The sequence below is a fragment of the Pelecanus crispus genome, chromosome 3 (assembly GCF_030463565.1).
Source record: "Pelecanus crispus isolate bPelCri1 chromosome 3, bPelCri1.pri, whole genome shotgun sequence".
Lineage (NCBI taxonomy): Eukaryota > Metazoa > Chordata > Aves > Pelecaniformes > Pelecanidae > Pelecanus > Pelecanus crispus.
Window position 1 is genome coordinate 57,640,077 of NC_134645.1, and position 279,861 is coordinate 57,919,937.

Genomic DNA, 279,861 nt, shown 5'->3' on the forward strand with positions numbered 1-279,861 from the left:
CTAAAATAAGCCCCTAGATGTAGCAACATCTGCGTATTTTTCCTTGTATCTTTCAGCTACTCATGTCCTCTGCAACTTAAGAAACAAATTTTCATTGATTTTTATATTTCAAAAAGACTTAGCTTGAATAAGTGAACAAGTATGTTCTGTTTTAGCATGGATTTTTCATCATGCACATCAGACTGGGAAATAATAAATAGGTGAAGAGTTAGAAACAGGAGTTCTTGGCAATAATGTCATCCCTGGAACGTATCTGAAAAAGTCTGTTTTGTTTAGTTGACTTCAACTAATCTGCTGAGTTCAAAAATAGCTGATTAATGTTAGGTTTCCCTGACCTTGGTGGAACTTCATTCACTTTGGTAATCATAGGCTTCATATCGGGAATCAATTTGTTGCATCATTTTGAAATGAAAAAATAAATACTTTCCAGCTCTAAAATCTCTCCAGGCTGCAGGACTCGCTCTTTTTTTGCTTCCTTCCCATGCGCTTTATGTGTACTGGTGTAAAAAGGGGCGAAAAGTTGCTACCCTTTCACATGGGCACTTACTCTTGCTCTTTACTCGGTTCAACAGAAATGCAGTCATGCGCTCCGAATATTTATAATTAAAATGCGCTTTTTTTTTTAAAAATGCCTTTAGCTTTTTTAAAACGCTTGTCTCGGGAAGCATCCTTCAAGCTACCGCATAAGCTGGGAAAGCAGAATTTCACCACCTTCGAAGCCGAGCCCGTTCCCGTCCAGGCGCCTTGGGCCAGATTTTGGCTTCCTGGCACGTGAAGGCGGCAGCGGGGCGCGGCGGCCGCGCGGGGCCTCGCCCCTCAACCGACGCCCGCGGCCCTGAGGCGGCAGCGGCCGCCCCGATCCCGCCGCCACCGGCCCTCCCCCGCGGCGGCTGGCGGGGCCTTGCCGGCCGCCCCTTCCTCCGGCGGGGCGCGGGGGTAATGTCGGGGGTGGGCTGGCTGCAGGGCTCCTGGGCCGCGGGGCGGCGCTGGAGCCGCAGCCTCCGGCGGACTGGGTCGCCCGGCAACCCGGCGGACGCGGCGGGACCCGCGGCCATGGCTTCCAAGGGGAGCAAGAAGAAGGAGCTGGGCAGCCGCAACAGCTCCGGGCTGCTGGGCGCCTCCGCCAAAGAGTAAGAGCCCCGGGAGGGAAGGAGGGAGGGCGCGGGGGAAGGGGTGCTGCCGGGGAGGGGGCTCGGCCGCCCCCGCGGCCGTCTGGAAACTTCCTCCGCGGCTTCCCTTCCTCGGGCCCCGGCGGCCGTTAAGGCCCGCAGCCGGTAAGGACCGGGGCCGGGCGTCCCGTCCCGTCCCGTCCCGTCCCGTCCCGCTCGCTGCGGCACGGGGCCGCCTTCTGCCGTCCGCGCTGCTGTGTGGCGGCCTCGTCGCCGCTGACACAGGCTTGGATGTACCTGGAGGAGGTGCTTGCCCGCAGTCCTGTGCACGCGGATGACTTAGGCGAAGAAAGTTTACTTGCTCAAGTTGGATGCTTAATTAAAAGTGGTTTCAATCGTCACGGCGGGGTTTGGTGGTGGTGGTGGTTGTTTGGTTTATTTTCTTTGCTCGAACTGGAGGCCCAGCTTGGTGTGTGTTCTGCTTTCGGCTGGGATAGAGTTAATTTTCTTCCTAGTAGCAGGCACAGTGCTGTGTTTTGGATTTAGTAGGAGAAGAATGTTGATAACACGCTGATGTTTTTAGTTGTTGCTAAGTACTGCTTATGCTAGTCAAGGACTTTTCAGCTTCCCATGCTCTGCCAGGTGCACAAGAAGCTGGGAGGGGGCACAGCCAGAATAGTTGATCCAAACTGCCCAAAGGGCTATTCCATACCATATGACGTCATGCTCAGTATATAAACTGGGGGGGGGGGGGGGGGGGGGGAGTTGGCCGGGGAGCAGTGATCGCTGCTCGGGAACTGTCTGGGTATCGGTCAGTGGGTGGTAAGCAATTGCACTGTGCATCACTTGCTTTGTATATTATTATTACTATTATTATTATATTGTTATCATTACTATTTTACTTTATTTCAATTATTAAACCGTTCTTATCTCAACCCAGGAGTGTTTCTCACTCTTACTCCTCCGATTCTCTCCCCCATCCCACCGGGGTAGGGGGAGTGAGCGAGCGGCTGCGTGGTGCTTAGTTGCTGGCTGGGGCTAAACCACGACAGTGTGAAAGTTGTACTTTCTTCCTCTGATGGTAAATCTTACGCAGCTGCCTCGTAGTGTCATCCTGCCAAAGCGATGTTGCGTGTGTCTTGTCCACACCTGGTCTAGCAGACAGAGTGCCACAGACCTTGAGGAGACCGGTAGGGATGAGATGATCATGGCACATATGGTACACGGGTGGGTGGCTTTGCGACGTGGCTGATCCTGTGTGCGAGGGGCAGCATGTCGGCCACAGCTCGCGGTACCAAGCATTCAACTTATGGTCAGGAGCAGACAGAAGTGTTCACTGAAATGCTGTTTGGGTTTAAAAGAACCTCGAAGCTGTGAATCAGGACAATAATTTTGGGAATACACACCCTCCATTTTCATCAGGTAGAGGGACTAAACTAGCTGATGTTTTCAGGGCAAAACGGTTAACAACTCTTACAGCTCATCAGTTTCATTTACAGAAGGGAAACACAATTCCCAATGCCTTGAATGTTTGCTTTATGTTAGAATGATCTGAGGAAATTAAGTATAAAAACCCCCTCCATTCTTCCCAGCTATTTCTTAAATATTTCTGTGTAAGTAGCATCTCTTGAGATATTTTAAAATGATTCAGTATTTGCTAGGTGTTTAGTGTGATTTTGTGTATTTCTGTGAAAATGTATATTTCTTCTTGCGAAGACAAATAAATAAATAGAAAACAGTGACTTACTTTCACTGTTGCTATTTTGACCTGCAAGTTCTATTTCTGTGTTTTGAGCAGCTTTCTCATCCTAAAGTATGTAAGCCTGCACGCATAGCACTGCAAGGATTCAGATGAAAAAGGTATCTGATGTATGTGGTCATGCCCTTTTCTTCTACTTCCTGCCATAAATAAAGGTTTCAGTTGTATCACTTAGTTCTCTCTTGAAGTAAGTCTTCAAACACCCCTTTCTTCTTATTACGTATCCAGTTACCCAGCCTTTGCTACAAAGTATTTTCTTGTTTCGTATTTTCATACTTCTGTTTTGTATTTCATATCTTGATTCCCATTTTGATAACTTTTCTGTTGTTGCAGTCAGCCAGTATCTCTGATTCCCGCCTTCTCCTCACTGCATCAATTTGCTTAGTAACTCTTCTTTTGTTTTGGCCACAGCCATGCAGTCTTTCAATATTTACTGCTTCAAGCAGTTTATCAAAATTTTTCTAACAATCTCTAAGCTGTCAGGGACACTTTTATTTTTTGCACTGTTAGAGAAAAAGAAGTTTTTTCTTACTTTCCAGTGTATATGAAACTGAATGGGCTGTCATCCAGAAGATTTCGTCCAGTATTTCAGGTTTTGTCCCCTAATAGGCATTCTTACAGTGTGAGAATTTTTTAGCTCTTCCATAAATTAAGATACATCTTTTTTTGGAGAGTCTAAAAGTATGTACTTTTTATATAGTAAAATTGTTAATTCTGTCCTATATCATACATAATAACTTGTAAAAGAATCATTCTTATGAAATGAGTTATTTGTATCAGATTATCTAGAGCAGTAGCTGTCTTTTTCTTTAGTACATTGTTACTTTAGGCTTTACTAAATGAGACCACGATGGATAAATCAGATTAGAAAACTGTTTTCCCACTGTCAAGTTGAGATGAGAATATTTAGTTACAAACTATTTGAATGATATTAGGTTTTACTGAAACACCTCGGAAATGCAATCTGGGAGATATGCTCGCGTTCTATTTGAAATCTCGCGTTGGACCTAAAGGACAGGAGACGATTTATCTCTCACTCTGCAATTATCAACTAACTGCAATGGAACTAATGTCTAGCGTACGCCAATGTTATTTCAACATTAGCTAAGAATCAGAGCACAGGATAATTTACTCACTTTACTGAGGCTATTTTACATAAAATGTAGTAGCTTGAAGATGTCCTAATGCTGTCTTAGTGACTTAATGTTACGAGACCATGGAAAAAACTGTTACAATAGCCTGATTGTAATACAGAACCTTCATAACACAGAATATATAGCTTTTATTAATTTTTTTTCATTTAGCCTGTAACTTGTGTTTAAACTGTAGCATGTCTTTTGGGTTTATCTGCTCTGCCATTGTGATACAGAGTGCCCTTCTAAACAGGAATAAGTCTCAGCAATAAGAGTCTAGATGTTTCAGTGTATGTGCTATATATGCTTCCATATGACATCTTACTGTCCTGCATGATATTCAGGCGTATGAAGAGATGAAGTGACTTTTTTTTTTAAAAAAAAATCTTACTTGATGGAACAGTTTTTAATATACAGAACTACCTCTGTTTGTGTGTTTGTATCAATTAATATTTATATTAATATATATATTACCAGAAATGGTGGTAATGTAAAAGGGGAAACCAGAAAATCTGTGACACAAAAAACCTAAAGTTACAGCAACTCCAGTACTAATTTCCTGACTAACCTATCCCTGCTCACTTTCTATCATTCTGAAATATTATTAAGGCCTTTTGGATGGATGAAAAAATGTTGTTTTAGATCAATGCATGTCTTGCCAAGTTCAGCAACTGTCCTGGTAAACCTTCTTGTTTAAGCTGTCAGGAAGGCTTTTACTTTAGTATCTGTTGAGCTGTAGATAATGAATTTAAATGATTTATGGTTGGACTGAATGATCTTAAAGGTCTTTTCCAACCTAAACAGTTCTATGATTCTAAGTCAAGGAAAGCTAGTGACAGCTTATTCTAAACTTTTGCATAATTAAATTTTTGTCTTGAAACAAAAATTTTACAGAAAAAGTAGCCCCACTTTCTCATGAAACAGTAGAGTATGGTGCTATAAAATATTTGAAAATATGAATTCAGCACTTGCTACGCTTTCAGTCATATTGTTTTGCTCTGTAAGTTAGAAGTGCTTTTTGAGTTGATTAAAGGCTCTATTCTACTACAGTTTTTAATCTCAGTAAGATCTTCATCCTGCTGAAAACCCGCATGCGCCTTAATACTCTCTAGTCAAAGATCTGGGTGAAAATCTGGTTTTGCTGAAATCAGTGAAAACTGTTGATAGTTGGGAACTGAACACAGTGGGGCTAAAATTTACTCTTGAGAACACTTTTGACATCTTGAATAGCTTTTCTTCTTGCTTGCCCTTCTTTCCCAGATGGACTGGAATTTATATCCCAAACTCAATATCAAAAAAGTATTTTAGCATTCTTAGTCCTTCTGAAAGGACTGAAAGATTGAAACATATTTCTTTTCTTTAGTTATGCTATATGCCAGTGGTCTTCAAACTTTTTTATTCCATCAACCCAATCAGTAAAAAAATTTTGAACATCCCCCCCAATATATATATATTTACTTATTTATAAATTATATAAACGCACTACTGAAGTTCTAATATTTTCTTCCTTGTGTGCACACCCCACTTTGGAGATCACTGCTATAAGCTACAGAATTTCTATGGAGAGAACAAGCAACTAGGCAGTTTCAAGTTTTGAACTACAGTCTGCTAAAGTCTACAGGCAGCTTTTTATTTGGATCAGGGTTATGGTCAAAACTTAGAACTACAGATTGTGATTTATGCAAAATGGAGGCTATGTTTCATTTTTCAATTTTCAGTATTGCTTCTAGAGTGCTTTTCCCTTTGTCATACAATTTGTCATGTTGGAATGATGGGAATGCACTTGATAGCAGACAGATTGACATGCTGTTTCTTTATTTGGAAATGGAAAGATGCTGTAGAGTAAGGAACATGTATATTAGAGTAAAGATATTCTGTGTTTGCAGGTCCATGATAAGAAGATGCAAAACTTATTCATTTACTAGAAAGTACAATTCTAGCCCCAAATGCAGAGAATGTTCAATTTTCTGATTTAAGGCTAGATCAGTATCATTGTCAAGAAAAATCAGCGGAGTACCACGCTGATTCTGCAGGAGTCTACTCCGGGACAAAGCAATTAATACTGCTGCTCTTAATATTAATAATTGTTGAGAAAAATTGCTGAACATGGTGATAAAACAACTGTACTGTGTAACCGTACGACTCAGTCCTCATTTTGGTTGGCAATCCCTGTGTTGGAGAGATCACTCTATGTTTCCTCAGATAATGATTTTCTCCTAATAGTAGGCCAAGTGTTAGTAATGATCGTAAATGTTTTATCAAAGGCAGTTTACCAAGTTTTTTTTTAGTGGCATGTGGAGATCAGAAGTAAATCTTACACACACAGTCTTAAGATTGGAGCTGTGTGCATTGGAGATATGGCAATTACTAGATATTTGCTGTTTACATTCATTCTGTTACCTAGCTTGTTCAGTGTGTTTGTAAGACAGAGACAACTTGTAGTGTACAAATTTTGTATAAGTCTATGAGAACTTAAGTACTGTTACTATCCCTCTGTCAGAAAGAGGAATGTATGTTTGCAGGCTGCCTGAGAAAACATTGTCCTGTCAGTTTAGTATTCTGTGGTAATTGCAAGGTAGGTTTTCCCTGAGGATCTCTGTTTTATTTTTGAACACAGCTTGCAGTTGTAGGGATAAAAATGTCAAAAATATTTTGTATTTTGTCTAATAATGTCTTCCTGATAGTAAATGCTACTTGTTTTTATATGTCTGCAATGATTGAAGTAGTGAATAGAAATACCAGTAGTATAAAAAAGAAAAAAGGCTAATCATTTTTAGAAATATTAAAAAAAAAAATCCTGAGAGCTGTCAATGCTTACCACAAAGAATTACAGTGTCATAATTTCAAATCTTGTGGATAACATTAGTGCAGAAGCCCACTGAGAGTAATGTGTACAAACAGCTGGAAAATATATTTTGAGTACCTTAAAATTACTTTGCTTGATTTCTAGCGAGATCAGGCTTCTTTTTCCCCCATACAGCAGTCAGCACAGTACGTCATACCATTACACATATTGGAATATCAATGGGGATTATTGGTGGATCTATTGTGGTGCTGGAGTGGGACCTCGGAAGCATACAGAGAAGGCAGACTTCACATGGGTCGCTGCAGGATGCTCCGTTTGGGTCTCTCTTCATTACTGCTTTCTAATTAGGTAGCAATTCCCTTCAGGAGCTAGGCAGTTGCTAGACATGACAGGCTGAAGAGCTCAAAAGAACTGCTGTCCTTACAGCTTTCCTTAATTGCACCATTAGAGGCTACTGAGAATCTGATCTTTCCCAGGTTTCAATGCCTATAGTGAACAGGAATTGATGTCTTTGTTGGCACTGAAAGATATTCTGGCTAGTATAAGAATGGATAATGAATTAAAATGCTTTTTAAATTAATTTGATGAAACTCTATGCCATCAAGCCCAAGCTTCTGAATTAAACTTGAGTCATCAGCATCTGCCAGCACAAAGAAAAATCTGAATTAGGGTTTGGGTTATTAGGGACAAAAGTGAGGAGTTAATGGTCAATGCCAAGACACGCAAGTGATTTAGGGATAATTGTGGTGCAGGCAGAGGTCACTGATGTATAGGGGAAGGTCAGAGCGGTGTTGGAGTTCTTATTAGGGAGAGCAGTAACTAAGAGCAATATTTACTGCTGATGGATCCTTAAGGACCTGCAGAGACAGGCTGAAGCCTGGACTGGCTGGAAAAAATTAGTTAAGTTTAGCTGTGTGCCTGATCGATTGCAATGAGTAGCAGGTTGCTGCACCAAAGCCTAGGATTTGCCTAATGTTTGTTATTAAGATCAAAGGCTGGGACACTAAGAACGGAAAAAATAGCTGCATTGCTAATTGGTACTTGAATTCCTATATGCCTAGAATAAGGAGTAAGCCAAGGCTGGTGACTGAGGTTTTATCCACTGCCAGCATGTGTTCCTCAGGTAAGTATTCTTAAGGTTTCAGCTACAGCAGTGGTTTAGAGAATATAGACTGAACAGGTGTAATTTTTTGATGCTCTGGGTGGGGCTCACTAGATTGACTTAAGTTTGGGAATGGCAAGAACTGATGTCTTGTGGATAACGGCATGGTGTTTGAACTTGAAACTGCTTTTAGTGTTGTGCTGGAGCGCTTGTGTTGGTTAGTTTAAGTTTTAATGGGCGCTAAAAATTTACATGGGGTCATGGAACAAGTCTGCAGAAAAGAAATCCATTGAAGATTATGTAAATAAATAGCAAGCACATGTAGCTCAGGAAGTGCTTGAGCTAAAAATTATTGGAGACTATCAAAGTATTAGAGAAATATACTATATATGCCTTTATGCTCTTCGTAGGCTTTCAATTGTGAGTATTGTTTAAGACAAGATGTTGGGCTGCAGTTCACACTTACTCTTGACTCAGTACTCCCGTTCTTATGTTTGTGGTCTGAGAGGGTAGCTCAATGGTGTATCGTTGTTTTGCAATACATGTTGCAACATGTGGTATTGAGAGAAGGGGTTGCTATATTGTTGTAAAAGCTAGTTAGATTTGTACGTAGATGCTTATGCATGTTTTTGACCTTGTATGAGCTTCAGTCAGAGATGAGTATGGCTTGGTGGTTCTGACTGAGTTCTGCTAGAGGCTTGAAACAGAGTTAAAATTTTGGACAAAAGGCATTGAGGATACTAGTCCCAATTATTGCTGATGCCCTAAATTAGGCATATCCATTTTTTGGTTAATTCTGCCCCATTTATTGGGAAGTGGGCTGTCTTTAAAAATACAGTTAGTTTTGAGGTTATGGTTATAAGAGACACAGTGCTGGAGTTCAGAGCATGGTAGTGTCATGGTTTAACCCCTGTAGGCAGCTCAGCCCCACACAGCTGCTCGCTTACTCCCCCCCCCCCCCCCCGCAGCGGGATGGGGGGAGAGAATCTGGGTAAAAGTGCAAATACTCGTGGGTTGAGATAAAGACAGCTTAAAGGGTAAAGCAAAAGCTGTGTGCACAAGCAAAGCAAAACAAGGAATTTATTCACTACTTCCCATCAGCAGGCAGGTGTTCAGCCATCTCCAGGAAAGCAGGGCTCCATCACACGTAATGGTTACTCGGGAAGACAAATGCCATCACTCTGAACGTCCTTCCTTTCCTTCTTCTTCCCCCAGCTTTATATGTTGAGCATGATGTCACATGGTGTGGGATGTCCCTTTGGTCAGTTGGGGTCAGCTGTCCCGGCTGTGTCCCCTCCCAACTCCTTGTGCACCCCCAGCCTGCTCGCTGGTGGGGTGGGGTGAGAAGCAGACAAGGCCTTGACTCTGTGTAAGCACTGCTCAGCAGTAATGAAAATATCCCTGTGTTATCAACACCGTTTTCATCACAAATCCAAAACATAGCCCCATGCTAGCTACTATGAAGAAATTTAACTCCATTGCAGCCAAAACCAGTATAGCTAGTTACTGAACTTTGCAAGGGAAAGAAGATTGATATGAAGAATTTTAAGCCTTTACTGCATTCATAACTGTCTTTACAATTGTAACTGGTCATGTATTACAAAATATTATACCCTTACTACACAGCTGATTTTTATTCCTTCGGATTACTCAGGAGGCTCTTCTATCTCAAATATCTCATTTCAGATCCCTCCTAACCATTTGCATCACCAAAGCCAGTTAAGGCTTCACAACAGTCTGGGAGTGAGCTGTGATGTGTCTCAAGCTGTAGCAGTTGTTCATTTCCAATTTGCAGCTACTGTCCTGATAATCCTGAGGCACAGGTGTTTTGAGATCATGGTCTCATTTAGCGGGCTGTTAATTGCAATGACTCCCATGATGAACAGAATTCTTTTGTTTTGAATGGCTGTCCAGAGCCTTTTGGAAGGGCTTATTGGATGTTTGTATTACCAATATGACAAGGCATTTCCTGTTCTCTCAAATAATTCAGAAGCAATGTAAATCTGTAATGGCCCAGAATTTCAGGAAGTCCAGCTGCAGAATTGAATGGAAAAGCATCTATGTAGCTTAAAATTTAACCATCTGAAACACTGAGCAAATGGTACCATCACGCACATGCATACTTTCCCCAGACATAGTAGTGCTAGTGGATAAATGTGTTGTGATTGTAGGTTCATTTTGGGTGAAATTCTTTGGTGATAATTGTTCTTCAGAAGTTATTTGTTGCATCAGTGTGCATCTGCAAACTTTTACTGTACTATTATACTAATACCTAAATTGTAACAAAACCTAGAGACATTCCTGGAGAGTTTGCATTGCCCTGCCTGAAGATAAAATAGTCACGTTTCATTTATTGTCTTTTTTTGGCTTTTTTTTTGTACATAACCCATATTTCCAAGGCAAATATTTTTGTTAGTCTCAGAAATAAAGTTAAGTACATCTAGAATTCTTAGTGTTAGCATTCTCTGGCCTGAAAGATGAAGATCTTGCTTTCAGTACCTGTGCTTCATTCATTGAAATGTTTCAGTGTGAAAATGCAGTACAACTTTAATCTATACAGTCAATTTGTTAGTATTTTTTTTTCTTTTCTTCTGCCTTTAATTTTTTTTTAGTTTCATGCTTTGCAGTGACACAATGGGTTCTTCCCCAAGTAAATATGATGAACATTAAAATAGCATATAAGCCAACCAGTAAGTTGAATTTTTGATTACTAGATTACATTTTAATTAGGAAATTATGTATTCAAATTAGTTTTCCTAGTTAGTTCTAATTAAAACAATGAACCCCTGAGAGCTCAGCCTACCCTGATCTGTAGATTTCAAACTTTATGGACTCATGGGCATGAAAACATTAAGTAATATACCAGTGGCAATATCACACTAAATGCTGTGCTCCCTCCTGGTCTTAGTTTTAGGTTTTTCTTTCCCTGTAATTCAAAGCAATGTCAGAGGGTCTTGCAGGCAAACACTGTCCATGAGCCATTGGTTGGAGACTGTGCAACCGGACTGTGCAATAGATGTCCAGACTTCTATTACAATGAACAGTGTAATAGAGAAAAGCAGCTTTCAGCAGACCTGTATAGCAGAAAAAACACTGTCAAAAGAAAAATAATAATAACTGTGCTTTGAAACTGGAAAGCATTCTTAAAATATGATGTTAGAGACTCTGTTTGCCATGGATTATTCACCTACTTAAGCAGAATGGTCTTTAGTTTCTTCTGATAGCTCTGTGTAACCATCACTGACGAAATGGGATTTCCTGGTTTTCTTATCAAGGCACGTGAAGTGCTTTGTAAATGAGTTGACCTAAATCCACAGAAGTACTGAGGTGCTCTGCCATGCAGAGATTTTTAGTTCTTAATTACCCAGGTGCCACACAGAAGGCACAAAATGATTTTACAGAAGCCAACAAGGAAGAAATGCCCAAGAAAGGAGCAAAGCACAAGCTGTGTTGTTAAAAGATACTTGAGTACCAAACTCCAGTGTTGAAAGAGGTGCTGCAATCTTCCCAACATTCTTATAGTTGAATCTAAGGCCAGCTCAATCTTTTTAGCAGGAAACACTGGGAGAAACAAACTCGGAAAAGCTACTGGTTCCATAATTTCTAAGGTCCTGTACAATTATATGGGGAAACATGATTTTGGATTCCCTCTTTGAATGAGGTACAGTAAAGAAGGATTTAGAAAGAGATCCTCAGCTTCCTGCCTTGGAGGACAACCAGAACAAGTGGATGCTCTGTGACTGCGCTGTTAGTGGTTTCTCACACAGAGCTCGGTGGAATGGAACTAAGATCCCGAGTGGCACATTCCTTTCCTTTTTTGTCCTCAGTTTGACAGAAGTGTGTGCTGCTTGAGACAAGCTGTTCCAGTAGCTATAGATTATTATTCTCACCTGACTAGCATCTGATGTGAAGGGTTCTGCTGGCCAATTATGTGCTGAGCGGTCAGATGTTTCTTTTTATGAGTATTAAATTCACTGTGTTTTATGTTAGATCTATTATTTTTCTTGTGTTATGGGAACAGATAAATAGATAATACACTGTTCTCTGTACTACTCAGTATTTTGTATGTTTATGCTTTGTTATTCCTCCGTGCTCTAAATTGTTGCCTGTCAGTGAATTTCCAAAGTTATTGTTACATCGCTAGGGCAACTGGAACCAAACATAGCATTTCATGCAAAGGACATAAAATTGATTATACTGAGTGGCACTATACTGATTTCACATATTGGACATCCTGCTTCTAATGTATCCTACTGTTTTATTTGCTTTCCTTGACTGAACTTGAACAGACATCTTAATTGATCTATCATAAAGACAGACATCATCTGAAGTTGAAGTGTTGTCATTAACTGAGAACTATATAACCTATCGTCATTTGCTGCTAGTTGGAAGGACAGTGCATTGATCAAACAGAAATTTGGTCTACAAATTGGATGTAGATGTTACTTGCACTCAAACCTGTGACTTGTTGAAAGACTGCAAGATGCAGCTAGGACCCCTTGGTGCCTATGTTAGTCTGTCCTCTGTTCACTTGGCCTGTCACCTCCACCTTTTGAAACCAGGTGACCATAAAGGATTTAGGTCAGCTGACAACAGTCCCACCTGGAGCACAACCCAGAGTCAACCATCTTGGAAGAATCAGTCAGAGATCACTTCTCTTGGCTGATATTGGCACCTGAAAATTACCAGAAAAGGCACTGCTCTTTCCAGGCCCTTGCTATGACTCTAGCTAGGTCTTGGTATATCGTATTTTTACCTGTAAAGCTGGATAGAAAGCCCTCCACTGTAAACTATTTTTGTTTCTATGGATTAAAAGTGCTCATTTAAGTGCTAGATCCTACAAGGTTTCTGCTTTGGCAGGCATTTCTTGGGATTAATCTTCAGTATTCCACTCTTGGGAATGTAAATTAAAAAAAATATTTTTGAAGGATGTCTTTTAAAAGTCTAAGTGACCTCCAGGGTGGTAGAATATAAAAGGCTGGCAAATGAATGACTTCCAGGCCAGCTGATACCTTCTATTATCAAGAGTGTTTTTCAAATATGTAAAAAAGTATTTTTTTCCATTCCATATTACAAGCTTTTTGAGAGCAGTCCTTTGGCTCCACAGAATCAGGAGCAGAGAATTTTTACTATAGCTGGCTCTTGCCGCTGAAAATGACAAGCTGAGCTTTTTTAGCATTGCTCTCACAAGCTACAGAGTTTGACTTGTGCTGCCATTGAAAGCAGCAGTGCCCACACTATTCTTTCTGAAGTCTGTAACTTCACCTGGTTTTGCTTCTGTCTTTGAGCCACTTGCTAATGATAATTTATGAAATAAAAGCTGTTCTTCTTCCTGGAATGCAAAAATAGAAGGTTAAAAGAGTCCAAAATTCTAACACTGTACATGAGCTTACTGTGAGCATGAAGGTTGGATTTCACATGAATTCTTCCAAAAATACATGAAAAAATGTATTTTTGTTTTAGCTTTGCTAAGATTTAGTCACACAAGATAAAACAAATCTGTTGTGATCTATATGAAATACCGAGTTGCCTTATGACTGTATTTGTCATCAGTTTTTTTTTAATGCATCTTCATCTTTTTTCTCTAGCACATGGCACCAGTCTAGTACTCTATTCTGCTTTTTATATTCAGTTTCTGACTTTTGTGTTAGTTCAGATTTTTATATAGCAAAAAGATATAAATGGATCAAAACAGCAAGTCTGAATTATGTTAATGAGAACTGATCCAAACTTTTAAGAAAGATACTCAAATTTAGCTGGAACTTTAAAATTATAAAGACCAAAATTTAGACCATATTTATAGGGCAACAAATGGAATCAGGCTGAAAAGAAGGAGAACAAACTAAAAAAAAAAAAAGTTTTAAAACCCACAATGCTTCTAGACCACTGCTTTCCATCAGTTTTTCTTTGAAATAATGTCCAGGAAACACCACTGTGTACAGTCTGGGCAAGGGATTTGACATGTAGCTTTCCCCCCTGCCCCCTTCTATAACCTGGAAAGAACAAGAATGAACATCTCACCTCCCATTAATATGCAGGCAAATAAAAATAGGAAAACGTGGACTTCTAGCTGGCAAGGCTAAATGTAAGGCTAGGTGACCATTCTCTCTTAGCAAATGTGCGCAAGCATTTGAAATAGGCTCATTCTCCGCAAATTACTGAAGTCTGTTAGTAGTTTGTCTGACGCCTACAAGGATGTCAGCTACATTTAGAAATTAGAATATTACACTTGAAAGTAGTGATCCAAATTACAGACTCCTTTAACAATAATATGGCTGTAAAGAATAATCAGTTGGTATTCATCTTTTCTTTCTATTATTACTTTAATTTTTCACAGTCTGATCTTGCTTCACACAGAAAGCACTCTGTGCTTTTTGAGGAGAAAATCCTACCCCAGTACATAAAAGTGAAATGACAACAAAACCTGTTATCATAGGCTTTGCAAGCAGCTGTCATTGCAACTTAGATCCTTTACAATTATTTGTTCTGCTCATTGTACCTGAACTGCATCCATGTCTTGAGCTTCTCCCCAACCATGAGAGCTCTGCACATTTAGACTAGTGTATTTTTCTTCTGCATAGAGTCCTTTAAGTTTTGGCTCCAGTGTCTGGGATAAGAATAATGGTAAGTTACTGTAAACAATACATACATATTTTGGTTTTATTTTGGAATTGCTGCTGACTCTATTAATGATAAAGAGAAGACTGTATTGCCTTAGCTGCTTATTAGATTGTGTGATTATGACTCATTCTGTTCAATCCTCTTCTGAAGAATGGTACTAGGTATGAAGAAAAAAGCAAATGATTTTGCAACAGAGTTACTGGTACTTGGTCAAACGTTCTCATATCCTTTCCAGATTCTTCTGAACTTGAGTGTTGCTATGGTTTCGGCTGTGGGTTTCTAAGATATTGATGCTACTTTTGAAAAACTATTTCAATTATTAGAGTTTAAAAGAACTTTCTGCTGTAAATAGTCTTCAAAGGGGCCTTTTGTCTTTGAGTTCTGAAGAGATTAGGGAAAAAGTTAAGTATCTTCCCCCCCAGGACAGGTTTGGAGGAGAAGCTGAGCCATCTGTCTGTTCTCTGCCCTCTTTTTCTTAATATAAAAGCCTTTACTGGTGCCAGAAATTGTTTGTTCTGACTGCTCAAACAATCCAAGGGAAAGGACACTTTCTTCTTTATTGCTTCCTGGTAAGTGGAAAAAGCCCCAAATCCTCATCTCCCTGTGTCCCAACATTGGTATCGAATGGGGAATATGAGATGTGAGATTCCTCACTTCAGATTGCTCTTACTTCTCTGCATATAGAGGAGTTCAGAATGTCCAGACGAGTGGAAGCAGGAAAGAAGGATAAAAGTTTCAGCTCTGAGCCTCGTTCACTGACCTGCCAGATATTAGTTACCTAAATATCATGTCCTGTTACAGAATCATTTCCATTAATTTTTGGCCATCCCAAGAACTGTAGTCAGTGTGACATCAGATATATGCTAAGTTTGAATGAAACTAAGCTGTACAGTGTAATGGTTGCAGACATTTCATGGAAAGAATAGGTAGTACTTAATGAAAGATGAAAGATCAGCAACATTTTCCAGGGAACAAGGTGAAAATGATGAGCATCAAATAGATTTGGTCTTCTGTTGGGGTATTGTTATGATCAAATGCACAGTTTATTTTTTTAATATGTGAAACGTGCTATGGGTGAAGTTGGTGACCATTTAAAACACCTACAGGGAGCACTAGGGTGGGATGAAGTGATGGCTTGTTGGCAGTTACTTAGCAACAAATGCCCTGCTGTGGAGGTAAACAAATTCTTAATAGAGTGAATCAAATGAAGACCAAACTCACAATCGTTGCATCTACAGAAAGGCTAGCATATAAGTACCTAATCATACTGTACAACCTAAATGTATCATACTGCAAATAAAGTGGCTGGTTTGTTTAAATAGTTGCTGTTACAGATACCAATGCTCAGTCTTTCGATTCTCCAAAATGTGCAGTAAGCAAACATATATTTTACTCCACAGTTGAAGTTAGCTAAAAGCATAGACAGTAACTGTAGCTCAGCAGCTGAGTAGCAATTCATTAAGATAATCAAGCTTAGCTTTCAATTTTGCATCTCAATCCTCAGGCAGAGGTCCCAGTGCTATGTCCCAAGTCCATGAAAATCTCTGTATTGATTTCTTAGAATGATAATATAAAGCAGATCTTAAACTTTGAAACTTACATAGGTTTAATAAAAATAAACAAATAAAACCATTATGAAAATAGAAACTGAAAAGGATTTAGCTGCAAAAAATATCATCTTTGCAACCTGTGTTGTAAGGAATGTCAAGCATTGCAGAAAGAATAAAAAAGACTGGATACATCCCTATGCAAATAACTAACCAGAAACCCTGAAGAAGTCATCAATATGGTGGAATCTCTGGGGATTTTTTTCCCTAACTTCCAAAGTACAGCCATGGAGACAGAAGAAGCTGAAGCACTTTTATCTGTCAAGGCTCCAGCCAGATTTCTGCATAAAGCTGAAGAATCATTGTGGAAGCAATGCTGTCATTATTATTGAACTGTTAAACAATTCTACCCATTTCAAATACTCCCAATCAAAATTACTGTGAGATGTCCCATTTCCATCCTCAGATCTGCTCATCTAAGCAAAAATGAAAAACTAATTCCTTTTTCCTTCCTTTTTTGGGGTTTTGTTTTGTTTTATTGTTAAGGAAAGTGATTTCATCAAAATGCTAAGCAAGGTTAAAGGTGCATCTAACTTTTGCAAGACAGGGTTAGGAAAGAGAGTATTAAATCTTTATCTGAAGGAAAGAATGAAATAGAAAGAATGGTGTCTTCCTGAACTCTAAAAAACCCATGTAGTGCATGAGTTATTTTCATGCGTCACAAAATTATTATTGTCTGGTGATCCAGAATGACAGGAGTACTGGGAGAGGAAGGTGGAGTAGCCATGCTGTTCTGAAACTACGTACCAATACTTCTGTAATTCTTTTGAGATGACTCCCTTCAGTGTTGCTGGGTTCCCTCTGTGAGGAATGGTCATAGGTAGTTTACAGGTAGATTTATCTACTTTAAGAAGAAAATATTTGCTCCCTAGACTCCATTGACCATATTGACAAGATCTTGCTTACAGCGTGGGTAAGCAGCCAAAGTGTATATGTCTACAGACTAAATGACTATGTTTAACTGAAGAGAGCACACTTCCAGTACCTTGTGGGCCTGTCTCCTGTCTCTCCATTAAACCTGAAATCTCTGAAAAACTTAGGTCATCATCTGTCTGCAATTTTTTTTCCTGTTGTGTTTGTCTGTCCTGCCATTCCCTATTTCCCCTGTTGGCACTATATCAATTATACCAGTATTCTTGGAGAAGCTGCTTGAGGGTCAGAGGAGAATTAGTGCCAACTTCATGATTTGGCAATTTATTCTTCCTTTTTCTCCTTTAGGGTTTAGCACAGGATTAAAAAGAAGTCTGCCAGTAAGTTGGTGTTTAAAATACCATTACACAATGAAGCCATCCAGCTTAAGCATAAAATACCAGTAATGCTTTGCATTGTCCTTGTGTCTGTTAGTTTGTTTCAAAGAATTCTCAATTAATTACATTAGTCAATTCTTGTAATAAGGGAACTTCTTAATATCCTTATTCAAATACAGTATTTTAATAAATTCAGCTGTCTTCTTTCACTTATTCATTTATATTTGGAGTCCAATTAAATTGCAGTTCTTTATTAATTTTTCCAAAATCTTACTGAATTATCCTTATTGAGAAGCAGAAGCATTGGGCTTCCCCAACTTAGTTTAGACATCTCAGTCATAGATAGCACTGTTTCCATGTCTTCCATGTTGTTAGTGTTGAGGGTATTCTGTTATGTCAAAGTGTATTGTAAAGTAGTTTTCTGTCTTAGTATGATAGTAAGCTAGGCAAGTCTTTCCATATCTCATTGTTTTTTAAAAATATGCTTTTTTATTATTACATTATTGTCCCAAAGCAGTCAGAAATCTTATAGCAATTATTATTTAATTGTCTTTGTGAATGGCATCAGAACATCTTTATCATTATTGTTAGTATCATTATTATTATTGAGTGAAACATCCATGCTTTATAAATATTTAAAAGAGAAAATCCAGACTTAGAGAAAAAGAGATACAAAAAATAGTAGTCCTTGAACATTTAAAATCACTGCATATGTAATTGATACTTCATCTGAAATAAGAAAAAAGTAGAAAAAGTAGAATTTTAACTTGTCATTTTTTGCTTATAAGTATATGTAAGAAGCTGCCAGGAGTTGTATTTAAATCAATGTTGAAAGGGGCAAAATATCACAAATATTCAAGCTGTTGTTACAGCTAGCATTCTGTTTTTATTGTTCTTCGTGCACGCAGTTAATGCAGATACAGCAAATTCTTTGAAACAACTGGAACAGATACTGACATTCCTAGTAATCCAGGGAAACTGATAAAAGACTTCAGGGTTTCAATTGCTTATTAAGTATTATTGAATATAGAATGAAGCATCATTTGAGTCTTCAAAAAAATGCTGGAGAGAATATGATACCATTAATGAAAGATCAAACATAACAGAGAGAGGCTGGAGGCTATTTACAGATGACTGACATGACAAAGATGGAAAAGCAAAGCAAGGTATTGCTCCAGAGAACACATCTTCCTTCCAGTTAGAGTGGTAGAAGCTATGTTTTTATTTGCACAGCAGAAGGCACAGATGGCATTGAATTTTCATAGCTGTCTTCCAGTAAGAGTTACCAGTAGTGTGGATGAATGTAGTTATTGTCTAGACAGTGAGAAATCTTTATTTTTACCCATGTCTTTGTCCTTATTATTGCTAACAACAAAGTATTATGGAATCACAGAAAAATGTTGATTGAAAGGTGCCTCTGGAAGCCATCTAGTCCAACACCCTGCTCAGAGCAGGGCCAGCTTAGACCAGGTTGCTTAGGTCTTTGTCCATGTGAGTTTAAAGTATCTCCAAGCACTGTAGTTCCCCAGATCCTCCTTCTTACCATTTTTGAAGATGGGTGTGATGTTTGCCTTTTCCAGTCATCAGAAACTTTGCCTGATTGCCATGGTCTTTTGAATATGGTCAACAGGAGCCTTGGAGTGACTCCAGTCAGCTCCCTCAGTACCTTTGTTCATGTTCCAACTAGTCTCATGGATCTGTGTGTGTCCAGTTGGCTTAAGTGCCTCCTAGGTGCTTTCCTCTACTGTAGATAATGCTTCACTCCCACAGACTCTGTTAGTAGACTCATAGTCTGGGAGGCGTTAGAGCCAAATTTGCCAACAAAATCCAAGACACAAAAAAGCATTGAGTATCTTGGCCTTTCCTATGTCTTTTGTCACTAAGTTCCTGCCCCATTAAGCAGCAGACATGCACTTTCCTTACTTAGTCTTCCTTTTGCTGCCAGTGTACTTACAGAAGCTTTTTTCCTTGCCCTTTAATATCCTTTGATTATTTCAACTCCAGCTGAGCTTTTGCTTTTGTAATTTCATTGCTCTACACTTGAGCAATGCCTCTGTTCCCCCAAGTGACTTACCCCTGCTTCCACCTTCTGGGAGACAGGGCTTAATAGTATTTTCAGGTGTCACTTGCTACACACCCTTTTCCCCTAGCCAGACTACTAATTTATATAGTCTGTGTTTGTCTTTCGGATGTAGTTATAATTAATGGTGCACCTATATAGGAACAATGAATGAATATTGTGTACAACAACTAAAAAAGAGCATATGTGAATTATGACACTGTGACCATTTTATCTGAAATGTCAAATGCTTTGTGCAATCTGAGTGATGCTGTAAATCATAATCGGGGTTCATTTTTTTTTTTCTGTGGAGTTACCAAAATCTCAAGAGGAAGCTGTAATCTGGAAATTTAAAATGTGAGTATGGTTTTATATGATATCGCTGATGATTTGTGTATCAGTATAAATATCCACATGATATGATATGCAATATATGGCCAGGAGTTAAAAAACCCCTATTCTCAAATATAAAAAACTGGAAGCTTTCCCTTTCAAATCTCCTGAAGATGTCAGTTTCTAAAGAAATTAAGCTTTTATTTTTAAAATAAATATTCTTTGGCACAAGTTTGTAAAAATAGCTCTCCAGCTGTAGCCCAAAACACTGTTATTTTTCCTGATGTCCTGGAGTTATTTGTAGGAATTCTTCTGTTTCTCATTTTAAAAAAAAAAAAAAAGTTTAAAAAAAAAGTGTGGTATAAGGAAAGGAAAAAGAAAGTTACAATATCTTTAGCTTTTTATAGCTGATGTACATAATGAAATAGAAGTATCATGTAAGTATGTTGTTAAGGCTCCAGTAGTAAAAAAGTATCTGTCTGATACTGCATTTCTGCTGTAGAACACTGCTGAGTATCAAAGAGGAAATTCTGTCCTTAGTCCTTTTTTCCAACTAGTTGAAGTCTGTGTAGTTTTTCTGCAATAAGATTTATTTAAACCCTTTTGCTCAGTTTTTGGTGCCAGCTTGCTTCTCAGGCCCCTGCAGCTTCTTCCCTTTGTTCTTCAGCATCGACAACACCTACAGTTTATTGCCAGTGGGTCTGGGAGAATATAATTAATATGTGACCTGCACATACTTTGTCTGCTTCCAGGTTGGGTAGTTAAGGGGGAAGGAGCTGCTGTATTCTCATCCTCACTAATTCAGTTTTTCAGCCCTTCATATGCACTGGAAAAATGATGTGCACAGGTACTACTAGTGCTAGTTGGTAGCTATGAACACGTTGTGTATTAGTCTTGTGAAAATCCCTGCAGTCTCAGCAAACGTTTTACTGGAGTTGTGAATCCCAAGAAGAGGGTAGTGAGAGTACTGGTAGCACAAGAGGCTCTGAGAATGGAACTAACTGGAAATAGACTGGCTGGTCTAGCAGGTCACAGGTGCCTCGAAGTGGGAGTCCTATTCCCCAACATGTCTTTTATCCATGGCAAGCTCCTTTGGGTTGGTTAAAGTAAGTAAGTCAGAAAAAAAAAAAAAAAATAAAAGGAAAGCCTTTGATTGGATGAGTGAATTGAATTTGGTCACGAATGGTAGGCCTGACACAGGAGAGGAAGCAGAACCATGTGGCTTGAAGCAGGGGAAAAGGAAGAAGAAAGAAACAGTTCCCTTGGATTCTGCTTTTGTGCTTCACCTGTCCCATTTACTTCAGCAGGATTCCTCATATAAATGCATTTAAATATTTTGTTGGTTTATATCTAATAATGCCATCTAGCAATTCTATGGGCTTGCTTATCTTAGTGACAAAAAAGTTATTGTAGTTACTAACACTAAAGTTTTTTATTACAGTACATTAAAAAAATAATTTTTTATGAGATAAAAATCTTCCTACTACCCTTGCTTGATATACTGTTCATTTTTATTCATGCATTTGTTTGTTTCCCAGGGCAACTGTGTCTTCCCGTGTAGGTGCTTCCAATGAAAAGTGGAGATTTCCTATTTGGCCAGAATGGAATGAAGCAGATATCAATGCAGAAAAATGGGATACTGGGAAAGCTGGAAAAGAGAAAGAAAAAACTGGAAAAAGTCCCTTTTCAGTAAGTTGTGTGACACATATATATTATTTCTACTTTGTGTTTTGTACCTGTATTTAATAGCATATTTGTCACAACTTCAAAATAATTTGTTACTGATAAATATGTTAATTTTCAATCATAGCTTTTCAATAAGTTTAAATAGTTCCCTACTAAACTAATATAATAAACTAAAAATGTTGTGCATTGTTTATTTGTTGCTTCTTTAACAAACATATGTGTGTGCATTAATGTGTGCACATTAATGGTTGAAAAAAAATGAAGCCCCAAAATCTACTCCATAACATAATTAAAACTGGGGATGTGGGAACAACTGAACTGTTGTAGTATGTCAGAGCAGTCCCTTCTCTGGGCACTGCATTTTCTGTGGACTCAAATGTTAAATGCACCCATCTTTATTATGGGAAAAAATGGATGTTGAAGTCTTTTGTTTTGCACACCTCAGTTTCTGGACATGTGAAACACTGTCTGCAGTTCTAGTGTGCAGAGAATGGTTTGAGGGAATATAGTTATTTTGCAGAAGGTAAGCACTTACCAGGTGGAGAAAAATTCCTCAGTCTTTCCAACTTTGGAATGACTTTTAAATCTCATCTGGATTTTTACTCCTTCAAACCGGTTATCATTACAGAATCTACGTGCATTTTATGCTGAGAAGTAGTAAAATTATTTTCTAAAGAGTTTCTTAAACTTAGCATTTTAAGTTATATTTAAAATCCATTTAATACTGTGCTTAGTCATCTGTTTTATGTGCAAATTCTGCATTGCTCATATGTTTGTTCTGTATATTTTCTTGTGTGCTGTGTATGTGTTAGCCTATGTGTTTGTAGTTTTTTTTTTTCCTTATCCCAAGCTTAAATATATTGTAGCCCTATGGGACCAAAGTACTCTTTTGAGGGAAGTTATAGGTTCTACACTGAATGATGCCATTAACTTGACAGGTAAATAATTTTCCTTTGTGTCTTTCTTCTGTTCCATTACCACACTTGGTCTCTTTGGGCTGTACTCCAAATATTTCTCTAGCACTAATCTGTGAGGTCTGCCTGACGTTATTATAACAGATAAAATTTTTAAAAAATTGTAACTGAAAATCTTTCTTCTTTTTTAGCATAAGGGGCATTCTGCGGTGTTTACTGGACCATTCAGTTCTTCAGCCACAAGCTATTTGGAACATTGCTCTTTTTACACGTTTAAAGGATTGTTAAATATGTCGGTCACAGCAGACGACTTTACAGATCTAAAGAATTTTCTAATGTGGCCTTTTCTGATCCAAGCACCTAGCCAGAATTCAGTATTGTATAGGGTATTTCAGTTAGCAACAGAATTAGTGATGGCATCCAGTACCTTTGAGTACACTTAGAACAAGAATATAAACAATCCTGTTTTCTTATGTAAGAAAAGGAATCAATCAGAAGTGATCTCTTTTGTTGTAACACTAAAGCTCTTTTATCAAGCAGCCCTACACAACAGCCTCTCTTAGAGCAGTGCAGTGTGCTGCTGAGATTGTGCATTTGACCTTGTCTGTTTCTCTTGTGTCTGTTTCTTGCCTGTCCTTCCTGTAGAACCTGTGGTTGAGGCTTCTGTCCTTAGAGCATGAACTCCCGAGACCTGGCAGTTGTCTGTTATAGCCACCTTAAATAAAAGATAAATTAAACCCGATTTTGTCAGCCAAGTTTGGCTGAACCTACAATATCCTTCTTCAAAGTATTTTTACACTTGTAAGCTAAAGGAAGGTGTGTATCTCTGGGGTTTTTTTAGTGTTTCTTTGCGTAGTGTTACGTCATTCTCACCTGCCTCCTTTTTCTGATTTATCTAGTGTTTAAATGCTAAACTTTCCTGTTACACCATGTAGTCAGGGTTGGATGTCTCTGAAAGCAGAATATAAACTCTGTTAATACATTTCTGTATGGTCCAGTCTACAAGGCTTCCTTTAAGCTTTCAGAAAAATAATTATTCCTAAAAGGTTCTTCCCTCCCCCACCCCACCCATGCAACATATCTTGCTTCCTTCAGGTACTTTAAATAGCTTGTTGCAGATTGGTATTTTGAAGGAACTTACACAATTAAACAAATAAGAAAAAAATGTGGTGAAAATACTATTTTGGAGTCTTTTTTTTGGGTTTGGGTTTTATGCTTTTGTAATGTATTTTCTTTTCCCTTCCTTTAATCAGTAAGTACTCAAAGCATCATAGTTTTTCCTTCCCAGAAACTCTTTCTCTTGGTTGGTCTGTAGAAGATAAATAGAGTACACTGTGGCCTGTGAAATACACAGAAATGTATAATATGGCTAAAAGCTATTAAAAATTCCAGGCACAAATAAAAGGCGCTAACCATGTAACCGATCAGTTTCTCAGTCAGCACGAGCAGTATCAGAGGCATCTCCTCATCCTAGATTGCACTGTTAAGTAAACAGATATCATATATCCTGATGCCTCCTGCTCACATGGAGAATAAGTATCACTTTGGAAATGAAAGTTTGAAAATTATATGACATCCTCTCTTTAATGGTTTCTATAGCAGTTTTAAATGTGTGGAACCTGCTTTGTTTGCATCTTAAGTATTGCTTTAGATTTTTACTTTCAGTCTTCAATTAAAAAGCATTAGAAATAAGTCAGTTAGAAAAAGTATTTAGAAACAACTTGGTAGAAGAATGCCTGAATCAAAAGCTTCAACAGTTTTTTGGGAGGTTTCTCTGAAAGGTGGGGAAAAAAGGAAAGATTTTATATAGACCTATTTAGACAGTGCAGGCCACATAGACTTCTCAAAACAATACAAGCAGTTTTTGTGCTGAATCTTCAGTTTGGGCTTTGCACTCTTTTAGTTCAGTTATAGATACTATTAGTTCCTTTTTATGCTATATTTCCCCTGAAGTGAATTATTGTGTGAACAATATATTATTTTAAATCTTGTGGAAGACACAATACTGTAATTAATAAAAAAAGTTCCATTTTTGTTCATGCATGTTTTATGTAGTATGTCTTTGAGGATCCTGAAGGGAAAATAGAATTGCCAGCATCCTTGAAAGTCCATTCATGGAAACGTCCACATGAGTTTTTAACAAGTAAGGTAAGAAACAAGGAAGGTCATAACGAAAAAATGCTACTCACCTAGCTATGTCACAAGTAGAAGAAAATTAGTAGAGGAAATAAGTTCAACAGATAAAACCCTCTTGCCCATGTATAGTCATCCTGTCCAGGAGACCGTTATACACCAAGGAGTCAGTGATCCACACAGCAGTTAACCTGTGCTGCACATACAGCTTGTCCTTCAGCCCTGCATGCTGCCAGGCGTGATCCTGGCCACTGGATAAACTCAACCAGCGTATTGTAAGGGAGGAGCCTGCAGCCTTTTGCTACTGGCAATTACACCACCTGCATATCCTTGCCTTTATCTAAGTGCACCAGGAACTTATGTGAACATCCTTTCTGTTTTACAGTGAAAATGATGAAAAGAGTTGTTTTCTTGCAAGAAAATCCTGTAATAGCTGAAATCCTATCATAGTTCAGTAATAGCAAAATGGGGTAACCCTTTTGATGGATGGGGTCTGCACAGAATGCTGCACATAGATCAGAAGACTGTTTGATGCTGCACAACTTGGGGTTCCCAGTGTCTAAAAGGACATAACATTATCTGTCTAATAACTAACTAATCCCTTTCTTTATAGTTAGCTGTAATAATAGCATTTTAAATGATACTATATGGAGTCTGAATGCCTTTCTCACTGGGATCACCATGGACCAGCACTTCCTGGTGCAAAACATCATGGTGGTGTATCCTCCCAAGTCTGCTCTGCTTTTTGACTTCACATTCATTTAGAAGACACCTGGAGAGAGAGATGCCTTCCTGTTTTCCTTTGTGTCCTTGTTTTCTCACTTTAAAATCAGTGTCATGGCAAAACAAGTTCTGTCTGTTCCAGCTAAGACTTCCCTTGAGCAGGTATCTGAAGTAAATATCTATCCTGAAACCATAAATTAGCTTTACCAAAAATACAGTACTTTTTCTCACTTCAACTATTGTATTTCTCCAGTCTGCATGCAGAATGTGTCCATGTCTCTGACAGTACTTGTCTGGAAGGTAACCATAACATTTTAAAATTATGCAAAGCTCTTATTCAGTTTATGTTTAAAATTAATTGCAAAGAAAATAAACAGCCTACCATTTGAAAGGTTAGTGTTCTCCAATGTTGTTGCTAATCTAAATTTTGAAGCATTTTTGCTTCAGATGAAATACTGAAGTTTTAAAACATGTTGACCACCCTTGCAACTTTTTCAGGCTTGTCAGTTTTCCTTTTGTCAGCTTGTCAGTTCCATTTTTTATTAACTAGACACTACACAGGTCCAAGTTTAATTTTTAATGTAGGAAGGAGAGGGGGAGGTCAGGGGAGTAATTGACAAGACCAAAAGATTGGATGAGAAACGCTGCCAAAATGAATAAATTGAGTAGAGGTATCTGAAAGATGAGGGCAAGAGAGCTGGCAGCCCAGAAAGCCATGGAAACATGTATAAGTATTACAAATATTTAAAATCTATCTTTAGAGCACTAGGAAGAAAGCACTTGTTTTCTTTAAGACCTGATTAAAACTTTGGTGCTTGTTTTGGTCCAATGTATTTTTAATCAAGAGGCTATGATTACTAGAAATTTTTTAAGTTATTAAAAATTAAGGTAAATATCAAGTGATGAAAGGCTATTAAGATGATATGTGTTGCTACCTAATCTATCAGGAACTATAAAAGAAAGCGTAAACAAGCCTATAGTGCAGTAAGCAAAGAATCAAGCAATGATCACCAATAACTGATGAGAGGCACAGATATATTTAATTCAATAAACGACAATCCTAGTATGTTATTTCTAAGCTGCTTACAAAAAGAAAATGGACTGTATAAACAAGTAATAGTCATCAAAACCATGTAATACAGTCAAAGGTTTGATAAAGTCAGTGTTCATACTGACAATACCACTATCTAACTGACCATAAGGAAACAAATCCCTTTGAATCTTGGTGAGGGGCCAAGGAAATCTCAAAGTATGAGACAGTGTTATGATCACGATTTAAATGCAGAACTGCAAATTTTATGAATAAATTGGGGGAATCTCAATTTAGTTATGTAATTATTTCATTTGATACTCTAAATCTTCTGGTTAAAATAATGATTTTTTTTTTAAATTCTGAACATCTACATTTTAAGACATTTTTATTAAGAGATACCAAAGCAGCTACAAGATTTGCAAACTGATGGCCTTTAGTTTGCAACTGTCTAACAAATGTTTGCCAAATGTCTAACATTTGTATGTCACTACTGTTAAACATTAGTGTTCATTTAATTTTTTCCAGACAATTTAGCTATGAACTTAACTAATTTACTTTCTCCTAGATTCCTGTGGTTGTCAAAAATGAAACCTCATTTGACCTTTTTTCAGCAAATGACCATATATTTCGTAGTGAGGTAGGTAGAAATACATTAATGTCCCTTTTTAAAATTTTTTTTTTCATTTTTTTTAACTCTTTTAAACTTTTCGGATTTCACTCCAAATTTTTACCATGAAGAAATAAGTTGTGACAAATTTTAAGTGAAAAAAGAATGATGGGAATAAAATGGCAAGAAATCATCTAGATTTGTATAATTAGTGTTTACCTATTTTAGACTTTGAAAAATTAAATCAATGATGGTAAGAGATTTTCCAAACTCTTTTTTTTAAAAAAAATTATACAGTCTATGAACTACAAAGATTATTACTGGATAATATTCTCTAAAGATAAGGGCAAGTAAAAACTATATTGGAAAGTATTTATAATTTTCATTCAGTCTTTCCTGAAGTCATGTTCTTAGTGTGCCTGCATGTGTATGCAAATCCTGTTACCCAGCCAGTCTTTTCTACAGATCGGGGCAAAGTATAAAGCCAGGAGAACGAAGGCATCGAGTGCCTTACTGAATATAATATTACTTCATAATTTCTATTTCATTTAATGCTTCAATGCAAACTCAAAATTCAGCACCAGAGAAACCGTACGGGAAGAAGCCGTCAGAAAACAGATGATATAAATTTTACTGTCCACAGAACCACTAATTAATTTTAGGGCAAGTTTCTTGTAGTAAAAGTTTATTCTCATTCTTGTTTATATAAATCACTGTAACAGTCTGGTAATACTTAGGAAACTATAGCATACACCCAAAGTCTGCATGTTAGAAAAACACATGCACTAAAGCATGATTAGCTAAAACTTCTATTCTAAATTTTAAAAATAATTAAATACTTTTAATGATTTGGGGTTGTTTTTTTACTGAGTACAAATAACAATTATTAAAGGCAATATTGATTTTTAGCAGCTATATCTAGTAATAAGCATTTGAACAAGTGACAATTCACAAGTCCTGTAACATAATTTATTTTGAAATCATATGTCCTCATTTTTATTTGGTAAATGAAGAACAGCATAATTTATATTGTGTCTGTACTTAGGTTCATGAAGTTTTTTGTTATTGTAGATAGCTATTACGATGATTTTAAAAAAAGTTGTACCGGTGAAATTAATTTTTGCATGAAACCATAGCTATACTTTTATGTCACTTAGTCAATTAAAACAGGATGTTTTTATTCTTTGATCATTGTAATATAATTTGATTGTATCTTTCTAAGAGATGTAAAGTGAAAATTTTTTTTTTCTATTTTTCTCTGTTTTCAGCTGATGAGATGGATTATAAGTGAAATTTATGCAGTCTGGAGGATGTATAATGAGAAGGCCTTAACTAATGGAACATCCACACTTTTTTGGAAACCATGGGAACACATTTATGCTTTATGTAAAGCTACCAGGGGGCACATGCCACTGTACAATAGCTATGGAAAATACGTAGTGAAACTTTATTGGATGGTGAGTACTTCCCTCCAACAACATATAAATATTATGCAGCTAACATGGCAAATTTTAATGGTTAGGGCAAGTATTTGTTATTATTGAAAAGATGGATTTGTAGGAGTAGAAGTGTTGACAAATTGTTGATGCATGTTAATAAAAATGCCTTTTACAGTTCATGCGATTTCTGTACAACTTAGAACTTGATAAAATAAAGTTATTACTTGAAAAGGCAATATTCTTTTTTTGTAGATTATGTACAGTTTTGCTGATTGTTAGGGGACATTTTTTCCCTGGGCACTGCAACAAGGTACTACACTGGAGTTCATTTGTTTATTACATAGTAGAAAGAGGATCCAATAATGGCAGTTGCTAATGTTGCTAATGCTAGTTGTTCAAACTATCTATTGAAATAACTTTTATTTTCTGATACTTGTGACTTTTTTTTGTGTGTGTGTCAAACAGCAGTTTTCAATGTCATTCCTTAGCCCAAAGCACAGTTTCAATAAATTTGACGAAAATAATTGGTTCATTCGGTATCATATAGTGAGTGGTTAAAATAATGTTGTTTTAAGAAGTGATTAATTTGCACCATTTGTAGTTTCTTTGAGCTGCATGTGATACTTGACATCCTATTTTTACAGGGTTTGATTTCTAAATCACATGTCCTCTTATAGTCCAATGTAAACTGTTTTTAATTAGGCAGATTTACAGAAATTTTCTTTCTTTTGTTTCTTTCTTACACCTTTTCATTTTATGAAAGTACTTCTTGTTGAAATTTTGGGTTTTTTTTTACTCTGTGCCTCAAAATGTTATGATGATACTCAGCATCATATGTGTGTGCTACCTGAATGGAAGTTCCTTTTTACCAGTTGAATTCTCAGTGTTGGTTGGCTTTTACTAAATAAGAAGGTATGTTTCATTTCATTTTTGCTAGAGAGAAAAACATGAAGAATGATTGTAAGGTTTGCACTGCACTATAAACTGTATGATTTAAATTCTCACTTGGTAACTAAATATTTCTGTTCCTGTGTAGTGGATGATCGAATATGGAGGTTTGATGCAAATGCAGACAAGTGGCCCATACCTCTAAAGTATTAGGATTAAGAATGTTTTTTATTAAGTAACTCAGTTGGCTGACTTTACAGAGCTATTTGTATCCAATTGTATTTAAAGGTGATTGAAGACTTCCAGTGAGAGGACCATTTACTGAAGATGTACTAGTAAAACCAAAACATACCATGGAGTTTCTAAAGATAACAGACAATAACTTACTGCATTTTACAGTCAACAGGGAACATTTAATTTAATATTGAACCTCATACTATTAAACAAAGAAATAATCACTGATATGAGAGTTAGAAGTTGTCTGTGTTGTTAGGGTTATTCTAGTAACATTTGTCTTTTGCAAACAGAATATGTCACAAAAACCTAAGACGTATAATTGACCCTATTAAACTTCCAGTAGCCCAAACTTGAAAATATTTTTGACAGTCAGTTGGAAACATAAAGCTGGAAGTGTTAATGAAAACTCAAAGGTATCCCTTTGGACTTCTAAAAAGATATATTCATGGAAACAGAAAAAGTTACACTCAAAAAAGGAAGCAGAACCTAAAATGAATGTGCAAAAGTTTTTTTTTAAAAAAGCAAAAATCAATGCTCATGAATACAAGTGAGCAGCTAAGACAATGCAGACAGCTGATTAAGCAGGCCAAATGTACTAATTAAATTTAAGTTGCTAATAGTATTGATACACAATGTTCAAAACCAGGCTTTCACAAGTTACTGATAATAAAAACATAAACAGCAATGTTAAGAAAAAAAACCACTAGCAGTTATTCAATGAATATTTCTTCTGTGCATTGGAAGGCTGAAAGACATGTATCTGTTCCTTGGCACAATGTGAATTGAAGGAACATAACCAACTCTAACAAAGCAGGTTTAGAAGCTTTAGCTGCTCAAATTAAACATTTTCATATCAGTAGATCCAGGTAAGCTATGGACATATTCAGAGTGCCTGCCTGAGATACCTGCTTTAGGCATCACCACACCAACTGTCTCCAGCAGCAGAATTCAAGTAGATTAATTTAGGTGGTGAAGTGGTCTGTTATTGTCAATAGGGATAGGAGTGGGGTTTTTCCTAGGGTGATTTTGTTGTCTCACATACTGAGTGAAAAGCTATCAGAATTAGTCAAACAAACATTCAGAGTTTCTGGAATTTTTTCCTGGAGATTAAGCAGCTGACTTAGGGCTTTGTATTAGGTACATGTGTTTATGCAGATACCAAGCACTAGATTATTCTGTGAGAGTGCATGAAAAGTTAAAGAGAGCTCATATCTTTCAGCAGATGGCTGTCACCTCTCCTTTTGCATAAAATGTGATGGTTAGAGCACTCATGAAGGAGTGGAAGAACTGAATATTCTTCCCTTCTCAGCTGTTAAGGACCAAAACTCCCAGTTTCTGCAAGGGAAGTTCCATAACTACAGCTTTGACTGCTCTGCAGAAATGTATGTCATGGGACCAAAAACCAAAGGGTGACACCTGGATTCCTTTCCAAACTTCCAGCACCATTTGGACTTTAAACTGTCATGTATTTAACTTGGGTCTCTTCCAGCTTAATAGAGGTTGCAAAGGCATTGCATATAGTTAGTTACAAATGGAAAAGAAGATAATCCTAGTGGAGAACTTCTTAGTGAAATACAAAAAGGTCCAATAGCTAGAATTTGACTTTAGATAAACTCAATCCAAAATATGGTGTAATTAATTAAAATAATTAAATATTAAAAGATTTTTTGAGGGAAATGGTATATTCAGCATTACTTCATATCCTTAAAATGTGATGAAGGAATTTAAAAAAATTGCTTATTTTGCTCTCTGGGATAATATGTTATTAATATATATGCATGGAAAAAACCCTCATACAGTAAAAAGGAACCACCAAAGACTGAAGGAAATGCAAGAGGAGAAGAGAAGAATCAGGAAAGAACAACCTGGAGAAGAGTTTTTAACCCATGGGGAAAAAAATAAAATAAAAAATAGATGTCTCTTGAGAAGATGTTCTCAGCCAATAGAGGCAGTCAAAAGAAAGAGCAACAATAAGTATAAGAATGAAACTTAAATTTGGGGAGAAAGAGGCTATGTGAGTGCTGTGTTTATGAAAAGGGCTGATGTGGTTAATGGAAGGATTTGGAAGATGGAATGTAAGAGTGCGTGTCAGAATACTCAAGGACAACACTCTTACATGCATAACAGTAGGAGATGGAAAAATATACCAGAGGAGAGGAAGAGAATATATATATAATTTGGTGAAGAGTGAAGAGATTTTGTTTTCCTAATGGTCCTCACAGCAAGTCTCCAGTTTACCATTATTTGAGATAATTAGTGTTGATCTACAAAAGGAGAGGGCATAAACTTTGCACATCTCACAATGTTTTTAGAACTTCAAAGTAAAGGAACTTGCATCACATCTGCAGCAGATGATGCTCCTGGAGAGGAACAGCAGCAGGTCAGTGCCTCAGATGGATAAGCTGGCCAAGTTTTGTGTTGGAGGTGTGGAGAGAGCCTTGCAGCTGCATACAGCACATCACTTAGAAACACCTCAAGTGCAGAGTTCTTTCAGAAATCTCTACAGTTACAAATACAAAATAATTACTCAAACACTTCCATGACTCTTGGAAAATTGCTCATATTCCATTTCTATACTGGAATCCATTACTCTAGTGGTTATAGTATAAAAAAATTCCTATTAATAAAATAAGGAGGGATTTATTTTACTTCTCCATCACCCTGTTAAATTGTTTATAAATCCCTCCATCTTTTGGAATGAACATAAATGCAAACAAAGCTGGGGAGAGCTTTTGAATGGCTCCACTTATGCATGTTGCAGTTTGATATGTGTCTCTTGAGAGGGAATAAAACCCTGAGCATATTAATTTTATTTTTAAATAATCCTACAACATGTATTTGTATTAAGAAAAACTTACAATTCTAATACAGTATAGATTAAATATGATATTTTAAAAGGAAGTTTAACGCAGTTTGCTATTGATACGTGTCAGCTAGTCCGCACTGAGGAAGAATTAGGAAAGCAGTTAAAACTGGAAGAATCTCTTAACTTTCCTGTAAAAGGGAGCACTCAGCTGATTTACATGCCTGTGCTTTCCTCATCCGTTACTACTGCCTTCACATATGGAATATCTTATATTCATATAGGGAATAAGAATTGCATGAGTTTGAGAATGCAGAAATGATGTTGCCCAGGTTCTTCAGCAGAGGACATTTTTCTGTGTGTAAATTTAATGCTGCAGAGGTTGTTTATTCATGTGATAAAGACTACATTTTAAAGCATCTATAAGGGTTATCAGGGTGTTTACTTTCTTTGTCACTTTTGTTTTGGGCATTTGGGTTTATTTCATTCCTTTTCCTCTGGTTGTACAGCTATATATATACACAGAAATATATGTATATACAGAAAGAAAAACAGGTAAAAAAAAGAGGGTGAAATGGGGGAAGATTAAAGAAAATGTGCAAATGAAAAAAGACATATCAGTACAGATAGAGGAGAAACAGATTTCACGGGAGAAAGTGGGAAATTAAATGAAAGGGAGAGAAAACACAGTGGAAGAATAATGAACTAGTTTCAGTAAAATGCTGTATTGAGTCCTTAGGGGCTTGTCATCCACCAGATCAAACCTGTGGGTAATCATTTTTCACATTGGCACAATATTCTTTCCCACATCCTGCTTTCACTTTGCATTCATGAGGTTTATTGAATTTGTTTCTTTACTTCCACTTTTTCTCACCTATAGATTTCTTTTTCTATCCATAGACCTTCTGCCCCACATATTTTTCTTTCTTTCTTCTGGTCTCTTATCTCCTTAAACCAGCATAGTTGTTTTTAGAGTTAATAGTGAAATGCTATAGAAAGGTTATCACTGATGCAAAATAATTGTGATCTGGATTCTATTATTTATTAAGTATAAAAGGTGAGCAATTGGTGAGGAGGAGAAAAATATTTTTAATTGTGCTACATATGCAAAAAATACTATTGTCTTTTAAGAATTACATGCACAGAATTACTATTCTGAATTAAAAAATGTCCTGAGCTATAGAAAACCAAATACATCCTCAGTCTTTTCCTTTACTTTTCAACTTGTACTGCTCTGTCTATTAAACTTCAGCAATGACTGAAAGAGGAGATGAATATGTGATCATTTCACTTACTAGGTCCTTTTCAAAATTGTGAAATTTTAAAAATTTAGTTTTGGCTGTCAGCAAATAGTTTTTATCCTAAAAATATTAGCCTGTTTTATTCTTTCTGGGTATCTTTGCCATATGGCCTAAATTTATTTTCTGCTGAAACCTATAGAATTCATATAGAGTTAATCGACAGGCATTTCAGTTTGAAGCCACAGTTCAGTTAGAAGCAGAGAGCAGTAATTTTGCCCTCTCCAATAACATATGGTGAACATTTTAGTGATTTGGCCAGTCTTCATCATTTGTGGGCAAGTTAACAGAAGTACTTGCTGTTGCCCCACTAATTCCTTTGCCCCTCTGTTAGGTCTTAATCACTAGGACAGAGACTTTTTTGGAGAATGGTAGGCAAGGTTATTTTGTGAGATACTAGGTCAATTTACTAATGAAATATCTGGTGTTGGAGACATCTGTACCTTGTCTTACCTGTTTGTTTCTTATCCTGCAAATATGGATATCAGTTACATTTGATCATTTTGTGTTGTTTCCTATAGTATTTTTGTAAGATACAATCTTAATGCTTTCCAGGACACTAACCACTGCAGCCAACATCCCCAGGTAGTTCTTGAAAAGGAAGGGGGACTGCTTATATCACAAGTATTCTCCCGACTGAGCTTAGAGGCATTTGCAAAACCGATATCTTAGTGTAGCCTTTTTTTAATCGTTACTGTTTCTTAGGCATCTGTCATGGCAGCTGAAGAAACAGCAATGAATGTATGCACATGATGGACTATACATATGAAAGGAAATATATTTGGAAATAGCTGCAATTAAATTAATCTCTGAAATAAATGTCAGAGCAGTAATAAAATGCTATGAATACTGTTTCCATGCTTCTCAGATACTATATGAGAACTTCTTTTAAAGCCATCTGTAATGTAAATCAAATTACAGTAGAACTGGGTTCTTAGGAAAGCGTTAGAAGTTCTCTTACATACACGTTCTGTTTCCAGCCCACAAACTCAGTGTTTTATTTCTTTTTTCCTCCCCCTCCCTCTGTCATAGGGGTGCTGGAGAAAGATCATTGTGGATGACACTATGCCTTTCAATGAAGAGGATAATTTGTTACTGCCAGCTACAACCTGTCAAATTGAACTTTGGCCAATGTTGCTGTCCAAAGCTATCATTAAGCTGGCAAATACTAGGTATGTTTAGTCAGCTTGGTTTGTTTTGTGAAGTCACATGGAATTTGCAAAGAATTGTTTTAGTATAATGGGAAGTGTATTTTGCTAAAAATTTTATAATGACAAATATGCACTTTTCTGAAAGGTGACACAGTAAATAAGTAAAGCAAAGTCCCCTGTAGCTACAGAAGATGCAGTGTTTCCTTTTTAAATGTGTGTTTGTACATTTATGCACAAAAAACTTCGCAAAGAGACTGGAGTAGTCTCCCTGTTTATCTGTTTGCCATTATTCCTAAAAAACTTCACATGTGGTTTTCTGCCAAATGGAAATGTCCAAGAAGTTTTAATGAAGTTTTAATTATCAACCTTAACCAGTATTGAAAATAGAGTATTGTAAGCTACTTTTGATGCTTTTGCTACAAATCTGCTGTTGTGGGCTGTGCGGTGATCCACTTCCCTAAAACTGGAAAGTAGAAGGTGGCCCATGGTGCATATGATTGACAACTATGGCTGCAGTTTCCTATGAGATGAGCAATGAACACCAAGTGTTAAAATGACTAAGCTTCAGCAAATAATTCAAAACACTGATCTGGGTAGTCAAGCTTCCCTGTTCTGGTCATACCAAGTTATGTTTGTCAGAAGAGTGATCTAAAGTACTTCTGCACAGGCCAGAGAGTTGCCTAGAGCTACCCATTGGGAAACTCTGTTTGCCTGAATGTGTTTGAAATACTGTGTTTCTCCAGAGCACAAGGGTTTGTCATGGCCAAGTGCTTTAGCCTTTAGATCTGCAGGCAGAAATCTCTCCAGAGAGTAGGAGACTCTTATCAATTTGAGAGTGGAGTGTGGTATACTGGAAATACAGCCAACTTGTGCACAATAACCTGGGAGTTAGAGCAGCTGCTCAGGGAATGAAAGTTCTAGATTCACATCCCTCTTCTAGCATGAGGGATTTCAAACCCACATCTCCAACCCTGCAAAAAGAGAGTTTACCATGTGCAAGTACACATGGTATGCTTGGTAACAATGTTGAAACTATGCCATTGTACCAGAGGGAACACTAAAATAATGGGCCTGATGCAAAGGCATAAAAGAAAATTTGACTTTGTAGGCTAGTAGTCAGCAGTGGCTAGGAAAACTGCTAAAATTGCAAGTAACAACTCGTTTTTCAGCAAGCTATTCTCTTTGCCTATGGTCTTGCTCCTACAGAAAGTGATGTAGACTACTACAGAGTTTACTGTGAGTTGGTTGTATTATAATTCTGTATAATGTCTGGTTTTGTCTTACAGTATACATGAAACTGGAAAAAGAGAGCTGGAGGAATTTACAGTTCTACATACACTGACTGGATGGATACCAGAAGTTATTCCTCTCCAGTAAGCGCTTCTGTTAAACAATTTACATACTTGTTGTTTAATATATAATTCTATAAGGCATTATGGAAAATAAATCTGAGCCCTAAAAGTCCTTCAGCATCAATTTTCGGAAATGTACATTTTTTACTTCTGGCATGTGAGAAATGCGCCTTCAAGGAATGCAATTTTATTGTGTTTTTCTTTGTAGGTCATACTGTTGCTTGTAAAGCTACTTACCATGTTAAGCTGATACCTATTCTTTATAAAATTAATTTATTTTTAATTAATATTAAACGCTCTGGTGAAAATAGGGTTGGAGAAATCTGTGTTTCTTGTAGTATACAGATACAAAATGTCTGCAAGTAATAATAATTTTATATCTGAATGTGCTATAGAAAGTATATGTCATTAATTTAGAAGTAATCAACTTCAGGTAGTATGGTGTTTTCACCTTTTAAATTGGAACAGTTGATATACTTTTATATCCAACCAAAAATAGTATTTCCAACTTACAACATTTTTTCTTGTTTCCTCTGTGTTTAAGTCCATTTTGTGGTTTTAAAGAACAGGCATTCTGTTTTTCCAGCTTGACATTCTTTTTACTAAATGAATGACCGGGATACAGGCTCTAAATATCTAGGCTTTTTTTTAAAATCACATTATTTTGCCTTTTGAAGTATACATTCTAGTGAATACACAGATAACAAATAGTTTTGGTTTGTATATAGTTTATTTAGGTATAATTGTTTATTTATAATGGTATTCCAGTATTAAATAAGTTCAGTCAAGGGCTATTTTAGCCCTTATTTCAGCAATTTTTGTGTCCCAAGCTATACTTGCAATTTAGGTTTTTGATATATTTGTGTCTTACAGTAGTGTGTATGTAGCCCATGGACTTAGAAATCTAAGTAACCTAGATTTTGTTTCTTTATGTAGTTAGTTTTACATTTGCAACAGCAAAAAACAGTATTCATGAATCTGGCACTTACTGCAAATATATTATATTCTGGAACAAGAAAATGTGAATACCACAGAGTCTTTACAATAGTAGTATAAGATGGCTTTAGCTCATTGTAAAATCAATTATTTTATTAAAAAAAAAAAAAAGTTGTATGCAGTTAGCTTGCATGAAACTTATATATGGCCCTGCACTATTCATTCCATTTTAGATTATTTCTGGAATCACTGAGTTTCTGTGGAGAGCCAGTATGGCTGCAACTGTCATGTCATATCAAAAAGCTGTTGTAGCTAGTGGAATAAGTGGAAGAGGCTTGGAACTACCTGTGCTGAAACTGTTAGGGAAACCTAGTTTGGAAGTACCTTTGAGAAGGCTTTTAATGTACAGAGCCAGAATCAAGTTATTATATAGTGTAGTTTCAAAGTGGCCTGCAAATTTCCCTGCTGCAACTTTTATCTACTAAAAAGCTTTAGAAAGGATGCTTTATTTACATGCTTCTCTAACCACCATCTCTTTCTTTATGGATCTGTCCATAATCTGTCTCTTTAACAAATTGGCTGATACACAAAATCAGGCAAGTGTGTTTTATTTACTAAAATAACCCAGTAATTTTTCTAAAGAGTTGGACTGTCGGTTGTAGTATAGCGTTGTCTAAATGAAAAATCACACTTTCTTTTCTTATTGCAAATATTATTATCATTGACATATATATGTGTTTGTTTTTAAAGGCCTGGATACTTGGACAAAGTCTGGGGCTTTTTGAAAGAGATTGTGCCAGAATTCAAGTTGCCAAATAAGGAAACTCCAGAACTTGATATTCCTGAGTCAGATACAAAACCTAAAGAGACCAAAGTCTCAAAGTTAAAAAATGAAGTTTCATCTGTGAATAAGCAGTCAGATAAACCTGAGAAAGCAGAGAAAGCTGATAAAATTGGCAAAGGTCTGTAATTTTAGGTAGTGTTATCTTTGTAGGCCAAGAATAAATAAAGTTAAAATAACCTCAGGCTTCTAATTTACATGTCTTTATTATGCCACAGGCAACTCCGGGTTTGTTTTTGTTTCACTGAACATGTTGCGATGGTGTAAATTCAAAAAAGTTTTAACTATAGATCTCATTAGAAGCAGTACTAGTCTCTTATTTTATGAAAATAGCTTCATTTTATGGCTAAGATTTGTTCAGCTCTATGTCACACCCATTTCTCTAAAGACTGGTTCCTTGCAGAGGGATAACAATCAGAGAGGTTACGGTTTCCCCAAACGCAACACTACTCTGACCATCAATAAATTATACATATCATAACGGATGTCACAAAGTGTGATTACGTACCAAGGGTTCTGACAAGTATGTTCTAATGTCTACCTGCTCACTCACTCCCTGTGCCCTGGTGGGATGAGGGAGAGAATTGGAAAAGTGAGAAAACTCATGGGTTGAGATAAGAACAGTTTAATAATTGAAATAAAGTAAAATAATAGTAGTAGTAGTAGTAGTAGTAGTAATAATAATATACAAAGCAAGTGATGCACGATGCAATTGCTTACCACCCACCAACCGATGCCCAGCCAGTCTCCAAGCAGCAATCGCTGCTCCCCAGCAACTCCCCCCTGTTTCTATACTGAGCATGACATCATATGGTATGGAATAGCCCTTTGGTCAGTTTGGGTCACCTGTCCTGGCTGTGCCCCCTCCCAGCTTCTTGCTGGCAGGGTATGAGAAGCTGAAAAGTCTTTGACTAGTGTAAGCAGTACTTAGCAACAACTAAAATATCAGTGTGTTATCAGCATTATTTGCATGCTAAATCCAAAACGCAGCACTGTGCCAGCTACTAGGAAGAAAATCAACTCTATCCCAGCTGAAACCAGGACAAACTCACCAGCGTAGTACATATTTCAGAGTTTGGAATGGACATGCACAGGGATGCAGCTACTGGGAACAGCACTATAATTCATCCAACAGGGTGCTGTAATTTATTCCCAGAAAACTTTGTAAATTTAATCCTGCCTAAGACTTACAAATTCTATTAGTAACTGAAACAGCTAAGAATCAGGGAAGCATTAGATTACAATACAGCTCTGTAAGCTCCAACTCTGAGGCTACAAGCTGTGTTCTGATGCTCTATTAATGTTTGGCATGTTTTTTTATTAGAAACATATTTTCCTATAGTCTAAGTTCTTGAAAGAAGGCTTGAAAGAAGGTTCTGACTATGGAAGACTTTCTTTTTCCATGTCCATTGGTAACCTATGCATCATCTATGTCAGATTATTTTGGAAGTTACTGATGCATGGGAGCAGGGACATGAAGAAAATATTTGACACAGTGCCAGGATTTCAGGAGTTCCAAACATTATAGCAGGGACATGAGAGTTGTGCACTAACTGGAAGGTGGGACCGAAGATTCTTACATCTTAAGAATTATTTTTTAATTTTTATTTTTTTAAACTGAATGACATTAGTTCTTTATTGTATCTCAACTCTTCTGACTGGAACAGTTTGTGGTTGATTTTTTTTTTTTTAATTTATCTAAAGTGACATTAAAGCATTTACACAGTATGAGACTTTATGATTGAAAGTTTGTGTCTGAAAAAGAAAAATATTTAATCTTTATTTTGCTTAATAGAAAAAGCAGAGCAGAGAGAAATTGGAAAGAAGAAAAGCAGAGAAGGAGAAAAAGAAAAAAAAAAGTTAGCAGTTAATTCTTCGCAAATGTTGTCAGAAGCCCAACATTCTGTTCGGGCCTTAACTGAAAGTAAGTTCTATTCTTTTGAAGCTAAAAATACAAACAGGAGATATATGTAAAGCAGAGGGCTTTGCTTTTATTTGGTTTTGAACATAACTAGGGGGACATTAAATAGACTAATTTGTTAAAAAATTGCAATTCTTTACAGGCTGCATTATACACTGAAGTCATTATAACTTATTAAAATCCTATAACTTATTTTAAGAACAGTATTGCAGTAATTTGTGTTTGATGTCAAAATGTAAAGTAATGCTATACAGAATATTTGGAAGTTGCTGGCCAGTCATGTAGGACCAAGATTTGTTCTAGTGGTAAAATGTCTTTCTGTATTATAATGACTTATTTGTTCAATATCTACTTTATTCAGTAAGTTGCGATTGGAAAAAGCAGGAATGCTTCTTTGTTGAAGGGCAGGGGGGCAGGGTGGCCAGAAATATTCTTTAGAATTCACTCCATGATTTAATTGTTTAATAAATTTGTTTCCTTTATGCTGGAAATATATTTTGGTGAATTTATTTTTTTTATTGATACATTCATGATAGCTTAAAAATTAAGTAAATTCTTGCTTTGTGCATTTAAATTTAATTATTTAAAAAAAATACTATTTAAACAAACCACAAGTAATTACTAATTGTTCAACTAATCAGACAATAAGAAAAGTCATGCTTACTATCATAAAGTATAGAAAGTCTTCATAAATGTACATGGAGCTGTTTTGCTTTTGTTGTTGCTTATATTTGCGTATATATAGCATTTCTGTATGGCTAGCAGAAGGAAACATATTTATGAACTGGAATATTACCTAGTTGCAAATCAACAGGTAAGAATAGGTAAAGCATCTTTATTTTGGAAAATAACTACAAAGTAAAAATGTATAACAAGAATGAAACTCACTATGTAAATAGGATTCCTGCTTCTTGATTTAAATCCTGATCAAAATCGGTGGTTTAAATAATTTTAATTTCTATCAAACCAATATTGCTATTTGTCATCAGCAAATATATTCATTTGAATTCCTACCTTAGATACTACTAAAGGAGTTAAATAGCAGTGAATTTTAAAATGTATTGCAGGAACATAGTTTGCTGTAGTGGTAGTAGTTGTGGAATAGGAAATGAGGCATTTCACATGAATACAAGGAATGTGCCCAGTACTCAAGCACATTGTGGGGAAAAGAAAAGAAACAGAAGCAGAAGGATCCAAGTGACAAATTCTAGAAATTGTGTGAAATGAGTGAAAGAGCATTAAAAGTCATCAGGCAGTGTTTCCATATGAAGAACCTCATGACATTTTGATCTATGTTGTACCATTTAAAGCACAGTTTATGCTGTTTTCTGAAAGATATTTAGTGGCCTGTGAAGAGGTTATTTAGAAAGATTTTTAGTTCAAGGTTCAGATATGATGGTCAGAGAACTCTTTTCTCCTCGGTCTGAACCAGAAAAGAGTTTTGAAAAAGAGCAAGATATAGATATCTCACTAATAAACTTGATGAGAATTTGAATAGAAGTAAATGTGGAGATTGTAAAGTCAGAGGCTGTAAGGTATGGAGCAAATTTAAGATTATTAGACTGCAAAGAAACAAAAAGAAGATAACTGCAGTTTTAAATAATACCAAATTAAAATGCATTTTTGTTGTGAGATTGTAGCCACAACACAAAAAGTTTTCAGACCTTATGAGACAGATGGTCTGCAGAGAGTGACCCAGAACAGTAGAACCATTTTTGTGCATAAAGTAACATTTGAAACTAGGGCTAAGTCCAAAGTCAGACTCCAGAGGCAGTAGTTGTAAAAAATTTCTGAACTGTTCTTGGGAATTTTGTAACAGTGACTTTACTTAATGCAACAGCTTTCTGGTTTTGCTTTTTTTTTTTTTTTAAATGTGTCTTGAAAAGTATTTAATTTCCAGCACAATAAAAGTGCTTACTTCCCTGCTGCAAATTTTCACTCTACCTGCTGTATGTGAGGACTTTAAGAGAATTGTTCTTCTTTCTGTGATAAATGTTTAAATACTTATAAATTTAAATTTTATAAATATTTTAATTTAACTACTCCTGATATCATTTATATTTTACTTCTAAAACAGCAAAACCTATTGTATTCATTACCTTGTATATTCATTACCTTGTTTAGCTGACATACCAGTTACTTCTAAATATTTTGTAACTTCTCTTAACAGGCTTTTGATTTCTTGGGGGCTATAGTGTTGTGGTGGGTTGATACTGTCTGGCAGCTAAGGTCCTCCCCCAGTTGCTCACTCACTCCTCACCAACGGGATAGGGGAGAGAATCAGAAGGACTGAACCTCTTGGCCAACCCCAACCTACTCGCTGGGACAGCAGAGTGAGAAACAGAAGAATTTGATGCTTTGTGAGCTCTGCTCAGCAATAGCTGACCCATTAGTGTGTCATCAACACTGTTTTGGTCACATATCTAAACCACAGCACCATACGAGCTGCTCTGAAGAAAGTTAGCTCCATCCCAGCCAGACCTAATACAAATGTGTAAATACGGTTCTGAATCACTTGCACACTCAGACCAATGCCTGCTGAACCCCCGAAATACAGTATGAGTTGCAGGATCCTTGAAGTGTTGAACCTGTTTCTGTATCCATCCTATTGTATGGATCCAGCGGAATAACAAGCCCTTCACCTGATCAGCCAAGGCTCTTCCTGAGAGCAACCAGCTCTTTGGTCCTGTGGCTTATCAGCCAGTGAGTCCTTGGGAAGCTTTTGTAGACAATTCATTTGTTTCTATCGGCCTGTTTTAGCACACAATCTGTACTTTTCCACTCATCAGCCTTTTCTTCTGGTAACTATCTCTCCTTTCATACCTAGGGAGTCCATTCATTCCATAAAGAGCGTTTATGATGATATGATATAAGCTACTTAGGCCCCTTGTTCCTATAAAGAGCCACCATTCCACTTTCAGTTTATGTTTTTAGACTAGTGATTTTCCTAATAATTTCTGAATCGCTGGAAAAGGAATAATATTCCACTGGAGAGGACATTAGCCAGGAATTTGGGAGTTTGTTCTACAAACCAACCACTTATTTTTGCCAAGTCACATTGTGCCTTAATACCATTTTTTTTAATTAGAGATAATATTTTTATGTCACTTTCTATGTCACAGAAGTGTTGGGAGATTATTATGTTTAAAAATTTCTGAAGTCATACAAGTAGATCTGTAATGTTAACCATCAGAGTCAATGAGATACATAACACATAACTGTAAAGTTCTTTCATTTTCCTTTTGCCTACTCAAAGGAGTTTTCATTTATAAGTAAGGACTGGAGCCTAATATTTTGTTCTGTTTTTTCAAATGCATATTATCATTCTGCAATATTTATGTCAATTCTGAAAAGCACATAGGTCATTTTTCTGAAGACTAAAAAAATACCCTCCAATAGGCAAAGCTAATCCATGCCTAACACAACAACAGAGGTTAAAATATGAGCTGCACACCTGATGAGAAGGATATTGAAAGCCAACGCAAGTGTTTTGGAAAGTTAAAACTCAGCATCAGCTCGTTTGACAAATAAATGTTTAAGAGAAACCTTAAGATATAGTGAGAAAATTTTTTGCAAGTCTCCCAAACCTGTGATTTTTTAAAAAATAAAAATGGCTAAGAATTGTTAAAAACAACAATTTTCATTCTTGGCCTTTCTTTTTCAGTGACTCTCTGTGTGTGTGTGTATATATATGTACACATATATATATTACATGGATCAGTTCAAATGATACTTTCCATTTTCCCAGGGACTGAAACATTTATTCAGATTGTGTAGTACTCACTCTCTGTAGATGAATTTGCGAAGCCACAGATGTGAAACATAAACAGCTACAAGGATTCAGAAATCTTTAACAAAGCACCGCAGCATTCTTAAATCCATGCTGACGGATATAAATAATAGACTTTTCTGAATCTAACTGTTTTGTTGTACCATATGTTATAACATTTTTCATCTAATAATACAATTTTATCAAGGCTATTGGTTTTAACTAGTTTCCCTAGATGCTGAATTCACACTAATCAACAGTGCACTTGGTGGCAAATAATTTGCATACATCCTCCTCATTTTTTGTACAGTGAAAAATGATCAAATAATTGATTATTTTTAAAAAGTACTGACATAATGTACAAAATCTTTGTACTATTGTAATAGTATTATTAAAGTGAATATGGTGTGCCTGGTTAATCATTTGCATGCTCTAATAATTTGTTCATTACTGTTTATTGTCTGCCCTGTAGACATTTTATTTCACAACCCATCTGGACTGAGTATGACAGCTTTACATTCCACTTGGTATTTGATTAAATACTTTTGTTTGAGAAATACTTCTCACATGCAATGAGATTGGTGTGCCTTGTGGCATGTAGTCTTCTGTAATGTGTAGTACATTGTAGCTACTACTGCTGTATTTGTAACAAACCAGATATGGCAGTAGGGACTGAGATCAAACCTAGATTATAGCCTTGGTTTTGAATAAGTTGAAACCCACAGCTAACACAAGGGCTGTGGTTAACACAGGAATCACAAGCATGTAGTGAGAAATATTAAGAATTCACTGGAAAGTAACTGATTTACTATCAGCTTATATTTAATTGAGTAATTGAATTTCTGGAAGAATATTTAAGATGCAGAGATATCTTACTGCTTTAAGAAAAAAACCATTACATACTTTCTAAATAAATGGATTTTAAGTCTGATAAATTGTATTTTTCAGCCACTTGCCTATCTTGCCTTTTCCTTTCATTTCCTTTTTCTTTTACTCTCTCTCTTTTCTTTGTATGCAGACAGCATTGTTTTATTCCATTTCACAGAAAATACCTATGCTTAGAGCAACTTCCAGTTGCACTCTTACTAAACATAGGAAGCAATTATCCTATATTTGAGGTGGAGCTGAAGGGAACAAAGACAAAATATTCTGATGAAAAATGCGTGTCACAACCTGTGTACTGAAATCCTGTCTTCACATGCTTTCTTAGATGACTAAGGAAAAATAGAGAGAAATAGGTATCCTTCTTTTTGAGCTGACTGTTAGGTCAAACCACAGACCTTTACTTCTAGTATTATATTTTTTAGACTCTTAATTTCCCTTCAGAATGAGTGAACTGGCTGTCAGCCAGACAGCCTTGGTTGCTTTTCATCATTCAGGACTTAACAATGTCTTCTTTCACAGATACAGGTATGAGACGATCGCATGGTTGCCTAGTGCAACAGATTTCTAGGGGTAACAAAGTGAATGTGCCCCTGCTTTTATGCCTTGCCTATGGCAGAATTACAGGAAAACAAGCTTCCGTAGGGGATGTGGGATAAGGCCTATGGGATCACCCCCTCACACTTTCTGAAGCAGCTATCGTTACCTCCATGTTTCTATCTCCTTGACAAAAGTAAAAGCAGTAACCGTGGTTTACAAGCGCTCTGTTTCTCAAACGACTTGTCTCAGTCTTCGTATCTATTGGCACGAGTGGCCAGAGCTGTGGCTTTTGATCCTTTTGCTGACAGATCAAATTTTGCTTTCACTAGCGGGAAGCCTTTAGCTCGTGCTGGCCAATCAGTATGTTTTTACTTCATCTACCCAGGTGATGTTTATTGTGCTCTTCATGCTAGTAACTAGTATTTTTAAAGTTTGAAGAAAAATGAAAGAACAATGGCGAGACTATTGCATTTCTAAGTTGTAGTTTCTGTTATTCATTTGTGTAAAAGAAGTAAAATATACACAAGTTGTCGATGGTCTAAATAGGCAAGGATTAAAACAACGTGTGTTTTCTGTCCATGGCTTCTCTTCTGAGTATTTTACAGTGAGCGCTTGTTTTGAATGAAATAAAAGTCAGACAAAGAAAAGAATAATAAAAATAGGGCAGAGAAAGCAGAATAATTTAGGGTGAGGTGCAACAACACTTATTTACTATTTACCCTGTTCTAAAGCATGTTAATGTTTTTTTCTGTAGACTCTTCTGTGCCAACCCAGCCAGAAATGGTCGTGTATGCTGGCTGTATACCACTACATTTGTTTGAAGAGGATATTTTTTCATTACGGCAGATGGTAAGATTCTATGCTCTCAGGACAGGAAAGCATTACATATTTTGTTATCCAGGTGTTTAATTTTGTAGCAACTGCATTGTAAATATAGTAAATGTAAATGTGAAAATAATAAAATTAGTATAGTGAAACAGTTACCAGGTAATGGCTATCAGTTACATTTATATTTTGGTACTCTGGTATTCTGATCATGCATTTTCCTGCCACAGCCCTGCTCATTTTTTCAGTTTTACTCCACTTTCCTCTGGATCCCAGGAGCTGAAGTCTCCTGGGGGAGGCTAGATGTGGACTAGAAAATGCATCATCATGAGATACTTCTGAATGGAAGGACTAATTATTTTAAGGGCTACTTGAAAAACATGAATTTCAATTTTTTTCAGACTGCAATCAATGACTTCTCTGATACACATTTTCCGATATGTCGTTCTATAAGAAATAGCATGTTTATATCCATTTCTATCATTAGTGTTGTAACTGGTAAAAGCAGCTGGAGAGAGTGTAGCACTTCATGCAGCTGGGATAAAAACAATGCTTAAATTTCCACTCAGTCACTCACACTCTACAGAAAGCTATTTATAATGCCAGAGCAGGCTTTCTTGAGTTGATTATTAATTAGATTTAATTTTTTTGTACATTTAAATCATATTTATCATAATTAGAACATTAACATTTAAGCTGCCTTCTCAGAAAACTGATAGGCTTCATAAAATAAAGAAATTTCTAGAAATGGTTTGCAGGTGTTGTGCTTTACTGCTCTTAATTCTTGCACTATTTGCTTTTTAAAAATTGTGCTGTGTATTTTATGCTGTTTTGAAGAGTAGCTTGTTATCTGTGATTTTATTTTAATTTATATTAATTTAAGGCCTCAGACAATACTGTCTTTTTGCTAATAATAAGTAATACTAGTCACCAAAAAGCAAACTGGAAATGGTGACATAGGGTTGTATCTTTCCTTGAGTCTCAAACTTGGCTTCAGTCTGTTAGGGTACAAAGATTACTGAAAAAGAGCCATGACAGGCCAAATATGATGAGGCAGATGAATCTGTATGTCTGAAACAGTATTTTAGTAAAGACTGATATAAAAATGGAAGTTGACAGAAATTAAATATAGAAGTATAGTGGATTTCTTGTGGGCCTCAGTTAAAAACCCATTTTCAAGCTTTCTTTGGGTGCTGAGAAGTACTACACCAATAGAAATAATTGAAGTTTGGAAGAGTGGATTCATTGTTTGGGGTAAGAGTTGCTCCCTAAATTTGGTGGAAATTTTGTCATTAACACAACATTGGCAGTTGTGCCAGAATTTCCCTCCAGAATTTTTGCACTATCCCTTTTAGCTGTGCTTTCTAGTGTGTATGTCCTTGGACTTATGTGGCTTGAATTTAATTGTCTTAAGTTTGCTCAAATACAATGGAAAAAATCAATCGTTGAGTCATTCAAGTGTGTTTCCTACTCAGCAGCTGACAAGTTCTCCTTTATGGCACCTAACTGGCCATCTTCAAAATTTTTTATTATCTTGGGCATTTTAACTTGCATTTTTAAGTTATTTGAATATGTGTGTACCCAGTCACCACTCCTGTAATATATCTTTATAAATTCAGAGATAAATGAGGCTGATATATTGCTTGGGTACCTTAATGTGTTTAATTCCATCCTCTCCCTTTAAATAACCACAACTACATTTTTCTCTGCAGTTTGTAATTATAGAACCTCAGGAACATTTGACAATGAGCAGGAGCAATCAGTGACTTCCTGATGAACATGTTAAAGAAATAAATTAGGGGTGATTTATTTAGCAAGCAAAAGAAGGTGTATTTTTAAAATAAAAAGGATGTACAAATCTTGTAACAAAACTTTCAGTAGCGAAAAATGTTAAGTACTGGATCATTATTATTTTAATGGGAAGAGCACCACTCAATGTCCATATCTAAAATTGCTCTTAAGTCTATTGCTGAGGGCTTTGGTGTATGGGTCAACTGTTGTGCCTTTAATGTGTTTTCTAAATTAACCAGCAGATAAAAAGCTTAACTTTAATGATGTATTGGTTCAAAGTGATATCACATTATGGAGATTTCACAAGTTATCTAAAAGACCAGTTGCTTTTAGAATTCTGCCACTTTATAAATTCAGTATGAAGTAAGAACTTTTTTCCTCAGAAATGTATTTTTAAATACATTTATTTAAAACAAAATGTTGTCACTGTTGTTTTCTTACATCTTCATTCTGCTTCACTTATATGTTTTGTGTAGCACCGAAAAGAATATGGTTATGTAAGTAAGTTGAAAGAAGTGATGAATCTATTATGAAAAGTAAAATAGACGTAAACACTTCTAAGTATTCAGTTATACTTTTTCTGCTAAATATCAAATCAGAATGGTTTTGGATAGCCTTATCAGGTGAATGATTTTCATTTCATTTGTTATCCAAGCTGTTAGATGCTTTTGTGTGCATACTGTTCTTTTTTTGAGAGAGAGATGTGATGAGAAATGAGAGCTGACTGCGTTCAGATTATCTTTCCATGTTTCATAGGCTGATTCTTCAGAGAAGCTGAGGCAATATGGGCTTTCCCACACATATAGCCATCCTGTCCTGATTACCAGAACTAGGTCCTGTCCTCTAGTAGCACTACCACAACCACCACCAGTTCCTCGTTGGAAGCTTATCCGTCAGAAAAAGAAAACTGTTGTGACATCTGAACCTCAAGGTTTGTCTACTCAAACCTCCAAAATAAATTTGTAATTACATTTTAATTATTATTATAAACATTTTCAGAGCCATACTTATCATCTGTTAGCTTAATTTCAATAGAACTTCCCTAGGGATTACTCTTTCTCTCTTCTTTTTTTTTTTCCCTCCCAATTTTGCATTACTTTCCCTTAGCCCTATTATTTCTTAAATGCTTTGAGAAGTGTCTTAATTTATCTCTAAAAAAGCACTCTACTCTAGAAAATGAAGAGGGAGTATTATCAAAGCAATGCAGAAGCTCTCTGATGCAGAGCCATGAAAGCTTCTGAACACCTTTTAAACCTTTAAAGTATGTGACTTAGTCCCTCTGCAACAACTCATAGTTTTAGGGGTAAACTTGTTCTAGGGTTTGTCTGTACTGCATAATGGAGTTAAATGCATGATATGAGATAGCTTGAATATGAAAGCATTACAGGCATGCTATCAAAATACACTGGGATCAGAAACAGAGGAAATTAGCAAAGGCAGAATGTGCTGCCATATTTGTTCTGATCTACCTTCAATAACCTTACATACAGGTTAAGCACACTTTTAATACCTTGCAGGCTGAGGATCAGTGTTAAGCACTTATTTTTTCATGACATGTCACCTAAAGCCACCCATGGTTGTTCTTGTCTATTCAAGTGTATGCACTGATACTTGGAAAATAGAATTATTTAGGGGTGATGAATCCCCTATGGAAATTATTTGTCAAAATGATAGTATTAAATATTTCTTATGAATATGTACTTAACAAGCTGGTTTTTTCCAGAGCCTGTGGTAAAGAAACCTGAAGAACATGTTGAGATTGCTAGCCTATTTTTGAATTACAAATTGAATCTTATCAAAATACCCACAGACATGTAAGTATTCAATGTAGTTTCAGCCTTAACATCCTATTGTTAGTCCATTTCACTGTGAAAGTGCAACAGCTTATGTTTACTTGTGTCACAGGGAAAAACTGCTCAGTTCATGTTGTTTAAAGCATATCAGGATCAGACCACTCTGTTGTTTTATTGATGTCACATAATTAATTGGCAATCAGTGAATTGTACATTTAGGATCAATATCAGCAATATAACAGATAAACCACTATAGCTGTACACATACAAAATGTTAATAAACACCTACAAACACCTTTCTGTAACTAATCCCAAGAATTTCTAATCACGCACACGGTGACATACACATGCAATTATACGCATCCTCCTGGTATTCTGGGTTACAAGCACACCTTCTCTTTAGGGAGTGTAGGTCCTTCTACTTGCAGACACCTCCTATTGGAGATGCTTTAAGCTTTATATGCTGCTCCCTACAATCTGCTAATCTACACCTGGTGAAAAAGTCTACCAGGAGGTGGGCATGCACACACCTGAGGGGTGGGTCCCTACTTGTCACACCCTGTGTGGACACTCCCCTGGGTGGATGCCCACTTCTCAGGGCATCCGACATTGAAGGGCAGGGAGGTCTGTCAGGCATAAACACTTTGCCAGTTTCTCTACTCAGTGGGCCCAGAGACATAGAATATTCAATAGATCACTTCCACCAGAAATAGGAATATTCTTTGATAGCTTTCAAATTTTTCTTCAAATTACTGGTCTTTTTCAATTCTTGCATGTAACAAGGAAGTCATTGACAGGCCAGTCAGTACTTTCATGGGTGTCACATACGTGGCATGGAACAATTAGTGTTAATGTTTGGGAATAAAACAGGCTGTTCTCTGTTCACTGTAGTTTTTACAAGAAGACTGAAAGTGCAGGTGAAGCAGCTCACGTGCAAAACACAACTTTGTATAAATGCCTGGTGTAAAAGACTGTTTGGAAGTCCTATAACCCCTTGAAAACCAGGGTCTTTAAACAGGGTGCCTTAGAGAAGAAGTTTCAGAAATTGATGTATACACCACTTCTAGTCAATATTCAATATTCAGCATAATATTTGCTCACTGACAAGAAAAGAAGGATTACCATTAAGTGTATAAGGGCCTTGGGTTTTTTCCTGTGACCCACTGTGTAATACATTACTGTCAGGCTTCAGCTTGTGATATGGACATTTGGTAGACAACTGCTAGAATTATTAATCTCCTGACAGAGGAAGCATTGAATGTATCACATACCAAGTGAGCACAAAAAGGTTTATGTTATTTTGGAAGATATTTCTTTTCCTGAGTCCAACAACAATTTGTAAATTGTTGGAGGTGTGTGTATTTTTTTTAAGGTGTGTACACCTTTTGTTAAGTACATCTCTGATTAAACTGAATAAATTGGGTACTTTACAGGTTCTGCATTTTGATCATAATGATTGGATAGGTTGATAATAAACCAGTTAGATTTTTTTTTCTTTGAACAGTAGCATTTGTCCATGGAAGAAATGACCTTGGAAAGTTCTGGGAATATCATTGTTTTGCTGATACAGTTCCATTTTACTGGTTAAAAATGCATTAGATTACTTATTGTTTGTTTTCAAATAGTAGGAGTAGAAATACATAAAAAAGTTCTAACCAATATCCATTACTAGATTATTAAAAGAATGAGAGAGTAATAATTAAGATGTTGCAGTATTTGCAAGTTAACATATTTTATATTGTTTTTTCATATTTAATAGATTGCCTCATAATCAACTTACACCATTTTGTCAAGCACAGTTTATTTAATGGGCTAAGTTTCCATGACAATCAGCTAATTTAATCTCTTGTGATTTAATTAACAGGTAGTAACCAAAAATATATAGCAAGTATTAGCATTTAATTAAAGTGATATAGATGCCAAGATAAGATAAGGGACTTGGTTACACAATTGGGAATGAAACTGTTTTTAATCTCTTGCTTTTAGTCTAATAAAATCTTTTGAAACATTCAAAGGGAAGATAATTGTGACTGTGTTACTGCTAAAGATCTTGTTATTTCATTATCTCAATCCTTAAGAAGGGGTTTAGCTAACACATGCTTACACTTTCCTGTGTTCTTTATTGCTGCAATAACACAATTAGGTATTTATGTCTAATTGCCATGTGTGCAACATTGTTTTCATCTTGTTCTCCTAGTTCGCTTAACAAGCAAAGAGTTATTTATAGTTCCCTCAGTTTTTACTTCTGCCTCTACTGAAGTCAGCAACAGAGCTTTCTTTTACTATAGCCAGAATAGGCCTTGCACAGGTTTCCTTGGTTATCGTGTGTTTTAGCTGTCTGGTAGCTATGGAGACCCATTTTGAGGGAAAAGACAAAAAACTATTCTGACACAAAACACTTTTTCTGCCCTGCCTCTATTTTAGTAGTGCACATTATAAATGTTTTTCTTGTCTATGGGCCATAGGAATTTATTCACTTCTGGCATTATCATCTAGTTTTCGTCAGCTGACTTGGGTTTTGGTTTTTTGAGGGTTAGTTAAGAGGGCAACAGTTCACAACGTTTGAGCATAGGTATGTGTGTAGTGCCAAGCCAGTAATGATAAGGCATGGATGTATATATAGATTTAGTACTGCCCTATTAAGCTGTCAAAATAAAGGAGGGACAAATTATTTTGACAAAATTCTGTTAAGAATAGTAGTTATAAAGACTGTCATTTGAACGTAAATATATGGATTAAAGTGTTTTGAGTTTTCTTTTATTATTTAGCCACTTTCCACGGTCTACCATCAAAAAAGGATTTAATTCCATATCCTGTCTCCCTTCTGTTACTGAAATGGATGAAAATGTAAGTGACAGTAATGAGGATATGAATCAAAGTGGGAGACACTCAAATGCAGAAGATTATTCTCAGGTAATAATTTTCCTTATTTTTTTTAACTTGACCTAGTTTTATATTCCAAAGGATAGTGAAAGGCAAAATAGAAAATAGTTAATACCTAAACATAGGTTTTTAAAGACTTTTCAGTTAACTTTTCTTTCCTCTTGTATTTAAGTAGTTTCCCCGCTCTTTGCACTTTATAGTGTGCTATTTATAGTGCACTATTTATAGTGCACTTTTTATTGATGTGTATTGGGTGGGAAATCTTACCTAATGCTTTTCTGTTTAACCTTATTTTTTTTATGATTTATTCCTCAGATTCTAAAAGTCCTGTTGCTAACACTATAAAATATTTTGGTTTTGCTCTTTAAAATCATTTTGATGGCAGAGTGTTAAGAAGATAGTCAAGGGTCTTTATAAATAAATGTTTACTTCATGTTATGGTTAGTGTATTTCATCTACAGTGAAGCAGGTACCTAGGCACATGGCTACTTGAAAAAGGTAAACTTTATAAACTCATGCCTTAAAAATGGCATCCTCATTTGGTTCTTAGTTGAAATACTTCAGGCTAGATCTAGAAAGAGTTAAGGCTTCACAATGCTGAGTTTCCCTACTCTTAAATTTCAGAAACTTTGCCTTCTGAGGAAATCCTCAGCCATGAATTAGATGCTCAAGCTTCCTGAGCAAAATGTTTTATATAGGGAAATAATTTGCAACATAGAGAAATACAGACTTAAATATTCAAACAAACAAACAGAGCTCCACTGAAGTTATTTTGTTTGCTCAACACCTACAAAAGAACCCAACTTGGCAGTGCCAATATATCTTCAATTTCATCCTTATTGCAGCAAACACTGCTCATAAGAGCATCTGATAGCATTTCTGTTTTGGACTTAAGAAAATTGAGGGATGAAGCAGTCTAGGCAATATACAAATGCTTTCAATGAAGCTATACTCAAAATCTGGATCCAACTCAATAAACCAATTATACTTAGGGGAGGATATAGTCTCAACTTGTAAATGTTTACTATGGTTCTCCCCTCTACATTTATTTTCTATTCCAAGTAAAGAATGAGTACTTCTTCCGTATATGTTACGTTCAATATAATTACAATACAGAAAATAATTTAAAAATAAAATGTATTCATCCATAGTGCTGCATGAAGGAAAGACAGGAACAAAGCCCTTATCCACACAATCCTGTAGTAAGGATGACCCAATTATTTTAAAAGTTCTACTGTTCTTTTCTGGCACAAACTGATAAATATACTTGAGGATAACATTTGTGGTATTTGGTTGATGTATAGTGACTGCCTGTAGGGTTACAAAATGCATTTGAAGACCAAAGACATACTGTTGAGGATAGTATTAGGTATCTTGATGAACAAAGAAAACATAATTTAGTTACGTAAGTTTTGAAATAAAAGGGAAATAATTTTATCTGTAATTTTTGGAGGGCCTATTTATATGTTTCTTCTTCAGAGTATACTGTAATGCCATTTTTGTATTTCAGATCTGCAATTCAGTTGTTTGAAACTGTTCTATATCTATTGTGTGTATAGAAAAGGTACATGTGTGGATATAGTTATTGGGTATTTACTAGTTTAAAATAAGGTAACTCTGTAATGAAGGAGAATTCTTTGCAATAGAATATATATTTAGCTATTCTGTATTTTGTGTACATTTTATAAACAATAGTTTAGTACTTCATGACCTTTGTAAAGTCTTTTTAGTAACTGCAACTTAAGAAAATCATTACAAAAACAGCAGGGTAAAAAGGAGCTGTAAGTAGCATCTTACAATATGTAATAATTATTGGTTGCATGACTTCAGTCTCTCTAGCTGTACGAATATAGATTTAGTTAATTACAAATTAATGGACGTTTATGTGCTGGAAGCATAAAAGTAGTTTGGAATGTCACTTTGATTTTCTCCCCTAGTCCAAGTGTCTAAGAACAATGTGACTGCAGAAAGGTGGTCTGTCGCAGTAGGACATGCAGTCAAGGAGAGACAAGGGCAAGTAAGAAAACACCAGAGAGAGAGATATTGATAAAACCAGAATGGTTGGAAGAAGACATGAGTGTGACCTAGTCTGAGGGCAATCTGATTCAGACATGAAGTGTAAGAAGTCATGAGCAGCTAATTGACTTATGCTTGAACCTTACTTTTGTCTCAATTTAAATCTCAGCTGAAAAATGCTAAGCCTATTAATAGCTGTAGTATCTAAGTAGGACTGCATTTGTATGGATTGCAAAAGAAAATAATGTTTTTAACTTGCAGAACAATCTTCTTTATTTCACATATCAAATCTTTTAATCAACAAAATTGTGTGGATACTTCTGGGAGATTCATTATGGGAGAGGTTTCTTTCCATAGTTTTAAAACTTGAAATAACAATATACATCTATTATTCTTTTTTTCTTTTTAAAATCAATTAGCGATTAAAAAAGCAAACAGTGAAAGAGAAACTATGATATCCCCAATTCACTAGGTTATGGCTAATTTGTAGAATTTTGTATTGTAGTATACTTAGTGTGAGTAACTTTGTCTCCATTTTAACTTGTGCTATTACTATTCAGGAGATGTCTGCTTGAAAACCTTTGATATAGATTTGGTAAATCTTTGGGATGCAGTAGTTTTATGCTTTAAGCTGACTGAAATTCAGTCAGCTGCTGTGCCAGATCCTCAGCAAGTTTAAATTGGCATATTTCAATTCACTCCAATGTAAACTGTATGAAGTTACATCACTGAATATCTGATTCACTGTTCCTAAGGTCTGTTGTCACAGAAACAGAGACTAGTGATAAATGAAAGATAAAACTTTTAGGAGCTGGATGTACCCTCTTTGAAGAATATCAAGTTGAAAGATGGCATTATCCCTCATGTCCCCAAAGTACTCATGCCAAAGAATAGAAATGCTTTATTATTGATTTTTTTTCAAACTTTTTCCACCTGAATTTCCCATTCCCTCTGATTTTACTGTTCTGAAAGCATGGAAAAAATCTTTAAAAATATCTATTTTTGGTAGTTAAATTGATCTTGAATCACACTGTTATTAAGAAAATACATTCTGTGAATTTTTTGTTTAAAAACTCCATAAAATAGGGCCCAGTTCTTTAATGAAGAGGCTCGCTTTTATTCTTCTTCAATAGGAATCTAAGTAATTTATATGTATATGACGCATTGAAATGCATGTAAAACTAGTTTTTTAGCTTGTTCCATTTGGTTGGAAAAAATTATTTGTGGAATAATGGCTTCCTGAACTAGAAGGTTTTCAGAATTTGATTTTTCCCTTCATTTTCATCCCTTATCCACTTTTGTGGTCAGGAAAAGAGCAAAAAAGTCATCATATGTAAACTGCACTGTGTCTTGCAGTTTTCAGGAACAGTAATTTTGGCAAACTCTTGAGAAAAAGATTATCCTGGAATAGTGTTTTTTTGTAGCTCTGCCATTCAAAAGCCTACTTGAATATCCTTCATTGTGATGAAATCTTTTAATACAAGTTATCTCCAATTCCATTGAGAAGAAAGCTCTATGCCTTCTGTTTGAGGAAATGTTGAACAGTAACAAAGCAAGGAAAATGTAATCCAAATAAGTTTACGATCAGAATTTGCAATGGCTACTAGATATTTTAATAGAGTGACCTGATTGCTATATTCAGGAATCTTGAGCAGAACACTCTGATTTCCCTTTGTGGCTTCTTCAGTGTCAAGCTCCCTGGAAATGCTGCTTTCTAAGAGCAGAAGAGTTAAAATCGCCACTCTCTCCCAGTGACATGAACACAATACACTTGTTCTTTAATGTTCATGTTTACCTCATTTTCTTACTTCGGTGCCATCCTTTATATATGCAAGCTCACTCTTACCTTCTGCTTTACAGCTTATAGTAGTCTGCTTAGTTTTCATGCTCTGTTGTGTGCTTTTTTCATGTTCCCCATAAACATTCCAGACTGTTGTGTCATAACAAGCTTTTTCTTCCTCTCACTCTAATCTTTCTTATGACATACTTCATAAGCCCAGTGAATTGGTATTGAGTCAACAGGAGGGCTAGGTATAAAATGCAAAATCCTGTTTTCTTTACAAATTTTATTGTTTTGAAAATTACTTCAATCTGCACAAAATGAAAATTCTTTGCTTATTTTTTCCGGAGAAAATGTATACATGAGATATGAGGCACATGAATTAGAAGAGGGACTTGAGCTATCTATTTAGACATTTGTGGTATAGAGAATCTTTATGATGGGCCTGCAAATATCTACTTATACAAAATGGGATAGCTCCAACATTAGAGACTGAATAAAAGAGAAGCCGAGTTGGTAATCCAGTATTTTTAAGCCATTCCTATACCTCAGTCTGTACACAACTTTGCAGCTGTTTATTCTTTTGTACCACTGTCTTTTTTCAAAAGCCACCTCTGTTACCTTCTCCCACATCACAGCTAAAACTAGAGCTGATATTCCAGTTAGTGAAAACAGTGACTCAGGAGTAGGCAAAAAGAGAATGCATCCAAGTGACTATAGATGCAAAACTCTTTGATGATATAACTGTCAGATCAACATCAAACCTAGAAATTTAATACAGGTTTGGATCTTAAGAAATATTTTGGTTGTCTTTGTCATTTTGGAGATAGATTTAAAATGGATTTTTAATCTTAAAAATGATGTATTTGAAGCTTTATTCCTTCACCTGCAATTATATCCAAAGAGCTTATTTTTGGAAGAAGACCGGTGTTTTTTACAGAAAAACTGGTGTGAAAAGTTTTGCCATGCATTGTTTCTACAATAGAAAAGGATACGGGTTTTATAAAAATATCAGATAAATTTTAAAACATATCATTTGGTGGATTTGAATAAAATAACAACATAGCTAATGTTAGGAGGCTGAACAATACAAATTTTTAATCCTTGAAGGTAACAAGATAGCTATAAATTTATGAATTACCATTATTACAATTATGTGTTAATGATTATAAAACATAATAGATGATAAATTAGATTTTTAAGTTAAAAAGTGAATTTTCCTCACATTTTGTGTTCAGATTTCCCATTGATTACAGGAAGAACAAGAAGTAACTAAATTCTCCCTGAATCTAACTGTGTGCATCCTTTCATGTTTCATAGCTGGATCCAAGTCTTTTTTTACTTCTTTCTTTATCAGATACTGCAGCAGCAGAGCTGACCCTTCAGACACTGTGTGTTCATTAAGGACAAAAAATGCCTTTAGCTTCTCTTTCTGTGCCTCTGTCTTAGTCGCGTAGCTGAGGCAATAGCATAACAGAATGAGAACTTCCTTGACACTCCCAGTTGTCTCAGAATCAGTGAGGTTTAGGTAGATGGACACATCCCGTACCATTAGAGAAGCAGACAGCCATTAGAGAAGCAGACAGCTTTTGACTATGTTATGTTTGCACTCCAAAAACCGAGTAAATGAGCCTGTAGGAAACTCTACACAGCTGTGGTTAGATTGCTTTCACAGTTCAAACTGGCTTAAGTAACATTACCAAGCATCCAGATTTTCCCATGAATGTTTTCTTTCTTTACTAGACATTCTATTGAAGCAGTTTTTGAGGATTTTCTGTATCTCTCCAGGCCTTCCTGCTGCCAGCTGTTAATACCAACAAAATAGCTCTATAGTAAGCTGCCACATCTCTGTACTAGAAGCATGGATCACGTGTATTGTCCATGAACAGTGAGTCTGGCAAGCAAGTGCTAGAGTCGTGGTGCAGACATTACAGTCTCCAAGGCTTGTACAGTAGATCTGATACTTTTTATACTTTGGACATGCCCAGGGTTTCTGAGAAGAAACTTGATAAATTATGCAGTTGATACATACCTGTTTGGTAAATCCTGTGACTCCTACAAGAAATTTGGCAATATTGGAATCTTCAAAGTTGTAGACTCCCATGCAGAAATATGACAGCTCTGTGCATGTGTACTTCCGAAGTCACAGTTTAAAGGGGAGAGACAGTCCAGGTATTATTAGAGATTTTTGAGAGCCAAATATTGAGTTGTGAATGTCAATGTCACGTGACAAGTGAACACAGCTTGCCTTTTGTTTTGCACAGTTGTATGTACAGAAGCCTGGAAAAAGAAGCTGACGTACATGGGCAGTTGCAAAATCCTGTTGTGTCCTTTTCAGCTCATTTGCTCTAGAAAAGCAAGAAACTAATCTGAAAAGGGACATGTAAGACGTAATCTATTTCAGTTACCAATTGTTCAAATAACTGTTAACAATGTCAACTATGTATGTATTTTTCTCTTAATTGCTGTTTATATTAGATCTGTCCCCAGCTTTGACTCAAGAACATTCTTTTAAAAACCCACAACAGATTTGGAATAGAATTTAGGATTTGTGCTGTGCAAAAATGGGACTTTCAAATTTTCTCAATAAACAATACTGCAGTTAAATTATACATATTAAATTATTTGGTACTTACTATTTTGGGGCAGAGACTCTTAAATCTGTAGTTCATTCTCTCAACTTTTTCCTTTAGTTAGTTCAGAGAAGATCAAACAACTGAAATTTTGACAGAGGTGAGATTCCTGAGCCTATTCTGGGCCTGTGGAGGTGCTGTAAAACTCTGCAGGAAGACTTCTACTGCAGCTAGGAATTAAACTAGAAAGCTGTAAGGCTTTCCTCTAAGGAAGCATTCACAGATCCCTTCATATTGTATATGCAGGGTGGTCTGTAATAGGAGGGTTGAGGCAGACCTGGAGTTACAGCACAATGACCTTGTGCAAGCTTAAGGTACTGTTGTGACCTGTCATCCAGTCTAACTTACTCAGACTCTCTAAATTGCATCAGTCTGCCTCTCAAAAATGTTTCTAGATTGTATTGAGAAATCATAAAAGCAGCCCCAATTCAGTATAGCTCCCACAACTCCTCTTTGAAATGCAGAACAGAAAATGACTGTGTGTGCCCAGATGTTGGCCAGCTCAATGCTATCAGTTTCAGCATTAGTGCTGTTGACAAATGTAAAGATGGGCATGTATGAGGAGTTTGGGTGGGGGGAAGGATGACAAATCTTGTTAAAGGGAGACCTGGGATGAAAAGAAGCTTGCAAATTTGTTTTAATAGTTTTCTTTGTAAAGGCAAAGCTAGTCCAGTTAACCCATTAATAGTACCACATTCAAATAGGAAATAAGCTGGGAACAGTGGAATCTCTTTCTCACACTCTCCCTCCCTCATTAAAAAAAAAAGGCAAAAAAAAGAAAAAAAAAGAAAAAATCCAAGAATCCAAGTGAGTCTTGTGCAGAGTGTCATACTGCAGGTAAGAGGGCAGTCAGAAAGAAGGATGACTAGGCACATAATTTTAACAGTATCAAAGATTTTAATCTCTCAAAGAAAAGGACCCTGTCTTTGCAAATTTAATGAGTGGACTTTCTGAAAGGCTGGCTAACTTGATTGCAACTTTAAACATAAGTGGATATTGCATTCATACTAGTTCAGCAGCTCTAGCTTGGAAATGGGATTGACCAGGATAAAGTTGTTTGCCAAAAACATTAAAAAAGAGCAGGCTACTTTTTATTTATGCAGCTGATAGAAAGCAAAAGATGCTGTAGCAATCAGGCATGCTGTTGCCAATGACAACTGTGTACACTTGCACAGCAAGAAATGCTTTTTGGAAAAGGAGCCCTCCATATACTTTCCAAGACTGGAAACTTAGAATAGAAAAGAACAGAACTGGTTCTAGAATAGGACTAATTAGTTCTTAGAATAGAACTTATTTTATTGTCAAAGAACAGTAATATCAAAGAACATTCTTTTAATAGCAGAGGAGTAGGCATGTGGAACAGCTTTTATCCCAGATTCCAGATCACATGTACTTCTTTAGAAAAACATTGGTCTGTCTATTGGTGATGTATATGTAGGTATTATGGTGAATTTTATTATTTCTGTTTTTCTTTTTTAAAAAACATATACTACAATGATAACTTACCAGTTTGTTTCTCTGTCTCAGGAAGGGCTGGCCCAAACCCAAGTATTTTCTTTAATAAAATAATGCAAGATTATAACAACCATTGTTGGGTTTTGGTTTTTTTTCACCGTATAGGAGACCACCCTCTTTTGGCAGCAAAATGCAGAGACACCCAGTAAAGGTAAGTATGTTTGAAGTTTATATTCAGATTTCTGCCATTCCCATATTGTTTGGCCTCAATGTTAATCTTCATGTACAAATATCAACAGTCTTCTTTATGGGTGTTGGTTTTATGGGAAAAGATTTTGAAGAACTTGTAATAGCATATGTAATTACATAAAGCAGAATCTTCAGACTGGTATTAAAAAATCCCTAATTTACAAGAATATTTTGAAAAAAATAACACATCTCATAAGTTACTCTCCAGTAAAATATACTGGGTTTTGTACATAGAGGTCTTTTTCTAATCACAGTGAATTATGGGGTTTTTTTCTGAAATAAAAGGCAAAAAAAGAGGACAATTTCCATTTTAATAGAAGTTACTTTTTTAATGTGTTTGAGATTAATATTTGAAGAGTATTCAGACTGAGTTATTTTTTAAAAATGAGTACTTCTTTGTTTAAGTGAATGTTTTAAGGATTTGGTTAGGAGAAGTTAGTAAGAACCTTCTTTTTAAAAGAAGTGACCAGATTTGCTTGGTGCACAGTGAACCTCTCTTAAAACTGACTGCTAGGAAATACCTTTCCTTTTACCAGAGTTCTGAAAGTGAATCTCAGAGCAGAAGAACATGTGAAACGTGAATAGGATTCATGCTGTATTTATATCATGTTTCATACATGTGATACTCATCTTGGTTTTGGTTTTCAACTCTTCAGTCAATGTAGAAGCCTGTGCAATGCACCTCTGCTTTTTAAACATTTCTGAAGGTTAACTGTCATGGGGGAAAAAGGCATAGAATGATATTTTTAAAAACATTTCTTTATTTTTATTTTGTTCTCTGTAAAATGTCTATGATCCCCTCTTAAAATAATTGAGAAATACAATAAATACCCTCTCAGTTAAAGCATGTGCACAACTTCCTAACTTCTACAGTAACTAAATCCATTAGTTTTACCCAAGATCTTTAGATATTTTCACAGTTTTTAACACTATCTTAATTCTGGAAAAATATGAAACCTATCAACCATCTGTCATGGTTTAGCCCCAGCCAGCAACTAAGCACCACGCAGCCGCTCGCTCACTCCCCCTACCCCAATGGTATGGGGGAGACAATTGAGGGGTAAGAGTGAGAAACACTCCTGGGTTGAGATAAGAACAGTTTAATAATTGAAATAAAGTAAAATAGTAATGATAATAATAACAATATAGTAATGATAATAATAATAATAATATACAAAGCAAGTGATGCACAATGCAATTGCTCACCACCCACTGACCGATACCCAGCCAGTTCCCGAGCAGCGATTGCGGCTCCCCGGCCAACCCCACCCAGTTTCTATACTGAGCATGACGTCACATGGTATGGAATAGCCCTTTGGGCAGTTTGGATCAACTCTTCTGGCTGTGCCCCCTCCCAGTTTCTTGTGCACCTGGCAGAGCATGGGAAGCTGAAAAGTCCTTGACTAGCATGAGCAGCACTTAGCAACAACTAAAAACATCAGTGTGTTATCAACATTCTTCTCCTACTAAATCCAAAACACAGCACTATGCCAGCTACTAGGAAGAAAATTAACTCTATCCCAGCCGAAACCAGGACACCATCTCTAAAGCCCCCAAATAGGGTAATACAAGATATGGTCTGTAAAGAGAGGAGGGTGAAAAAAAAACAGCCAAAACCCTGGGTCATACTAGAAGTGTAATGAAGAGTGAGAATACATTTATGATTTTTAAATATCTTGAAGAAAATGTAAATCCTACTTCTCCAAAGCCTATATTAATAAATAGTTTTTAAACAGATTTGGTAAACATACGTTCAATACAGGCAAAGAATATAATTTTGAGGTTATACTTTTAAGAACTGGTAATGAATTGGCTGGATGGTCGCATCCAGAGGGTTGTGGTCAATGGCTCGATGTCCACATGGAGACGGGTGACAAGTGGAGTCCCTCAGGGGTCCGTACTGAGACCGGTGCTATTTAACATCTTCATCAATGACATAGACAGTGGGATCGAGTGCACCCTCAGCAAGTTTGCAGATGACTCCAAGGTGAGTGGTGCGATTGACACACCAGGAGGACAAGATGTTATCCAGAGGGACCTGGACAAGCTGGAGAGGTGGGCCTGTGTGAACCTCATGAGGTTCAACAAGGCCAAGTGCAAGGTCCTGCACCTGGGACAGGGCAACCCCTGATATCAGTACAGGTCAGGGGATGAAGAGATTGAGAGCAGCCCTGCGGAGAAGGACTTGGGGGTACTGGTGGATGAAAAGCTGGACATGAGCCAACAGTGTGCACTTGCAGCCCAGAAAGTCAACCATATCCTGGGCTGCATCAGAAGAAGCGTGGCCAGCAGGTCGAGGGAGGTGATTCTGCCCCTCTACTCTGCTCTGGTGAGACCTCATCTGGAGTACTGCGTCCAGCTCTGGAGCCCTCAGCACAAGAATGACATGGACCTGCTGGAGCGGGTCCAGAAGAGGGCCACAAAAATGATCCGAGGGATGGAACACTTCTCCTATGAGGCCAGGCTGAGAGAGTTGGGGTTGTTCAGCCTAGAGAAGAGAAGGCTGTGAGGAGACCTTATTGCGACCTTCCAGTACTTAAAGGGAGCCTACAGGAAAGATGAGGAGAATCTTTTTAGCAAGGCCTGTTGTGACAGGACAAGGAATAATGGATTTAAACTAAAGAAGAATAGATTTAGACTAGACATAAGGAAGAAATTTTTTACAATGAGGGTGGTCAAGCACTGGAACAGGCTGCCCAGAGAGGTGGTAGAGGCCCCATCCCTGGCAACATTCAAGGTCAGGTTGGATGGGGCTCTGAGCAACCTGATCTGGTTAAAGCTGTCCCTGCTCACTGCAGGGGGCTTGGGCTAGACAACCCCTAAAGGTCCCTTCCAACCCAAAGCATTCTATGATTCTATGATTCTATGATTTCAAGTACTGTAGTGCTTGAATGTCTTTTCTTGTGAATTCTTATTAGTATCATCCCAGTTAATTAGGAACCAAACCAGAAGAATCTCACTGTGTCAAAATGCTACAACTTAATGAGCTGGAAATATGTCCTTCAGTTATTCTCTCACAGCTCAACACCAAAACCTAACAGAAGTATAGTAGTTTACAGTAGATGACTCTAAGCCTGCCATGAATATGTTGGGATCTTGGAGTATTTTTGTAGCCGTCGCTATTAATTGATTCTGAAGTTAGTGTATCTCAATAGCCAGATTGCCTTTTTTTCTGCTTACTCAAAAGTCTACTCAAGAAATGCCCATTAAAGAAAAGGTCCCATAGCACAACCAAGGAAAATGATGAAGTGGGCATGTTTCCATCTTCTGACCTATAATGCTAATAATCCACATTACTACTGTAACAAAATCCTTTGTGCTCAGATTCTCTTCACAATCTCCAGGCCATCTCAACCCATATGTTGTCATTCCTCTATGCAAAATCTATTTATTCCAACTTTACATGGAAAATATTAGTAATCATTACAGGATTCAAAGACTGGAGCTCTGTGCTCCTATTGGCTGGTACAGGTATGATTGCTTTTCTTTAAATACTACAATTCCTTTTAATGTCTTAATTATTAACTAAACTAATCTTCACAGAGTTATTTTTAAAAGAAAAAAATATAATTGGGAAAGGGGGCTTAGTAATATAGCTTGGTTTAATGCTTTGTGTTGTGCCATGCACTATAGGTTATGAAGGTTACTTCATATTGCTATTACTTCAAAGTGATTCATTATGAGACTTTCACAGAATATCTGAGAGTGTAAATCATGAATCAAAACTGAGAGAAACAGAAATCTTTTAAAGAATGTTTTATTTATGAATATGGGGGGTTTAATACACTTTTTAATGTGGCTAAAAATTGCTTAAATTTTGCAAAGTGTGTGAATGAGAATTCAATAACTGTCTCTTCAGAGTTTGGCTATGGGTCATTAGACAGTTAAATATATGAATAGTGTAATGTCAGGAAAGTTCTTTCTGTTCACTTGAAGTGGATTTGAAACACATTGCTATTGAGAACAGTGATATTTTACAAGTAAACACATACATATAATTGCTTTTCAATATTTCAATACCACTTGGTTTAGGAATCTCTATCCTTTTACGTTTATTTAAGAAAAAAAAAAAAGAAGTTTAAAATATTCTTTTTAAACTACTTAGGCTGCTAAAGTCCATTGGAATTTTGCACTATTGAGGTTCACCAAATGCAACAAAAATTTTTTGTACAAGTATAGTGCATCACTGTCTTTCTCTAAAATGTCCTCAGAGTAGGAAATCATAGCTTTGCAAATCTACCAGAACAAAAAATTTGTCCTAAAACATATAATTACACTTAATTGTGCTTTGTTGTAAAATGAAAATTCATGCATTTACACTTATTCTGTCTGTGGTGTTGTTACAACAAAGCAGTTACAGTCTCAAGATGAAGTGCTTTTCTGTGATTTCCAATTGCTTTTGTTGCAGATGCTGTATCTGATGGAAATTGTTTGTAGTATCACATTATTCCCATGATTATCTGTTATCTCACAGGAATCTTGCTGTTCCAGTATTTGTTCAGAGACATAAAGAAACTAAAATACAGGCTGAAAATGAGAAAGCCAGAACATGAAATTTCAAATGAGCATGCTGGAATTAAGTATGACATTATTGTACAGGGTATACTGGATAGATATATTGAATTAGTAAAGAGTAAGGTGGAAAATTTCTTTGATTATGTGGACCTTCACATTTTCCATAAAAGTAGCTAGAATTTGACATTCTGTTAAAGTGAACCTAAAGTTGATATGTTGGTTACCTTCAGCTTTGCAGCATTATGTAACACTTTTTTCATAATCAAAATGCAATTTCATTTAAGGCAGAGCGTGTATGATACTTCTGTTTCTTTATGTGATATTTTTTTTCATCAACACCCTCCACACCCCACCCCGCGCTGTCCCCCCACCCCCCAAGAAAAAAAAAAACAAAGCCCTAAGCTAGTCTGACATGTTCTACCTGGATAGAGTTATCTTGCCTTTCAATCCAGCTACCCATTTGCGTGCATTTGAAATTTGGCTTTTTGGCATTGGACTAAATAATCTGTGGTTGGTTAGATCACTTTTCATATTTTCTTTAAAACATTTGCTAATCTTCAAACTCGTGGTAGAAAACCTACATTTAAAGATGTCTTAAGTACCATTTTGTGGATTGGAGATTTCCTGTTTCCTGTGCCATTACTTCTGTGCTCTGTTATGGAAATTGGCTACAATCTTCATATTCACTGTGTTAAGTTCTTGCAATTTCTGCTGTAAATGGGAAATTTCCATTTTTGTACCTCTCTTCCAATAAGCCAGTCTGTCTATCCCTTCTTACTGAAAACTGAGGCAGGGGATTCATTTCAATTTTGAACCATTTTGAACATTTTCTTTACAAGGTAGTATTTTCTTGTGCTTTTTCATTTACTTGGCTAGCAAACATTTTGATTTGAATATTATTGTTTGCTCTTAAAGAATTAGCTCATAACTATAAAAAGCCAGATACAAAGCATCCAGATACTAAATAAATGTTGGCACCCAAAACTGTAGTCAGTTTGATGAGGGGAGCTTGATTTCCATTTAAGCATCTCAGTAAAGAGCCAGTGCTTGAAAAATGATGAACACTTACCAAAAGCAATGACAGCATTTGATGCTAAACGGTCTTAAAATGTGTCTTCTCACTTTCTTAAGAACATTATGCTTTCTAATAATTTTGAGGGTTTCATGCAGTACAGTATTTTCTTACCATAAAAATAGAGATTTTTGTGATAAACTCTGCTAATCTGTGTTCATTTGCTACTCTTTCTTTTTTCTCTTTTTGGATTAATTATTCAGGCTTGTATGCTGCTCTGCTCTTAGTTATTGATCTGTTTTTATTTGTCTTCTATTTTTTTTCTTACAATGCATGTTTTATTACTTCTGTACTTTAATGTTTTCCCTTATTCATCAAGTTACTTTTTTTCTCTTAAGCTTGATTGGAACATTAATCTTTGTTTGAGTTTTAAGTAGCATAAAATTCTTGAATTCAAATATGCTGTTCTCTTTTCTGAAGCTCTCTGCAGTGTTTAACTTTAATAAGCACATATTATATCCCTGTGTATTTGAGTAGTATTTGCATTTGTTCAAGGAATAAATGATATGATAATTATGGGCAATTATTTGCTGAAATTATCTCCCATATGTCAGTTTTAAAATACTATTTTATACTGAACATCTCTTAAGATTTGCTTCAAATTAATTTATAGTTTTATTCCATTATATCTTCATTATATCACCTAGTGTTTGCAGTTTCTCATAGCTGGAAATGGCACTTTTTGCATTTAAGGTAAATGATAGCAGTTTGATTTCCTTTTTTCTTATCACTGTATTTCTGTATGATACCAGACAGCTCTGAACAGCACTGTCTTTGGAATGCATGGATCAAAAAGGATAAAATATGCTTTTTGATGACATTCTCAGAAGATTCTCATTACTTCTTCAAAGAGAAGTAGGGAAACTTCAGCCATTTTGTTGACACCATTTTTGCTTTCCTTTAGCTGCACTGGAAGAGCTGTCTTCCCTCTGACACCAGTCTGCATACATAGTCAACAGAAAGGTTTATGTATTGACTTTTAAATAGAGTGGAGCATATCTTCTATGTCGAGGCTGCAGAGATCTACTGACCCTATTGATCCTGAAGAAGGTCGACTGATAGTATTCTAGCACTCATGTGCGGAATGAACAAAGAGCAATACTGAGCCACAAGAAGATGATACTGGGCATAGTTCTGCTCTGGTGACCCCTTCGTTATACTCTCTGTGATATGCACATTTGTAAGCCAAACACTGTGGTTATTTCACTGGAGGCCTAAAACCTAGTTAACTTAAATCTAAGAAAAAGCCTAGATTTTACAGGTTTCAGGTAGTTTTTCCACAGTGTAAGAAAGTGAAAAAGGTCTTTGGTGCATTTCCTTACATTATATTTCTTTCAGTTCTTGAAAAATTAGTTGCAAACTAATTTAGAGCCACCTACATCTTATAAACTCATTAGTTATCCAGCACATCACTGTGTCTCACTGATCATGAAGTATTACAAAGCACATTTAAATATAAAGAATGTCTTTGAATTAGCTTTCTCATTTGTTATACCTTACCTGTTTGGATATTACCTCATCTTTTTCCTCAGCAAACATTCTGAATTAATAGCTGTTCATGTTTGAGCTGTTCTGTTCTACTGTTCTCAGCTGTTCTAAGCTATTCTCAAAACTCAAAAGGACAGAATAAACATCTTCAAGTTTCAACATCAACAATTCAATAGTTATTCATATGAATCTCACAAGAGTAAAGGCAGAGAAGGTGACTTTACAACACAACTTAAAAAGTTATTAAATGATTGCAAAATGAATCTACATGACATTTCTGTGTTTATATTTTGGTATGAATCTGACAGTAGTTCTGATTTTCCTACAAGAAAATTCACGTAATGTAGTTCAAATCTATTTCTGTTTACAAGTAGTTAGACTGACTTGTGTGAGTAGTGTCACAGGGGGTACTAAGTACTAGAGGCAAGGATAGGTCTTTGCGTCCTCCCCAATTCTGTGTATTTTTTATTTTCTGTGCATTGTAAAAATTTTATGATACTGGCCCATCAGCTTTTCTTTCACTAAATAGGAGCTTAGGATGAGCGGTTGTATTTTTCTTTATATAGGTGACTTCAGGTTTGCACAATTTGTATGTGTGTTCACCTAACATGCTCATATTAAAGGTTCTAGTGCATAGTTCAATATGTGATAATATATTGAGGCAGAATACTTAAGCAGTTACAGATGTAAACAATGAATATCTATACAGAGTTGTTTCAGTCACCTTTTGAGCTTTTTAGGTTAGTGGTTTAGTTTTTATTTTTAAACTCTGAGATGCATGGAAAATATCCCGGTAATTTTAAGATAAGTTTTCAATATAAGAATGATACTACTTTAATATGCATATTGTCACTGTATTGACTCTGTGTGTTGTCTTATCTCTGCAGAAGAATCACATGAGAGTATCAGTTTTGATGCAAAACGAATGTCAGAAACAGCTGATATTGGTATGAACAGCCAGACAGGGGATAAATCAAAGGAAGAGGTTGAGTCAGAAAGGGAAACCTGGATGAGCTTTGAAGACTTCTGTGTTTGTTTCCAGTAAGGAACAGAGGGTTTGGTGTTTATTCCATTAAATAAACAGCATAACTATGGTAAAATGCAAAATGTGACTATATAAAACCTGTACCTTGTCAAAAGATCTCTTTGTATAGCTATCCTGCCTTTCAGGGTAGTCCCAAGGCTACTCTTCTGCCCAGACTTACTGTCCCTGTTGACAGTGAGTCAGTAGGTGCAGCCCCACTGTGTGTCTTGAGTATGTCCTCCAGAGTACAGCGGAGAACGCAACCGCCAGCTTCATAAAGCATACGCCAGACTGAAATGTGGGTGGAAGATGGTAGGTCATGGAGCGTGCAGCCATTAGGCTGCTTACATACTTGACCCATCAGCCAGTGGGCAGACACAGTCTGCATCTGAACACCACAATTCTAAGGCAAAAAAAAGTTGTTGAAATCTTCCGTTGCCATCAGCATAGCTTGGTCAACTAGGTGCTTTCTTTCCCTTTTCAATATAGTTCCAAGGCATTTATACCTCTGCAAACCTAAAAAAGCTAGTGTAATTGTAGCAGAATATCTTTAACTTCTGTCTTTTAGATTTAAGAAGCGTGGTACACTATAGATCCATTAGAGAATTTGACATTGCTGAGGAGAGTAATTATATCAAGAAAAATTCACCCAGGGTTTTTTCATTTGAATTTGTAACTGAGATTTTTTTGTGAAGCTTTTATTTTCAAAACTTAATGTTTTCTTGAGCGGATATTAAAGTCTGCTCCCTCTCTGAGGGAGAATGTATAACTTTTGTACCAGCAGCACTACAGGAACTTTAGGAATAGAAGATCATAGATCACTTTAGACCTTGTTAAGGTTTGCCTGTCTAATTTTAGGGAGCCCCAGGTCCAGGAAGATATGGCCTTCAGAAAAAAGCATCACAAGCAAAGTGATTTCCTTTCCTTTCAAAGTCTTGCTTACTGTCATACACAGAGAATGTAAAATATGAAGTTTTTAACTTGTTAGCCAAGTGTAAAGTAGTGTTGACCTTTTGTAGGCTATTGTAATATAAATTAATGTATACAGCATTTGTCAGTTCCTTATTCCTGTCCCTAAAACGGTGACAGTTTACTTATTGTCACAGTGAACTGATAAAGTAGCTGTTAACAAAGCATCTTGATTGACCTTTGAAGGATTTATCACTCAGAAGAAATTAGGCACCTAAGATTTTTATTTTACCAGTCAGTTCTGTTGAAAGCACTTCCTTGTCTGACATGCTTATATCTCAGATACAGTGAAAGTAAGATGAATGTTCAGAGTTCATATCAACTTTGAGAAATGAGGAAAATTCTAGTCATTGTAGGAATTGATATGTCAGCAATGGATCAGGACCCCTGTGAAGTTTCTGAGTAATCAAAGCATTTCTGTTATGTAAAACATTGGACTTCATATCTGATTCCATCCTCAATTAAAGTTGAAGTCTTTTATGTTGTCCTTGGTTAAATCAAGGTCAGAAAAAATTGTTGTCAGGAACTAAGTAGCTTTCTGAAGGTGTGCAAACACCACAGAATTGAAAAAGCATATTAATAAACTACACAAAATAGTTCTTCCTTATAGTGAGACCTTATAGATAACTTTATTACAGTAATTCTCAGGTAGGCATGGAAGTTTTAGAGTAATATTAGCTTATTAACATTTATAGATTCAAATTGGACAAATTAGTGGCCTGACCTCCAGTGGAAAACTGTAGAAGTGCAGCAAAGGTAGAAGTCTATGTCAGCTGCTTTCCCTGGAGATGAATTGTGTTCACCTCTTATGAAACGAAAAATGTTGAACCATTTTTGAGAAATAGCTGGGAGTCTGATTTATGAAAGTAAAATTAGTATCTTATGCCATGAAATAGACACTTACCTGAAATTTATACTAAGATTATTTTCTTACATGTATTTTTATTTTCTCTGTAGAAACCTGTATGTTTTCCACAAGCCACATACATATGCTTATAACTATCAGAAGACAGATTTCAAGGTATATGACTGTACTGAAGTTTTATGTGCTTTTTTAAAATTTTTGTCAGTCTTACATAATTAGATCATACATATATCCTAAATGACATTGGTAGATCACATAGAACTGCTATTACTGAAAAAATAATAATGCCTTAAGATTACTATAGTCAATACAAAGATAATGTTTGCTAGCAAATATCCAGAAGTATTTCACTGTGTTTAAAACAAGAAAAAAATTCTATGGAATGCTATTGCACAATAATAAAAAAACTGAGTATGTAAATCATAAAAGTTGGTAGTGAAAGTATATATTACAGTGAATGAGATCTCCATCCTCTCTTTATCCTGATTTAAAACTACTTTATAAAAATTTAGAGACTAAATTAAATTTAATGATGACTCAGCTGCAGAATCTGCCTTTCAATTCTCCTTCCTCTTCACTTGTCACCTAACACTCAAGTCAGGAGTCTGTATAGCGTAGCCCTCCATTTTCTCTTTACAAGCTAAGTCCTTTAGCAACTTACAAGATTCTGTTGCAGGGATTAGAAATACCCCTTAGTTGCAGTGAAATTACAGTATTTCTTTAAGCCTGCCATTAGTTCATATTATCAGAAGGTTATTCAACATGCTTGAATATCCGGATTGTTCCAGCTCTAGTTTTATACTGTAACTGAAGTGTAATTGTAGAGTACTGAAATGTAAACTCCAGGTGTGAACTTCATGTAAAATTCTGTACTGAGAAGGTTAACTACATGGATTATGCTTCATAATTGTAGTATACCTGCAATTTCACACCTCTCTGTATTTGTAATCACATCACAAGAAATTTTCCCAATCACTGCACGATATACTTTCACAAGCCATAATCAGCATCAAGACCATGTAAGCCTGTGTGCTATTGTGCTGAAAAACTAACCCTTTGCTGTAAAACCATTCTATTTTTTTACATTTATACAGATGAGGTGTTTACACTAGTAGGTAAATTCTGTATCAGACTTATAAAAGAACACTTTTATATTATGCTATGAAGATAATAGTAGTGGTATTCCAGGACCAAATAAAAAAAAATGTATGGCTATGACTCTCGAGAATGTTTAGTGGTGGACTTGGTAATGTTAGGTTAATGGTTGGACTGGATGATCTTAAAGGTCTTTTCCAACCTAAATGATTCTATGATTCTATAATGTAGGAAGACATGTATTAAAACAGTTCTGAAGCAAAGAAGTCATTCACCTTCAGATTTTGAAGAATTTCTAGGAACAGTAGAATCATTCTGTAGTTTCTAATATTGGCATAAGAATTATGTATTAGAGAGTGAAAAATGCTGCTTCCATATATTTTTGTAGAAAAAAACATAATGAGGCAGAATCAGTCAAGTGTTACAAATTAAGAGTGTTTATTTATTTCAAGGTTACTGTAATTAATTAGAATCAGAAAGTTGCAGCACAAACCAAAATTTTTCGTATTCCATTGAATGTTGTTTGGCAAGTAGAACTATTAAATTGAGGTACATATGAAGAATGCCATATAAAAGTAGATATATTCTCATTCAAGAAACTTTTCTATTTCCTTTTATCTCTTAACTGAACATTATGCATGCTTCACATGCAGCATGAGGCTCTGGGCTTAAATGACATGTCTGAAATTTGGAAGAAGTGACAGTTAATTACGTACTTCCCATACCATATCTAGGGTGACAGTATCTGAAATCTTAGTCATACCTTGTATAAGCTCGGGTGGACAGCATTCAATGAAAATGAAAGATCATTAAATGTCTGTTCTTCTATGCAGTCTACTGATGACCGAGTCTTCTATTATTTACTTGTGGACAGCTTGATGCCCACTGAAATCCTGGTTAGCTTTTCTGCATTAGTACGCTGGGATGATACTGGAGGTAATCCCAACACAGAAAAGTGCATGTTAATGTTGTGTTTTCCCATATTTGAATAATATATCTGTGCTGTTGTGTTTGGTTGTGGTGTATTTTGGCACAGTTTCAGAGTTTAGCATTAAATAGTCAAATTGATTCTAGGAAATACACTAATATTCAAATAATATTTTCTTGTTATTTAATATTGATGGTGAATATTTTCTTGAAAGGATCCCTCCCTTTATTGTTTATTATGATTTTCTGCAAACTTTTCATCAATATATTTCTGGTATGGATTTTCTTGTGTTTCTTAGGTTTTTTCTTTTCCTACAAATTCCATTCTTGCAAGCTACTTTATGCCTTAGCTGATCAAAATGCAGTAAAATCAGCAATATGACCAAAGTTTGTTTTTGAAGTGATGTTTAAACTCGTACACTGTAAGCTCTTAAGTATATTCACAGCTGGCTTATTTCAAGATCCAACAGCTTGGATGGTTTAAATAAAAATCACTTGTATTTTATGGAAGTCATAGAACGGCATTCAGAAAAACTAATATGTGTTATGACAATCAGCTTAAGTTAATCAGACATTTAAACATTGGGTATGGCCATAATTTTAGTGCATCTAGAGTAGATAGAACCAAAAGAAAGCTTAAAAAACCCAAACTGACCATCCCATTAAAATAATTAAACTATAATATAAATATAAGCTTTGTATGGCTGTTTGCTTCCTTTGCATATGGACAGAATGGATTTTTATGGAATTTTAGAGCAGCCTTAAGCAACTTGGAAGATGTCTGATTTACACATCCTCCTAACACATTCTTTTAACCATTATTTTGTAGTAAATAATACAAATGAGCCATGTTCTGTACCACCTATGCATTTTAAATGACTGGCTCTTTTTTCTGAATTATCAAAGCCTAAATGAAGACTTCAATGACTGATACAGATTCTGCATAAGTGTATTTGTCTTCATTTTACTGTTATTCCCCACCACCTCCCCAATTGTGGGGAGGTGTTTCTTTCTTATTCTAGGTACTAAACGAGAACGTTCTAGTATTTCAAAGGGTGTGCTGATGGTTGAACGTTTCTCTTGGAAATGTGTGACTGCTGGAGAACTTGTGTTAAAGATGCATACATCTGCAACCAAAGCTACTGTGTTAAACCTTCCTGTTGGGTATGTGTGAAGCTTCATTTCTGTCCTAACACTTTAGTCTTAAGGCTTGAGATGATCTTTTACTTTACATAGTAACTAAGAGTTTATTTCCTAAAACTTACGTTGTAGGAATATCAAACTGGTTGATAGCTAGGATTTGGTAAGACTGCAAAATTGCTATGAATTTAAAATAATTACCAGAGCCTTTATAAAGATTTTGAATTCTTTACTCTTATTTAAGAGCATTCAGCATGAAAAGTCACACTGATTTTCTAAAAAAAACTAGAATACAAATTCCTGCTTGAAAGTGTTTCTAACTAGAATGATTTTGAGATGTTTCCTGGAATACCAACAAAAATTATAGAATTAGGATTTTTAGCGGAACTGTAAAAGAATTATGATACCATAGGAGGTTTCATAGCTTTTCTTGAAACCGGATTTATGAAACGTGACAGGAGAAATTCTGCAGTTATCCATGAAGCCTTCCATATCATACTTCACATTTACATAGTGCTCGATATGATTTATTTCTTTTTGCACATAACTCTAAAGATTCAGTGTCAATCATTGCTTGATTGTTTAAATAAATAAATAAATACATAATAGGCAAGAACCTTTGATATTTGTTAGTTTCTGAAAATGCTTCCAGTGAAACAAGGGAGATGACATCTTCCTATGTTGCCATAAGCATAAAGTTGCTGACTAATTGATTGAGGCCTTCTGCTTTTCCAAAAATAGAGAATCACTAGTTTAATCTCAAAGAGATGAGACAAGATGTATTTTTAAAAAATCAAGGAAGGCTTCAAATAAGTAGGCATAGAAAGAAAATACCACAATACTAGCACATTGATATTAAATCAAAGATCTTTAATAGTGCCCTGTATTTGTTTTGGTTCAGACTAAAAATGGAAAAGTTATTGTTGTGTTTATAGGATAGTTCTGCCACTACATTCTTAGTGTAGTTTCTGAAAGTTGCATATCTCTGTCCTGTAGGGTAGCCAAAAACTTGTGTCTTTTTGCACCTGCAAATTTCAAACCTACCACAGATACAGGCCACACAAATTGCTGAACTTCTCACCTTTGATTCTCTCTACTTCAGGCAAAGCCAGCAGGCTTTCAGGAACCTTTAATTTACAGCAGGTGTGGGAGACAAATGGGCTTATTGACTGCTCCCCATTTCATTCCAAATGAGAAATGACTTGCTAAGCCAGGAAGGCACTTTCTTCCCTCTGTCTGTTGGTGGCCAGGGGGCATTTCAAATTTCACTCACAAGAAGATGCAATTAAAAAAGTGATTGTGTGTGTGGGTAACTCTCCTTTCTTACTCTCACCACTGGATCTGTGGTTAACACTTTGAAGCTGTGGCCTGGATGAACTTCTCCAGCTAAATGCTATTCTGACAATGATATAAGACCATCAAGTTTCACCATTGATATCAGCCAGCTCCTCAAGTATTTCAGTGGGACTGCAAGACATTGTTGCTTGGAGAGAAGAGCATGAATCCCCTGTGTTGTATAACTATAGTTAGGAATGGTTTCTTTTATGATTGGAATCTGTTATAGGATACTACCAGGCAAACAAGAATGAGCTGAGATGAGTGTATCCCAGTAAGACATAATGAATTTCTGTTGTTTGCTACCTTAGGAGGTTACAGTTGAGTGGTTTGGCCCACAAGTGCTTCATAAAATGGTCACTCTGTAGTGTTCATCTAGTCTGACATGATTTTGTGTTCATTTTTTCTGGTTTTGTCAATGCAAACGTGGAAATTATGATCTATGTGTGACCAGAACATGACTTCTCTAAGCTTTCTAGAGCAAATATGTTTTTAAGTGTAGGTAACTATAATCCTGACTAAAAAACTTTTGGGTTTGTATCCATCTGAAATAGTGAAACTACCTATTTTGCTAAAGAAAGCCAAAAAAAACCCCTAAAAAAATAAAATAATGAAATAATAGTGCCTTTCCTGATTTCACCTAATACCTATGTTTGGAGGTTCTTGAGAAGCAAGGAGATAGAAATGCAGGATTTGAAGAGCCAGTATATCTAGGAATGGATTTAATTTCTGCCAAATGTATGAAAGGAAAAGCTTAAGAATTGCTGTGACTTAAAAAAAGAAAAAGTGCCTTTTGGATTTTTTTTTTTTCCTTGAATATAGGCGACACATATTGCTCTTCACAGTAAGTTCTCCAATAGGGCACCATATTCATCTGTGTAGCATGGTGCCATGTGTCTTTGGAGAAGAGGATACTGTCGTGCCAGGTCTTGAAAAGGTATGCATAACCAGAACTAGTCAAGCATTGTGATAAAGGTGTTTCTGACTATTATTTAGTTTTAAAGTGAAGTACTGTTGGATCTTCATTTAGAGTTATTATATTTAATGGTAGAACAATAATTTCAATATGAAATGGATGAGTGCGTAAAAGAAATGTGTTTTACAAAACAGCAGGCACTGAGATGGATATACAATAATTGTCTTATATAAATACGTAAGTAATCATTGGGTACTATTGTGGTTTACGTAGAACAGCAGTGTAAAACAGAATGTTAAAAATACTCTTGCTGAAATACATACGTCAGAGGTAGTGTATAAGTGTATAAGTAAGCTCTATGTTTGAGGCATGTGATAAAAGTGATAAAATACATGTACAGATATTAATTAATATTCAAAAATACCTGCCTAGTAAAATAAACTGTCACATCAGTAAAGTTTGTTTTGTCCCATGAGATCGTATATTACTCACTGGGTCCCAGAGTAGCTTTTGTACTTAAAATGAACAATTGATTCAAACAACCTTTCATAGCCGAGATAAGAGGCCCAGGGGAGTAATTACTACAGCTTTTGTTCTTCATTGCCTACAATCCCAACAGATATCACTGCCATCCATATTTTCAAGATTTCTTTGGCAAGCAGTAGGCCCAAATATTTGTCATGGGCACTGGGGGGAGGGAGTGTAGCTTCTGGAGCACAGTTGTGCCAAAATATGTTGAAAGATGAGTGTAACGGCAAATTTATATAGCAGTGTAGATTCAAGGTCCTAATTATAGGATGCTAAAGCAGCTTATGCAAATTTATTACATTTATTGTAGCAAAGAAGTTTCTATATAAGAAGTTGGGCCATTAAAAATGTCTTGTGGCTGTACTATATCCCCTTGTCTTCAGATTGTGGATGAAAAGTTATTCCTCATGAAGAAAATAAAGCAGGATTATATCGTGGGGTCTTCTCTGCACTTTTTTTTCTTGAAGACAGCAATTTTTCTGCAGAGTGTCATTTGCCAGAGAACATCCACATTCTTGCACAGAAATCCTGATGAAGATTAATGATGGTTTAGGTAGCATATATTTGGACGTTGTTGTCAGTGGAATAGAAATACTCATCTGTCCTTTTATAATAGAAGAGAGGCTGTGCATTTCAGCTAACAAGAGCCTTATTATCACTGCAGTAGGAGGTCTCTATGTGCATCTTATTTTTGATTAAATGCTTTAGAACTAATGATACAGGAAAAATAAAATCCTTAACAAATGTATGTTATGCTGCCTGTTATAGTGTTGTAACATCTTTATTTCAATAGCTAAAACCAGTGAAAATTTTGTATGCTTTTGAATACCAGAGACCTAATTGATTTTACAGTTTATAAAATTAATAACAATTTCTTGACTTAGGAAAAGTTTTATACTTCACAGAAAAAACACTTGTATGCTGTCACAGCCTAGAAAGAAAACAAAATAAAATCTTAAAGCAATCTTTCTAACAATGATTGTTTTTCTTCTCTCTCTTCAGGAGAGCTACCGGTTCATAGAACAGGCTACAGCTATCCTGAAAGCTGTTGGAAATGTGATAAATAATTTCAGCAGTAAGCCTGAACTTTCTAAAGCCTTGAAGGAGTTGGAACTAACTCACTGTCCTCCTGGCCTCCACGGTACTGGAATGGCTGAAGAACACTTCAAGGTGAACAAACAATTTTAATAAACATGTATCTGAAGGCTACAGAAGCTGGATAACAGCTTAACATTGTCGTTACCCTCTTCAAACCAATGACTACACTTTTAAAGAGGACCTCCTGAGTGCTCCAAATGTGGCATTCGTTATTAAGTGTAAGCCCAAATGACATAACTTGCAACTGTGTACTACAATTATCTTCTTTTAATATGAGCAAATTTTAATATGCACAGAGTAGCACATTCTAAATTTGAGTCTCTAATTTTGTCAGTTTAGTTTAGCACACTTTGGGGTAGAAAGCATCATCTTTTTTTTATTTTATGACTTAATTTTGGATTTAAAAGACACTACCTGAAATGCAGAAAAGCCAGACTGATCCCTTTCTGTGCCTAATGTTGATGGCACAGAAAGACATTATTACAGCTTATATTACTGAAGACAGCAATGATTTTTTTTCACTCACAGTATTTCTGAGTTGTTTTTCTTTGTTTTTTGAAACTGCAATATTTGTGTTCAACTTTTCTGCTCTGTGTGTGTGATAAATTAAAGGGTCTTTAGATACATGATGAAAACATTACACTTTTCTGTAGATCTCTATACTGTAGCTTTTCAATATTACAAAAAGATTGCAACAGAAAAGTTATGTAAAAGATACGCTATTTTTTACATATATGCAAATGTTGATAATACTGCTATAACTTAATTTTTCTACAGTCAGTACTTTATGTAGTCCAGATTCATTTACTTTCATCAAAGTACTAGAAAGGTTATTCAGTTTAGACTGTGTACTTAGAAGACTGAATAGGGATTAATATTTTTATAATCACTGATATTAAAAAATAGAGCACCTAAGGCAGTGCCTTTACACATGGGCTTGACACCAGGCTCAAATTCAGCAAAACAATAAAATTGAAAAAACGATTCCAGGTGCACCACTCATGAAAGAGGTAATTTTCATGCCAAGTCCAACAGAAAAAATCGTTTCGACCTCTCTGGAATGGAAAATACAAATTTTAAATTTATATGTTCATACAAAATATGTGTAAAACTTAGAGACCTTAAGAAAAATTCAGTAGGCATGAACATACATATCTCTTCCTCTCTCCGCCTCTAAGAAGACCAGTGTATAGTTGTAAAGGAACAAAAAACCAGAAATGAGATAAATGAGAGGCACTGAGCTAACAGTGATTCAGGAATGGAAATGTGGAAATTATCTATCTTTAATACAAACAGTGAAAAATTATTCTGAACATAAGAAAGTAGTAAAGTAGATTATTTCTTCACCAGCCTTAAATCTTTCCAAATAAAGGAAGTGTTTATTAATATTAAAATACATAACTTAGGATAAAATGTTTCCAGAAAGCAGAAAAATCTGAAAATGACAACAATGAAGGAGAAAAATTATGTCTTTTCCAATAAGTTATTACTATGTTCTTCAATTCAAATTATGAATCAAGCTCTGAAAAACACATTCTAAAATTTCCAACTATTGGAATAAGGAAAAAGAGACTGGATTTCTGCTCTTTAAAGAGTGTCAATATGTTGAGAATAAAAATAGAGCCATCAGTTTAGTCATATAAGTAGGACACCAAATCTTCCCCTCTTGCCCATCAGTATATTCCTACTTTTCCTTGTGGTGTCACCTCCTAATTCAGTAAGCATGCCCATTCAGTTGTTGGTCTCTGTTCTAAAAAGTCCAATGAGAATGCCAGTTGTCATGGTACTGATTATGATGTGTTCTTCTGCCTCTGGTATGAGACCATCAATTCACTTCACATAAACTACTAAGATATTTTTGGGCAATAAAAACTTATGCTGTAGAATCAGTCCTGTATTTAATAAGCCAGACATGAAACAGGTTTTCTCTTGATTGTTGGCTTGAAGCATTGTAGTCCTACAGTTGGGACTAATTTTCAGGTACTGTATTTGTTAGAGGAAATTAAAGACTTCATTTTTACATGAAAAAAGAAAAGAGCTAAACAGTTTTTGAAACAATAATGAGAATCAATATAAATCAGCTTTTAAAAATTAATCATTCTTTGAATGCTTTTCCTCTTTTTGATTTTAGGTTTTCAATAGTGCATTTTGGTATTTGATCAAATATGTATTAGGCAAGAAGGCCCTGCACAGCTATAAATTTGCCTTCAGGTCCTTCACTTTGGATTTTAAAGACACTGAATTTTCTGAGGATGACCCTGTGTCTTCAGGTACTGTACTAGTATTGCTAGTCACTTCAAATATGCCCACTCTTCACTAATCTTGTGTTTTCTTGCCTAAGTAAGCATAGTTCATTTCTTATGAGATGCCATTTCTTATGAGATGAGAAGGCTTAGGCCTTCTACTGTTGACAGCACGTCTGAGACTCATCTCAGAATAGAAATGATCCTTTTCTTTGTTCCAGAAAGTCTGTTCATGTTTTGTTAATCTATAAAATGTATAAAATTGCCCTTTGTCTTCCTTGACTTGCATTTGTCAGTATTGACAAGCATTGACAAGCTTCTACAGATGCTTTTTTTACCTGATGTACTGCAGATCATGGCTCTTGTTCAAATTACCATATGAAAAGACCTCAAATGCATACATTGTTCATGAAATAAGAGTGAAGGAAGACTCAAGGTAGTACCTTTGTTGAACTTTCAACTATTACTTAGTGATGGTGGGGATTTTTTTGTTTGGTAGGGAGGGGAGTATTTTGGTTTTTGTTTGCTTGCTTGCTTGCTTGTTTTTTAAGCCTATTATTTGGCAAATGTATTGTGTTGGCTGGCTATTCACACACATGTAGTGGGGAACTAGCTACAGCACGATCCACCTCTTCGCCAGCTTATGATTAGGGTATGCTGGATACCTGAAGGTACTGTGGGAGAAGCCATTGGAAGGCAAACAGATTTATTACAAGCAGGGATAATTCTCCTCCTGCAGGTTCTTCACCTCATTTTTGTATGCAGGCTGGAGGCATAAGCAGTTAGAATTAAGTTTGCCTGGCAACCAAATATATGGCTCTTTTCCATTTTAAGACACTTATTTTGCAGTCTATGTAACTTTTTAATCTATTAATATTAATGTTTAATTTATTAATAGAAGCTTTATGCATATGGTTTCACATTAAGACAGAAAAATAATCTGGAAAACTGACGGGAAGATACATTATCATCATTTGAAGGCCATTCTTTCAGGGTGACTTAGCTTTTCCTTCTGCTATTATGAACTTACAGTATAAAGTCTTTCTCCTTGGTCAATCAAAATGATATTAACTTCCTTTCATTAGTCAGTTTATTTTGGAAAATCAGTATAAACAAACCACGTGAAATTTTACACAAGTATCTTTACTGACAAAATGATGTAATACTTTTGTTCTTTAAGAAAGCACATATACTTGTGTCTCACTCTTTAATGGGGACTTTCCTTCAAATCTCCTCTCTTCTGAAGGTTATTCTTCTGTGAGACATCAGAGATGAAGGATCAGCCAGAATGACTGAATAACTCATTGTATTTTTCACAGAATTGTATCCTATGGCAAGAGTGTAAGTTATAAGGGTCAGCATATTGACATTTGTAACGTCACTTGAAGTCAACAACAGCTGTCACATTTTTCAAGATGACTGTGCTACTGATTTCTGTATTCCCCAAAAAAACTTAAATACTTGTCAGCAATAGAAGATGTTTTTAAGTAGATTTGAATAATTAGCACAGTTGACAGGTTGTAGCAAAGACCTCATATATATGACTGAATTTTGAGATCCACTGTGGCAGAATATTTTTTAGGATTTGGGGGGAGAATCAAAAAAGTGGAATAAATGTATGTATGGAGGAGGAAAGTTCTATTTCAGTTTGATTTTCTCCACTGCCTAATGTATCTTTTTAATTTAGTTGCTTCTCCAAACTTAAATTACAAAAGATTCCTGTTGGACTGGAAAGTAAATTGTTTCCCTTTGGCTTTATTGACCTTGTGTATACATTTTGTCCTGCTTAATAAAAGTTGCATTGGAATACATGCATGCTTTTGTTCAGGTTCTATCCCAGAACTCTAAAGAAATGTGGACAGCTGCATTCAAAAAAGAATAAATCAAGTGAAGTGACAGGAAAAAACAGGTCAATAGCAGGAAAAAACAGGTGAGAAATGCATTGTAGGAAGGCCTAGAAGGACTGGCATCACCTGATTTGCCTGGCCCACATTAGCATTGCTGCATTGTCAGGTTAGTTGCTCAGATCTTGTCAAGACTTGAGTTATAACCCTTTGGAACCTAACAGTCATCAGTGGAAACTACTGTAGCAGATGAATGAAATCTTTTTGTTGTCTGTGTCTGAGAGTAGATCAGGTCAAGTCTGAGCTTTTTTTTCTTATTACCACCTCCATTTTATATTAGCATATTCATTTGGCACTGTGTGCTGAATTCATCTCAAGGTTTACCGAGAGCAAGGATATTATGATGTACTGCAGTTAGCAGTCACACCTGGTAAGGTTTCTGAGAAGCCATCCTGAAAATGGTCTAGTGACATTTATTTGTCTGCCAAATACCATCCATCACTGTGGAGCAACTAGCAGAGGAGCCACAAGAAACAAGTGGAAGACCATGCCCTGTGAACATATGACAAAAAGATGGAAGTTTCTGAAGCTGAGTGCTTCTCCATGGCATGGCTCTTCTGTGGTCTTCTGGGAAAAGAGTAGGTAAAGGGACCCTGCAGAACTTTGGGCAGTCATGAGAAGCTGAATTTACAGAGGTATGTGATGCTTCCTGGGAAAGGAAGCGTATCAGGATGATATTACACAAGATGAGGGGAGACAGTCTTGACAGCTCAGTACTGCTTGCCTGCTCTCTGTTGCACATTTCCTCTGCTTAGCTTGTCCTGGTTTCACTGGGCCCAATAGTGAGCCAACTCAGTTCATTAATTCACTGGAGGTCTGTGGCACTGATTTCCAAGCCAAGTCTGAGATACTTGACAGTCATTTAGGCACAATTCAAAGAGTACTGTTTTTTCTCATGGATAAATTCCAACTTTGAAGTTGCAAGTAGAGTACCTTTTGTGTGCAGTTCTGTTAAAACCTTCTGGTCTGAAATTTTATCTTATCTAGAAGTCAAGCTGTTAGCTATAAGCTTATCTTATCTGTATAAACCGTATTTGAGAAGTCCTGCTCCTGTCCTGTTCTTTTCCAGAACAAGCTTCTCTTTTCTCCAGAAACGTAGGTTAAGAGCAGTGATCATACAGTTGTGAGGTGTGACTGTAGAGGTAATTCTGGACATTTGTTTCTTCTTGTACTTTGGATTTGAACTTGAGTTCCAGTAAGGGGTGAGGGAAAGCTTGCCATTATTGGGTTGAATAAGTAAAGTGCCTCTCCAGTATGTGCAAAATAGACCTTTTTCAAAAAAAACGCTGTTACACTGCCTACAGTAGATGCATCCACACCATTTTGAGACAACTGCAGCTGATTTTATGGTGAACAAAGTCTTCCTAGGCTGCTTTGAGAACTTCAGTTTTATTATTAGCAGGGTATCTTCTGATTAGCAAGTAAAGCATGTCAGAAATTTTTGACAAATCAGCTTTTAATCGTAATGTCAAATTTGAAGCATCCACTAGTTAATATTGGTTGATTTAGAGCATTTCACAGTAACATACTTCTCTGCTTCTAAGACAAATTAAGAAGCATTGAGTAAAAAAAAAAAACCTTTAAAGATCAGAATATTTAATTTTTACTTCATTATTTTGACTTGTATGTTACAAAGAAAATGTTTTTTGTTCTTATGATGTTGTATTTAAAAAGTTAGAACAAAAAAGAAATTAAATCTTTAGTAATATATAATTTCACAAAACATTCAGCATTTCCAGTTTTCAACCTGATCTGGGGTAACTTTTGACAGTTTCTTTGAATAGAATTCATTTCTGTGTGTGACACTGAATCCAAATCATTAAGTTTTTATATTCAGGAACAATTTAATATTTAACTAAGTGACTGTATATCCATATATTCTTTAGCCTCACAAATGAAACGTATTATTTCTAGTGACATGGATATTTCTTTCTAGTTATGGAGTCCACCTGTCATCCCCAGTGGCTAAACTTTTCTGTTTGTTCCTAGGGCAACACCAAGCCAACCACTCTATGTGTGTCCCCCTATCAGCATTTCACGGCTCTGTTCTGAGGGAGTAATAGGGATAATGAGGTCTTGGTTTAGTGACAGGTGAGCTGGAATTTGAACTCATCAGCCTGGTCTTGTATAAAGGCCACGCAGATGGGAAACATCTATTGGGCTAGATCTGAACTGGTTCAGGTGAACGTTTCTGTAATCAATAACAGTATATGAAAACATAAATGCTGTTATAAGTGCTTATGGCACTACAATTTTCAGCTTTTGCAAAATGCAAGCCCTTTCAGTTCCTCCCTCTTTGAATAAACTCCTCTACAGTAGAAGAGTAAGACTTGGCTGTAATTGCTGACCACAGCTATAAATACTTACTCTCCCTCCCAAGTGAAGCTGAAGCTAAGGTTCCACAGCAGCTTAAACCAGTGTAACTGCAGGCTGTTGCAGTACTATCCCCACACCCTCCTGCAGGTCCAACACTGATCAAAGCTTGTGCTGGGCTGATTTAATCTGCTAAATTGGCAGAAACATAATCCAATAATAAGAAAAAAAATAGAAACATGATATCTAATAAATTTGAATAATTTCTGGAGCCTAAGAGTCTGCTTGTAGGCAATTCACAGTTCTCTGGACATTATGAATGTTGTTGCTGGCAATACAAATACTGAAATAGAATATAAGCCATTGATTACATGCAGATCACATTCTGATATTTTTAGACTTTAAGGTGCAGCTTCACTAAATGCTACTACTAAAGTCCTGTCCTTCTCCCCTTCCCATCCCAGAACACGTACTCCCACCATGACCAGTTGCACAGATGCTAAGGAATCAGATCAGCTTGCTGATTTTGCAGGAAGCTAAGCCAAGGGGAAAAAAAATTAAAAATTGTTCATTCAGTAAGCTAATCTGATTCACCATGCCACTATGTAATCTCTTTATACAGCATTCATTTTTCTGCACCTATTACAAGGTTCTCATATGACTTAAGAGGAGAGCCTATTGGCAGTGACATACAACCTGACACTACTAAACTACTTGCTTACCTGTCTGAAACCAAGTGCAGGTGGCACCATCTTGCACCTGTTGGGCACTTTCTTGGGGAAGTTGTCCATTACTTGATTATCAATTAAGAAGCAACAAGAACAAGAGATGCTTATATCAACCAGGAGTAACATTAGATGTAGTCACACTTTTGTATATTATTGATTCAGGTTCAGTGTTAGGGTCTCCTTACTTGTTAGGTCAGTCTGTGTAATTGTGTGTTCATATAAAAAGTATACAACTTTTGCTTACTTTATAATGTATTATTTTGCCTTGTATGGGGAATGTAGGCTCTGCAGCAGAGGCCATTTTTCTGAGCTAATACACCTGCTGAAAATAGAAGTCTATTTCCTTTCCTTGAAAACAATGGTCGGTGGGGTCAAAAGGCATTTTGCCACTGGGTTATTAGTTATAAAATACACAAGCGTGTAGATGGGACAAATTCAGTTTGAAATATGTGTTACTTTGATGAATAAATGGGAGAAGATAAGAGTCAGACCCTTTTCAGAGATGCACAGTGACAGGACACATCTTAGAACATGTTAAATTCCAGTTGGATATTAGGAAAATATTTTTCACCATGAGGCTAGTCAAAAATTGGAAGAGATTGCCTGGCAAGGTTGTGGAGTCTCCATCTCTGGAGATATTAAAAAATGGACTGGACATTTACTCAAGACCATGAGCAACCTGCTCTAAGTTGATCCTGGTTTGGATATGGGATTGGACCAGATGACCTTCAGTGGTCCCTTCCAGCCTATATTATTCTGTGATTATATGCTTCTGTTTTATAAAAGTTGTTGTGCCATTTGTATTGTTGACTTCTAATCTGTTGTCTGTTGAAGTGGGCTTGTGTAACCTTTCAGAGTCACTAAGTATTAAAGAGGCTTTCTGGGGTTTGGAAATGAGACAATAATGAGGAATGATGGTTGGTAACACAGCCACATTTAACAATATTCAGTAAAAGAGATTAGATTGAAATGTGTGATCTCCTAGCTGATGATAGCAGTATCTTTTCTTAAGCTACTTTATTTGTCTGTAATGTCTGCATTTTTCAAGCAGATTTCTCTCTTTTCTCCTCCTTTTTGTTTGTTGGTACTTCCTTTTGGAGCACTATTTCCTTCCTCTCACTGTCTCACTGTCTCACTGCCCTTGTTCTGTATCTGTGCAGTTCCAAACTGGCCCCCTGCCACTGGCTCCTTGTAGTGCTGCTCCCCATACCCTTCCCCTAAACACTGGTGCTGATGGCTCCCAGGGTGCTAATTCTAGGCAAGGATGCCTTCAAAGAGCTCATTACTAACCTGTCAGAACCTACTAATTTCTGTTCCACTCCAAAACTCCTTGGTAACAGAAAGTCAGAGTCAGATAAATGAACTCTCACTTTATCATAGGTCTTATCCTTATTCCATGTCTCCTTAGTAAAGGTTAAATACAATGTTTTGAACAACATTGGTGTTTAAATTATTACTTAATAAAATGATCGGACTGAGAGACAGAAGCACTTAAAATCTTGTGAAACTCTTTTAAGCTGTATTCAGAGTCAGGCTTTAATGTATCAAATCCTGTTGGTTCATGTTTGGAAGGATATTTTGAAATTACATTAGGAGACTTGATTTTAAAAGATGCACTGCAACAGCTGTCCGTAGAGAGAAGAAAGAATTCAGTGATTTGGTATTTGGAATTAGCATAGTAGTTGCATTCTGACTTTGTGTAATTACACAGTATATTTTGCCTAATTTTATCATGATAAGAGCAAAATTTTAAGAGTGATATTTTTGTCATAAATGGAAGTTTTATGCAGAAACCACTCTGTTTCTGGAATATAGCGCTCTCGTCATTTTATGTTTGGTTGGTTTTTTTTTTAACTTCATTGCAAGCAGCTACAGGACTTCCAGCTTTATTGATGTTGCTCATTCTCCTCCCCTTCTTTCAGAGACCTGTGAGAAGAATTCCCTTAGTAGTTGGCAGAACCGAACTCCCACTTCTGAAGAAGAAGCAGCAGCTCTTAAACTTCAAGCCATCTGGAGAGGGACCTACGTTAGGAAAGTACTGAACAGCAGAAAACCGGGTGTGTCCTTTAAAAATGCCTTTTAAAATGTTTCATACTTCACCTTATTCAAATATTTACTGTAAAGATTTTGTTACTAATTAATATCTACTTAAAATGAACTGAAATGTAATAGAACATTATAGTTGAATCTCATCTCTTATAAAACTAAGAATAGTGCTCAACCTAACCACTCAATTGGCACATATGATACTAAAAAGTAGAGGAAAGACACTCCCCCTAGATTTTCATAGATATTAAACCAGAATTTACATTAATGTATGTTTAACTCAGAACTGGGCTAAATGTTTTGTTTGTTTGTTTGTTTTTCTGGAAAGGTAAGGGAAGTCCATACGAGAACCTAAGGATCATAATGGATAATCAGCAGAACACAGCATCAAAGGCCGATACTGTGCTCAAAAAATACTGTGCTGATACTATCCTTCATTCTTCTGTATATAAATAGAGGAATCTTGCATAGCAGTTGAAGATTGGTGTTACATTTCTTACTCAGCAATTCTGTTATCTCAGCTGGAATATCGTGTCCAAGTGCAGCATCTACAGTCCAAGAAGAAAGATAGAATCATAGAATCGTAGAGTCGTTTAGGTTGGAAAAGACCTTTAAGATCATCCAGTCCAACCATTAACCTAACATTACCAAGTCCACCACTAAACCAATTGAGGGTAGAGTAGCAACCCCACGCCTCCTGGCTTGGTGGCTGGATCATTTATAATGAAAGTAAAAACTAGGAATCATTAAGATTGGAAAGGATCTCTAAGATCATCAGTCCAACCATCAACCCAACACCACCATGCCTACTAAACCATGTCCCAAAGTGCCACGTCTACATGGTTTTTGAAAACCTCCAGGGATAGTGACTCCACAGCCTCTCTGGGCAGCCTGTTCCAGTGCTTGACTACCATTTCTGTGAAGAAATTTCTCCTAATATCCAACCTAAACCTCCCCTGATACAACTTGAGGCCATTTCCTCTTGTCCTATCTCTTGTTACTTGGGAGAAGAGACCAACACCCACCTCACTACAACCTCCTTTCAGGTAGTTGTAGAGAGCAATAAGGTCTCCTGTCAGCCTCCTCTTCTCTAGGCTAAACAATCCCAGTTCCCTCAGCCGCTCCTTATGAGACTTGTGCTCTAGACCCACCAGCTTAGGTAACAACTGAGAAATTCTGGGTAGAGTTGTAAGGATCAGGATTAAAGAAGGGCCTTGTACTTGCAGGCTGTTAGTTGGTAATTTAAGAAAGAGAAGGTTAAGAATTACTTCACTATAATCTGCTAGTACCCATATGAGAAAAGGAATTTGACAGCAACAAGGTTTTTAATCTGAGATCTGAAGGGTTAACCAGAAGGTCAGAGATTGTGAGTTGAATCCAGATACAGTCAAACTAGAAAAAGTGGCATTTATTTTTAAAAGGATAAGGTATTTAGTGGAATAAACCAAGATTTGTGTTGTACTACTGAAAACTTTAAAATCAAACAGACACTCATCAAATTAAAAAAGGATTAGTCAGTTATATATGATGAAATAGCAATTAATATGTTAACAGGACCATTACACAGAAAGTTAGATCAGAGTGATTCCTTCTAGCCTCACAGTATATGAATACCCAAGGATCATGACCAAGAAAACTGCTCCATTGTGAGATATACATTCCCTCTTTAGTAAGTCATCCCCATTCTGTTGGAAGCTCCTTCTTGAATTACTATTATTGCTGGGGTTCTTTCGCCTATATATTCACCTGCACCAGATGATCTCTTCGAGCTATCTTTTGTACTTTCATCTCATCAGTAAATCTGGTGCTGCCTCTCTCCCAAACTATCACCTGTAGCCCAGTCTTGCTTAAGCTTTCCTAAGTAGTCTAGTGCCATGTAAATTAGGAATTTCTGTTCACTAGTATTACTAATTCCTACAAATCCTAGAGCCCAGAACCTGTTCTTTTGAAGTTTAGATTTTAGATTTTTGTCATTTGAGCACTATGTGAGTATCCCAAATCTTTTCTTCCATTGTCTATCATGTCTGTCTTAACTTCTGATTTATCAATACTCTGTTACCTTTAATTCTGATATTATCTTTACACCGCTTTACTGTGGGTTTTTTTTTTTTCAGTCATACCATTCTTCTCCTCCTTTCCCCCATTATCTATATTTTTTCTCTCTTACTTGCCATTACAGTAAAGTACTATTACTCCCTCCCCCTTTTTTTTAGTTTTCCCCCTCCATTTCTGTCACTAATTGCTTATGTAATAAACAAGAATTTCACCTAACTTTAGTCTTGAAAAGTTAGACAACAGGTCTAAACTGGTTGCCTAGTCTTCATCTGTATTCTGTAGATAGAAGTAGACACCTTGAGATGACAACACGTCCTTGTCATCAGAGAGGTATCAAACATGGGTCGGACGAATTACCCACTGGAGCTGCCTGATTCTTTTCTTTTTAGCTACACAGATTGCCTAGGCACATACCTACCCCTTCATGGTATCTGCAAATAAAAGCCACTGGGAGCTAAACAGCATATTCTCTGACGACAGAGATCATCACCTCATATCACTACAACATGTTACAATGAAAAATCTGTAAATCAGAGAAAATATTGATTGCATCATTTTTGCAGTTGTAGGAGTGCTGAAAAGTACAAAGGTGATGATGAAGAGAATTTCCTTTGTCAAAGGAGAAATTAGTTTTCAGCTCAGTGAGACTTCTGTAAAATTCCAAATAAAAACTAGTGATTCATAAGACAATTTACTTGTGTGAGTGGCATTTTTCAGAAGTATTTCGCAGGTGTATATTTAGAACAATACAAAGGTTACATGTTATATTTTCTAACTTATTTTATTATTTCCAGGTACTAAAGAAAACACTAATGTCAAAGAAACCTTGCAAAAATTGTGGACTGCAATTGAGTTAAATTTTGAACAGTGTGCTCTAATGTTGTTAAGGTAATCATGTAATAAATTAAACTATTTTATTGCAGGCAGTACCATAGAATTGCCATAAATTGCTGGTTCACAAAATGGTAAGAGTTTTACTAGTTTTAAAGTTACAAAACTCTGCTGGAAGGGATGAGATGTTTTTAGTGAAGATATGCTGTGCTTTATTCTGCTGTGCTTTATTCTGTGTACCCTACATGAGTAAACCTATAGCAATTAATATACCTATAATTTTTAGGTATGTGTGTTACAGGCTTCCTCCTACAGCTTGAGCTAGAATATTACCTTTCTCCTGTATTTAAATTTTTAATATCCTGTAGGGTGTTTCATAAGTATAAATCTGATACTGATTCAGTTGATTTAAAGAAGCATTTTGATTCATGCTATCTGTTAAGGATACCTGGTTGACATTAGAAAGGAGATCGCTATACTATTTAAATGTACCACAGTTTATATCATCAGAGGATTTGTTTGTAGCACTTGCTTGAAGGAAAGTAGATGTATTTCTAGGTGGATGCTTTCCCTGGTATTTAATTACAGCTTTTGCAAAGATAGCTGCTCTAATTTCAGCAGTGTTCCTTAAGTCATTTGCAAGCATGACACTCTTTGGAGATCACATATTTTCACTAAGTCCTTCAAAAATCCAAATGTTAGACCTCAGTTTTAGATTTGCAGCATCTCTAAATCAGCAAAGATCAGATGCAGTTTTAGTCTACCTTCAGACTTTTACAACTTATGGGACTGATTCTTAGGAATTGTCCCAGGGGATACATTTGAGTGTTAAAATAACGCTAATGTGATTTTGTTTAACTTTAACTGCTGATAGAATTGCATTTAATCATAGAATCATAGAGTCGTTTAGGTTGGAAAAGACCTTTAAGATCATCCAGTCCAACCATTAACCTAACATTACCAAGTCCACCGCTAAACCAGTTAAGGGTAGAGTAATAATTAAGTTCATGTTTCCTGGCTTGGTGGCTGGGTTATTTTTTAATGAAAGTAAAACTAGGAGCCACTAAGGTTGGAAAGGACCTCTAAGATCATCAGTCCAACCATCAACCTAACACCACCATGCCTACTAAACCATGTCCCAAAGTGCCACGTCTACATGGTTTTTGAAAACCTCCAGGGATGGTGACTCCACAGCCTCTCTGGGCAGCCTGTTCCAATGCTTGACTACCACTTCTGTGAAGAAATTTCTCCTAATATCCAACCTAAACCTCCCCTGATACAACTTGAGGCCATTTCCTCTTGTCCTATCTCTTGTTACTTGGGAGAAGAGACCAACACCCACCTCGCTACAACCTCCTTTCAGGTAGTTGTAGAGAGCAATAAAGTCTCCTGTCAGCCTCCTCTTCTCCAGACTAAACAATCCCAGTTCCCTCAGCTGCTCCTCCTAAGACTTGCTCTCTAGACCCTTCACCAGCTTTGTTGCCCTTCTCTGGACACATTCCTGCACCTCAATGTCTTTCTTGTATTGAGGGGCCCAAAACTGGACACAATATTCCAGGTGCAGACTCACCAGTGCCAAGTACAGGGGCACAATCACCTCCCTGCTCCTGCCGGCCACACTATTCCTGATACAAGCCAGGATGCTGTTGGCCTTCTTGGCCACCTGGGCACACTGCTGGCTCATGTTCAACCGGCTGTCAACCAATGCCTGCAGGTCCTTTTCCACCATGCAGCTTTCCAGCCACTCTTCCCCAAGCCTGTAGCATGGCATGGGGTTGTTGTGACCCAAGTGCAGGACCCGGCACTTGGCCTTATTGAACCTCATCCAGTTGGCCTTGGCCCATTGATCCAGCCTGTCCAGGTCCCTCTGCAGGGCCATCCTACCCTCGAGCAGATCAACACTCCCACCCAGTTTGGTGTCATCTGCAAACCTACTGAGGGCACACTCAATCCCCTCATCCAGATCATTGATAAAGATATTAAATGAGGCTGGCCCCAAAACTGAGCCCTGGGGAATACCACTCGTGACTGGCCGCCAACTGGTTTTAACTCCATTCACCACAACTCTCTGGGCTCAGCCATCCAGCCAGTTTTTTACCCAGTGAAGAATACACCTGCCTAGGCCATAAGCCACCAGCTTCCTTAGGAGAATGCTGTGGGAGACTGTGTCAAAGGCTTTGCTGAAGTCCAGGTAGATGATGTCCACAGCCTTTCCCTCATCCACCAGGTGGGTCACCAGGTCATAAAAGGAGATCAGGTTGGTCAGGCAGGACCTGCCGTTCATGAACCCATGCTGGCTGGGTCCAATCCCCTGGTTGACCTGCACATGCCTGTTGAGCTCACTCAATATGAAATGCTCCATAATCTTTCCCGGCACCGAGGTCAGGCTGACAGGCCTGTAGTTCCCCAGGTCCTCCTTCCGGCCCTTCTTGTAGATGGGCGTCACATTGGCAAGCGTCCAGTCATCAGGGACCTCCCCTGTTAACCAGGACTGCTGATAGATGATGGAGAGTGGCTTGGGAAGCTCCTCTGCCAGCTCCCTCAGTACCCTCAGGTGTAGAGAGTACATCCAGCCCCATATACTTGTGAGTGCCCAGGTGGTGTAGCAGATCGTTAACTCCTTCCTCCTGGATTATGGGGACTTCATTCTGCTCTCTGTCTCTGTCTTCCAGCTCAGGGGGCTGAATACCCTGGGGATAACTGGTCTGGCTGTTAAGGATGGAGGCAAAGAAGGCATTAAGTACCTCACCCTTTTCCTCGTCTTTGGTGGCAATGTTGCCCCTTGCATCCAATAAAGGATGGAGATTCTACTTGGCTCTCTTTTTGTTGTTAATGTATTTGTAGAAACATTTTTTATTATCTCTTACAACAGTGGCCAGATTGAGTTCTAGCTGGGCTTTTGCCTTTCTAATTTCCTCCCTGCATGACCTAACAAGATCCCTGTACTCTTCTTGAGTTGCCTGACCCTTCTTCCAAAGGTGGTAAACTCTTCTTTTTTCCCTGAGTCCCAGCAAAAGCTCCCTGTTCAGCCAGGCCAGGCATCTTCCCTGCTGGTTCATCTTACAGCACATGGGGACAGCCTGCTCCTGCACCTTGAAGACTTCCTTCTTGAAGAATGCCCAGCCTTCCTGGACTTCTTTGCCTGACAGGACTGCCTCCCAAGGGACTTTCCCAACCAGTTTCCTGATAAGGCCAAAGTCTCCCCTCCGGAAGTCCATGGCAGTGGTTTTGCTGGCCCTCCTCCTTACTTCACCAAGAATTGAAAACTCTATCATATCATGGTCACTAAGCCCAAGACAGCCTCTGACCACAACATCTCCCACAAGCCCCTTCTGTGTTTGTAAAAAGCAAGCTAGGACTTTGGCCAATAAAATAACATGCAGGAATTTTGGAAGTTCAGTACTAGGGTAAAAGTTTTCCCATTCTCTAATCCCAGACTTACTGGAAGCTAGAAGCAGTACCATTTTACAACAAAACCACCAGTTTAAAATGCCCTAAAACCTCTCAGTTTGTGCTGGGGTTGCCACCTGTTTCTCATTATACATCCCATGTAAGCTCATCTGTCTTTGTCTCTACTATTATTTAATTATTATTATTATTAAAAACTTGAGGTTTCTGAGGGGCTTTTTCTGTGTGTGTGTGTGTGTGCGCGCGCGCTGTTTATCAGTGGTGGAAAGAACCTTTGCAAAGCTTCATGGACTAAGATTTCAAACTGTTCTGCTTTAAGTTACTTCTGGCAATATTTGCATCTACTCTGTGACTCACCTTAAATGTCAAGGTCAGCTATTATCATTGCTAAGAACATGAATGTGGAGATTGTTTCTGTAATTCAGACTACTATATAGGAATAACAGAACATCAGAGTAGCATTGTCCACATTTTGTGGATAAAACTTTTGCAGCTGAACAACTTGAAGGCATTCATATTTGACACAGAAGACAGCTATCACTGCAAATAGATGTTGTGAGGTTTCTTTAGACTATCCCCTTTAGGTAAACCATATAAACCAAACTTTGAATTAGAGCAATTAAAAGATAGCAAAAAAGATGTATTGTTTACTTACTGCAGAAAGCAGGTAGTTAAAGAATAATGCAAGACGGAGTGGCAGGGAGAAGGATATCCTTTCCTTCACCTCTATGTAGGCATATTTTCACTCATAATCTCCAGAGAAAATCACTGGAAGGAGCCCAAAGATGGAGGGAAACCAGTTATCTTTCTTCTGCCCTTCACCTGTCAACCTGTTCACATAACAGTGAATTTTGTATGCTGGTCTTCACATTGCTTTGTCCAGGGGAACATTAATTTTTCATACTGCACATGATAAATAAAAATTCATGGCGTCAGTTAGGTGCCAGTGAGGTTAGCTCTAATTTTGCAGAACTTCATAACACCTGCGAGCTTATTTGCCTTACAAATAACTTCTGAATTTACAGTCTTAGGCTCTTTCCTGTGTGAATGTCTTTCATCACATTTTAAAATTTGGTTTTGCTTTTATTCCTTTCTTGTTCAAAAAAGTTTTAAAAGGAAAGAAAGGGGGTTTTAATCTCCTGATGTCCCACAGCTTTAAGATGACAGCTTAATATGAAGAAATGGAAGTAAGTAAAGTTTTGTAGAAGCCATAACATTTTGGGCTACTAGAAGCAGTTGTACTCATGGATAGACTGACTTACAGAAATATTTGTATATAAGTATTGGCCATTATGGGCCATTAGCTCTAAAAGAGCTGATCCCTACCTGATTTATTATTTTTTGAGAGTGAACAGCTACTAGAGAAACATTAATAACACATTTTATATCATTGTTTTACATTCATGCACAAAGCAGTTCTTCATGTTTAGCATAACTTAAAGTCAAGATATGTGTGCCCTCCTGATTAGATTTAAATATCTATCTTGTTTTCTGCTTTCCAGAGAAATGTTTAAAAGAAACTGTAAGTCAATTGAAAAGTTTCCTTGTTATGAAGATGAATGGTGTAAGATGTCTTTTGCTGACTATGCTGTAACATATGCCGATCAGCCACCAAATGTGTGGTTTGTGGTTTTTAGGTGAGTTTCATAAAGCCCTATATCGCTCTTATGGGGAAGTAGTATTGATACTCTTTTTTTTTTCACTAACCTGCTTTAAAAATGTAATTTTACATAAGTCTACTTTCCTTAAATCCTAATGTATCCTTTTACTGTGTCACGCAAATAATTTCATTTGTGAAAATAATTTTAATATAATTTGAATTTTTTTTTTTTTTAAGAGAAATATTTCTTGTTCCAGAAGATATGCTTATAGTGCCAAAGGTGTATACCACTATCCCTTCCTGTAGACTTCATGTTGTTGATAATGACACACTGGAGGAAATGCCACATGTCTTTTTCAAAGTCGCACCTTGTGTTTATCCCAAAAATAAGGTAAATGCAAAGAGTCGTTGTGAAAACTGTGATTTTTAAAATAGTAACAATTGCCCAAATTCTGTGGACATTTTCAGCTGTGTCATAATGTTCTTCTTAGAAGTGCGCTTTTATGTATTCGCAAGTTTGAACAGAGACTATCACTCATCTGCTTCTGTGCTAAACCTTTTACAGTAAAGGAATAGCTGTAATTTTCTTTGACATTTTTTACCATCGCTAAATGGAGGAATATCATCCCACTTGCCTGTGCTGTGCTACTCAATGGCAATATGTTTGCTGCTGATGCTGTCCATCTGACAAAACAACCTTCAAGAGTCAGGGGCCAAGCTAAGAATGAGGTTTGAATAGCGTTCTTTAAGTCATGCTTACAATAATTAAAATAACATGCATCTTCAGGTGCTAATGATAATTGCAGCATTGATGCCAAATACAGCTTTAGATATGCTCCCTCTCAAAGCCTGTATGTTACCTCAGAAGCATCAGTGTATAGTTATCTTTTTAGAAGTAATTTATTGTTAAATAATTATCACAGCTTCCTCTCCTTCTGCCTTTTTAACTTTAGGCTAAAGAAGACAGTTTGCTAAGTCTTTCCTTGCAAGTTACATGTTCAGCATTCTTGATTACTCTCTCCTCTGGACTCTTTCCAATGACTGCTGTTTTTTTCTTGTTTACCATGCACAACACTGAGCACAGTAAACTTTGTACAAAGGATTAACTTGTGGCCATACAAATGATGAGTAAGGAACGATTAGTTTACATGTCTTGTGCTTATATATCTAACTGTGATGCTTGTCCTATTTTACAACACCATTGTTAACTCACGTGCTTCTGTAACCCTAGGTGCTTTCCTGAAGAACTGAATCCTGTACCTTATTACTCTTGACTAAATATACTGTATTTTACTACTATATTTAATGCTATTTTTTCAGACCATTTCCCCAGTTTAAAATAATCTTGAATTCTAATTTTCTCTTCCTCTATAGTTACAATCCTCCTAGTTTGTGGTATTGGCTAATTAAACATGTATGTTCTCCATTCCACCACCCACATTACTAATAAAAATACTGAATGGAATCAGGTTCAGGTTAGATCTTTGAAATCTCACTGACTGCATCCTGCTCTTCCAAAAGGAGCCAGGAATATGTGCTTTCTGGATGTGATTGTCCAACAGCCACCCTAGTTTCTTCATTATGCCAGCATTTCCTTAGGCTTAGAAGAATGATCAAAGAGACAGTGTGTCAGGTGTCTTCTTCATTCCCATAGAAGAGTCAGTGTCAGGTGTCTCCTTCATTCCCACAGTGTGCTTTCCTGTGCTTGATAGAAGGAAGCCTGACTGGTTTGATAGGACTTGGGCTTTGCAGTCTTTTTGCTATGTTAAGGGGGTTGGAAGGAGTTCATTTTATTAGTTATTTCATGATGTTTTCAGCCATTGGAGTTATGCTGACTGATAATTTTCTAGACACCTTTGTCCATCTAAAAAAGAATACATCATTGCAGTTCTATAGTCTTCCACTACTTTACCTGTCCTCCATCAGTTATCAAACATAATTTAAAAGTTTTGTGATTGTTTTAACCTGTTATTTAACCTTCAGACAGTTCTGAAGTTCATCAGATCTAACTAATGCAAAGCCTTAATTTATCTATATAATCATTTACTACTTCTTTTCCTATTCTGGCCTGCCTCTTACCTCTTTAATATTACCCCTAATACTAACTATTCTAGCCACATGTTCACAGTTGACCTTTTAGTGAAGACAGGTTTACATTTTAGCCTTCTCAGTCTCATCTGTCAATAACAAGGAATTGATGTCAGTTACAGTCTAACACTAGGAGTAGTTTTCTTGTCTTTCTTTTGTAACTTTACTTCCAATTTCATCATACTTTTTTTTTTTTTCACTAGAGTGAACTTGCCTTATCTAGTCTTTATAGTGAGTATCAGCTGAATGTGATGAATAAGAACTGCTACAGCTGGGGGAATATGCTTAAAAAAGAAGGGTTGCAGACAAGCTCTTCAAGCTCTCAAAACTAATTTGGGATCCTCAGAGACTGGGTGTGGATTCCACCAGATAGGAAAATTCAGTTTGGAATTGGACAGTGGCAAGTGGCAGGATGCAAAAAGAAATCTCAGTAGTGAACACTACTTACTGCTTTTCAGGGAAGTGACGGGTTGTGGAAAGAACAATCACAACTTCAGATTTATTTCAGATCTAATCTCAGCATTTGTCCTGCTTAGCAGGATATAACTGTCTAGTTCTGTCTTGTAAGGCAGGCTTTCCATTTCCCTGATTTTACTAATTCTTTCTCAGACCTCCTCCCATTTAACATACCTTTCTTGAATAAAGATGTCAAAATTGCACACAATGTTCCAAATAAGATCTTACCAACACTTTGTGCCGTAGAGTGGTTTTAATATTGGAAATGCTTGTTTTGCTGTGCGCTACCCCACCTAGTACGCCCCATAATAAATTTTTATGGGTACAGCACAGTAGCTTCAGTGATTCTGTCATTAACTAATGAAACTGGCCCTTTGTATTTTATTCCTGTCCTTCCGTATTGAAGTCCCCACTTAAAGCAGACATTTTTGTTACTATTTGCTAAACTCATGACTTACATTTTATATTAAACGTGGTTAATAACAGTAAAGAGTGATTTTGGTTTAAAAGTATCCTTTATTTTTCTACTTTTTCTACTTGTTCTTCTTATATTTCTTAATCACTGCTACTGAGTTTCTCAGTAAGAATATAACTTTATACTGTACGATTTAGCTTGTTTTCTTTGTAAATGGTTTGTTAATGTTTCAGTGGACCTGCAAAAGCTATTGAAAGCTCTACTGATGTTTTGACAAGACATTATGCAATTATTATGAAACACAGAATACAGTGGTATTATTTTAATCTGACTGTTACCTTTCTTTTTAACAGTATTTAGTAAAAATGATATAGTACATCAAGCAAGAAATTATACAGTATGCCTGAATTCCTAAATGTCAATATTATTACAGAAAAAGAAAGTACTTTTTAAAAAAAATAAACCTACTGGTTAGTTCTGCTTCAAAACTATGAATCAGCAATTTACAACAGAGCTAAAAAGAAATCCTATCAACAGATATTGTTATTCTGCTGCAGAGACACTCCTGGGACACATTAAAGTTCATTTCAGAATGATTGACAATAAGGATAAAATCTGTACACTGGCAATAATGTCTGTCATGTTGCTGCAGACATTACAATCTAGATAGAGACTAGCTACTTGCTTTGCATTATTTGGATTTTTTTTTGCATTAAATTTTCTTTTTCCATGGTAACTTTTTCCATTGCTGGATACAGCTGGGGGTTTTTTTGTTTTGTTTTGTTTTGTTTTAATTCTACTCTTTTTATTATTCACAAAAGTCTTCTGAACAGATTGTAGAAAATTATAGAGATAAGCATTCCTCAAGCTTCAGCTGACCAACGAAGATAAGAGGTTAAGAAATCATCAGTAGCAACGTTTTTAATCTAGAAAATAGAAGTCTATTTGAGCAAAGACACTGATCAATTATTTGTCTTGACTAGTCATAGAAGGACATAAGGAAATCATCTTACTTTACCAAAAAGTTAGTTTAGGTAGTATATTAGAAAACAACCCTTTTTGATTCTACAGATAGCAAATTGTAACAAGATATCTAAGTAGGTAAGGAAACCTCTTAAAGGTTTTTAAGAAAGAGACCTAAATCTGATGGGGTTGTCTAGATCTATTTGCTTATTTCTCAGTAGTGACTGATGATTACTCTGTCTTCCTACCAGCTGCAAAATTCAGTTATTGTGCTTTCTAATTGCTTATAGTATTCAGAATGTGCCCACTCAAAACATTTTTTAATATTAAGTCTAAATTTTCTTCATATAGTGAACATTAAGGTTGTAGAACCTTGGTTTTATAAATAGATATACAGCAGAAAGTGTTTTTTTCATGCGCACCATGCTGTCAGAAGGTACTTGAATAGCTGGCTAAATCCTTCTCAGTTTCCAAGCATGCTTGTTAAGAACAGGGGGACTTTAACTATATGTTTAAATATATATTTAAATAAATGAGTTCTCCTGAGTCATAGCTTTTGAATTGCTATTACCTTGTAGTGATTAAAGGGTGTAAAATGCCTTACAGTTACAATTGCACAAATTGGAATAATTAATAATTTCTTTTACATTCATTCTAAATATTCAGTAGTCCAGAAGTCACAACCCTGCATTATTGGATAGTCCTGAAATCACAACCCTGTTTATTATAAGAATTTTTCAACAACGCTTTTTTACTAGTAAATACCTCTTTTAACTGAAATTTAGCAGAAGACTGCCAAGAGAAAACATTTCAAAGAATTTTCACCTGGACTATTTCTTGGGTGGAACATGAAATTTTAATGTTTGAAATAGCAAGTTGGTAGGCTAGTTTGGAGAATTTGAAGAAGGGACTTAATCCTGAGTTCCCCTGTTACACTGTAATTGGTCATTGCACTCATTATATCCTTTTTCCTGCCCCTGCCTTTCAGGTAATCACATTCATATTGCCTTCTTTCTTCAAATACAAAATAAAATAAAATTTTGAAACCTTTTAAATTATGTTCTGGTTACCCATATTCCTATTCTCAGGATTCATAAAGAGCAGATAAATCTGTATCAGGCTTATTGTGTTGCATTTATTTATTTATTTATTTTTCTAATACTAGAAATATTTTTTCTTAAATCAACATCTTCATAAAAGTAAGATTAATATCCTGACATTTAATGCTATACTTGCAGTGACATTATTAAAAGTAGAGGCAGTATTAATTTAACCTCAGATTTGAAGACAGAATGAATATGATCTCTGAATTTCCATGCAGCAATTTTCATTTACCCATATTTTCACACTGTGTACAGCATGAAGGGTCATTTTTAAATCTCTGGTTTATCAGTGAATGCAGTTATTTTCATGTTTGCATTTTATCTTTATCTAATTTTGCTTTTATATGTGTGAGGACTGCTAGCTTTTGCTGAATGTCTTGTACGTAAATGGCCAAAATATTAGTTTCCTTATCTTCAGCTGTGGTCACCTTTGGAGTTAAAAGTATCTATAATCTCAAAATTGTTGTGTGGTTTTCTAATACATCAACACTTTACAATACGTATTTTTCTTACACCTGACACACAGGCAAGATGTTTCCCAGCAATAGTAGAGTATAGGTTTAATGTGGTTTTCTCAGAGCTTGGAGTGAAGGGTTTTGGCTTATGCAGTCTTTAACTCCTTCTTCTTTATACCTACTACTGTCACCACCACCACTACCACATATAGTTTTGGTAAGATATCAAGAGAGAAAAAATATTTTATACCAAATGAAAAGACTTTGATACTATTGGTTTTACAAGAAAAAGAATGGTAGTATTACAGAACCCAGAGATGTATCATGTGTTTTAACTGGGAGCTATTTGTGTAGTAGTACAATGTACAAAATTTGTACATCGTACAAAATAAAATTTGTACGATGTACAAATAAATATGTTTTACTGAACTTTAGTCATATTACAAGAAGACTTTTCAGAATAGAGTACTGTGCATGCTTAAATAAAAGAGTAAGAACTCATATTTGTTAAATTAGACTATTAAACAACTTGGAGTCATCACATAATTTGGTTAGAAAGTGACCTCAGGAGTTTGATTGTACCTGCCCCTAAAAGTAAGGCCAACTTTGAAGTTAGATGAGATTGGATTTGACTTGCTATTTAATTTTTTGCCAAATATGAATTCCTGTAGAAAGACATGCTTCAGAAGTTAGACTATAATAGAACTATAAGATTCTTGCTTATGAAGAACATCATACTATATTAATAAGTGTAACATGGACAAAAAGTGTGTTGCATGTAGTCACAGACTGCATTTTGAGTAGTTATTTCCAAGTAAAAATGACTTTTCTCCTTTCAGAAAGGATACACATTTATGGCTGAAGCACGTACTGGTGACCTTCCTGTGGCAGCTGGAAGATGGAGGCTCCGGCTCATCGGTTCTCATAGTCCTCTCCCATTCCTCTCTCGTGAGGCTGTAAATAATGTCTATTCTACTAAAGAAATTAAAGAGTATTACATACCCAATGACAGGCATGTAATGTTCAGGTAAATATTGAGAGAAGAATGATTGAATTCTGCTTTTTATATGGACCATCTCTGACAGAAAAGTATGTTCTTTCCTCCTTCTTAGAAGGAGAAAGTATTAAAGCAAATATCTGAATTTTATGAATTTATAAATACTGAATTTAACATTTTATTTATGAAAGTGTTATTTTCTGAAATATTGCCACTGCTTAATGAAGAACAGGTATGAAGTACACAGACTCTAACTTTAAAATCCTAATAACAGTATTTTGCATTTTGGTGGGGTCAGTCTTGAAATCTTATCCATAACTCCATTACTGAAATTCCATAGTACTTTTGGGGATTAAATACATATTAAAATCGAGATTTTGCATGTGAGGAGACATAAAGATTGATATATTTTTTCAGCTATTCAGGTAAAGTTTTAAATAAAATCCAGAAATACAACAATTTCTTTTCTCATATATCAGACCAATTTCCATCTTGCAGTGTTGGCAGAAAAATTTATATGCATTTTATTTTAGCATGCAGGTTCTTTTAGGACAACATATTTAGTAAAAATGCAATAACTTAATTTTTATTAATACTTTTAAAATTTATTAACATTTATTAAAATCAGTTTATTCTAGCTGAGTTTGAGTTCAAAACTGACCCTGACTAAATTACTATGCTTAAGTTTTTACACAAAGGACTACACACTGCACTAAAACAGGCCCCATGCTCAGAGCTGATTACATGTATATATTTTGAAGGTTAATTCTACAACATTTTGCCTCGATTCCTGACAATTTGTATCAATATTTCAAATCAGTGTATTATTCTTGGGATAGAGGTCTATTCAACAAGAGGAATCAGGTTCAATGTAAATGAAGAAGACATGTAATGGAAATATAGCAATTGCAATCAAATTCTCTAAACTCTCTCTTCCTTGATGAGTTCTTTTTTTTCTTTTTTCCCCTCTGATGTCAACAATCTAAAACATTTCATTTAAAAATACTTGTATATTTTTTACTCCAAATGTGCTGAATTCAGGGTGGTGGTGGTGTTTGCTTGCTTGCTTGCTGAGATTAGTCCAGCAATTTGAATTAATGGGCAAAAAGCAAGTAATATATAAAGTTATAAGTCACAACAAAAATATCTAAATTTCATCCTAAGACTCTAATTCTACAGTCTTTTAATTCCACAGTATTTAAGTTGATCAGAGTAGCAGCTGCTATCAAATGAGATAGCTCTACCCTTTTGAAAGCAAATATTTCTTTTTTTATTTTTGCTCAGTTACTTTTTAATTGAAACCATTCCCTCGTCTGGCTAACTATGTTTTTCAACAAATACTAGTACAGCGGGAGTGAAAATGTATATCTGGACATTTGCTAAGGCAGTGAAAAAAAGAAAAGGCAAGACCACCCCCTTTTTTGCAGTAGCACTTACTTTGATCATGGATTGACTGTACTAAACTTCACTACAGGAAGCTTAGCCCATCAGACTGCAGGAAAACAATTGACTACAAACTCAATTTTAAGCGTTTGCTTCCAGGTCAGCACAATGTTTAGGTACTTGTAGAAAAAGAATGATTTGGTGTAGTTGATTATATTGCTATAATTTTTTTCTTCCTCTTTAGGTATTCAGTAAATGTCACAGCGTCACATATTGCCACAGTGCAGGTAGAAACCTCTAAATCAGATGTGTTTATTAAACTACAAGTCCTAGATAATGAGGAAGAAGGTGCGAGTGTCACTGGAAAGGGCCATGCAGTCATCCCTGCTTTTAATTTCTTGAGTAATGAAATGCTTTTGAGTTCTCACTGTAAGTATTATATTCTGTATTTGATAATTTTATTCACTGAGGGATATACAGTAACTTTAGGTAATCACAGAAAATATTACTTTTTCCTACTTTTTCCATTATTCCCATAATTGCTTTATGATTAAGTGAAATCAGCTACATTTTTGAGCAATGAACAGGAGTCCTTGGTCAATTTGATAGCAATTTGATCAGCAATGAGGAAAGGTACCAAAAGGATTGATTGAAATAAGCTGTCCAGCCTTATTTTCTTCCTCTGCCTTTTAGTGTTATTTTGTAACTGTATTGGGTCCGGCTGAGATGGAGTTACTTTTCCCCATAGCAGCCCTCATAGTGCTGTGCTTTGTACTGGTAGCTAGAAAGGTATTGGTAGCACACCAGTGTTTTGGCTACTGCTGAGCAGTGCTCTCACAGTATCAAGGGGGGTGTTGGTCTCTTCTCCCAAGTAGATAACGATAGGACAAGAGGAAATGGGCTCAAGCTGCGCCAGGTGAGGTTTAGATTGGATATTAGGAGAAATTTCTTCACAGAAATGGTAGTCAAGCACTGGAACAGGCTGCCCAGAGAGGCTGTGGAGTCACCATCCCTGGAAGAGTTCAAAAAATGGGTAGACGTGGCACTTTGGGACATGGTTTAGTGGGCATGGTGGTGTTGGGTTGATGATTGGAATGATGATCTTAGAGATCCTTTCCAATCTTAATGATTCCTAGTTTTTACTTTCATTATAAATGATCCAGCCACCAAGCCAGGAGGCGTGGGGTTGCTACTCTACCCTTAATTGGTTTAGTGGTGGACTTGGTAGTGTTAGGTTAATGGTTGGACTGGATGATCTTAAAGGTCTTTTCCATCCTAAACGATTCTATGATTCTGTGATTCTATGATTCTATGATTCTAAAGCTGTATCACCAACATAATCCCCCTCACCCAGCAGGCTGGGGGTGGGCAAGATCTTGGGAGGGGACATAGCCAGGACAGCTGTGATGGTTTGACCCTGGCTGGATGCCAAGTGCCCATCAAAGCCACTCTATCACTCCCCTTCTCAACTGGACAGGGGAGAGAAAATATAATTAAAAAGCTCATGGGTCGAGATAAGGACAGGGAATCACTCAGTAATTACTGTCACGGGCAAAACAGACTCGACTTGGGGAAAATCAGTTTCATTTATTACCAACCAAAACTGAGTAGGAGAGAGGAGTGAGAACATGTGTAGGGCAATGAGAAATAAAACCAAATCCTAAAACACCTTCCCCCCACCCCTCCCTTCTTCCGGGGCTCAACTTCACTCCCGATTTTCTCTACCTCCTCTCCCCAAGAAGCGCAGGGGGATGGGGAATTGGGGTTGCAGTCAGTTCATCACACATCTCTGCCGCTCTTTCTTTCTCAAGGGAGGATTCCTCACGCTCTTCTCCTGCTCCAGCATGGGGTCCCACCCATGTGAGACAGTCCTCCACAAACTTCTCCAATGTGAGTCCTTCCCACGTTCTTCACGAACTGCTCCAGCGTGGGTGACTCCCACGGGGTGCAGTCCTTCAGGAGCAGACTGCTCCAGCGTGGGTCCCCCATGGGGTCGCAAGTCCTGCCAGCAAACCTGTTCCAGCGTGGGCTCCTCTCTTTCCATGGGTCCACAGGTCCTGCCAGGAGCCTGTTCCAGCGTGGGCTTCCCATGGGGTCACAGCCTCCTTGGGGCACATCCACCTGCTCTGGCGTGGGATCCTCCCCGGGCTGCAGGTGGATATCTGCTGTGCCGTGGACCTCCATGGGCTGCAGGGGCACAGCCTGCCTCACCATGGTCTTCACCAGGGGCTGCAGGGGAATCTCTGCTCCGGTGCCTGGAGCACCTCCTCCTCTTCCTTCTTCACTGACCTTGGTGTCTGCATAGTCGTACCTCTCACATATTCTCACTCCTCACTCCAGCTGCAGTTTGTGTCCCAGTGGTTTGTTGTTTTTTTTTTTTTTTCTTTCTTAAATGTGTTATTACAGAGCTGCTACCACTGTTGCTGATGGGCTCAGCCTTAACCAGCGGCAGGTCTGTCTTGGAGCCAGCTGGCATTGGCTCTGTCAGACATGGGGGCAGCTTCTAGCAGCTTCTCACAGAAGCCACCCCTGTAGCCCCCCTGCTACCAAAACCCTGCCACACAAACCCAAGACAACAGCTGACCCAAACTGACTAAAGGGATATTCCATACTGTATCATGTCTGCTTAGCAATAAAAGCTAAGAGAAAGCGGGGGGGGGGGGGGGGGGGGGGGGGGCATTCCTTATTATGACGTTTGTCTTCTGGAGCAACTGCTACACGTGTCCTGAAGCCCTGCTTCCTGGGAAGTGGCTGGACATTGCCTGCTGATGGGAAGTAGAGAATAAATCTTTTGTTTTCCTTTGCTTCCATGCATGGCCTTTGCTTTTGCTTCATTAAACTGCCTTTATGCCTTGACCCACAAATTTTTTTCCATCTTATTTTCTCCCCTACCTGTCCTGCTGAGAAGGGGAGTGATAGAGCACCTTGGTGGGCACCTGGCGTCCAGGACAAGGTCAACCCACCACAGTAACTGAATAAAGAGTTCTGTGGATAATTGAAGTAGCTTCTCAGTTCTGAAAATTTTATCCATATGCTTGTCTGTGAGAAGTGAAATATGTTTTATTTTCAAGATCTTGCCTTTACTTGTTTGATTTTAAAGTTAAAAAAATTTTGGCTGTTAGGAAACTGATGCCCAGACCGTGGGACATGGTAGATAATTCACAGATTACACTGAACCTTATGGTTTAAATGCACCATCCTGAGGATCACTCCTTTTAGCAGAAGCACACATTTTATTGACTTCTCATCCATTATATGAGCCCCAGAGCACAAGGCAAAAGACTCTTGAATAAATTATATAGTATTTATCCTTAAGAAAAACTCTCCATTTTTTACTACCTCTGCTACAGCTTCACAATGATATTCATGCAAATAGAAGACACTGAAGGAAGAGCTACTTGCCCCAGAATTGCAAAACTCATACATGCCCATTATGCTATTGTCAATTCTTTATGATAGCTACTGAAATACTGAGAAAACATTATCCCTTATGGGAATACTTGAATTTAAACAACATTTCTTTTGAGACAAATTAATTTGAAAGTTACAGCAACACCTCACTCATTTTTTGGCTGAACAGTTGAATCTGAGAAATTTATTTGCTCAAAATTATTTTACTTCTTTTTCTTTTTTAAAAATCTTATTGCCATTCATTACATTGCAGTCTTGTCAGCTCAGCTCTTGCTGAAGGTGAGAACCAGTGTGTGTTCAAAGGTCACCTTTCATAAGTATGCTAAAATTCATGTATTTTCTCAAAGTACTTTGAAACTAGTGATCGTACCAAACAAAAATCCAGCTGGTGCCAGTTAAAACTGACTCTCAGTAGTCCTGCAGACTACCACTCTGAATTTACTGTATGCCCAAGCCTGGAAGCATATAAATAAAGGGGCAGGGAGGTTAAGAAAATGAAGTCAAACTTTTCAGTGGCTCCCAGTGACAAGAGGCAATGGGCACAAACTGAATGTAGGAAACACAATTTAAGCATTAGAAAAGGTGTTTTGAAGCGGGGGGGGGGGGGGGGGGGGGGGGGGTCGGTGTTTGTTTTTGAAGTTTGGTTTGTTTCATTTTTACTTTCAGGGTGTCAAACATTGGAACAGGTTGCCCAGAGAGGTTTTGGAGTTTTCATCCTTGGAGATAATCAAAACCCAACTGGACATGGCTGTAAGCAGCCTGCCCTAGCTGACCCTGCTTTTAGCAATGGGGTTGAACTAAATCATCTCTAGAGGTGTCTTCCAGCCTCTGGCAGGACTACTCAGCCTTCTGTGATCCTGTGATATCAGTTAGTAGTTAAGGCTTACGAGTTGGTTTGTTTTTTTTTTTTTTCTTAATGATACATAAATAATCCAGTTTCCTCGGACGTGCTGCCCAACTAAACAGGTATTCATTTACAACCAGACTTGAGAGAGAGAGCCTTCAGCTTGAGATTGTGGCAATACTCTGCCATCATCCCCTTCTAATGTAGCAAGATAACTTCCTGCACACTCTAGAGGGCAGAGTTAGGTTATCCGGATATCCCCTTTCATGCTTCACTTCCAGGGTGTCAGAGTTCTGCCAAACTCCATATTCAAGAGCTACACTCAGACAACATCAGTTGTTTGTTACTGGCATTTTTCTTGTTTGATAACATTAGGGCTGGGCTACTAAAGAGTTATGGAATGAAAATTTTGTCATCTGAAAGTATGCTCAGCCAGTTGATTGACGCTTGATTTTGAAGTGGTGTTTAATTTTATTGTTCAGAAGCAATAAATACAGGTACATAATTCTTAGGCATATTTTCAACAGTTGTCTCTGTAGTGCTCAGGTCATTTTTAACAAAAATGAAGTACCTTCTACCTGTTTCCACTACACTTCTTACATGTAATAGATTTTAGATGCTGCTGCTTTGCCGTCTTAACTTCTTTCATAATCTTCATTTATTTCCCTGTTTTCTATACATTTCCCTTCTTAATCAAGCTATTTCCATTTTGTTTGTAAGATCGTATACTATTTTGTATTTTTCATTATAGCTACAGGTTTCATTTTGATAATGTATATTCTTCATAAGCATTACAAGTTTGCTTAAATAAAGCAGCTGTTTATAAGCAAAAAAGTCAGCTACTGTACTCTCCATGGACACCACTATACATCAATGTTGTAAGATATTAAAGTCTTTGGTCCTTTTATGAAGACTTTAAAACAACAAATCTGTAAATCAAAGAGTTTCTGCCTGTTTGAGCATATTCAGAACCTGAAGCAAAGCCAAATTGTTCAAATACTGGATTATTGCTTCACTAAAACCCAAAGTATCATCATATTTTATGTGCTCACCTCCACTATTCTGAACTGTGTAGTTTTCTAACATGATCTTTTAGAAAAATGTTTTACGTAATTTCCAATGCTGTGTGGGAAAATAACTAATTTAATCATGTTTATGAAACATTTTGATTTCTGTCTCAGCTGCATCTTGCTATTACCAGAAATGTAACATGAAATACTATGGAGACCACGCTTTTAAAGTGTAATCCATCAGTTGACAATGTTGTGGTTTTAAAGGAAGTCATGGAGAAGCTGTCATGATTCTGTGACTGAGTTGCCAAGATAATCAGTAGCTATTTTTGGTCACTAGTTTTGGAATATGAGAATGGACTAAACTTAATAGTAGACTGGTGGAAATAGAAGCAGGAAAGCTATAAGATAGCTCAGATTAGGGTAAGCATCACAAATTCTTGAAATAAATTGCCAGGTTACCCTCAGTAAAGTGAAAAAGAAACTTTCTTTCAGGAAACCATCTTGTTGGCAAAGATCATAGTCTGAAGACTGAAATAAGTTAAAAGGCACAATCAGGTGAAAGAGAAGAGAAAAGGTTTCCAGCAGATGCTGGAAGGGAGAGAATGGGGCAGAATAACTAAGAGGGACATTTTGTCTTTGCCAGATTAGCAAGGGACATAGGTGAGAAGAACTTTTCAAAATATCCTCAGAAATCAGGCACATATATTAGGCTTTTATCTCTTATTCTTATGTGCTATGATACAAATAATTTCTGCTAATTTAAAATTATTTTAATCCATTGTGAATAATTCAGTGAAATATCTGGTTTATTAACCTGATTGAAAATAAGAACGTTGTCATATCAGGTTCCTATTCAGCAGTGGAGCCAGTGAATTCTAACTGAAAAAAGTGGTGATGAAAGGTACTCTATTTCAAAGGGAATTTAAAAGAGTTTCTAGACCTGGTAAACTGTAAAAAAAGTATTATGATTTTAGACCATATTTGAAGGTGAAATGAATATTCTGATGCCATTTAAGTGTGTGTGAGTGTATAAAGAGCTGTCATTTGGAAGGAACGACTGTGAAGCTGTCACTGTTTGGTTTTTTTTCTTTTACTATTACTATTATTTTTGCAATACTAGACCAAGTGGCTTTAACGTTGAAGTTCTTCTCCTATCTGTATGCAGCCTGTATATCATGAAGAAGACATTTGTGTAAGTGTTCCAGATCTTTCAGAGCATCCAAACTAAATGAAAAGATTATGAAATGTACTAGGTGTAACCAATATGATAGTATCATATTACCCAACCTGCTGACTGTCTGTAGGTGCCACTTATGGCATTGTAAAAGCATGTTTCTTCGCTGTTGTCAAAAGTTTTAGGAAGTTATGGCCTGTACAATAACAATATAGGAAGCTCCATAAATACTGATAGCAGGCTTAGAGAGTTGGGGTTGTTCAGCCTGGAGAAGAGGCGACTGCGGGGAGACCTTATTGCAACCTTTCAGTACTTAAAGGGGGCCTATAGGAAAGATGGGGAGAATCTTTTTAGCAAGGCCTGTTGTGACAGGACAAGGAGTTATGGTTTTAAACTAAAGGGGAGTAGATTTAGACTGGATATAAGGAAGACATTTTTTACAATGAGGGTGGTGAAACACTGGAACAGGTTGCCCAGAGAGGTAGTGGAGGTCCCATCTCTAGAAACATTCAAAGTCAGGTTGGATGGGGCTCTGAACAACCCAAAGCATTCTATGATAAGTTCAGGTGGGGATTTGTACAATTGGCATTCAATACAAGACTCGTACTCTCAGTATCTAGTTGTTCGCTAAAAAAAGAATAATCAGAAACCACTGCTATACCATCAGTACCAAACTTGTTAGTTAAGCAAGATGCAGTCCTCACATTTGAGACCTATTCAGTATTGTGCATGTTCTGCCTCTCATAGAATTGATGGCTGTGTTGACAGAAGTATTAAGTGAAATTACTGTGCAAGCATCATCAATAAAACATTATCCCCATTTCCTACCCACAATCTGTTAATTCATCTCCAGTCACAGCTGTTTTATAAATATCTTTTATAACTCAAAACTGACATTCAATCAATTGATTTTGAATATATTTACCTCTTCTGAGATGTAGCAAATGACTTGGACCTTGAACATTTGCTTGCCAATGAAGGGTTACATATTGACATGTTGCAAGCACTTGCTTTGTTGATACAGGCACAGCAGTCCTGTAGCACAGATGGACAAGAGAATGCTCATAATCCTTTTATTTTCCATAGTAGCAGTCTGATACAATCCAGTCTCAAAGTATCAAAATCTCATTCAGGTATTTGTTTGAATCTGGAACCAAGGTAGGTATGAGTTCCTTCTAGGCAGAGCTTTGCTTAGGAAAACCAAGATTGACTATTTATGTAGGCAGTTAAGAAATTTGGTGTCACAGCACCACCTGGTGACCATTGCTAGAACTATTATTTTGATTGTGTATGAATTTTTGGGAACTTGGTTCCAAGTTACCTTTCCAGCAAGGGCAGAATGAGTCTTATGGAGGATTCCACCATTCTGCGCTGAGTTATCTTCATGGCAGGATTATCCTCTGGGCAAGCCATTATAGAATTCTTCAATACTTATGCTTTTCAGATTTAGGAGAGAGAGAGGAGGAGGATAGTGAGGCATTCATGAAAGCTAATTATAGCCTAAAGAATACAAACTCCCTTGAAACCCACCTACCTTGATAGGTAGAGGTAGGCTCCTTCAGAGGGCAGTGCACAGCTCCTAAAGCCCAGAAATCAGATCTCCTGGAGAGGAGCTCACCTCTCTGTTGACTACAAGGAGGAGTATATTTAGTTTGCCTCACTGCTTTAAAGCTACCTTTTTGTAAATTATTTGCACTGTCCCTTGATAACAGTGCTCAGGCAGGCACTGAAGGCCCTTCCCGACTAGAAACTTTCATGCAAATATTGCAAATGGTACCCTAAAGGCAAGTTACCCAGTTGGAAAATATCTGTGTTTAGAGTTGTTCTTCCATTTGGAATCCAAATTGTTTCTTTGCAGCAGTTTTCGCACAGATGTAAAAGAACATGCAAGACTCTGGTTTCTGGATAATGCTTATTCTTCATCCAAATGCACTTCTGTTGAGTGAAAGCCTTATGACTTTCAGTCCCTCTGTTGAAAGACTTGGTAATCTAAACACTATGAGTTACGTCTCCTCTCAGCTTCACAGAATGGGAAGCTAACTGATACCTGGAAAGCTCAGCAGGCTCTATTTGAGTGAGAAGCTATTCCACAGATACAGGCTTGCTTAGGCCTATCTTTTACAAAACAACACCCACAGAGTTGCATCACTCTAAAAAATGGGTTGGAAGAAACCAAGTATTTTCTTCCTTCAAGTCTCTCTCACAGACCTTCTTATCACGGGGAGAGCAACAGAGATAGCTCAGGTGCTAAAGATTCTGAATGTCATGCAGAAGAGCAACTCATAGCTTGTGATTAGGAGTTGGAGACATCTTGAAGAAAGCATTTCTGCAAGGTTTTCTTTTCACTTCCTGACTCCTACTGATTTTCTTACGAAAAAGGAAGCACTGCCTTATGCAGAGGAAAGATGCGATAGCAAGTGTTCCGTGGCATTTGACTTCCATAAGAAACAGTATTTCCTGGCTCCCTGTGAGTTTCTAGTGACACATTTAACCTCTTATTTGGCATTTATACACCGACACACCACCTGTAAAATTTGCTGAATCTGGTCTAATAGTCCTGTCAACTCCTGTGAACTTCCCTGGATGTTTTGTCAACGCACATGAAACTCTGTACATTTTTATTTTGAAGTGTTGCAATGATACAGTATCATGCGTTGCTTCTACAATAAACCTTGGGAAGAGTAAAGCCTTCTGTCCTCAGTGAAGTCAAAAAGATATCTCTTTCCCAGTTGATGGTCCAGCTATTGTTAGTGTAACACAGGTGAAGCTGCTTCCCCAGAGGTGTTATTTTTGCCCTTATTCAATTTTCTATGAGATATTCCCTTTTAGAATTCTCTTTCCTTTCTCTGTAGACATTCAGGCAAGATAATATCATAGATATCATAGAAATGAACACAAGTTTATGTTTTCTGGATTAATATTTCTGTTACAACCCTTCTTTAGCATGTTCCTGGTTTCACAGTTTTTCCACATTAATTCCTTCCTTATCAGACAATGATATAACTTTATAAATGATAGGCCACAAATAGTTCTATAGCTCTTTTCAAGACTGGCTTTTTTTAAACTTTAGTCATCTATGATCTTTGTGTCAGGTTGACCTAAGAGACTTCTGTAAGGGTAGGAGTTGCCAGAACTGTGGCCAGTGCATCTCTCCCTTCCTTCCACAGATGCACACAATTTATTAAATTAGGTTAGCTCCGCAGAGATCTCCTCATACAGCGTACAAGGCTGTCTGTATTATGGAATATATAGCATGGTGCTGTGGTGGTTAGTGCAGGAAAGAAGTGTGGGGTTTTGAGGGGAAAAAATTTAACACTTTATAAATAGTAACAACAGTTAATATATACAGTCTTTCAAATTTCTCATTATTTAGTTTGAAGACAATTGTGGTTTGCATGCAGAATGAAATCAGGGTAGTATTTGGAATAAGCATAATTTTAATTGCAACCTTGTGAGAATGAGAAAATTGACTATGGTAATTCTTCTTTCTTACAGTTTCTGGGTGCATCCGTTTACCTCATACCAATAATTCACAGAATTTCTGGAAATTAACACTGACATTTTTCATCATCTTGCAGCAAGCAAAACCCAGATTATTCAAAGTAGTACAAAGAAGGAATCAGAAACTGGAGGATCAAAAAAAAAAGGTCATATTTCATCTTCAAAGGACAGCAAAACTTCTTTCAAGCTAGGACTTGTACGAGAAGGTCCACCTGTATTAGAAGATGAATCTTTCCTCTTGGAAAACTTTCAAAATAATGATGGAAGTCCACAACAAGTAAGAGATTCCAAATCATTGGGATTTGGAAAAAAAAGACAAACAAACCAACAATGAAGGGGTATTGATAATTCTTTTGGTACATGTGGAGATCTGATATCCTGAGGCAAGAACAAGGACTGCAAAATTAAGCTTGTTGGTAGCTTCTGAATGAGGCTATGGAGAAAGGATAATGTACATATATGAATAAGCAAATAACAAGAGGTCATTTTTGTTTTGAAATCAAGGTGATACATTTGATCTTTAAATGTTCTTCATTTGCCAAATCCAGTTCAAGTATAGCATAACTTTCAGCTAAGGGCCAAAAACTACCAGTAATAAAATTAAACTTCTGATGCTTCAATGTGAGTTTTCTTTGAAATATGATGTGAGGGAAGGCCATCTTTCATAGTTTTAATAGAGAAACACCTGTTGCCAGTCAGCTGAAAGCTTTAATAACACACACATAATAGCTGCTACTTGAACCAAGTTTCTCAGAGGGATGTCAAAAACATGGATTTTTCTTGAATTCATCTAGTATTATTTGTCTATCTTAGAAAAATAACATTTATTTTCTAAACCAGTTCTTGTTTCTCTATCTCCAAGTGTTTCTCTACTGTGATTCTTCCTGATAATTGAGTTCAATTGCAACAAAATATTCCAAGAAAAAGAAAAAGATTATTGGGAAATAAATTCCAGGGTTGTTCCTTTGACCCAGAACTGGTTTTAGAATTTGGAAAACAATTTTTAAAGAGAATAATTTCCTGTTTGGTGTAGACAATGTTTAAAATTACCCATGGACCCTGACACCTCTACCTCAAATTAAGACGTTATTGAGTGCTATTATTAGGGCTCAAAGCCCTGTAGTAGGTCTTAAAGTCTTAGTTTTAGCACATAGCATACATAGGAAAATTACACAGAACTCTTAAAGGAATGTAGCTCCTTATTGTATAGCCTAGTTTAGTTTCACTTGATAAGCACATGAGTAATTGTTTAATTTCACAGGAATTAAAATAAAATCTGTGGAATTAACACTAGTTTTTTAAGCTTCTTGTGAATACTGTAATGTGCAAGCTTGTAAATTAATTATGTGTTTTATTTGCTGAGTTCAATAGCTGGCAGTTTACTAACCTATGGGACTTTTGAATGCTTACTACAATTGTTATGTCTTCAGCATGCTAACACACTGCATTTTCTTTCACAGTCTCACAAGTATATCATACAGGCACTGGTGTTATACAATAGTTGGCCACTTACTGAGAGTCAGTCTCTGTTTGTTCAGGAACTGAAAGAAATGGAGAAAAAGGAAATCAAAGGTAAGTTGATCTAAGTATGTATTTAGAAAAATGCATCATGTTACTGATTTAAAAAAATGTTAAATTGCTACAAGCCAAGACCATATGACATTTTTTCTTTTATTCACTGCTTGAGTGAAATAATTAAGCCACAAAGCTCTTTGTTCTGTGGTTCATAGAAATGAAGTTTGATTGCATGATTCTATACCTTCAGTTCACAAATTATAAAGAAATCAGAGAATACTCTGCAAAACTCACCTGAGCTTCTTAGGGCTGTCATGGATGGAGTGAATGTACTAAGCCTAGTAATGCCTATTCTAAGTTTAAATGATAAGGTGGGTCATCTCACATTATGGTGATCCCAAAGGCAAACTACAAAACCAGGTTGGGCTAAGGTAAAATTCTACCAACAGTCTAATCTTTCAGCGGCACAAGGTTTCATATCCTTTGGTGTTCCATTTGGTGTGATACAGTACGCAGCAATTTGAGATGCCTTCTCACAGGTGGATCCATTGATCACCCAGCATCCTACCTTTATCTCCTGGCCTGTCACTCCCTGGAGTTGGGGGAGTCAGTCAAAACCCTTAGAACCTCTGCTACATTCATTTTCTAAATATGCCTCAGTTCCATACATTACTACCTTTAAAAGGGCCAAGTCTTCATTAGAATTTAGTCCCGTACTTCTGGTATACGTAACACAGGCTTGGGACCACAGCCGCTCTAGGGTTCTTTAACCACAGGTTAAGAGGAGCAATATTGTCAGGGTTTGGACTAGCAACATGAACACAGCATTTCCATCTGCTATCCTGCAGGGTGCTGTAAGGGAAAATAGAGACTTGTTTCAGTGGGGAGAGTCCGAACAGGTTGCCCCATTAAAAAGAAGGAAAAATCCATCATGCACTTATTCTGTGCTTTGCACCACTGCTATCGGTAGCTTCCCAGGCAAGTGGGCCGTGCGGTTTAGTTAAGGTCATAGGCACAGTACCTACGGATGGTAAATTGACCATCACAGGCTGTCCTGACTGTAATGTTGTCAGATACTCTCTTTTCCCAGTAGATGGAGCGCTAAGCTCAGTTTTTACAAAGAATGCTCAGGTTACAGGGCTTCCAGTAGGCCTGTATCAATTATTGAATTGATGGAGTACTTTGGGACGTCGCGTGTCCCATTGAGCCTCGTGTGGTTTGAGATTCCTTTTCAATAAGCCATTAGCTCTTTCTACCATCCCATTTGATTGAGGGTAGTATGGGGTGTGAAATACCCATTTAATTCCTTCTTGTTTTGCCCAGTCTTGCACTTCCTTACACAAGAAGTGTGAGCCATTATCACTTTGGGTAACATTAGGATTAGGTAGATTTGAGAACCAGAATGATAGCCCTCGCACCGTATTTTGCCCATCAGCTTTCCAACACTAAGTCTCCATAAGCAAGCTGGAGACTACTTCCACTCCTGTGAGGATGTATCAATATCCCGCAGAGGATTTGAATGGCCTGATATAATCAATTTGCCATGTAGACCATAAAGTTTTCCCTTAATTGATAGGTAGAGGTGGTGCTTTAGCAGGATGATATGCTTGTAATTTCAATCTACACTGGGGACACTTTGTAAGAATAGTTTCACAAGTTTTCTGGTTTATGGGCCAGCCCTTACTCTGTGCAGCAAAGAGTTTCCTTACCCGTGTGACCTCGGTTTTGATGTAACCATTCTCCTAACCAATACCACTCAGGATTTAAGGTGATTTCTCTAATTTTAGTTAACTCATCTACCTTTTGATTCCACTTTGTGGCTGGTTGATTATCTTTAGCATGAGCTTTTACCCATCCCATCTTGAAAGGTGTTTTCCTCCTATGCCTGGTAATAATTGCCAATCTTTGTTTCTCCAAAGTGGGGGATCTATTTACTTCCCCATTCAAGGTTTCCTATTAACAGAGCCACTGTGTGGCACCAGCCCACACAGCATAAGAGTCTACATATATGATTTTTCCTCCATTCTGTGCTGCCAAAACGCTCTTATTTCTCCTACTTGTGCATTGCCTTCACCTTCTTCTGTTACTTGTTTGCCAGTGGTAATATTTAATGCAACGGCCTTATATTGCCATTTACCATTTAGCCTTTTTGCTGAAGCATCCGTAAACCACACGTTTTCTGTTGGTGTACCCTCAGTGAGGGGCAGTGCATTCAGAATTGGTGAAGATTTAAAAAGTTGTTGTAATGATAAGGGTCTGTGTTTATGGGCATCTGCAATTTGGAACCCATAGTGGGTCCTTCAGTTAACTGCATATTTTCTGCAACTCCTGTTAGGTAGGCATACCATTTTCTGGTAGTGGGTTTTTGTGCAACTCCTTCTGGGGGAGCAGTCCCCTTTAGGATTGCTTCTAGTAAGTTAAGTTGTCCTCTGGTTTGCACAGGTTGCCCCTGATGTGTTTTCTCAACTTGTTTAGCTGCTCAGACTAAAGATAAAAATCCCTTTTCCCATTCAGAGTATCATTGTTCTGTTTCCTTAAATGCAGTTGAGCTAAACAATAAAGGTCTTTCTGGCCCATCAAGGCCAGTTTGGAACAGGTTACAGTAAGTAGCACATTCAGCGAAACCCCATTCGGCTATAATATGGTCACGGGGGTGTACTGGTCCCAGTGACTGATATGTTTTTAATTATTCAGTTAGAGTTTTGAACACCTCTTTATGTCCTAACTTCCACTCCCAGGGTTTGTCTTTCTGTAAGAGTGAGTATAATGGATTAGAAATGATAGAAAATCCAGGTACATGCTTCCTACAATAACCTACAATTCCCATTAGTTATTGTAACTCCTTCCTTTACTGGGGCATTTGCAGCTTTTTGATTTTTCTTAAGGTATCTGGAGGAATCACTGCACTGCCTGCTATCCTCCAAGTACCTAAAAATTTTACTTCTTTACTTGGCTCCTGACATTTTCCAGGTGAAATTTCAATTTCTGCTTTATCTAATGCTTGCCATACTGCTGCTGCCACTTCCCCCACCTTCTCAGGGAAAGTTCCTCCAATCAGAATATCATCTATATATTGGTATGGTTTCACTTCTTGAGAGAGTGAGCCTGTCTGTGAAAGTTCAGCAAGTGCAGCATGAGCAATTGTTGGTGAATGTTTATACCCCTGTGGGAGTCTGTTAAAGGTATATAGTATTCCCTCCCAAGTGAAAGCAAACTTCTCTTTATCCTCCTCCTTTAGGGGAACCATAAAGAACATATCTTTTACATCTAGCGCCACCATCCATGGGTGTGCAGCTGCTTGCAAAGTAGCTGTTAAGTTTGCAGTGTTTGGTACAGCAGCTGTTAGCGGGGCTGTATTAGCATTTAGGCACTGATAATCAATTATCAAATGCCACCTCCCCTCTTGTTTCTGAACTGGCCAGACAGGTGAGTTGTATGGGGAGTGGGTTCTGGAGCTAATTTGTCATTTGTCCAAATCAGCTATGACTTCAGAAATTCTGTTTCATGCCACAGCAGAAATCGGATATTGCAGTAGGTTAGTAATTCTTGAATTGGGGAGTGCAGGGGCTGCACAAAATACACACACAGTAGCCTCCTGATTTCTGCCAGGGCTGGGATCGATGTCTGAGCCAAAGGACCACACACTGCCATTTGGCAGGCACCAGGTTCATCTGTTTAAAACATCCAAACCTAAAATATTTTCATGATGATCTTTAATTGCAAAGCAAGTAGTCAACATGCACTTCTCCCCTGGGAGCCACAAACTGACCGTGGCAGTGTGACACACAACACTCCCTTCACACTGCTAATCTTAACTCTTTGCTGTCTGGATCGCATGCCCAGCTTCTTGGCATCTTGTTGTGTTAGTGAAATTTGTGCTCCCGTATCTATTAAAAACTTCACCAATTGTCCTTGAGGAGCAATTGGAATCAAAATATATGGGCCATCATCATCACTTACCCACTGATAAGCCTCTGCTTGCCAGACAGGCAGACCCAATTGCCCTCCAGGCATTACTTGTTTTTTTGAATTCATGTCCTGCAATTCCTCCCTAAGGGGGAGGAAAGGATTATCTCCCTTTCTGGGGACTGGCACCAGCAGAGTCCAAATACACTCCCCCCCTTCACCATTATCAAGTTTCTGGAATGCTTCGATCAGACTTAAAATAATGCTAGTAGGCTGACCTTGCATCCCTTCCCTGGGAATGCCTAGAGCTAATACTTTCTTCCATAACTCAGTTCTCCATTCCCAATATTCTGTTTGCAGATTTTTAGATTTATTTCCCTTTGATTTAGTGTCTGTTCCCTATTTTACAGGTCTCACCTTGTGCTCTTCTCCCTAGGGCTTTAGGTTTCTTTTTTTTTTCAGCTGGTGCATCTTCCCAGCCCATTTCATTACTGTAGTTAACAATGCTGTGCATTAATTCCACCCATTTAGGGAGTTGTTTAGGAGCATTATTGCCCTGTTTTTTATTATATTCACTATCACTTTTAATCTCATTCCTTTTTGCAATTACATAGGGTTTAAGAATTGCCAGGGCTCCTCTAATCAGTGGTTTTAACATTGCAAAACCGACTGTAGCAGATAGTGGGGCATCAGGGAGCATGGGGAGCAGAATGGAGCCCTCATAATCCAGGAGGAAGCAGTTAACGATCTGCTACACCACCTGGGCACTCACAAGTCTATGGGGCCGGATGGGATCCACCCAAGAGTATTGAGGGAGCTGGCAGAGGAGCTCACCAAGCCACTTTCCATCATCTATCAGCAGTCCTGGTTAACAGGGGAAGTGCCTGATGACTGGACGCTTGCCAATGTGACGCCCATCTACAAGAAGGGCCGGAAGGAGGACCTGGGGAACTACAGGCCTGTCAGCCTGACCTCGGTGCCGGGAAAGATTATGGAGCATTTCATATTGAGTGAGCTCAACAGGCATGTGCAGGTCAACCAGGGGATTGGACCCAGCCAGCATGGGTTCATGAACGGCAGGTCCTGCCTGACCAACCTGATCTCCTTTTATGACCTGGTGACCCACCTGGTGGATGAGGGAAAGGCTGTGGACGTCATCTACCTGGACTTCAGCAAAGCCTTTGACACAGTCTCCCATAGCATTCTCCTTGGGAAGCTGGCAGCTCATGGCTTGGATGGGTGTACTCTTCACTGGGTAAAAAACTGGCTGGATGGCCGAGCCACAGAGTAGTGGTGAATGCAGTCAAGTCCAGTTGGCAGCCGGTCACGAGCGGTGTTCCCCAGGGCTCTGTTTTGGGGCCAGTCTTATTCAATATCTTTATCAATGATCTGGATGAGGGGATTGAGTGCACCCTCAGGGATTTTGCAGACGACACCAAACTGGGTGGGAGTGTCGATCTGCTCGAGGGTAGGATGGCCCTGCAGAGGGACCTGGACAGGCTGGATCAATGGGCCAAGGCCAACTGGATGAGGTTCAATAAGGCCAAGTGCCGGGTCCTGCACTTGGGTCACAACAACCCCATGCAATGCTACAGGCTTGGGGAAGAGTGGCTGGAAAGCTGCCTGCCCGAAAAGGACCTGGAGGTGCTGGTTGACAGCCGGTTGAACATGAGCCAGCAGTGTGCCCAGGTGGCCAAGAAGGCCAACAGCATCCTGGCTTGTATCCGGAATAGTGTGGCCAGCAGGAGCAGGGAAGTGATTGTCCCCCTGTACTCAGTGCTGGTGAGGCCACACCTGGAATACTGTGTCCAGTTTTGGGCCCCTCAATACAAGAAAGACATTGAGGTGCTGGAGCGTGTTCAGAGAAGGGCAACGAAGCTGGTGAAGGGTCCTGGAGCACAGGTCTTATGAGGAGCGGCTGAGGGAACTGGGGTTGTTTAGCCTTGAGAAGAGGAGGCTGAGGGGAGACCTTATCACTCTTTACAACTACATGAAAGGAGGTTGTAGTGAGGTGGGTGTTGGTCTCTTCTCCCAAGTAGATAATGATAGGAGAAGAGGAAATGGCCTCAAGCTGCGCCAGGCGAGGTTTAGGTTGGATATTAGGAAAAATTTCTTCACGGAAAGGGTAGTCAAGCATTGGAACAGGCTGCCCAGAGATGTGGTGGAGTCACCATCCCTGGAAGAGTTCAAAAAATGGGTAGACGTGGCACTTTGGGACATGGTTTAGTGGGCATGGTGGTGTTGGGTTGATGATTGGAATGATGATCTTAGAGATCCTTTCCAATCTTAATGATTCCTAGTTTTTACTTTCATTATAAATGATCCAGCCACCAAGCCAGGAGGCGTGGGGTTGCTACTCTACCCTTAATTGGTTTAGTGGTGGACTTGGTAATGTTAGGTTAATGGTTGGACTGGATGATCTTAAAGGTCTTTTCCATCCTAAACGATTCTATGATTCTGTCACGCGGTCCTCATTCGTGCATGGCTGGTATGCAAGCAGCTTTTGTGATGGCTGTAGGGCACTTTGAGATTTAATGGGGATTACTGAGAGTTCACCTCACTCCATGGTGTGTATTCCTCCAGCCTAATAAACTACTCAGCTGGTGATAGAATGCGGTGTATTTGTCCTGTTGGGTCCTAAATTTAAGAAAACTCTTGGACCCCAAAAGCCGTTTGCTTCATCCGCACTCAACATTATCCGATCACCGCCACTTAGGCATACTCGCCACAAATATTCAATATCAGCTTCACCTGGTTTTCTGCTGTATCTCTCTTGCAAGTCTGTCAATTGCAATGGATCCCAGGGAATGGTTCATGTAGTATGTCGCAGGTGACCATCCCGAGATCCCACAGTTCTTTCTGTTTTAACAACGGGTCTGGCTTCATATTGAGGAGGATTTGTGGGGAACAAAGGATTGTTGCCTTCTGGCTCGCTATCATTGGGATCACCCCAGATGTTCCCATCCCAATCTTCAAGGGATACTATTAGTTTCCTGATCTGTACGATGTCAGGGGGTGGGGAGCCTGCATAAGCATCATCTCAAACCTTTTCTCCCAACTTTTGTCCTTTTTCCTTTTCCTCCTGTAACTGTTTCTGCAGATGTTCAATTTTTAAAGATACTAACAACTCAGTTGCCTTTCTACCTTTTATTTCTTTCTCTAGGTCCTGCTTCTTTCTATTTCTGTTCTCCCTTTCTTGATAAGCAACTTCTAAACAAGTGCCTAGCATCTTGCAGATAACTCCTTTCCCTTTTCCATCCTTTGTACAGCCCCTAGTTACCCTAGGTGCTCTTCAATGGCTTCCTAATTATGCCAATTGTCACAAGCCCATTCTTCTGAGAAGTTGGGACTCTGGTTCACTCAATGCCTCCATAAATAATCGGTGATGCTGCTTACCATCCTGCTGACTACGACAATCTCTCACGGATGGAGTGATGCACTTCACTCATAAGAGAGGAGCAGCAATATGTTTATTGATAAGTTGGATGCATCAGGGAGACTCTCCCTTTGAGTCACAAGGTTCAGAGAGGACCCCCTTGCTTTCTAAACTCCTACTCAGAGGAGTCTAGGTGCGGGTGTATCCAATCCTAGTCCCAGACTTAGTCATCAGTTTATGTCCAAAGGATTATATGTGCACAATCAATCTAAGATATAATCTTAGTGAAGCTTACAAAATTTAGCAAGCTATTAGTCACTTACCAAGGATCTGTTGCAACAAGGAATCTCTCAGTACCAAGCAGTAATGGATCTCTGCAGCAGGCGTAACCTTGAGAGGCATCCCTACTCAAGGGGAGATCCTGTCGTGCAGCCCACTGCTGTGCAGGAGAGCTCAAAGGGCTCTTGGACTGCTCACTATTTATGGGATAAGATGACTGACTCATCGTCATATTTGCATACCAACTACAGATGTTAGTTTCTTCCAAATTTGGCTTGAATCAGACATTGACCAGCACTGTGGTTAGGTGGGTGCATTGCTCAAATTAGGACTTGGCTATTGTGTTGTTATCTGTCTCCCCTGAGTTCACTTTGAGATGGATGCAGCCATCATGACCAGATGAATCCATTACAACCGCCACTGGTGGTTATTGCTTGAGCAGGGTTACAGGAAATAAAGGTCAGGCTGGGGGGCGGGAGGAAGCACACCATCACAGGCTCAGCTTTAGGTAGGGATCTGGAACAGTTGTATAAGTATGACTGCTTCTACAGTCAGAGAGACCGATGAAGTGTAATATATAGGCACAGTGACCTGGCAAAGTACATCCAAACCTAGAAGTTTCTACTGAAACTAGAGTAATGTGCCTGCTGATAATTTAAGAAAATGCTCTGACAAGAGGGGAAAAAAAGTCCTGTTTGGGGATATGTATTACTTCTGTACTGCTAGGAGAAGAATTTAGGCAGGAGGCAAGACTAAGAAAGGTCCTAAGGACAAGCAGTGTATTCAAGCCAGGAAGGGGACAGAGAAATTACAGAAGTTTTTCTTTTTTTTCCAGAGTATTTTAGAATTTCTTGTTAAGGGACAGGAAAAAAACCAACACATATTAAAAGCAGTTAGAATACTACGTATCCTAGAAACTAGATAAATGTCTCATATTTTCTTCTCCTTTTACTACTGGGGCTGTCACAGAATGATTTAGATCTTAATTATGTTAGAGGAAAATTTATCATGCTGGATCCAACAGCCTGAGAGAGGTGAGGCTGCTGCCATTCCACGTCCCCAGGTCCAACCATTAGCGAGGCTGAAGACGTAGTCCCAGCAGGCACATGCACACAGAACACACATACACACCACATACATACATATATACATTGCCAGCCACATAGATTACAGACAGACACTCAGAGCACTCGCACAAACACAGACAGTAACAATGGTCTCATCCTGCTTCCCTCTCTGGCTGGACAGAATGGAAGTCCACTAGAGAGGCTATATATATATGTTTGTGTGTGTATATATAAGGTGGATCCTTCCAGCAGCTGGACTTAGACACCTAGTCTGCGCAGTAGCTGGCCCCTGGATCCAATATGAGCTCCTGAAGCTGCAGCCCTACTCCAGCTGCTGGTGCAGACCATCACACACACACACACACATGCACACACACAGCCGACTCCCCTGTGCTCTTGCTCCCAGATTCCTGCAGAACCTAAAATATTACTTTCCACCATTCAGTAAATTTCCTGTATCATTAATATTAAAGTTCTATAACTCAATTTTTAAAATATGAGATAAACAGAAATTATTTGCATTATCCTTCCTCATATATATAGACTTGCTAATACCCTTAAATTTTCTTAGGAGCATTTGATCTTTATTTATTAGTAGTATTTCTCACTTCTTACTCTGGTTACATATTTCTTTTTAAATGTCTGGTCGTATTTTTTTATTAATTTCTATTACCCTGGACAGACGTTAGAGTCATCAGCAGTAATTGACGACATATATTATTTCAATTCTTGGTTTTGAGTGCAACATTTGAGATTTTTGCAGTCTTTTTTCAGCTAGCGTTATATAACTTTAGAAAGATGTAGCTTGTTGATTTACTATAGTCCCTAGTCAGTTTTAGTAATATTTGAGGAGCTATGTCATGTAGCCTTACAGGCCTGTACACAGTTTTTTTAGTGGTGATTTCACCTGCTTTTAGTTTGTTGCGTTCTTCACAAAATCATCTTTTCTTCCCAGATGACCCCATTATTCTCCTTGTTTTCCCTTTAATGACAGACTGCTTCTTACAGTAGACATCCTATTACATTGTCTTATCCTTCTGAGTCAGCTACACAGTAACAGCTTGCACTTAACACACCAGTCATGCTAGTGGTGTGTATGTATCCTTCCATACAGCTGTCACCACGGTCTGTAAAACTGCAGGTCAAAGTAGGTCACTTAATCTCTAAGTTTCTTCACTAGTTCTCAGCTGTTATTACTGAAGCTTGTCGATGTCATGAGTATTCTCACATTTAGTTCAAGGTAGCAGTATTCCGGCTCATAGCTTCCCTTCTCCATGTTAACTGATGCTTTGGTTCATTTGCATTCAACTATACTCAAGCCACAGTCAGTGATAATGAGCACTTTTCTCTTAGGATTCTTTTTAAATGTTGTGATTTCTGTGTCCTTTCATAATTGCTGCCTTTCAGAGTAACCCAAACCCATTTCACAGTTCATATTAACTGGGTGTTTCTCTCTATACAAGGATACCAATAGATTGCCCAGGCCACCAACAGAGTTTAAAAAATTACATATATCATAAAGTTTAAACACCAACACTTACTGTATTTACTACTTAGCATTTATTTTATGTACTCCTATTAATAGCAATATTTATCTGGAGTGCTTACTATAGGTAAGTCTTTTGGAAAAAACAACATTTAATCTTTGATTCTTTTTCTGATTGTGAACTAGTCTTAAAGCAATTTGAAAACTGAGCTTTACCATTTAAAGCTACCAGCACCAGCTGTCAAGCACACAATTCATATAATAGCAATGTTGGTGTGCAATCAAAAAGGCATCCTTTCACCATGTGATTTTTAAGAAAGCCGCAGTGAGCCAGGTGGAAAATTCCTGCAACAATTTTTCACCATTTCAGGTATCACTTTTTCACATAAGACAACAGTGCCACCTGGAGTTAGTTTTACATTAAAGCTAATTTATCATGGCAAAAACATATTTCAGCTTTGTATTAGCATTTACTAAAGTCTTTTAAACTAGTCTCCCTTTAAATGAAGACCCACACTGTTATACTATCAATATTCACTGATATTATAAATATTTATTGCAAACATTTTTTACAAAAGTAAGTTCTCTGGCATACAGATGCTATTGTAATTTTGTATTTTGTATTTGTTGATGTTTGTTATTCTTTTCTTTCTTCAAAATCCTTAATACTGCAGTTTGGCAGTACTTGTAAAAAGAACTGTCTTAGCAAAAGTTATTTTATGACTAATATTTAGTCATATTTATTATATATGAAATCTCATTAAATGTTTTATTAAAGAACACATTGCAGAAACAAGACATTAAAAAGGTATTAACCAGGAAAACCCAAGTACACAGAAATTAGAAAGTGCCAGATAGTTCATTATTATACAGTCTTCATTCTTTTCTCTCCTCTTTTTTTTTTTTTTTTCCTCCTTCCATTGGGAACTGTTAATGGGGCAAGACTTCAATGGAAAAATAGTAAAAAAAAGTAAGGTCTGGATCATAATTCTTGTGTAAAAGGGGAAAAATTAGCAGGCAATCTTGGCACTGCTAATACCATTTTAAGTTGCTTGACTCTGCGAACAAAATTATTTTAAGATTCATTTTGTGCATATCATTTTCAGCTATTGCCTTTCTGGGTTCTTTGGTTTTACTTTTCTTGTAGTAAGATCAGAAGTTTTATCGTGCAGCTGTCACAACCCAGAGTTGAATCATCAGTGCATGCTGAATGCTGACTGCAGCATGTATTTTACATATTGCTTTAAGTTAACTCAGGAGTATTAGCTATTGAAGAGAGAAGGCTGTCTATCCAACCAGGCAAGCAGGGGGAGATAGGGCACCCAACCCAGGCAGTAGAGGTAGGTTTGAAAAGGCAGGAGAGGCAATATCATTTGGAATATTCCTTTTTTGTTCCAGAGCTGGGAAAGTTTCTCCCACAGGTTTTCTCTTCCAACAAAAGAACTTGCTGGCTCGTGCCAAGGGCAGGATTTCATGAGATGTTTAACAGCATGTTCAGTTCTCCCTCTCTTTTTCTCTTTCCCACCTTGCCTGTCTGTAGTGATTAATCATTTGCCTGGTGTTCAGTGAAAAAATAGGTCACTGAGGATACATGAAGGTGCTAGGGTTTAAAGACCTGTAAACCTCTAAGCCATGCTCTAACCCCACCCTACTACTGCAACCATATTGGTGGTTTGTTTCTGTCCTGGTGTATTTTTCCTGCAACTTTAGTGTCTGGATGAGCCCCACTTTGGAAAGATTTTTGACGTTGCTAACTGTCGAGAATCCTTCTGACAATCCAGTCAGAGACAGGAAAAGCAACATCTGAACTTCTCGGTCATTTCCTAACCAAATCTGAATGTCTCTCATGGGGCAAATAACAGCAATTTCTGCCAACTAGTGGGTAATCCCACTAAATGCTCAGAGCCTATTTCAGATAGTGGGAGCATAGTATCTTCTCAAAGGAAACTTCAAGAGACTCCTCTGTATTTTACCTATGAATAAGATACATTCTCTGTAATTTGAATTTCATAAATCAGGAGTAGCTGTCTATCTTGCCTAAATAAAAGACTTGTTGTATCTCAATCTGAAGTTATGAATTTCAGATAGGAATCATTTGGTATAGTTATTTAGCTTGTCATAGACAGGACATCAGACTGGATGACCACTATGGTCCCTTCTGGCATTAGACTAAATGAATCTCTGAGTAAATAATTGAAAAGTGGTAGAGAAGCTAATTTTAAGAGTTGCTATCAGCTGTTTGTCATCACTATCAATTGGTGTTGATGCCCAAGTTTTTCTTGGTGCCATACATATACAATAACTGCCACTGAAAGTTTGTGATGATTGATGCATAAGCTGTGAGCTGGACTGGCCTTTTCCTTTCTGTATCATCTCCCTGCCTTTTTCTTATCACATCCCATACAAAGCATTTGCCTGGCTTTGGCCTTGGAAAAGCCCCGAGGAACTACTCACATCTCCCTTAGTCAGCGTGGGTTGCATGCTATAGTGCCAAACTGCAACCAGTGCCCCCTCCAGGAATTTCTGGAGGGTGATCCCAGAACTGGGGAGCCTGCCCGCTCTGCTGAGGGAGGGAGGGAGGAGGGCTGGGGGAACCTGGACAGTTAGCTAAGAGCACTCAGCTGAATCCTGCCCTAAGCCTTCATATCTGGGGTTAAAGCAGCATACCTCATTTTAGCCCTGTCATTTCATATGCTTGTTTGTTATTTACTAACTTCTCAGTGTATGCAATAATTCCAGGGCATCAAAATGTTAAAATTCAGAGTTGTGAAATATTTATAGAAGCCAGACAAAGCTTGTGGTATCCCATGACATCGGAAGTCTTTGTCTGACATAATTTAGCTAACAACACTGAATGTCTCTTGAGTGTTTGTATAAACAATAAATAATTTATCTTTAAAAATTAATAATTCACTGAATAATGCATGTACACCAGCCTGATTTATGGTGCTAATATGTTATGATAATGTGAAATTAAATGGATGGCCATTTATGTAATGATATTATAACTTCAAATAATGTCATCACTATTTATTTTATACTTGCATCTCCTCTGAAGTTGTTTTACTATCTTCAATATTTGTGGAGACCACTTTAATTTTTGCTTTCAGTCTTCAACATACGCTTTGGTAGCACTGAATCAATTTAAGCTTAGCACTTTGGTGCCATTGTACATTATCTAAGTAGCATCAGGAGATAAGAATAATACAATTTATACATGTATAATGTATGATGTAATACACATATATATAATATATACTTGTACATGTAGTTATATGTGTATTATAAATACATTTCTATCTATTTAATATTTGCAATTTTGTATACCTGTATAACTTCAGCCATGACATTGCAGATCTGATCCAAAGCTCATTAAAGCCAGTGGAATACCTTCAGTGGTCTTTGGATCAAATCATGCAGCACAGTAATTTGTCTCAGTGGAAAGAGATTAGAAATGCATAGCATTAAGTGAAAGGTACCTTGTTATTATTGTCGGATTGCAAAGCAGTCGCTCATTTCCTCTTTTTTCTAAGAGAAATCCCCTGTTTTATTGTATTGACTGAATCTAGGTTTTCAGCATTTGTTTTAATGGTTCAAGCAGTATGAAGGTGGAGGGAAATGGAGATTTCAGACTCAGATCTTTAATCTTTCTCATAGGGTTGTGGGTCCATTCCAGGTTGTTTCAATTAACATGTTCCTTATGCTATTAAAGCTATATGCTATTAGAGATTATTTATTTGTTTGTTTATTTTAACAAGAATATGACATGTGAAAAGTCTTGTTAACAGCACCCACCAGCTAAGACAGTGCAGAATAAGTGTTACAAATGTCAATTCTCGGTACCTTTATTTCAAACATATAGCGTACATATAGCATATGCGTGTACTGATAAAATAATTAATCCAAAATATTCTCAGGTAGTTCTGAGAATGATAATTTTGAATTTCTTATATATGCATCAAATCTCAAATATGTTTCTTTGCCTTAACTTCCTTCCATTTTTGGTGGGGCATATCTTCCCTTCTGCTGTTCACACTTTCAGGCTTACAAGGATATGAGACAGTGGGAACATTGACTTTACCTACTTTGAGCTTCTCACCTGCCTGGTGCATAACACTGACAGAGGTTATGTGAGACTATATAAAAGAAGTAAGAGTCAGACTGTGATTCTGTACATTGCAATCTTCGGACTGACCCATACACAAGGCAAGAGTGCAGTGACTGATGTGCAGGGACCATGGTGAACTCACAGTTAAGCCCTGGGTAAAGTGCTATTTAGGACAGATAAGGCTATCACAATACGTCCACCTTGTAAGCCTGTTTTTAAAAGTTGTTTTTTCTCCAAATTCTTTCTTGGTCCACCAATAAATGTTAGTGTAATACTTGAAAGTGTCAACTAATTAACTGACTTTTCTTTGTCTTTCTTTATGGCTGTTTTGTGCTGTTACTCCACCCTGCATATTATATGGGGAAATATATATTTATGGATGACAATGGTACCCTCTAATTCATCATGCATCATGACTACATCTGAATAGTACACGGGGAAAAGCACGAGGAGCACAGCTTTCCCCTAATGCTCAATTATTCTGAAGGACAAAAGTCTGCAAGTATTCCTAAACCAACCAGAAAATCAAAAGATAAAGCACCTGAGAAGACAGAAAAAGAGAAGTCCAATAAAGAAAGAGGATCACTTCTATCTCTTGCATCTCAACCTGAATCTCAGGTGAGAACAAAGCCAAAAACTGGATTTGTTCAGTGTACCATCATTGTACTGAGTTTGAAGATATTTTCAGGTCTGTAGGTCTGTATTACTAGCACTTCTAGTGTATCCCTTGTGTTTCTCTGTGCCCGGCTTTGCCACCTTTTTAGCTCAGGTGTAAACCTGAGAGAGATTGAATTACACATGTAAAAGACATGCATCCTGCATTTAGAGATGCAATGTGCTCATTTCTTTGTTTATGTATGAAGCAACTACTGGTTGTTCCTTTTGTTGGTCTAGTTTCTGTCTCTGCTGAAGGTTTATTAAATTCCATGAATTCGCCATATTCATGTCCCATTAGTCCCTCATTGTAGTGGTTTTCATGGGTTCCCAGGGAGATGAAATAGGTCTTTCCCCTATAGTTAGTTCCTGTCTCATATGTCACAATTGTCATTAGCTTGCGGACATACAATGGCAGAAAAATTGGTACCTACTTGCAAATTCCTCTCATCTGTGGTGGGATAATCTGAGTGTTCTGTGTTTGTCTGAAAGGCTACTGCCAACCTGTACGCCTTAAAGGGAATAATTGATTTTATGGATTGCAAACAGATTAATGGAAGGCAAAGAAGAAACTGACAGCTCCTTGTTTAATGGTATTGCTTCTGGTGGGAATTTTGCTGCCTCGTGGCAGGTAGTTCAAGGGGAGGGCATCTCCGTAGAGTTTTTCATGAAGAAATCTCTACTGAATTGTTTTGATGACTAAACCTGCTGCACAGCAAACTTCTCTATGATTCATACCCACACCTAATTATACAGAGTTCCGGAATAGTGCCTTAACCCTTCTTTCAGAGCAGCCTGAGTGGATGCATTTGAGATTGTTGGCCACAGAAATGCAATGCAGCTTCAGGCTGTGTCAGATTTCTGCCTTCAGCTCCAATGATGGGGTACGCTAGGGGTGCTGGGATGATGGTTCTTGGGAGTTCTTCAGTCTGCCACTAAAACAGATGCAAGTTTCAAGATGGGACAGCTTGCAGATAAAGAAGATCATAGAATCATAGAATCATTTAGGTTGGAAGAGACCTTTAAGATGATCAAGTCCAACCATTAACCTAAGACTACGAAGTCCACCACTAAACCAGTTAAGGGTAGAGTAATAATTAAGTTCATGTTTCCTGGCTTGGTGGCTGGATTATTTTTTAATGAAAGTAAAACTAGGAATCATTAAGGTTGGAGGGGACCTCTAAGACCATCAGTCCAGCCATCAACCCAACACCACCATGCCCACTAAACCATGTCCCAAAGTGCCACATCTACAGATTTTTTGAACACCTCCAGGGATGGTGACTCCACAGCCTCTCTGGGCAGCCTGTCCCAATGCTTGAATGCCCACCTTTAGTCTCAAATAAAGCTGAACTCCTATCTCTACTTCTAAATCTTGGGCTTAAAGCTTCTGCAGATGGTACGGTTTCTAGAAATATATGCAGCACAATATCTCATTCATCAGTCAGACAGCAGAATAGTCTCCTACATTTCAGGCACTACTTGTACCCTACAGTTCTGGAGAAGCCATGCTTTATGGTGGTCTAGAGAGTTTGGAAGGTGATTGGAAAGAACCTGATGCGTCATAAGACAGAGCAAGATGTATTTCTACACAAAAAGTTTAGTTAAATATAATAAGACTTCTAGTAAAAAAGCTTGTGGAAGGAAGGAAGGGAAAAGAGGGAAGGAAAGGAAAAAGCTTGGCAGGGAGGTAAGACAGTTGCATGAAAAATCACTACGAAACACTCTTGTTCAGACAGACTGTTCAGAAGAACTGGGAGTGTGAAGCATGCTGTATGGGAGCGGGGGGAAGCATGTAAACAAAACACCTCAAAGAGCTTCTAGACATTGCAAAGTAATTTTCCTTTCCTTTGGCAGCCACTGTTTGTGTAGTAATGCATGTCAAAGTCTATCAATGTATAATGTATATCATTCAGGAAAATTACCAGGATACAGAAACGTAACTTCATCCTAAGTAGTGGTAGTAGATGTATACCATGTATTATGTTTATGATACTTCACTTTCAGCAAGCTGCTTCAAACAAACCATACTGGACTTTACGTCTAGTAAGTGAACAGAGAGAGGCAGACATTCTGGACGTGAAGAAAGACACTCAGCGAGCAGATGAGATCAAAGCCATGAAACAAGCATGGGAGTCTGCAGAGCCGGGAAGAGCTATCAAGGTAATATCAGAGTGCAATCTTTGCAATAGTGTTTCTTCACAAGTTCCAGGAGCTGCTGTGATGGTAGAGCAGTTACCACAACAGAGACCCGACTTCATATGGCTGTCCTCTTCACCAGTTTGTGGAAGACAGGAAATTTTACACAGCTTAAAGAATCAAGTGATTATGTGCATGAATTCTGGGCAGGAATCCAGATCATCTACTTTAGACTTCTGTAGATCACTGAGACTTTAGATTCTACTTTACAAAACAAAGTTTCTCCTTAGAAGGGCCACTACCTCTACAGAACTGCAAAGCTGCTACTTGTGACAAGTTTAATGTTTAGCATGAACAGATTCTAGTGAGAAATACACTGTTATAAACATGCCAAAAAGATTTCTCTTGAAGAACTGGCACCTGGCCATATCATCACTCAAATTGTCCCCTGCAGCCAGGATTCCCAAATTCACTATGGGTTGCAGGTTACCCATGAGCCTGTACATGCCGCTCTGTATGAACTCCCTGTTTTGGAGAAGCAATACTAATTCAGATGTCATCTGCAGCTGGACTCTTTTGACATGACTTATGCTTAAGATGGAAAAATAATACCAGTTCTTTCTAGCAAAGCAAAAAGTTACACTGCTGATTCAGAATTGGAAGCATCACTACCAAAAAAAGGAAAACAAAAGAACAAAATGCAGTCTTTAAACTTAGCTGACAGTCATCCCCTTTCACCACAACCACCATTGACCATTGAGAGGTACTTGGCCAGAAGCCCCAGCATTTTGTCTTTTTTATATTACCTTTCAGAAATGAACCTCAGATATAGGTCTTCCCAGTTACACTTTCAGATCTTCTCAGTTCTCTTCAGTGTATCCAAAACTCAAATTTTTTTCTGACCTACTTTATTAAATTCTGATCTAAGGAGAGATGCATTAGTCTGCAGCTTTGATTGGCTGTGCTGAGACTGAAAATGCAAGTACAGCCTCCTAAAGATTAGCTGGAAATGAATCCCCTTTGATGTGTAAAGAGTCTCTTCAGAATCCTGGTTCTATCACCATTGCCTTTTTGATCAGAAAATCAACTGAATTACAGCTAAAGGGTTCCATTTTAAAAGCCCCTTAGGTCTGTGACATTTTTCTAAACCAGCTATCATTAAGAAAATTGCAGCAACTGCATGTAATACACCAAAAAAAGGAGGTCTAAACTGGGGGTCTGCTACCCAGACTAAGTAGCTTCCTGTCCCCTTTCTTCCTGATCACCCTGCCCCAATGTCTGCCTGTTCCAGGGGTCACATGCCTTCTGACTCTGGGAATTAGGTGCCTGACTCCAGGCTGACTTTTGGCTTCTCCATCCATTCTGGCAATCCAAGCCCTTATGAGAGAGCCCAGTGAGCCAAAGTCACCTTCTGAAAAGACAGGCAGAAGTGGTGATGCCTGTTTTTGGCATCAAAGGTAATTGAGTCTGAAAGGGTTTGTACCCATAGCTCCTGTTTCTCAGGAGGAAGTCTAAATCACCAGGCTATAGGAGCTCCTAGGAGGAAGTGGTATTTCCCTAAGGAGGTGCAGTAGCTGAATGTATTCTGACTGTACGTTCAGCTATGAGGGAACCTTGCCTTTCAGGGTTGGTTGTTTTGGTTTTTTTTTAATCCAAAGATTATTTTAAACTGCCCAGAGATCAGTGATTTTCCAGTATTTCATTGCATGGTGATCTTTAGTGTAAGTATTCAATGTCTCAGGACTGATTCCATGGGAACCCTAGCACCTCTTCTGATTCCAGCCCCAGGCAGAGTTGCATACTGCACTCTGGTGTTGGGTTTGTTATTGACAACATCATTTTCTCATTTGGGATATGTCCTAAATATAGCCAGTATGCATTGAGTGGAGTGAAACCATTCAAAGTGTACTGCCTACTTTTCATTTTACTGAACTACCACCTCACAAAGGTTTACTTAGGGATTCTTATTCATATACTCAAGGCACACTTATAGAAATTAAAGATGAACTTTAAGTACTAATGCTAATTTATTTCTCCTCTAAATGACACATAAGTACTAATGCTAATTTATTTCTCCTCTAAATGACACATTAAAACTAAACACATAAAGGTTCAAAATTATTACTAGAAAAATTGGATGTTTAATGTTGACAGGTTATTACTTCAGAAAAAAAAAATCTTTTGGAGGGATGGCTTGAATATGACTCTGATATGAAATGTCGTCCTCTTATGTTTATCTTTTTTCCTCCCCAGTGACTCACTAATGGTATTCCTGTTGTTAGAGGTGATGTTTTCATAGATTAAACCAGTGAAATATACTCACCAGTAACTATTTTCATTAAAAAATAATCCAGCCACCAAGCCAGGAAACATGAAATTAATTATTACTCTACCCTTAATTGGTTTAGTGGTGGACTTGGTAGTCTTAGGTTAATGGTTGGACTTGATCATCTTTTCCAACCTAAATGATTTTATGATTCTGTCAAGCAGCATCATATCTCACATGCACTGGATTTGAAGACTTACTGTCTTATTGACCACTTACAGAATCCTGCTTTTGAAAATTCTTTGGGATTTAAAGTATGCAGTAGAAGTTTTTTTATCTGGATTAAAACTTTGATCTCTAGGCTTTTCAGGAACGCATGCGGTTTATTAATAAGTGTGCTGTGAGAGATTCAGAGGAGCCCATAGCTGGGACTGAGACTGTCAATTTAACATCTGGTTCAGGAGAAGAAGGTAAGGGTGTAACTTTCTGTCAAGCATGTCTTCGGTTCATCATGTTCAGCTCCTTAGAAAAGACTTCTGCATTAAATACTGGTAGTAAATGGATAGAACAGCTTCGATAAAGCTGTCCAAATGCACAATGGCATGCTTAGTCTCTATCTTCTCTGTCCCCCTTTGTTGTAATTGTTGCATTGCTCTATTTTCAGACACAGATAGAGCCTCACAGCTCTCGGAGGCTGCCAAGTTACCCTTAAGCAAACTTCAGGCAGTCCTTCTCTACTAGAATTCAAACCCTAAATTAACCTGAAGTTTTTGGAAGCTCAGTAGAAAATACCTACTCCCTCAATTCCAAGTTGGGTACCAGAGGTCATTACTATTAGAAATATTAAAAAATTGATTAGCAGCTGAAATAGCATGTCAGTAAGACACTAATACTTCTAATGTGCATTTTCTTTATGTTAATGTTCATGGAAACTGTTCATGGACAGTGCTCTGGAAGTGAGGTGTCAAAAAGTGCATACTGAGTAGCATCAGCTTCCTGACAGCTTCCATAAGTAGTGTCTGATTTTATTTAGTGGTTACAACTTCTATGGATTCTTCATTTGTATTCCCTGGCAATTACTGGACTCTGATGAAAATCTGAACTGGGTGCAAGGCTGCAAGGCTGTTTTTTGTTTCTTTTCTTCTAAGAATAATGCTTAGATCGGGCCATCACAAAAAGGAAAGTATAATACCCAGTCTGATTGTGACAATGTCTGGTCGTGGCTCATGTGCATGGAACTAGAACCTGTGACCAGTACATAACTTGTTAAGATTTGTATTTTGCCAGTCAGGTAAGTAATCCTCCCGGGAATGTTTCAGAACTTAAAGCAGAAGTAGTCCTCACCTCATGCCTTAGACAAACACATCATTAATTACTTCTTGCATTCCAAAGGAACTTGAAAAAATATTATTTCCTGTAAGTGATTGGATAAGGACTTCAAAATTAATGGTTGTCTACCAAGAGCTTTGTTCTAGACTAAGCATTTGGGAGTCTAATACAAAGTCTCGTGAAGTAAAGAGGTGACACTCCAATGACCTTAAGTTGTTATGGTTCAGTTCCATAGAGTACAGCAATAGGCAATAACGTGCTTGAACATTTCTGTAATGTTCAGTATCTTAATGAGAATTTTTGTGTTCTGGATAATACTTTTCTGATGGGCAGTGTCTAAGGCACTTCCAAAGTCCATGTCATCCTTCTAGACCAACAGAGAAGGCTGGTATATTTGTCTACGATTTGTCTATGTATAGACAGTAAATTTATAGACAGTATTTTTTTTTAATGCTCAGAAAACTCTTTCCTATTTTTGGTGAGAAAATTCCAGTAATATTTTCTAAATGTTTCAATTGATTACTACTATAAGTAGGGTAATAAGAGAGGTTTTTTGGAAACAAACTACTGCAGTCATCATTAAATCTCATCAAATTTCACAGGCATTTTCAGCACACCCAGATGAACTGAAAGAAGGAAGCATTAGAATAATCACAACGCATCTCAGCACAGTGGCATGCTTAATATCAGATATGGCATTGTATTGTAAGAATGCTACACTAAAGCATAACATGGTTACTATCCATGTGGCTAAAAAAATTCTAAGACTTCAGAATGACAATTTTAAGTTGTCATGGGGCCTTTTTTCTTTAGACTGGTATTTCCCAAACTAAATCTCTGCCCAAAAGGGGATACTTTTTTTTTTTTTTTAAAACTACAGCCAGGATTGAACAATCAGATTTTTATTGATTTAAAAAAAAAAAGAATGTGATTCCTTGCTGATTAGAAGTTATTCTTATATTCTTTAAGCATTTGAAATTGAATGTTCTTGCTTAGATTTACAAACCTTCTTGAGTACTGTGGAATTTAGCTAAAATACATGTATTAATTTCACTCTAGCATATGTGGGGGTTTTGCAGCATCTTTGATTCTGTCATGAGTGTTGGAAATAAAAAGGCAGAAATATTATATCCTCTCCAACCCATATTCTCATTTAATAATGTACATTGCTGAGCCAAAAGAAGAAAAAAACTTTATAAGAATTTAGGTGGAGCCTCCTAGCATAACCAGTTTAATCTGTTCTGTTGTAGATTCTCTTACCACAGGAAACGAAGCATCACAAGCAGCTATTGACTCAAGCTTACAAACACAGCAAAAAAAATGGGAGCCTATAGACCTTGGTCCTTACATGAGGTAAACTGCAGCAAGAACAATTAAGTCCCAGTGAAACACCAAAATGAAAGACTGGCTAAGGATTTTCATATATAGAAATTAGTAAATGCAATATGTTTTTATGCACTTGTATCCTATCTGTAATTGGATGCAGTATAATAGATGTGAATTTAGACTTTATCCTTCACATGTCATTGAAGCTACAATTCTGCCACATGCTTGTTAAAGTTGCTGTGAAAATCCCAGCCCATGTTTTATCTGTCCTTTATGCTGTGTACACAAAATCACTTAGTAGTAAATGCAGAATTGTAGATGGCATCAAGATAGTTTTCAGCTTTGATTTTCCTGGCATGGATGTGTTTTAAAATCTGTGCTTTCCTACCGCCATTTATAATTTATGTCCTTTCCTTAACATAATACATGTGAAAGGAGCTGAATCACTGCACTGCATGTAATGAGAATGTGACATAAAAATTTGAAGAAAATGCATGTGCAGGCAAATATGTTCATTTCAGTGCTCCTCTTGAAAGAAGCGCATATGAAGTTTGTCAGGATGTGATGCTAGATTCAAATAATATATTTAACAAATGCAGTTCAGTTAATAATAATAGTTAATAGCTTAAATAATTATATTGATTATATTCTTTATTCAAAAGAACTATATTCTTTATTACATGTATTGATATGAACCTATCTAGCTAATATACATGCACCTGCATGTTTGCTGTGCTGCAGCTAGAACCCAGTTAATGCTTAAGTCCTTTTGTATTCAGTGTGGTGTTTATGCAGCTCATTGATTTTCAAAAGACCTTAAAACATGCTGGGAAAAATCCCCAAATTAAAGTTTAAATTGAAAGGGAAACTGGTGTTATATTGAAGTGAAAAACATTAAAACAGTAGAAAATATGGCAAAATATCTTCCACAGGCTTGAGTCTTGTAAGCATTTCATTTGTCTCTGACTCCTTGACTTTTACACTAGGCATTTAAGTCAAATTTTAATAATGTATTATCCACTTAGCTGCCATTATGCCAACAGCAAGAAAAAAAAAAAATACATTTGTCTCAATGATTAATTATAATATCAAAAATTTCTGGAAATATGATATGTCGTGAAAATTAAAAATAAGTGTCACATGTAGGAGTTTTTCATATGCTCAAAGATGAGCATGATTTTACAAATATTTTTAAAATAGCCACTCAAGTATAAGAAGACCCAGCGTCAGGAATGTACTTTCTCATTGGTGTTATATATAAGCAGAGGAAAAGTGACTTCTTAATCGTATCTAACCATACAACGGTGACATTGCAGTGTATAAGCCAAATACATGCATATAGGTGTTAAGCAAAATATACAACACCCAAAACTGTATTTGAAATGAGAGAAATATCTTTGTATTTCCTTCAGAAAAACAATGTCTGAGTCTGCATTAAGAAATGAGTCTATCATTCAACAGCAAGAGATGAGTAAAGCAGAAAAAATCAACCATTTTAGGGAACTTCGAGAGCTGGCTTTGGAACAAAGACAAAAAGAACAAAAAGCCAGAGCTTTATTGAAGCACAATATACTTGAAATGTATGAGAATCTGCAGGTAGGTTTTCAAGATTACTTTCCAGTAACTATTACTGTGATATCCACCACTAATATGAATATCTTGATCAACCATTCTCAAGACTTTTGTATGCAGTACCAATAATTAGAAACAGCAAACAAGCTTGAAATTTTGCTTGGGCAAAGGTTAAAACTAAAGGTTCTAGAGGAAAAAAATAGTACTACACAACATCCTTAATATGATATTCTTAGTACTTTCTTGATACAGCTCTTTGCAAAAACACTATTTCAAGAGTTTCATCATAAAAGGATAGTTATAAGTGAGAATAAATGGAGCATTTGACATGCATGACCAGATGCATATTAGATAAAGCATCTGCGGTTTGTCTATATTTTTTTTTTTTATTATAGAATTGTATCAGGCTTTTTGGAAAGTAGTAAAGAACAAGATAATTTACATAGGCGGGCAAGTTGCTCCTAATGTGTCTTACAGCAAAGTTAGAGAACACAGTTTTCGTGGAATCTGCATGATGCCAACAAACAAAAAATTGGAATTACTAATCCTTAAAAAAACATGTCTATAAATAATACATTTGGTAGCATTAGTGTAGGATCCATTGTTAGGATTAACTCAGCCAACACATTGCATATGAAATTGGTACAAATATCTTAACAAAATCAGCTTAACCCTTGAGTGTCAACAGGAACAAAATGTTTTGTTACACAGTGGTGATACAATAACCACTAGAAATCAGCTGGTGACTATTCAGAGCTCTTAAAACTGGATAAGACACGGTAAAAATAATTTTACATCAAACCAACCTATTTACAGAAATCACTTGAAAACATCTCATTAACAAGTTCCCAGATAGCCTGATTTATATTCCTTAACTACAAGTCTGCAAGGAGTCATAGTCCTCTACCAGTGACTGATCCTAATAAGAATGCATGTCCACGTGATTTTGGATCATATATATGTATTTTATATATATGCATCATATATTAGAAGCACAAAGTTTTATTAAGAATAGTTCCTCATCTCTTTCTAGAAGGTATGTCCATTAAGGATATTTCACAGTACAAATTTAAAATGAGAGTTACTTGTGAATATGCATACTGTGCTGATTAGCGTTTTTACAGTTTTTTCATCTGTAGACCACAGAGAACTATATAAAGGTATCCAGGTGTCCCCATTTCCCAGGATGAAAATGTAAAGGAAAAAGTCTTCAGAAGTGTCCAAGTCCCACTTGCCCCAAGTCTCGTTGAAGGTCAATGTGATTTAGGCTCCCTTAGTCTCTTAAAAGACTAGAGCTCCTAAGCCATTTCAGCATTTCTGAAAACTAGGTTTTAAGGACTTGTTTAAGACAACAAAGCAAGCCAGTAACTGAAGAGAGACTAGACCCAGATGGGTAACTAGTCTGTTGCCCTATCCTCCTTTCATACAATTAGCTTATTATGCCAGCAATTCAAAAAGGATTTTCATGAACTTTCTCTACTTCTTCATGGTGAAAAGATTGACATGTGGCTGTGTCACTGTGCCAAATCAATAAAAATACACGTAAAAAGAACAAGAGAGATGCTCTCCCTGTACTTAGAGAGTCACAAAGTTAATCATAACAGGAAGGATGCGGTTGCTTGTGATGAAATCAAGAGTCATGTGTTGGGGGGCGTATTGCTTTGTGTTTTTGGCTAGGCATCCTTAGATGAAACACGAGGCAGAGTTCACAGCATTCGGGAAGCATACAGAAGTAAGCTGCTAGAGGCTGAGCGCAGAAAACAAGAAGAGCTGGCAGCTCATGAAGCAGTCCAGCAAGCAGAGCAAGAGACGAAAAGCCCAAATGCACACAAAAAAAAGCATGGAAAAGGTTTAATGAAAAAAAGTAATTGCTAGCACTGCTGAATTGTATTTAACAGTTTGGGAAAGAAAGTTCACATGCAAAGATGAGAAAGAATGGTTGTTATTTTCCAGTATTTTTGTCAACCATATCACATTTTATCTCTTTGCCTGGTGCTAGTGAAAAAAATTGATCTAGTGTTCTTTTTAACAAAGTGTTTGGTATTTTGCTTCTCATAAAGGTACTCACTAGTGGTAAAGTTTGTATGTTTTACTGGAATAAAATTTTGCAACAAAAATTCATATTCCCTTCAGATTCTTCTCCCAAAATCACGGTGTCTTTTGTCCTTTTTTTCCAATCAAAACAGAACCAGTCAAGAATGACCCAGAGTTGAAACAGTGAATGTAACCTGTCAGTTTTGAAGTCATTTAACTTAGCAGAAACATGAGCTCCTGAAGTGGATGACAATTTGTGGAGTTTATAACTAAATAGTGGCATACCCCACATGTCATATGCAGGCATTGGAAGGCTTCCCAAAGCCTGGTTCACCAGGCACTCACAAGCTTTCTGTGTACTGTAGTATTTTTCTCTTTCACCATTCTCTTACGGGTTTTGAATCTCACAGTAACTCTCTGTAGTGGCAAACTCATGGCACAACCTTCCAAGGCTTGTTGAGTACTCCTTATAACCCTGTTACTCTCTTTGTTTATCTTTCCTAAGCTATGTTTTGCCCACAGTGGCTTTGCTCAAAGTGATTACAATAGACCCTCAGTTCCTAGAGCTTTGGCTGGAATCTAAAAATGTTCCTTAAAGGTAGAATCAGTGTGTGAATGAAGTGGTGATCACAGCTTTCTAGATGAAGGGTAAAATACTTCCTCTGAGCTCTTGCTTCCATTAGCATAGAATTCCTGTATTTTTTGGTATTGTCTTCAAACACAAAAAACCCCGTGCATTCATACTCACTAGCTAGCACTCTGTAGTCAGAGACAATGGTCAAAACTCTTACAATGGTGAAAACTCTCTATAGACCAGACAGAGCTGTTTTAAATGGCTTAAAGAACTTTCTGTGTATGTAGTCACAAGCAGAAGCTTGGGAAGTTGGGCTGCCTACATAGTACACACATACAATATGTCCAGGATGTCCAAAAGCATTTCATTATCTAGGCAACATTAGAAGCCATGAGACTCACCTATTTAATGCAAATCACAAGAAATTTTATCCTTTGCATTCTGGCCGCTGGTACTGGCTAGCCATTGCCTTTGAAACTAGCCTTTCTTCTGCACCTTAATGACATACCAGGTGTTCAGCTTCTGCTGGTTTTGGTCACCTCTGTTTTATCAGTACCTCGCTCCTGGCTTGAACTTAACTCACTCCTCTATCAGTTCTGTGATGTCTGTTCTTTGTACATCATCACACCTACACACCTGCTGTGATGCCTCTGCCTCCATTCGGCCTCCTTCCTCATACAACATAAAATAGACTAACTGGCTTGAGTTTTCATGTTTGAAAAGGAGGAATTGAAACCAGAGGCCTAAAACTGCACTGGTGATTTTTATTTCAAAGAGCAGGAGCTAAGTTTTGCTTTGACCCATACAGGCTGCAAATAAAAAGCCTGTCAGTCTTGTGCTATAATTGCTCTGTCTTTGTCTTCTCTATTTTGGAATATGGGCTGTACTGCTTCATAATATTCCATCTTGTTTCCATGGCAATAGCACGTGTTGGTTGTCTTCTTATGTGAATCTCTAATGAGCTTCTGTAGAGGAAGATCAAGCTGAAGTTCTGTTCTTGATGTCACTGCAAGCGCTATAATGACATTCTGTTGTAAAAATCAATCCAATTCCAAAAGCCAGCATAATTGACATCTAAATGTCAAAAATTCAGCTAATAATCTGCATGATCACAACCCATACCTGCATGTAATCAGCTATAAACTGACAAACTCAGACACAGCGTACTCAGATCTATGTTATCAAATCTAGTTCTGATGTTACACACAATTCTAAGTTTCATAATTTCCTCATTTTAAAGAGTATCGTCAAAATCTGCTGTGTGGTTTGTGAATGTCTTTATTGGCTTTTTTATCATTTCAACAATGCAGATATTATGAGGGAGTGAATGATTGTCACACTGTTTAATTGCATGTACTTTGGAGTACGTAATGTTTTACAAGAAGCAGTGTAGCAGTTTTATTAAATCCCTGTGCATATTCCAGAAGAACAAAATAGCCACTTACCTGGTAATGGAGCCTGGGAGAGAAAAGTCCTTGTTTGGATTGTGCCAAAGAATTTACATACATTGGACCCAAAAACAGATGACTGATGAAATTTCATCTGCATCAGTTTTACATCAACATAGCAGCTTTTTACATGGTGCACTACATTACAGGCTAAGTTAGTGGGGAAAGATGTACAAAAACTAAAACAAAATGTAACTGTATTTCAAAACAGCCATTTGCAGTAATTTAAGGAGCCATCATGTTTAGCACTTCACTGTAAGAAAAACAAACAAGTAAAACTATACACTGCATTTTCATTGATAGGATTGTTGCCTCCAGTTTGTAGTCCAAGTTGCCCAACAGTCAAATTGTGTGTTCACATGAATAAAGCACTTTTATTCTTTTGCCCTTTAGGAATAAGACAGCTTTTAAGGACCATAATTTTATGAAACTTAACCAGCCTTTATATCAAAGGAAATTTACTCCCTGTATTCAGTGCAAGAATTTGCTCAAATTCTGTTTTTACAGATTGTACATTTCAGAAATATGCCATATTGCATCAAGCATTCATACTTTCTTAATGTTTCCTGTAATAAAAGCTCTGGAATTTGGACAGTCATCGTTCCTGCTTATACTCAGCTTGGCCATTCAGGGCCATATTCAGTAGGGGCGTAAGCTTTAAATTACATGCTTTCTTATTCAGTAAAGAACTTCAGCAAAGGACTGAAACATGGGGTCAAGCCCTTTACAGAACAGAATAGATAGGGAAAGCTTTTCTGAATCAAGACATGCTTGCTTGATCTTTTAAGATGACAGTTGTTTTGGAGGTGCAATAGAGGAATGGCTGCATCAAAGCATATTTTACCAGGTATCTGGTGGCTTCAAGTCACAGAAGAGAGGGTTTGGATGTGGGATAGTGGGAGCAGGGGTTGAACAGTTGCCTTCCTACATTTCTTCTAATTCTAAAATCATCCCTGAGAAAGTTTGCACAGTTTGTCACTTACACAGACTCTGTTCATGGAAGGACTCCGTATATGAAGAACGGCACAGATTAACTATGTCGAGCTCTAAATGTTGCAGTTTAGTTGTCTTGTGACTTGGAGAGTTACATACTTCTCCCCTGAAATGCTAAGTCTTACTCCTGAAGAAGAGGATGGCAATAGCCATCTCTGTACAGAGACAGAAACCCTGATCTGTCCCTGGCAGAAGATTGTGGGCTTCTTACAGAGCCGGTCTCCAATATTCTGGTAAGATTTTCTTTTTGTGTTTGTGTGATTCTCCCACACCTTAAGTACCTCCAACTCATGAGCCAAACAGAGCTAATTCCAATGTCTGTGTTTAAAATGCAGCAGGCCAGTCTCATAGTATCTGGTCATTGCTGAGGACTTGCACAAGGAGAAACAGTTTCAGGAATCGGCACGGTGGCATGCGAGAGACAAGCCTTGCTTTCTTCCTGTGGACCAGCTATGCAGTTTAAGAGACCCGATGAGCTCAGAGCTCAGGGCAATACTGGAAATATTTTACAATTATACTGGAATTTTGATTAAAGATTTAGAGATTCTTTAGAGCAGGGGGACATCTTTCAGAGCATCTTTAAGGTTGAGCTGCATTTTTGTAGTGGTAAAAAAAAAAAAAAAATTGTTTACTGTACTGATTCCTGATACTCATTTCTCTTTCATATGAAGTATAGCCAGTTATGCAAAGGAAAATGTCACTGTTCAGCAGAAGATTTGAAAAGTTTTGATGGAAACTGCAAATGCCACAGGAGAGTGAAAACTTTTCAACATGTTAGATTGCATTGTGAATAATCCCTAAAGAATTCCTTAGAGTTTGCTTGTTTTACTTCTACACTTTAGGAGAAAAGGTAGCATTCACAAAGCGATGCAGGTACCTGAGAAAGAAATTAAGTCTTTGACTTGATAATTCAGTTTAACGGGGATTAACTCTTTAAAGAATTAATCACTTCTAATAATTCTTTGTAGGTGTGTTCTGCTAAGCTTTAGTGGTTTTCACTGCTTGATCCTTTTCTTTTGACCAGCTATTATGAACTAGAAAGGATCTTTTTCATTAAAATACATATCTAAAGTTACTTTTTAACGCAAGTAGCTTCATTAGTCTTCACATGACTTGTCCCATCTGCTTTGCTTTAACTTGGCTGGCATTTACACAATGAGTTACAGACCAAAAACCAGACCAAGCCCGTTCCAGGATGCCTCGCTGCTGAGACAAGCAATGTGCTGTGAAATCAGGCTCAGTGCTGAGCTGCCAGCCTGCTCACCCCGGCAATGTGCAATTTACCAGCTATGTAAGGTCTCATTTTAATTCAAGGAAGAGACACAGCATTTATGCACATGCACAGCATTTCCCCTCCAAAAGGCAAGAAAAGCGTCTACATATTTTGTCTGGCAGAAAACATAAGAGAACAGCTTCGCATAATCACACAGCAGTTTGCAGAATGAAAGAAAGCTCACTTTCAGAGCCCTTTTTTCCTCTCATTCATTTCTTGAATCAGCCCTAATAGATTCACAGTCCAGGTAGTGTTTCAATGATTTAAATATTGTTGTTATTTGCAGAAAACAAGATGCTGTTGTCCTCCATCTCAAAGGAGGGCAAAGACAGGAAAGAAGTAGAAAGTCGGGGAAGGAGAGGAAGCAGTTTGCATCGTATGAAGTGAGACAATAGCGCAAAAGAAAGGTGTGTTGAAGATGTTACGAGCTAAAATAAAAGAGATGGGGGGGTGCTCAGGTAGGACTCGGGACCTTTGATTTCTGTGGCAATAAGAATGTGCTTAGGTTCAGGAACTGGCAGGCTAATCTGAGAATGAGATAATGTACAGGCCTAAGTGTAGCCGGGACACATCACTTCAGGTCAGCTCTGGATGCGTGCACCTCTCTGAAACCTGGGCTCCTCTGTGCAACACCTGGACTTCTCCCTAAGGGCGAGCACCAAAATGCTCGCTCTTTTGGGGACACATGAGAGGTGTTTGCCTTGCACGTGGTAGCCCCGTGGGTGCAGCACAATCTATGGAAAGCAATAGCTGGATTCTGTACCCTCAGCTTGGGAGAGCTGAAGTGGATCTGTGGGTGTGTGCTCCACTCAGCAGGACAACACATACATCTTCCCCAGCTACCCTTGAGTTGGGGCCACCGTGCAATGCTCACAAGAACAGGTATAGAGCACAGCAAGGGAGAGCCTGACTCCAGGTCTGAGCCAGCTCGTTGCAAAGCTGGAACATGTGAGAAGGCGGGACACAGCAGCTACATGTTCAGGGATGTTGGTAAGGCTTAACTTGGTAATATGTCAGATAAATGAAGCGTCTTGCTACAAAGAGACCGCTATTTTGTTGCCTCGAGTGTCCCAGATATAATTTCCCTTCCATGGATGGACATTTTAGACGTGGCAAAAACCAGAAGACATCAGCTACAGACAGGGTACAGAGGCAATCAAAGCAATCAGCTGTGCCATGGCGAGGAGCAACCAGAACTACTTCAGACACAGAGAAAGCAGAAAGTGCCTAAAAGGGCACAAAGGGGCAATGAAAAATCTATCCTTCCTCTACCCTGCCCATGCCAGAGACCACAATGCAACTCTGCCCCTTCAAGCTTTAAGGACACAAAATTCTTTTTTTTTTTTTGCACTACTGCAAACGTTGAGTTGGCTCTGGAGACAGTTGTTGGCAGAAGCTAGAACCAGAGATCTAGAAAGGCAGGAAAGACTAAAGCTGCTCCACTCCCAGCCATCTGGGTAGACAAGGGGGATGAAAACTTACATGTCACAGGGTTTTACATATCCTGTAGAAATATGATTCTTGAGAACTGGAGAAAGATAAGAGACCAGAAATACATACTTATACTTACACTTTTCTCTCTTGTACCACAAAAATGGGGCATTAGGGGATACGAGGTTCAGCTAATGAAGGAATCAGAAGCTGCTTCCTCTCACCTTGTCTTTACTCTCGATAGGATGAGTTTCACAGCACTTCCCTGTCATCATCATAAGCATTAGAAAAAGCAAGGGAATGCTTCTATTGTTGCAGTGCAAAAGGTTGGCTTCCCAAAAGCACATTTCTCAGCCTTGCTTCAGTGGCTTTCACCAAAACTACTCAGTGTTAACAGTTTCAAAGACATCATTGGCATCTTAGCTTTTTTGAATGTTTTCTTTTTTTCTCCCATATATATTACTGGCTTAACACATTGCAGCTGCAATGTTGCAGATGGAAACTGTTTTGATAATTGGTGCTCTGAAATACCATTTATGCATAGACCGAGATATTCAAGTGCTGTTTAGGGTGTTTGTCCATCTATAGCCATATCTGCTTTCTCTTAAAGACTGTGATTTATTCATCACAAAAGTAAAAAACTGAAAATCTGGAAACCTGGCTAAGATGAGAAGAGTGCATTTCCCTGTCATACCATTTACAAATTGGATGCACAGAAAAGCAAGTCAAGGTGAGGTGGCATTCTATTTCCAGTCTTCTCACTGACCTTAGCAAGAGCTAGAGGTCTGTTATGTCCTCCCACATATCTATCAGCACGTGTGCTGAGCAGATCATCTATATAATTTAACACACAGTCAGCACTGGTACAACAGGGCCAACGTGCAGTGCAGAACAATTGCAAATCAGGTGTGAGACATTTGGTAAGATAAAGTCCCTGCTCGCTGGAATTCAGCTGGAGTTTTGATAAAGGCCAGGACTTCACCAGTAGCGTGCACAGGGTGGGACATGGTGAGGTATCACCCTTGACAGTCCAGTGAAGTACTTTGCTTTCAGCTACTACAGGGCCCGAAGTCTCCTTGTTCCGTCCTTGTTTTCTACGGGTTCCACTGGTTTCATTGCTGCCTTCACATTGTCACCCTGGTAGCAACGTGGCTAGGTGGGGAAGTAATACAGATAAAGTGGAAATGCCTTTAAATAGAAACCTACAGAAAGGTTGTGCCACAGTCTTTTTTTTTTTTTTAATCAAAGGCTAGCAGAGATAGTGTAGAGGCAATGCATAAGTGGCCAACTAAATCTGGAAGCTGAGTCATTCAGCCACTTTTAAAAATTCATAATGATGATTGTTGCCTGGAGGAATTTCTAAAATGAGATGTGAATTGTGTCAATTCCAACAGGTAATATACACTGTGAGTAAGGTAATTAAGAGAGTATTTAGCTTACTAAATGGCTTGTAATTTTTTGTGTAGCCCTAATGCTGCTGTTTTCTCATGTAAAAATCTAAAATGTTTTATTATTAAAACAAAATATGACAGCTTCACAGTCGTTCTGAGGAGTCTAACACCTTCTCCCCATATCAGGCATTTCCTAGTCTCAGAAAAATACAAACCAGGCAATCACCTGAGCGCGCTCCCAGCGCTGCTTTGCCAAACTCGTGAGATCTACTTTTTTCCAGCGTGCTGCAAAAAGAAGTCTCTTTCCACCACCAGCTTAGCTCCCAGCGCAAGCCTGAGGCTCCCCGAGATCCCGGGCCAGGTGTGCTAGTCTCTCCCCCCGGAGGTGCTGTTTAGTGAAGACCCCTGGCCCGTACGGGCCGCTTTTGCCCGCAGAGCTCAGCTGGCTCAGGCTCCGGCCCGCCGCGGCCTGCTCCCGCTTCTGGCAGCGGCGGGCCCGCAGCGCCCTCCCCGGGCCCGCAGCGCCTTCCCCGGGCCCGCAGCGCCCTCCCCGGGCCCGCAGCGCCCTCCCCGGGCCCGCAGCGCCTTCCCCGGGCTCGCAGCGCCCTCCCCGGGCCCGCAGATGCCCTCCCCGGGCCCGCAGCGCCTTCCCCGGGCCCGCAGCGCCTTCCCCGGCCTGCGCCGGGGCCCCGGCCGAAGGCCAGGCTCGACAGCGCAGGAGCATCGCGGGCCGTGGAAGGGCCCGGCCGCCCCTGGGAACCCGGCAGCGCTGGCCGGACTTGCTCAGCCGAGGGAGGCGTTTCCCCGCCCGCCCCAGCGGGTCCCCGGCCCCGGCCCCGGCGGGAGCTCCGGGGGCGCTGGCGGTGCTGCCCCCGCGGCCGCGGGCAGCGGCCCCCGCGCTGCAGCCGGGCGGGCCGGGGGAGCCCAGGGGGGTCCTGCCCAGAGCCGGGTCCTGGCCGGGCTCCGCCACGCTCGGTCTCTGAGCAGTCGGCGGCTACGACAGAGAAATGCTGAATTTCTAGCTGACCTGGGCTTATTTCTGAGAGACTGCAGGCAGGGGTAGCTATCTTTTTAGCCTTTTCTTTACCCCACAGCAAAATATGTACTCAGTTTTGAGTAGCGCTACAAATAAACAAAGTAAAAAATAATAACTGAAAGGCACTGGTCTGCAAAATAACAAAAGCTTAGTGCTTGCAGCTAGACCCTTCAAAGCTGTGCCCTGTCTTGCCCCATTCTACTTCCGAAGGCGAATGAATCTGTGCGAACTGGAAAGATTTTGTGTGGCTTTCAGGCCCTCTGCCCGTTCGAGGACCGTATGTGTAACTGCTCCACGATAAACCTCAAACGCTGCTCAGCTAACCGTGGATGAATCCTCGCTGCTGCGAACCCCCGTGGATGCAGACGCTATCTGTGTCTAGCTTCAGCTGCCTAGAGCCTTTGAGTCCTAGAAGACTTTTCTACTTTCTCTTTTCAGCGCTTGTCCTCAGGCCAGGTAACTGCTCAGCTGACCTTTCTGCGCCAGCAAGGTTGACGACGGTGCACAGTATTGATCTCGCTGCAGTACAAGAGGTGCAGCTGAAATACCGATAGTCACTTACCTTGTACGGTGTAGTACAGTGAACTTCCAAAAAGTACAAGTGCTTGTTCAGGAGCCTGATAGAGTAAATCATCAAAAATACCTGCTGTCCATTGTGCCTCTTGACATGCATTGTGCTGTAGCTGTGACTTGTTTTATTGACTCATTATAAGGATATAATGCACTGCGGAGTCAGTAACTTGCAAAGGGAGGTATCTGCTGTCCCATAAATTGTCCCTCTAATTTTGTAACACATTACAGTTTAAAGGCAGGTCATAATGTTCCCAATCAGTTACCAAAAGGTAGGTCTCTAACTGAAAATTACTTGGTTTTGCGAGGAGCTGAGGAACTTGCTTCAAATTGGGGCACTGAAAATCAGGCCAGTTTGAATTAACTGCTGGGGGGGTCTAGTTCTGAAAACACAGGCTGCCATCTCCAAGTACAGGGCTTGCCTTTAAGACTGATCCAGGGAACGAACAAGTGTAAAAGTATTACAGACAGCTCCAGGCGCTGACCTTGCCTGTGCCAACAAGGAGCGTGACCTGAAGGCCCGCACCTTGAATGAAGACACAGTACAAGTGCCATCTCCACTGGATGGGCATCTGCTTGGCCCTGGACGGGTTCTTCAGCTGGGACACCAAATCCACACTCTGCATGTTGTACAAGAGGAAAATGGGGGATTGGGATAAGTGAGGTGTGTTTTCTCCCCTGAAGCGCTCTTGCACTGACTAACTAACTGTACAAGCAAGTTGAATCGTACCAGGGGATGCTTAGGTTTTTGAACAGCTGATTGACCTTTTCCTTCCATTTATGAATCTGATAAATATTAGTATGCTATTTTCTTTCGGCAAATTTTTGTGCTGCAGCATTGAGAGCTGCAGCAAACCACTTACACTTGTTTCAAGTTTTGTTTATTACTTATTTTTCAAGTGTCAGCCTGCACCAAACGTCTGCAGGAGCCCATCACTTCTCAGGGACAAGACGACTGTGAGAACCTTCTGATGGGGAACAGTCCGCACAGTCTTCTGCCTACAATAAACTTTTTTTTCCCCAGTATGTGGGCAACAAGACATAATATCACAGAGATTAAAAAACAGATTGAAGCTCTCATTGTGTTTAAGCTGCAGTATATATTAGGATATGGCATTTGTCTAATGATGAGTCTTATGGCTGAGGTGTTAAAAAAGAATTAGTCTAGGCAATTTAGCCACCAGACAGCTATTGATATTAACAGAAGCAGTCTGATTGACTTTGAAAGTCTCAAATTATAATCCTTGCTATAATTATGATTATGCTTCTCTGTGGAACACTACTGAGCCTCCACTTTTGACTCATACCAGATTCCCACTGGAGTCAGCAGGAGCTGTGCTTGAGACCGGGCTCTCATAGGCAGTACTGTTTGTCCGAAAGTAAACAAGCTGTTCCTGTGAATTGGCTCCTTAATATGGACTGGTTTCCCCTTTGTACGGTAATAGCTCTAATCAGACATACAGCTTTTGCTCTGTTCTGCCACAGGAACAAAGTAAGGTTTAAGGGATCGGTGGTCTGGAGTATTTTCAGACTTTCCCAGTACTGTAAAAGTCTTAGCTAGAGTTTTCAGGCTGGCAGATTTAGGGGCTAGCTCAAGTCTATTGAGTCTCCATTCAAGAATTCAAGAATATCCTGCTTGCCTGTAAATCTTCTCCTCATTAGTTTTTGGACAGACAAGTAAAATATCTTTAACTGATTTCATCATCACGATTAAAAGGAGGTAAGTAGATTTACTGCAGGAGAAGCAAATACTCAGGTTTATTGTGGAAAGCTTACATGGCAAAAATCTATCTTCATCTCCTTACCTACTGCATTATATACTCAGGAAAACTCTGTGTATTGATTGTAGGTGAAGTTGTTAATTGCCTGGCCAGCACTGCCAGCGAGGAAACGTGTTTGGGAAGCAGCTTTCCATTTTTGTAGAAAAAGAGGAAACAAAGACCACAAGCCAGGGAAAACCTGAAATAGCAAAATTCATGAGACTATCATTATTCATGTTAAGATGCACAATGTGAGAGGAAGGTCTTCATATTAGGAAGTTTCTGGAAAGGTTAGCTTGCTGACAAATTGCCCCCATTATCTCTATAATCACTTGCTAAGCTGTAAAAACCATAAATCTCTCATCTTCAAGCAGATCTGTGGAAGTACAATCCCATGGGATTCTGCATGGCCCTACCAGCCTGTTCAAGTCAATCAGAGGACGGGGTTAGCATCTCAGGCTATGCTTGAATGTTGTTGTATTCTCTTATTTCTGAGAGAATCAGGGTCTTCGCCCCTTCAGTATTTATCAGGGCATCAATGAGCACATATATCCACAATCAGAACTATATGCGCATTTCTTCGTGGAGAATTTTCAGAAATATGATTACAACTGTCCTTAAACACCATGTTCTACACTTTCCGGTGGCCTTTATAGTGCTCTGCTATGGTGGCTGTGTTAACCTAAAGCTGTACCAGTGTTTTAATCTCAGGCCTTTTTTTTACTGACTTTTCTTTCCAAAATTTGCAGTATCAAATACTTACAGTCAAGCACTGAAACAGGATGGAGACTATCATTCAAAAAGTTTTCTATTGCAGTGGTGGCTACAGCATGTCACCCTACAGTATTTGAGCACTTGCATACAGGAACGGTGTCTGTCTCCTGAGAGTGCTGGGTGGCAAGGAGTCGTCCTAGTTTTGCAGAGAGTAATTTGGGTATTAGCAGTAATACCACATAAGCATTGTGGCCTTTTGAAAGCGGTGTCAGGTGGGAGGTGCAGCATGGCCATGGTTTCATAGTGAGTCTGGGGTCTTACAGGACCTGGGCCCTGGGCACACCATGCTTTTGACAACCCAATCAATGCCTTCTCTCATTAATCCATAGCCACGCTGCACAACTCAGTAGGAGAAACCCTCTTGCTGAGCGCACGTTGCCTGCCTTCTCTTGGGAGGGAAACCAAAATTTGAAAAGTCAACTCATCCTTTCTTCTCACCTTACTTTTGCAAAATAAAAAGTGAGGCTTCCTCATGTGCAACCACTTGCATTAACCAAGCGGTGAGTGTCTGAGAGGCGCTCAGGGGGCTCCCACCTGGAGAGGCGACACCAGGTTAATCTCAGATTTCAACATTTCTGGTACCCGCAGCCACGTCGGGGGCGGCAGGATCCTTTTCAAGAGACACGAGTGTCATCTAGTGGTGAAACAAACCCACTCGATCACACCCCAAGAGCCACCATCTGCCCACTGGTTTCCATACAGAGCACTGGGCGACACATTTTGTTTCTGCTGCACTTTAACATCCTAATGCAGAATGTATGTAGTAACGTTTATTTTAGCTTTTGTCCTCGCGGGATTTATTTTACGCAGGCTAGTGGAAAATAATATGAGCCAACCACGGTTAAGCAAGCAGCAGGCACTAATGACTCTCTGCCTGAGGTTTTTCTGTCCCTGTGATGAGATACAGAAAAGGTCTGCCTGCCTGGGTACAATAACCACCAGCATCAGCCTTGCTCCTCAGGAGTTAAGTGAGAATTTTACAGGATAAAGGGCCGTTTAAAGCCTTATTTACTTGTTATATCGTGTAATGTGTCCATTGCAGGAATGGACATTCAAGATCTTTGCATTTTAGAGTAGATTTTCTCCCAAACTCTTTTGCCTTCTTTCACACATAAGTCCAAATTCACTTCATTAGTGAAGCAGAACATAAACATAGTAATTCTCTTTTAATTGGTCAAATACAAAAGAAGAAACACCTTCTCACAAGAAGCATCACTAGCAGAGGAACATACAGGGAAAGGTGGCTGAGCTGGTAACAAAGCAGAGTGGAGAAATACTGGCTGGTTACGTATAATTTTCCTGATTTGACTTTTCTGGCAGTTCATCACAGTAATTGCAATGTAACAAGCCCAGCTCAGGGTGTTGTGCCAGTCTTCTGAGGAAAAGCAGACTTTGAGTGCCCGCATCTCACCTAGAAATCATCATGTTGTAAAATTACTCCCACAGTTGCGAGTGTACTCAGTGCACATTTCCAAGCGCAGAACTGGAAACCCACCCTGTTTCAGGACAAAGGTGAACTTCCCATATTTTCAGCTGATGCCGAGGACTGAGGCTTAAGGAAAATCCCAAGTGCTAAAATCAGGACAGTTGTGTAGGGGCTGATGCAGGAAGGAGAGCTACATGGCCTCATAGCCCTGCTCCCGCCATGGGCAGTGCAAATAGAGAGCCCACGCATCTTATCACCCTTCCCTCCTGCTGGAACAAGGTCTGTGGGCTATGCCAATGGAGAAAAGACCTCTGCTCAACAACAAAAGAAAAGACCTTTTAACCGTTTCTCTGACAAGGAATCACACCCCAAAATGACAAGTGCCCAATGGCCCTTTAGAACTGGCAAGGGAAGAAGTGTGGCTGGTCCCCCTGATCCCTGGGACCATGTTGTTCCACGTGTGTCTTGCCACCAGTTCAGTGCCAGAGAAGCGCTCCTGTGTTTACGAAAAGGCACATTTCTAGTTCTGCCCTTGAAGCTGTGAGGAAGGGATGTGCTATTGGCAAGGCAAAGGATGCTCCAGTGGCACAGAGCAAAGGATGCTGCAATTCCCTTCCCAGGGCAGAAGTCCTCCTTTCACACCCTTTCACCCCTTCTTACAATTGTCCCCAGCCTGCCTCCTGGCTCTGTGCTGTTTCCTTTCTTGGATGCAGGATCATTTCCCGTTAACTAGTGTCATGGTTTAGCCCCAGCCAGCAACTAAGCACCACGCAGCCGCTTGCTCACTCCCCCTGCCCTGGTGGGATGGGGGAGAGAATCGGAGGAGTAAGAGTGAGAAACACTCCTGGGTTGAGATAAGAACAGTTTAATAACTGAAATAAAGTAAAATAGTAATGATAATAATAACAGTATAATAATAAAAATAATAATAATATACAAAGCAAGATGCACAATGCAATTGCTCACCACCCGCTGACCGATACCCAGACAGTTCCCGAGCAGCAATCGCTGCTCCCCGGCCAACCCCCCCCCCCCAGTTTCTATACTGAGCATGACGCCATATGGTATGGAATAAGCCCTTTGGGCAGTTTGGATCAACTCTTCTGGCTGTGCCCCCTCCCAGTTTCTTGTGCACCTGGCAGGGCATGGGAAGCTGAAAAGTCCTTGACTAGCATAAGCAGTACTCAGCAACAACTAAAACATCAATGTGTTATCAACATTCTTCTCATCCTAAATCCAAAACACAGCACTATGCCTGCTACTGGGAAGAAAATTAACTCTCTCCCAGCCGAAACCAGGACAACTAGACACCCCTATGTGGCTCTGCATCTGTCAGGGGCTGACCTGCTGCCTCCTGCCCAGTTGTTCACCCTGTGAGCTATGGTGGTGCTAATGCTGCTGCCGGGAGCCTGTATGGCAGTGAAAAAAGTGCGTGAACCTGAGAGTCTGGGCTCCCCAGTCACCATCATCCTCCTGCAGCAGCTCTCTCTGTGTGCTGCGCAAAGATGAACATGGCTAATCCTAGATTTGCTCTATTCACCGGTGCATCCTATATTATGCCAGCAATACAGGACACACCAGTTTGCAGTGAGGCCTTTGAACAAGCAGAATCAAGCTGTGCCCCTGGCTGCTCGCTGATTAGCTCTTGACCCCAAAGCCTCTGTGGTCACAGGGACCATGTTGTGAAAATTTGAGGATCCACTCCCTCTTCTAAGGAGAGAAACCAAGGGCATGCTTCATCGTTCTTCAAATGGCACTTCACCTTCCCCTGCCTTGCAGCGTTTTCTGCTAGAGAAGGCAGTCGCGCCATGCATGTTCCTTTATCCTAGGGGTGCATGCAAGGGGAAAAAAAACAACCACCAACCTAATAAAAAGCACTCAATCCCTTTGCAAAGTTGCCAGCTGGCTGTGTAACAGCGCGCTGGGCAGGGCTCAGATCAGCCAGGTAGTCAGGGGCTCTTGGCAAGCCGAGGGCAGTGAAGCATATGGGTCTTTCCCCTGCATTGCTCCGTGCCCGGAGCCACAAAGGGAAGGGTGATCAAGAGCCTCCGGCTGCTGCTTTTTGCCAGCCCATCAGCCTCCCTCTCCCGTTCCCCATAAATCTGACCCAGCGAGACTCGCGCTCACTCTTTCATTTGTCAGCCCACCTGCGTCAGCAGTAATACAGGGAGCTGAGCCGCTCAGCATCCCAGCTGGTAACATCTTGGGAGGAATTAGGCAAGGCGTGCTGGTAAGAGGGAGACAGAGGGCTTGAGAGAGCGTAATCACAGACACAGTGATGAGAAATAAATGAGATAAGAAGAAAAAAAATCTCAAACGGGGTATTCTCAGGCTAGAAGGGAGTGTATTTTTAGGAGGATGGGGCTGTTTCAATCCCAGACCTCGGGAGCCAGGGCATCAGCAGCAGGTCTCCCCAGGATTTCAGCAGGGTTTGGCTCAAGGCTGCAGTGAGTGAGTTGTCACAAGGCAATTGGCATTCAGCAGTGCTGCAGAAAAGCTCAATGGGTGGGCTGAGAGGCTGGGTTGTCCCCTTGTCCACAGATGAGATGTGGCAAGAGGCAGGGGAGGGCTCGCAGATGATGTCGGGTCTGCATGGGCGCTGTGCAGGCTTTCCCTCTTCTGAGTGAAAGTGGGAAGCTTTGCTTGTCACAGGCGCTCAGTCACACACCTTTTGGCTGAGATTTGAAGTGCTCTTTCCCCATGAGGACAGTGCTAATGAGGAGAGGCCATGCCACAGATGGTCTGACTGAAGGCAGGGGAGGTCCTGGCGATGCGAGGAGCATTATTCTCTGTGCAGCAGCGGACTGGAGTCCAGTCCCTGGCACCTCCCTCGTCAACAGAGTGAGCAGAGAACTGTATCAAAAGAAAGCGTACATTTAATCAATTCCTGTGGTGCTGTAACACTCAAATTTAATTTGAAATTTTAAATCTGCTTCACTGTTTTACCCACTGCTAGCACCAGAGCAGCATTATTCTCCTCCCAGTCATCCCCCTGCAGAATGTGTCTCTTTACACTGAAATTCAGTAAAGATTGGGAAAATACTGTGGCAAGGTCAAGGATGTTTTGCAAAATCTTTATCCATGTAGCCTAAATGGACCTGGCAACAGAACAGATTGTGGTCTGAACTTGGGGAAAAAGGTGAAATAACTCATCCCCATCAATTACGCTATTTGTATGTGGGAGCAAAATCAGGCTGCTTGTCCATCTCCAAATGCTGCACTGACCTCCAGATACATGGCATCCAGAGTTGCAGTGCCTGGACTGTCCAGTGGTGTGCACCACGTAGCAGCTTGGCTCTCCCCAATGCCACAAACTGTCCCCTGCAGGAAAGTCGTGTGTCCAGAGTGCCAGCACTAGGCTGACCAGGGAGCTACAGACCAGAAGTGTCAGCTTAGAAAGCTGCCTTTCATGGATACCAGGGAAGGAACAAGTATGACAGTGCAGAATGAGCATTTTGTTTGTTTGTTTTTATGACTTTTGTGTCATATCTGCACATCTAGAACCAAATACTGTAATAATTTATGCCCATGTTTTGCTTTTTTGGACATACGTTTCATTTTGGACATACATTTTCCGTATGTCCAAATTTTCAGCAAAGTTCAGCAGTTAAATGATTACGTAACAACCAAAAAAATTGCTTCCTCACCCCTTTTTTTTTCTTTTTCTTCTTGCTAACTGGCCACTAACAGAAGGACTGTTAGAGTGATACTGAAAACAAAACCTTTAGCTAAGATTTTCAGAGTGACTGAGGGAAAATTGTCAAGGAAAAGGTGTCTGTCCTCTGCATATCAGGCCCCAAAAGGTAAGCCTGAAAAAGGGACACCTTGGTGATTGAATTCTTGGCCGGTGGCTACATTTGAATATTCAACTGCTGTGATGGCAAAGCCTCACTTGAAATGAATTATTTTGCCTGACATCATACTGCCAAGTTAAATTGCATTTCATTTCTTGCACAGAAATTATCCCATACTGTGTTTTTCCTTTCAGAATGTGCCTGGAGTAGGCAGGCATCCTTTGCTAATAAGCCCGAGAGGAAAAGCCTAGCTTACACAAGTTAAAAAATGTCTGAAAGACTGATAATTTTGTTAGAAAGCACTTCATGCCCTATAAGGGAAGATCATAAGCTATCGCCTGTCAGCTAGCTCATGAATTACCAAGACAGAGGAAGTCTGATTATTCTTCCACTTATAAGAGTATTTAAAATAAAATTCATCACCAAGGTTTACACTTTGTTGGTCGGTTCTCTATAAATTATTATGCACTACAAAGCCTTTCACCAGGCAGTGTATCCCTTTGGGCATCAAGCAGGGTTTGGGGAACAAAAACATTGCTGACAGAAATGGAAAGAAAGTCGCATTCATCACAAACGTCCCTTGCACCAGTGCCAGCCTCCGCGCCCACTTTTGGCCTCCAGCTGTTTAGTGCTTCTGCTGCCTCTAGGGTCTGAGAGCAGGGGACTTTCACCCAGCCACCGGGATAACCACCTTCCCTGAACAGAAAAAGTCTCTCATATTATACAGTGAGGTCTACAAATAATCATGTCAGCTTAACATTATGATAAACTCTGGGTTGCTTGTCCTTATTTGACTTTGATTTTTGTTTGGGAAATTCAAAAGTTGGTCCGGCCCCTCTGCAGTCTTTCAGCCAAGCTTCACTTCATTACCACCTTTGGGAAGTCTTCTGAAATGCATCTCATCACCACCTAGATTTACCTTGTTCCCCCATTCTGCCCAGCTGAAGAAGACCTTTTATTGCACAGTGCATACATACCTGGCACGGCTTTTGAAGCAACTGGAGAGCAGCTTCCTGCTCTGCCCGTGCTCCCTGCAAGAGCTACAAACACTTTTCTTATTTCATTTCAGCTGATTTTTTCCCCACAGGGCTTTGCTAGCTGCAGTTGCAATAACTGGATGCTAGTGGAGAGACGTGGGAGTAAGGCCCTTTGTTATCAGTGAGACCCCATGGGGTTATCCAGGCACCTAATTCCCCTTATAAATTAACCACTCAGTGATTAACAACCTAACTCCCTTCAGTGAATTCAGCAACGCGCAGGTGCTCCTAGAGAAGCCGTAACCAGCAGCTCACAGGTGGAGCAGGCTTCGGTGCTGCAGGAGTGGATTTCATGGCAGGCTGATCCCAAGACTCAGAGAGTCAGATGAGGCTTCATGGTGACCTCAGCCCTCCTCCATACAAACCTAGGGTATGTTTGGCTCAGAAGAAACTCTTGTATAAACACTTCCTTAATTCCCTGCTCTGCCCCATCAGCTCTGCTTCCCAGGTGCTGCATCCCTGCTCTGCCCCATGCAGCGATGTGCCAGCTAGGAAGGGGAGACCTCTCTGGGACTTCTGTCCTGACTTCAGCTTGGAAAAACCTCAATCCTTGGACAAGTTAGGGCCTTCCATGAAAGCTGGGCCTTAGCGGAAGAAAACTGAATGGAGGAAGTGAGCGATGCCTGATGAAGGGACTACACAAAAAGACACCTTGCCTCAGGCTGGCAGCAAATGCAAAGCGGACCTCAGAGGCTTCTGCCTCTGCATCAAGGTGTATTTTGGGCTGAAGAAAAGACAGCTTTAGGTTACTGCTGTGAATAAAGGGATTGAGAGCAGAATTAAATGGTGAGAGGTTACCGATGAAGGGAGAAGATGAGTGGGTACAGGCTGACAGTCTGAAAAACAGGCTTTTTCAGGATGGGTGTGAGATGAGACAAGCAGTGGCTGGTACAGCATCCACAAGGACTGAAGCAACGCCTGCCAGAAGCAGTGCAGTGAGGGTGGGACCAGCTGCCAGCATCCTTCTGTGTCAAAGGCCCAAGATGTCCAACAGTGTCTGGGTAAGCAGCACAGTGGCTTCCGCACCCAGGCAACAGTTTAGGCAGGGATGTTTTTGGGCTTTTTACCCCAGCAGTTAGGAATGGCTAACACTGCTGTCCCTCTCTAATGAGGGATATTTAAAATATCCCTAATTTTTAAATATCCTGCAAATTTTCTTGAAATCTGTCCATTGCATCTCTGTCTGCTACCTGCAAGACATCATGGGAACCAGTGCTTACAGGTCTAATTGGTGTCCATTTGTAGACTAGTGGGTGAGTTAACCAATTGTCCACCATGCTCGCTCCTTACTAAAAGCCGTTTATTCTCACTTTATAATACTAGCCGGAGGCCAGCAAAATCGGACCCTGAGATGACTGGGGCCAGTCTGTGTATTTCTGTCTATATCTCAGTATATATCTACACAACACACACACATGTAGAATAAACTGCACTTGAAACATGCTGGGAGAAGTGTTATCTGCATTTTATAGATGGGGTGCTGAAGGAACAGGAGATGACTTGAGTTTCAGGCCATACTCAACATCTGTGATAGATCTGGAAACTCAGCCTGAACCTCCAGGGTTAACAGGAAAACAATCCCTCCTTCCTGGAATGGAAAGAGTGAAGCTAATACACAGGAATAAATAGGATTGTACCTACTGTAGAGTACTTGTAGCATTAAAATAACCTTAATTCCCTGCCTGAGACAGTCTCCCTTCTTGTCCTTCATTTTGCATTCGGTAGTCTAAAGCAGGAGTTGTGACACAGTTTTGATTTTTTTTTTAATGTCTTCATTTTTGCAGCAAAGCCTACAATAAATCAGACTCAGGAGCTCTGTGAAGTTTGTGAAACCCAAGCCCTACTCAGCTGCAGGCATTTATACATGACGCATACACTCATCAGTGCTCACTGCTGTTGTTTCTCTGCCAATCACCTTACCCAATGTGAAGATGTGTCACAACACTGAGCAAACATGGAAACAGCTACTTTAATCAACCATATTTTCCCCATCTGGGAACTTTCCTTTAACATGGTAGTCCAGCTTTCACACAGATTTTATAGAGAGAAAGTTTACAAGCAGTAAAAATTAACAGCCAGTATATACGCAACAAACAAATCAACAAAACCCCCCTATAGTGTGTGCCTGAGTGGATCTAATTCAAACTGTGACTAAACTGTGGTTGCATTTCCATGAGATGTTTTGCCTGGGGATGTGCAGTATGCAATGAGTGTGTGATTCATCTCAGCGAGAACCAGACCAGGGGTGACAGGAAGAAGTTCGGAGGACAAGCACAGAAAACCGGCCGTAACAGGAGAGGAAAGCCGCACAGAACTGCTTTGCGCAAGCCGCGGTGCCCGTTGCCCTCAGAGCAGTAACCGGGCAGGGGAATGAGGGCCTTCCCTTCCCTCGTGCCTGTGAAGAACTTAGCTGGCTCCCTTCATCTTTACTTGTGCCTCCCCATAATGATAAAACCAGAGCAATGTGGTTAAATGCTGGGATAGTTCATGTTCGCACTCTCTCTACTCTACTCTCTCTACTTTGCCTCAGATTGCACCGCAGTTAGAGCCCTTCCATGCACACTTGAAGGACATTTCTGTGAGTGCCTCTTTCCCAGGAGAACAGGCAGTCTCTGGGGGGACAGGGAGCGGGTGCCTTGCTAGAAATAATCCTCTCAGTTGGCTGGTTCCCATGTTGCTAATGCAAGGGCATCATTTCCACTGGCATAGATTAGGAGTATTAATGGCAACAGAACAATGAATATCTGTGCAACCAGAATCTGACATCTTGTGTTTGTCATGCCACCAAAGAGCTTGTTTTCAAATTATAAAACACATGTGTGGTGAATGGAATCAGGCTGTGATAATTTGTATGTATGAACGATTTTAAGGTCCAGTCATTGCTGCATCTCGTTCAAATACTGCAAGGATGGATGTTGGGTGAATGGAGGAGCATACATACGTTCTGTCTCAGAGATGCTTCTTTCCCGTCATTCAGCGTGGCTGATTAAACTGCCCCTCCTCTGGTTATTCACTTTCAGTAAGACTGTTGGGAAGGAGAAGACAAACCAAACACAGCCCAGCGCCTGAGGACGTAGTGTTTTCAGATTTGGCTGGGAGTGGCAGTCTGTTTTCCTAACAAAACAAAGATGATGTGACAGTTCTGCCTGTCTCTTTTTGTCCAATCTTCTCCTTCCTTCCCCTTGCCCTTCCCTTTTTTTTTCCATCAGCTGTGTCACCTCAGTCAAATTTGTCAAAGGAATTGAGGGATAATAGGGATACTCGGTTCCTACAGTTTTTTTCAAAATCAGATGCAGAGAAAGAGACCCTACTCAAGCCTGCATTGAGGGAGAGGCAAGCTTTAGCCATTGCCTTGCAGCCTTGAGGCAGCCGCTCACTGGCCAGTCATTACTCTCATTACATACATTGCTCTCAGTTGCTTCAGTTATTTTCCGCTTTTTGTCCAATCGAGAGGCCAAACACAGGTGAGGCAGTGGGATGCGATCATGCTATGCATGGCAGCGGGATGGAGGGGGACACAGGAAGGGCACAGAGGCATGCTGGGTGCAGGAGGTAGAAATCTGCAGCAGGGGTAGAAGTGGAGCTGGGGAACTGGAAGGACTGCAGATAGGACTGAGGATATTGCAGTGTGTGTGAGTGCAGGGCCCCTAAAGTTAGTGATGAGAAGGAATCCAGAGAACAAAAGTCTATCTACAATATTAACTCATCCTGTCTATTTTCTGTGCAGAACTCAAAGAGAATTAAAAGCAATGAGTCAAACGAGGTGTTTCACAATCCATGTTTCCCATAACAAACTGTTTCTGAGGAATGCAATGGAAATATGTTTTAAGAGAAACAAGGGAGAAGAGGGGAGTAATTTGAGTCTCAAAACCAAGGAAGGATAAGTATCTACATTTAAAATGTTCTTTATTTACAATTCTTTGTTCAACTGCTTAACCATTTCCTTTGATAAAATATACTGGACTGGTTGGCATAATTTACTTTGTTTATGACAATGAAAGGTGATCTCAAACTCAGTTAAGAGATGCTTTGTGCTGTCTGGTGATTCCATGATAAGGTGGACTTGCAGTAGCTACTATGCACCTTGTGTTTTGGACTTAGCGAGAATAGGAGAGTATTGATTTCTCTTAGCTGCTTGGGCAGTTTTGAGAGCTAGTGATATCTGATGCCAAGTTAGCAGAGAGGAATGTCTCATGGGCAGATGCAAACAACTATCTCCAAGCATGAAAGGAGCGTGAAAATATGTAGGGCCCTGGGAAATATTTATGGTCCATGATGGGAATACTAAGAATATATAGAAAGTAAGAATTATTATGGCCAGAGCAATCAGGAGTTATATGACACTGATCTATGGGAACCTAGGCTTTCCCAGTTCCATATCGATGGAAACACTTGTTACAAAGTTAGCTGGCATGGTGACTGTCTAGTTGTATAGTGCCCAGAGGGTCTTTGTTTCCCTGAAAGGACTAAGGGAAGAGAGTGGGAAACAACTAAAATAAATTCTTAACTGAGGAGTCTTCCTGGTATGTGCTTATATTTTTGCTCAGCATATTGTAATATACAATGTTGTTCAGCGCAGAAATAAATTACATTGACAAATTTTACTTCAATCCCTTCATCTCTATTGTTCTCTGAAGACCAATATGTAACGTACATGTGATCCAATATGAACTTCACCAATACAAATTTAATTGCCAGCTTATCATCTGAGACTTTTCTTCATCATGGGATATTTCAGCATTAAACTTTGCACCCCAACTCTGCACAGCTAGGATGCTGGATGGGGAATGCTCTTTAAATGGCTCCTCCAGAAACAGTTGAAAATGCCTAGTGATCATCTCCTGCAACTCCAACTGCACACTCAAAATGTCAGAACATTTCAGAATGGCTTTCTTCTCTGTGCCTTTTGGTGGTGGTGGTTTAGGTGCAGCGGAAGCAGTTATGCTATGTTTGGACAGAGGAAACCGCAGCATTTTTGCAGAGCAGGCAAGCGCCAGGAAGTTGTCTTATATTCTGTCTTTGTATTAACTCCCAAATACTCCCATTCACTTTTCTGATATTTTTTTTTTTTTTTAAAAAAAAAACAATCTCACAAACAACAGGCTTCGTGAGAACTGATAAGGATTTTTTTTCTCTTTTGTCTGTGGTAGTGCTGTACTGTTCCAGCTTGCCTTATCAGCGCAAATTTGTTCACTTTCATTAACTGCTAACCTTTCCAAAGATAACAAGGGGAGAAGATAGTTTTTCTTTTCCTGATGAAAAAGATTTGTGAGGTCTACCAAGGCATTCCCTAAACCCTTTTTTTCACCTGGTGATTGCTGGCATGTTGGAGAGTGGCTGACATTTTTGGTTGATGAGTACTTCACCTGGCATGAGGACCTGCTGTTATCAATTCACACAGGGCCTCAGCTTATTCTAGAGATTAATCAACTGAATATGAATAGCGAGGGTGATTATCACATAAATAGCCAGCTCTCCAGTAAATAACTAAACCATTTATCCTGAGATCTGCTAATTAACTTTATCAAGAGTGGAAGATGAATAAACACCTAAGTATCTAGGTGCCAGTAAAATAATAGTTTTTGCTTATAATAATACCAATCCTCTATGAAATCCCAACTACATTTTTGATTGTGAAGAAAAGCCTGAAGAAAAGAAAAAAGAGTTTTCTTTTTCTCCCCTGACTTTGCCCCGTTGCCTGACCTTTGAGCAGACACAGAACAGCTGATGGGAATTCAGAGCTGCCTGTTTGCAAAGTTCTCTTCTGTAGGATGTCATTTCAAGCCTATCTAGTTCACCAAACTCCTGAGTCACCCTACATCTGGGTGTCTGAAATTGTCTGTCTGCAGTACTGAACCAAAGTGGAGGGTAGGCCTGACACTCAGGTGCGATCTTGCAGATGCTCTGACTCAGTTTTGGAGCTTGCCCGAATACCTGCATTGGGCAGAAGAGCTCTTCAGCCTAGTTTTCTGTGGAGATGAGGCCTGGATGCCTGCAGGTTGGACAGGGATTCCGGCCATTCTCATTGTCTTGCCAATTTGGCCAAATTTGCTGGAAACATGGAGCTCACAAAAATTATAGTTTCCCTATGCTTTCAAAAGTTGTCAGCCAGGGAAAGAGGCGTTTTTACTGCTACTGAAGGTACAGCCTACTGGCAAGGGAAGACAGATCTAGTATTCTTTTCCATTAGTTCATTTTACTCATAAGCCAATGAATTAAGAAGGAAGATAGTAAGTCACAGTAACTTTTCATCTCCAGTCCATCTCCAATGCACGCCAAATGCCTGTCCTTCACAGGGTTGTCGCTCCAAAGTCAAATCCTACAGCTGTGCCGTCGTGCTTTGAAGCACGGGCTGAAAATGAGGCCCCTGCAGAGGTTTCTCTGTAAGAAGGTTTTCAGCACCACTGTTACATGTTTCCTTTGGATCCAAGTGGCCCCAGGCCCTATTTTCTTCCCCACGAAGTGCAGTAGTTATGGCCCATGCCTTTGCATAACTCTTCTGTTCCCTGAGCCCTTATCAGGACAAACAGAGTCCTCAGCTCTTCCCCTTTCTCAGGAGCTGCTCTGAAAATTCTTTCAGTCAGCTGCGTGTGCAAGTCTTCCTCTGGTTTTAGAAATGGCAGCGGTGGAGCAACATTTAATTTGCTGCTTCTACTTCTTAACCTCAAAGGAAAAAGGTGGTAACTGTTAATTGCATCACAGCGTGTGTGTGCTAGAGAGCACAGAAGTTTGCTCTGACTCTTGGTGTCCAGGGGCCAGCAAACCTAAGCAAACGCAGACCCAAAGCACCACGTGTACAAACCTGAGCCCAAACCACACCGCAAAATGTCTGCGTTTATTGTTCCTGTGGATTTGCAGGCAAGAAATCATTAACCATCCCTCAGAGCTCCTGACGCTAATGCACACAGATATAAAAGATTGCGGGAATGCTGACACATATCCACCGGTGAGGGCAATTCCACACTGAAGACATGTATGTGGCAATTCTTTAAAAAAGAGCCTGAAGTTGTCCAGATCAGGCATGTTGCAAGAAATAGGTTGCAAAATCTGATTTTGAGGCCCCATTCTTTTATTTTAAAGTTATGTCAGACCTCAGGGGTTTTGTTTGTTTGGGGGTTTGGTCTTTTTTGTTATCTAACACTGGCTGCAGGGTGCACAGGGGGGCGTGCATTAGTCTACAGGGGAAGGATTTTTTGTGAAAGGCTGCAGGGGTTAGGCTCTGGGGTGAATGCTGCAAGGTTACAAACTCTCACTGTTGCTTCTGCCTCAGGCTTGACCATTTTCCTTTCTCCATTTCCCTCCTCCTTTCTCCTCTCTGCTCATCCTTTGCCAAGTCTAAAGCTGTCACTGTAAGAGGTAAGAGCCATAAAAGTCTGTGCTGCTTTATAGCAGCTTGCAGGGAAGCTGTGATGATGGAAATACAATGAAAATTGGACATATTCTAATTAACCTCAGGAAAATTGCCATCAGGAATACAGAGTATTCCCCTGGAAAAGATGCTTTTAAGTGGCTGATTGCGTGTTTGTCCATGAAGCTTTTATCAGACTACACAACAGCTTTGGGGAAAGCTTGTGAGGACTGTTCTTGAATAGGCTTCCATCAGAGAAGGAGGGGTGGGAAGCCAGCTTGGATGCTGAGAGGCAGTCTGTTGCATTTAGGAAATACAGCGAACAGCCATATAGGAGAGCAAAAGAAATGGAAAAAAAACAACAGGGCTCTCTGTTTAGTGGCTGAAAGGCTTAGGGGCACCTCAGCCAGCAGAACCCAGCAATTCCAGACTGATGAGTTCTTAATCATCTCACACCGGTGAAAGCTTTTCTGTACCAGAACAGTTATCAAATCATATTGCCACGCATAGCAATGGAATCTGGTAAACTATTTAGGCCAAGCGACAAAATGAAGATCTGAACTGAACCGGCAACAGACAACAGTAAGGTGCAACCCTGCAGCTTTAGTGCTGTTCATGATTTTTTTATTAGTAAGTTCAAAAACTGCTTCTGTGTCATTTTGAGAAGTCCATTTCAAATAGCACTGCAGGGTGGTGTGGGGCATTTTCCCGGACTGTCTTGCCTGTCTTAGGGCTTGAGATACTTGTATTTAAAATGAGGCTCCCCCTTCCCCCTCTCCCCTTTCCAAACCTAGAGTTAATTTGTTCCCACACCTCAGTTTGTGTGAACAGATGCCTCCATCTCTGAGCTCACAATTGCTGGCTGGGAAGTGATTCAGCTACTAAACAGTTATAAGTGAGCAGGGGAATAATCATTGGGTATTGTTGACGTCTGAAGAAATAATCTTGTGTTCATGACTTCACTAGCAAATGAAAAGGGGCAAAAATAAAGGTCCAAGCTGCCCCAGAGCAGGACTGCGTCTGGTGTCGTCTGCACCATGGTGCTCACCAGCTCCTCGCTGCAGACAACTTCAGATGTGCCCCGCTCTGAAGGTGAGCCCTTCTGCATGCAGTACTGGACCTAAGCTGCCGGGCAACATCCCCACATGGCCAATGCTGCTGACTTTCAGTGCAGGAAGAGCACTGGAAGAAGAGGGCCAGTTTGGTAGCTATGGGCATTGCCTCCATGTCTTCCCACCATGGTCTCCTACCTCATCCCGTAGTTTCCAGCTGGGACGTTTGACTTATAAGTGAGCAGTACCAGCTCCATGGATGGTTCCTACCATGGCAAATGGATGGAGCCACCAGGGATGTGGTACCCCTCTACCAAGGGGAGGTGTTGCAAAGCACTGAGTGCTACCTGCAGTGCAGCCAAGCTCTGCTACAGAAGATGCCATGAAGAAACAAGAACCAACAAACAAAAAATCCTGAACTTGTGGGTTGTGATGAGCCAACAGAGGGTTACAGACATTTCTGACTTACTTTCTGTTTTTTTAAAAATATCCAGAATAAGCAGTTAGTTTTTATAGCCTTGAATGGGTTTTGTGCATGTAGTAAATACATTAGATTCAGACTGAAGTGTTGAGTAGTTCCTAGCTTGAGTAGTTTCTTAGTCAAAGTAGCTGAAATAGCTTTTCACAACTTGTTAATCTTTGTAGATGCAGTCTCTTCTTTTTGATTAAATTGTGTTCATTTTTATAAACAGAAATTTTAGGGATTAAAATCACACACAGGTATTAAAGGAGAAGAATGTCAGTTTGCTGATGCTTTCTGTGTTGCGTAATCTGAAGTGCAAAAGGATGAATTCAGTGAACAGCCAAAAATAAAACAAAAACTTGTGCCAGAACAATAGCACCTCTGCAGCATGCTCACTTGTGCCTTGTCTTTTGTATTCTCTCCACTGCAATATTCTCTTAAAAAAATAGACAACTCCAGTTAATAGTACAGGAGCTTAACAGAATCTGTGGTCCTCCCAGGCTGATAAATCTAATTTGCAGATTCAGTCATGAAAATAAAGATCATAAACAAAGACTGTAGATGTAGCTCCAAATTCCTTTATCTCCATGAGGGGCAAAACTATGATCCAGCATCAAAGTATTAATGTGTGATGGGACTGGAACCCCACATCTGAAGCTCTTCAGACCCCCAGGCCTTAGCTTTTGTATATACTGCACATAGGATGACCACAGCTGTGAGAGTCCAACATCTGCTCCTGGGTCCGGGTGAGATTTTCCAGTTTGAGAATGTGTTGTATGTTTAATAGTCTTTGTCTACTTTGAAGATCAAGAGCCATCATATAGATATTTTGTTAGGCAATAGATATTAGGACTGACCTGTTCTCTGAGCACTTTTGTGCCTCTAAATGGAGAAATGGATTGGCATAGAAATTAGAGAAGTTATTCTGCTATATACAGAAAAATTCCCGCTGTGTCCAGACAGTACTGAATATTGCACTCATATTACAGATAGTGTCTGCAAAAGAGCCTATTTTGTATTACAGTAGTAGAACTCATTGTACCATGACTACACTGATTTCACTCCTCGTGCAAAGCAGCTGGTAGCAGTCCTGTCATCAGATTAGCAGGGGGTCCACAGGGAGTTCTATTTCTGGTTAAAAAAGGATTATTAGTTTTCAAGTGATAATGATCATGACAAAGTCCCAGCTATAATTCATTCAAGAAAAAGGAACTCTTTCAATGAGTACAAATTATTACCAATACCTAAAACCATTGTGACTGCTCACCAGTTTCTTGTTAATCTAAATTGGTATGCAATGATGTTCTGCAAGCCAACTTTAAACAGGGCAGATATTGACATAAGTGACTGTTGGTAAGGAAGCGGACATGAACACATAGTACCACTATGAACAGGTAGGTGGACCACTATAAATGTTACCATAGAACAGAGGTTTTGAAGAGTCAAGGATTCAAATGCTTTGGTTCAGGAGTTTCTGAGGATGGCTCTGTCATGTTTAGCATAGCACTGAAGCTGCCTGGTATAAAAGTCCTTAGCAGGAAGGAGTTTCTGAGGAATTAAAAGAGGTCAGTTCAATTAACAAGCATTTAACTCTGTCTTTCATCCTATTAAAATATATAAAAATGATAATTATGAATGAGAGGCATCATATACTCCATCACAGAAATGAAGATGTTGAGAGAGACTCTCCTGATAAAAACTGAAATAAAGCTGGGAAGGCAATTAAAAACAAACTGTGGAACATGGGTACCTGTTGGTATGGGTATCCCCTGGAAAGAATTGTTTGGATGGTAGTTGTGATGATGGTGGGAAAAGAAAAACAAAGGTATCACTAAATACCACACCTAGACAAGATTGTCTGGACAGCTGGACACCAACAGACTAACCCGGATGAGATGGATTTATTTGACCTGGATAAGATATTGGTGAACTTCAAAGCTGTCAGTTTGCACATTGACCTGGCAGAGAGCTACAGCACAGAGTCATGACAAAAGGAGTAGGATTAATTTTCAGATTAAAATACCTCAATGTAGATGTCTACATGTAAACTGGGTCTCTAAATTCCAAGTACAATCAATGGAAAGTTGGTAAATTCAGGCAATGGAGCCTGAAGAAATGTGCAGCTGACCAAATGCAGTTGTTTATTTTAAGATGAGCTGAAATATCTTTCTAGACTGTTCATAGAGCTACACCAAAGTATCTTAACCTGGAGCTAAATCAAAGACAAAACTGTCAAAATAAAGAGAGAAGTGGTAAGAGAGAGGAAAAGAGAGAGACAAGAAAGGAAGGAAGGTAAAAAGAGAGAGGAAAAGAGGAGCTCCTAATTTTTGTAATGACTCAGAAAATCCATTAGAGAGAATCTAAAAGAATCACCTGTACTCTGTGAATCTGGAGGCATGGTTGTGGAGCACTGCACCTCTGTGGAACAGACGCTACAGGTTCCCCTGCCAGGGACGATGCCCCATCCCTTCTCCTTAAAGTAGGGCAGGAGACAGGTGCCTCCATGCCACCAACGGAGTCCTTGGAAGCCTCTGTGGGTACCTGGCCAACCTCTGGGGCACACACTGAACCTTACTTAGAATCATAGAATCGTTTAGGTTGGAAAAGACCTTTAAGATCATCCAGTCCAACCATTAACCTAACATTACCAAGTCCACCACTAAACCAATTAAGGGTAGAGTAGCAACCCCACGCCTCCTGGCTTGGTGGCTGGATCATTTATAATGAAAGTAAAAACTAGGACTCATTAAGATTGGAAAGGACCTCTAAGATCATCATTCCAATCATCAACCCAACACCATCATGCCCACTAAACCACGTCCCAAAGTGCCACGTCATATGTTCCAGTATAGCTGGAAATGCCACCCCACACCTGGCCCACACACACTCTTACATAGTCCCAGGGTCACTGTTGAATAATACAGAGCAGAATGAGGTATATATGTCTCATGAATAAGTCTGGGCTGGATTTTATCAAAGTCTGGGTATGTGACATTTCCTGCATGCCCGGAAGGAACTCCAGAACCATCCTCCTGGATCTCTCATGGATCAGCTGAGGTGCCCTGCCACAGTTCCCAGCATGACCAGTATCTATCACATGGCTGTGTGGGTAGAACTGGATCCTACCCACTACTTCTTGCTGAACAGACCTCATTACCCAGTAAGCCTGGGTACAAACTCCAGAATTATGCTTATGTTTTTTCCCAACCCTCTAAGTGATTTCATGGGCTGGCAGTCCAGCCTGGATCTCTGAAGTGTCATCACAGAAGACATCTTAAGCAGCATGCTTGTCACAGGCAACATCATCATAAGTGTATTAAATTTGCAGCTTGCACCAGCCTGGGAAGGACTGTGGATGTGCTGGAGAACAGGAATAGAAATCAAAATTAATTTGAAAAATGTGATGAAGACCCCCTTCACAATGACATGAGATATGGAACAGCAAGGTGGGCCAAGGCAGAAATACAGAACACATACGAATTCTATGAGTAGCAGCTGTCCAGGGAAGAATTCTGCTAGTGATTTCAGAAGGTAACAAGCTGACCAAGAGTCAGAAGCTTCACACTGAAAAGAAAATAGCACATTTCATGCTGGGGTGTAGTTAACTGGAGCACAGCCTGAAAGACACATGAAGTAACCCTTGGATGGATTGGCAGTGGATGTTCAAATAGGATTTATTCAGCTGGGCCTCTTTAAGCATCAAAACCCTCCATCCTCTCCTGTTTGAAAGAGCAAGCCAGATGAGGAGAAAAACTGATAAATAGATATGAATTCTGTGCACAGAAAATAGTACTGAAAAGGGAGAAAGTGAAGCCAGAGATAGAGTTATTGCCTCATTTACCATCAAACTGATTATGACAGTTCAATCTACCTCCCAAGTTCCCTGTTCCAGTCTGGAAAGAAAAGCAGAGAGCCTCCTTTCACATTACCAGATGGAAGCAGCAATATACACATACGAACATTGGCCCGGCGTCAGTTTTGCCCTACACCTGCTGGAAAGAATTGCAGAACGCTCATTGACTTGAGTGGAGCAGACCCAGAAGAGGTTACTGCATAAACCTTTTCCAGTGTATTTGCAGGCTTGTGTGCATAGTCAAAGACCTCTTTTCAATGGGATTATTAATTTCTGTCTTCTCTTATTTAATTATTTTGTATGAACTCTCTAACAGCATCTCACTCAGGGCTCCAAAAACCTCTGCCAAAGCCTTCAGTGAATTCCCTCCTTGGCAGCCACAGCTCTCAGAAATCTGCTTGCTATTTACCTTCCCACACTCACTCCTAGCGACCGCCATGGTCCTCATAATCTCAGAATTTGGCTGTATTGCACAAAGCCCAACACTGTACAAGCCCAAAATGTATCCCTAATCTTTAAGGTAGACTTTGTATGCAGTTTCTGCTCTTTATTTTCAGCACTTTTTGTCTCAGCTGTTTAATTTACATATGCTTAGCCCATCCAAGCTTTGTCATATTAACACAGAATAAAGATTAGACAAGTAAATCTGCCTTGCTTGCATTTTCTGCCAGTTTGGGTCTAGAAAACTTGGTATCATGTTATGATAATGTTTTAGAAGTGGTGATAGGATTATATAGTGTTGCCAGCCCCACAGCAAAGGTCTCTATAGTGTGTAAGCTGTAGACGCTACTGAGCCATCTGGGGTGGCAGGAAAGGAACATCTGAAGAAGCAGCAAAACACATCTTCTGTTTGCAGCCAGCCCACATCAGCCTAGCAATAGCAGGCTGAAAGGCAAATTCTTCCGCACTGCTAAGAAATATGATAAAGTATCAGTTGCATGAGGATTTGGATTGACTCAGCAGGTCTTGCAGCTATACTGCTTCCCCACACCAGGATCTTTTTTTTTTACATTCTGTTTTTCTTAGGGGTTCATCTTTAAAATCTTTTGCATGAAACTAATTGTGGCAAAGTGAATGGTAGACAAAAAGCTTTTCCCTGGCAAGAACAAGGATGATACAAGTATGGAAGGAATCTTCCTTATTCAGAAAGGAATGCTCCATCAAGCACATTTGGATTGAAAAATAACTGATCACCAGCTTAAAAATCATAATAGAAACAGCTAATGTGCTTGAACATGAAGAAGGCTGTGATCAGGACTTTGGAGACTGGCACCAGAATGGATCTCATCAGCATCAGTCCCCATTGTGTTGGATCCCTGGGGACCAATAATTGGGTTTTAGCCTCCTGAGACTGGCAGGCTCAGTGTACATAACAACTAGGATTTTTTTTTAATTTTCCAAAAAGTGACAGCTTCTCTTCCAAATAGCTGAGCTCAGACACTGCTGCTTTGAGTTTGTCTGCAAACCTCAAGGGTCCTGCTTCCATCTGGAAAGGTAGGCACTCAGTTCATTAGGCCCAGAAAATCACTTAGAGAGGTGGCAAACTGGGGAGAGATCTGAAAAGCTTTCCGACACTTTGTGTAATAATGTAAAGTAATTCAAATATCCTACAGACGTCAGAGCAATATTTAATAAAAGACTCTGCTGTCTCTCAGGTCCATAGGAAAACAGCTGAGGATTTCTTGACTTCAGAAGTCATACTGAAAATTACTTTTGACCCAGAACCCTATAAGATGACTTAAAAAACCCCTAACAGCAGCTGTTTTCTGTGAAAAGATACTGGATTTTGGAAAAATTTATTGCTTAATTATCTATTATGGAACCCTCCCAATATGGTTATAGCGGGAGTCAGCAGATGGCACTGTTACTCGTAGTGATAAAACTTTTTACAGCTGTGCAAAGCTTGCAACATCTTTGAATAAATTCTGCATTGCTGCTCATTTTCTAGTGAAATGTCCTTGTCCAAAAACTAGGCTCCCCGCCTCACCTATCAAACCAAACAAAATACTTGAGACAGATCTGGCCTTAGAGAACTGTTCAAATTCGTGAGAAAGGCAGCTGTTTGCATGCTGTCTGAGTACCTCTGTTGCAAAAAAATGAGTAAATAAATGAATACTTTAAAGCAAATAGCCATACTTTTTGTCCGTGACTTCTCTGCTGGGAACCGGATGCTTTCAAGGATACTGGTGCATGGGCAATATGGAGTCCATCTTGGAACCCGTGATGGGGAGCACCGCTGGAGAGGCTAGACGGGCACTATGAGACCAAATGTGTGCAAAGCAACCTGAGCTGTGCAAACCAGAGGTGCTTCAGTTCAAGTAGAAAAAGAAATCTTTTTAAAAACACATGGTCATCAGGTCACAAAAACAGGGTGGCAAGGGTACTTGAGGTAAAGCTGAGGAATTGTAGAGGTCAGGGAGAAGGACTTGGAAACATGAGGAGGAAATGCAGGAAAATGGTGGAAGCGCTTGTGAAGCCAAGGTAGAAACACGTGTGGAGTGTTGCAGGGGCAGCAAGACTGGAGAGAAATGGCAAGGGCTGGAGAGAAATGACAGGTACAGCTGGGGGCAGGGAAGTTTGCCCAGAGACGACCAGCAAGGGAAGGCCATGAGGCACTCAGCAGTGGTTATTTATTCCCCAGGAAGAAGCAGCACCTCTTAGAAGACTGCTGGTCCAGTCTGAAGTATTTACCTCAGTGGTGCCATGGACTGAAAGAAACAGTGCATAACACCCAGTAATTTTCTCAGTAATTGCATCTGTCTTTGTTAAGGTTGAATTTTCTCCTAAGGGTCTTGTAAAACCTCTGCAAACAAATTCCACTTGTCAATGTTTTGCTGGTGTTTCTGGCTTCTGTTATTAAAACAGTGACATCAGTCACTTCAATCTGTCTGTTAATGATGAGTAGGCACACAGATGCAGACACACAGATACTTTCTGTCTCAGAACAACTGTTCCTAAGGAGAAAAAGATTTTGCTATTTGACTGAGGCTGCATGCTGCATAAATCATCAGTGAGGTCTATGCCTGGTGAGGACAAAAGCTGGTTTCTAGGAATTCTCACTAGGATGTTCCCATCTGGCTTCAATTCTCTTTGGTATATACAAATCCATAGAGATCCAGGTCCCACTGGAGGCGATTTGGAATTCAGCCAGGGTTGAGGTTGGATGGGCACCCTCAGCTCCTCACAGCCTTGAGCCACGGCTGAGCCAGGTGGAGCAGAGCTGGGGGTGGGGGAAGAGCTAATAGGGCTCCTTCTTCCTCTCCTCTTCTCTCTCATTTAAAAATATCTGTCTTGCTCTGTTTCTGCTTCTGTCAGTTAATGTCAGCATCCCATCCACAGGATACAATGTAGAGCCTCTATGCCCTGTGGAAATTTGGAGAGTGCATTCTTTCATCAGAGTCTTCACAAAGTGCTCACAGCTGGGTAAGTTTATAGGTAATTAAGACACACAGAGCTCTAAAAATAACAGTCTATTTATAGTCTGTTTATAATCTATTGTGTTGCTACTGTAGTGGTCACAGTTTTCTCTAGTTTGCAAGATATGTTGTAGGTTGGTTGTGTTTAAAAAGGACAAAAGTAAATAAGGACTGCTATAATGGTTGAGTTGATTAATGTTATGCTTTAGGCTCTTGGCTTTCTTAGATTCTGCAGCCAAATTGTTCATCAGCTATGGAATTTATTAAATCAAAAGGATTAAAAAAGACCTTTAAAAATGCAGGAGAAGCACAGGCTATATTCTCAATCTGCTTGCAAAAAAATCTGTTGCTTGCTTGTCATCTGTCCTAGGTTTGCCTGCACTAATCAATGTTTGCTCCATCATTGATTAGGGCAGGGGTAGACAATAAGGGAAACTGGTAATATGGACTGAACTGCAATACACAAAAAGGAAGAAAAATACAACTGTGTAATAGACTTCTATTTTAATTTATGGGTTTCTGCACCCAAACTAATATTTTCTTCCATTAGCTTCTCCGTAAAGTTTTGTTTAACTACTAGTTGAATTAATGAGAGAAAACTATGTCCAAGTCATCAAGGAACATTGGAATTGGATGCTAGAGAGATCCCTATTTACAGACTACTAAATCATATGAGGAGCACTGCTGTACAACATGCTAAGCATATGTTCAATGAGAGCTGCAAGGTTGAGGACCTGCTAAAATCATTTGGAAACAAGTCGCTTGCATGGCTTCCTTCATGTGCCTTTAGGCAATTACATATTTAAAGTCTTAGCATCTCTATCTTCTCTTTCAGTGAACAAAGAGCTACAGAAAAAAATCCTTTTAAAATCCTATTCAGTCAATGTCCAGTTCTGGGTTTGTATTCCTACCTAATTTTGGCATGTTCAATAACTTTTGTTGAAAGAAACACAGTCTTCCTGTGCATAAAGGAAGAGGCCACAATCTGGAGGGTTGGGGGAAAACACACATTTCACAGTGAAGAACTATTATAGATAATGAGTCTTCTGTATTCATTTGGATGAGAATTGCAAGGTAATAATGCTTAAACCTTTCAGTCTATGTTTTGGAACAGATTGAAAAAAGGCATGACCTTATTCTCTAGCAGCCATTTGATATCACCTGGAATGTTATGAATTTGGAGACAGCGGAGTGTATACCACTATTCTTGTTAAGCTTGTTTTTTTGACTCGAGTTTCATTGGTAGCACCTAGCCCAACTAGTTGCTAGAACTACCCTTTCATCATAGCTGCCAGCTTGTGGAGCAATAGCTCAGTGGGAATACCTGCATGCAGGGAAATAGGAATGGCTTCATTACTTCAATGAAAAAGTACTCGTTTCTGGATTGTTATGTGCTGGGCAAGAAAGAGTTGGGACAAGTTATCAGCAAGGCTTTGTCTGGATGTGTATCAGATATCTCTGGGTTAATGTGAATGGTTCTTGGCCAAAGCCAACTTGCAATTTAAAAGTGAGTCCTTAAATTATCCTGGCGCCTTCTCCCTCCCTACATTTAAAGAGTGTACGACACAGTAAGTGTGAAGATGATCATATAAGAGCTCAAGACAAAGCTTTTGGAGGTAAGAGGATACAAATGAGAATCCAGTTCTTCAGATGCAAGGGTTTTCTCTGTACTGAGCAATACCTGCTTGCCTGAGCAGTCTCAATTAGGAGGTTGAACAGGGCCGGTGCTTTTGAACTTGATTTTGCTGTTCTCCACCAATGTCCCTGGATAGCACACCGTAGCTGGCTGGAGTCAAAGTGTCACACACTGGCAGGAGGACTGTTGTCTCCTAGCCAGGGAGTCCTTTCCAGCAAGGCCCTGGGACACCACAAAACTGAAGGATGCACCTCCCTGTGTGAAGCATGGAAGCCCAGGTCTAGGGTATGTAAAAGCCCTAGGGGCATAGTGATAATCTCTGGAGACCATTTTCATCAAAGCTGTGCTGGTGGAGACATCTGTTTAAGCACTGGTAGCCCTTTTACAGGCTTGGCATGGGATTTGTCTCCTTCTGTCAACATTTCTGATTGGGATTTCAAAGATGTCATTATTTGGAACCAGGCAAAGTAGAGGGCTATCTCATCCAAGGAGATGGCTCATTAAGAGCCTTTCTGAATAACACCCCAGATCTCTCGGAGGTATTCTGTAAATTTAGGGTAAAGGCACAGGGCTTCACTCCTGTTTCTGTTGTTTTGTGATTCAGACCCTTCCCTTCCCAGGGAAGGTTTGTTCACAGCTGTTCTGTTTGGCATAGCCTTGTATCATCAGATTTTTTGCAAACCTCAGCCTAAGAGCATGTGATCCTGAATCACTTCTTTTCTACAGAAATACCCAAGGATTGTTTTTAGACAAGAGCCTTGGCTCATGGTGTTTTTTACAGGAGAAGCAAGCAGAAGAGCTCTCCCGGGTCATGTTTTTCTGCAGTGCTTAGTCTGTGTAATTTCAAATAGTCTGTGTAACTTCAAAACTGCTGATTCATTTCCAGACTTTGGAATTAGTGACCCCAAACAAGGCCCTTTTCTAACTTGAGGAACATTTTTTCATGGTATGTAGACAAATGACATGTTAATGTAAATCGTCAGGCTTAAGCTAATCTGATTTGCTGTATGAAAGGCAAAACAAGCAAATTCCTTCAAGGCTGTTCTTCAGATTCAGACATTAACTCCAGTCATAGGTTCTTTCTGCAGCTGCCAAAATGTGAGCAGTGGTCAGAAAATGTTGTGCTTCAGCACAGGGAATGTAACAGCTAACAAGAGGAATACCTGACCCGTCTGTCCTCAATCTAAGCCAGTGCACAAAGGCAGCTTTGCAAGAACACTTTCCAGACTCTCTCTTTCTCCATTAATGCTTTTGAGTCCAGGTATGTGCAGAATTCAGCGAGGCAGAAATGTCGCCATGTCTCCCTCTCTATTTTTTTTTCCCTCTGGGGCAGCTTGCTAAAGGGAGGGGGAGAGGGTGGAAATTAAGCCTGTGGATCATACAAGGGAAATTTCACTACAGGTCACACAGTTGTATACCCTGGTTGAAAAGGGCTGCGTGCATTGCTAGTGAAACAAGCTCTCATCATTGGGCTTTGCATGCAGTAATATGGTATTGTGTAGCTGCACAGGAGATCATGGTACAGAAGTTGTGTTTCTGAAATCAGATTAAAAAGCAGGTGTGGGACGCAGTAAAGGCATGGGATGGACAAGTTACCTGAGAGGTATGGATGTCTGCACCAGTGTACATGCACATGTGTGGGGGTTGCTTGCATGAGAACAGGTTCAGTTAAGAATAAAGAGAATCCTTCTGAGAAGTGTCCCTTTGCTTTTGTTTGAATTTTGCGTCACTCTTGAAAAGCGTGCAGGGACTCAGCTGGTTCCCTCAGGATGTGCAGGATATGCGAGCTGCAACTCTGCCTTTAGGTATTTCCAATTACAGAAAGTACAGATCTTGCAGAATCACCTCTTAGCTGCTTACAGATAAGCTTCTGGATGGCTGCACCAACTACGTGTTCTAAACACAACTAAGTATCTGATTGAGCTATGTTTTGGAGCAGAGAAAAAACCCAAGTAATTAACATCTAGTAGTGTGCTGCTCTTCTAATTGTTAAGTGTGTATATTAGCTACCAGTGAAGCAAATACTTGCAGCCAAACCAGCTAAATGTAATAAATCTGTCTTTGGAAAATAATTAATTAAGGTAATTTAACTTTAAGCAAACTAAGACTGGACCTTGGCTCCAGGTATCAAATCCCATTTCCCTATGCCTTCAGGTTGTTGTAATTTAATATTCTAGGGTGTATGTGATTTACCAGGCAAGAAAACCTATACCTGTTATTGAGATTGAGATCTAAACTGTTAAAGTAGGGTACAGTTCATGCTGTTCTGAAAACAAAATGTCTGCAGCATACTCACTTCTGAACAGAAGAATTCCTTTTTCACTCTTCCACAACCATCCATGTTTAAAAGGATGGAAAAATAGATAGGAAAGGTGGAGAGGATGAAACTTTGAACTTACTGTTTTGGAGAGAGTATCCCTGCCAGATGACTCGAAATTCAAGCTGCTGCTCACTTTGCAATGCCAAGTGAAAGTAAAGTACCAACTTCAGTGATGTGAAAGACTGAAATGGATTGGACTGAAATACGTTGGCCAAAATGTGAGGTGGATCTGTTTAGTTATATACCACTATCCCATAATCTTTCTGGGCTTTCCTCCAAGAGATGCATCCTGTAAAACAAAGATGGAGCAAGAAAGAGAAGACATGCAGGGTCACTGTCTACAATTTCTAATAATGAAAAATAGTTTGAATGGTCTAATGACCATCTTCCGTAGCCTGCAGTTAACTTAGAGTGTAAGTATTTATCTGTGAACTTAGAGTTCTGGCTGGACAGCATGATGATGCCCTAAAAGGAAAGAGATCTTTTGATGTTATTTCACATGAAATTCTTGTGAATTAAGTAGGGAAACATGGTCTTTAGGAAACCGGGTTGGGTGAAAAATTTATTATCTCCAGATAAGCTGCACTATGGATGTAGTTATCAATGTTTCAGCTTCAAAATAGAAGGAGATATCAAGTTGGATTCTTCATATGAAAGGGTGTTTTGCGGGTTTTTTTGTTTTGTTTTTACAAAGCATGAAGGAGTAATCTGATCTCAAGCCTTCAAAAATAGAGCAAAAACCTCTGAGTTCAGTGAGCTTTAATTGCAACAACAGAGGTAGAGATCAGGCACTAGGAAAAAAAAAACCAAACTGAAACAAAACAATAATCTAAAAGTAAAGATAACAAGATATTGTCTTAGACTTGGGAAGCTGTGGAGGTCTTTAAGAACAGGTTGGAGAAGCATCAGTCAGAAATGACAAGACTGAAGCTGGACCTGGGTGCATACTATGTGACTTCATATAGTCCTTTCTAACCGTCTTGTTGTATAGTGCTGTAGCTTATGCATAAAACTTACATTTGAAAAGCAACACACACGTATTGCCTTCATGGAAAGGTTAACTTCTAAATGGCTGAACCAGAAATTAGGTCTTTTTCTCCTAAGAAATTGGAAAATACTAAATTGATAATGATGTACTGAGTAATTCTTTCCACTGCACCATCAAATTACATGCCTGCATCTGTCAGCCATATGCCATTCCAGTCTTCCTGTCTTGATTTCATTAATAGCACTGGGCAAAACCAGGCAGAATTCCTGTTTGTGTAGGCAGGTGACCTCTCATTAATATCTTCTTGCTTTCTGTTTTAGTGACTATAACCCCAATAGTATGACATTTCAAAATCACATACTTCATTAATACATGCAACTTAGAGTTAGTTCCCAGATGGCAGAAATAAAAATGCACTGTTTATTTTCACTACCCTGTTTCTTGGACCTTACAGGGACCCCATTTATCCTGTGGTGTTCCTGGGTTGCTTGTTCTGTACCTCATCCCACACAGCGGGACTGCAAATCCTAGGAGGAGCTGTTGTAGTACTGACAATGATCTCTACTGACATGAATATGAACTCTGTGCTTTGCCTGAAAATAATTATTCCAGTGAATTGATCCTCTACTGAAGAGATGGCTTGACCTCCCTACACAGAGTTATTCCCTTAGAAGACTCTGTGGGACGCATGCGGGAGGCTGTTCTTGTAAGGCTGGATGACAGTTCAGAGATACGGGACGTAATTGTTCTCTGGCAAAAAGAAAATCTCAGTGGGACAGATATACTAATAGACCTTTGCTGCTTTAATGAAAAGGCACCTAAATGTGTGCTGCTGTGCCCAGAATGCTTTTGGAAGATAAAGCCCAGGCTCTTTAATACAGCTGAGCAACCTGGATATGACTGCAGTTTTGGGACAGGGGGTGGAGGTTGTTTTCTCTGAAATGGTGAATAATTGTCACACCCCATTTTATCACCTTAATAAGAAGGCACTGCAGAGGGATTAATTCTCAAACTTCCTCCCAAACATTTCTCAAGCTTTTCTCTATGCCCACGAATATGAGCTGGAAACCCTCAGGCTCCCCATGAAAACCCTTGTGATTCAGGTGGGTAGTGCAGTGATTACCCCATTGGTGCTGCATTGCTCCGAGTTACCGGGAGTGGATAGGCCAGGAATAGGTTTCTGGTTTTTAAACACTTGGCAAGTGCTGGGAAGAGGTAACAAGGACAGAAATTTTGACATGTACAAGAAGAAAAGCGGTGCACTGCTGCAAAAATTATGGTGCAATGAGGGAGCTCTTTATATTTACAATATTATTCAGAGAGCTGTCATGCTACCACAAGACACTTCCTCCACAGGTGGAAGAAAAGGGTTTGGATCTAGCTGAATCTCAGCCATCACAGAAGATGCCAAGTCAATGGCTTTTTCCCTGATTATATTTAAATTGTTTTATTTACTGAAGGGGCTGCTTTTTCCAAAATTATGGTTTCCCTGACCTGTCTTAATGTTCAGCATAGTTCTGTGGTTTTATAGTCTCTTCGCATTAACTTTGCAGTAAAGTTAATACGGTAGAATGACTTCGTGCCAGAATCTCTCAACATTTTTTATTTAAAAAAAAAAAACAAACCAAACCACCAACCAAAAAAACCCCCCCCACCAACAAACAAACAAAAAAACAACACACAAAACAAAACATTTTGAGAGCAAAAGAAAAGGGTTGCTCAATCATTTCAAGACTCATCCAGCTGATGTGGAGGTGAGTTGTTTTTCTTTAGGAGTATTTTTAGAAAAGACCTAGTCTTCACTTGTACTCAAAGCAACTTTTTTCTATCCTTTCTCAGTCCTCAGTTCCACCATTGACAATGTCTTTTCCTGGCATCAAGATTCTGGTTAGGAGAGATTTACAAACCTTTCCCAGAACAGAGTGGATACTTGGCCCTCCTGTCTAAATCTCTGTTTACATACAGACTACTTCTGATTTGGGAATCTTTAAGCTCTTTGGGAGGGAATGGTATAATCTTTTCCATTTAGATCTCTATTTTATTCTTATCTCAAATTTTATTCATCTTTATCCCAGGCTGTTTTGCCAAGCAGAAAATGTTGACTTTAAATTTCATTTATTGTAGGAATCTATGTAAAAACAATTAACAACAAATGTTACTTCCCTTGGAATTAAGTTGCCCAACTGTTGTTTACTTTGCAAAAAATAAAACTTCGAAAGGTAAATATATAGGTTCTTAAGCTTACAGCCGAGCTAACAGATTTTGAAATCTGATGTAACATGGTTGATTCTATTTGAATCTGTTCCATTTCATAATTTCTACTTAATATAACCAAACTGGCAGGAAAAATTATTTATGTGACTGTTGAGAAGATAAAGCATAATCTTTTGGTTTTCTTCTTTTTCCCTTGAACTGACAGACTGAGCTGCATCTACAAAGAGGTCCCCTTTCTATTCAAGATCAGTAGATGCAAGATAGAGTGTCAAGACTGCCCTGAGACTAGCCAGTCTGTCTCTGGAGTGGGAAGAGGTTGGTCTGAAGTGGATTCTTCAGCTGTCAAGTGGAGGGGGGAAAAAAAGAAACCCAAACCATAGTCCAAGGTGTGTACTTGTATATATACAAAGCAGTACCTCTGGCAGCAAGAGAATTCCCTTGGATTCCCTGCCTGCAAGGTTAAGAAGAGGCTTTAAGTGGCTGTCTTGCCATGAGTCCCTGAAATCTGGTTTAGATATGGACTCCCAGCTTTCTCCAAGTCTAGGTGCTCTTCTGTGCTGCAGGGAATAAGGGAGGGAACAGATTTGCTTGGAGCAGGTTGTTCATGGTAGTAGAAGGAGCAACTGGAGTGAGGTCTTGCCTACATGTGGGATTATATTATTTCTATGTATTGACGTATGTGGGAGGAGGGTAAATCACTTTTACACAGGCTAGTGTAACTTCTACAAGTGCCTATAGTGTTACAATTTAGGAGTGAACCAGTAACTGATACTATTTCTGAGATACCTCAAAAAATATGGATTTTCTGCGTGACTTGGCTAGAACATTTGTATTCAAGTGGTGTGTAAAAGGGCCTTTCATCATATACAAGTAAATGCCAGACTACATTGCGTAAGAACTACAAAAAGCTCAACACTCTTAATGGCCTCAAACTCATAAACTGAGCTATATTAATTGGGTGGAATTTTCAAGAGCAGAGAACAGGACAGCTGGAAAGAAGGCTAAGCTGGGCTAGTATTGAGTAAATGTCCAAGAGGCTTGAACAGGCACTGAGATAAATACGGCTGAAATGAAGGAAAGATTTCTAGAGTACTCTAATGAGATGAGAGAAAATTGTAGGGTCTTCATGCAGAATCTAGACTGGGGGTTTTTTTAAGGAGCAATAATTAAGTTCTATTGGAGTGATATTTGTCGCAGTTTGTATCTGGAGACAAAATTGATTTCTTCAGCTATTTAATGTGGTGTTGGTGTGTGATGTTATTCCTGAAGTTTAATTGAATCACTTGAACTGAACCCATCTTGCTGCCCTATGATCCATTTATGAAAGTTTGTATATTATTGTTTCATTGCAAAGCAAGCAACAGAACTATTAATAGCATAAAGACTTCAGGCTCCATCACAGTCAGGATTTCACTAGGATCAAATCTGTTGCCAAAATCACCGGGGAGTCTAAATCGGACAAACACACCTTTCCTCATCCACAGCTTCTCACTGGCTTTGGAGGAACCACACATTACATGAATGGGATTTCTAGAGGGTTGTGGAGGGTGGTAGGGATATTAGACAGCTCCTTTATATCAATAGTTCATGTAACACTCATCTGTAAGAAAAGGAAATGTACTTCAGGCTGTTGAGACTGCTGATCTCTTGTCTCTTTACTGCATCCCAGTGACATACCATTCACAGCCACATAGCTGTCTCCTGGAGTGGATGACAGCTGTACACCCAGCCTTTCCCTGGCCACACAAACTTTGGGCACATAGCACGTGTGTTATGCAGCACATAGTCTCAGTTGAGTCTTTTGCCATTTTGGAATGTGACAGAAAAAGGCAAGCCAGAAATATATTCAGCTGGAAAGTGAGTAGGCTGCATACCATCTATAGGTCACTGCCATCTATAGGTTCTGCTACACATTCTACCTTAAATGCAAGGGACAGTAGGAAATTGAAAACATAGTTCATTAAATAGATATTGATTCTAGAAACACGGCTTCCTTCATGTCTACAAATACTGGAATATTCCTGAAATTTTCCAGCTTTTCTAGCCTTTGTACAGGGAACACCAATGAAAAAAAAATTGGCCTTGTTTCATATACCCATAGCTTTTCCTACACTGGGGAGGCTGCAGATGATGTGGCAATGGGGAAAAGAGGGGGATTTCAGGGTTTCAAGCAGAGCAATACATGAGTGAACGGCTGCTGCCCTTAGACCAGTTGAGGGGAAAGACCAAAGGGTTTGAGCAACAGGGATTGCCAGGGTACTAAGGCAGGAAGGCAATAGAAAAATATGTGGGGTGGGAAATGCAATAGTAGCATGAAATTTGAGTACAGATTTAGGGCAATGAAAGAATAAAGAAATTCCTTACCTTCTCCTTCCTGCCTCCCTTCCCCTCCTTCTCCCTCCCCCATGGCTCTTTTATTTGGTGGAAAACTCCCTTGACCTCAAAGTAGGATGTCCATAAGTAAACTGACCTGGCAAGAGTCCCTGGAACATCTTAGGTTTAGAAGTGTGCCTCTGAGTTTTTGGTATGGTGCTATTTGATAAGACCATGCTAACAACTTAACAGTATAAACCATCACATCCCCATTCCCAGGAACAATCTCAAGCATTATTTAATTAATGAGGACAGACAGCACCAGTATTCCCTTTCTGAGACTCTTTGCTGGGTGTTCCTGGGAAGCTGCAGTGACATGACAGAAGCTCTACTGATATTTAGCTACTGAGAATCTGATAGTTAGTTGCCAAAAGGAAAGCACAGTGAAACAATTATCTCTTTGATTTCAAGAGATCTCTCTCATTTTAAAATTTCTTCATCTGTTACATGCATGCTTTTGTAGAGATGGTATTCAGATCCATGATACTTCCTTCTTGAAAAGCTGTTGGTTGTGGTAAACAGTGTCCATATTTATCCTGAAATCCAGGTAAGCTGCTGTTCTGGATCTGTAGTTTGGATGTATCTGAATTAATCTAGAAGTGAGGTGCTATGTATCTTCAACTTCATATGACAATAGAAAAGAGACTACAGGTCAGACGAAGGATCCATCCGGCTTACTACTCTAACTACTACAGCGGCCACAAATGGAGGCATGTGGAAAAGTGGAAACAGTGCAAACATGGGTAACCCCAAATATTCTCCCAGCTACAGCTACTGTCGTCTTAGGGAATGTTGTATAATGAACCTTATCCTTTTGTTTGCTCTGAGCCTGGCCCCAAATGTCTTTCTTTAATGCCTCATTTATTTTACTGGCAAAGAGGGTAAACAAGCAATACCTTTTTAACCTATTCATGAGCTTTGTGATATTGTAGACGTCTGCCACATCCCTCTTTGGTCATCTCTTTTTGTGACTGAGCAGTCCCATGCTGTGTCCTTACTCTTTGTTGCTTCACACCTCTGAATCTGTTCCAGACTCCCACAAGAGATGAAGAGACTGCACATAATATTCATGATCCGAATGAACCATGTCATAATGATGGTCTCATTTTGTTCTCTGTTTATCACCTAATAGTGCCTAAACTTTGAGTTTTTAAGCATTGCACAGTATTGAGCTGGTGTTTTCATAGAGCTTCCTATTACATTTATATAGTTATATATATTATGTTCCTATTTCTGTTCAAGTCTCAAAATACCACTTCTGAGTGGTAATGGTCAGCTCAGTGGTAAGGGCCATCATTTATATGTGAAGCTGGGATTGTGCTTTTTCTCCTGTGCATCCTTTATTGTCCATTCAGCTCCCTGGTCCTGCTGTTTTTCTGTTGGCCCTCATCCTTAATAACTTAATATTTACAAATAAGAAAACATTCTCACTGCATTGTTCAGCCTCTCTCAGGTCCTTCACCAGGATGAGAAACAGCAACCAGCATGAGACCAGGTAGAACCAGTAGTCTGCAAGAAATGACATTTACTTCCAATGCCTGTTTCCACTCCTTTCAACTGAGTATTTGTCTATGCTAACATCTTCCTCTTTTATGCTGTAGTTGCTTGTTACTACCACTTCAATAAGATATCCTTTTGGAAATCTAAGTAGATATTATCAGCTTTATCACACTTACCATAGAGTTTCTTGCCCCCTTCGAAGTACAGTTTTGCAAGGCATAACTTGTCTTCAAAGTCATGTTGACTCCTGAAGTTGATCATTCAGATGCCTATTAATTTGGGACTTTCTTTAATTGAAGTTCCCACTTACTTGCCCACTACAAACACCAGGTCAAGAGGCCTGGGGTTCCCTTGAAACTGTTCATTAAAAATTGATATCACATTTGTCATGTTCCTCAGGTACCAATGCAATGAGAGGCTGCACACTATCCTTGGTAATTCAGTTATTTCATTCTTGAGTTCCTTTAGAGCTCCTGGGTGAATACCATCTGGTCGTGGCAATCTAAGTTCATTTTGTCAATTTGTTCCATAACTTACTCTACAGTCACTTCAATTTCAGACAGCTCTTCTGAGTTGCTCATTTAAAAAAAAAAAAACCAAACCCAAACAAAACCAACAAGCAAAACAAACAAACAAAAAAACCCTAAAAGACCCCCACCTTTTTTTTTGTTTTGACATGGGAATCTTCCCAGCTTCCCCCAGAATGAACAGCAGTGCAAGAAATAAACATGTCTTCTCTTCATAGGTTTCTGCTCTAACATTATGATCAATTGACTCATTGTAATCTTTGATAGGTTTTCTGCTCCTCATCTACTTAAAAGTAGATTTACTACTGATACCTTTTATCAATTGTACCTCAAAGTATTTTTGTCTGCTTCACTGTGTATGTAGGTTTTAATCTGCAAGAATTCATGATCCTTTTTATTCCACTCATTTGGACACACCTCTTCAGCTTTCTGAGAGCTGCCTCTGTTAATGTACCATGTAGCAATATTGAACTCCTTTTGCTCCCTTTCTCAAGGATTTCTCAGTAGATCATATATTTTGGCCCCATGCTTTCAATACGGTGGCTTTACACAGCTTTGAGTGTATGGATGTAATTCTTTTAGCTATACCTTGTCTTTAACAAGTTTTTCTTTATTTTTTACATAGAGTACTGGCTTTTTCCAAGTAATTTTTCTGCTGTGAGTAAGAAGTTTTAATTTTTTCAGCTCTGAGTGATTGGGTCAGGGATTCCTTGCTTTTTTTCCATTGAAACTTGTTCTAGGTATCAGCAATAGTTATGTACTCACTTAAGTCCTTTGCGCACTCACTGAACACTGAAAAAAAAACCCCAAACCCCATATGTATACACATATCTTTTATGTATATATAAAATATATATACACATGAATAAAAGAGAATGTGTTGTGTTCTGAATCAGTAGCACCACATGGGACAAATTGGCTAATTCTGGATCATTTTTATGATTTCATATAATGAACATATATATGAGCTTGTATATATGAGCTTGAATATAATGATGAGCTTGTTCCATAACCTCTTGATGTTTTTCTGTAAGTCTCTCTCATTGGATGGCAGTGACTGCAATGAACAGTTCAGATAGCTCATAGTTGCTAAGCACCAAGCAGGCCTTCAGTAAAAAGGAAAAGATAAGTGTGAGAATTTAAAAATACACAAGAAATAATTTTAATCCCTAACTGCATTATTTGTTTTGAAGTTATTTGATTTTGTCATTCTAAAACAGGCAGCTGGGGAGAGTAGTGGTCTAATCTGAGCTTTGCTTCCTCTGGTTGTATATGGCATGTCTTGGAGCATATCTTTAGGGGGATCTTAACATAAAGCTAAGGCGACTCAGAGAGGCTTCCTGCTTGTAAATTAACAATTTTATCAGTTACTAAGAAACACAGGCAGTATTATCTGCTGGTAGCAGCTCTCTGCATGTGGGCATCCTGAAATATTGCCATCTATTTGAACCAGAACGGTCCTGTGCAGTTACATCTTTAAGGCTAATTAAAACACCAGAAGAGTTGCATACGAGTTTCAAATGTAATTATTAAAAGTAATTAAAAACCCCTCATTGTATATCTGCTTTCCTAATGCTGAGTCCAGCTGACTTGTGGGCACATTCTCGTGTACTACGCATATATCCTTGTCTTCATGTGGAAGATGAGAAAAATGCCTAGTAACAAGATGAGTAAAGGAAGACATGCTGTTATCTTCCTAGCGGTGACAGGTTTTACATCTAATGGTTTGATCCTACTGGTCCATTAGCAGCGAGCTTTGTGCCGTCTGCACGCTACAAGTGGTCAGAATGTATCACAAAACAAGTCCGAAATGATTCATTTGCCAAAACCAACTTTTTTTTTTTGTTCAGATTCTGTTGAAATGCTTAATCTCAGGAAGGTCAAAACACAATTTAGTTGCGATAAGGTTGAGGCATTTTAGTTCCATTTTATCTACCAAGCTTTTCTCTTACACTAAAATAGGATTTCTAACATTGAGTATTTGAACCAGCTTTTAATGCCGTGTTGTACTGTGACCAGAATAGCAGGCAGGGTGTCATGCAGAGGACACCCACTGTGGGCACCCCTCTGAGAGCAGTGCCAAACCAAAGCAAATATGCCCAAGTCCCTCCAGCTACTGCTGTCATCTGAGAATAGGGAATATGATAGTCTCCTGTAAATAAGTCTTGACATAATATGACCAGTGCTTCCGTGTACATGCACTATATTATATAATACAGTGTGTAGGCATTCATAGAAAACTTTGCAATCACTGTCCTATTCTCGTTTTCTTCTCCATGATCAGATGTTGATTTACAAGGGCTTTCTGATCTCTTTCAGTGGTGGTAGAATCATAACTTAACATTTCTTCTGGATTCTAATTCTAATACCAGCATAAATGCTGCTGCAAGTAACAGTTTATTTTTCAGTGAGATTGTTTAATTTTGCGTTATATGCCTTAATGGTTTGCAGCTGTTGATAGACCAATGAGAAACTGTGATGGTATTTTCAGCCACTTGAACATGACTTTTAGTGAAGTTAAATTTGCCTGCTCGTTTATAAGATGCACTACATATGGTGAAAATAGGATTTATTTTGCCTGAACCTTGTTCCCTGAAACTAGTCTGGGCAAATTGTTTTGGACATCTGTAGTTGATGCACAGAGGAAAGTACTTCCAATGCTTGATTCCTCCCTTGCACTGAGGTTGCCTCCATTTGGATGTGACAGATTGTCCTGTGGAGCAGGCTTCCTTTTTTTTGTTGGCTACATGTCTAGTTCATAAATGGCTTTGAGTGCATAAAATCAGGGGTGCAGTTGAAGGATTAGGACTTCAGCAATCCTCTGATAGGATTAATCTATGCGGGTAGGTCAAGAGACCTCTACTTCTTTCGTTTGCTAGCTAAGCCATGCTGTTTGCTCAGGTGTGGGGTAATGCTATGCCATCTTCTTACTTTTGATCTGTGCAAACCCAGTGTTGTCCACTGCTCTCAATGTATCATCTACTTCCTTACAAGCTGCATCTTGTTGTGTCAGCCTTATCAACAGGCAAACAATTATTATTTGCTGAATGTAAAATGTCCACCCATGTTAATATGCTTGGCTTCTTTAAACACATCATATCTGAGCTTTCCTGATGTATGACTGCACCATTTTTCTCTCCATAAAATGCTAAACTGCTTCTGGAAGAAGGTTCTGATCTCCAAGTGAATCACCTTTCTGAGGTAGTAACATAAGGTTTGAGCATGTATCTACTAGGATTACTAGGAGAAACCTCTCCCTTACAAAGCAAGGGGACTGCAAGTGTTCAGAGGCTGTGATGGAAAATCATGGGAGACATCCCAAACCTTGTATAAACTGAAACAGTCTCTCAGAATGTGGACTGGTGAGTTAAATATATGGCTAGAGGCTGCCTCTTGGGAAAAGGGGTCAAAGACTTTTTGTATCATCTTGGAGGCACTCTGGAGGAAAAACAAAATGCACCTGAGGGAGTCACACTCCCACCTTGATTGTCTCTGTCATGAAAGCTTCCCATACAAACACGTTTTGGTATTGAATGACACTGCAATGTTAGTACCTGATCGTTTGCTTCTACAATTACACTTTTGTCTCCCCTCCCTAGAGTCCTCAAGTTATTTAGTGGTGAAATCATCGCTTCATGAGTGTCATTAAAGTTAAAATGCAGCAGATAAGCTTGGAGGTTGGAAAGGGAGGAGACAGAATGTATCTAACTGTCTTGTCACTTACACCTGGTTATGCAGAAAGGCAAAAACATTTTCAATCTCTTCCCAGCAGGGATTTCAGTGCTCAAAGTGATTCCTACTTCCCCCTTGATGTGGCACTCTACATGCTTTAAGAAGGACTATGAACACCTGAAAGATGAAGGAAGTCTTCCTTCTCCAGCAACAAAAATCCAAGGGCCTCCAGCACCTGCCAGCTCTGAGGATTATCACTTGCTGTGGCCTGAAGTGGTAAGAGAAGTGAGGAGTCATTAGCAGAAAATGCCCTTTTTTTTTTTTTTTTTTTTTTTTGTCTTCTCCCCCACTTCATTTCAGTAACCCCAGCTATGGAACAAATTATCATTTCCAAGCAGTTCTGTTAGGTAGAGACTGGTATGTCTGACTGCACTGCCAATGACTTTAAAAAAAACCAAAACCCAGGATACAGTGTCTGTAGTCTCTTCCTGTATACAGCCATCTCAAAATTGAGGCAAATTAACTGGCGAGGAACCTCAAAAGCAGAAAGGCGAGTGTACAATGGTGTGAGTTAAATTACTGTGCAGCAGATGATAACATTTCATACACAAGTACTGTCTGCAAGGCATGTCTAGCTAGAAGGATTATTAGTTTTTTAACCAAGTCTCTCTTAATCACAAATAATTTCTCAGCAATTTCTTCTTCCTATTGAGTTTCTGAAAGAAGCATTTTCAGTTGCAAGTGGTAATTATGAAACATAATTATACTTAATTTAATTTACATGTAAATTGAATTGTATTTCAGTTGCGACTCAAGTCACTCTTGCAAGATTATTACTAAGTGGGAAGACTGAGTCAGACCTGAAAAGAGAGTACACTTTATGAACTGACAATAAAATTCTGAATTATATTTCAAAATTTCAATTTTATCTAAATAATTGGAATCACAAGTGCAAGCCAGTTGAAAAGACAGAAAAAGGTTTGTAATAAAAACCTTTAATTTTCCATGCACTGTTTGATATATTTGATATGAATAAAATCTGGCTTATTTAGTTACTTTTCACAAGTCAATTCCTGTCAAATTCAGAGGGTCTTGCTTGTAAAAGGTGAACAAGATTTGGCTGGTCTGAGTCCAGATACAGTATACAGCTCATTAAGTTCACAGAACACCCACCCACAAAGTAACTTTTACATCAGCATCTAAAAACACATTGTATTTAATATGCATCCTGGAGATATGCAATCTGAGAGTAATGAAGGGGGAGGGAAAAAGTACGCTTTTGGAGTTTCAGGCTCCTTCTTGATCACTCTAATGAAATAAGAAACAGCCAGTCTTCTGGATTTAGAGTCTAATGGGAACATTTCCAGCCTAAGTGCAAGGGAAGCGTATTCCCACCAGCCAGGTACTTCCCCGCCTCCCCCCAGATGTCTTTTAAATTAGTAACTAAAATAGCATCTTTGCTCCTTCTGCCTGCAGTTACCTATTGAAGCAGCCTGGCACACACGTTTGTTTCCCACGTTTGCCTCCATGAGGGGATCGCTTGCCCCAGAGTTAATATATAACATTGCTGCACTGAGAGTGGGGCTGATCACTCCAGGGATGTGTTGCCGTTGTGCTCCGTCACAGTGCAGCAGTACCGCCTGGCAAACTGATGTGACATCACAGCGTAGCCTATGAGACAGGCCAAGGTCCAGCTTCAGCCTGGCCTTAAAAACAGCCCCAAAAACATCTGTTCCAAGGCAAGGTAACTAAGTCCTACTGAGCATCTGTTTGCTCCCAGACTCTTTGCTTATTAAGAAAATTGTTCTTGGAAAACTTCACTTTGTTGTAAGTCATAGCACTTGCACTCATACTTTGACCAGCTTAGAGTCCCTATTAAATAACAGCTTTTTGTGGTCCTGGAAAACCCTGGCAGAGCTGCTCTGTGAAAAAGGCAAGAGGACCTGAAAGCCACTGAAAATAACTCTGTACAGAGAGAGGCATAGGTGTTCTAGCTGTTAAAGGCTATAGCCATGATCTGGTGAAGTGTACATCATTGATTTCAAACAACAGACTTTATATTGCCTAATACAACAGCTCCCTCCCTTTGATTTTTGTGACCAAAATCTTTCACAAGTTGCCACAGCTGAGTTCTGGTACTCAGTTTGTGGGGGGTGGGGAACCCAAGCAAAAAGATATGGTTTTGAGAAATTCATGGGAAAAAATTTAAGTTGACAATCAAGTTAGCTTTTTCAGTAATGTTTTGAAGTTGGCTTATTTAAACTACTCTGTTCATATTTACACAATACAAGAATGTGTTCATATTACCCTTCCTCACTTTTTAGGGAAGAGAGCAACTTTTCTGTAGCATATTAACCTCCTAATTCTTCCTTGTTTAACTTTTGGTGCAATACAAATATGGCATATATAACTAGGGTACTGTGTAAGAATAATAACTGAATCTCCTTGAGTTTCACTTCCGGACAATAGGTAGTGCAGGCACCCTGTTATGTTATTTCTTGTGCTTATTAAATTATGTACCATTTAATGCTGTCATTTAAAAAAAAAAAAGCTTCATTTATTTCAAATTAATTAAAAATAGAAATATATCATATAGCCATGCGTTCTCAATACAAAAAAAAAAAAAAAGTGAAAAATACGGAGGAATTCTAACATTTTAATGTGGAACTCTACAAATCTGCTTTTATGGCTGAAGTTTTTTTTCCTGGATGGCTCAGTATGTACAGAGTCGGACTTCTTTGAGCTGGCAAGCACTTGCTTCTAATCATTTAATGAGAGGCACTGTTCAACTCGTCTCATATTTGAGCCTTCTAGATCCTGTGTTCTCATCTAACAACATTTTTCCTAATTGGAAGCAATCTGGGATCTAGCTGGGATTAGCACTAGGACCGTGAGTCCTCAAGTTGACTTGTTTTGCAGATTGTTTACATATCTGATAAATTAGCCCTATCATCAAAAAATATGATAATAATGTAGCAATCATTTTTAAACAGGTGTGTCATGAATAAGGTGAACTGTAGTCTAAAGGAATATATATACACAAATCTGTGTGCATATGCATGCACATGGGCAGACACCTTGTGCAGTTTCCTACTGAACTTGCTGTTCACTTCTTTTGCACCAACAGTCAGAAGAACACTTAGGATTTCCAGAGGTTCCTGCCAGGATTTGTTCCAAGTAGTCACACTTCAGCCTGGTGGGGCTTTTGGCACTTACACTCGATGAGTAAGATGAGTTGGAAATACCTTAAACACTGCCACACAAAGTCAAAAAACTTTTACATTTGGAGCTAAGGTTCAGCACAACTTCAGTCTCTGTATTCACCAGTGCAGAGAAGATGAGAGTGTCTTTTCCATGCAAGGTGTCTGTCTGAGTTGAATTTCTGTTCCCCCTTCTCTTATGCATTGTGTCTTTGTAAGTCTTATTTTATACAAAACAGTAAATTTATTTGTCCAAAGGGTGGTTGAAGTTGTGAGTTGAGCTTGTCTTGGCTAGTTAAGGTCAAGAGGTGGACAGCTGGTGAAATCCTGACCCAGACGAAGATAATGTCAATAGCAAAACAATCATTGAGAGACAACGTTGTCCTCCACCAAATTTTCCAAAAGGAAGGGATGTCTGTGTAAGGGACAGGGTACAGATGAGTGTTTTGAGATGTACTGTCTACTGGTAATAAGCAAATATAATCAGCCCAACAGTCAGTGCTAACAATTGTGCTACTGAACTGGCCCAAATCATATCTAGGGAGAAAGGGGATCAAGAGGGGTTGGGTTTTTTGTTGTAGGGATTCCCCCCAATAGTTTTATAGAACAAATCTAATTCCTCCCTAATTTTACTTCAGTTAGTACATATAGACTCACTGGTCTTCATTTTGCAGTATCTCCACTTTCGGATTTTTTAAGCTCATCACAGATGGAATAAATACATGTATGGCTTTGGTAATCCTATATGACATATTAAACTGAAGCAGTGATGAATGATCTACAGCTTGTTTGCAGAGCCATATTAAATAGACAATGTTTCTGGTTTTCTGTATTTGCCAGAAATTTTCAGGCTTGGTCCTTCAGTCCAAAAAGCAAAGGCAATTGGAAGAGCTTCAACTTCTATCTGGTCCACTGTGCAAATGAAATGGATGTTTATTTGCCCTCCATAGCGTCTACTGATAGCAGAAATGTTCTTGTAGGATAGAGCTGATCCTGAATGCCCCCTTCTCCCAGAGGGAATGTGTCTCCTGACATCAGGGTGATGGAGAATGTGTCTGCAACAGTGCATTTGCGCACAAGCATGTCTTGCTTCCTTCTTTGGAAGTCCAGAAACAAAGCCAGGCCTCTTGAATTGCAGCCCCTAGAGTGTTATTTCCTTCTTTCTGTACTGTGTGACACATCTACTTGGTTTCCCTTTGTCCAATACAATAACAATTCGGGAAAATAGCGTGTTCCTAAAAGCTAATGTTGTTACAATTGGATAAACTGAAATCCATTTATTGTTTTTGGAGAGACTTGTTTAAAGCTAAACAACTCTTTTTGCAGTCATGAAGGAAGTATGTGAAGAGTGTCTTTTGTTCATCTCACCACTTTGCAGAGAAGATATTGAGATATAAAAACTTCCATAAACATTTTCAGGAAATTTGTCTATCTCTTTCTCTAAAGTACCCTAGTCTCCTTCCACCTTTCTTTACAAATAGAAGAAAAATATGCTCAAATACTATGGTGTTAAACATAATCATGCAATATCTGTGTAGTTTTGGAAATACATGCATTGTAACTGATAAAGACAATACTAGATGAATGACACTATGATGATATTGTCACATTTATCACACCCTTGCTAAACTCCACTATTTATGAAGTTCTTTGTGATCTGTGTGCAGACACCATATTCTTTCTAAGACTATATGCATCTGTATTGGTACAAAGCCAACTAAGCAACCTGTCATGCATTCAAATAACTCTTAGGATGCAATGAAGTTAGAACTTTATGTAGGTATATTGCAAGTATTCAAATGGCTACAGAAGTGTCTATGCACAAGTTTGACTTTCTCCAGCAGCAGAGAAACTTTTGCAATACTCCTAAGGCATGTGCTCGTCGTACTGCTACGCCTCCTGATGGGGTGAGATTCACAGCAGAATTTCAAACCTGCTTAGCTAAACCCAGTTGCCATCTCACCTGCCATTTACTACTACTAAGGTATGCTGCTAGTAAACTCTCCAAGTATGAGCTGGATAGCAGTGTCAGTTACACAAGCCTAAATGGCTGGTGTAACTTCATAGCAGCAGTATATTCAGGACTTACAGATTCCCTCTTCATGGTCTTTTTCTGATTCTGAAAAGTACATTGCCTTGAGAGAGCTCAGTGCTAACATGCTCTAGGGATATATTTTTTTTTAGGGTTTATGGTCATATTTTTGTTGCAGTTCTCACTGTAGTGAGACACCCAGAAACGAACCATGTGCAAGTATGCAAGGTCTTGCTGCCTTTGTACATGGCTTTTATCTTAGATTTTATGGTTTCTGTTTAAAATAAATTTGAAAAAAAAAACAAAACAAACCAATAGGGAAGAAGAATTGCAACCTGTTTAAAGAGTTGCTACCCATTTTCTATGTAATCTAGTCATGTACTACCAAGGGACTTCTCTATGTATCAGCAACCAAAATGTGAATGTGTTAAGACTCTGCTTCTGCTCAAGAACAGCAATTGGAACAGCGTAGGGGGGTGGAAAGGTATTTTTTTAAAGTGTACTGGTTTATGTTTGAACTCACCCAAAAGGAATTTGGATGTTACAACTGTGTTACAACAACAATAACAATGCTGAGGACTCTTGCCAGAAAAGCCTTCTTACCTGCTCTGCATAGTATAAGGTCTTTCTTGTGCATTAGAATTATCATATCATAAAGCACAGATTACATCCAGTGCAACTAAGGGATTGTCTAGCCCCCCAGAAAGAGTGTGAAGGAGAAGAAAAGACTGTTGTCACACTCTGCTTAAAAAAGAAGTTGGAACTAATGTATATTAATGCTGAAGAATCTGGCAAATATGAATGGCAAATTCATTTGCTACAGACAACTACATAAAGGAATATTCTAAAATGAAACCAGTATGCAATCCCTAACAAATACTGAGGTGGACAGGAACAGGCAGTTGACTGAGAACACAGCAAGTTGCTAATGATATCCTTCAAATAAAGGATTCGCACGCCAAGCCTTTTGCTATAATCTCACTCATACAGTGCAGGTCTCTGAGGAGAAAGAACAGAAGCAAACTGTGTTTTGCATTACTTGGCATCTTGGTATAATCAAAACCCCCAAATCCAGGTGAGTGTGTTATTGAATTGTAAAGTATTGTTATCCCTTTCCTGAAAATGTCTATTCACCTGTGTCAACTTTGCAGTCCTTGTTCTGCTGCTTGAGCTCTGCTGCCAAGCCACAGGGAAACTCAAAAACTCTGTTCAAGCCAAATGTGATCATAAATGGCAGTGATACCAGGATTTCTGTGAAACTTGCAGCAATAGGATCAGAAGGAAAGTCTGAATTTGATACATGCTGCTGAGAAGTAAAACTTTCAAAGTACTTAAGTCAAAAATGAGGGATGGGGTCAGATTCTTCAAAGTCATGATGCTGCGTAGACAGGAAGGTAGATGCTAATTGGGATTTTCAGAAGCATTCGAGAAGCCTGGCTTCCTAAAATCAGTGTTTACTCACGTGGACCATGGTGGTTTGTTCTGTGTGCATGTTGTTGAACATTTATGTGTCTGTATAAGAAAAGAATACAACTTTCTCAGTTCTAGGTGAAAAGGAGCTGTTTCAGTATGTTTTAGTTTTTAACATGCTCCATGAAACTTAAGGACAAATGTAATTTGTCTTTAATTCTTTGACTGTGAGCTGGCACAGTTCAGTTTTATTCTGCACTACCTTGTACAATGGGTAGTTCTACAACGGGTACTACCTTGTACAACTGTATGCAGCCCATGAAGCTGAAACTGTTGGTTCCAAGACCCAACCCTGACATTAGTTGCTCTGTTTAATGACAACTTAGCAAAGCATATCTGACAAATGTACCTTTTCAACATGTTTACCTTGCAGAGGATTAGAGACAGACATTGTACACTATTCCTTGTTCATTTTGTTGATGTTCAACTCTTGTGTTTTTCCCCTACTGCAGTTTTTCACTGTTTTTCTCCTAATGACCACATGTAATGAGCAGTAACTCTTTCATAATTTCAGCAATAGTGCAAATGCCTTGCAAAATTTTTTGGGTTTGCAGAAATCTTCAGTTTTCTATATGCCATTTTTTCCCTAAGCTTGCAAGTTATGATGTGCACCGTGTAAATGAATAACCAAGAAGCAGAAGGAGGTACCACAACTGGGGTATGGGGAGGATGACACACCTTAGCAGTGAAGTGACCTTAGAGCTTGACTATATTTTCTTTCTCTCTGTTTAAATTGGCACAAGGCATTCAAAATAGTAATACAGTCATGGACAGATCAGAAGTGGTTCAGACCATAGATATACATAATCTGTCATGGGACCACAACTAAATAACTTAAGTCCTGTATGAGTGCAACTTTGTACCCACCCCCATACTGCTTCTCTATCCTTGAAAGCCTCAGCAGCAGTGACTTGGGCTCCAGAGGCTTTCTGCTTCTGGAACTAAGCACTGCCACCAAGCACAAAGAGGGGAAACTCCCTCACTGAAAAGGCTGAAGTCTTACCAATTACCCTTGACCTTTTCAGTCCTTTAAGGAATGCTTTAGGTTCTCTGTATCTTGCTGTAAGGTTTGCTCTCCCTATAATTTTTAATAGCCAGAAATACACATTTCCCTCCCCGCCCCCCCCCCCCCCCCCCCCATGGGACACCTAAGGAAACTTGTCCTTCCTGCCCTGTAGCCCCATAGAGAGCAGCAGTGGTTTGGTCTCTGAAACCTCTGGCTTTTCTGACCCAAAGTGCACTCCCAGAAACTCCTGTGGTACTCACAAGTGACCATGACAAAGCTCACAGAGGAGATTCCACCCCCTTTGGGACCAACAACTGGTGCTTCTCTGACTCAAGTCCTCCTTATCCCAAGAATATCTGAGACTCCTGCAGTCTTTCCCTAAGACTCAATCTCACCCTATCGTTGCGTATGTTCAGAAAGTCATGCCCTTCCCTTTGAAATGCAAAAGGTCATTAAACTATACCAATACTAGTCCTCAGTACCAAGCCTGGTAGGCCCTGCAGAGTTCAGCACTTGTTTGGACTTTTAGATAGAGGAGGTAAAATTGAATTTTTCTATCACAAGGATGTGGGACAGGGACCAGGCCACTGCCACTGTAGGAAGAGGATGGGGATGCAGGGGGTTAGAGAGGAGCAGGGCTGAGATGGAAGGTGGCTGTGGGAGGTGCTGGGAGGCCCTAGCCCTGCTGCTCCTTCCAAGGCTGAATGAGGAATGGATGTGGGAAGGGGAGAGTTTACTACTGCTACAGACCCCAGCAACATCCTGACCCACAAGCCGTGAGCCCTTCCTTGGCAGTAGGGGTGATACCAGCTCCACCACGCAGGGCTATCGCAATGACAAAGCACGCAGTGAATGGTAGGTCTCTTTGCCACTCCAGTGGTCTGTTGTCTGGAGAGCTGGACTCTTCTGTGATGTCCCACTGCCCACAAAGCCATCTTGCAGCAGATGAAGGAGCAGACCTCAGCTCTCGCCATGCCTGAACAGCCTGCTATCTGCTCAGATCTGCTAAAGTTGCAAAATTTGAAGAGGAGTTTTGGGAAAAGTGTGTATAACAGATAAATGGTTTGGTAATTTTTTTTAAATTCTTTTTCAAGAATGCTTGTTAGGAACCAGATTAATGTTTTCATTGATTGATCAGTTTGCTGTACTCCGTCCCTTAGCAGCTGTGGAGTGTTTTGAAACCTGCAGGAATTCATGGACATTCAACATAGGGTGTCCCTGGGGTAGACAGAACTGGGGAACTTTTGATCCTCTGCTGTAGAGGAAGTATTTCCAGTGAAAGGTGTGTGTATTTGCCAAAGGTTCTCTCTTCTTGTGTTCTCCCAAACTTGGAGTTGTAGCCACACTCAGGGCCAGATGTCTGAGTTTGCAGGCCTACTTTCAATTTCAACAACAGTCAGTATCCCAGCATCAATAATTAATTCAGGTTTTTCCTTCTGTTAGGAAATCAAGAGCTTTTCCTCACTAATCTTTAGAAGATATTTTAGTCAATCTTATTCATTTTTACATATTCTGCTAGGTGGCAATACAGTCTCTGGTTGTGTTCTGAAGGTGTTTTTATTCTATAGTTTTCACTCTGAGCACCCTTTTAATAACATATTAAGCAATGTGATCATCCCTATTGAGTGTCTGTTTTTTCACCTCCTCACTTGAGACACAAATGTGTTTAGGAAGCTTCTTATTTTGGAAGGATGGGTCCTGCTCTGGTCCAAAGTGAAGGAAAAAGTTCTCTTGCATTTTAGGCGGGCATTTTAGATTTACTGGAATTAATACCTGCATTACCATGTGATTACAGAACCATAGAATCATTTAGGTTGGAAAAGACCTTTAAGATCATCCAGTCCAGCCATTAACTTAACATTACCAAGTCCACACTAAACCAATTAAGGGTAGACTAGACTAAGCCATGTCCCAATGTGCCACGTCTACCTGTTTTTTGAATGCTTCCAGGGATGGTGACTCCACCACCTCTCTGGGCAACCTGTTCCAATGCTTGACTACCTTTTCCGTGAAGAAATTTTTCCTAATATCCAACCTAAACCTCCCCTGGTGCAGCTTGAGCCCATAATGCCCATTATGCTAGAGAAGACTGAGTTCAAGACATGTACCTTCCATTTGGCTTGGAAGCAGCACATTTTTTTTTGTTTTTTGGAAGTTCATTTCAGAATAAATGTGTTCCCTAATTTCAGACTGGCCCTTTATAAAGTTTAATGTGACAGCCTTATAAAGTACAGAGCCAGAATTTCTGCTGTGACATCCGTTATCTTTAATAATTTATAAAGTCTTGTCTTGCAGTTTGCCTTTCTTTGACATTTAAGCTGATTACTTAAGCTGAGTTTAAGCAAGACAAATGAAACAACTAGGAGCCCAAGAAGAATTAGTTCCAAGGTAAGCATACTGGCCAGATGTATAGAAAGTTTGGTTATTATTTCATTGCAGGCTTGCATTTAGCTGATCTAACACAGAAGGGCATATTGGCTCTTCTTTCTCACTGACATCTTGTTTCCAAGAATCTGATTTCTTTTTAAATAGTCTCTAACATGGTCACTGTGAAAGCTTTAAAAGCTGAGTGTCAGTATAGTAGTGGCACTGGGGTGCTATGTCTGCTTGCATTTTCAGGGGAGAGAATGGCTTTGCAAAGGTATGAGCGCTCCATTCATCACAGTGCCCTGTCACGGTGTTTTAAATGCCAGCCTCCTGATGTGCCGGTTCTCTGAGCGTATGGAAAAGGCCTGGCAGGAAAAACTCTGTTGTACTGCAAAGATGGCCGACTGTGGCAGTGTAACAGAAATTCTTTTCCTAATCATCAGAGAGGACAGTGACTCTGCCACACTTAGAAACAATCAAGTCTTTCTGTTCTCCCATCATTTCTAGTTGATATCTGTCCCTTAAAGCAGAAGTTTTTGATGTCTGTCCTGAAATGAATAAGCTTTCTAGGTGGAATGACATTCACTCCTATGATTTCTATTACTCCAGTCTGCAAGGTCATCCATTTCTTCCAATACAATTGTCTAACCCTATTACATCTCTGTAATGACTCCCAACTTCACAGGGTCAGCAAACTTCACAAGCATGCTCCAAATACTAACAAGAACATTATGTAAGATGAGACCACAAGACCAGTTGCTGAGGAACCACCTGCCTTGTTTCCTTCCATCTTGATACTCCCTTCCAAGTCACCCTCTTTAGCCCATTTCTTGCAGCTTACAATTCTCATAGGTATTCCCTATCTTCTGCAGTTTAATTAATAACTTCCTATATGGTAGCAATTTAAATAATTTTCTGATGCTAGATCAGACATATATTTCCCTGTGTGAATACTAATTATCTCACCAGAAACAGAAATCAGTCTAATCTGATCTAACACTGGCAAATTCACATTGTGTCTTGTCCCATTTGCTATTACCTATTTCTTTCCATGTCTATAAAGATTCTTTTCTTTAAAATTCGCTTAAGTTTTGGTAAAAGCAAAGCCAAACAAATGGCTCCATTGCTGCCAAATGATTTATAATTTATGGTGCCTTTATTAGATAAAGGCATTGTGTTTGCTGTTCGCCAGTCAGATAACACTGCTGCCCCCCACTTCCCATGTAAACCTCACATATTGCCAATTGCTGTCCCCAGATCTCTGGGGATTGAATTGTCCTGTGCCTTCATTTCAAATGCATCAGTTTCTTCAAGTATTTTACCTGTACATGGCTTGTGGGTACTTCATCTCTATGTAGTAAGTGTCCCATTCTTGCTATTTCTTAATGCAAATCTAAACTGTGTCCAGTTTTGGGCCCCTCAATACAAGAAAGACATCGAGGTGCTGGAGCGTGTCCAGAGAAGGGCAATGAAGCTGGTGAAGGGTCTGGAGCACAGGCCTTATGAGGAGCGGCTGAGGGAACTGGGGTTGTTTAGTCTGGAGAAGAGGAGGCTGAGGGGAGACCTTATCGCTCTCTACAACTACCTGGAACGAGGTTGTAGTGAGGTGCGTGTTGGTCTCTTCTCCCAAGTAGTTAGCGATAGGAGAAGAGGAAATGGGCTCAAGTTGCATCAGGGGAGATTTAGGTTGGAAATTAGGAAAAATTTCTTTATGGAAAGGGTGGTCAAGAATTGGAAGAGGCTGCCCAGAGAGGTGGTGGAGTCACCATCCCTGGAAGCGTTCAAAAAACAGGTAGACATGGCATTTCGGGACATGGTTTAGTCTAGTCTACCCTTAATTGGCTTAGAGTAGACTTGGTAGTGTAGGTTAGTGGTTGGACTGGATGATCTTAAAGGTCTTTTCCAAACTAAACGATTCTATGATTCTATAAACCAAAATCTTAGTGTTTGGGGACTGTAGGGGCTGTAAGGGCTCAGGAAAGCAGCGACACCCTGTAGGCACCGAGTCAGCAGGAGGGAGGCCTCCCAGCTGGTGGATTTAAATAGCATGTCTCTCTGGGGAGATTCCCAGAGGAAACTGAATTCAGTGAAAGCCTTTACAGGTGGAGGAGGTTCTCTTTCTCAACTCCAAGCTGAATGGAGGTATTGAAACTGAAACCTGGCATCAGCTGCTGCTTTTACCCAGTTTTAGAGGACTGTCTGTGGCAAACATTGCTTAGATTGGTGAGCGGCAAGAGCCCGTGTGCTGACCTTTCCCAGCCTTAAAAATAGGAAGGACAGAGGGTGAAAAAGAAGGAAAGAGTCTTCTTGTTTTAGAGAGGAAAAACACTTGAGGACAGATGCTGTCTCAGTTTGGGAATGTGCCATTGTGTCTTCATGCCAGCCTCAATGAGAGACAGTAGGTGCGTCTGTGCCACTAAAAATAAGTCTGCAGTTCACTCTCTTTCCACAATTGCATAAGCAGAAGCTGGAATCTGCTCCAGCATATAACCAGTAGAGACTGTATCTTTTCTAGTGCTCTGAAGTCCCACTCATGCAGGCAGAGTTCTGGGCAGAGTCTGCAGTGCTTCACAGTGAAAAGCCATGTGTGAATATGGCATAGTACCCTGAGAAGCTGTAAAACCTACTTCAGCTTGAATAATCTGAGATAAATTGAGCTTTTAGCTTACCTGTGATCTACTTAAAATGATAAATATGAAATAGAAGTTGTTGGGGTTTTTTTGCCTAATGTCTTGGGGGAGAAGGGTGTGGGGAGGGGACAGTATCTCTGACATCCTACTGGGAGGGCAAGATTGAGCTCCTTTTTCATCAAAATGAGCACTAGCAGTGTGTGTTTATTTTCATGGTACTGCAGGCACAGCCAAAAGACCTGCAGGCTCTTACTGCAAAACCCTATTCTGCAGAAGCAAAAAGCTTCAGTGACATAGCATGATATACAAGACGATAAGCACAGATTGCACTGTTGATCTGTGCACCTTGCCTGAGGAGATCATGTTGCAGTTGTTTAACAGCTTAATTGCAATACTACAATGTTGTTTGGGATGGGCAGTGAAGACTGCCTTTATCATAGAAAGTGAATTAAGAAACAGATTGGAAAAAACACTAGCAACAAGACCAGGAAGTTGGCCAAAGCAGTGGAGGTTAGCACCTTACTTCTGTGAAAAATACTGAGAGACTGATTTATAAGACCACAGTTCTGAATAAACTCTGGTTCCCTATGGGGAGCTTTGATTTTACTTAATAAAAGTAGCCCCTTCCATTTTATTTTTATCTTAACCTGTATCTAGAATATGAGAGGAAGAGGAGAACATGTACATTCTTCCATGGGAAGACACCAGAATAAGAACAATTCAGTATTTTCAGTACATGCAAAGAGTCTCAGCCATCACCTTCAAAACAGATTATTGTAATCACTCCAAAAGAAGTTTGGGAACCTTTGAGGCCTGCAGAACAGAATTATTTATTTTAGTGTTAAAAATCCAGACTTAGAAGAGACACTGAAAAACAAAATGCTAGCAAAGTGACTTTTTTGTCTGCAGTTATAAGAACATACTCTGCTTGACTGAGCAGACTGGACAGTCAGAACATTCTTTCACTGTAGAAAATTGGAACGAAAAAATTAATGGAAGTGGCAAAAGGCTGCATTCCTGCATGGAGTATGTGCATAAGAACAAATTTGCAAAGGAGTGATCAGTGATGTAAAAGTGCTAGGAGCTTTCTGAATTTGGAGGAAAAATGTTCAGTAGACTTGAAATTACTTGAAATTTCTAGGCCAAATTGAACTCTGGTGTGATAGAGAAAAATTGTTTTGCTATTCTCCTGTAAGGGTTTAATACATCAATACTTAACAAGCTAAGAAACCTCACACTGTGACCCATCAGATCTTCTCTTTATGACTGTGAAAGTAAAATAATCTCCAAGAGGTAATACTTTAGGTGTAAATGCAAGATTTGTACCACAACAATTATACACACACAAGTACAGAGCAGAAGAGGTAGGCAGGATGCATACTGACAGTCTGACTTGTCCAGAGGACAGTTTGCCCTGATAAGGCAGAGCTACTGCACTGTTAGTTTTAAGTCATAATATTGAGCATTCAAAATCTCAAAAATCTTGACTTGCCCCGTCTGATACATTTACCTACTATTTCTTCTCCTAATGTCCTGTGTGGTTCGTTCTTTCTGAGGCCTTACGTAGAGAAAGACAGCCTTATTTTAAGCTGTCATCAGTGCTTCTGTTGAATGGTGATCAAGGAAGGTAGAAACACTTTGTGGAGATGTATAGAAAATGTTATTTCCGTTGTATGAGTAAATGGGCACTTGCCTTATTCTAAGCCGCAACACCTCAGAAGGCACCCTGCTGACATTAGGTCTCTTTCCTGTGTGACAAGAATCAGTAGCTCTAGTAGAAACATTGCTATCTTTCATGAAGGTAGCTTTCAAGAAACACTGAGCATTTTAGTCTGTACTTTGTTTTCGGGGCCCAGTATGAAAACTCAAAAACTTGCATCAAAACTCAGCTATGGTCACCATTTCTTCTCAGCACGAACCATAGCTGTTCCTGGAAGCATATTGCAGAAAACTTGGTCAAGGTTCACTGAAATTTAGCCCAATCTTATCATAAAGCTGTGGCTTCTGGTGAATCATAGCCGAACTGTGGAGCTGTGCTGGGACTGTCAAGCAGAGCCAAGGGAGCTTTGGAGGCACAATGTTTTATCTGAGTGTTACTGAGCATGTGCTGCAATTAACTCTAAAAATTAATTACAAAATGTTATTTCCAAGTAGGCTAGAGGGGGCTACCTCAAAAGCTACTATGAATAAGATCAGGAGAGATTTCTGGTAAGATTTGTCCCAGGCAGTCCCATTTGGGGGCAGATGTGGAGTGGGGTTTGCAAGACCTCAGCAAGTGCAGATGGCAGCATGGTGTCATTCATGGTGAACTGCTACTTTATTTACTGGGACCCTGTTTGAGCATTAGTTGGAAAAGGGTGTACATGCAGGTGCTTCTTAGATCTGCCTTATAAAGGCAGATTTTCACAGCTGTGGAGACATAAACCATCTGGCTTGACATTCACAGGGGAATTATGGCTGGATCTATTTCCTTGACTTTCAATAACCCAGACCACATGTGCAAAGTGGGTGAGTGTGCACAGGGGCAATATAACCCTTTGTGTGTATAGGTGGAGATGTGTTTTCTGACTATGCAAATCAGTTGACGAGTGCTTGAGGGGGAAGGTAATATTTGGTATTCACTTTTGCACATGTTATTTATGAGGCTATGTGTTTAAAAAGAGGCATGCCATTTTTCTCTGCTGTCTGTGAGTTGCTCAGTGTCACTGGGATGTCTGTAGCCCTGGCATTAAAATGACATCTCTTTTATCTCTGACTGTTTGCATCCAGAAAAAGTGCATAGGCCCTAATGTGGTGCTGCTTTCAAAAGCCTGATACTGGGGTTGCATTATAAAACATTTTCAAAAATACCAAGTTTCATAAAATAAAGTACTCCCCTTGACAATATTAGGATTTCAAAAGAGTTTAGAAACCCTCTTTTTCATTCAGTGCAAAACAGAAGTATAGCTTTGTTAAAGCCAGGTAATAATTGACCTATATTTCACATACCTTTATTTCTAAAAGTTGACAAAGGCAATGCACTTTTGAAGTTGATAAAAGCTTGTATTGGAAGTGGGTTTAAACTTTTTGTGGTGGTCCTCTTTGCATAGGTTTTGAAGCTCAAATAACACTGATAAAAACTGCTGTACATTGAAACAGTGTGATGAGCTGTAGTTTGAGAGAGGAAGAACAAATCTTGTTCTTTATTACTAACAAGTTATGGGATGCTGTGCTAGTTAACCCTCACAAGTAAACAAACAAACAAAAAAGACTACTTCCTTCATCTTTCCTTAGCCAAGACATGATCTACCTAAAATGACAGGGAAGCCATGAGGTTTCTGAAGTCTTTGTTGGTAACAAGAGGAGAGAGAGAAAATCAGAAGTTCACAGTGAATCAAAATAAGCTGAACCCCATAAAACCAGTTTAGCAGTAGTCCAGAAATTAATTTAATTTACTTGCATGGCCTACAGGGCCCATTTTAGCCTGACCTAAGGCTGCACAAATGCTTTAGTAATTCCAGTTCATGAAAGATCAATCACATCTTTCTTTGTTTATAGTGGGAGTTCAAAATGAGCATAATAACTTTAAAAGATCTTGGATGTGTACACAAATACTTGCAAACTTATCTCAAATATAAATAAGTTTGGGCTCAGGTTTTTCATTCTTACTTTGTTCTTTTGTACCTCTGGTTCAGTCTAACTTAGATTTTTCAAAAGAATAATAGTCTCAGTCCCTTACAAATATCACATTTCCTTGAAAAGGCCATTGGTTTCAGGTGTTCTTGTCATGTTGAGATTGGTGAACTGCATATATAATTAAAGTATAGTGGAGTAAGGAAGATAGTCTGCATCATGAACAAAGTCTATGCTCTCCAGATAGTGTGTCTGGCTGCAGAACTGAACAAAACATATCTGAGGATGGGCTCTTTCACAAGGTCGGTGCTGCCTGACAGCTTGGGAGAAAGAAAAACTGCAGAATGATGTCCACTAAACAACAGCCTAGGTTAGGAAACCCGCTCCCAATATAGTTAATCAGGAGAAAAAAAATCTCATTTTAAAGAATGAATAAGACCTCCAGTGTCTTACTGGTGGGCTGGTGAGTTCTCTCTCAAGGTGGCACAGTCTGTATATAGAGTGCGAGTGATTATATGTGTAAATTAGGTATGGCAGTGAAGTCTCTAAAGACACATACATTGAATCAGGATTTCTACAGCCTTAAAAGCAGTTATAGGTGGGAACTGGAGAAATGTCATAAGTAAGGAATAACAGATACAGTATACTTGATTGAGGCATACTATGTCTTGTTTTTTCTATCTAGCATAATTCCACTTGCCATGAATTTGAGCACATGCTGTGAAAATGGAAATACCTTGGGAACTGTTGTTGTTATAGAAATTTTTGCATTTATTTTTAATAACTTTGCCTTCAAATGAAGGTTTTATGGAAACTGTAAGTCTTGTGATTTGAAAACATTTTTCCCCAATTTCATTAAAACCCTGCCATCCAACAAAATCAGATTTTGCTTCCTTGTGTTGAGATTTTCCAACTAGTTTTAGTAACTAAAGAAAAATCAGACATGTTTAATTAGCAAAGAATTTTTTACTTCTGCTTTTTAATTTAGTCTAGATTTGTTTTCTAAAGCTCTCTTCCCCTACCCCACCCCAACCCCCATGGACTGCTGTAATCACATATTACTGCTAGTCACTTAAGGGAGACTAGCATTTCACAGGATAAGTGATGAAAGCAGAGCCAACCTGATGATGCTACATGAAGGGAACAGCCAATTTTCTAAAGCAAAGGTAATGCTAAAATTAGCAGTCTGCAGGTTGTCAGACACCTCTGGCCTCTTCCACTTGTGTGTGGAGTCCTGAATTCCTTACACACAAGTGAAGTCTTTTCTAAATGGCCATGTTATTTTCTTTAGTGTTTTTCTAACAAAATATGTTTTCTGGTTTGGCGTTGGGGTGGGTTTTTTGTGATTAAATTTAAATTAAATGTTCCTAAGCTGCAAGAGAGAATAGGGTATGTGAAAGAACAGGAGAAGGCTGCAGACAGCTGTTCTTAATGTGCCACACTTTATTGCAAGATTGTTGTTTTCATTTGTTAAATTAAAACTAAAATTATTTCTCCCCCTATTAAGTACTGCAGCCTAAGAATGAAACAAAGATCCATTCATTAAGGCAACAAATAAGGAAGAACAAGGATAAAATGCTGGTCAAAGAGAGAAATTTGATCTAATTATCAGTCATGAGTGTGTATTGAAATACAGTGTATGGGTAAAACCTGCTGACAACTTGAGGCTGGGATGTAAATACTCCGAGTTTGCTTTGCCAGCCTGTGTCTCTTCATTGGGTGCTTCCTGTTTAAAAATGGAGCAATTCCTATTCATCAAAGAGAATACTGTTATATTCTGTGCTTAGGAGTATGTATTATTTTTGATGCCATGATGAGGTCTCTTTCTTTGTGAATACTCCAAATCATAATTTCTTTTTTCTTTTAAAAATGCATGTTACAGAGCTTGATTTGTTACCAGAGAAAGGCTTCCACATTATTTTCCATTTCAAAGAAACGGGGAAACATTTTATATTCAGAAGTGACTGTCATTGACTGTTCCCTAGCAAACTTTCTGAGTACATCTGCAGACATTCAGTGTGTTGACATCATATTAAAAAAAAAAAGGAAGCTGGGAATTTAAAGTAGATCCAATTCAGAGATGCATGTATGTATATTTGAACACTTGGAAAATATTCCTATTTTGGTGGGAACAGGTAAAAGGTTAGTTAAGTATGATCAGTGCCTCAGATGAGTATCCAGTACTGAAAGCATGAGCGAGACTGATCCAGAATCACTTAAAAGATCATTAAACTGTGGCCCAAAGGACCCTTAATCATAAATGTAATCTGTTCTGCATTCAGGGCTCGAGGGATGACAGCTGACTTGGGCGCCCGTCACTGCACTGGGAGCGTCGCTGCCTGCTGCTCCCTGGTGAGGGCTTCTCCTGCCTCGCCTTGGAGCGGCGTCACACGGGTCACCTGGAGGAAAATGGCCGTTCTTCCACCTCAGGTGCCATGCACCAGGCGTTATCAATGTATATCAGTCGAAGCAGCACGTAACCGGCAGCAGATCACAAACACGGTATCTGGCAAAAAGACAGGATTTCCTGACAAGGATTTTCTCACCCTTGAAAAAAGCATATTCCCTAAGGAAAATTTAAGCCTTTTCTCAGACAAAACCTCTAGGATTGTTTTCAAATTGTCTCTGTCAGTCCGGTAACATCCCAGTTCTGACTCACTTTCCGTTCTGCTTTAATGCTTGAAAGAGTAAGTCTTTCATCTCTTAGAAGGACACACTTCCCAGATAACAAGAACATCAGAATCAAACTTGGAAAAGAAGCTATCTTCAAACTGTTCTGGGTAACTAGTGTTTCACCAGGTCAGTCATAACAGGTGACTTTTTTCCTGAGGCAGGACCACCAGCTGTGTCTCTGAGTTTCTACCTCTCCACTCTGCATCTGAGACAAATATAAATGACAGAGAATGTTTCTTAAGAGTACCTAAACTGAAAACAACCCTCTCCACTCCCCTAATGACTTGTGGTTTTCATAAGATTAACTCATAGGAAATCAATTTTTTTTGGTTTTACCTCTTCCCCTAGCTTCAGTGGGAAAATTCCACTCAGTTTTGGGTTGGCTTAAGTCTTTGAGTGTTCTCTGCAAAAAAAGCGTGACTTACTCAGGTAGGAGTTTCACTTCAAACATGCCACACCTTCCTTCTCACTGGCACCTGGGGATTTGTGAGTGCCTCAGCAAGTACAGGTGACCTCCTATCCCTTCAGCCTCCTGGGGGGCTAATGGCCACTGCAAAGCTGCTCTGTGCAAGCGGGCTGGTGGCAGTAAATGACATTTTGGTTTCTCTGACACTGTGAATTGTAAAGTACAGCAGGAAAAAATGTTTGCAGGGGTAAGGATAGTGCAGATTTCTGTTCCCTAAACTCTTACAAAAGTCCATTTATAGCATGCCTACACTCAGGTGCCAGGTCCCTGTCCACCATGTTGAGCCGGCAGGGTGTCATCCTCCTCTGGCAAGTGATGTCACCAGCATTTGGCTGTCCAGAGAAGGATGATGGAGGTGCAGGTACTGCCACACATGCCAGCGCAGCCCTGTGAGTGGCCCTGCTGAGCCAGAGGGCAAGCAGAGCCCTTCCCTGCAGTGCAGCCAGGGCTGCTCTGCCTGGGCTGTGCCTATGGGACAGCGCAGCCAAGTGCGTCCCCTGGCAAGGGGTCAGCTAGTCCTGCACCTCCTCAAGAGCCACTTTCTTAAAGTTAATTTGCTTGTCTGAAGGGAAGAGTTGCTGCACTCTTAGCTACTCTGGCACTCACAGACAGGAGTGGCCTCGTGAGCTTTGGTTTCTTTAATGCCCTGCCATTGTGGGTCTCTTGTGCACCCCTACCTGACACTTTCAGGAGGGCTTGCAGGTGGCAAATACCCAGCAAAGGCTTACCAATATTTGTCTTACAGTATTAGCGATATATGCTGTCTCATGCTCATAGGTAGGTCATGCCCTATCTCCAGAAAACTGCCAAGAGGAGGGATTGTGAAGATATTGAGGGAAAAGGAGATAAATAATGAGATCTGAATCGGGGATAAATCTCTGGAGAGGTACAGGCTTCCTCTAAGTCATCTTCTCTAGGTACTAGTCTATTCTGTCTTATTTGTGGTATGATCCGGCTTCAAAAGTTTCCAATGGCTTTTAAAATTCTCTTGCAGCAATTGTTTCTCCTATTTCTGGACTACTGGCTGCCTGCCCCCTGCTCTGCTGAGCCGACTCTGCAGAAAAAGAGCACTTCTCCAGGCAGTGACTGACAGCCCGTTGCCCCAGCAGCAGCGGCGCCTGAGAGCTGGTTTATGGTAGTCGGCAGGGGATGTCGTGCCTTCCAGGTCCTGCTGCTCCTCCACATGTACAGGTAGCACAGCTGAAGAGGAAACCTGCTTAATGTCTCAATGCACAGGCAGCACAGGATGCCAAATTAACAGGCCTGGGCATCAGTGTTAATAAAGTGCCTATGAAAGGAATACAGTTTAAATGAGCCGCTGAGCCCACAAAGAAAATCTGTCAAAAAGTCTATTTGTGTAATCCTGTAAAACAAGCACACAGTGTGTCATCTTCCATTTGACACCTCTTATAGCGAAAGCTTTGTCTCTGTAGCTGGGTTGGGGTTTGGGGGGCTGTATTGCTGTAATGCAGATACTCAGTGCTAGCGTGTCTAGTGAAGCTATAGTACATTCATATAAATGGCAGGAGAGAAAGGAGTGGTACCATGGAAAAGCCAGCTGCCTGCTTGCTGGCATTGTTGTCCGTCACTTATAGCATCACAGAAAAGCTTTGCTAAGGGTTAACATAAGGAACTACGCTGCACAACCATATCTGTGTAGAGCAGGCTGAGGAAACCAATTTGGAGGAAGAATAATTCATAGAATCATAGAATGCTTTGGGTTGGAAGGAACCTTTAGAGGTCATCTAGCCCAACCCCCCTGCAGTGAGCAGGGACAGCTTTAACCCGATCAGGTTGCTCAGAGCCCCATCCAACCTGACCTTGAATGTTGCCAGGGATGGGGCCTCCACTACCTCTCTGGGCAACCTGTTCCAGTGCTTCACCACCCTCACCTTCTTGGAGTTTGTATTTGCTCCAGCTGGTAGTTCTTCTGCCAAAATCTTAGTTCACCTGCAATGTCAGAGCTGTATCTTCAGCACTCAACGTTGCAGAGGGTGCTGGTAGTGGGAACAGTAAAGGTTGGATGCAGACACAACTAAGGTCAGTATTTCTGTTCCTGTGTACTATTTAGAGCCACAGCCTTCAGACTGTGCTACATACAGCATGGGAGTATGGAAAGACAGGTCCTGGGCTGAAGAGCTTAAAATCATTATAGGTAGATGCAGAAAGTGGAAGGAGGAGAGGAAAAACAGGCTTGGTATCAGCCATTGCCTAAAATGAAAGGGAGCTCTGATAAAGAACTGCAGGACTGAGATCTTAATGCAAACAAGTTTTAAATTTTCAAAATGTATTTAGAGGCTTTCTGGATGCCTAACTTCTCAAGAAGTGCTGGTGTTTATGCTAGGGAAAACCAAGCTTCCTTAATGTGACAAGTCATGAGTGAAGAACTGGTGGCATCCAAAATCATTGGTTTCTTCATGAATTTTCACTTATGTACAAGGATCCAGATTAAAATACACTATATTTCTGAAAAAAATATTAGCAATGTTTTTAAACAGTTCTCACTGGTTTTAGCAAGAGTTTGTGGGCTTTTAGATAAAGAGATAACACACTGACAAGAAGTCAGTTCATGAATGTCAGGAAAGAAAATATTTCAGACTCAACAACCAACCACAAAATGCCTTAAACTTAAACCCACAGGACCTGAACTTTAAACTCGGATCAGACCCAAAGCAGCAAATCAAACATGTGATGTGGGATGTAAGCTGAGCCAGCAGCCCGCTGAGCTGATGCACTACCTGGAGGCGAGGCCAGTGGTGCTCATGTCATGTATAATACAGGCTAAACAAGCTACAGACTTCAAAATGGGAAGAATACGGTAACCCGGAGCAAGTCAGACCACAGTGCTTTACACCAGTTTGAACTGTCAAATTCTTACCAGAGTCTTCCTGTAGAGTATCAGAAGCAGGTTAGCTCCCAGGCCACAAACTCACAGCCAGCCATATATGTGGCTCGCGTGGTAAGAGGACTGTTGACTGCATGGCTGATAGGGAAGCAGTAAAGCAGGAAGCTACTTCAATAAAACAGTTAAAAAAAAAAAAAAAGGATTAAAGTTTAAAATATATACGCAAGCAAAAAAAGCGTGTAAACAAAGTGAACCCACTAAAAGCACAGTCTAGCTCCATGACTGTTGCTAGAATAGAGCTTTCTCCTCTGTAGCTGCAGAGGAACGGGTTTACCTCTTCTGCACTAGAGTAGCATGTGGGAAGGGGCCTGCAACAGGTGAGAAGAAACCATCCTTACCAGTGCTAGCCCATGTAGGAGCAAGGCCTGTGCCTTACAGCCATGTCCACTTCTGGCTCAGTTCTCCTCTTCTTTCAGAAGAAAAGTTCACCCTCAGGGTAACAGCCACAGCTATAGGGCAGCCCCTATAGCCTGTATATCTACGGATGCCCCACAGCAAGCACGGTCTGTAGGACTCAGTGTGTGTGTGTGCAATGGGGCAGAAGACTTTTCCCCAAGTAAAGCACAGGGTTAGTTAGATGCAAACTTGGATATAGTTATATATGTACACTAATTGGTCCAGAGAGTTATCACCCTGGGCTGCTCCAAATGCCGTGTTACAGACAATATTTACACAACTTTGCCTCCTGCAGGGATTTTCTTTTTCAGGATTCCTGTGCCTGGTGCAAATGTTTTTGAAAGTCTGAGTCTTTACAACAGTCGTAACTGAGCCCAAAGTAACCCAGCTAACAAATGCTCAGTCTCAAACGGAAAGGCTAGGAACAGGTTCCTGGGAAAAACCCTGTCTTAAGCCTTTGTCTTGTCTCTGTTTTCTTCCTCCAAAAGCTGCAGCTCTTGTACTGTTTTGTTGTTGGAGCCAAAGTTAATGAATTCACCTTTATATTCTGCTTTTCTTTTCCTGCTCTGGTGGTTACAGAGAAGCCAGAGCTCTCTGAAAGCAGAGAAACAGAAGTAGTTTACAAAGTAATTGCAGAAATCTGCAGTTTAATTTAGCCAGAGACATCATGGCACAACTGCAGCTGCAGAGTGCCTCTTAACTGAGTGCTTTTAAGGTAAAAAGCTTCTCTTTTTCCCTCCTTCACAAAGAGAGGCCACACACAAAACACAAAAAAAATTGGCATCCTTGTTGCTTGGTATTTTTCACTAGGTGTTCGATGCTTTTAAAAGGTCATGGTAGGGTATTGCTTGTTAGATGTACCAATCACTGCAAACTTTTTAAACTTTTTAAAAGAGAACTTTTTTATGTTCTCTGCCTGCTTTTAAAATTTCTGCTCAAGTGCTTTTGATGTTTTGCAATATTTCACGGGCTACAAATACCTGAGAAGGTTAGAATTGCCATATTTACTGGCTAATACCTTCTTTCTGCTGCAGAGGGGATGATTTAAGACACAAAGGATGGTGAAATGTTTTCATTTGGAAAATACTTGTATAGAAAACAAGTCACAGAGGCGACACTGAACAGACAGGATTAAAGGGCATGCAGGATTGCTCAGAAATGCTACTTAAAAGATAGTGATAACAGACTAATTAATAGACCAGCAAAGCATTAAAGGATTATGTAATCTAAAGCTAAAAAATTAATAATTCCTGTCAAAAAAAGAGGGAGAAGGAAGAAAACCTACTTCTTGTACAGGAAGAGGAGGCTCTTCCTTATAGCAACCAAATCAAGTTTTGACATTATGCTTTCTATTTTGCCATATGTATATGCTTGTTGACTTCCAAAAAAGAACCACCCCCCCCCCCTCAAAACCAAAAAGCGTTCCCAGCTTCCCAACCTGGATAAACGTTGTTCCTGGTTACTCTTCCTTGAAGGACTAATGACCACGGGTACTCCAGGCCATTAATTACCCTCCATATCCAATTCCCACTCCTTTCCCACCTGCTCTATCTTATGGTGTGTGCACATAAAGGGTCCCTAATTCTCACTTAAATGCATTAACCTTAAGTTCTGGGAAAATTATTGTTCTTACCAAAAGGTAGAGGAAAAGAGGGCTTCAGTATTTGTTTTAAAAATGGCTGTGAAGTTAAACATGTACAGCCCCAGAGTGCTGGCTGGTGCTTGAGTTGATGAGATTTTTAATGAACTGATAATGGTTGATTCTTTGCAAAAAAAGAGTCAGTGCTCTTTCTAAAGCCAAACCAAATCAATGTTGTCTTCTTAACTGCTGTCTAGTCAAAAGAGAAAATGACAGGTTATGGGTTATTTCACTGTCTTTCCCAGGTTTTCTACCTTCATCTACCTATGTGACCCTGGTTCTTCCAGCTCCTTCCTATTCAAAATTGAATTACTTCTTTTGCTTATGTCCTGGGCTTTCCAACATCCCTACTATTTCTTCAGTACAATTTCCATCAGGAGTCCACCTCCAAAATCAAGCTTTGTTAGAAATAAAGAATCTTTACTTGATATTGGCTTTCCTTGAGAAACTCACCTATGAAAAATTCTAGCATTAACTTTAGACTTTTAATATTTCTGCTCTTTTTGTCTGTGTCAAAAACATAAAGAAAAATTGCCATTTGAAATGTAAATCCATGAACATTTATCTTGTAAGGTAGAAGAGCTGAAAGAAATGGACAAAACGTGTCTCTTCTCAAAAACGAAGAAAAATTAGAAAACTTGTCCTAAAAAAAGTACCACTGTGCAAAATATAAAATTATTTTTTAAAACTAAAACCAGTGGAATTTGAAGTCCTTCTGTAAATGCAAATTTAAAAGCAGGATTAATTATATAATTTCTCACAAAGCTGATATTTAGTATGGCTGAATAGCTGGCAATGACTAGCTGGCAATGTAATAGAGCCTGTTCCTCTGACGCTTCACACCTCAGGGAGTTATTTACAAAAAAGGAGACCCTTGTTTTCTCTTTTCAGCGAGTGGCTATAAACAACTGAGCAGTGCTCAGCAATAGCAAAAATGCAGGTCTTCCCTTGTTAGTTTGATTCCAGACAATGTGGATGCTGGGAAAGAGAAGTCAGTGACTGTATATATGTATTTATGTGAAGTAAGAGTACATTCCTCAGCTGTGTGGCCAAAAGACACCTGAACTTACCACACAACACCCTCGTTGTGTCCACGCCAAGCCAGATACTTTTCTCATGAAAACTTTGGAGTTGCTGTGCTCACTAGCAGAGAATGAATACACCAAGCTTTCTAGGGATCATGTACTCTGAGAGTTTCTTTTAGGTCAAGTTTATGATTGGGTGTAAACTGCAATCTGTACCCTACTGGTCTGGGGGCCAAAGAGAAAGAATAATTTCCTCAAATGGCAAAAAAATCCCCACTGAATGTGCGTATAGGTTTCTTAAAAGAGTGGAGAAAACCCTTCTTGCTAGCTAGCCGTTTCATGGCTCACTTTATCATATTGCAAGGGAAAGGACATGATTCGCATCTTACATCTGAAGTTATGGTGGAGTACCTCAGTGGTGCCACAGCCAGCTGATCTACTAGCCATGTCTCACTGGCTTGCGCAGCAGGGGCAGAAACCATGGCACATGGTGGGGAAGGTGTTGTGACTCCTTTGCTGGAAGGCTGTTTGCATTCCTTTCCAACTCACAGAGCCAGTTACCTAGATGTAATTAAGAGATAAAGATACTTTATAATGACCAGGAAAACCAGGCCCCTCACCTAGAGCTATTTTGAGTGCCTTCCCTAGCTGCAGTTGCACAAACAGCAAAAGGCTCTTTTTTAGCCATTCAGGACAGGATAAGACTTTCCAACATGTTTGCTCACGTTGGTCTGCCATTGCACAGTTCAGTGCCAGGCTTTAGCTTTGCAAAGTTCAAGAGGAAGTTTAGATCTCAGATTTTGGTTCAGGTGCACTGTGAGAAAGGAAGTCAGGTTTTGAATATAAGAGTGATCTGGCCAGCTATAGAAGTGCTGGCTGCTCAGCAATTAGTACTTGTCATTTCCATATGCTCTGAGTTTCAGCCAAATGACAAGACAAAAGAGGCTATGTGCTATGTGCCATACAAATATAGGTCTGGGTGCAGGTTGGGTGCTCATTAAACCTAATCCATTTACCTAAGGCCTTGTAGCAGAAATTGGAGAATGAAGGAAAAGAAACCCACCATGTTCCTCCAGCCTTGACTCCTTTCCTTTTTTTTTTTTCCATTCAGCAGGGCTTCATGATAGAACTAAAGGGGTGACATCACTCCACTAGATAAATTAATTTAGTTTCTCACCAGAAAGCTGGCAGTCAGTACCAAGGAAGAGAAAGGACTGCAGGAGGAGTGGGAAGGCCACCATCTGCACAGTGAGGTGGCTGGTGCCAACTGGGCCCAGGGCTAAAGGATGGAAAAGAGGAGAGGATGACCACTGTTCTGCATGCATGGCTTTTGTTGTTTTCCTAGCTACAGATGGGACGTGCCCAGCATTTGGAAGTTGCTGAGACTGCTAGGAAAGAAGAAAAGTGGAGAACCTGGTACTGGAAGCACATGGCTGGAATTTGTCTGGGGTACAATTTGTAGTGTCTAAACATGCATGATGCAGTGAATTACATCCGTCCTGTCCTTCTGACTGTGTATATTTTAGAGAGTTGGAAGGTTTAATGTTGCAAAAAGATCAAAGAAAGAGTTACTTCCTCATGCTTAACTTTCATCAATTTGTTATGTGTCACTTTCATGAAAGCAATATTTTCCTAGTCTGGAGAATTCAAGACTGTGATGATGTGTATGAAATATAAGGATCTTCTCTCTGTATAACCCCATTCAGTCACTAGGAATCTGGTATCAGCTCTGGATACTGCTACCGTCACTTCTTCAGTTCAGACACAGGCTGTTGCAGAAGAAATGCAGACTGTGTTCTCCCACAGAGTATTTACTTTTAGCTTCTTTTGTTGTTCTCTTTTATGCAAAATTAGTATTTTTGAATGTAAATATGAGATTAGGACTTGTATATGGAAAATGTGATTAGTGAGTGTGGGCCTACCAGCATGCGTATTATTTTCATTAATCAATGGTGACAGTCATTTTGTTTTCAAGGTTTTTGGCAATCCATTTGCTCTATTCTGAGAGACTTGGTATCTAAGGAGTTTGCTAGAAAACAGAATTTTGCAAGAAGACACTATAAAAACACATTCTTTCAACCAGCTAAATGCTGTCATTGACAGTTACTTGCATTATATGCAAAGCATGTGTGAAAAGCACAACACAAGCCCCCCCCTCCCCTTTTGTCTGGTCAAGGCTCATGGGGGTATACTGCACATTTTTCAAGATGAGATTTTTTTTTAACATGCTCTTTAGCTCCCTAAGGCAGGTTTCTGCCTTTTATCAAAGAAGTATTTGTATGTCCTCTAATCAAAAAGACAGTGAGATTTCAACTAGACCAGGTGCTATTACCTAACCTATCACCACTTTGAAACTAAGACTGTTTTCTTGCTAGGGAGATATCTCTGACTTTATAGCTGCGTAATTTGGCTATTGGCCTAAATAAGCATACATATGACTGATGTGTCAATGGTAGATTTCTTCTTGATGAAAACCAGGTGTTTGACAGTATTGCCTTAGCGTCTCCTCTTGATAATGTTAATCATAAAGAAATGGGATCTGTCTTTTCCAGCTGTAGCCATCAAAAGTTATTCCAGGTCATTCACCTAGGCTCTTAAAATAAGCCATACAGGCACTTCTAGAATAATTTGTTCAGCCTTTACCTTTTCCTACCAGCTAAGGAGATATGTACATGACAATAGCAGATGTCTAACTTTAACATGGCTAACAATAAATGAGGTGTTTCTTCCTTAGTGTGAATGACACAGTCTTAAAGTAGCCATTTATGTAGCTGGGATGTAGTTTTTCATTCAGTTCCCTACCCAGCTGGGACAGCTGAAAAGTCACATATGGCTAAAGCTGCAAAAGGACTCACCTTCTCCATGACTCCAACTCACAGTTTGAAACCACAGTCTTGAATCTGGTGCTATAACTGCAACCCTCTCCTCCCTGGCACTTTGGTGGAATGTTTCCAATAGCTTGGGCATTAAGCTTGTAAATAGGAAATGCTTCAGACACAAGTTTGTATCTTAAATCTTACCCTTTTTCTAAATCACCTACAGCTTCACTTGATATAGGACTTGATATAGACTGCTTAGCCTAGTGGTCTGGAGTACCAAATCACTTCCCAGAGCTGGGAGCCTGAAAGACTCAGGAGGCATAATTCTTTTTTATTTAAAACATCTATCCCTGAGAGAGTCCTACCAGTAGGAACTAACCTCAGCCAGGCATGTATTTGATAACAAATAATGAGTGAATGACAAGTATTAACAGGTCTTAGGGCACTGGACTCAAGTTAGTGCTTTGACACTCGGAAAGGTTAGACGTGTTCTTGCTGCCCAGTGATTTCACATCTGTATAACGGAGGGCCATGTTCAAGAGTCAGAATGGGAGTACTGTATCAGCTGAGGCCTGGTGGTTGAAAGGTTTTGTGTATCCCAAGGCTAGAGACAGCAAATCCAATGTGAATTAACTCATAATTAGGATACTCCCTACTACTGGAGGAAGTAAGTATGAACATGTTCCTATGGTGAGGAAGGGATACTCAGTGTCATTCTCCTCTTTCTTTCTCTGTAGCTTTAAAGGAAGACAGTTTCCAGCATTGTTTTGACTGATGATCAAATCTACTTATGTGTATGTTTTCTAAAGAGTGTGCTGAGGATGGCTGCTAGGTCTGGTTCACTATGGCCAAGAAACATTTAAATTGAGGAGCCTGTCCAATTTGGGGAATTAAATAAATTTGCTGAGCCTGTGAGATGGAGAACCTGCTCTGGAGTTAAGCAGAAGCAGAACTTCAGGGAACTTATCAGTGAAAATGCAAATTATCTTTTTTTTTTTTTTTTTTTTTACTTTCTCAAAGAACTAAGCAGAAAACTTGAGGAGCACCATCAAGACTCTAGGACTCCAAGTTGTCACTTCTCATGGACTTGCTCCTTCGACTCTAATAATATTTAAGAATTAGGAGAGTAATTTCTTAAAGTCACAAGTTTAAGATTCTGTGGCAGTGGGAGCCCCATAAGCACTCAAGAAATATAAAAAAAGAAGCCTCGAGCCCTCACTTCAACCAGTCTCAGAACTGTTTTATGGTATTAGGTATATCATTTATGACAGTTTTCAAATGACTGTTCTGCTATAAGGGTAGAATATTAATTCTAAATCCAAAGTGTATTTTGGCATCACACACACATATTGAGGCCTTCTTGCACTTTAGAAGAGGAACAATAAAAGAGGTATGAGACAATATAACAAAAAGTATAAAGAAAACACTTTCTTATTATTTGTCCCTTAAAATATTATTCTGTTCAAGTTCCGTCCTCATTCTACCTGTAATACACTTACAAAGCTTAAGAGAGAGGAATACTACTCTATTGCATTTTATAGCATCCTGAGAGTAGTGGTCAATCTATTTTCTTTTCTTACCGTAAGTATATTTATCTCATACTATTCCACCCAGCCACCATGCCACAGAAACAGTTATTTCATTGGGGTCATATGTTTCAGTCTCTCTCCCTTTTTATTTTGTGACTTTGTACCAGATGTCAGTGGTTACTGCCAAAGTCAGACTCAGTTTTCTTAGTGGTCTTGCTTTAAATCTTCGCTGTCCAAAAATGTGTCTATTCTCATGGTTCAGGGACTGAAGCTGTGACCTTCATAGTTGCTTTTCAGGTATTCTTCAACCTTTTAAGATCACAGGAGGGTCTTTTAGAAGATGAAACGGCAAACAACTTTATTCAGAAAATATACAATATAGTTATATACATAAAAGTGAACAAAAGCCATTGCAGCAGCAGAGTGGCCCACAGTCCCAGTCTTAATAACTGCTTGGCTTATTGAGGGTCAAAACTCTACCCATAAAACATTCCTTGTGCATCTGCAGCTTCCCTCATGACATCAGTTAGACTCAGTCAGGTTGGCTGGTTGTTCTCCTGTGTGCTCATACCCCTCCAGTCCAACGCAACCCAGGCGCCTGGAGTCCACTCAGCCTTGCCACAGCCACCTTGCTCTTATTGAATACAGCCGACTCTCTGCCTAATTTCTCTGTTCTTGCGAAGGCTACCAGTACAAGGAAATCAAACAAAAAAAAACCCTTCTCAAACCTCTTGTCTTTCAGAGACAGCGCTGTTACTGAGTGGAATTTTTCTGCAACAGGAGCCTAAGTTTATCTGACCTTTAATAAAAAAAAGCACTGTTGTTGTAAAGTAATTCGAATGAGCATTTCTTTCACACACCAGCTATAAAACAGTGTAGTTTTTTAAATGAGTTCACAGCAATTGCGCTGGGCATGCAGATAACAACTGCATCTCACTGGATAGCTGCCCTTAGCCTCTGTCTTTTTAATTCCTCCTGCCATTAATGATTTTCCCTCATGTTCCCAGCACAGATACAAAGAGAACAATTCCAGACCCACTAGTAAGCCAAATGTTCAGATGCAAGTACCACAGTATCTACAGTGATTCTGGTTTTCCTCCCTGTAGCCAGCACCTAATTCACCTTTGGTGTAATTTTATCATGGTCAATGGAGTTCCACAAGAAATTACTTTCAGGTAATTCCCGGTGGACAGCCCAGCAGGGGCTGTTTATATTGATGCTGATTTCCAGAGCTGTCCCTGGTATTTTTAGGAGAGAGGCTGGAAAGAGGAGGTTTGATTTTTCTGTATGATGTTTCCAGTTAATATTTCCCTTCTGAGTAGAAAATAAAATAACTTTAAAATGTGCAAAAAGTGACATAGAACTGTATGCAATCTCTTTTATTGGACTAACTAAAAATAAGAGGCTATCTTCCATTACTGTTGGGAAGCTGTAAAAGACTGGGGATGTGATTTAGTTGATAATGTCATTGAGCTTCTCTGACAAAGGTACACCCATCAATAACTTCTGTTATTACATTTTTTATGTCCCCTAAAAATAGCTGCTTATTTGCTTCACATCTTTTTCTTCTCAGAAACAGTTTGTGGGACAGCTCCCTTTAAAGAATAATTAATTAAACTTATAAATTACAGTACTCCCTGAAGTTTCCCTGAATAAGTTAGAAGACATCATAAGTCATCTCTCTCCATTTCCCTTTCTCATACTTGTATGTATTGCAATGTATGGAAATGAAGAAAACTCCCATGGCAGCATGGAACTGAGCTGCAGTAAGGGAGTCTGGGGTTGGCCCATGGGCCAGGAGTGAGCACAGCTAGGCACTGCAGTGTGGGAGCAGCCCGTTACCACCTGGTGACTTCAAGACCTTTACTAGGGCATATGGAGGAGATTTAGGACCCCTATGGCTCTCTCTGACAAAGAGAAAGAGATCACCATCAAACTCATAACACAGGTGGGAACAAACAGGTAGGTGTAAAGAAAACAAAATACAGCCTCATCTCATTTCAAACAGCAACACAAGCCCCCATCAGGAATGTTCTCTGGGGATTAATATCTGCTAGTGGTTAATGAGCCAAAGCACAATGTGGGCCATTAACTCCTCCCAGCTGGTTATCAGTTCCCCAGGAAATCTCCTACACCTCAATCATTATTGTTCAATTACACCCACATCACTGCGTCCTGCAGCCTTGCTGTGACATCACATTTCTAACAGCTGTGTTTGGCCAGCCACTAACTAAAAGGCTGCGTCCCAGTTTGAAAGTCAGTGGAGGGAGAAGGACAGGAGGGCTGGTTGGAGCAGCTGTGGTCAGTCCTGCATCACCCTGGCTTTCTAGCAGAGCAGAGCGTACTGACAGTAGATTCAAGTGGACAGGAAAGAAAGCAATAGTCATGCTGGCTCCTTAGCTTAGCTGTGGGCAATGATCAAGCCCGCGGAAATCAGGAGCCTCCTCCAAGCATCTGCCCTGCGGAGCATGACAGCTTCGGTCAGTGGTTCCCATGCAGAGGTGTTCAGAAACCTGACTAGCTGCATTGCATAGGCAAATCTGATTTCTTGTTTTGTTTTGTAAAGCCTCATCTTTCACACTTCCTATGAATAGACACTGTGGAAATTGCAATGTGAATCTGCTATCAAAATGTTTGCTTTTGATACTGTGAAACCTTTTTCATAAAGTTAAATCACTAGGTCACTTTAATGTTACAATACTATCTATCTATATTACGTGTGTATAACAGCTCATTTAGTATTTAAATGCACAGTAAATCAAAGTGGTAAAAGTTGAGATGAGCTGTTTTCATAGCATAGAACTGAAACGAGAAGGCTCATTTTTCAAATGGGAAGAGTCCAAATGAATCAATGCTGTCATCTTTCTGTGAAATGTGTCAATTTTAATAGAACTGTCTCTTTAATGGAAACATTATTCTGTCAGAAATTTTCCAACCAGTTATATACCCAGCAGCAACCGGTAAAAATGCCAGCACTGACTTTGAAGGCTGTCCCACTAGCCCAGGGCAGTCTGGCCGGTGACCCAGCCAACAGCTTCCTTTGCCTGAGAGGAGCTGCCGCTGCTGCTGCTGCATCCATGTGAGGGTGCAGGGCAGGTCCCCCCTGATAGCCCCAGTGGTGGGACCTGTTCCCACCGCATGGTTGCTTGCAGAGTCCGCAGTTTTCCTCCTTCTCTGCTACCTTGCAGTATCATCTCCTGTAGTGTCACATACCCAACTTCCAATACTCTTTTTTCAGGCAGAGCGGCAAACTCTGCGGCAAAATCCAACGTGTTCACATCCCACCCAGCTGCTCAAGTCCTAAGGGACAACTAGGGAGGCACCTTCCACTCCCTTGGGATATTTTTTATTTGCATTTTATGGGAAGGTGACTTTGCAATATTTTCTTTATTCAGTGTATTAAGCGGAATGAACCAAGATTAAATAAATGAATATTTAAATACCTGGGGAAAAAAAGCTGAAGTTTCGAGAAGTCACAAGCACATGGCACACTAAAAATGAAGAGTTTGCAAAGCAGATGGCTATTTGCTGGCTTTAAAGGACAAACTTAAAAAAAAAAAAACCTCAATAATGCCATGAAATTTTAAATTAATTTGCATCCACTGAGAGCTACATATGCAAGCACAGCAAATAGTCACAAATGAAAATCTCAGAGTGTCACTTGTTTTCATACATAAAAATGTTAATAAGTTTTGGATGTCCACGGGGACTCCCAAAATACCTGGAACTATATAGTTCAGGGAACCAGTCTGGAAATTTTATGCTGTTTGCTGCTTGCAAATCGAGGCACAGTGTCTGTGTCTACAGCTATTAAATTCTCACCAGGTAAGCATGTGTGTTAGCTGAGTTTAGTCAGAAAAACCGGGCTGCAAGAAGTCTGTTGTACAGATTCTACTTTTTAAAATGTAAGCTAAACAAGGTTTCTTTTCCTGGATATAGCATTTTATCTTTTGTCCAGCTGGAATCGTCACTTGCAAGCTCTAGAAGCAAGGTAGTGCAAGTGTGAAATAAAATAAATAATAATAAAAAAAAATAATTTAAAAGCAGTATGTTAAGAGCAACATCTGTAGAGTGAATTCCAGTCTCCAAATAGACTTTTGATCTTCTGTTCTCATCCATTGCATAGAGAGAGGCTGTTGCTACAGCAGAATGCAAATAAAGTAGGTAGTCTGTCTCTCTATAGTGAACCTTATAAATCTCAAGTCCACTTGTACTCCTAATCCTGTACTCGGCTCGTAAAAAATAATCCTTAAGAATAAAAGAAGCTAGTTAAAAGGTGTGAAGAGTAGTGATGCTGAGTGAGAGCCCTGCCGTGTTGTGCAGGCACACAGCTATCACCTTCCTGGAGGGGCGTCAGGGCCTTGCTGCGGGCTCGCTCTCGGGCAGACCTGGGTGGCGGTGGCAGTGGCGACGCGTCTGCACAGCCCCTGCCAGGGAGAGGGGGAATTGGGGTGGCATTCAAACAGTTTTTTCTTTGCACATCTCAGAGGGCAAACACGTCTACCTTCCCATTAGAAGATGCTGCTTCTGCTAGCTCTTCTTGCTTTCTCTTTCCAGGGTTTGCCCTGAACTGACCTTGCAGTTTTCCCTCCCTGCTCTTGTCCCTCAGGCCAAGCTGGACTGCCTAGAAGGTAGCAGCGCTACCAGCATGGAGTGGATCTCAGAGCAAGCCTCACCCCCAAGTACTTACCCAGCAGACCTCTGCGTCCTGCCTTACGTTCATTATTATTCTCTTAGCTGTTTAGTTTTTGTAGTTACCTCAAATATGGTTTACATGAGCTACAGTTACATCTTCGACAGGAACAGCTAGGAAATCTCTGTTGCCTTCTGAGTGGCAGGTGCTTTATAATCTGCTCTTCAAAAAAAAAAAGTCTAGAGCTACAATGCCTAAATGGTGGCTCCTTTGGCAGTGGCTTCAGGAAAGCTTTCTCCTACATGCCTATCCGTCAGTACTCTCTTCTGTGAAAGACAATGAGAAGCTTCTGCCACCCTTGCACTTGTAACTTGTGCTTGTAACTCATAAATTGTGCTCCACTGCTACACTTTGCAGGCTCCAGCAGCATGCTCCCAGAATAAGAGCCAAAACTCCCCATAAATGCTAATGAAGGTCATGTGGATAAGTCTTTATTTGCTGCACATTACACTTACCCTGAAGCACAATTTCCAAGACTTTAAAACTTCAGTGACATGGGGAGGGAGGAATATTAAGACTCTCTTCTAATGTCAGTGCCTTCTGGCCAGTTTCGTTACTTTCATTTTATTCCTTACCACTGATCCTTAAATAGGATTTATGGTTGTCCATTTTGCACTCACCTTTCTCATAGGGTCACAGATGTATCCATGCAGAATGATTACTATCATACACCCAGAGGAAATAAATGCTCTGGGGAAAAGAGTTCCAGGAAAAAAAGGAGGATAAAATCTCTTGGAAAAAATCAAGCTTCTCCTATCTGCTGTAGAAAAGACCCAAAAGGGACAGAGTAAATTTTCAGCTTTGCAATACATTATGGCAGCAGCCTTGTGGTTAGTCTTGCCACCTCCAGCATTATCCTTTGTAAGAACAGAGCTTCCCAGAAAGAATCCAAAGTTCATGGAGGAGAAGTTACGCTTGTCAGCATGCTGGCAGAAAATAATCTTCCATTTACCTGTAAGGACATCATCTTCTCATGCCATGAGAAATAATATGCTGTCCCTGAAAGTGCCATGCACAGAGTGAGGGAACAAAACACTGTCCTAGTAATATCTTTGACAAAACTGCCAAAATGATAGTTATACTTCACCCTGTTATTGTGACTCCTTTATGTGCCACTTCACTGGTTGTGTCTTATCACAGGAGCACGTTACCATGTTTGATTGGTTTTGTATATCAGATGGAGTAGAGTACCATCATTGATGTATCATTTCAGTGACCCCTTCTTACTCAAGTCAGTGGTCTGGTTTCTATCTTGAGGTGCCCCACATGCAATGCTGGTCCGATATGTGCATGTGTGAAAGCCAGCAGGTCACCATCTAACCTGATGAGCCAAGGAAACATTGCTGACAGGATGCAGTGCCCTGAATGTACTTTCTGTAAAGAGATTTTGTAGTGTCTACAATGCCATCTGCAAAGAAAAACCTACATAGATCAACAAAGAAACACAGGAAATTGAGAGGATCATACTGGTTTCACTGGATTTTTAAGGATTCAGAACAAGGCCATGAATAATTTCATTCAAATTGTCTGAGAAAGATTTTGAAAATTTTCAGAACTTCAGCCTTCAAAATGTAAGCTAACATAGTAATGACTCAAGAAAACTAGCACTGCAGAACTGTCTCACTCAACAGAAAAGTAGCTTTTATGTGATCTCTGTTAACTTTTGGCAGTTTTATTCTGAGATTGGCTTTAGTGTGACACTAGCCATGTTACCTACTTATAACCACAAAAGTTTAATGTCAAAGGGCAGAGAAGTTTAAAAAGTTTACCATCTACTTTTGAAGAAGTATGTAAAAGAATCTAAGTAAAGTGGTCTTGAACTTTAAGAAATAAAATCTATTTTTTTGTCTTTCCTCCCTTAGTTCCTGTGTGTCTTTTCACTTGGTCATACTTGGGACTAGAATTAGAAATGCCAATACAACCATCAAAAAGATGTTAGGCACTTGGATCCTGTTTCAGCTGGAGTTGAGCACTGAAGTACAAGGACACCCTTTGAAAATCACAGTTTTCAGTGTTATTTGCTAGCTACAAGGGATCCTAAAACATTATAAGTAATGAAAAGAATAGGGGATACACTTCAAAAGATGCCCACTGTACCTTAGATAATGTTACTGATGTGAAACACTTAGCCTCCTCAGAAGAAAGGATTATACAAAATCTTGCAAACATTTGTCCATATGGAAATTTTCACCTCTTTTTTTTTTTTTTTTTTTTAAAATAACTCAAGAACTTGTAGATCTGAAACACCCACATGTGGTAGTACTTAAAGTGAGGGAACTGGAACCTTTTGGAATATTTTCATGCTTCTTTCACAATCAGCAGAGGGTTGTGAAGTGAAAGGTTGACATATGGGTCACTTTTGCTGACACACTTGCTAGATCACAAGCAGCTGCCAGACAATTTGTTTCAAGGACATAGAAATCATTGAGTTACAGTAAAAGAGCTTCACACATCTTAATTGGTAGCTCCTCTGCAGAAATATATACCTAAGTTTGAAAGTGGTCTTCTTCACTAACAAGAGAATATACAGAAGAAAAAACCCTTTGTAGGTCTTGTAGAATAATTGATTTGCTAACTGTAAGATATTTTGATTCATTTCCTCTTTCATAACATGATAGTTGGACTAAAACTGAAGTGCATAAAAAATACACAAACATGAAATATTTCTAAAGAAATAAACTTCCTACAGAAAACCAAAAGCTACTTTCCAGAGTTATGAAATATCTCCTGAAAAATATCATGCCTCCTTCACTGCCTGGTCAGATGGTGGAATTAGTGTGGCATTTGAAGTCCTTTATGGCAGAGGTCTCCATGTAAGGTTTGCACTTTCTCTTTTTTTGGTGTTTGCACCGATCATGTGTGCAGCAAAGAGTCTGTTTATGGTCCCGAAAGCAATTGGTACTGTTTGTATGTAATTCTTGCTGAATGAGACTTCTCCATTGGCACATTTTTTCTGTCTAAAAAGGTCTTACTAACATTCTAATTTGTAAAACCAATGCAACAATGGGAAAGTGAGCTGAGCTATACTGTGATTCACGGATGAGTTACACTTCGACTGATAGTGCTTGTTACTGCAGAGGACAGAACTTACTTTCAACTTGAGCTTAGGTTTGCTGGGCTGACAGAACACAGTCAGAGAGAAGTCACTGAGAGACAGTGAAGATAAAACCTTCACTAACATCTGTAAAAAATTAACAAAACCTTCCTGAAAATATAAAATATGTGGCATGTAAAGACAACTTCTGAGTAGAATTTTTTCCTCTCAGGGCACACACACTCCAAGGGACAAAATTATTAATGATGGATGAATCTTTTCCTGCTGCTTGTTCCTCATATACACCTCAGTCTGTGACACTGCAGTCATTTGCTGTGGAGGTTGTGATGGTGCCATGGAGAGTAATGACTGCAGTTGACAAATTAAGCATAGAACAGGCTAACTGCAGCAATATTCTTGTTTATATCACTTCAACTCACTTGCAGCCTTGAAACCGGGCACATAGCTAGTTTGTGTAATTTCTTCTGCTGACCTTGGTTAACTTAAATTACTCCTTATTTCATCATGTCTTAATGTTGGCCTGAGTCTCTGAGTCTCTTCATGGATGTCCTGCCACCACAGGCACAAAATGGAGCTCCCAATCTTTCCCTGACAAGTCTATTTTTTCTTTTGCAGAAACCACTCAGTCTTCCTTGCCAGTTTGCTCTTTACAATAGTTCTCTCCTTGATCCTAACACTGCACCAGAGCTAAAGTTTTCCCCTTATTCCTTCCATAACCTTCCAAAAATTGGCTACATCTCCTCTCCACCCTCTTATTCCCTTGCTATGACCAGAAGGCTGCTGCAACAGTCCTTTTCCTGGCTTGTCAGCACTGTCTTGAGGAGGGCGGAGAGGTTGCATTCACTGGTAGAATGAACTATTCATCTAAAAAAAAAAAAAAAAAAATCACAGCACTACTTGTTGCTTCAGCTATGATCCACTACAAAACCTTTCTCTCTCTTTATCTGCTATGAAATACCTGCCTAGACTATCCCGTTGTTTCTGCTTTTGACACCTTCCTCATCTTTGCCAATAATAATAGTTTTCTTGTGTTTTCCTTTCTTGTAAAACGACGTCTCCAAAAATTCCCCTCCTTCAAAACTGTCTCTTGTCTTAATGTCAAAAAGCATATTCTTGTTAACATCCAGGCAGCAGACAAGCTGGGGCAGGGGGGCTGGGTTCAATGATCTCTCAAGGTCCCTTCCAACCCAAAGCATTCTATGATTCTATGATTCTATGATTCTATGATTCTATGATTCTACTTCATTTCAGGCTAACTAGTATTGAGTCATTGTTCTCTCTCTGTTCCCCTTCCTGGTTCAGCAGACATTTTTCATTACTTGCATTACACTTAGGTTTTAAAATTCTATATAAGGTATGTGCTGTACCTTGTAGGATGAGGCCTACATGCTGGATTAGTTTCCAACAGCTGCCTCAATAGAATAACAGAAATAATATGTTACTACCTAAGTCATGGAAAGTAAGACCTGCACTTGTAGGCTTGTCAGTCTAACTGGCACCTTCAACAGCCACCATAATTTGCATTAAAATAGCTGACACAGAACAAATTCCTGTTTTATATTAAAACATCTAGCAAACACAGATATGAAGGCTCAGCCCTAATGGAGAGGGTCAGAGGAAAGCTATTGTTGAAGCAATACTTCATGGTGTTTGGCATATGTAGCGTTACATGGTGTAAGCACTGTGTGTGTTTGGGATGAGGTGGGAGATTGGGGGTTGTATAGATACCCTTGAGACAGCAGCTCTGCATTAAGGAGTGTTTCTAGTTGGAAAGGGAAAGATAAAAGCAAATGAACAAACTTTGCATGGGAGATGGTTGCCTTTCAAAAAAACCTCTTTCACAAATGAAAATGCAGCCTTTCTTCCACAGCCTAGTGAAGCCTGTAAGACCAGTTGGAAAAGCATTGGTGCCCCCGCAAGAGGGTGGCCTGAGCAGGCCCAGTACCTCCTGGGGTGGGGGAACTGCCAGGGGAAGTTTTGACTCTCGGCAGCACTGCTTGCCCCAGAGCACACCGACAAGCCATGGCTCGGGTCCCTCAGCAGACCCCCCTTCTCCTTTCCCTGCTGCATTTTGTGATGTGGGCACAACTCACCCCCATCACCACTGCCGAGGGATGCTGATGCCCTTTGAGCAGAGGCAGGCTGGACAGACTGATACAAGATACACAATGCTTCTGAACTGGCTGCTTTTCACATCCCCATGACAGCTTTGGAAATATATTTTTAAAATAAGCTTTTTATGACAATGAGTGAACTCAGAGCCAGGTGAAATCTTGCCATTCAAAAGCCATTTTGAAAGGGGAAAGCATATGCATAGCTATACAAGGAGTGTTTTCTATTAAAAAAAAATCTTGTAGACTAAAGAGGTGATACCACAAAAATGAGGTCTATAATGTGGGCCTATAAACCCAATATACTACCAGCATTTGTATATTATTTGGCATGGATGCATTGGGTTTTTCTGGTAGTGTGAACAAACAATCTTATTTATATCCTACTAATCCAGTATTATCGTGTCCCCACCACCACCCTTTCAAGTCAGATAAAACAGTATAACCAATTCTGTCTCCACAGGCTAATCTGCATTGTCCTCATCTTGCCACTTCATTGGTATTTAATGTTCTCCCTACAAATACGCTGATTCAGCTTGACCTTCATCTCACGCTTAATATCCCCTCTCAACCAACTTTGCAGCCACCTCACCAGCAATCTTTAGTTCAGACACAGTCTGGGTCCCTGCTCCTCTGCCAAACATTCATTTTTTTGCATCCATCAGTCCAGATTTTCCATTCCTCTGCTTCTGTGTAATTAATTTATGCTTGACTGGGTTACCCTTGACATCCTCCAGTGGCAGAGAAGAGACCTGGCTGATCATCTTTGTTTTGTCAACTGTAATTCTCAGTTACAGTTTTCTTAAAACTATCATCTCCCAATTCACTATCATCTCCAATTCACTGCCTATTCCAGAGCAGCGGTGGACAAAGCTTAATTTGAATGGCAAGTCGTACGTAAACGGCTTATTAGATGAGTCCCTGGGGGAGCACCAGCCTCCATCGAGCTGGAAGCTGCTTGAACACCCAACAGAGCCTCTGCACTGAAGGGCACAAGTTAAAATAGACAAGAAGGATGGCTAGAGGAAAAGTGTTACCATAACAAAGATGTGGAGCTGAGGAAACACTGATTTGCCAGGCTGATATAGAAGAAAACTGAACAGATACCATTAAGGTTTGAGTCAGTACCTCTACCTCATGACAATACTCCTCTTCCCATCCACAAGCACATTTTGAAAATGTATTTCTTTTCCCTTCTTTCCATTATTTTTTTTTCCAGCTAAACAGGGTTAGAGTTGGCCAGTTCATTACCTAGTGCAAGGCTTGCTGTCCCCACTGAAGTCAGCAAGGGCACGCTGTTATACGTGCCTCACACATGTTGAGGCTGATGGCTTTTACCCAGGAAATGCAGCACTGCAGAAATAGTGTCTGTAAGGATCTTTTCACAGAATTTCTCAAGCTTTTATGGACACTTCAGGTAGCATTTGATGACTTCGTATTTTTTGAGAACAATATGAGTGCCACCAGAGAAACAGCACGGGAAAGACCAAAGTAGTCTCTGGTTTGCCTCTTAAAGATTTCAGAACAAAATTATTGAATGGATGTAGCAAATATGGTTTTCTATGCATGTTTTCTCTGAGAAATGAAAATGGCTGATAACATTTTTCATGAAGAAGGTATAGAAAAAGAGCCTTGTCAGAATAAAAAAATTTCATCCTGACAACTCCAGTTTGGAAGACAGCATTAATTCTTTGTCACATGGCTCAGTATTTCAGAAAATTATTTTGTGCATATGTGTGTATTTAAAGATTAGCTAAAGTTCTTGTATCTTAATGCAAGCAAGTAAAAAGGTACTTTGTAGTTTATTGCATTAGCTTTATTCATTGTGTTTTATTGGTATGTTCTCTTTATTTTATTAGTAGTTTATAGTAAAAGCTTTGAGTGTGTTATGCTTTTTGAAAGGAAAGATTAAACTGCTTGCTATTCTACAATAAACAGATTTAAAATAGAGGCAGCAATAAAAGCACATAGTCTTTTGGTAAGCAGCTGGATATGATAGCAGGATCAGAGATTCAGGCTAAATAAATTTGTTATTTTAAATGAGAGCTGAAAAATAATCCTTCAAAAAGCAAGTTCCAAATTTTTCAAAATATATGTCTAAACATATATCTTAACAACCATATCAGGACTGTAAAACAAAGGGACTATACCAGAATTTCTTAAGCCTGCACTTCCCTGGTATGTTCTGAAAGCATGGCAAAAAATAAAGCTGATGGGAAACACCACCAAAAATGGCAAATTCCAATTTTCTTACATTCATGAAATTTTGTTCTAGGGAATGCTGTGATGTCTTTTGGTCCTGCGTTGCCAGTGTTTGTGCATATATATTTAACTTTACTCCCCTGAATAGTCTCATCAAATTATCTGAAATTGATCATAATTTTAGAGTTAACAATGGACATGAGTGCTTGCAGGATCTGGAGTGCACTTTACCCCTCCAGTCTTAAACTACAGCTAAAAATTTTCTAACTTTTACCTTCAGTAGAGGCATTCTAGTCCCTCGCAACATCTTGCAATTTTGCAAGTCTAGAAACAAAAGAACAATTTGCAGTTTTGGGGCTGTGTTTTCTTAAGTATCATATTTCAGAGCCCTTGTTAAGTTTAGAATAATCCATAATCGAAGCTGAAAATTATCTTCCTCTTCTAAATTTGTCTCTATGGACTTCCAGACCTCAGTATTCCTTGCCAAGTTTTAGTTACTAAACCATGAAAAGGATTTTTTAATTTGACTATGAAAATAAGTCTTTTCTGTTGCTTCATTTACAAAATATTTTGAAAAACAAAACCTGTTTTCTGAAGTGAGAAGCTAGATTGACATGCTGATATACTTAGTAAATCATCGCTCCTGAAAACTGGTACTATTTTATGGTGTTTCACACCTTTCTATAAACAAAAATCATGTCACGTTGGTAAATGCTGCCAAAGGAGTCTTCCCTCCCCCACCCCACCCTGCCCCAGCCCTTATTGTTTTTTGATGGCTTCTATTAATGCCTAAGAGGAAATATTACATATTTCATGTATAATATCATTTTATGCAGAACACTTTATATGAAGTATTTTGATTTGTTATTTGTGCTTTGAACAGACCTACCTTCAAAGATTTACAAAATAACCCCCCCCCTTTTTAATCTGATTATGCAAGCTACTAAATGCCCCTTTGTCTGCCTTATATAAAAAAATAAGTAAGCACAGAGAATCATAAAATCTATTATATCATTAGATTTGTCTAATTTCACAAGTATGAAAATGGGACCATATCCAAGAGACGTATGGTTTTTTATCAGTACCTTTCCTGGTCATCTTCCTGAATCTGCACAGCTGGCAGAATCTGTCATTCATTGACCCTTGCATTTGCACAAACTTAAAACTTCGATGTAGCCTTTTGTTATAAATCTGGACTCAAGAATTAATATGACCTGATAACTCTGAAGACCTAATGAGGAACTGCAATTCATATGATAGTACAGATGTACTCTAGATAGTGGGAATACCTAACAAGTATTTTTTCATGTACTTTGGCTTGGATACTATTAACAATATAAATACATTTTTTTAATATATATGTGATACATATATTTATGTTTTCATATATGTTCTGATAGCATTATCGGTATGCAGCTAAGGTACCTGCTGGCATGATATATTCTCAGTTTGGGCAGAGGCACAGATTGCTCCTACTGTTAGGAAGGCAGCTATTTAATATAAAACTCAAACAATGAAAAAAAGTATGGTGCTAATATAATTAAAGTGACAGCACTGATGTGAAGATCTGTCTAATGTCAGCTATAAGGCACCAAAACAATCAAATCTGTGCATAGGTAATAATCTCTGGAACACTTCTTCCTAGGAAGTATGCTCCTTAAAGAACAGATTATCAAGTCTTCGTCTGTAGCTTGCACTCTGCTGACATAATTCACATTATAGAAAATAAAATAAGCCACAGCAGGCAACAAAAGTCCATGTTAATCTAACAGGTCATGATATAAAATTGCCACTTCTTACTTAAATTTTTGGTATGGCTAAAACCTGTTCCTGTCTTCTAGGCCTGTGAAGAGTATGTCATCTTCAACTTGGCGCTCTCTCAAAATTTTCACTTTTCTTTGCATTAAAAATTTAGAAATTATCCGTACATTACATTTCTAAGAAAATGCCCTTCTCTTCCTCCTTAAAGTGGGGCCCTGATCTCACACATCAGTTACTGCAACATCCTTTTCTCTTTCTTTGTGAGATGCGGTCTCAACCTCACTCCCACCCACCCTGCCTGCTGCAAAGGTATTTTTCTGAACATGCCACACTGACCGTTGAAATTTCCCTGTTCACCTCCTCCCTGGGCTTCCATTCTCTGTTTCACTGACCATGCTGCTTGATTTCCTTCTGTAAGACTGCTGCTACCCATCCCTGCCATATGCACTTATTCTCATGTCTTATAAAAATCCTGATCTCTGGCCAGATATAATGCCAGCCTCCGCTTCTCTTGTTAACCTTCAAGCACAGAGTCTTTGTGTTTCTCCCCGACAGCCTTCATACTCTAAAAGAAAGGTCCATGACTAGTCACAGAGTTATGTCATTATTTTTCTTCCTTATCATCTCCCTTATAATTTTCCTTTGCTCTGATGCCTATAAACTTTTGACAACAGCATGCTCAGAGCGTATGTTTACCAATAAATACTATTTCTTTACTCTTTTATTAGTCTCCTCACTTAGCCTAAGCTCTCTCAGAGGCAGAGGATGTTGTGGTCCCTATTTCCACAGTGCCAAGGACAATGGTTCTTTGTCCATGAATTGGGCATCTAAATGCTATAATATTCTGAATAGCAACCTGTTTTCCCTACGAGTAGGTCTCTATCCATGAAACAGATAGATAAACAGGATTTTAGAAGCTTGAATTAGGAAGTAATGTGTTCTAGGGCATTTTCATGCTAAAGCCTTAAGGAAGCAGCACGATTGACTTTTGTGCTGGGATTTCCCATTGTACATTTCTATTTTATATGCCCAAGGAAACCCTCCTCCACAACAGACTTCAGTTTGTCTTGTTCTGTAAAAACTGCTGGCTGCTTCAGGGGAAGATTAGAAAAACTCTGTAGAGGAAAAGTATGTAAAAAAATATGATAGAAAGTTTGTTTAATCCTATCAGTTCATCATTGGCTTATACGCTGAAGCATGAAGGTCCAAAAGTACTCATTTTCTCAAAGGAAAAACAATTCTTCCTGTAAATTATTATATGTATTACTATAATTCTGGCTTTGGAAATTTTAGAGGGAGGGATAACTGAAAGAAAAAAAACCAGAAACATACTCTGTTATACATTGCATCATTTTTCCCCATCTCCTCTCATTAGGAAAAAACAACGAATGAAATAGTCACTGACTTTGGAACTGAGATTAGGAAATAAGACAGACATTAACTACCAACAAAGTAGTAGGAGTAATGGCAAAAAGACAGTTATATTAACCTGGATAAGCCCAGTAAGTTAAAGATAAAACTGTACTCATGACACGAATAGTCATTGCTAGTTCCTGCAGAAAAGGAGAAAAGTACCCAAGGCAATGATGGCTTAGACACTCTTGTGAAAATGAAGATTTTACTTTTTTTTTCATAAGTGAATGGAACGCTACAGGGAGAAGCATGATGGAAAAGCCTGAGAGTGTATAGCAATAAAAAGAAATGGCTATATCAATGAACTCTGTAGCACTAGGAAGCAAATAAAGAGACTACTAGGTCTAAGAGATGACAACTGCAAAATATCAGCATATGTGGAGACATTCTTGAAAGAAAAGGATGTAACAAAATGACAAATAAAAGGCAGGTTTGCTATGAAAAAATATTCTAAGACAAAGCTAAAACCCTATATTTAAAGACACCATTACTAGAAGAAAATAAGTATGTTATGTCTCTTAATCCACTCACTGTAGTATCAATTAATAGAAACTAGAGAGATATAAAACATTAAGTGCAAATGTAGTCCCTTTTAAAAATTGCTCAAGCATGAAGAAATGTCTTTGCCTAGAACAATGAAAACAAAGCAGAAGCAAATAACTGAAGAAGAAAGAAATCTACAAGGCTATTTTCCTTAACAATACTTTCAGAAGTGCTGAGGGCTCTTGTATTTTCTCATGTCAATAATCTTCCTCACACTGATTTTGTTTTAGGTTTTCCTAACATGAAGTCTCTAACCTTGTTTGACTAACACATGTGTGTAACCTAGCCCTGTATGATGCCGTTGGAAGGGTTACACCATTAAGATAAGAAGAGCTTAGGGACTTCCTGAGCTAGAGGTCTTATCTTGACTATACCATACAGTCTGATAGCCTGCTGTTAAGAAGTGGTAATAAAACCCCTTCATACTGAAATAAATTGATGTGGCCAGTGTTATTTATTTTCTAGATAATTGCAATAGCAGCACATTTTGCTTTTGAGATTCCTGACACTGTAAAATGACATTCAGAAGTCCAATATCTAACAACTGTAGGCTGCCTGTCTGCTTACTCACCGCAGCAAACTTTGGCACTGAACTCACCTCATGAAAATGCAGTGTCCCTGCTCGGGGAAATACAAGACTTCAGACATGCTGTTTCTTGCATTTTTCATATTACGTAATAGCCACTGTTAAGAAAAGATCTTTGAGCTCTCATTTAAAGAAACACTACCTGAACAGAGACTATCTGAATCCTGAAACCATTGCTGATAGTTAGAAAATAAGCTCCCACTTGAAGGAATATGATTATTCTTATTAATATGTCATACCAGGGTAGTCTGTGAATCCCTAGTAGGGATAGGTCCCTGGATCTTCTGAGTGTCTTGCAAATACAGAAGGAAAGGATGCACCAAGGATGACTGGGGCCACCTGAATGCTGGCAACTTGTTCTTATTCATGCCCATTGATGTACACCTAGACATTCTCATCACCTGTTGGCAAAAATGTCACCATTTGAATCCCACTTAGGTGCTTTCATCACCTTCCACCAGCACTGGGAGGCCTCACTAAGTATTTGTGTTGGACACCCAATTGAAGGAAATGATGGGAGCAAGGAAGAAATCCTTAAAAATAAAGTGTCCTAGACAAATAATTCCTGAATAAATACTTAAAGACAATGTGTTAATAAGGGAAACATTAATACAGTTTATACTTCTAGCCTCCTGTCTTGGAGAGAACTTAGTCATCAAATATACAAATGCTGTTCCATTAAGGTAAGTGCATGTTTACACTGGGTTTAGCCTGACAAATTTGATTTGATAATTTACATTAATGTTGTAGCTTATTGACAGTTTAGCTAATGCCTCTTGCATCTTCTGTGCAATTGTTTGACAACATTGCTTCATGACTTTCCTGAGCTGTCAAACACACTGAATCTACATCTCCACATGAGCATGCATGAATGGTTCAGTAGCTTCTGTGTACATGAAAGCCAGAATGATGAAACACAGAAATACAGCTAAAGGCATAGATAACCAAACCCAATTACTCTACATAGTTTGCACTCTGTTGACTCTGGTAATTTTAATTGTTTTCAATCACAAACAAGACAAAGGTCAACATGAATGTGAATCATACTGTGTCATGTGGTTCCTTCAGACTTACAAACAGGTTTGTCAGCATTTCTGGCATACAGCAGCTGCATGGTGGTACCAAATGTTGTATGTCTAAAGTTCATTAGTTTTTTCTTTGCTTTACAAAAATAGAAATCTGTGCACACTTTGAAACAGGAAGCTCTGAACTCAAATTGTACATCACATTCAGTTATCTTTTCTTGAAATGCCTGCCTCAGGTAAGGCCATTAAGATAGGTATACTGATCCAGTTTCATTATAGAATGAGGAAGTAGGTTAGTTACAAAGAAAATGGATCTGTTCCTCATAGCAAGACTCACTCTGATGGTTTATTTGTAAATATAATGTAGCAATAGGGAGTGAGGGAAGATACACAAAAGTATTCAAGCTAGGCACAAAGGTTTCTTACACTTTCTATACCATTTCCCTCGCTTTCAAATGCACTCTGCCCCCACTAACTATACCGAGGATTTTCTTTTCATAAACTCAATCTATAAGAAATGGTCGATTGAATGAATGAATGAGATAGAGCAAAAAAAGAGAGGTCAGATTTGCTAGCTAAAATGAAATTGGTCTTAGAAATGGTTTAGAAAGGTAATCTCCCTGTTTCTTTAACTTTGTGTACTTGCTTATTACAGAATTGTTTTAGTTCTTGACACATACAAGGGCTTGTCACACCTCACAGTTTATAACCACGAGATTTTTTTTTTCCTGTGACATTGGTTGTACACAGTGTAGCCAGAATGACTGAAAAGTAATGCATGCTCTTCTAAAATGTTTCATTTGGGTTACAAGCATATGTTAGTCCTGATTTGTTTAAAATCTCTATGCAGGAATAGATCAGTGACACAGGATCCTAAATGATGAAACACTGGAAACTCCACCAAGAGGCCAAGGGAGTGTTCACTTTCTGGCTTTCTCATGATAGAAGCAGGATGGCCTGGAGGCAGGGCAATACAATAATTAAATGGGCATTGCTGAGCAGGAATGGACACAGACAAGCTCGCCACAGGATGTCCTTATTCAGAGGTTTTCTAAGCTGCTGAAATAACTTGCAAGTAAAAGGATTGGCAAACTGTAAGCCAGTGATGACCCACTTCTGGCTAGAAGAAAGGAAAGAGAATTCTTGGTGTGACTGTAGCCACACAGACTTTCAAAGCTGGAAAAACAGGAGAAGATTGTTTCTCCTTTTTTCCCCCCAAAACCTCCAGGAATAATGACAATGGGCCTCAGGGCCCAGATTTTGCCAGGATATCTTCTCTTTAGTGCTGTGATTTTCAACATGCAATATTAAAGCGTAACAATTCCTGTGCCTATCTCCTTGGACACCAGGAGGAAATATATTAATTTGCCTGGGCAGACTTTTGCAATTGATTGATTTGACATAATTTCCATGCTGCCTCTGTGAAAAATCCCCTCAGGGTCTTGGTAGGAAGTGGTTGCAATATACACCATTATATTTTCAGTGTGTGATATCCATGCAGTGTCCGTTAGCTCCACCTCAGAACCTCATAAGCTTTAACGCAATTACTCTCTAGCTGTGCTGTAAGGACATGTAATGCTGCTACTCTGATTTATTAGTGGAGAAAACGATGTATTGGAAGGCTAAGATCTACATATTTAGATACTTAACTCCAACTAAACCCAGCTGAAAAAAAATTAAACCAGTAGGATACAGGCATCTTTATATCCCCAAAGATTTTGTTAAAACAGTTTGTCTAGGGGTACCACAGGGGCTTATGGGATCAGGGCAACTGGACCCTAATGTGTGGTCTAACTACAGATCCAGCCTTTCTCCCTAGCTGGTTATTTCCAGTATCTCAGTATTCATCTCCTTATAGGGAAATACATATTTAGTGTCAGGAGTGGAGATGAGTTTATTTACTGACTGTAAAGTCAGTACACCACCTAGCCTGAGAGAATTTATAAAAAGCTATTATTAACCTGGGTGTGTAACTGCATCTTATCATTTGTTTCTGGGCATATGTGTCCTAGCCTGTGCTTGTGTTACTTTACCTCCATCTATTTCAAAACCTATGAACTGGAAAGAAACTAACCTTGTGTTTGAATGAGTCTTTAGTGCAGAAGTGTAGCTCCATAACGCAGAGAAACTCTTTTTTTTTTTGGCATATGCCAAGCCTGCTGTTAATATGCTTGCCCTTAGGGCATCAGGAACTCTACAAAGGCTTATTCACATTTGACTGCCATGTTAAAGGTTCCTGAAGATGAATGGGAACATTTCACAGGAAACTGTAGTAGATTCTGGCAACTAGATTTTTGTTTCAGCTTCTGAGTTGCCTCTAATGTAGCTCATATTCTTCCTTTTGCTTTCACTGTTGCTCACGAGACTGTTCAGGGAGAATTATTTTGTTATTGCTATGATTGTTTTTCACTTGGACTGCTCATGACCTTATCCAAATGCTTCAAAATCCATCAGTAGTGTTCAGTGAACCTTTACTAGCTAGAAGTTGGAATGGCATCTTCCCTTTTGTTCATTGCATGTTGTCCTGGGCACACCTGAATGGCTTTCTTTTGCTCTGCCAGCCATTTTAATACATACTTTATTGTAAGAACAATTGGCTACTAGGACAACATCAGCTTTCAGTGCAAGGAAAGGCTATTTTTGTATTTGAGAGCAACAACCATTTTCTTTCCTCGTCCATAAATTTTCAGATGAGTTCAGTCTGCAGCATGCAGTTCTAGACTGTGCTGAAGTTCAGCTCCGAGGCCTTTGGCAGATCATCATGAAGATAGAAGCCATCTGTAAAATCTGGATCTCTGTGCAAACTTCCTCAAGACTGGAGCCATTCAGATCTGAGGCTTTGATTTGCATGACACACTTCTGAATATTGACATTTGGCTGTGTCAAAAAACACAAGTTAAGCCAGCCCAGAGCTTTCCTCTCCACCTGTTTGTACAAAGCTGCCAAGCAGAAAAATTAAATGCTTATATGACTAAATGGAAAGCCTGTTAAAACTCCTGAGCTGTTGATTTCTGCAGTTAGTTTTTGTTTACTTGTTCCTACAAAAATGTTGTCAGCTTCTCTTATCAAAGCTGGGTATCTGTTCAAGGCTGTTGAGAACAGTAAATCCCACCAAGTCTGGCTTCTCTTTTGGGATACAGACTCACAGAATGGCAGAGGCTGGAAGGCACCTCTGGAGATCATCTAGTCCCGTTGCTGCAGCTCTGTAGTGGGGTCATGTCTAGCTATCAGAAACTCCTGTCAATGCAGATAAGGGGTTCCTGTACATCCATAACAGCGGTGTTGCTTGGACCGAAAGCTTGAGGACAGGGTTTACCATCACTGCAGAGCCCTTAAAGATTTGTTCAGAGCCAGTTCTGCTATGTCTGAAAGCGTGGGGCAGGCTGCACTTCTCTTGTTTGTCTAATTTCAGGCCAGAACATCTATTATACACTCCACCAAAAGGATGGCACACAGGAACAAAATGTGATAGCAATTGGAAATATAAGGAAGGAGAAGGAGGGTTGTGACTCTAGCTTTGAACAGAGGAAACCAATTATAGTCAGCAGACGGGGAAACATCTCGTCCACCTATTGCTCTTTCTCTGGAACAGCTCAGGGTGACACTGACCTCCCCCTCACCCTCCCCATCACAGACCTGAAAACAAATCTAACCGCTGATGGGCAAGTAGGTGACTGCAGTGATCAAACACATCCCAATACATGCCAAACAATAGGCACAGCTGTATGTTTGTCGCTAGACTGCTTCCTCTGCAGAGAAAATCAAATGGCATTTGTTCAAATCTGACTGGGCTGATATTTCATATCGTGCTTTTGACTCTTTGATCTTCAATCTGTTGACTGCATTTCCCTCCAAAATAATGAGGGAGCCTGCTGAGGAGCCACAAAACACACAAGAGCCAGGGGAGAGAACAGCACAGACCAAGGTTCATTGTAATGGCAATTTAATGAGGCCTCCAGGGACCTGTACTTTAAATGGTTGGGGGATCCCTTACAGTGTAAATTCTTATTTCTCTTGGAGAAACTGCACATTAAGAGAGTTACGGGAAATTACTGCTATGCCTGCTCAGTCATTACGTCACAGATGTTCATGCACCAAGCATCAAATCATGGTGCAAATCATGGGCTTTGTGACCAAGAAGCAGAATTTGGCAGTTTGTCTTTTGGAAAACCCTTTTCTGAAAGGCAAAAATCAAATCTTTGCCACTGGTTTCTAGGAGGGGATGGTTTTGTTTCAGCTGGCCCGGGTCTTTTTTAACAATAGTGCTTCTATTAAACCATCCCCATTCAAACACCTTCTCTTCCTCTTTGGAAGTTAAGCTACATACTGCCTATAACACATTACAGTTTGTCTCAGAATGTTAAACTCAGTGTCTCAGTTCTCAAGATTAGGTGGCACAAGGCCAGTGTAAATTCATTCCTGCAGTGGATCCCTCTTTGGCTTAAAAAGTAGCAAATCCTGCTAAAAAAAATTCATAAGGAGTGGTGTAACATTTGGAAGCAGGAGAGCCTGTGAAGAGGCAGTACTGCCCTCTGTATGACATTCATATACCGCAGTGGAAATGTGTCATATTCTGAAACTAATTTTCTGTTAGGGATCAGAGAGAAAAAGGAAAGGGGGGAGAAGCTGGAAGGAATCAGATTACATTTTTGTGATGAGAAGGGAATCCTGGAAATAAGAATTCTGCCAGTGTTTGAAAGGAAGAACCTGTAGGGGCAAAGGTGGGGAGAAAGCTCTTGCAAGGAACACATTTCAGAAATCACTGGGAGCATTTTGCAGACTGCATGACAGCACACTGGAGAGGAAAAAGTTTTCTTAACTTGAAGTAAAAAATGTAGCCCAGAAAAGAAACCAGCTGTTCCTGATGTACCCCCACCCTTCTTATCATTGCCACTAGTATCCTGCAAGCTGTTTACTCCTGCCCTTTTCATCAGACATGTAAATCTGGGTCCAAGCAGAATTTGGCTCTTACTTTTCCACTACAAGAACCTGACAGATATTTCATTCTTTTCTTTCCAACCACTTTCTACATCTAGATTTAATTTCAGAGCTATTTATCCATTCAGGCTTAGCTCCCTGTCTTCTGTCTATAAATCAACATTGATCTCCATCTTCTTATTCTTTTAATTAATGCTTATTCACTGAGCAGTGTATTGAGAGAAGTTTTACAAAAGACTGCTGCTGCATGGCAAACAAAGCTGGGGGGCATTGGTGGGAAGGGCTGGAAGCAAACAGGAGAATACTGCCTTCTTTTTCCTTTGTTACATTTCATATATCTCATGTTTGCAATAAAAGAGTGGTGTTGTGTTGAAGCCAACCTTAGGGAAAAGGAAAGAAAGAGTCAGAAATAGACAAATACCATTGCTAAGTAGCTGAATGGCCAGAGCATACATAGAAAATGCTATCCTTAACTGTCCAGGATAGCTTAGCTACAGGCTGTTTCCAGCAGTCCTTTTCACTCTGGATGCACAGCTTTGATGCTGTCTGCAAGGGGCGCCTAGAGAAAAAGTTGCTTATGTCGGGTTAGAAGAGAAGGGAAATAAGAGGAGGGAGGGGAAGGAGCCCAAGCTCATCTCTGCTCTGTAGCTGCCTCAGTCTCTGCTCTCAGTTCGCAGTCACTGGTTCCTGATTTGTTGCCCCTTAAAACATTTTCGTTCGTGATGGTTGTCACCCATCTAGCAGTTGCCTGTCTCTTCCCAGCTGCCATCCACAGCCTCAGTAGCAGTATCCCACATGACTCTGTTGCCTGCATAGCTTGCAAACCAGCACACTCCTCCGGGGTGGCTTCTACTGTCCTGCCTTCACCCTAAATCCCAAACACCATCAGTTCACCCTAGTCCCTACCCCAGAGACTACTGACAGCCACAGTCAATGCCCTGTCCTTGGCCTGGCAATGCTGAGTGCTGAATGTGGATGAGAAATCCAGCTTGTGTTATGTGTTCTGACACTGGATGTTGAAATAGCTGAGAAAGACTAAATCTCAGCTTAATAAGTTCCATTATAAGAAGACCCGTGCTTGTGAAACATGAACTCTGAATGGGTCTAACCAGCAGTGAAATATCTTTCACAGGGCTGTGTCTCAGAAGGCCTGGTGGGCCAGCTGCAAAAGCTCACTTTGAGATAAAAAGAAGATTTCCTGCTGAGGATCAGTAATAAATGTTGATCTATGATGTGAATTTGGCTCAGGCTGAGATGTGGAGAAGCAGTCCATTCAGCAATGGATTTTTCCATTGGGCAATGGGTTTTTCCCTCTGGCAAAGGAGGAGTGCAGCTCTGGGGGCAGAAAAGGGGCTCTAGGCTGAGCCCCAGGAGTTCTGGGCTTCCCACCAAACTGTGGGGAGGTTATTGGCTGTTTCTGCACATCAAGAGGGAAGCCAATTTACAGAAACTGTGAGATAATGCCAAAATCTGAGGTGTAGTAAAGCCCAAAGGGCATAGGTCAGTGGAACACAGCTCTCCTGGGTAAGGGCAACGGCCTGAATTTTAGTACTGTCACACGCAAAGTTATTCAACCAGAAATGAAAAATGAAAGCCATGGTTACAGGAAGGAGGTCCCAGGATGCGGTGACTCTGAAAAGGACTCAGGGCACTGATGAACTGGACATGAGGGCTCAGCATACCTATATGGCCACTACACTTCTGGGGAGAATAAAAGGGGAATATTGAGTAGCACTACTGACATTATGTTTCCACTGTATTCCTCATTTGCACAGCCACTACTAGAATACTTATTCCAAATTTGGGTTTACAGATCAAAAATTACACAGATAAATTGGAGAGAGATCAGAGAAATGAGGATCATGCAGCAACAACTCCTGGAGAGAAAGAGTGAAGGAACTCAATATATTTAGCTTACAGAGATAAACAGTGACTTGGTCTCAGTCTGTAAGTACAAGACTAAAGAACAGAAATGTAGTAATAAAGTCTCTGAAATCTAGCAGACAAACGAATAACAAAATCCAGAGTGGGTGATGAATCCAGAGAAGTTCCTGAACCTTCAAGAACAAAATTTAAATTTTAGTAGAAAAGATAATTAACTGTTAAAACAAAATTTTATATTTTCTAATGGATCCTCTATCATTGGAAAATTTTTAGTCATTGTCAGACACTTTTCCAATAATGGCTTCAAGTGCAAGCAGGAATTAATTCAGCCCCTAGCTTCTGTTACAGCAGAGGTCATGAAGGGACGTTGATCAATCTTAACACCAGGATTAATAAACATGTATTCATCCCATAGTCCCAGGAATATGCTTTTAATGTCTGGATTTATAAAACCAAGATCCCCACCCATTCTACCCTAAAACTCTCTCATAACACAGGGAGATATCCTCTAGAGTAGTCTGAGCCATATTATCAGGTGATTTTAGGAAGGATAAAACATTACTCAGAAAACTAAATTTTCCTCAAAACCTCCGGAGGAGAAAAGACAGTGAGAGCTATTTAAGGCTGTTCTGCTGCCACATGTCACACGTTGTGACGCACTCTGCCAGTGTGGTTACACAACACCGCCACCTCCTCAGACACAGCCGCCTTTCCACGCAGGGTCTGCACCCCCCCTCCACCCTCCGGTCCCCCACCATGCCAAATGCAAAGTAATAAAAGTCTGCTGATATCTATCAAACCCATCAATTCTGAAGCAAGGATGCATTCTTCTCTTTCTAGAGACTTCTTGCCTCTCTTTGGCACACAAAATGCTTGCTATGATCAAAATACAATTGTTATTTTATTTTTATTAGTTATTTACTGACATTAATTTGGTGTTCTATGGAAGTATTAAAGAATGCTGGCATTGCATATGAGAGAATCAATCCAGCAGTCTTTCCACCTCCTGGCACCAGAGTATGAAGCTATACGGTAAAGGTAGATAAGCTGCACAGCTAGTTTTGCGTACAGCCCTTCTTGCAGCCTCATACTCCTGAGCAGCCCGGGTGAATCGCTGGGTCTGCTCATGCAATAGGAACACTGGAGGGCCCTGAAATACTGTTTTGCAATAGTGTTTTGGTCAATATGAAAAATCATTAAAAATTAAATTACAACTATGATAACTAGCAGAAACTAGATAAAAACATGTAAGTAATGTAATATGAGCATTTTGCCTGTTTTTTAACTGAATTAAGAGCACTAAGCTTAAGATATGTACTGCTGCGGTTATGATTTCTTTTTAAAAATGTTTCCAGGCTTTAGACATAAGCCTGTGTTTACATAGTAAACCACTGGCATGAAATACATATATATATAGCAAATAAGGCTACCAGTAGTCTCAAAGTGAAGGTTCCCCAATACTTTCCAGAACAGAGCTGTGCCTTGAAGTATTTACAGACCTGCCAAATTTTTTTCCTTTAAACTATGATATTATAATGTGGGTGTCTGCTTTTGAATGAACGTTTAGTGGGAGGAAAAAAAAATCGGCTATTTCTGACCTTGAGACTAAAGGAAAATATTGTGCTCTGCCATTTTCAAAGTACACTTTCAACCATTTCATTAAGCAACTTGGACATCGCTGTGTTTCTTCAACAAGGGAGCCAACTCAGAAGCAAAGGAGCCTTGAGAAAACTCTGCTCAAATAGAAATTAAAAGCCTTTCAAAATGTGCACGTTCAATGGAAAGTTCTTTGAGGATTCCAGCTAAACACCCCCACCATTCTGTCACACTGAGAATAATCCAGTTCGGGTCTCTTGGGCAAAGGGAAATGCCTGCACTCACTCTTTGTCATGCGTGGCTCTGGCCTGAGCCAGGGGAGTACAGGAGCCATGGGAATACAAGGAACGGAAAGCAGCTGTCTCTGCTTTTGTGTCCAGGCAGTATGGAGAAAAATAATGTGACCTGACCCAAGTGTACAGGAAGGGAAAGTAAATGAAGGATAAGTGTAAGTTTATAGGTGACTGGATCAAAGACATCTTGGGCTGAGGATGACATTAACTGTGAGGACTAAGTTAGTGTTTCACAAGTGACAGTGATAACACTGAGTTTGCAAATTTACCATTCTCTGGAGAAAGAGAAAACACTGAATTTGAAAAGTATATTCATAACAGAAGAGTCAAGCATTCTTGAAAAAATCTTATGGATTTTTTTTTTTTTTACTTAGATTTTTAATTTTTTGCCTGCGCAAACCAAAAGAAGAGGCAAACTCCACTATTATTTTGATAATCCCAACCTATGAATGTCTTCCAAGGCAAGCCATGTTTTCTTTTAAAACAGCTTCACATAAAAATATCTCTTCCTTCTCCTTTACAAATACAAATACAGCAAGCTTTTCCAGAACCAAAGGTCAAATGTGGTACTCAGATCTGTGCCTTCTGGGATTAGTTGTGTTTTCAGAAGCTGCTAAGAGCTTTCCACCCTTCTAAGCTGGCAGGAGGCCAAAGCACACAGGAACCTGCAGCAAGTTCCCAGTTTAAAACTGCCCAGTGCTGCTTCTCTTAGGCTGTTTGAGTGCAATACACTGATACTTTGCTTCAAATACAATTTGTTACTCTCTTAACTTCACAGAATCACAGAATGGTTGAGGTTGGAAGGGACCTCTGGAGGTCACCTGGTCCAACCCCTCCCTGCTCAAGCAGGGTCATCTAGAGTCAGTTGCCCAGGACCGTGTCCAGGTGGCTTTTGAATACCTCCAATGATGGAGACTCCACAACCTCACTGCACAACCTGTGCCATTGCTTGGTCACCCTCACAGTGAAAAAGTGTTTCCTGATGTTCAGAGAGAACCTCCTGTGTTTCAGGTTGTGCCCATTGCCCCTTGTCCTGTCACTGCTGAAAAGAACCTGGCTTCTCTTTGCACCCTCCCTTCAGGTATTTATATACATTGACAGGAACCTTCTGAGCCTTCTCTTCTTTAGGCTAAACAGTCACAGCTCTCTCAGCCTTTCCTCATATGCAAGATGCTCCAAGTCTCTTCATCGTCTTTGTGGTCCCTCATTGAACTCTCTTCAGTATGTCCATGTCTCTCTTGTACTGAGGAGCCCAGAACTGGACACAGTGCTCCAGGTGTGGCTTCACCAGTGCTAAGTAGATAGGAAGGATCACTCCCCTCGACCCACTGGCAATACTTTGTCTAATTGGGGATACCATTAGACTTCTTTGCTGCAAAGGCCCATTGCTGTCTCATGTTCAACCTAGTGTCCACCAGAACCCCCAGGTCATTTTCTGCCAAGCTGCTTTCCAGCTGGTTGGCCTCCAGTATATATTGGTGCATGGGATTGCTCCTCCCAAGGTGCAGGGCTTTGCGCTTTTCCTTGTGAACTTTGTGAGGTTCCTGTTGGCCCATCTCTCCAGCCTGTCAAGGTCCCTCTGGATGGCAGGACAACCCTTTGGCATATCAACCACTCTGCCCAATTTTGTGTCACCAACAAACTTGCTGAAGGTACACTCTGTCCCATCATCCAGATTACTGATGAACATGTTAAACATGATTGGACCCCTGGGGTACACCACTAGTTACTGGCCCCCTATTAGAATTTGCACTGCTGATCACAACCCTCTGGGCCTGGTTATTCAGCCAGTTTTCAACCCACTTCACTGTCTCTCATCCAGCCCCACACATCAATGGCTTGTCTATGAGGATCTTAGAGGAGACAGAATCAAAGGCCTTACTGAAGTCTAGGTATACAATATCCACTGCTCTCCCCTCATCTACCAGGCCAGCCACTTCATCACTGAAGTTTATCAAATTCATCAAGCATGACTTCTCCTTGGGGAAGCCATGCTGACCACTCCTGATGATTTTCTTGTCCTTAATGTGCCTGACAATGGTTTCCAGGATTAGTTGCTCCATCATCTTCAAAGGGATTGAGGGGAGGCTGACTGGCCTGTAGTTCCCTGGGTCCTCCTTCTCTTCCTTCTTGAAGATGGGGGTGACATTTGCTTTCCTCCAGTCTTTGGAAACTTCGCCCAGTCACCATGATTGATTATAGATTATCAGGAGTTGCCTTGTAATGATATCTGCCAGCTCCCTCAGAATTCGTGGGAGCATCCCATCAGGGCCGATGGATTTATGTGTATCCATTTTGTTTAAGTATTCCCTGACCTGATCCTTTTCCACCAAGGGTACATCTTCCTTGCACCAGCCTTTCCCCTTGGTCCCTGGGATGAGGGATTCCTGAAGGCTGGTCTTGCTAATAAAAACTGAGGCAAAGAAGGCATTCAGTACTTCAGACTTTTCCATGTCCTGCATAACCAGGTCCCCCATCTCATTGAGTAATGGGCCCACATTTTCTCTAGTCTTTCTTTTGTCACCTCTGTGCTTATAGAAGCCCTTCTTGTTGCCTTTGACATCCCTGGCCAGGTTCAATTCCATTTGGGCTTTAGCTATCCTAACATCGTCATAAGTAACCTTACAGAATGGCAGAAACACTGACTTTCTGTAATTCTGCAATGAGTCTCAGTAGCACCATGGTCTGGCAACAGACTTTGTGAAAACAGTTCCAAATTATGGATGGCCTGTTCTCATGCACAAAATGTGAGCTTTTAATAGAAAAGGTCACATCCATCCATATAATTTCACTGCACTATTTGAAAACTGTGTTTATGGTAATGGGTTTTGTAGCATTTCAAAGAAGTTCAGACCATGGGAATCTCACTTTTTCAGCAATACATCATATTTCATTTTGCAAAAGAAAGGTCTCTCCAATAATCTTTGCATGGTGAAGTGGAAGTAATCATGAGCAGCCATACAAGCCAACTCAGCAAGGGGTTTTTTGGCCTTCATTTCTTTAAAGAGAAAGCAAAATCATGTTACAAGGAAACTTCATAGTATGATGCAAGCCATTGTGTCATTGTCCTGGTTTCGGCTGGGATAGAGTTAATTTTCTTCCTAGCAGCAGGCATAGTGCTGTGTTTTGGATTTAGTAGGAGAAGAATGTTGATAACATGCTGATGTTTTTAGTTGTTGCTGAGTACTGCTTATGCTACTCAAGGACTTTTTCAGCTTCCCATGCTCTGCCAGGCGCACAAGAAACTGGGAGGGGGCACAGCCAGAAGAGTTGATCCAAACTGACCAAAGGGCTATTCTATACCATATGACGTCATGCTCAGTATATAAACTGGGGGGGGGGGGGGGCGGGTGGCCAGGGATCGCTGCTCGGGAACTGTCTGGGTATCGGTCGGCGGGTGGTGAGCAATTGCATTGTGCATCACTTGCTTCGTGTATCATTATTATTATTATCATTATTATAGTGTTACTATTAGCATTACTATTTTACTTTATTTCAATTATTAAACTGTTCTTATCTCAACCCAGGAGTTCTTCTCACTCTTACTCCTCCGATTCTCTCCCCCATCCCATCGGGGTAGGGGGAGTGAGCGAGCGGCTGCGTGGTGCTTAGTTGCTGGCTGGGGTTAAACCACGACAGTCATTCACATAATTTTGGAGATGGTTAGCATACAGATAGTAAGTAGATCTGGTCAAATGCTATTTGCTGACTCATGGATGAATTATGTTAGGCTTTGTTTTGGCATTAATGATATTTGCAAACCAGTCCAATAGTTTCATATTTATTGGTGGCTAAAAGCACCCTTTACATATTACCAGAAGATAAATGGCAAACTGGGTTAATAGCTAAATACTTAGTGTTTGCATTCAGTAGGTAAGTTTGGGTTCAGAGAGACAAGCCATTTACTACTTAAAAATTCTATGCCTCTGTCTACTAGAGGTTTACTCCAATCTGCAGCCTAAAGTATTCAGAGATACATGTGTTTGACGTAGAAGATATATTCTGACATACTTCGAAAATAATTCAGTTCAATAACTAGTTCAGGTTCAGCTCAGCTGAACAAGAGTTGAATCAAGCAAGATTTCAAAAATATTCCCTGTGTGTTTCTGACCAGCTCTAATATTGCTTGCTTTCCCAGAACAATTTTTTCTTTGCTCTTCTCTATAATAGTGATTTTATTGATTTAGGGATTTGTTCAACTAGCCCTGTACATGTTGATAGAGTGAGCAAGCAGGCTGGGATCTCTGGGACCCTGGAACCAATGAAAAGAAAGGTCTAGTTGATAAAGGGAAAGAAATGAGGAGTGAGCTTGTGGGAGAGCATGTATCAGTGACATACCCCTACTAACATATAGCTTTTCTCAGTCCATTTTCTTAAGCTTTAAGTCCTGAAGTCACTTGAAGAAATTAGAGTAGGAAGGGAAAGAGGTGAGCTGTGTCTCTCTGTGGGTAATTATATTAATCTAAAAGTGTACACCTCCCTGGTCTGGTCCTCTGCTCAAGATTTTTACTTGATGGAGGCCCATGGAAATGCACTTCTGCTACAAAGCCAGATGTACTCAGGACAGAAAAAGTACTGAGGGCATCAACTAGAGCCCAGGGAGAATATACCATGGCATTGGCCTTAAGAATCTAACAGCTGGGAGTCCTGGGGTCCTGGTGGCAATACAAGGATGTAAACGGAAACAAATGAAACATCCAACCAGTTGATGATTAAGAAACCATTTTTAAATTGCTTGTGGTAGCAGCACAAGCCAGCAAGGTGATACTCTTCTATGTTTAAATAGTTGCTAAATATTTGAGGCAGTCCTGTTAACTGAGGTAACAAGAGCCAAAAAAGCATCCATTTCTACCCTGTCAGAGTAAGGTGTGAGCTCTCCATCTAGACTAGCATCATAGGGGCCTAGGGAGGTCATGGCCACCCTTCCTCTTCATGGCCAGAAATGAAGGGAAAGGACTCATAACTGTGTTTGTCATGGAGGATTAGGGAAGACTGGGATCTTGCACTATACCTTCATAGTGAGGAAATAACAGAAGAGAGAAAGTAAAAGTTGGTGTCAGTGTAAGGGCAAGCAGGAGGGTGGAGAGGACTGCTAAAAGCAGCAACACATTCTGGCTGAACTTCTCAGCAGGGGGAAAGGCAGCCTTCAAACCCTCCCTTATCATCACAAAGGCAGAAAATTACTGCAAATAGCCAAAGTGTAACTTATCCAGGAAACACATTCTGTCCTCTTTTGGGAATATGACATATCCTCAGTGTCAGGCACTGCAAACTACAAGAACGCAGTGTGGATCTCTGCAGATATTACACAAATGTACAAAAATCCATGTTATTTAACCTGGCAGTACAGGCACACACATAAAAAATAAAAAAAATACATTTAAAAAGCAAACTTAAATCTAGCAAAATTCACCAGATTCAAAAATAAAAGCCATGTGGCTACCAAACTCACTGAATGGAAAGGTCCTGTTATGTTCACACAAGGCTTGCCCTACATAAAACTCCATAAAATTCTATAATTTAGGAAAGTGTAAGAGTTAAAATCTCTTATTGCTGAGTGCTGACCTTTTTTTTTTTTTTTTTGTAATCATTTACAATTTTCATTGAGGTTTCAAGCTGTGTTGAGAGCATACTTAAGCTACTCAAGTGTAGTCATCTTTATTTGCTGGTAATCTCCTAAACCTCTGCAAGCAAGAGGGCAGGAAGCCCTGTTCCAGAAGGCAGCCCACCCAGACACAACTCCTGCTGCAAATTGCCCATGAAGGATCTTCTCTCTCCATTAACTATACAGAAAGCTGAGAAAGACAGGCTGGTCATTCAGGTAAGTGGTTTCTGACATTGCGGGTATGGAGAAGAATGCAAATGACAAGAGAAGATGGGAGGAGAAGAATAGAGTTTTCTTCTTCTGAAGGAGGAAAATTTGCTAACCAGTAAATCAGAGCCAGTCTTTTTTTCCCATTGTCCCACCAACTTACAAGAAAAACAAGGAATTACTAACAACAGTGATCCAACAAACTATTTAAATATATTCTTGACTTTAATTACAGGACCATGTACTTTAAAAGGACTGCTTGCATACTTAAGAATATATTTCAGAATTTGCTGAATCAAGGCCTGTGTTAATCATGAACTATGAAACCATCAGGGTGGTTTATTTGGAAGCTAGGTCTTGATAGAGTTTAGCTCTTCCTTTTTTCTACAGCACTGCTTGCTGTACCTGTTTAATACTGTGATAGGCATTAAATCTGCATAATTACCTATAGTGGCATTTGTTTATCAAACTCTCTAGATTCAACGATTTTCCCACTTGGTAGGCAACTCTCTCCTGCTTTTGATCAAACATATCTAAAGTTATAATGACTTTTAAGATTTCACTCTGAAGTAATAGGGACAGGGGCTTTATCAGAGTGCTCAGAAATAGTATTTGTTCTATGGTGTTAATTCTTCAACTTTGTTTGGGAGCTGTTTGTTTTCTACCCCAGAAAAATTTATTTACTTAAAATCGGCAGCACAGCTGGGTAGGGCTCTTCCTTCAACTTAAAATTATTTGCCCTCAGAGAATTTGTATAAATCTTTGGAAATTAATTTCAAAAGCCCTCCTCTGGAGAATCCATGCTGTTCTCATAGAACACACAATTATATTAAAAAAAAAAACCACTTCTAAACCAACATAAAACAATGCACATTAAATGGAACAAGTTTATTCCTTTCTCTAGGCCAAATCCTTGACTTGTGAAAATTGGTACAACTTCCAAGTCTTCAGAATGTACCAGTTTATCCTAACCAGCCAACTGTTTTCAAAAGCTGAATGTCCTGAGCCACACATTTAATTTTACTGTATTTTGAATAAGTAGTTAATTAGCATGTTCCAAGCCCTAGCCTACAGGATTGCTGGAAAACCTGTAGAACAGAGTTGGCGATTGCTGGGCTAGGATAGTCAACATTAAATTAATGTGATGTTTCATGGCACATTGAATAGAGCATTCATAAAACCAATGGAGCAGGTCTTTTGTTTTATATAGGAACAATGGAAATCTGTTATGGAAATAATGCCGTTCAGCAAATACAAATATCTGCACCATTCATCTGCTGCCAATGCATCATTTTCAAAGGACATAAGCCTTATATATAGTATGAATGTTTTCCTCAGCCTCATTTCTCTCATGATTTTTTTTTTCTGTTTACGATCCTCAGGTCTTCTTTTTCTAAATGGACCTCCCTGGGGTTCCTTTCACCCTCCATTGATTTCTTTCTACAGATATATCTTCCTAGAGAATTATGTTTCTTTCCTCCTTTCCTTGGTGTTAGTACATCTTATTTGTACATATTAATCTTTTGGTGTTAGCACATCTCATATGTACAAATGGAGGTGAGATTTTTATTCTACCAAAGAATAATTACCATTCCTAGACACACCTAGTAAATCTATCCGTGATTATTAGTATCATATTTAATCAAACATAAGCTTATTTCTTGTGAGTCCTAATTTCATTCCTTTCATTTTTAGCTTGCCAGTCTAACCTAAGATTTCATGGGAAAAAATAATTTATTTCTAATTAGCCAAATTTCTGTTGTGACCACCTGCAATGTGTGAATGGAACAAGTATGCTTTTAGCAGAAAGGAACCTTGTGAAGTTCTCTGTAGTCTGCTTCAAGAGATCAGATCTTCATTTAATTAGCATCTGTATCACTCAGAGGAAAATTGTCCAAACTGCCTTTTGAGAACCCTTTTCTAAGGATCAAAGGCCATCTCTTCTAAATTCATAACTTCAGCTGGGGATTGCAAGATTCTAAAATCATTAGGAACCCTTCCTTGATTTAATGCTCCTTGTATGTTCTGTGGCTTCAGAGTTCATTAAGCAGCTCGTCAATGCAAAGATGTTATGGTTGATGAGATGTCTTCATTAAAACCTCTGTCATTAAGTCCTTATAATTTTGGGGAAGAAAAATATTTTTTTGCTCTGACTTTTGTCTGCTCAAAAGTGAATGCTTTGTAAAACTTGGTAAAATTCTACTTGGCCTTTCCTGAGTGAGCTCAGGGTATGAAAAATTATTTTTATTCATGAAGTTCTTGGTGTGCTTCTTTTGCAGTCAACCAACTCCAAAATTGTCTTACCTATGAAAAAACAAACAAACAAAAAACCAAAAAAATCAAAACCAAGCCAGTCCTCACAGATGACTGTTTTAAATTGTTTAAAAAATGCTAAACTGTAAACAAGAGTATCTCTTCAATTCCAAAACAATAGAGTTGGCAGACAGTAAACACCTGAGTAATACGGTAATGAAAACAATGCATACCAACAACGAGAATCCATGCCAACAGATCTAGCAATCTACTCAATGAAATAATTATTCATTTGCGTGTGTTGTGTATTATATACATCCAAATACAAATCCTTGGCACATTTGACTGGAAAGCACAATCAATTAATCATAATTTGTAAACTCATTGCAAAGCCTCTGTTCAGCAATGTCAGATCTGTCTTATAAAAATAAGTGGTGGCTCAAGCCAGCCATAGGAAGACAATAAGAGAAACAAATGGGATTTAGGTGTGGTCTCATCAGAAATCAGAAAGGCTTTTATACAAAGCTGCTGATGCCTTTGAAAAAATCATTGAAGAATGTAAGTAGTGTTACACTACATAGAAATTCTAAATCATGTTCCAGACCTTATGGTTAGACATCACCAGACTGCACAAGCAGAAGTAACTATGCTACACTCCCTAATTTTGATGGGACTAGCAGTTTATGTTAAACTATGTTTTAATTATGGTTTCAACCAACTATGTGTGGCGCTGGATGAATGAGAAGGATGGAGAAATAGCTGGCTCACTGTGTCTACTCTCGACTTTACAGGCTGTATATTTGCAAGAGGGAGTTCCAGTTGTGACACCCGGTATATGAATTCAGAATAACAATGAATTTGGAATTTTTTGTAATTTCCTGTTATTCTCCGTGACTCCCTCTTGACTTTATTACAAACTTACCTTCTTATTTATTGTTCATATCTTTATTTTATACACAGAGTGTCTAATATATTGGCCCAGGAACTAATGCAGTTATTATTATCCAGGAGATGTGACTAAACTCATGATTGTAAATCAGCTCCTGCTCTGGATTCAAATAGGGAAACAATATGGGAATAGCTTGCTCAACAACAATGTAATTACATATGTCCCTCCCAATGAGAGCAAAATTAATCTGAGATCAAGGACCTTTTATATACCTTTTCAAGGGAAAGATCAATTTCTATGGTTGGTCCTTAAAAACTGACAAACCCAGTAAAGTCTAGAAAGTGGTGTGGCACTTGCCGCCAGAGCAGTTCTCTGATCTCTGTGGGCTTTGGGGCACTGCATTTGCAGGGAATGAGGTGACTGATAAACTCCTCACTCCTGATCTTGCACAGTAACTTGCAGGTCACCATGGCATACAGGTCCCTAGGTTACGTTTGTACTTGTAGCTACCCAGCAATAATGTACCTAGCCTTTATTCACAGTGAGAATCCCACAGAGATGCAGGCACAAACAGCAAAGGTTCCCATGAAAATCAGTGGCATACTGCACAGACAGAAGGGCATATTTTAAATGAAAGATTGAGACCTAGTAGTTTATCAACACCTATAAGGGTTTGGGCATTCCTTTTTTTTTTTTTTTTAAGGGGTGGGGAAGTTTGTAGTTTCCTTTCCTTTATGTTAGTGCAGTAAACATGAACTTCATCAGGTTTGTAATGATGCAGGATTATTTGAAGAATCTCCCATTTCCAGAATGAACCAATTAAAGAGAAGCTGAATATATTGCAGTAATCTGTTCCTGTTTGTATAGTATTTTGGCTAATGTCAGAACAGTAATAAAGCCTGAAATAAAAAGGAGCAAATTAAAAATTCATAAAGCAGCTGTGCATTTCTAAAGTAGATGAGGGGAATTTTGGAATTCCAATGAATGCTCAAATCCAGTTGTGATTTGGGACCGGATTTAATTTCATACCTGTAAATCCAATGGTGTTAGTGACCTTCCAGCCATAGTTCTTTAAAAGATGGGCATGTTTTGTACGCGATTGGGAAGATTAATCTTCTAGGAGTTTATATACTATATGGGCTAATTAAAAGAATAATACTCTCATACAGAGACTTTTTATGGTCATGTAGAACTGCCACCTGAAATCTGAAGACTGAAAAATCGTAGCTGTTTATTGTATCTGCATGCTGTGAAACTGGTTAATCTACAGCTTTGCGATTTTCTTGAGGATGTCTGGTGAGGAATGGTATGTACATCTTAAGACTTAAGTTGATTACAATAGACATGAAGCAGTCTTCAAAAATACCTATATAAAGTTGATGCTTTTCTTTGGTGTAATTATGAACATTAAGGAATTGGAATAAGCAGCCCAAGATACTGAAATAAGAATGCAATACTTTACAGATTGTCCTGAGATGACCTAATACGTAGGTGAAGCCATTATGTTTTATCCTCACATGGAATATTTAGTCCGTGGAAACATCTCTAACAAACAATTCATTACCTTGATTTTCTTCTCTTTTGTGATTTTTTTTTTTTTGGTCAGCCCTAACTTTCTCTACCAAAGTGCTCTGGTATAATTTTGAAAGTTTCTGACCTCCTTCCCAGTTATTCTTCTACTTCCAGAAGTGTTGTGTTTTAAATAAAGGAATAAAACCCTCATGCACTGAGCAGCTAAGCAATTAAAGGCCCTGTGGACAGAACCCAATAGCTTAGCTTTCTTCCTGCAGTTGTAGATGAGAGTTAGAAGGTGTTCTTGTGTGAGAGCTACAGTGCTGAACATTAAATAGCTGTATCTAAAAATATAGGTGGAAGAAGCGAAGGTCTTTCAGACAAATTATTAATAGTTTATTTTTATTTAAATGAAGGAAGTAATCCCACCATCTGTCACACAAAAATTCCTTTGCTGAAGTAAGAGATACCATGACTCAGAGAGGCAAAATAACTCCATTATTATTAGGCAGTCATTTATATTTAACAGTAAATAAGAAATAAATAGCAGTGACACTATATAATGTGCTTGGGTCTGCAAAGAAGAGAAATAATTATGTTGCAAGAAGTGAATACATTATTATAGAAAGAAATGATATGAGAGTAAGAAAAGAGTAAAACTTAACTGGTGTTTTTTATCACAGTAAATGGTTACATCTGTAAAAAAACAGAAACTTATCTAAGTTCCATCATAAGACTCCTTTTGCTTCAGTATATTTTCAATAATACATTATTAATCGATGCATTCATGCATTTAAAATGAAACAAATGTTAAAATGTATTCAAAAGGGAATGGAAAACTATATAGAAGATATACTAACATCATCCTATACTCAGATCCATCCCAGCTGTAGAATTTTTTTTGCACAAAATGCAGCAAAAGGAGTTACTCTCCATAGCTTTACAGAGGCCAGAGGCTAAGCAAAAAAACAAACAAACAAACAAACAAACAAACAAAAAAACCCAAAGTTTTAAAGCTTTACAAGATCAGGCTGGATGGGCCTCTCAGCAACCTGATCTAGTTGAAGATGTCCCTGCTTATTGCTGGTGGGGTTGGTCTAGCTGACCTTTAAAGGTCCCTTCCAACCCAAAGCATTCTATGACTGAGCACCATGTTAGACTGAAATTGATGGGAGTCAGTATTTTTTATTTTCTGTTAATTAGTCTCTGAATATTTTTCAAATAATTACAAGTTCTCAGGTTTACTTCAGAGAGCTGTTAGGAAGTTCAATGTTCTTTTATTGTGAATATCAACACTTATCTCCCATCAAACCCTCCATAGCAATCTGTCGGCGTTTTGTTATACCATTCACATGCAAAACCTTGTTCATGAATTTTATTCAGGAAAGCAGCCTAACATCAAAACACATCATGCCACAGAAAATTAACTCTTCCAACAATGAATATTTCTCCTAAATATGCTTTTACTATGTTCTTCTATCTGCTTCTCATATTTATGTCCTATATACATCTTAACCATTTTGCATACTGCTAGCAATGCCTAAACTTTCCTGGCTATACAAATTAATGACTTCAAGTTACAGCAACTGAAGTCAGCACTGATTGCAAAATTAACTTTTCATATTATTAGCACAACTTTACTTTGCAGATGACTCATTAAAATTCCAGGTATCAAAACAATTCTGTTACCCAGCTCATATATCCTCATCAAAATTTTCATATCTTTTGCTCTGTTCTCCTAATCAACTCTACCTTCTTTTGAATATAATTAATTTACTTATGCCAAGCTACTTTATACCAAAATTTTCCCTGTGTGCTTTGTTGCAAGGCAAACACCTCAATAAATTCAGTAGAAGTACGGGTGATACAATGTTGTCGTGGTTTAGCCCCAGCCAGCAACTAAGCACCACGCAGCCGCTCGCTCACTCCCCCTACCCCGATGGGATGGGGGAGAGAATTGGAGGAGTAAGAGTGAGAAACACTCCTGGGCTGAGATAAGAACAGTTTAATAATTGAAATAAAGTAAAATAGTAATGTTAATAGTAACAGTATAATAATGATAATAATAATAATGATACACGAAGCAAGTGATGCACAATGCAATTGCTCACCACCCGCCGACCGATACCCAGACAGTTCCCGAGCAGCGATCGCTGCTCCCCGGCCAACCCCCCCCAGTTTATATACTGAGCATGACGTCATATGGTATGGAATAGCCCTTTGGTCAGTTTGGATCAACTATTCTGGCTGTGCCCCCTCCCAGTTTCTTGTGCGCCTGGCAGAGCATGGGAAGCTGAAAAAGTCCTTGACTAGCATAAGCAGTACTCAGCAACAACTACAAACATCAGCCTGTTATCAACATTCTTCTCCTACTAAATCCAAAACACAGCACTATGCCTGCTGTTAGGAAGAAAATTAACTCTATCCCAGCCGAAACCAGGACAAATGTACATCTAATTTTAAAAGCATGGCCTTGGGCATAACCTGTAGTTACCTGAGTCTGGAATAATGTTACTGGGATGCTTCATAATTGCCTGCTCTGGTGGGTTTTGTACCTCAGCTGACAAATGGAAGTTTGTGTATAATATACCTGAGATCTGCTCCAGTATCACCAATCTCATGTTCCTAAATAGTAGCCAGCATTACTGAAAGATCTAGCTGTGTACACCTTTGGTAAACAGAAAGCATTGATTGTAGATAACAGTACTGCTTCTTGGACTCCTGGAATATTACAAGTAGCACACAAGTCTCCCATTCCATTTTGAGGGTGATTTTTTTTCTCTTAGTAGTAGTTTAGATGTTTGCCAAAAAAAACCCCAAAACCCCCAAACAAAAAAACCCCACCAAAACCAACCAACCAACCAAAACCAAAAGACTTCCTTTTTTTTCAAGATTCAAAATAATTGCACTTGGATTTGTTTTATTTCAATGAACATTTTCAGTGAAGGGCAAATCATTTTTGTTGAAAGCCATTTTCTGTTTTGCAGAGTTTTTGTCAGCTCCAGCTGAAAATGCACAGAAATGCTCCCTCAATGCCTGGCTCTTTAGCATATTAGCCATAAAAGCATCACAGCATGCTATGTTAGTGAAAAAAAAATTGCTTTGACCAAGTGCAGAGTCCTGTTTTCAAAAGCCTATAACTCAGGCAAATCAAAACAATTTTTCACTCAATTTCAGCTTTTAACATCTCTCCATTACAGTTGTACAGATGTTCAAAATAACACCAGCACCTTTTTTATAATGCAAAAGGTCTGTCTATTTTCCCACGCTCACACTCTGAAATGAATTTCTGATCAAACATTTTTTTTTAAATTCTTTTTGGGTAGAAACCAAGCAAGGAATACTCCAGCCAAAAGTTGATTTTTTCTGAGTTTGAGAATAACTGAATAAAAAGAGAAATCATTATGCTGCCTCAACCAAAGCTTTAGTTGGCAGTATAATCAAATAACAGGTTGGTATAATAAAGTGAGATTACCAGAGGTATGTGCTTCACTGGAGAAAGAGGTAGAATTAAGTGTAAGGCTTTATCAAATTATAATTGTAACCCAGTGTTAAAAGTTACTAAATTCTTTGTCAGGGTGGATTACCTGTGCTGCAGACATCTGCACAAAAGATTCACAAAGGTGCAATACCTGCCTATTCAACTATTATCTGCAGACACTGAGCTAAAATGCCCAAAAGCACAAAAATTCTCCTTTAGTTCTTGTGAAAAGTTTAATACGGCAAAATTAATTTGACATGTACCCAGTGGTATTTTATTTTCAAACACGTATTTGATTATTATATTCCCTTTTGGGGTTAAAGAGAAGGTGAAGGTTGAGAGATGATAGCTGAGGAATGTACTGACTATAGCAGTGCTAATTAGGAGCTTTTGTGCTGGTCTTTTCTTCATGTCGCATTCATAAATCACCTGAAATAAAGTCTGCATCGAAGTCCAACAATTTAAAGTCAAATTAAAAAATTCTACATGAACTTCCATCCAGAAAGCACAAATATACTTCCCAACAGACCTACACAGTCTTGTTGCTGACATACAGTCAGTGTTAGTGGACCCACACTTATTCTGAAGTATTATGAACTCTATGCCAAAGTAAGGTTGATGTTCAAGATTGTATGAAAACAGACTCCAAAGTTAAAAAAAAACAAACCAAAAAACAAAAAACAAACTAATAAAAAAACCCCAAACCCTCCAACCTTAGTAGATAAAATTTGCATGCTTTCAGATGCTGATAAAGGATTTTGAACATTTCTAGTCCCACTCACACTACACTGCCAGGTAGCAGAGACTATATTGTGTCCAAATGGTGACTAATGGAATATTTCTGCTCCAAATCCAGACTAGGTTACGGTTGGTACGTTGTAAGCTTGCTCACACCAGTGCTGAATTTAGCTTCTTGTGGCGTCAGAACCTATGACTGGTTTCACCAGCCTTACTTTGAGTACTTCCCTACTCACTGTGCATATTCCCGTACAGAAGAACTTTGTTTGAATCAGTTAAGGCTGAGTAAGTATGACATCCATGCAGAGAAAACTCTTGAAAGCAAGAAAATGTCAGATTACGGAACTCCTCTTAAAGGCACCTCAGTGCCCACACAACACATTTCCACTGACATGAGTAGACTTCACACCTCCCCACAGAACTTCCTTCTGCCTCCCAAATATAAGGGATCCCATCCAGCTCATTAATTTCACACTACAGAACCCCCACACTATAAGCCTAGCTCAACACTGATTATTTCATAAAGTTAGTAAGGTCAAGATGATGTGTATGTGTGAGATTTTGAAATAAAGAGGAGATGGGGGTGTTTGAATTTTATTTATGCTTCAGATTTGTAGTTCAGAGCTGTCCAACTGACAGCAATTTTAATTCTTTTGATGTTTCTTTTAAATAGAATAACATGCGGGATCTGTTTCTAATTCTATATTTCAGACTACCAGCTTGGAGAAAATGTTCTGCCTCCATATAACAGGTGAGGTAGCAGAGCAGTTGGTTCAAAGATTAAATGAGGATAGTAGTAACTGAGAAGAGTTATTAGGTTAAGAACATGAATTGAAACATGCTGGATAAACACGTGGGCAATTTTTAAACATGATAAAGATACTACTTAGTTTCTGCTGAATTCCTTTTGAAAATATCTGCTGCCTAATGAGAAAAAAAGAAAAAAAGCATCATTTGCTAAGGCAATCAAATTCCTGTGTCTTTCTTACCTTACCCTGTAGTACTACTACCTCTTCTTATTGCTGTGACCTGATGTTTATTTATGAAGCAATCCAGAATACATGCTTTATAACAGCACTCGCTCACATATATTCTGCCTAGAGTAGGTAGCTCACATTAATGTTGAATGAAAATGTAAACTTAATGAGAAATAAAGTAAGCAGTAATGCAATTTTAATCACTCAGTCACCTGAATATTGCTATTCCTTAATAGGCAAACTAGTTCCTTAGACTCAGATTAGCAAAGCCATTTAGAATCTTCTGGGTACAGAGAGGCACCCGGGAAATCTGCAAGTTTACATAATCACTCAGACACTTTTTGTATACCCCCTTCATCTGCATGCCTAAATAGCTTTGAAATTCTGGTTTCATCCTTTTTCTGGATTGGAACAGCATCTTTGTTTGATAAAGGCTGAAGGGGCAAAGGAGAAGTCCTCGTTAGGACTCTCTTTTAAAGGAATTTTTTTGCTTGCTTGTTCTAGCACTAACAGTTTGGAGACTAGTTACTGCATTACTCTGAAGTGTACCTAATTTTGACATCAGCTGCCATTTGTTAAAGTGCAGGTATTCTGATCCAATCCCTACCAAATCAGATGTGTCTGAAAAGATGGGAGAGTTGTGAAAGTGTGATGTGGAAGGTATCTATAGCAGCTCCACACCACTTGAGTACTCCTTAGTAGCAGGAAAGGTTTGAACTCCTGATAAAATGAGTTTTCATTTTTCCTTTTGTGATTGGAACTATGCAAATGGGACTTAAAATGGAGTTGAGCCTGAATTCACAACCGTTTTGAAATCCTATTGATTGATTCAAAGAACATTTGACTATAGATGAATGAGAGAGCATGGTAGCAGAAATATAGAGGGATGGCACAATAAGCATTAGATCTGAGGAAAAGAAATAGAAATTAAGATAGCGTAATGAGGGGACAATAAAAAGCTTTGATGTATTCTCCCATTCCTGGAAACAGTCACAATATTTTCCTGTAGGAGAAGTTGGGGAAGAGGGTCTTTTCATTGTTCATTTTTCCTTTCAGTGAAATACATTCCTGTGATCCTCTTGAATACCCTTGATCACAAGGTAGCAGTATTTCATTCTCAGAAAACCATCATATTTCAGGGAATGCTGGAACTAGTTTTGGAAAAATAAATCTCTAACCCTGTAACTGACTATTTTAATGGTAATGTCACATTTGAAACACTCTTTTTAAAAAATAGTACCTGAACTTGGAGCATATAGGGTAAGCAAAGTAGAGCTGAAATGGTGTTTGAAGAGAAATTGCATGCAGAGGTTGTTAAGCAGAAATAATAAGTCTTCTGCAAATGGTTCTTCAGATATTTTGGGGTTTTGAAAATAAAAGTGCAAGTAATTAGATAGCAGAAAGTAATCTTTACAGGAGAGTTTTGGTAGTTCCAGCACTTGGTTGGCTCCAAATGAATATGGCTTACAGGATGAGAGAGAAATTTGCCACCAGAAACCTCTCTAAAATGCAAGGCAAGCTAAAATGTTATGCAAAAGTATCATGTTCTGCCATCCCCCAGACCTTTAAAACATTTGTTGTGGTTTAGCCCCAGGCAGCAACTAAGCACCACGCAGCCGCTCGCTCACTTCCCCCTACCCCGATGGGATGGGGGAGAGAATCGGAGGAGTAAGAGTGAGAAACACTCCTGGGTTGAGATAAGAACAGTTTAATAATTGAAATAAAGTAAAATAGTAATGATAATAGTAACAATACAATAATGATAATAATGATAATAATAATAATAATATACAAAGCAAGTGATGCACAATGCAATTGCTCACCACCCGCTGACCGATACCCAGACAGTTCCCGAGCAGCAATTGCTGCTCCCTGGCCAACCCCCCCCAGCTTATATTCTGAGCATGACATCATATGGTATGGAATAGCCCTTTGGTCAGTTTGGATCAACTATTCTGGCTGTGCCCCCTCCCAGTTTCTTGGGCACCTGGCAGAGCATGGGAAGCTGAAAAGTCCTTGACTAGCATAAGCAGTACTCAGCAACAACTAAAACATCAGTGTGTTATCAGCATTCTTCTCCTACTAAATCCAAAACACAGCACTATGCCTGCTGCTAGGAAGAAAATTAACTCTATTCCAGCCGAAACTAGGACAACATTCCTGAAATTATTTTTTGTATTTTATTTGAATGTATCTCTATACATATGCTATGACCATACTGTCAGCAATTCTTTCCTTGCAGAAGTTACAGTTCTTATTTTTCCTTTAATTGAGTCAGATTTTCCCTTGTTCCAACTTGCATCCATTGCTTCTTGTCCCTTCACCGGGTACCTCCAAGAAGAGTCAACTTCTCATTTTGGACAGCAGAAATGTCTCCCCTGAGCCTTCTTTTCTTACAGCTGAACAAATCCAGTGCTCTCAGCCTCTCCTTTGTACACCATGTGCTCCAGGCCCCCTATCATCCTGGCAGGCCTCCATGGAATTGCTCCAGTACGTTGATGTACTCCTTAGCTTGGGCAGGCTTGTTAGCTTGGGCATGGAACCGCATGGATAAACCAGTCTGAGACTGGTACATCCTAATAGCTGGGTGTTATTGGAGAAATGTTCTTGTCTGGGACTTGCTCAGACATCTCTCCACTGAAGGTTACTTCTCCAACGGTCTCAGCCAGAGAGGAATCCACATACTTGGTGGTGTTGAACTTATCTTCTTTCTTCTGCTCAGACTGTTTAAATTTCTGGGTTTGTTTCAAGAAATCAAATTCTAATCAGTTGCATGGATGGAACTGCATGATATCCAATTAGGTTTAGGCCTCCCAAGAGAAAATGTGCAGTCTGACACTAAATTAGGACCAAGCTCTGTCTCAGAAACTCATGAGGAAAATAACATGTCACTGCTATCCTAGTCAGTGCCACAGTGAGGTACTCTGAGGCAATGCTCCCAGACATTAGGAAAACAAGGGACAGCCTCAGGCATGATTTATGAAAATCTGAGGTAATTATGAATGCAAATAATTAAGGCAGAGCTTCTATGTAAAAATGAACAATATTTCTGTTTCAAAAACTTTCATGCCTTTATCACAGTAAACCTCTGCAGATTTTACTTTAAAAAATTAAACAACATAGCAAAGCAAATGCTGTTTGCAGAGCCCTGGAAGAAATTTTCTTTAAGGAAGACCTGAGTGAAAGAAGAATGAGATCTGTTTAACATTTATCATTTTAGTCTGCAGTTTTTCCACATCAATCTCTGCATAAGAAATGTAATCATAAGATTTACACCTTTGCCAACCAAAACCTGGTTCCGCCTCAGTTTACCTCCATTAGCCCCAGACTAAGAATGCGTAAGTTTGATATCTGTAAGAAAAAAGAAGCAAAAGCAGCTTCCCCCCGCCCCCCACCCCCCCCCCATAAATCACCTGTAGTAGTTTATAAAACAATGACCTTATCCCACTTCTGCATCCACAGGTATCTAGGTGAAACAGGCCCTCATCACAACAGGGTAAATACACAGTTTGGCCTTCTAATTGTATTTTATACACTGCCAGAAGAGCTCTCTTTTTTAAAAATGTAAAATGTTAAAGAAATGCACACTAAATATTTGCAAACCTCTCAAAGTATCAGAAGATTTCCATTCTTTTCATCATTAAAAAGTATCTGTTGTGATACATGGGATATGTGATACATGGGTGATTTTCCATTGTTTCCAAATTTTCCTTGATTTTCAATTGCCTAGTCCCACCTTTGTCTTTAAAGGGGCTCTTGCCTTTTGGATGTCTTGGTCTTAAAATTGTACATCTTGGTACTTTTATAAACTAAGACCCCAAAAGATCAGTTCAGTCCTTAGTGCACATCTCATTGCATGCTAGCCACTGACTCTCTGGCAGCAAGTATATGGCTCTGCTATAGATAGGGGCAGCATTGGCAGGTCTTAGTTTCGCACTTTGCTCTGCTCCAAATGTTCTAGGCACATCACCACAACTAATCTGTGCATTCCTTCCTTTGGGGATAGCAGCATGTCCCCCTTCAGCAGGAGATGCTGTAAGCCATTCCCTGTTTGCAGTATGTTCAGACAATGCAGCACTGTAAACAACTGCTTCCACTGCGACCCAAGTATTTGTTTGCTTTTCACCTCCTGAAATCTTCACACATGCTTTCAGTCTGAACTCTTAAAACATATTAATATTTGAAGATATCCAACTTTAAAATAAGAGGTCATAAGTACTATAATTTAGAAAGGAAGTTACTCTTCTTGATAAATCACGCCGAGTATACTGCTTCTTTTCCCCACACTGGCCGCATAATTAGCCACTGAAAATGGTTTGTATCCAGTGAGGTTTTCTATTCTGAAAATGCGAGTCTGTTTAGGCATCTGTACAGAGTCTATAGAGGGTCCTTCACTCACAATTGCCACTCAGCAGCACCCGGAGCACAACCAGTCTCCTACACTGGCAGCACTGTACATCGTGTCAACAGTAGTAAGCAATAATGTTTTTACAAGCAGAACTGAAACCAATCTCTGCAACTGAAACTGTAGAGGAAGGTAGACAATGAGCTTGGAAATAGCATGAAATAAACTCACTCAGGAGCAAAGGAGTGAAGTGATGTGTGCTTGGGCTATTCTTGGCAGCTTCCAGAAGTGCTTAATGACAATTTTTGCTAAATATGCAGGGGGAGGGTTGAAGTTACTTCTGTACTTCCAATACAGTAGAGTCACCTCTGCTATGGGGAAGTTAATTATTCTTGAACATACACTGGAATTTTAGGAATTTATTGTTCATACTAATGAACAAAAAGAGTGTGCATTTATTTTATTGTCTGATATTATATCTCCCCCCTGTCCCGCAAGATGGCATTAAAATGTGTTTTTATTTTAAAGAGTCCTGTGGATTTCTGGGTAGAGCGACACATCCATCAAAGTTTGTCTCCTAATCATAGCTCTCAGAAGTTATATTCTGATCACTGTACAGCTCCACTAGTTCTCTTTCTATAGTTTTCTGTGCATTAACATAAATTTCTTCGCCAACATGTACATACTACACTTTATTTATAATAATTTGTAAGTATTATATTAACAGCTGGATTTTACTGGTTTATCTTATTTGTACTGTCATTAATGTTATGAATAACATATAATACCAATTCATTTATGTCTATATGATTTTATTTCTGTATATTCAGTTAATTTATTTGCACAGACATATATTAGGGTCCAAACCAGAAGCCAAATAAAAGAGGGCCCAATAGTCTAGGGCCTTTTCAAACATATGTGACAGCACATCCCTTCCTCAGAAAGGAAAAGAGCTCTAAACCAAAGGCATTAAAAACATGAAATATACATTGCCAGATAAACGATTGTAAACAACAATAGTGAAAAAGGACAACGAACACACTGTGTGTATTTTATTCTGAGATCTGCTTTCTTGTAGAGGCAAGACTCCTTCTCTGTGTAGCTCCAACGTGGAGGAAGCACAATAATGGCCAGTCCTAGCACTATCCATGGAGCACAGTGGAGCAGATTGCTTTCCCAGGCTGGAAACCAGAGGCCCTTCCCGAGCCACTCCCAGTGCCTCCACAGCTGCCACAGGCATTCAGATAACAGGCTTTTCCACATCTGTCTTAAGCCTGTAGCAGAAGACTATACGTAGGCTGGATTGGATTCAGCCATTGGTTACTACTTGGATCATCCTCTAACAATAACTTTTTGAAAATACAGGTACTTTGATTATGTATTTTTCTTACCAGACTTGATGTGATCTTTCTAAGGCTATGGAAGCAATAGCTAAGGGAATTAACATTGATGTCTGATATTAATTCTTCTCCTGAGAAAGTCATGTGCAACATCCATGTTACTACTGAAATCTTTTTTTAAGGTTTGACAAATATGGTGAGTCAAGCCTGTTTGTTCACTACACACACAACTGCGACTGTTTTTAAGGAGTGCCTGTTCAAATATGTATGCCACACCCTCCATATCAAGGGGGAGGCCCTGCTCAGCTGTGTTGGTTAATCCTGCTAATGTTTTAATGATAATGCTACTTGTTCCAAAGTACTTAAGGTTTTCTAGTTTGCTCAGAACAATGTATAGTGTCATAGTACCTACAATATACACTGGACTATTCCATCACCACATATACACCCATTAACACCAATTCAATCATCTCTTTGTGAGATGTTTCATTCTCAGTGGTCTCAGCTCTGAAACTCCCACTTAGATAAAAAGTGTTCCTGTAGCTGCTGAGAATTCTGCTAAAAGAATTGGACCAAAAATCAACAGACAGTCATTCCTACCACAGAATTAGTCTGGAGAATGCCAAGGTTGATTTTTGAGATTAATAATACAGTATTAGTGTGCTTAAATCTTAATATTCTACTGGTGGTGTTTGCTGATGGTTCTTGCATACTTTCTATGATCTTTATAGCCTCAAACACTAGAAAAAGTGAAAGTAGTTACTGGCTTAGAGTGTTGCCAGAGATACAGGGACAAAGATACCAGGGAAGTTGTGCCTTTTAGCATTTGTGCATCTGGTGTGTTGTGCTTACCCTGGTCGCACACACAGATATGAGTATCCACACAACTGCTCCATCCCCTTGTCTGCAATATAGCAGTGATTTCCTTTCCCCCTTCTGGAAATTCATAGTTTTATCATGAGTCTCATAGTGTCTGGTGTTTCTTTTAAATCCAGTCATCTGGTATTACCAAATAAAAAGTATACCTCTTTTTATTTTAACAAATGAAAATATACATAGCCCTTGCATTTGAAAAAAAAAAAAAACAAAAAACAACCCACCTCTCAAAGAATGACAAAAGCATACCTCAAGGTTCAAAACATACACTGTGAGTACAAAGAATCAAATGTATCCTCATACATTCACAAGGAGGTAGGGAAAGCTGATGTGTTTGTTAGAATTCTGTTTATCAAAATACTAGAACACATGCTTAGCGTTAAGCACATGAATGTCGCATACCCTTGAGTGCTTAAATTTAGGTTCGTGATTTTATATTTTGGTCAGTCAATGTTAGTATATTCATTTTATGAATGGACACTTACTTTCAAACAAAAAAATATTTCAGTGAAGAAAATAATTACTACAGTATTCCACTTTGCTACTCACTTGAAGGAGAACTGGTTCAGGGGGCTTAGTATCTTCTTTTGAAAAAAGATGAAGCAACTACCACACTGAACAGCTGTTTCTGACAACAGGGAAGCCACTTAGGCAATTTATATTTGCAGTGTTGTTTACATATGGGAATAATACTCCAGAGCACAGCATGTGAACTAAGGAAAATAAACATACACCCAATTTGTAAACTTTTAATATGCTTGTTTTAACATAAAAATAGACTTGTAATTAGTTCCCAGGAGTTTTGGTAGAATAAGATGAAGTCTAATTTCATGCAAGATGAACAGAAGATTGTTGCTTTACTTGAGACTTAGACAAGCATGCCAAGACCAATAAAATGAATGGGAATCTTCCTACATGTTTAAATGCCTTTACATCAGAATAAATAGCATGAAATTGAGAGTGCTGACTGAAAACCCTGAACAAGATATACTGCTATATCCCTAGACCAGAGGATTTTCTTTTCCCATCTTCAGCCTCTGAGGTTGCTGTGTAAACATAGACGTACAGTTTTTAGCAATCAAACAAGATAGGATGATTAACTCTTCTGAGAAGGAGAAGGAGAAATAGAAATCCTAAAAAGTAACAAAGTTCTAGATCCACAAAAGCATTATGGTATAAAATGCCCTTTGATTTCAGTTTTACTGGATCTAGACTAAAGATCCAATTCTGTAAATATTTATTCATGAGAGTAATGAATTATAGTCATCCCTACATGACTACTAATACAAATAAAATACCAGAAAATCAGGTTTGCAAAATTAGGTCCAAATCATAACACAACATGGTAAGGCTCTGCACACATGAAATACATTTAAATGTTTAAAGGAATTTTAACAACTCAAAAAATGAGGGAAAACCAGAAACTGCAGCCTCCATGAGCATATTTGATATAAGAAAATCAAATGTCTATGTGCAAAAGCTTGAAGGCTTTTCTGCCATAGCCATTGAAGACAGTTATAGTTTTGGGGTTTTTTTTCTTGCATGTTTAATTTAGGTAATCAGCACAGATGTTTCAGAGCTAAATTGTCCTTTTTGGCAGCATAGGCATGGTCTCATTACATCCTTTTCCCTTTCATCAACAGCTTTGAAGACTCAGATGCAGTTTTGAGCAACTTGAAGAAAAGCTTAAAGACTTTTTTATTTTGTGGTATTTGTAATGAGCTCTTAGAAGATGCTGCATGCCTAAGGCCACTTCAGTAAACTCCCTTGGGAAAATATCCCAATGTGCCCTTTATATGCATGGATATGGTCAAGAAAATAATAGCATATTTCTATTTCAAAAGATATGTGATTCCTGTTCCTGCAATGTCTGATACAAAATCTTTGAAGACCGTTTCTATTCCCACAAAATATCGTGCAAACTTTCTCAGTAAATTAGTTGCTTTCAGTTTCTCTGTGCAAAGTAATTAAATTCTTATCAGTGCTGTAATATGTCCCTCTCTTCCTATTGCTTTCCTTTTAAAGAATTATTTCGGTGTATATTGCTATTCCCTAATCTGGCTTTCAAATTAATAACACGGATATAAACTCTGGAGCTAATAAGTCCTGTTTGTTACTTTACCTCATCTGGTAATGGACTCCTCCTATGACACTGAGGGACAAGGGTTTCCCAAATGTGACCACAACGTTCTTTATAACAAGGTCTCTAGCTCTATCATGTCTATCTAGTTGGTAGTGGTTTATTTCAGAATGGATGGTTTTTTCTTGCTTGTTATTTGGTTGGTGAGAAGAGAATGTCTTGTACTAGTTTAATCAAGGAAGATTATTATATAACATCTGTCAGATTGACTTGTACCATATGGGCCCTGGGCCATCTTCTGTAAGAGAACTTACAGAGACATCTCAAAATGTCTGTGAAAATAGAACATATTTTTAGAATTGTAGAATATCCTCCTACACTGCCAAATGAACCTGTCAAAAGCGCATCTTGATTTGTTCAGCTCCTACAATTCACGCTTGTTTGCAGTAACGATATATATTGACCAAAAGTGGGTGGTAGAGGTTTTTCGTATCTGCTTTTGCAGATGTGAAATTAACGGTATGGAAGGATTTTTAGGGTGGGGTTTTTTTTGCAGTTTTCTAAAAAGCAATTTCTTTTTTAATTTTACATGAGAGGAGGAAAGATAAAAGAGACCAAATAATGCGAACAAAAGGGGAAAACAAAAAGTAACAAAATAAATTAAAAGCATTTACATGGTCCAGTATTGTGCTTATGATCCAAATACAAAGATTACATGTACCTGACCCTATTAATGATCTGAAACTCTAGATTTTCAGTAGTAGTAAGATGTAAAATTTTGAAATAATAATGCTCAGTTTGGGGGTGGCAAAGTGGCATCCTGGCATGGAGCTACTGGAGCTGGTTTGAGGACAATGAAGGAAACAGGAAGTAGGAGTGCAACTTATCTGGCTGGGGTAGAAGGGCTTCAAGGGGGCAGAGGGGAACTGGAAGGAGAGCATTTGGAAAATGTGGGAAAGCAGCTAGTGGCTCAGTATGTGGCCTTTTGTCTCTAATAGTCTTTGAAGGAAACACTCTTAGCCTGCTTACTATAGTAGAAAGAGAATCTGCTATTGCTAAACAGGTAGGTATTCTAGTCAGTTCCTAAGAGTGAAGTCATCAAGCAGTTGGCTGCTAAAGTCATAGCTGCTAGGATATGGATTTCTAAACGGTGGTGTCTAACAAATGAAGAAGCCTGAGCATAACGAAGACTGAACACAAACAAGGTTAAGGAAACGTAAAGAAAATGAAAGTAAAGGTCCAGAAATTGTTCTAAAAGCATCCATTTTCCTGAAACAGTAATATGGGTCTTTCCTTAAAAGAGGTGTCAATGGAAGATCGCATTGTGCAGCTGTATGCACTCACACCTTTCTATTGAGAGCATCAGTGTGAGCTGGGAAAGAATGATTCACACCTTGTAAAGGAAGATATACCAGTGGCCCACAAAAATGTCTCTTGTACTGAAGAAAGTGACTGTTCCTGCAGTCATCAGGCTATTACCAACTATCTATCAACTCTGGAAACCTACATACATCTAGGACTAGATTTTTAAAGACAGTAAGGGCAGGATCATAGATGCTTATCAGCATCATGCAAGTACTAGTGTCAAAAGCCACAGCTCAGTTACTACTTACTGTCCCAGCTACCTAGAGTAGAGCTACAGTGCACAAGGAGAGGAGTGCGTAGCTGTCTGAACTTTTGTCAAATGAGCTGGTATGACAATATGGTGTAGCACATGTGCCAGCATGCTAGCTTAGCCTCAGGAAGCAGTCTGGCTGCAGAAGGAAGCCAATGTGCATGAACTAATAAGTTTTACATCTCAGCAAGCCTAATGAGCCTGGGATGACACTGTGCTGATATGACTACAGTGTGGACCATGCTTCTTTTTGCACTACAGATATATCCTTTTTCTCCATCTGCTGGTATCTGCTAGCAGCCTAAATGCTGCTTCCACCTCCCAGTTTGCAAGGTGCTCCGAGCCTTAGCTCAAGTTGCAGCCCTGAAAGATGCTAAAGGATTTTAAGTTAGTAGAGACAGCAGCTCAGAGCATTTTTCAGGGCATATCTGATACCTGTGGCATGTCCCATACCCGTGGATTTTGGCACAAAGCCTCATTCTGAGGCCTGGCACGGTCCAAACCTGACAGCTCTCCAGTGCCATGTAGCTCTGAGTAGGAATACAGACAAATGCCATTAATAAGCAGATGTACCGACACTTGCCCCAGGAATGCATGTCTTGACATGTGGATGCTGAAAGGGAGGGATAAGACTGTAATCTTGAGAACTGCAACCAGGAGGTGTTTAGGATTATGACGTTTACTGCCTCTTTGCTTACTGTTCCTCTCCATGTAGCTGCCCAAGTAATCCAGTCTGTTCAAGGCAAAGTCAGCTTCAGGGACTATAAATACCTGCATTGTCTTTTATCAGTTCTCACCCAGGAACCAGTAACCAACAGTTGAGCAACTTCTTGAATTGCCTCCTAATGCAACAGGCCATGTTTGTTTGAGGGCTGTGCCATCAAAGGTTGGCCTTAAATCATTGGCACTTTGCACTGAAATGCAGTGAAGGAGAAATGTTCACAATTCAGGCAGCAGTCTCACCTGGGAAGCCACAACAAAAATCTGAAGAGTGGTCCCTGCACCTTCCAGGAAAGGTCTTTCCCTGCCTGTGGGAGTGCTTGCTGCCTTCTGTTCTAGGGCAAACATGGAGGAGCAACATGATTAAGTGCTTGTAGTAAGGAAGCAATTTCAGCTAAGAGTTTATGCAGCTAAGGCTACCATTTGTTTGAGAATACACTGGGCAGAAGCAGCAGTGAAAGACCATTGAAATAGTCAAGGACAGCTGAGAGTTAGTTTAGGATGCGGCTGCATCAAAGCTGTTATTGCCTGAAAGCACAGGTTAGCTTAGCATATGCTAAATACGTATTTGTCTGTAAATGACATTGGCATGGACTCTATGTTACTGGGTAAGCTGGTAGTATTTTAAGATGCTTTTGGTCTGGATGCAGCTGCCAGAGGGTGGAAGGGCAGTATGGCTCTCATCAAAACACAGCTGAGAGGCACAGTTAGCACAGTGCACCTCTGTGAGATACCACATGTAAGGCAAGAGGAATTCAACTGCTGGTCACAGGCTACTAAGGGCTCAGAGACATCATCCAAATTTACCACAGCATAACGAATTACTCTGCTATAGCTGTTCCTGCATTTGAACCTCATGCATGTTACTGTTCCATTAAAATTCACTTCAACTTCTTTGAGGCTTAGGCTGAGGGACTTCACCGCTGTTTGTCACTGCTCTGACTTTGATGTATAGCCCATCCCCCCTGAATCAATGAGATTTATGAGTTCTGCATGTGCCCTAGCTTTCATGAGATTTACATAATGTAGATTTTTAGATTTGAGATCAGTAGGGAAGTACAGATCGATTGATATGCAATGCCTGTAATGCAACCATGGCTCCTGACTTGGCAAATTAGGCAAGTAACCCATCCTGTGCACTGCATGGGAGTCTAACCAACATGGTACTTGCTAAAATCCATCAGGAATCAGGCATCTTAGTGGAGAGGTGTTGCACCACTCAAACAAGCAATCTTTTAAAAAATCTCCTAAAAATCTGACCCCATGTTTCCTGCCTTCTAAAAAACATGTGTGGTAGTGCAGGCAGCTATTTCTAAGACTTTTTTTTTAAAGGCAATTAAGATATAAAGAACTGGCATAACTGGTTGCCTGTATGTAAGAGCATACAGCATGAGCTTCCACTGTAGGTAGTCTTGGGCATTACTCAGTGCAACAGTAACTAACTGATACTGCTGACATGCAATGTACTGTCAATATGGAGCAGTTAAGAAGAGGACCTGATGCCATTTTTGCATATTTACTCTTAGAGAAGGAAAAGAGATCAGTAGGAGGTCTACACCGCTCCCAGAAGGCTGAATGTGGATCAGATGCAGATCAGAAGCAGTATCACAATGTTAACATGCAACATGCGCTCAGGATAACTTATGCTTCTTTTTAGCAGAGATTTGCAGCTTGGATACAATGTCATGTTAACATCCTATGTGATTTCCAGAGAGCTTGGAGTACAGGCAGAAGTCATTTGAGTACATCTATACCTGCCACATAGCCACACAGACAAGACTGCACCTAAATTTACTTTTTAAATTTTCGTTGCAGTTATATAAAATTACTGTGCATCTGCATTGTTTCATTAAAGACAAAGATGGCATCTGCTTTGAACATAGCATGAAGAAAGCATTGCTGGCTAGACGAGCTCTGAAAACCCAGAAGTGGCTTTTGAAGCCTGTTCTTGCCTTTGAGGTAGCCATATGCATTCCAAAATGCAGGTTATTATCTGAAAGGCAATTACAAGGTTTTGATTTATTCATTTTCACAAGGGAGAAGATTTGAATACAAATATAAATATTGCCAAAGCAGATTGCATAAATGGCAGACTTCTTATGTAACTCTGGCTATGTATCATAGGCAAGCATTTACAGAAATTCAGCAAGTTTCCTTCATTAAGTACAGATTAATTCTAGCTATCTCCAGCTTCAGCTGCTTCAGGTCCAACTGAAAATGAGTCTGCAAAAATGTGTATTTTCTCATGTCAGTTTGAAAGCTTCTGAACCATTGATCAAACAAATTTGGAAGATTCTTGAAACATGCAGCAAAGAAAAAACAATCACGTGTATTTCTTGAGCATGAATTGGCAAGAGGGAAAGGTCATTCTATTGACAGGCTGCAAACAAAGGGCACTTTTTTCTGGCAGCTGCAAACAAAAGTCACCATTTCCTCAGAAGTGTAATATTTGAGAGCTTGAAATGTATTCTCACAGCAGGCAAAAGTCAAGAAGTGGCTCAGCCTGTTCAGTACACATAAGATGTCCTCTGTGCCTCCTGTCCCCACTTTTTCTGCCTCAACATCTCCCACAAGAATGGTACAGGACCTGCTAAGTGAAAATAAGAGAGGGAAAACACCAAACTGGGCAGCTGAATACCTTTAATCTGTTGTCTTCTGCTGTCTAACTGCTATGGTAACCAACCACATAAGATAAGAATTGGAGTCTACTAACAAAATTGTCAATGTTAGTATTCTGAAATAATAGTATTTACAAACAAGACGTAGTTTGGAGAAATGGAGCAAATAACACATCTTACAGCTATTGATTTAGGCTAAAGCACTGATGAATGCAACACTATATCCATTGGCATTTAGACTATTTTCCTTACAGACACATGCATGAAAAAAAATTATGACATTTAAAATCTGTTCAAGACAAACAACTTACTAGTTTTATAGTGAGAACAGTTTTGGTGCCTATCATTTGTGTATCATAGGCATATAATGCTGGTTGATGTCTTTAGGGTTCTTCCCAGGCTTGGCAATGGCCTGTGGTAAGATTGTGCCTACATTTACTGAGATCATCTTGGCTTTTACATTGCATGAGTTAAAAATGAACTTAATATTTTCTATGCAGTAGCATTAAAAAATAATTATTGGGAAGGATTGGCTTTTGCTATTTTACAGGTAAATTTAAGCATGCTTGCATTCTTTCCTGTAAGTGGAACAGACACTCAAACTTTCAGTTTTTGCAACAGCCTAATACTAACACTTATGTGCTAGGCCCAGATTTTGGGTTTGCATTTAATGTGTAGTTCTTCTTTATTCTGCTAGACAGCATGGACATCACTTCAACTGTATTCTCTGCTTTTAGTCAGCTACATCACAGCAATTTTTGTACAATATATGCTTTATTTCCTAGTTTTGTCACAGATCCAAGAAGACAATGGGAAAGTGAATCAAATTATATATTGCCAATAATCAAAACACTTATTCCATCTTCCTTATATACTGTGTGATTACAACAGTGTAACTGGAATCAAAACAACTATTTCTAATATGCTTATGGTGCCAAAGGGGTGGTCCGTTATCATGATACGTGAGTCAGTAAAACACCAATGTTGGTTTTCACATCTCAGAAGTAGCATGCTTTGCTGCCAATTAGAAAAATCTTTTTTATCTATAAACTTGGCAAATTTTAGAAAAAAAGCACAGGCAGTCAATAAACATGGAATTCTAATTTTCAGAACAGAATCAATGAACTTGAACACAAACCTAGCAAATGCAGTATTTAAAAAATGTCATTTACCATATCAAGATGCTTGATATGAATATCAAGAGGCACCGGTTTTGTAAAGTTCATGTTGTCTAAGAAGTTCATCCTCCTAATATTTTGTGTAAGGAAAGAAAGTTTCTTTATGCAAACAAGTTTCTTTCTTATATTATTCTCAACTGCACATACCATGAAGTACAATTTACAGTGCAGAGACTGCAACAATTACCACAGTGGTCTCTTGGTATATTTAGGAAAGTAAAACATACACACAAATTTGGGAGGCTGTTCACCCCTCAAAATTTACTAATTTCCTTACCAGATGCAAGACCAAACCGAGGATACTCTAAAGACTAAGTCATCTTTCCATACAATGAGAAAGATGGCTGCAAAATTGGTCCTACCCATAAGACTCCTGAGATTCTTTCACTGGGCAGGATATTAAAGACCCAGTCCAACTTAAAGTTAATACATCATTTGTCACACAGAGAACTTCTATTAAAAATTTCAGACCTACATCATTATGCACCATCATTAAGTACGTTCTTCATGGCTGACTAAAGTTAGCAGAGACACACTAATAAGCAGAGAGATATTACTGCTGAGAATTGTTAATGCCTCCTTTCATAAGGACAAGCTGCTGACCATGCTCAAGCATGCAATGGTTATATCTTCTTTCCAGCTATCTTTGGATACCAACAGATTCACAAATTATTGTCCTGCCTGGCACCTATTCCTTTTAGAGACCTATCTCAAATGGTGTTAGGCGGCTAAGTATAGACACATAGAGAGACTTCATTTTATTTTATCTTAATCAGACTGTACAGACTAACAGAATATTAAGCTTGATGGAAGGTCTCCTCACAGGAAGAATCAGAAGTAATTGTCCTGATTTTTTAGGTCTCACCATCGACCATAATGTATTTCTGGTCTATACAGATCTATTTCAGGGATTTCACTTTGATAGGGGATTCCAGACTGCTAGACAATTGATTTGTTACTTGAACAAACTGTACTGTCTTTTGACCCTTCTCTTGTTTGGTGAGTTATACAAAAATTTCAAGGGGATTCCTAATTTCATTGCAGGTTTAACATCTCCAATGTTTTTTCATTAAACACAAATTCTGAATTTCTCACTCCTTTGCCAGAACTGACAGCAAGGGACAGCTCAGTCCAGGAGTGAAGTTTGGTGGTAGCAAGGCATTTGGGGGAGCAGATACATGGTTTTTTCTTCCCTGTTTTTGACAGCATGTTAGCTTTTACCTCCGTATTGAGTTTTACTTGCAAGGTAAGAGAGGGGTTGCTTTTAAGATGTTGATGTTGAGTATGACTGAAGCCCTGGGCAGCCTAGAACAACTGCAGGGCAGCCAGAGGGCTCCCCAGCCCAACTCCCAGTGAATTATTCAGAGCCTGCTGTAGGCTTAAGTCAACACATGCATCAAACACCAAGCTTTCTGTCTCTCTAATTAGGGATTTTATAGTGTTCCTGCCACTCTACTATCTGAGCAATTATGGAGTTACTCCTGCTTCATACCATTGTTGAATTCAGTCATATCCAGTGGCAGGAATTTCTCACTTGAGTGATCCTATCATTGGATGTGCTGCCCTTGAAGGCATGAATCTCATACCCTCCAGGGCATGATGCCCTGATTTTTCAGATTAGCATTTGATTCACTCTTTTCCTTCTTGTTTTGATTTTTAATATCCACAATAAAAACATTCAGCAAACCCAATGCTCATAAATTACATGTTAAAAACAAATATATATATGTAAATATATATATAATGATAGTATTTGCATACTTTGAAACAAATAATTCAAGGGTGAATTTTATCGCAATGTTTTGGGGTAAAAAAGCATTGTGATAATATAAAAACTTGTAAGTGAAATAAGCAGTCCAGTGTTCACTCTGAAAGCTCAACACAGCTGAAAAACAGACACACAGTATTAAAATTATATATGTGAATGGTCATGTTAAGTCTGTAGTACAGTAAATAATCTTTAAAGAACTATACGTACATGCAACATTCTTTTAAAAGGCTCTTTAAATTAAAGTGCACATCCTCTGTAACTCCCTTCAATCCTGAAACACTGCAAATGTTTCACAGAAGAAGCAGTTTCTTTGTACGCAGTCAAAATTTCCTATGGATACCCAAGCATATTTGCTGCTTGAATTTCAAGTGTTTTCCAGGGTTCTTGTCCAAATATTAATAAGTTTTTAAATGTCAGATACTGTGTTTGACAAATATATATAAAGTTTAACATCATTTCTCAAACACATACAAACAATACAGGGAATTTTTCTTATTTATATTACTTATGAAGTGAAGAATCTTCCCATTAACATTGTTTAGAGCGTGGGACATGCCTATTCCATGATATAAAGGGAAATTTCAGAATTCAGAGAATAATTTCAGGAACATAAAGGCTCCTGCACAGAGATTCAGTCTCTGCTAACAATAAAGTGAGATACTTATAAATATTGTAAGCAGAAACTCAGTCATAAGTAAAAAGCTATCACAAAAGAAATAAATGCTGCCTTATTTGGGAGGAGAACAGCAGTTGACCAATGGAATTAAATCAGTGGTCCATATAATCCTGTTTCTGACAGCAGACAATACTTGACAGTTACAGGAAGTTAGAAAAAACTCCAAAATGAAGAAATACAACTAATCTCTCTGTAGAGGAAATTCCTTCCTTACTCTAGCTAAATTCTGATTAATTTAGTCATGAATGTCTGTATGCAATATTTTCAAAGTCGTCAGCTAATTATCAGTGGATGTTCTTATTAATCATCCAAATATCTTCTTTTAAAACCTTTCAAAGCTCTTGGCTGACTAATTTTTTGCATTAAATTCCAACACTTCATTTTGTGTAGTATGAGATATTCCCTGTTGTCAATTTTTAATTTGTTAACTCTTAGTAAAATATTTTTCATCTTTTTCTTGGATGACCAAGTGTAAAGTAGACTCATCCCCTTCTCATAACCCCTCATAACCTTCTCTTTTTCACTGTTATTTGTATATAACTGATGCTTCTTTAATTCATCTCTTTCTTGAATGGTGTAGACTTGCTCTCCAATATCTTACAGTTTTCCTAAACAGGTCAGACTCTCCTTACCTATTTTCATTTTACAATAATGTTTAGAATTACAAAATTCAGTCTCGATTCAATATGCCATTAGTGTCTTTTTAGAAATATATTCCATTGATTGAGCACAGTAACAATTTATTCGTTTGCTATTACCAAGCACAGGTTCTCCCTGAGCTTTCTACAGGCATGATGCTGGTAATTTAAAATGTGAAAATAAATATTCATATGTATATTTGAAATTTTCCCACTCCATATATTAATTTACCAGCATTTTATTTGCTGGTAAGATGGCTCTTAGCTTTGTGAAGTCTTCTGACTAGTTCTCTCACCTAGATGTCATTAACTGTCTTTTCCAGATCATTAATAAATATATATCAATACATACATTAAGCATATCTTGGAATATTCTGTTAGCATTATTATTGCTTTTAATTTACTACTAATTTCTGTTTCTTTTCACTTTCATTTTTTGTCATTTATGCAGGTCTAGTCAATGACTTCTTTTTTTATGTAATAGTTGTTCAGATGGACATCCAAGTCATAGAATCATAGAATCATAGAATGCTTTGGGTTGGAGTCAAGACAAACCAATTCTTCCTTTACCTATAGTTCCTTTGACAATCTACTTTTCACTAAAATATTCAAAATAGTAAAGCTGGTTTTTTTACTGTGATTTTAGTGACTTTATTTGAGGTTTTTTTCTCTGTTAAAGTAAATGCATCTCCACCTTGAGGCTGTTCTCAGCATCCCTGATAATATCAAGAAAGCAAATAGTTTTAGAGCAACCTCAGACACTTAAAATAATTCTTATGTGTACAAAGATGCTCTCCTGTGATGTTTAAGACTTCTGTGTATAAGGTATATCAATTTAGATCCATCATTTTCATTTCTATTATGATTTTTTTTTCTACATTGTTTACTATATGGTGGGAAGGAAAAGAAGTTCACACCCTATGAGAAAAGTGGTAAATTACATATGATAAGAGACATGAAAAACATTTTTTCCCCCTTTTTAAGCTTAATGAAGGTTGCATGAAAGGAATAGGACTTTCTGAAAGGCTTACTCAGCCTTGTAAATTGATTTCAGAAACTTTACGTATATGCATGTAGGGCAGCATGGAAGAGAAGAGGAGACCCTCCCAAACAAATAGCAAAATTTAGGAATATCAGTATCAGAAATTAATTTAGGTATGTAAGGAGGAACAGAATCTTACAGAACTTCAAAATGCTGACAAAATGCCTGAAGTTGAGATAATATCAAATGAAGAGTAAGTAGGGATAAAAAGAAAGAATGATATAATGGTAAATGATGGGCAAGCATGATAAATTTTGTTGCTGTGTTTCATGGGGGGAAAAAAAAAATGAAAAGATGTTTTTAAAAAAGCCAGAGAGATGTTGCATTAGTTGTTATGGGATGAGAACCTGAGAAAGGAACATACCCTGGAGGAGAAAAATCTTTGTGACACTGGGAAAGAAGATAAAGTAAAATTGGAGCTGGTATTGCTGTGGAGAGGGAGCAGGGGGAGAATTTAAATACATCACTTTTAGTGTTAGTAGTGTGAGCTCACACTATGAGCTGTGTCCAATGTATGCATAACATAATGTTCTGGGAGGAAGACCAAGGGGTCTGATTGTCTGTCTGTTAACTGAACGCAAACAAGGCTGATACCCAAGACATAGTTAAGAGATGGTCCAGGTCTTTGGTGAAGGGTGACAGGTTTACAGATCAGCATCAAGAGACAGTAGCTATAACTGTGATGAGATAGCTCACAGGAAACATTAAGTTCAAAGGTCCTTCAGGATGTGACAATGAACCACATGGGGAGGTAGTCAGGATGGAGAAAAGCCAAGACTACATAACATCTGATACTGTTCCTGATTTCCTCTCCTCTAGGATGAAAGGAAATGGCCTCAAGTTGCGCCAGGGGAGGTTTAGATTGGGTATTAGGAAAAATTTCTTCATGGAAAGAGTGGTCAAGTATTGGAACAGGCTGCCCAGAGAGGTGGTGGAGTCACCATCCCTGGAGGTGTTCAAAAAACATGTAGGTGTGGCACTTTGGGACTTAGTTTAGTGGGCATGGTGGTGTTGGGTTGACAGTTGGACTGATGATCTGTCACGGACTGAAAGAGTTAATGCCTCAAACATTGTGGTGAGGCAAGTTAAGGTCTGCAAAGTGACAAGTTAAGGTCTTCATAGTGGTAAATTGGGGTCTGCATAGCACCACATGTGAGAGGCCAATTGGTGCAGAGTTGGCACGGAGCCAGGAGGCTGTCGGAGGGCATGCAGTTCTGCCCTCTGATGGCCAAAGGTCAGGCAGAGTTC

The 279,861-nt window shown here is 39.0% G+C and overlaps 1 protein-coding gene across 1 annotated transcript; it reads left to right on the top strand.

Moving 5' to 3' along the window:
- Nucleotides 1–939: 939 nt before the first annotated feature.
- ADGB (androglobin) lies at nucleotides 940–139,155 on the top strand. Its single transcript, XM_075707698.1, has 35 exons — nucleotides 940–1,130; nucleotides 21,315–21,465; nucleotides 24,432–24,524; nucleotides 26,831–26,902; nucleotides 28,141–28,329; nucleotides 34,570–34,709; nucleotides 35,975–36,061; nucleotides 37,727–37,938; nucleotides 39,613–39,741; nucleotides 45,684–45,778; nucleotides 48,302–48,476; nucleotides 49,269–49,359; nucleotides 52,107–52,251; nucleotides 60,271–60,316; nucleotides 68,317–68,470; nucleotides 70,380–70,443; nucleotides 72,216–72,318; nucleotides 73,332–73,473; nucleotides 75,607–75,721; nucleotides 77,231–77,398; nucleotides 79,458–79,596; nucleotides 86,437–86,571; nucleotides 89,410–89,503; nucleotides 94,357–94,491; nucleotides 94,692–94,845; nucleotides 100,774–100,961; nucleotides 102,559–102,743; nucleotides 112,335–112,534; nucleotides 113,718–113,829; nucleotides 128,425–128,612; nucleotides 130,656–130,811; nucleotides 133,415–133,529; nucleotides 135,633–135,735; nucleotides 137,121–137,304; nucleotides 138,958–139,155. Exons 1-35 carry the CDS (start codon nucleotides 940–942, stop codon nucleotides 139,153–139,155), a joined length of 4,848 nt encoding a protein of 1,615 aa, XP_075563813.1.
- Nucleotides 139,156–279,861: the final 140,706 nt, after the last annotated feature.

What these genes read in the sequence shown, in the direction of transcription:
- ADGB (XM_075707698.1), top strand. Translation starts at nt 940, where the DNA reads ATGTCGGGGGTGGGCTGGCTGCAGGGCTCCTGGGCCGCGGGGCGGCGC. An exon ending in CATCTCAACCTGAATCTCAG is followed by an intron (nt 128,613 to 130,655) that starts GTGAGAACAAAG and finishes CTTCACTTTCAG; the next exon opens with CAAGCTGCTTCAAACAAACC. An exon ending in GACCTTGGTCCTTACATGAG is followed by an intron (nt 135,736 to 137,120) that starts GTAAACTGCAGC and finishes TATTTCCTTCAG; the next exon opens with AAAAACAATGTCTGAGTCTG.